Source organism: Phalacrocorax carbo, chromosome 8 (genome assembly GCF_963921805.1).
Source record: "Phalacrocorax carbo chromosome 8, bPhaCar2.1, whole genome shotgun sequence".
Lineage (NCBI taxonomy): Eukaryota > Metazoa > Chordata > Aves > Suliformes > Phalacrocoracidae > Phalacrocorax > Phalacrocorax carbo.
Window position 1 is genome coordinate 45,188,032 of NC_087520.1, and position 282,581 is coordinate 45,470,612.

Here is a 282,581-nt window from a genome sequence, read left to right on the forward strand (position 1 = left end):
GAGATAAAAATAGTCTGTGCAAGGGAGAAGGGTGGCTGTTGAGCTGGGCAGCGTGACTGCCCTGGGGAGCGCAAGGGCAGAAAGGGAGCCATGCGAGTGGGACGCGGTACGACCCTGTCACACGACCAGCGAGTCTCGCTGCCGTTAAATGTTAGGAAGGATGCAGAGAGAGATTCCGACGGCTGTTTCCTGGGCTGAGAGATGAGAGAGTGACATGCTTTGGTTAAAATACTTTCCCGTATGAAATATGCACGAGCAAAAGGTTTTGCTCTTTTTTCTGTCACAAGATGCAAGACCAGGTGACAGGGCTGGGACCCCTGAACGTCACCGCTCTCCCCTTGGTTCCAGAAGGGAACCTCCTGACTAGAAAACTCTGTTTTCTGAAAAGCTCGGGTGCTTCTGCACCTTTCTAAGATAGACATCGCTCCAACCAGATGTGCCAGCCGCTTTGGCAGACCCCATCGGCCAGTCCAGGTTTTAGGTTTTTGAGCAACTTCACTTATTGCTGCTCCAGGATCAGAAAGGAGTCCCTGGAGTCCTCTCCCAAGGGGACAAAAAGCAAGCTCTCTCCCAGAGACGCCTGGACAAAGCCGTCCAGGGACCACCTGCCTTCCCCAAGCCAGGCTTCACTCAGGAAAAGTGGCAGAGTCATTGCTCACCAGGTCCACCTCCTCAGCCCTGTCCTTGCCCCTCCAGGGCTGCTGTCACCTCCTCCTCGTGCCCACCAGCATCTCCCCAGTGAAGGTGCCATCCCTTCAGATCTCCCGGGAGGGCTGCTCCGTTGATCGCGTCCCACCCTGTTAGATGGAACCAGGTTAGACAAGACCGATGAGGTTTCTGCGGTTCCCGGGACGGTTTGGACAGCAGCGACTGAAGGCGTTGTGGCGCGGTCACGCTGACAGATGTCAGAGGGCGGTAATCGCCAGGGCAGAGCCGCCAGGCAGCTGAGAAGGTGCTAATCGCCCTCGGCACTGCTGGAGCCAGGAGAGGGCATGTGACAGGTGCCGCAGCCTTGGCATCTCAGTCAAGGCTTCCTTCCCACACCGTTTCACGGCCTGCCAGGGCCAGTTACGTGTTAACAGCACCCAGCATTGGGAAAGTGTGATTTCCAGAGTAAATACAGAAATACAAACCATTGTTTAACTCTCTGAACCTTCTACAATGAGTGAGAAGGAAGCAGGGATTATGGAAGCAGGCAGTGGACCTGGAATGCAAGCGGCCTCGCTGTCCAGTTTCACCGAACCCTTGCCCCGTGCCACCATCAATTTTTTCAGGAAAAGGTTTGGTGTTTTGCATGCCAAAAGAAACACTGGGCAGGAAGGCACAAATTACAGTCTTGTTTGTGCTCTTTAGTCTTAACTAGTTGATTTATGGATTTTGATGAAGTGATTACAGATGAAAGAAAACATTCCAGCAAACAAGACCTGCACGTTGCTGTGGTCTCGTGTCTGTCCTTCTGTATGAGTTATGGTGGAAAACAAAACAGGAAAACGACTGGGGTCACCTGGTCACCTCACACGCTTTTCTCTCCTCTGTCACAGAGCTCCGCTGCATGCGTAGTGCGGCACCCAGCAGAAGGCAGTGGCGCCTGCCCTAGAGGGCTTGCTCTCTAGACAGACACCGGCAGGTTTCTGACTTCTGTTTGGGCTTAGTAACGGTTAGGGAGAGCAGCGGTTGAAATCTGTGGATGAATAAATAAATACGGAACTCATTTGTTACCACGCTCACTGTTGGTGTGGCCAGTGCACCTAGGAGGCCCTGTCACGGAGCACGACACCACTGCGCTACACGCAAGTGCAAAACAGACACTGCGCCAAGTAGTTGTAGAAGGGCAGTGGACAGCTACAGAAAAACAGGCAGCCACTAAACAGTTGTCACCGTGGAAAAGGGAAAAGTTGAGGAGGAGATCTGCAAAATATATGGAGAAACCTCCAAGACTGAGAGCTACAGAGAAGAAAGCACAAAGGCACTTAGTTAAAAATGCATCAAGTAGGTTATAGAACCCATTTGAGGCAAAAGTAAGAACTTCACCTTGAAATTGAGACAGGCAGGGAAGGATCTGGAAAAAGAGATGCCGTTTTTGATGCACCTAAGGGGTGTGGCCAGCAGAAATGTGCCAAGAGATGGGTAGCCTCATCAAAGCGAGAGGGTAGAGCGACCTGTACGGCAGCTCTGTGTGAAACGAATCAGGCCGGCAGAAGGATGTTGTGGCAATGGGGGTGCAAGGTGATGAAATCCCGTGTTAGTTTACAGCATGTAGCCTGGCTGGGGGGAGCTTCCCTCTTAGCACCGTTACACAGCAAGGGAACAGCAAGCTCGTATGTTACATCAGTGCAAGGAGCTAGAAATGCCTCCACGTCAGAGAGGAGACACGAGTTACATGCAGGAGCAGGGAAACGTCCCCAGTGACTGGAAAAAGATACACAGAAAGGGTCAAAAGAAGAAGCAGCAGCTCGATATTTAAGCTATGTTGAGTCTGAGCTATTGATCAGGTAACTGTGAAGAAGTTTGAGAACAACAGGGAGAGACTTTAACAATGTACAAATATCTGCTTAAGTAAATGAAGGGACTTGCCACCAGGGAGGAGGTACCTGAACCTGCATTTACAGATGAAGTATCCTTATTGCTGTGAAACGGCTGGAGAGGGAGCTCTGAGGTCAGCGCCCTCCAGCCTGTAACAAAGCTGGAGAGGAAAAAGCGGCCGAGGATTTCAAGAACAGTGTGACTTTGGCAGCTGCTCTGCACAGCCCAAGCACGTACAGACAGTGCTGGTCCTGACCCTTGGCTTGGAAGAAGTCGTTGCAGACTTCATTGGGCGACAGTGGGGAGTGAGTGTATATTTAAAGAAGGACTTCAAGTGTGCATGCACTGCCTTAGTAAAAAGGAAAAAAAGCTAGCATAAGTGAAAACACCAAGAGACAGAGGAATATTCTACCTTTATGGCTGTCTCAGTAAATGTCATAAAGTAACACAGAGTTTAATTCAGAAGGTGGCCAGACAAAAGCCTACAATTCACCAGAGCAATATAGCAAAGGCAGCGTGTGCAACCATGTGCTGCACTGCCTACCCGGCTTTCGGAGGAGCAGAAACCCATTAGCTGTGCCAGCAAAGTACGAGTACGGATTCTGATGGAAGACCACAAGCTCACTGGGAAGCACAAGGCAGTAAATGCGCTTATGAAGATAAACCCTCTTTGCTACAGCTCTGAGAACCAAGCCTTGTAAGGTACCAGGGAGCAACAGCCTGCACGAGGAAAAGCCACCACCTCACCAGGTACCGAAGGAGGCGGAATGCTCAGTGATGCTCAGCTGTTGCCGTGGTGTGTCCAGATTATGGCTTACTTCCTAAGACAGAGAACACACTGACAGCAGGAAGATAATTTGAATCCTACACAAGTCAGACTGATCTGACTCCAATGCCTTCTCTCCCCACACTTTATTCATGACCTGGTGGAGTGGGTTTATTTCCTTACCACTTCTTTGGTTGCACCTCATTCCCCATTTCCTTGTATAAAACCAGGTAGAGCAAGGCCAGCGTATGAAGAACAGCTGCCGTGCAGGTCTCATCCCAGAATTTCAGCCATTTGCAAAGGCTGACAATACAACAGTAACTGGATTAGAGACTACGGTTGGCAGGCAGAGTCCTGAGTGGTTCGAAACCGGAGCAATTTCTTTCTCTCCAGTTACAGAAGAAACCCTTCTTTCTTACCAGAGAGTGACCTAGAAAATTTGTTTGACATGCAACCAGGGATCTTCAGGGAGCTAACCTGTCCTGTACTGAAGTGGACGTGGACAGATGGCCGGTTAGTTCCCATAACATCTTTGAGCTGATCAATCTCCCAGACTGTACCGTTCCCACAGAGATCCCAGCTCTGCGGCAAGCCAGGTGCGGGCACCTACTTCACTCGAGCTCCTTTCAAAATCCCAACTGAAGCAAACAGCACAGATGTTAACCTGCTCAAATTCTCTTTGCATATGCCTTTAATCTTTAGCCTGTGTTGGTAATAGTATTAGCACTTCTTACAACATAGGGCATTTCTGCCACCTCAGCAGTTACATTAAAACAAACAGCCCCCCATCCAGAGTTCTACCTGCACTGCAAGCATAAGAAATTCCACAGCCATGGCTGTGAGTTCATGAATGAAAACCATCAGGTTTACAAAGTTACTCAGGTTCCTGAGCTTCTCTCTGCCCCTAAACCTGTTCCCCGTGGCTGGCAGGGAAGAGGGAACTTACCAAATGGCTCATGTCAGACCTGCAGAGGAACACTTTCCTTTAGAAACTGATACAAATGCACAACTCTGAGGACATTAGAGCACTGGCTCAGTTTAAAGATCTGTGAGATGGCCATTATTTTATATACAGGAAGAAAGAGTCAAAAGGAGCAGTAAAAAAAGCTGTTCCAGCGGTCACTGGAATGGAAGGCCTACCAGAGGAGCGCTGCAGCTCGGCCAAGGGACCCTGACAGACGATCCTCACCAGCAGATCCTGTAGGTTTTCCTGATAAGACAGCCGCTGCTGTGGCTCCCTGTGCCCGCACCCACTGTGATGGCTGGCACCGCACATTCGGCAGCGCTGCACCGTCCTTCCAGCTGTGTTTGCTACGGGAACAGCCCCGAGGCGGCCTGTCATGGGCAGCGATGGCCCCTGACCCACAGGTGCTTCCCGGGTGATCCCGGTTTCCGCAGAATTATTTCCCTTCACCCACCGGACGGGTCGGGTCGGGTCGGGGCGCCGAGGGGAGCCGGGGGGAGCCGGAACCAGGGCCGCGCCGCCTGAGGCGAGGCCCGGCGAGGCCCAGCGCTTTCCCGCCCTATCGCTCTGCCCGCTCCCTATTGGCCCACGCCCGGCGCCGCTCCCTCCCATTGGTTGCAGCACGGCGTCAGCAGTCGCCCCACCGCCGGGCCCGCTCGCTCCTCATTGGCTGACGGACTCGGCAGGGCTCCACCGCGCGCCGTTAAGCTATAGAGAGCGGGCAGGGGCGTCCGCCATCGCTACGGCGGCTGCCGCGGGCCAAGCCTGTCGTTCGCGAAGCTGCCGGCCTGCCAGTATGGAGCCCGGGGAGCGCACGGAGGCCGGGGGCTGCGCGGCGGCGGAGGCTGGGCCCTTCTTCACGCTGGAGGAGGTGGGGAAGCGGAACTCCAGCCGCGAGGCCTGGCTGGTTATCCACGGGCGCGTTTACGATGTCACCCGCTTCCTGGAGGAGGTGAGGCCGGGCGGGGCGGGGTCCCGGCCCGTCCCCTCAGGGGCGGCGGGGGAAGGAGAGGGGTTGGGGGGAGGCTGAGGGGAGTGAGAAGGGCCTGGGAGGGCCTGGGCGTGCTGAGGGAGCGTGGAGGGGGCCGGGGGGGGCTGAGGGGAGTGTGGAGGGGGGCGAGGGAGGGCTCGGGGGGGGCTGAGGGGAGTGTGGAGGGGCCTGGGGGCCGAGGGAGGGTCTGGGAGTGCTGAGGGGGACTGGGTGGGCTGAGGGGGAGGGGGAGGGAGCGCTGAGGGGAGTGGGGAAGGGTACGGGGGATGCTATGGGGAACAGGGACGGTCTGGGGATTGTGAGGGGAGCGGGGGGGCTGAGGGGGTGATGGAAAGGGGCTGAGGGGATCGGGGGGGGTACTCGGGCTGCTGAGGGTAGCAGGGAGGGGTACTGGGTGTGGGGGGTTGTGAGGCAGGGGTGCCGTGGGGGGGCAGGGGTCCAGGGGTAGGGGTGGGGCTGCAAGGGAAATGGGGGGTGAGTAGGTCCCGGGGGGGCGCTGCCGTGTCCCTGGGGCAACTCTCTAGCCCCAGGCTGCGGGGCCTCAGTGGCCCAGCACTGCCCAAAAGAGGGGTCTGCAAGCCCCAAGGAGGGTCCCCAGGAGACCCGATGGTCTGTTGGCTGCCTGTGCAGCTTAATATGCTCATGACAGCTCTTGTGCCTGCTCGGAGATGCCTGCTCGGAATGGGAGAGTGGCGGTGGGTCGCCTTGGCAAAGGCTGGCTGAGCGCAGGGGTTGTGCTTCTACTCATTTGAGTCAAATTCTCTTTTCTCAGGAGATGTTCAGGCATGCTTTATGCGGGAGGTGCAGCTCTCCTTAAGCCACATTGCTTTGTTTCTGGTCTTCTAGGGTAAACCACGTTGGCTAGGTCAGTCATTCAAATTTGACATTTCCAGGAACACCCCAGAACTTAAAGGAGAAAGTAATGGTGGTTCAGTAGGTGAGCGCTGGCTGCGCTACTACCTTCCCAGAGGTGACCGTGCACAGTGATTTGGAAGCGATGCAGTCTCTGCTGTGTAATCTCCAATTCTCTTTCATGTTGGGGCAAAAATTGCTTCTAGACTCGATGCTTTTGGCTCCTGTTTTTGAGAAGGTTGAGAGTGGCATCGTTAATGTTTGGAGCTGAAAATAGAGTGGGAAGAAATGGTCACAAAATTTCAAAGGGCTTTTATCCCAGCTTAAAATAACCCCAAACCCTTTGTAGCATCTGCAGGGTAATGTACGAAAGTTAGGCTGAATCAGCTCTAAAAGAAGAGCACTTCACTGAAAATGCACATGTTGCTGCTTGCTGGTTTTGCTTGTCTAAATTAAACCCTGATTTTCCTCCAGGCGTATGTGATTAAAGCATGTCTGCTATGTAGTCATAACCTATAATGACAAGGTTACCTTAGTGAGGTGTAGAGGCTTATCAGATAGGAGGAGAGAGCGATTACTGGAAGTAGTAGCTTTCTGTGTAGCTTTTGGTATTTGTTTATAAAGTTGGACACAATCAGGTTGTTTTTTTTTTTTAATTGGATCCAGTGGCATAATGCTTCATTCAGAGTCTTGTTCTTTGAGTCTTCCCCCCCTAATGCTTAAGAGAGCCTCTAAGGTACTTCCGTGAACAAATTAGGGAGCATCTTTTACTACAGTAGCTTGAGCTGACCTTTGCTGTAGCCAGTTCTGTGCTGTTCATACCTTTCATAGTGGAAAATCTTGCTTTCACAGGACCATAAGTGGATCCTGGCTGCTTGCCCCTTGGCTCACCAGTGTCCACTGTTGGTACTCCAGCGCTGTTTGCAGGTGCCTCTGTGTCAGGTGCAGGATCTGAAGAGCAGCCTGCTGAGCAGCTGCTGGTCTTGAGTCTCTGATATGTGAGGGAGACTCTAGGCACCCAGGGTGCTGGTGTACATGGGACAGTGGGATGGCACCTGGTGGAAGCGTGGCAGTTTGGTGCTGCAGAGCAGCAGTGGCGTGAGGAACTGTCAGCTGATGCTCTGCTGCCTGTCTTATAGGAGAGCCTGCAGGTCTGGCAGAGGTGAGGGACCAGTTGCACGTTTAGTTGCGTACATCTACAACAGGATGCAGGCTGTTCCGTATAAAGCTTATCGTTGGGGTGGGAAGGAGAGGACAATTGTGTTGGGTGTGACTCTAACTCAGGAAGCTGCTCAATGGTGGAGATACGAGCAGAGTTAAGGTACTCAGGTTCCTATTCCAGGGTCAGCTCAGAAGACCAGGAGTTTTCCAGCTGGTACGTGAGGACTTTTTGAGCAGCTGACTGCCTCCTTCAACACACACACCCCCTCCAGTGTTTGGGTTCCCCGGCACTAGGCCAAAGCTGTCATCTGGCATCTGTCAAATTCCTGGGAGAGTGCACTGGAGTACAAAGCTGTGGGCCCAGCTATTGCTGCTGAGCAAATGAAACAGGCAGGGTGGCGGGTGTATTTTGAAGATCATTTGTTACTCCACTAGTGTCTGAAATCTTTCATGTTTGCCTGTATCCAAAATTCTAGGAAAAGAACCAGGGGACATCAAAGAGGCTGGCTGGAACCAGGTGCAAAACAAACACATGGTATTTCTTCACGTAACAGAGAGCAGAGCAGTGGAACTCCTTTCCAAAGTTTGTTATGGATGCAAGAGGGTTAAGTAGATTCAGGGGAGGACAGGGCAAAAACGTGGAAGAGCAGTTCACTGCTGGTTTCTAAATAGCAAAATGCTGTGGGTTTAGGAAAAGCCAAAACCAGCCAGAGGTTGGGACAGTACTTGCAGAAAGTACGTGCCTGGTCTTACGCTTGCCTCTGTGTTCTGGTTATGGTTGCTGCTTATCACTTTTCAGACTTAGGAGATAGAAAAATGTTTTGAAGATATTTACCCTGGTGTGAATGATGCCGTGTTTCAGAGCACGGCACTGCGTGGTGGTCACAGTCTTTACCTCAGCATGCTCTGTGTAAGATAGCATCTGGGATGTGCTCCCTGGGACATCCTTGGTATTATAAATGATCCCAGAAAAACACTTCACTCCCCTCGCAGCAAGCCAGGTTTAGCAGTGCCCTGACTGTTACCTTGAGATGATGTTTCATGTTGCCCTTTCCAAGCCCGTTATCCAATTTGTGTTCTTCTGACATGAAAAAGATCTACTTGGACTAGGGAAAGGAAGAAGAATAAGGCTACTGTTCTACCTCTGCCAGCGTGGCTGACACAAGACTCTGCTATGTACACCCCTCACAGACATAGTGAAACTTGTAAACATAGATCAAGGCCTAATTTATTGGCACAAATACACTTTATATCTGTTACCACACTGTAATCAGTGGAGTGGCAGGAGAACAATGTGTAGCTGACCAGAACCAGGAGTGTTTTTCTTGTTTAAAAGTTACAGTTGTTTGATATACTGTTCTGCTTTAGAGCTCAGAGTTGCCATAACTGCAGCTCTTGGGGTTTCACTGGGTAATATTTCCCTTTGGTCCTGGGTAGTCACTGAAGCAGTGTTGAACTGTTGCCTTTTCTAGCCTTTGGTCACAGATTATTTGAACAGGATTGCTGAATTCCACTGGAGCGTTACCTCGGGTGATTGTGTAATCTCAAAGAAGCCTCACTGCTAAAAGATTGTCGCGTTCTGCCTCATGATTCCTGCAAGCTAGGTACAGCAGGTCAGACATTAGCTAGCCAACTCAAAATCCATACTTTGTTTGAAGAGTAAAATAGTTTAAACTTCCAATTCACTTTGTTATCTACTGCCTAAGAGGAGCAACAATTAAGATGTTGATCACATGGCAAAATCTACTGAATTATAAGAACGTGAGCAAAATGCAGGAGATGTGTAAAGACAGCAACTGAAATTTCGTAGGTGCTTCTGAGTGACTGCAATCTCTTGTGCTTCAGAAAGCCTGTGAGTGCCTGAAAAGAAGCTTGATTATTTGAAATCTGAGGTAGCCTTATGGTAACAGCATAATTTTCTCCCAAATCTAAGTAACTGGACCACCAGAAAACACATTATTCCTCCTGGTTGCAGTAGTCTAGAAAAGCAAGTGTAGATTATGTCTAGAGCAAAAAGGGCTGGCTGCTCGGGTAGGTGTGACCGATGAGTGAGGAAGCGGAGGAAGGCAGGTGTACCTCCCAGCAAGGCTTTCTGAGGTCTGGCTCTGCTCACACTTAGGCCCTCACCTCACTGGTGTTAAAATCTGTGGCTTTTAACTTGTGCGCAATCTGTAACAGACTTACTTTCACAAGCATCCTTATGATAGAGGGACACGTTTTATCTCAATTTTTACAGGCAACTGGAAGAGTTTGGAGACATGTGTTTCTTCAGTATACCCATGTCTGTTATCTGAGTCCACAGCAGCCACCACAGCTTTGTCTCTTGGCGTGCACTGCTGCTCCTGATACCCGTGATAAGTGTGACTAGAAATCTATTTGAACCGGTTTCCAAGTGGAATGAACCTGGGTTGTGACAACTCTAACCCAAATTGGTCAGTTGGTTTCAAGTATAATGTTCCTCAAACTGCGTTTCAAAAGAAGGCAATGTTCTACTGACAGCTTCCCTTCAAAGTTATATGGTTCTAACAGAAGTTATGCTCTTCCCAGGCAAGCGTAGAGCTAAGGTTAGGGTCTGTGCTCTGAAGAGCTGTAGTTAAGAGCATCATCACTGAGATGAAAGTAAAGAGGAGGGAAGTATCAGATGGTTGCTTACACCAATAAGGCAGCAAGTTTTTTAGCTTCTTACCTCCTTACTGCAGGAGCCGTAAGAAACCAGTATTGAATACCCTTCTTTGTCTTTCTGCATTTAATTCCTGCGCAGTCCGGTCTATCTGAAACCAGAACCCTGTGAGGGAGAAGGAGGAATGTCAGAGATCTGGTTTTGCTCATGCTGACTTCCTCCAGCTTTGCCTGACATGTTTTCAGGAAAACCTGTTCCGTGTCTTAAAACAAGCTTTGAAGGACGTGTGGTTGACGAACACCATTTGCCCAGGTGGCTGCTCGTCCTTGTGTTCCGGCTTGTATGGTACTGGCACATTACCATTGCACAGCAATGCTCTCCCCTTTCCTGGCTTATTTCTCTAATACCGGGGGCTAGGAATGAAAGCTTTTGCATCCCTCCTCAACCTGATGATCTTGTGTCTTACCTGATCCAGCAATCTAATTAGTCATAGAGCTTAGTGTTGCTTCTGAGCTCATGTGTAGTTTACAGAGGGTCTGTGAGGGTAGATGTAGACAGACAGGCACTTAGGGCTTGTGGAAAGGCGACTCTAGGCTCTTGCTTTCTGCAGCGAGTTTCTGCGTTGTGCTCTCAGATGCCTTTGCCCCTGTGGTTCTGACTCGCTGCTGCTTTTTGCTCGCTCCATATCTCATCTAAAGGCTATGCAGATAGAGCGTCTTCTGAGGTCTCATGAATAAATACAGCCTTGCTGGCTGAGCACAGAGGATGGACTATATGAGCTGCTAATTAGGGAGTGAGTCATTGTCGTGGTTTAGCCCCAGTCAGCAACCAAGCACCACACAGCCGCTCACTCACTCCCCCCTGGTGGGACAGGGGAGAGAATTGGAAGAGTGAAAGTGAGGCAGCTCATGGTTTGAGATAAAGACAGTTTAATAGGTAAAGCAAAACAAGGAATATATTCACCACTTCCCACGGGCAGGCAGGTGCTCAGCCATCTCCAGGAAAGCAGGGCTCCATTACGCGTAACGGTTACTTGGGAAGACAAACGCCATCACTCCCAGTGTCCCCCCTTCCTTCTTCCCCAGCTTTATATCCTGAGCATGACGTCATATGGTATGGAATGTCCCGTGGGTCAGTTGGGGTCAGCTGTCCCGGCTGTGTCCCCTCCCAGCTCCTTGTGCACCCGGCAGAGCACGGGGAGCTGAGGGAGTCCTTGACCAGTGTAAGCGCTGCTTAGCAACAACTAAAACATCTCCACATTATCACTGCTGTTTCCAGCAAAAATCCAAAACACAGCCCCATACTGGCTACTACGAAGAAATTTAACTCTATCCCAGCAGAAACCAGGACAGACATCAAGGGCGTGCTTTCCTTCCTCGCCACCTTGGAGCATCAGTGACATTTAAAGTCAGCCTGGAGTGAATCTGGGGTTGTAAACTCCCTGCTTCTGCTGTCCTTCTCTGGACCCAGTTTGGAATTTGGAGAGCTTGTTTCAAAGATCACATTGAAATGACGCTTTTGAGAGCACCTGCTGTAGGTGTGAGTATTGCAGAGCATGAGGAAGTCTTGCGTTTCCTGCCCTGCTAAATCTGACCGGCGAGAGCAGGCTGGCCTCCCTTCTGCCCCGCCTGGGCCAGGCGCTCTGGAGGTGCCTCATACTGCTGATGGCTGGTGTGGTTTCACTTCCAAATGATAGGGTTCTCCCTGTAAAACTGTTTTCTCTCTTCAGTGGCGTCAGTCGTATCCTTCCAGAACTGGTGCTTCAAGACTATTAACATTGCTGTTGACGTGTACTTTATTTACTGTGTGTGCTGAAGGCTCCAGTGACAAAGAAGTTTGAGTTCTATCACTGTTGTTGAGGAAGCCTTCTGAGGACTGGCACTTGGGCCCACCTCTCTTGTTCTTGTTTGCTTTTGTCTGTTTCTTTTCAGAAACAGACATTTTCAGCCATCATTTCCTCTGGAAGTACTTTTTTTTTTCCAGTTTGCAACACTTTCAGTTTTCATATTTTCCTGCAGGAGCTGTAGCTTTGAGAAGTTTTGTAGCAGGGTAAATGACTTCCTGTATAAATAGTCTGGTTTCACGTTTGCTTGGGTATGACAAGGTAGGAATTGTCTGGCTGCAGTTGTGGCTGTCTAGACAAGGGAGTCCTTTCAGAAATACGATATGCCAAAATGTTGTGGCATTTTTTCTTTTGGCTTGGTGATTACAGTGAAGGGAAGATGTGTATGAATAAATAATTCTTTTTATTTGTGGATTCAGCAAGTGCATAGAGAGGCTTCAGACCCAAAGATGTTAAGAGGATTATACTTCAGCATTCTTCTTGTCTCTTATGTATTTAAAGAGTGGATGCCACTGAGAGCCAATATCCACTGCCCATTCCCTGTTAGTGTAGGTTTTTGTCTGCCCTTTTAGGGTGGATGATTAGGAAAGCAAGGTTGTCTTCTTAAAATTCAGTTCTGATATTTTTCCATCTGAAATGAGATTCCTGGTGACACATCCTTAAGGAGCTCTTCTAGGAGGCTGAAAGTAAATGGCCAGCTTTTCTTCCCCTAACTTCTGTGGATCTCTGCAAGCATGTTTATAAAATAGCTGAAAATTGGACAGTTGTTCTGGGCAACGTGCATATACAATACACAGCATCCTGCAACTGCAGCCAAGTCCCAGAGTGAGATCTAAGGGGCGCAGAAGTGATCTAAGGCTGGTCTTGCTGCAGCCTGCATTCCCGTTAGCTCGCTTGCGTGAACAGAGACATGCATCCAACTCTGTAGGGAGCTCATTCACAGCTACCCCAGCAGATAATTGCTTCCTTTTTTGTAGGGTGGGTTTTCTGCTAGGATAGTCCCTGATGTGACTCCCTGTGAGATCAAGTGAGCACAAGGGTTAGCGTGGGAGAAATGGCAGCAAGACCCATAGCTAAGCACGGAGGGGATGAGCAGAGAGGAGCCTCACTTGGTTTTACAGCTAAGGCAATCTGGTAACTGACTGCCAACCAAACTGTGTCCTAGGACTGCAGACTTTGCCTTCATGGCTGCTGAGAAAGCTCCATGTTGATTTGGTTACATACCTGGACAATCAAGGGATTTATTCAGAATAAAGAGCTCCGATATGAGGATTGCAGAATTGGGCACAGCAACTCACCGGAGTAAACAACCAAACTGTTTTTGTGTCCATACTGAGTATGTTTGGTATAAGGTGTGAGCGCCAAGTGGGACTATTTAGACTTTTGGCAGCAAAAAAACCAGAGAAGCTGAAGGAAGAGGGGCCATGACAACTGTTCTGTGTCTGTGGGAAGGAAAAGGATATTACAGAGAAAAACAGGTGTGTTAGTCCTGTCATCTGAAATTCAGCCTAACATCTCTAGTTCCAGGCTTTGTAGCTGTTAGAGGCATTTCAGGCAGCAGCGAACAAGTCTCATCTTCTCAAGTAGTGCATTTAGCGCTTGTTGCCTGATGCTCTAGAAAACTGGGTTAGTCCCTGTGGGTGCGCTCAGAAGCCTGACCGCTTTATTGGTTTCACTGGATTAGCTGATAGTTTAAACTGAACTATTTGTTCACACTCACACTGTAAAGAGATTGTACTTTGCTGGCTTTGTGGTTAGTGCTTTCCATTGCTGGTCTGTGCCTGCAATTATGGTATTGACAGTGCTGGAGAAGAGCCCAACCCACCAAGGAAAACAGAATTGCACCAGGGTTTTTTGTCAGTGCATCTGACAGCTGTCCATGACCGTCTGCCACCGGCAGAAATGCCAGTGTCGTTGTGGAGCGTCCTATGGATTCGGTACTTTTGTTGTAACTTCTGACTTTCTGGAATCAGTATGTGATGTCAAACTATAATTTTTCATGATGCCTTCTTTTTTACTGCTCCCCTGGTTGTCGAGTGGTTGTACGCTGAATCAGGTTCAGTATTGTTGGGGCTACACTAGAGTTGTAGCTGCTTATGCCACTAGCAAACATGATGCATTTCTCCTCTGTTTTCTCCATTCCTCATTGCACAGTTATGTGCGGAGGGAGGCTGTCAGCCCAATGCTATTATTTTTTTTGTAGTATCTGAAGAAGTAGAATACCCTTGGCTCCACTGGTGCCTGTTAAGTGTCTTGTGCTTCACTAGCAGTTGAGTTTCCTCAGGAAAGTTCTTGAGAAAATCATGCAGGAGAGGCTCCTCTGCAAGCAAGGGAGCCTGATGCAGTGAAGCCCATGAAAAGCTACCAGGGGATATACTTTCTTTTGTGTTATTTTCTTGCCCAAATCCATTACAGAATCACAGGAGGGATAGCTTGGCTGTGGGGGACAAAGCTGTGCTTCCCTGTTATGTTGGGGATTTGCCCCTTTGGAAGGGTTTTTATTATGCAAGGTGTTCTCCAGGCTGTGCAGCACACATTGTTCTGTGTGAATTCCTGAAGGAGAGCTGGACAGTTGAGCCTTTGGAAGGTTTTACTGATGATGTTGGTTTGAGGCATCTGTGATGAATTGAAGAGGTTGGGAGGAAAGCTGCTGACCCTCTGGGTGCCTTTTTTGCCTCTAGCCCTTTGCTCACGTGAAGTCTTCCCTTCCAGCACCCGGGTGGAGAAGAGGTTTTGCTTGAACAAGCTGGTAGAGATGCCACAGAGAGCTTTGAAGACGTCGGGCATTCCACAGATGCCAGGGAAATGCTCAAGGAGTACTACATAGGCGAGATCCACCCGGTAAGGACCAGCTGGCCTCTTTCAAACACAGGATGGGACTGTGTAAAAGTGTGACGTTCCTTTGTGTAACCCACTGAACACGTACACCGAGATGTGTCTTGTGAACAAGTAGTTAAGGGTTTTAGGCAGTCTCTGTGTTGTCCAGGACTTCTGTTGAGGAAAGAGGATCTCTGCTGAGGAAACAAAACTAGATTAGACTTCTCTTTCCACCATTCAGAACAGATTTCTCGCTACAGTTAAATCAGTGGCACTTAAGGAGGGAACCAATTGGATTAGCTTCTTTAACTGGGGTGCTAAAACTTCCCCTTGCCTTGTAAGTTAGAGCGCAGGAGGGTGAGAGATCATGGGGCATGGCACAAACACCCGCTTCCTGCCTGCTACAGAGACGGTGCCTTTGGGTGTTGAAGGAACAACTCCTTTGAAAACTAAGTCCAGGCCATTACCCCGATGATAAGAACAGTACAGAACAATTCCCTCATAAAGTCTGCAGGGTTCTTTTGAAATCACTGCTTATCTTTTTTTCTTCTTCTTTTTCCCCCCTTGACAGCATGATCGTAAAAATGAAGGTTCTAAGGTAAGCTGTTAGTGTTTTACTTCTCCATTTTAATTTAAGGCTGTGGAAACAATATTTTGTGTACAAAATTACCAAAGTAGTTGTCACATGGTTTGTTTTTTTTGGGGCCCGCCCCCCCCCCCTTTTTTTTTCACTGTGGAGCTTTTGGCTTTATATTTACACAAACTACAGTAATGAATAAATCTTCCAAGCAAATTGCATCTTTGTTTTTGTTCTGAAGCTCAGCAGTCAGCTCAGTGTGAAATTGGAAGTGGTTTTTTGTGCCTTCTCTCCCCTGACATCAGCAATGTTATTTCCACACCTTGAGCCACAGGCCCTTTTTTGCATTACTCGCTATGTCCTGACCACCGGACTGTTAGTGTTGTTCCATTCAAGCCAGGAGACAGGCACAGCCACTGTGGGGTTGGCTGTGAAACAAGAATTCTCTGTTAACTGCCCTAGTAATCATTGGTGTTGCTTAAAACTCAGGTACTCCTGGATTAGAACAGGGCGCAGTGTTGCAAAAATGCCTTTGGAATGGATGGGGAGAGGGAAATGGTAATAAATAGAATCCCATCTGAGAGGTAAACATGCCTTGCAGCTGGCTGCTCTTCTCGCCTGGCGTGAAGGCTTGGGCCAGGCGCAGCTCTGCCTTCAACAACGCTTTCATTAGATGCTGTTCAAAGCAGGGCCACTTGCAGAGTGGCAGGAATCAAGGAGGAAACTGTCAACAGAGAGAGCGGCGACGAAGCCTTGGGAGTGTTTGCTCTAGTCAGCCGTAGAAAGAACAACTCAGGCTGGGTAAAGCCTGCGCTTAGTTATAACATGGGACTGCATGATTATGCATATATTCACCTTAAAATTTATTGTTTGGCTCAACTCTGTTTCATAAACAGGATTCACATGCCTCAAGTGTGCATGGAAATATATAGTAATATTTTTTCAAATATTTTTTTTTCTTCTGAGGAGAAATTCCAGTGAGTTCTGTACACCTAAAGTCTCTCCCGTGTATGACATCTGTTTTAAAAGCAGGCCCAAGTATAATGTGAAAATAGCAGCGAGAGGTAGAAGTCAGCAATGTAAAAATAAGTAGGGGGGGACCACGAAAGGAAAAAAAACCCCAATCATACATATGTACTTCTGCGAGGCAGCTCAGAGGTTGCTCCCTGAAGGCAAGTGTCAACGTTTAGCATCCACTGAACGTGTTATGGCAGAAAAGCAAGCACTAAGGCTCTCAAGAAACAGATAATTCGGTTTAGGATGGGCAGGAGAGGTGACTTCTGGCTGGTAGGTATTGCTGAAACTGGAGAGCAGCAACAGCCATCGAGGAAGAGGCTGTAGAGCTGATGGAAGCCTAAATAAGAATTTTGGCTGACTGGAAAAAGTATTTAAATGCTTGGAGTTTTATGAAAGGAGAAGTATAAAAGTTTGGAAACAGGTTGCAGGCAAGGGAAGAGTTGAAGAGACCGTTGTGGTGGTTCGCCTCGGTGGTCAGGCGGCAAGACAGCTGCGGGGCCGTGGGCAGGGGTTCGGAGGGGGGGTCGTAGCGAAAGAGCCAGCCGTATCGGAGTGCCAGTTATCGTCCGCAGCGTATGAGACGGACGGACTGGTTTGTGAGGTAATGAGCAAGACCTTTCTGAGAGGGGGGTGCGAGTTCCAGTGTGGAGCTGAGGACTGGGTGGGAGGGATTACGCTGATGGAAAGAATGTGGAGGTGAGGACGAGGGCAAACATCCCCAGAAACATCCGCACTTGTGATAGAGGGTGTTCGGGAGGGGAGGGTTATTTTCCCTCTGTACTTGTAATTGCATGTTCAGTCTTGTACTCTTATTAGCACACGTTTAATGTTTCTTTTTTTCCCTGCTAACTTGTCTTTTCCTCCTTCAGGATCCAAGTATGACATCCTCAGGCCAAGCAAGGTATAGTATCCTCTTAAAATAAGAGCAAGAAATTGAGGGGTTAGGACTCTCTGTAGAGATGCATATTAACTCTAATGGGCAGGAAGAAACCCCTGGAAGGACAGTGCAGTAACATCCCCAACAAGCAGGCAGTCCAAAATGAGCTGCCAGACGGCCGCGCACCGAGTTAGTGGCCGGGGTGTGCGCCTCCCTCGCTGGATGTGGAGACGCAGCCGGCGGTGCGGCGTCCCCTGCTCCGCGCCGGGCGGAACAGGCGTCCTGCAGCCTGAATTCTCTGGCCCGCTGTGCCCGTTACGCAGCTACGGCCGCAGTCCCTTCGCACTGCGGTGGCTATGTGGGTGGTCGCTGCAGGCCACGGGGTGATGCAACACAGTGATGTGCGGTTTTTTTTATTTTGGAGGATCTTTACCATGACCAGCCCTGTTTAAGTTGAAAATCCAGGCGTGCGTCCAGCCAGAACAGGGCCCTAGTTTTTTGTGGCTGATGCAGAACATTTTTGCTAAGGAGGCTGCTGAAGGTGAGCCTGTGGCCTCTGGTTTATGAGAGAGGAAGATTTATTGTGGGATAGCTGTAGCAATTTCCATCCCTGAGTGAACTCAGCTGTTTGTATAGCACAAATTACAGCCTGACTTATTTAAGGAAAAAAAAAAAACACCTAACCAACACAACAACAAAGAAACCCAAATTAGTTTCTGTATGTGCCAGGCTGGAAACTTCAGCAATTCAGCTGCTATTTTATAAGCCACCAAGCCGCGCTTGCAGGCGTCGGGGCCTCTCGCAGGGGCTGGGCAGAGCACTGAGCCCGGGGGCTGCCGGAGCTGCCCAGCCCTGCGAGCCAAGGCCTGCGTGGCTGGTCTGGGAGCTGACGGGAGGCAGGTCCCGAGGGTTCCCCAGATGAAAACGGACATGTAATTAGTGATGAGCACCTTGAACAAATTTTTAACTTGATACTTTCTTCTGGTGTATGTTGTGTGTGTTTTGTTTTTTGTTTTTTTTTTTCTCCCCACAGTTTCTGGTCAACATGGCTAATCCCCATCTTCGGAGCACTGGTCATAGGTTTAATGTATCGCTATTACATGTTGGATGGGAGAACCTCTTGAACTGACCTTGCTGGGACCTCAGAAAGCCTGAAGGAGAGGGCGTGAGAGAGCGCATGCATGCAACACGTGGAGTTCTGCTTCCCTTAACTTCTTCCGCCTTGCTTTTAGCTTTGAGTCTGTCAAGTGATGTTGACCTCCATGGGACCAAGCTAATACCGAACTGTCTATCCTGCCTCTGGGACCCACGGACCTGTCGTACTTTCCTCTTGCGGTGGCAGGGCAAGTGCAGCTTCCCGGTATTCTCTTAGGTTTGTGCGTGGTCTCCCTCGTGTGCGCGCCGTGCGCTCGCTCTCTCGCTCTCTCTTGCTCTCTGAAGTAAAACCACAGACAACCTTTTTTTCTTTCAATGCCTTTTCGTTAAGCCAGACAACGTGAAACAGCTGCTAGTGAGCCTGTGGGTTTGCCTCAGTCCTTTACATAGCGCTGTCAGAAATCAACTGCAAGTTGTCTACAGTCCTCTCCAGAAAAGATGTCCGGAGATACGGTTCCGCAGTAACTTTCCCAGTGCATGCAGGCAACACTAATTGGAGCAGCCAGAAATTGTTAGCTTTGCTACCTCTTTCTGTACGTGTCTGTTTTTAACGGTTAAACAAATATAAGTATTTTAAAAGCAGTTCTGTTAATTTTGTAATATTTGTACTTGTCCCTTTAAAATGTATATTCTGTGAAACGATTTATACCGTGAATCCTGGTTTGTCTGGGTTCTTTCGTGCTGCGGGCGGCAATGCCTGAAACGGGAACTGACATGTGGCTTCTCAAAACGCAGATTTTTCTTTCTCCCTGAGGCCTTGATCCGACACGCGTATTGGAAACAAACTCATCCTCCTTTACTGTGAATGTGCACCAGATGGGGGGGAAACCCAGTAAATCCAGTCTCTTCTCCCTCAATGAAAAGGGAAAAGGGATCCACTTGGGCTTTGTGCATAATGCTGGTTTTGTCGTGGAACACGAGAGGATATTTCTCTCTTGTTTTTGTGTAGTCGGCCTCCACCAGTGCAGAGACAATTTAAGGTACGCCTCATGCACCGAGGCGTGAATCTTTCCAGCTCTTCCAGCACGTTGCTCTGCGGCTTTGGGATCTGCTAAATAAAGGGAATGGGTGTGCTGGTGTCCGACATCCTCCAGCGGTGCTGTACAACGCTGCCCTGACACTGGTTCCTAGCTCAAATGTTAGAGCAAAGCTGATCATCTCTGTGAATTGCAGCAGAAAGGGAAGCGATATGCTGGGGTCCCGCTTGTGAAAACCTCCTGTAGGTCGGCATTTATCTCTTTTCAAAGAACCCGTTATGTTCCCCAGGAGGTCGTGTGGAAGAAATTCTTGGATGTAGAGTTACGCTCTACCTTTTAAAAACAAAGGCCAAGGAACTGCATAGTCCTGGGGAAGGGCGAGCAGTGCTGGGGCTGCGTTGCTCCCTCCGCTCCCCTCGCGGGCTGAAGCGGCTCTTGGATGTCCTAGTGCAAGCTACGTTTTGTCCCTCCTTCTGCCCTGGCTGCTTTGCTGGTCTAGTTCCTGTTTATCCTGTCCTCACAGGAGTCCAGCAGCAGAGTATAAATCTGAGCCGAGGAAAATCCAGTGGGAAGGACCTGGGAAATTCTGTTTAGCTACACCCTAAAGGATAAAGGTGACAGGCCACAGAGTCATGCACTGACATAGGCCTTAAAGTCAGCAACGGGTCATTCAATGTAAGTTTACGGAAAACAGACCGTATCGGTCCAATGTGGTATTTTTGTATTCCAGATGAGTTGAAAATGCACTGATGCGCTGCTTGGCTTCTGCAGGGCATTTGAGTTGGTACGGCAAGGTCTAGTGCCTGATTTAACAAAGCCGATACAAAAATCCACGAGGGCAAATTGAAAACTGAAAGATTTGAGGTTAACAATGGAAGGGCAATAGCCGGTCGGAGAACGTGCTTCAAACCCACCCCAAAGTCAATCCATCCTTGTTTAAGGCTTGGCAGCGACCTGGAGGGAGGAGACGTGCCCCGAAGCAGCGAGCTCGGTGACGGCCGCCTCGCGCGGAGGGTGGGCCGCTGGTAAGGTGGGCGCAAGGCTCTGCACGGGAGAAGGGACGGGCCGGAGCGCTGGAGGCCGGGCGGCGGCATCGCACCTGGGAAGCGCCGCAATGCGGCGCCGCGGGGGGAAGGTCCGGCGCGTTCCTCTCGGCGTTAGTGGGAAGGCTCGGCTGCCTTTGGTGCTGGCGCTCCGGTGGATGAACGCTGTGCCTATGCCTTTGGCTTTTATAAAGCCAGAGAAATGCCATGTAAATGATTAAAAGCTTTAAAAACACTTATGCTGAGAGACGAGCCCAATCTAGCTTATCCAAGGGAAGGTTACAAAATTGTATCAGGGACGTGCTTGCATGTGGAATAAAAACTTTATCAAAGGGCTTTTTGATCTCGAGGGCAGCCTAAAAAAGGCCGCTAATCAACACTAGAGCAGCTCAAACCAGAATGAGGTACTTTTTCCCCATTTATCACAAAGTCGTTAACCAGGAAAACAGTTCAGTGAGGTTTAGAGTGGATTCTCTATCGACAGAACGTTTTAAAGCTGGGAGGCACGTGCTGGCCAAAGCACCGTCTTGCTGAGTCGGGTTAGCCCGGGGAAGTGCGGGGCCCGCTACAGAAGTCACCCGGTTTGATTCCCGGAGCCTCAGGTTAGCCCGAGGAACGGGGCTGGGGGCGGCGCCCAGTGCGATGGCGGGAGCACGTCCGTGTTCTCCACAGGCGTGGCTTTTACCTGGATTTTGGCATATGGCAGTTTCTTTTACATACGGTTTTCCTGGCGCTCTCTGTCTGCAGTTGCCTTTCGGAAGCCCTGGATACCTTTTTGCCATCAGATCTTGTCCTCTCGCTATTTACCGTTGGGAAAACTGCCCGTTAATTCCCATTTGTTACGGAGCCTTTCTGATGTTGCTGCTCTTTCCTTTTAACTGCCTGGGGGAGACCTTCAGTCTTGTGCCAGGGCTTCCGAGAGCTGTTCAGAGCCTTGTCCGAGGCTGTGTGGAAACCCAAGCAGGCTCTGCCAAACAGCTGCCCCTTTTCTGCACACGTGCCAGCCCCCTCAACGATCGAGGTGCTCGAGATGCATTTACAGAAGCCACATCGAAGTCTTTGCCCTCTCCGTTACTTACAAGCCTAGGACAGCGTCTGCCAGTCTGCCCAGCACAGGTATCAGTTTTACTGGTCTGTCGTCCTGCAGATCCTTCCCAGAGCTCTGCCGACCGGAGCTGGGGCTGGTCTGAAGGACGACACGGATGCGGCGGGCCCAGGCTGGCGTGAGCCTGGTGTCCTCCCGGCGCTGAGCTCCCCTGCCCGCGGCTTCCTCCGGCGAGGCGGTGGGGGCCAGCCCACCTCTTCTCATTCCTTTTGTCTTTTCTTCTTCTGGCTCGCTGAATGATGGGTCCCACAGGTGTGAGACTGCTCAGTCAACAAAGGAGGCATTAACCAGGCTTGTTTGCCTGTTTCATTTGAGGATTAAATAAAGACAATTCCAAACCTTTGTCCTTATGCTGAACTTCTCGCACAGCAAATGTTTGCTGCCAGGTCCAGGTGCTGTCTCGGCTTTCACCCTTCGAGAAAGCTCTCTTGGTGAAATCAGAGCTGGGTGTGTGTGCTTTGCTTCCTTCAGGTGCTTTGGAAGAGGAGTTGAGTGAAGAACTGTAAACACAAGCATGGAGGCAGCTTCGACAGTTAATGCAACCCTATTTTAGCTGCCTCGGGAGCGCCGACGGGACTGCGCTGGTCTCTTCTGCCTCTCCACGAACCCGAATTCCCTGACAAAGCAGAATGTAACTTAATTGGGTTGATGGTTTGTGGAGGATGGGTAGGAGGTCTGAGCGTGTTCCTGGTTTTGCTGGAATGAGCTGATAAAGGGGAGGAATCGCGAGGGAAGGAGACGCGGAGCTCTCTGCGCCACCGAGGTCGGACCTGGGAGCCTTGGCCACTGCTGCGGGGGGGACGCGGGCTGGGGGTGGTTGGGCAGTGCTCTGCTCTGGGGCAGGAGTACCCATGGAACGCTGTTTCTTGTACCCAGAGACCGTCTGCCCGGCGGGACATGCTGGGTTGTGTATTTTCTGTGTTCAATAAAGGTGTACAGCAAGCAAGCGCACCGTTCTGTCTTACAACTGGAGCAAAATGTTTAGTTAATCTGTCCCTGTGTGAAGGCGCTGCTCGACTGCCAGCCTGGGTGGCCGCCTGTCCCGTGCGGCTTGAATAGCCAGCATCTGCTATATTTTACAACCCCGACAAGCTCCTGTCACCTGTACTTGAGGCACAGGGTCTCTACTGCACCTCAGTGGGAATTACAGTCAGACAAGAGGATTTGGGGTGGGAGGAGTAGTCGGCAGCCGCTTGCTGGTTCCCAGAACAATCCTCCCCCTCTGCCAACGTCTAGGGGGGAAAAATGGGTATTAAAGAGTGCTGCGTTGGTGTAAGGTGACTGAAGCAGTAGCTTGAGTTCTTGAAAACACTGATGTGTAGAGGTAGTGCAGTTGGAGCGGGAAAATGTTGGTTGTGGCAACTGTTTTGCTTAAAGCTGATTAGTAGTTAAAGCTAAGGTGAACTATGGCAGACGCAGGATTTGCCTTCCTGTCAGTAGAGGAAAAAAAATCTAGATGGCATCAGTTAAAGCTGAGCCTGTGCCAAAGACGATCTGCAGAGCCTTGTAACCAAGCAGTACAATTGCCCTTGCAACATGTCGGGAAAGCAGCGGGCTGGGGATAGGCGCTGCGCGAGCAATGCAACTCACTTTTTGGGGGTGGATGGGGTTTTCTACAGAATTCAGCCCGTAGTGATCTAAATGTGGATCGTTACTAAGTTTGCGGGTATTAAGCGTTATGCAATCCTTCTCCTCTGTTCTTCAATTGCTTAACTGTAATGAAGATCTCTGCGACCGGCTGATGTATTTACATTGCCAGGTGCTGTCTTGCTTTTCCAGTTTTGGGAACGTCTGCTCTCGCTTCAGCAGCTGCTGATTCTGTACAATCTTTCACACTGTAATTATAATGGGATTTTTAATAATCGCAGCAGGGGAGCTGTGAGGGGTCCCTACGTAATCCTGATACACTCGTCACCTCTTAGGAAGTGCGATGAGGCAGCAAAGAAGGTATGGAAGCAAGTTTTGTCAGATAAGGAGCCGTAAAGTGTGTGACAGCAATGCTGTCTCTTGCCTTCCGCGTGAGCGTTGGCAGCAGAGCATCGCCTTGTGCCGGCAGAAGCTCAGCTACAGCAGCGCAGGGGAGCACAGGCTCCTCACTGCACGAAGAGCGTGTGGGAGGGTTGTGTTCAATGGAAAGATGAAATGGAGACCACGAAATACATCTCTCATTTTACACGTATACTTACAAAAGCACAGTCTCGCTCTTCCAAGCATCGAGGAGAATTGGCAGGGCATCCAAGACAGAGATAATAAAAAATTAGGGGAGTCCAAATGCTCCGGCACCTCTCGCTAGTCCCACGTCTCAGCCTTGGCTGTGTGTGCAGTGGTACACTGCCCTTTGCTGGTGCAGGGAACGCTGAGATAGTTCGGGGAGAGGAAGAGAAGTCACCCAGCGCCTGTGTCAGAGAAGGAGGTGACACAATGATCGGCACGTTGGTCTGTCTGTACTGTCCCGTCTTGACTTCATCCTAATGAAGCTAGCTATTGCTTACATTCTAATCTCTCCCAATTGGTAAATCTCCAACGACTATTGTTTTCCCCTCCAAAGACTATTTTTACATTAAAGAGTATTTTTTAATACTTCCTTGAAAGAATCACCAGCTGGAGAAGGAAGTGCTTTAAAACACCCCAAACACCACGTTTGGTCCATCTCTGTCCTCCCAACCCGGTCCCCAGCAGCCGCTGCAGCACCGGGCGCCTGGGCCAGAGCCACCGCTGCCATCACACCGTGCCGTCTTCACGTGCCATTCACCCATATCTCCTCATACTCATGGGCAGCATCTTATTTCCTTTCTCTATTGATTTGAAACATGCTTAGCATAAACAGCATCCTGTGCTGGTTTCCAAGCTGTACCCAGAGCTCCAGAGAGGAAACCAGTCTGCAGGTGCTGGCTTTGTTTCCAGCCGAAACAGGGCATTGGGAATGGGAGAAAGAGGAGAGAAAACACAAGTGCGGTTCGTGTTCTTGGAGGGGGAACCACCGTTGCATGAAACGCTGCCCAAAACACTGCTCCTTTTCCAGGAACATTTCACGCTGGCTGCAGGGAGATGGGCGCTTGGGAATGCGCGCAGCCCTCCCGCGGGCGGACCTGCTGAGCCGAGGTACTCCCGGTAAAGCAGTTTGGGAAACATGCCCAACTCGGGAGCGTGCCTGCCGGGATGCACCACCCCGCACAGCATCACCGGCCGAGCGCTGCTGCTGCGGAGGCGAAACAGCTCTGGGTGCAGAAGACATTGGCATGGGGAGGAGGCTCCTGCTCTCCGTGCCTCCGGATGGGTCCTGGCCGCTGGCTCCGCAGCACCTGCGCGGCTTCTTATGGGAACAGGACTGTTATCTCGGGGCCAAATTCCCCACGTGGGTGCAGCAGCGCAGGAGCCGCCGGGATGTGCCCCGGCCGGGATCCGCAGCGCCCGGGCTGACGTCCAGGTTTGCGGGGATGCTCAGACACTGCAGAGCCCGCAAGACCCGAGGAAAGCCCCGCAGTTTCTGATGGTTCCCCCCGCGCCAGGGAGGCCACGGCAAGGGCTGAAACGGGGCCGCTGCCTCTGGAGAAGGAGAACCTGCAGCCCCTGTCCCCGGGAAGGACGGTGCTGTCGCTCACCTTTGAGCACAGCCAGCCTCTGTACCCGGCCCCGCTTGCCCAGGAGAGGCAGGATTTCAGCGCTGCCGCTTTCGCGGTGCTGCTGGGCTCTTCTGCAGCCACTGGCTGGTGGCACGAAGGTTTTCTTGGCAGTGGTACCGTTCTGTGGGGAGTTAATTTTTAGTGAGGACAACAGACAGAAGGGCCAAAATGTTTAACTTGGACAAGCTGTGCCGAGGAGCCGTCAATCCGGTTCGTGCAGCCGAGCACAACAGAAATCTCCCGCATCTTCCGTGGGGGCTGCGACCCAGCGGGGTCACAGACACCCCCGGGGTTCACAGAGGAGGGTGGTGGCAAGGACCCGCCGCTTTGTCAGGGGACAAGCCGGGGGTCTCCAAAACCCCAGAGAAATGTCTCTGCGTGACGTGCTCCAGACGAACCGCAGCGCGGGCAGGCGAGGACCCGGCTGCCTTGGCTCCCCGCGGCAGGACCGGGCGGCGCGGGGGGAACCGGGGTGCTCCTTCCAGAGCGCCGAAAAGGTTCTTGGAGCGACACCACGGTCCTCCTTGTCCCAGAGCACAACTGCCTTAACTGCAAGCAGGACCCACCCATCTGCCGTCGTTTCAGGCGGTAAGTCACTCGCTAACCTCTGCGTCCCTGCCAGCGCAGCCTGGGGAAGCCGAATGTCAGCGCGTGACGCTGCAGTAAGTGGAAAATCGTTAGAAACTTATGTTGGGATGGTGTTAATTAGTAAATTGGTGGCTAGAAGTCAGGCATGCTTGTCCCAGCTCTGTTCCTTCCATAACGAGCTCTGTGTACTTACAGCTGGAGGATGGGGAGCCCGAATAACCCGGGCGATGTTTCTGTGCTGCTCTGTTACAGGTGATAGCACTATGCAAACTGAGAGCTTATCCCTTACAGCCTGCAGGAGAGGAGGAGTTAGAAACAAATCTTTTTGGTAAACATCATAAGCCCCTCAGAAATTGGGAAATGTCCTTAATGGAGTCAATTATTAAAGCTTTCAACTGAAACAAAATAAACTTGTTTTTACTGCACCAACTCAAATCGCTCTTGCCTCCACAGCACCCGGCAACAAGTGCTGCCTGTTACAGACAGAGGACGTATCCTGCTGATATTTAGACAAAGCAACACTTTTGTTTGGTTAATTAAGATGACCTGAAGCATTGTGCTAAGGTTTTCAAAAGGCACGGCAAATCTGTGCCGTCCGGTGCTTCGCAGGCCCCGTCCGTCCCGCCGCCCCGGGGCTCGCTGCGCTCCCGGTGCGGGAGCTCAGAGCCCGGCGGCCGGTGCCAGGCCTGGCCCAGGTCTGTGCCCGAGCTCTGCCTTCCCTGACTGCAGAGGGGCGGCGGCGGGGCGTGGGAGCGCAGAGCTGCAGGAGGCCTTTCAGTTCGCTAGGGTCAATCCTCCTTTTACAAATAAGCCATCGTTAACTCCGGTTCGCTGTGCCGTGCTCCCACCAGACAGGGTCCCGCCATCTGTCCTAGGATGATCAGAAACTCCCCCAATCCCCAGCCCCAGTGTTCCAGGGACCAGGTCGTACGTACAGGTCTTGTGTTGCTGTCGTCCTTTCATTCATACCCATTCTCTTCCTCCCAGGCGTTCATGGAGAGTAACCTCAGCATTCACTGTGCTAAATTACAGAAAAAAAGAGTATTTTTCCTCCCTTATGAACGAGGCTATGATCTCCCTTCCAGGCAGCTGCTCTAGCTGGAATTAATCCATAACCACACATAAAGTGTCCCAGAGGAAGGTTTCCTGGAGCCTTAGACCCTGAAATACCTAATTCTCCATCGGCGTGGGAATCACATTGCCCGCCACATTCCACCCAAGCTTCATGACAAAATCCCCGCACCGACAGCTAACGCCACCTCGTGAGTGCCAGTTGTGTTCTGTCCTTCGCTGTTTCCAACTAATAGGGCAATAATTTGTCATAGAAAATCTCAGTTTTTAAGCTTGTGACCTTCTGCTGTGGAGTTGCACATCACCCCCAATGCACCGCTCTTTGGGATCGTACCGCTGCCCGGGGGTGCCGTTCGATCCCGTCCCGCACAGGCAACATTTTGTGTTGCTGTTCATTAGCACCCGCCTGCCTTTTGTGTTATCCTCTTCTACCGTGCTGTGCTTTAGGAGAGTGTTATTCCTTATTCTGCACGGCGCGGGACGTGAACCTACTGACGGCAGCCTCTGAAAAATCCTTGCTGAAATATTTAATGAAACACGAGGAAAAAGCCCAAGATAATGACTGTTCTTCTACTGGTAGAAGCACCCCTTATGTGGTGTTAGGCCAGCCTAAATAGAAAATAGTTACATTTTTAAAAAGGAGAAAAAATATTGACTTATGCTATGGAAATTGACACAGATCTTTCCTAGAATTAAATATAAACACAAAAGGGTAAACACTGCAGCTTTAAAAATAGCTTCTAATAGCATCAATGACACAGCTGCCTCAGTACTCCTACAACTTGAATAGCAGGTTTTGCCTAACGATCTCAGTACTTATGGGAGTTATGGGACGGGGAAGATAAGGGACAGAGAGCTGTAGGGAGCAAACTCCCGCCCTGGGACACGCTCAGACAGCAGCGAAGCCCGAGCGGAGCCCGGGTCGGACGCTTGCCCTGCCGCCAATGGGCCACGGAAGCCTAGGTGCCTCCTGAGGCAACCAGCTCGTGTTTACACATCACGGCTGCTGCTCTCGGAGGCAAGGATGGGGGTGCTGCTCCGGCTTTATTCCTGGGATTGAGCGGGAAGAACCATTTCTTTTACGGGTTTTAAGTGGCCCCTCGCTTTTCTCCTTTTAAAACCCTTATGAACCAGCCAAATATTCAGGAAACCAGCGGATCACACACACCAGCTCCCAGTCCTTAAAATCAAACCTTGCCCAGCCGTCAGCCACGCAGCCTGGGGTCCGCCGTCCTGTCCCCGGCTCCCGCGTGGGGGTGCGGAGCTGCTGCTGTCTCGTGCCAGCAGTAGCGCCGGGCGGCAATCCCGAGGGCTCCCAGCCGCCCCGTGCCTCCATCACGAGGATGAAGTTACCGCCAGTGTCACACGCTCGGTGTTGTCTCTTCTCCAGGGACACCGCTAACAGAAACTACTATAAAACAAGTTTCCTGCCAACCTCAGCAGCTCTAATGAGTCAGGAAGCAGTAAGCTGGGAATAGGGGAACTGTTGACAGAGCCTAATTATTTTCTGACAGTCTTTCTAGCACAGTTAGAAAATAAAACACCTACATAGGCTTCAAAATTGCAAATGGGGTTAGCAATATTACGCATGCACCTGCTAATTTATCCCCATGATCCTGGTTTAGGCTCCTTCCCCCTCACACCTGCTGGTATCCAACTGCTTATGCAGGGAGAAGAACTTCATTATAAATAAGAAAAAACACCTTAATTACACAGAAGACATAACTTCTAATGAGAAGTCTCCTGTTTCAGTGCCTGACAGGTAATTGTTTAGGATTTTTGTGTATTTTAGTTACATTTATTCCATATATTATCATCGCAAAATCAAGGCACGTGCAGAACGCGTTGCCGCATTACACAGACGTGCGAGCGAGAACCGACTCCTGGAGGAGCCGCCTCGGCCGCGTCCCCGGCCACGCGATGCTGCTCCTCAGTTCATTCGGATCCCTGACCGGAGCTGGACGAGGTTCCCCCTCCGCCTGGCGAGCAGCAGCCGCCAGCTCACGCTCCAGGAAAAACACGTGAAAAAGAGCAGACGCGGACGGAGATCCCGCCCCGGGAGCGTGTCCCAGGCCTTGGGGATCGGCAGTTCCCCGACCCAGGACTCCAAAGGCAGAATCCCAAGCGGAGCCCATCTCCTAAATCTCTGCTGCGGTGACTGGAACCCCCCCGACAGCCACGAGGCGCCCCAGCTGCGGTCCCTCCTGCTCCCAAAAGGGACACAGATTTCCTTTACTGTGTTATTTCAACTTTTGCTGTTTGTGTCACTTCCACAGTTCGGATCCTGCTCACTGTTTCCACCACAGGCACCGGTTGGAGTTTGCCCTTCCAGGACATTAAGGGGTTTGCCCATCATCCAAACTGACATTTGAAAATGACCTGCAGAGCTCGTATGAAGAATTCCCCAGCCAATCTACCTAGGCTGGCATTGAAACTGGATGTTTATCCAAAACGAAAGGCACGAAATGTTCAAAAATCATAAAAGTAAGGAAAAATGCACACCGAGCTCAGCGGTCATTCACCCACAACCTCCTTTAGCATATAAGCTTCTCCAGCTTCCAGTTTCATTTGTGATCAAGACCTGGAGCCCAGCACCAACCCTGGGGCCAGAGGACTCAGTCCCAGGCTGGCTTTTGGGCTGTGCCAGACGCCGGCTGATCTTCAGAGCAGCGGGTATGAATCCCTCCTGCACTGTCCCCTAATTCTCCTGGGCAGGGAGCACAAGCTGGGTTTCATTTGCTGTCCAACAGCACAGCAACACAGCGTGATGCCAAGTGTGTGGCCTGGGGCTGCTGAGAACACCCAGGAGAAAGGTTTGATCAAACATTGTAGTTGCTTTTGTGGCTTAAACCTCACCCAGATCTTGGGCAAGTCAGGGGAGGTCGGAGGCTGAGGGCCCGGCTGAGATTCATTGGTAAATGTAAACCTCTCTCTGGCCTTGCTTCATCAGGTTCGTCCTGTTCATGTGAAATTTTTCTCTGTCTTGGGAAGCGGTAGCAGCTTTCCTTTCCCTGGGTGATACGTCACCAGCAACTGTTTGGTGCTGGTCTTCTCCAGACAGCCTCAAGAATTCCCCGGCAATTCAGTGAAGAGGCATGGCCACCAGAAGTGAAAACATAAGTTTAAAAAGTCCTTTAAGTAAGCTCTCCCCACGGCTATCCGCCAGCAATCTGAGACACGGCATGATTAATGTGCTGCTTCATGGCATCCCCTGGCCAGCGCCATCAGTCGGACACGTGCAACGGCCCGAACACCCTCCCATCCTCTGGCCTGTGAAGTCTTTTCGCGCATCCACCTGCACCTCTTCTTTTTGCTTCACTGCTCCTTTTGACATACCTTGTAACGCAAGCTGGATTTCAAAACTAAGACAAGGAGGTACAGTCCCACCTTCCCTGGCAGCGCCTCTGCTGCGTGCTCCACATGGCTTTTCACATGCTAGGGTCCGCAGAAGGAGTTTACGGCTCCAACTGGACTCCAGTAAACTCTGTACTTGTGTTGTTGACCTGTCTCGGTGCGGTTACTTCCCCGAGTCCCACTGCTCCACGCTGCGCCCGGGCCTAATCGTATTCAGTCATTAAAAAGGCTAACTGTGCGGGACTGCCCTCTCCTCCCAAAGAGCAGATTATCTATCCTTTCTTCAAATTTGGCCTTTGCTCATCGCTCCCACCTCTCTGACGATAGCGCACGGCTCTCGGAGCGCCCCAGAGCCTGTCTCCGAGCATGTCATCCCCTGCCTCCCTCCCTCCCATCTGTTATCATGAACTTGCTTTAGAAGTTAACTCCAGGCTGGGTAAGCCATAGGTGGGGACTGAACAGCTGTGCTGTTACTGCCTCGCTCCACAGAGGATCGGGATTCCTTTTTTCTCCACCTTTACCCTCATTCTGTGTTGTCATCGGTGCTCTACCAGCTCTGCCCTTCCTGGGACTCTGCAAGACTCTTCACAGCCAAAAGCCCTCCCTAAGCCAACTGGCTTCGGACACGGCTGTATGGGACTGCGAGCTCTCGTGGGGAACGGCTGCAAGAGGCGGTCGTGGCTTGCTGTTTGCTCTTGTGACTATAGCCGATTCCAGAGACATTTGCCCCAGTTCTGGGTGTGAAGCCAGCCCTGGGGACACAGCGTCATTTGAGAGCTCTGCCTGCCAGTGGCATTCCCACCGCTCCGTGTCCTGCCTGGGCACACCTGCCTCAGGATGCCCAGGGTAACGCCTCGGTGGCTGCAGGACCACTGGGCAGCAGAAGGTGGCATGAACACAGCTTGCCTCGGTCGGGCAGAGGCACTTAGCTTGGGTCTTGGCCACAGGGAGAATGTTCTTGTGCCACCTGCATCTGTATTCACAACTAAAAGAGCCGTCGGCCGCGGGGTGACCCGTCCCTGCTGCGGCGTGACTCCTTCACAGTCACGTAGCCGCTGCTGCTGTGCTGATAATGTCTGGGATTTCGGCGCTGTTGGGTCTTGCTGGCCAGTGATGAACTCCTTTGGCTGCCAGAAGCAGTGGAGCTACCTGCTCCATCCCCGATTGCTCCGTCTCTCATCACTCCCCTTTCAGGAGTAAGATCTGTTTATCTTCCCTGCCAAAGACCATCTGTTAGTAGCACCTTCTCAGAAAGCCTTTGTTTCCCTCGTTACTTAGACAGGAGGTGATTTTAGCAGAGTCTTACATTTTTTTTCCCTGGACGCTTCCCAAATGGCTTGATTTTGTAGTGCCAGTGTAGGAGTAGCTCCCTCTCTTCTCAGGGGAAAGGTGTTCCTCCCTCGCTGGGCAGGGCAGGGCAACTCTCCCTGGCACAGATGAATTCACCTTCCCTCCCAGGGCTGCCAGGTACGCGATTGCCGAAGGGGGGATCTGGCCCTTCAGCTCTTCTGGATATGACAGCCTCACAGCTCTTTTGTCCCCTCTAAACTTCCCATCATAAAAATAATTGCCAGTTGTTGAGTAAATTTATCAGCTAATCCTTTTAATTCCACGGCCATATAATCTGAGCTTGCCGCGGCACTGTGCTGCGTATATTCAGCTCTCCTGTTTTCTCCTGCATGCTCTGACAGCTATACAAGGCCCTTGTGCAGTTCAGCTAAATAATACCTTTAGACTCATGCTTTGAAATTCATTCTTTCTTGAATTTATAGCTTATTTCAATCCCTTAACATTGCTATGGTTGGCAAATTGCTTCGCTGATTTTTGTATTGGGTAATGTAACAGTTCAGGTGGGCTGCGGTCCTGCAGTCACGCTGAGCTGAGCTGAGCTGAGCTGAGCTGAGCTGTGTGCGGGCTGCCCTGAGCAAGCCTCACCTCTCCACTGCATAACCTGCTCTGTGCTGGCACTAGTGCTGAGCAGGACCAAGTCCAGCCAGGAAACTGATGCCATTGCAAAATAACCTGACAAAAAAGAAGTATTACCTTCAGGCAGACTGTTACCCCCACTCACCACGGGACTGAAGGAGCTCTAGTGCCGGGCATGGGGAGGGGGTGAACTACGTGGTTTAGGGAACAACTACCTCTTTCTACGGCAGCTGCCGGTAACATCGAGTTACAGCGACGGTCTCCCAGGCACTGCTGCAGCGATGCGGTGACGCAGCTGTGGCTGTCACAGGGCTGCCTCTGCCCCACGGCCAGCCTCTACGCCTGCTGCATCTGCTTTGGCGTCCACCTGGACGTTTGCTGAGGGGCTTCCTTGCATGCACTTGGAAAACCAGTGGAGCCGGCGCAAATGCCACGAGGACGTGGCCAGGGCAGGGCAGGGCGCCGGGGTCTGGCAGAAGCACTTTGTGCTGCAGCAGCCGGTGGTGGGAGCAGCAGCCCTCCTCCCTTACGGCTGTAGTCACCATGAAATCGGCTCAGCTGCAGCACCTGGCACGGTGAACTCGGTCAGCGCTGGTCTGTGGCTCATGAGAGGTGGTGGTCATACAGCTGTTCAGCTGCCAGGAGCTAAATTTGTCAGGTCACACACAGAGATGTGCTGGAAAACACACCAAAGGGCCTTGCAGCACAGCCTCCACCTCTGCGACACGAACCGTGCCTCCTTGCCACGGGAGGATACCCAGGGACAGCGACCGGGGTTTCAGTATTAACTTTAATTGGTCAGATGAAGAAAAGCGCAAGATTCAGCACAGGAGGGACAGAGTGACGACTTCAAACCGTGCAGGAAAGGAGTGCTGGTGTCTCCTAGCAGAGCTCATTCACACGCTGCTGTTTCAACAGGCAGCGGTGATCCTTGCAGCTCTGCTGCCTGCAGTTCGCAGCTATTTCCTATTCCCTGCGCATGGGAACGAGCCGATGTCTTTCCAGGACAACAAACAAGTGGCAACAACTGGTAGCAGTTAAATGCAGTGGGTGAGTGCCCTGGGTGATGCACAAAGCTTACTGCGCCTGTGATCTTCCATTAAGGACCCGCAAAGGACCCCCAACTTACCCACATGAACCATCCCTCCCCTTCCCACCCTGGCTTCCCACCACCACCGGTCGGGAGCTGCGCTTGTTCTCAGGGTGTCAGCCGCTTTCAGAGGGTACCCGTACCATCTCTTCACCCCTGTGAACAGCTCAAATGACATACAGCTCCCCAGCAGCTAGCAGACCATGCAAGTGTCCATGAAATGCCTTCAGCTGTAATTCCAGGTCTGCTTCCCTTCGCTTCCCATTGCTCCGTTAACACAAGGATTTCTTTTGCTCGGGTAACATTTGCAGAAATCAGCTCTCCGAAGGACTGCTATCTGGCTGCTCCTCCGCTCCTTTCAGTGAGGGATATTTTTGCCAAAGTCAGCCATGCAGAACTCAGCAGTGGGACTCTGCCCTCTGGAAGCTGGTAACCCCTCCTGGCCCTTGCCTACCTTAAGAAACAGCCAAGCAGGCAGCCGGATTGCCACAAGGAAATGCTACCTGCCAGCTGAATGATAGAGCAGTGATTACTGCAAAACCCTCTGGAAGATTTTTAACTCAGGAGGACCCTCGTGCCTGGCTTGAAGCAAATGAGCAACATCCTCACATGATGCCGCCTGCCCGCTCCACTTGGCACAGGAGCTGCCAGAGCAGAGGAAAAAGCCTGCGCAAGCTCCGGGCACAGGCAGCGGAGAAACTCGCTTGGCACTTCTGAAAGGCAGAGGCGCAGCTCTGCTGGCAGCCGCAAGCAGCCGGGGACGTGTCCAGGAGGCATCGACAGCCTATTCTGAGCAAAACGCATCAGTGCCGCTCTTGTTTCACATGGCAGCACGCAAGTGGCCAGAACTGTTCCCAGGGATGATTGTACTTACTGTGAAGGAGGGAAAACCACCTTGCTTTATCTGTGGTTCAGCCTCAGAAACGCTCTGTGCAGAGGCATGGTAAAAAAAAAACACATTTAATAACAATTGTGTTGGTGAACACTGCTAAGCACCCTGAAACAGCACCAGAATTACCGTGTGCTGTAACGAGCACTCCCCAGGGAACGGGACGGCCGTGTCCAGGCTGTATCCGCCCAGGGAAGGGTCCTGCGGACCTCCGCGCTCGAGGGAGGCACACACACCGTGGGGAGGGGCTGGTCACCAGGCAGGACCCCGGTGTGATGGTCTCCACACGGCAGGATGTGCTGCCCCGCTCCCCAGGGCGCAGGCCAGCTGCCTTAGCAGGCAACAAGGCAACTCCTTAAGGAAGAGGTGGAGAGCCTTGCTGGGCAAATGCTCACACACCCAGGCACGAGTCGGTGCAAAACTGGAACGGGTGAGTACGCGAGAGGGGCACGAATGGCAGATAGGGTAGGGTAGACAGTGACAGAAAAGTATGTTAGAGTCTAGACACAAATGAGCCCTTGGACAGTGCTGAAATCTGTCGACGTACTCCACAGCTCGAGCACCGTGCCCTCTTGAAACGCCACGAATGACGCTGAAGCCAGGCAGAGGAGAGGAAAAGCCAGCACAGCTCCGGGGGATTAAAGCAGCACGTCTGGGATGAAAGAGATACCCAACTTCAAATAAAACCAAACGCGAACCGCGTGGTTGCCATCATTCTTCCACGGGGCTGTGAACCGGGACGCCGTGTGCGTGCCACGCCACACCGACTCCGCAGGCGCCGTCTCGGCGCCCTGCTTGTGGGGGCAACATGGTGGAACAAAACCCGGCGCTTGAAGCACCGAAGCAGCAGCGCTGCAAACATGAGAGTGTGCTCGGACGTCTGGTGAGGACGCCAGGCAGGAGGCTGCCCCACAGTGACCGACCGACCAGCGGGCAGCCGGCGGTGGGGCGTCCTCAAGGCATCTCCAGAAACCCTCCCGAGCACCGCTGTCCCACCTGGCAGGGTATGGCCAGTGTCTGCAAGATGCTGAGTGTTTTTGGAGAGCAATTTTGCCAGGATCTGAGAGCGGACTGACACAGGAGCCAGCTGCAGGAGGGACGGGAGCCAACCTTTTGGCGACCCAGTCCCCGTGGTGAAATCGGACCCTCTGCCGAGCCGGAGGTATGCGCCAGCTGTTCACAGCTCCTTCCTCCTCCATTTTTCACAGCTTAAGCATTTGCCTGGCACCTCCGTTCACTCGCACAGAAATCCCTCTCGCCTTCTGATCCCTTCCCTATTTCCAAAGCAGATTTTTATTATGTTGGAAAAGTTATTTTAAATCTGTGTGGGTGACCTTCCCTTATCTCCTCCCCCTTCTTAGCGAGGGAAAGGGGCCCCAAACCCCCTCTCCTCCTCAACTTTTGAGAACTACTTTCTCCAGATCACTGAGACCCGGGGTACTGGAGCAATCACCAGCTGGGCAATCATGAGCTGTATGAAGTTTAACAAGGGCAAGTGCCCGGTTTTGCCCCTGGGGTGTGGCAGCCCTGGCTGCACAGGCAGCCTGGGGAATGAGAGGCTGGGGAGCAGCTCTGCAGAGGGACCTGGGGGCTCTGGCCGACAGCAAGGTGAACACGAGCCACCAGTGTGCCCTGGCAGCCCCGAGGGCCAGCCGTGCCCTGGGGGGCACCGAGCCCCGCATCGCAGCCAGGCGAGGGGGGGATTGTCCCGCTCTGCCCCGCGCTGGGGCGGCCTCACCCCGAGCGCTGTGGGCAGTGTTGGGTGCCGCAGGACATTGAGGGTATAAAGGTACCGGAGAGTGTCCAGAGGAGGGCTGCGGGGTTGGGGAAGGGTTTAGAGGGGAAACCGTACGAGGAGCGGCTGGAGTCCCTGGGGTTGTTCAGCTGGAGCAGAGGAGGCCGAGGGCAGCCTCATGGCGCTCTGCAGCCCCCTCCCGAGGGCAGGAGGAGGGGCAGGGCTGGTCTCTGCTCTCTGGTGCCCAACGCCAGGACCCAAGGGAACGGCAGGGAGATGTGCCAGGGGAGGGTGAGGCTGGGCATTAGGGGAAGGTCCTTCCCCCAGAGGGTGGTGGAGCCCTGGCACAGGCTCCCCAGGGAGGCATCACGGCACCAGCCTGGCGATGTTCCAGAAGCACTTGGACAAGGCCCTCAGAGACACGGTGTGAATTTGGGGTGTCCTGTGCAGGGACAGGAGCTGGGCTCGATGGTCCTTGTGGGTCCCTCCCAGCTCAGGGCATTCTACGGTTGTGCCTGTTTTCACAGAGCACACGCCGCCTTTGTCTCTCCCCACGCAAACGGCCCGGTGACGCCCTCCCCACATTCCCGTCCTGCTCGCTCAGAACCCCCCCAACTCTTTATGTGGGCCGATGGGAACCGGGCTTTGGCCGCACCGCCGGCCCCCTGCGCCCCGCGGCCGAATGGCCCCGAGGGGCCGCAGCCGCCCCACCCGCCGCTCGCCCCCCATCTCATCCACCACCGGGCGGGAGGCAGCGCCCTCCCGGGGGGGGCACCACCGCATCCCGCCCGGGCTCCGGGGAGGGAGGGCGGCTCCCTTCCGCTAGCAGCCGCCGGCCGGGCTCCCGAGGCCGCCCCCCGCCCGCGGCCCCCCAAGAGGGGCCGAAGTTCCAACCCCCCCGCCCCGTTCTAGACGGTTCCGCGCCCCCCGCCACCGCGGCGGCTCTTCCGCCCGACGGCCCCCCACCCTCCGCTCCCGCCCCGCCCCGCCCCGCCCCACCCCTCCCTGTCTCGCATGCGCAGTACGGCTGCGGCGGCGGCGGCCGGGGGAGGGCGGCCGCGGGCCGCGCTGCGCATGCGTTCCAGGTCCGGCCGATAGGCTGTTCCACCGCCGCGGCTCCCCGCCCGCCGTAGCGCATGCGCGGGCTGGCGGCGCCGGGGTTCCTTGTCTGCGCCCCCCGCCCCGCTGCTCGCGCAGGCGCAGAGCAGTACCGGAGGGGGCGGTCGGGCGCGTTCTGTTGGCAGCAGCCGGTTCCTGTCAGCGGCGGGTGGCGGTGGCGCCCGGTCCCGACGGCGAGCGAAGCCCCCAGCCTGGCCCAACCCGGTCCCGTTGGCGGCCCCGACGTGCGGAGCGCCGCGCTCTCGCCTGCCGGTGTCTCCCCTCCGCACCCCGGGGCGGCGGAGGCAGCAGCGCTCCCCTCCCGGCCCGCCCCCCCCCCCTCCTCCCGCCGCCCCCCTCGCCCCTGCCGGGCCGCGGAGCTGCGATGCCCTCGGACTTCATCTCTCTGCTCAGCGCTGACCTCGACCTCGAGTCCCCCAAGTCCCTCTACTCCAAGGGTGAGTGTGGCACCGGGCCGGGGAGGCGGGGCCGCAGGGGGGGGGTGCCGTGCCCGCCCCGTTAACCGCCGCTAACGGCCGGGCCCGCGCGCCGGCCCCCCCCCCCCCCCCTTCCTTCTCCTCCTCCTACTCCCGGGGCCGGCAGGGAGCCTCGTCCGCCCCAGGGCCCCCCCCCCGCCCTGCCGCCGTCGGGATGCTCGCCCCGCCGCGAGGGGCCCCGCCGGGGCCGAGCCCGGCTCCCCCGGCCGCATTCCTGGCCCGGCCGCAGCCGCCTCAAGAATGTGTCCCGACAGGTTCCTGCGCCCGGGGCCCGGCGGCGGCCCCCGCGGGAGCCCTCCTCCCCTCCCCCGCCCGCCCCGGTGCCGAGGACGCGGCCCCCCTCGCCGCCCCGCTGACCTCGCCGTTCGGGGATGCCGGCCCAGCCCCGCCGGAGCCCGGGTCGGGCGCCTCGGCCGGGAGCCGGAGGGCGAAGTAACGGGGTGGGGGGGGCATGGGCAGCTCGGGGTTCCCCGAGAGCTGCTCGCCGAGTTTCTCGGAGGAGGGTCGTGGTGGAACAGGCGGCCTCGGCGGCGAGGCGGACACTTCGATTCGGGTTAGAAAGGGGCAAAGAGCCCGGGAAGCGGAGAGCTGGGGGTACTGGGGGGTTCAGACCATCCCCCGGCTGCGGGGGCCGGCGGGACCCCGGGGAAAAGGGGGTTGCCGAGGGGAGGCGGCCTGTTTTCCAGACCCGCCAGCTCCGCTTTGGGAAGCGCGGGGATGCGTGCCTTAGCGCAGACCGAGCTCCCGCACCGCTCTTAACTCGCCTGCTCGTATTTAAAGGACCTGCAAGTCGCTGCTCGCAGTCTGTGGCACACACCTGCGTGTTACAGCGGAGGGGGAGCAGTTCTGGGGGTGTATGACAAAAGAAACGGAAAGTCTTTTATTACCCTGAAGTGAAGGTTGCTCATCGGAGGTTAACGTTGTTACGGGGAAGATTAAACTCCTTTAGAATTTTTGCAACTGGTTGTAATGCGCTCGTTAACTCCCAGTTGCGTGTCCTTAGTGCCGAAGCTAAAAGGAATAAAAAGGCTTTAATGAGTCAAAGCACTTCTTTAAAGCTCTTGGGCTGCCCTAAGTCATTGTCTCATTGCTTAGAGATCTTAAAGTTATCACTAGCGTATGATAGTTTGTAAATTGTTTTAAAGAGAGGGGTTTAAGGCTCTCCTGTTCTCCAACAGGTAGGTGTTCCAGTTGGGTTCAGTCCTAGCGAGGGCAGCAGAAGGGGAAGAGTATTTTGAAACAAGGCAGTCGTGATCAAAAAATACAGGTGATAAAAACCCCATCAAAATTGTCATTTGTTGAACTGGAAATTGGAAAAGCATGCACCGGTAAAGTATTTGTAATATGTTTAAAATGAAAAGGTTCCACGTAAGTTGTGAGATGGCTCCAAGGACCCGTGCTTTGTTAAGCAGAACTTGTGAATTCATCAGTCTTACTGTGAATGCTCAAAATTTATGTTTAGTGGAATGGCTGAGTGTCTGTTTCAAGTGGGAAACGGACCTCAAACTGATGGATCAAGCGTGTATTTGTTCCGCTGGTGGCATTGCTGTGGGCTCAGAGCTAGAAGAGGTCTGGAGGAGGGCCTTTGATGCTTAGCAGTGGCCGTAATGAGCTTCTTGACCCAAACAAAATGGCATGTGATAGAGGCCCATAACGCAGTGAATGGTTACAAAGAGGGTAAAGCAAGGCTCGCTTTTTGTATTTTGTCATAATAAAAGATTAAGGGGATGTTCAGCTGAAGTGCAATTTAATTTGAACTAAAACTTAGAACAAATGAATTTACTTATACAGAATGAATAATTCAGTGATCCTCTTTGCTGTGAGGTGTGTTGGTATGAGTTTTAGCTGGATTCAGGAAAAGGTAACGTGGTTATCTGATTAATCCGAACACACTTCAGTGCGCCTTTTTTTTTTTCCTAGATAGACACGGATAAACTTATCCTGTGGACAAATGCTCTGGATCAGAGTATGAATACAACTGATGAGATAAAGGGAAAGGTCTGAACACAGTGAGAAAGCCACAAGTATGCATTTGTGATGAGGGTGTGTTAGGAGCGCGTAGTTTCTCATAACTGCTCTCCTTTTAGAAATACAGCTACCCCGCAGTGTGGAATCCAGCACGCCGGTTGAATCGGGGCCAGTAACTTTTCCTCTGAATTGCATTCCCGGCTGCGTGTCGGGATGGTTGTGGTTTAGTGATACCTGCCTTGTGAGTTTGTCGGTGGGGATCACCGTGGTGTTTTGGAAACACGGGGCTTACGAAAGTGAGAGAAGCTGTAAGGCTGGGGTGGTCTTGGGAGTAACTGAGGTTTTCTAATGTGCATACTTTAGTTTACTGAAATTAAAGTGGAAGAGTTGTAGTGTACTGATTAAAACGTACGTGCCTGCTCTTAAAAGTGAAGTTATATTTGAAAGCCCAGTGAATCAAGATGTAGCTTGTGCTAGTGCAATTTTTTTATGGTGTAGTGTGTCCCATTCTCTGGACAGACCAACTTACGTCATCCCTCTGTCCCTGTGCTATGCGTTAAAGTTTTGACTTGCATGGCCATTTCTCTTAAGATTTTTGTTCTCATAGTCCTTTAAAAATGTTAAGCAAAACTTGTAAAAACACAGACCTAAGGTGAAATGGCAATACAAAGGGAGAGTCATTCATTTAAAATGAGATCTGATAATTCGTTATTTCTTTTCATTTATGCGTAGCTTGGGAAAGAGAATATTTTTCTTTGGGTATCTAAATACTTTACCTTCTAGTTTTTCCTCTTGTAGGTGTTGTTTCATGAGCAGCTCCAGCCAGTATGAATTCCCACTCACTGAGTTAATGCAGTCTTGTCCCCTCTTTGCCTTGCTGCTCGGCTCATGCCAGCACCTACGTGGCCATGCAGTGAACTGGACTGGGGAACTGATTGTGTTAAAACTAACCCAGCTTTTCCCTTATTCCTTCTCACCCTGCCCCCCGCCAAGACCAAAATGAAAAGGGGAAGAGAAATGTTGATTTTTAACTAGGTGAGTGTCCTGGTTGTGTTTGCTGTGGGTCTTTGTGAATGGCTTGTGCTGACTCAAGGAAAGACATGTGAAAACTAGCAGTGGGGAAGGGTGGGACTATTTATTTCAGCAGCAATGCCAGCTTATATTGGCTTAAAATGATAGTGGATCTGTAGTTAAGTTGCAGGCCTCTGGAATATGGCTGGTTATAGCTGTTAAAAATAAAAGAAATGCGAATTGTTGATTCCGAGGCCTGTTACTGAAGCTCATCTCCACAGCTCCTGAGGAACTGACTTGTGCTAAGGACTAAAACCCATCTTTTTATGTTTAATCAATGTTAAAAAAGGTATATGCTTTGTAACCGTTGCAGAAGGACGCTATCTCCTAATGCAGAGGTAATAGAGGTACACAAAAACGTACCCATTTTTGAATGCTGAAAATGCGTAGAATGTAATATGTTTAATTCCCATCTTTACATAACATACTGTCCTTTTTGAAATAAAACAACCCAAATGTGCATACAAATTAGTCATGTAGTAGAAAAATCACTGGAGCATAAAACCTAAAACCTTGAGGCTAGCTGTTCTGTGGCTGAATATCATATTCAGTGTTCAGATATGGCAAAGTTAGCTCTTTGTTGCAGACAGGCAGAGGTGAAAAACCGTGATTAAAGCAGTTCATCAAATGTCAGGTACTAAATCTGACCCGATGAGATGTGTAATTTAGGTAATACATTCATTTTGAACAATTACTAAGTAATGTGCATGTACTAATAAAGTTGCATTTTTGCACTGCACAGAGTACAGTCAGACCTTCGTATTCATATCCCCCCCTCCCGATTGCCTTCCACAGCTGAGCCACTGTAAAACTGAGACTTTTGGGAACTTGGAAGCAAAAAGAAAAATGTTCATAGTCTCCTACATAGCTCTTTTGCCCTAAAAATGTCATATAGTCAAAACTCAGTTTTTCTCTGTGCTTAAATTTTAAATGATGGTAATCGGCTTGTGTTCACTGAGAACTGTTGATACAACACATGGTTTTTTGTGATACTGGTTTTTTTTTCCTACCAGAACTTTTTTCTTTCCATGATCCAAGGGATAACTCTAATAGGACAGTGACTGAGTTATCAAAGAGGGATGGAACAGATCATTATAAAAATAGTAAGAGCCTGCTTCCAGTTTTGAACCTCAGAACTAGTCCTAGCAGTTTTTAAGAACAGAAATAATCTTTAGCTCCTTTTTATAATGATACTTAGCCCCTTTCTGTAGCTCACAGAAGGTGCTGTGCTGGGCGTTATGTCGGGGACGGACTGCGTACATCCGCCTGTTGCAGCTGTTCCAGCTGCCCTCGGGACATTCTGACTTAAGTCAACTGAAATGGGTTGTACTAAGGATCCTTAAACTCTGCGTCAGGCCTTGTAAATGTCCATTTTTACTTTGGATCTTACTAGCTTATTGGCTTTAAAAACAGAACTATGGAATACTTTACTGCAAGATGATTATGTGTGGTGCTGGGGGCGGAGGGAGGATCTTGAATTCACAACTTTTCACACTGTGATTTGAATATTCCAGTGAAGGTGCTGTTTAAACAGACCCTTTTCCCCGCCGTCTGTTCTCACCCATGTACTGTTCTCTGAATTGAGCCAGCACAATTGGTTTTTGTGGCTGCAAGATGAATGGGATTAGGAAACCAATCTAGAATGCGTGTATTGTACTTTTGATAGGATTTTCTAACGTCGTTCGGCTCCTCTGTCTGGTTTACTGTGCAGCTGCATGAGTAGTGGCGTCAGGGCAAGAAAGGGGGTATCGTGGGCTGGGATTGAATGGTGGAGGAGGTAGCAATGAGGTAGAACTGCTAAACTGGCTTTGCCACAGGAAAGAAATGCTCCTCACCTTGTGCCTTCTGTTGCACTTGCCATACCTGTGCCCTTGTGCCGAGACCAGGAAAGCCAGGCTTTCCGCCTGGGCTGCCTTCATGGGGATCGGCGAGGGAATCCATTTCTGGAGCTTGGGAAGGGGGGCAGGACGCTGCTGCGCCTCTCCTGCTGCAGGTGTGGGTGGAAGAGTGTGAGACCCTGCTCCTGCCTGAGGTTCTCCGCTGCTTGCCTGTTTGAATCTGGGTGGAAACGTGTGGTGTGGATGAAGGAGCAGGGGAAATAAAGAGGAATTAAGCTTTTTCTTTAGTTCTAAGACTAGTTGGGTTTTTTTCATTGTTGATTTTGCTCGTTTTGGATACTTTCATAGAACTACATAAAGTTGTAGGTGTGTTTTTCCTATCGGAGAATCTCCATACGTTGCCCAGTCCTCTTGGCCTGTTTAAAGTTAGAGATTCAGAGAAACCCTAATTGGAGAGAATATATTTCAGTCCCATGGAAGGATTTGAATATTGCAGTGAGGAGCTTGAATTTGACTGACTTAGTGAGTTCTCGGCATGAGCGCGGCAAGTGCCCCAACGATCCTTTTCACACGGAAATGGGCTCTGGTGCTTGTCAGCCAGGGCTGCTCTCGGAGGAGGGCCGCTGGTGAAGCCTGCGGGCTGTGAGCGTGTGCTTCCCGGTGATCAGACGTGTTGGGTTCAGACTTCTTCCCCTCGCAAAGTCAAATGGGTACACTTTATTATGTTGTCTTTTAATCCAGCAGTGTTGGGGAGTTCTCAGGGACCCAGAGGTTGGGGAACTGTCTTAAGTTATCGTGTGAATATTTCTGAATGCTGATATGCTTTAGAGGAAGACACTTTTTCCCAATACTTTCTTTCTTCACACCTGAGTCTGTCTGGCTCATCACATTCTTCTTTGATGTGAGGTTATGCCATTCAGTGTTCCTTATATTTTTTTTCTTCTGGAAAGTTCCTTGTGCAGTGTTGACACTTGCTATAGTAGAGATCTGAGAATTTTTAGGGGTAGGAAAATATTGGGAGTCAAGAGTACTTGGGCTTCAATTAGTTCAGGACCTGCATGTTTGAAATCCATTATAGCACCTCATAAGGCAGATCCATAGGATAATGCTGTTTAGTATAGTCAAGAAGTAAATTTTTTATCATCTGTTTCCCAGATTGTAGGCTAAGATTTTTAAATTTTTATGAAGCATCTTATCTTTATTCCAACAGTGTAGTCACCTTTTGTTGGGGTCTGTTGACTAAAGATGGTTGTCAGGCAGAGCCTTGATCTGATTTTTGTACCGGTATGCAAATTGCCTGGTTTCATGTGGAAATGTACTTCTTTTGAGTTGGGGAAAATGAAAGAGAAGCAACGCTTTTATTTGTGCAAAAAGGTGTGGCCTGAACTCCTTTTGAAGCTCAGATATGCTGGTAAGCCCTAGCAGAAATTGATGAGTGGCCAAAGTGCAGGTGAAGTAAGGTATGTGGTCATGTCAGTACTGTTTATCGCCACTGGTATCTTCTCTGTGTTTATGTAAAGAGTAAACTGATGAGGCTGAATATTCAGACAAGTTTTGGCTTTCTCATCAGCAAGTGCAGCAATTATTTTTGGAACTGACTGAAACAAACTCTCAGATCTAACTTGGAACTGTGTTGTAGTAGGGGTTCTAATGGGCACATAGAAAAATCTTAAATAACTCCTGTTTCCAAAGCATGCAGCGTTTTAGCAGCGTTTGAAATGTAAATACTCAACATCAGTTAGGTCGTGCTATTAACTCATGTAGTTCTGGGTGATCTGTAGGGTGAATGTCACTGCACCAGACTAAGAGGAATGTTTTTGCTATTTGCATAAATACGTTGTGAAGAATCGTTTCCAATTCCCCTTGATTTCTTGTCCCTCCAGCAGTTGGAAAGGTTTTACTCTTGCTTTGTAAATAATTGTATTTTGGGTCACCTTACAGAGTTTATAAAACGAACGCAATATGCCAAAGTAATGCAATGTTTTGATACTAAAAGCAGATTTGAGCTGGGGTGAAGTTCAGGCTGTTTGGCAAACAAAAGGAAGATGGATAGCAGTTCCTACTAATGCCCAGACAAGATGAAGCATATAGGAAAGAGATTTAAAGACAGTAATAAAAGGCTTTCAAGTGTTGGAGTTCCACTCCCGTTCAGAAAAGCTGCTGTTACAAGCCAGTTTCAGTCTCTCATTGTTTAGAGGCCTGATGGGTTTTTTTTTTTGTTTGTTTTGGTACGGATTCACTCAGCAGGAGAATCTGTAAGTTTTGATAGTAGCGCTGCAGAGTGATTGGGAAATAATAAGCTGCAGAGTTCAGTAGCTTCTATTAACTCTGACAGTTTCTGTTTTCTCGTGCGTAGGGGAACGTGACCTACTAATACGACTATCAACTGACAGTGGTCGTGCAAGTGGCTTTGTGAAGTGGGGCAGGAAGATGCGAGGTGTAAGTGACAGTCTGCCTCCGTTAAAATTACATTCCACTTCCCTCAGTGCCTGTCCCCAGAGAGCGTTTGGTGGCAGCGGTGGCTCCTTCTGCGCTGCAGGCCGTAGCACAAGTCGTGCCAAGCAGCCCCGCATGTCTATAACACGTTTGAGTAACACCAGTCCCGCTAACAACGCGCGTTTCACAACTCGGGTGCATCTGCCTTTGTGGTGAGGTTCCTTTGCAGGTATGCGAGTGTGTGCTTAACTCTTTGGGGTATAACAGGAGTATCTGGAATCTTATTCACTTCTTTTTTGACTCTCAGTAAGTTTTTGGATTCAGCAAGAAATTCCACAGTCTAATCGTCTATTTCATGAAGAAATCTTTCTTGTCTTCTACTGCAAGCTTGCTTTCTCTTCAGTTTAATATTAGTAACGAGGACGTCTCCTGGTTTAAAATATTTGAGTATGTTTTTGTTTCTTGGCGGGGGAGAAAAAAGTGGCCTAGCTTGGAATATGGATTCCTATTAAAGCACATTTACAGAGGAACTTATTGTTCCTAATAGTCTTGGCTATATCTCGTAAGTAAATGCTACAGACACCAGGAATCTGAGTTAGGTTAAACTTCTGAAAACAATTGTTTGTCCCCATTGTGCAGGGGGTGGGAGAGGAGCCGGGTGAGTACTTCTGGAGGCAGTGCCAGCTTTCAGTCACCCAGTCGGTGAGGTTGGCTGGGTCCTCTTGAGATCATCTGAACCAAACTCCCTGCTCAAGCTGTGGCAGCTGGAGCCGTCTGCCTGGGACTGTGTCCAGTTGGGTTTTGACAGGCTTTGTGGATGGACACTCCACAACCTTTCTGGCAAACCTGTGCCAGTCTTTGGCTGCCCTCGTGGCAAAGATAATGAAGATGGAATTTAATGTGTTTTAATTGGTGCCAATTCCTCTAGTCCTGTCAGTAGGCACTGCTGAGAAGAGCCTTTCATTCCCTCCCATCTGGTATTTCTAAACGTGGATAAGATCCCTGTGAGCCTTCTCATCTCCAGGCTGAACAGTCCCAGCTCGCTCAGCCTCTCCTTGTGTGAAAGATGTTCCAGGCCCTTCATCTTCGTAGCCCTAAATGCATGTCACTGAGTTCTGAACAGCTCTTACTTTTGTTGGGACGTTTGAGTTCCCACATCAGAAATTCTCATGTCTAGTGTTACATTGCAGTCATTTTCTTGCTGGGGCACTAAGTCGGGTTTTTCCTTTTGAATATAGCTGTTAATTTTCCTGAAATGTGCAGTGAGATTTTTGTATCCTGTTATCAGTTTTGCTGAAGGATATCTACCAGGTTCAGAACCTATTGGGAGATATGACTGCCACATTGCTCCCTTAAGAAACGCTTACGAATAGCGTGTTCCTTTGAAATTGGGCATTTGTAATTTCTTTTGCCCATTTCTGGGCATTGCTGGAGCTTTGTGCTCTGGGCACACTCAGCTCGTTCAGCAGTTTTAAACTCTTCTCTGCATTTGTTACTGAAAGAGAAAGAACTTCCATCATCTCTTGTCTGTAAGTGTATTTGTGTGAGTGTGATCAGTGCCTGCACTTAGCCTGTGTGCAGATTTCATTTGGGAATAAATCTTACTTTGTTTTTCTTTTAGGGCATCTCAGTTCTCGACAGGGCGGGCCATCTGCCTCGGCTTGAAACTTGAACCGCACCTGGAATGGAGTTGCTCTTTAATCAGATAGGGAAATAATTTGGTTTCTTATTTTGTGGCCTGAAAGGATTCAGTTTAAGCTTCAGTAATTCAGTTATTTGCTGCCACTTAAGGAAAAAAGGTGCTTTTGGAGGTGTGGTAGCAAGGAAGGGATTATATTGTTTAGAGTAAATTTAAGTGCTCCTTGCCATTCAGGTATTTCAATACATTAATACAATAGCAAAAGAATTCATTTAGGAAGATTACTACCTTTCTGTACCTCAGCCAAGGAATCTAAAGGCTTTATTTTAACTGAATTCAGCATTTAGACACAGAGGGAAAGACAGCTGAAATACTCTGGGTGTTTGAAACACTTTATTTAGTGGGATACTAGTTACCCATTGAAGAGACTTGGAGTACAAGTTTTTTTTTTTCCCCTCCCTTAGAAGTCCAGTATGGAAAGACAATTTAATTGCGCTGAGGAGTTATTTAAGTGTAATAGCATATGACTTCTGAGAAGCTGGTCATAGCAGACGGTAACAGCTCAGCCGCTGGGCAGTGGGGTGGGATAGTCTTTGACAAGGTATGTTGGAATCCCCAAAAGCTTTTGACAGGTATGTGGTATCTGTCCAGATATGATCTTTATCTGCACGCTTGCCAATTATCCCCATGAACTCTAACCCTCAGTGGACTCATGTCCCATTATATTGGCTTTCCTTGAATCTATGTCAAGCTTTAACATATACAGGGTGTTGCACAGTTTAACTGTAGATGCAAAAGTGAAGATTTGAATGAAGGGGAGAGGAGTAGGAAAGTATGAAATAGGCTGTGTGTGTTTGTTATTTTCTGACTTCAGAGACACCCAATGCAATGACCAGGCAGCAAAATAAAATAAAAGACAGATTTTTTTCTTTTCTTTTTTACTGTATAGCATTTAGTTGTGGAAGCAACTGGCAGTTGTTTTGGGTGGTAAAAGGATAAATGGTTCAAGAAGCTGTTAGATTTGTAGAGGATATATCTATTTAGGCAAGCCCATAAACTAGGGAGTTAGTCTGTAGCTGATTGTCAGAATTTGGAAGGTGTTAGAATAGAAACACTCTTCTAAACTTACTGGTTCTTGTAAACCTTTCCCTATAGTTTGCTGCTATCAAAGAAGAGATGCAGGCTACTCAATATTTAGTTTGATTGGTTATGACCATCCTTAAGTTTTACATAATGTGGCAGTTCCAGAGCAGTTACACCACTGATTCTTTCATTGCTGCTCTCCCTCTGATTCCGTTGGGGTTTAGCTCTGTACTACAGAAAGGAATCTTTGATCCATGTTTTGCTGTTAAGTGGTTGGCTTAGGTCTCTGCTTGTCTCCCGAGAGTCATGTGTGAACATATCTGGAGAAGAGCTTGCTTAATAGTTTCAAAACCTGTTTTTACAAACAACTTGCATCTTTATTTCCTTGAGGAATTCCTTCCAGATGGCGTGTTTATCACACAGGTTTGCCTGTGGTTAAGTCTGCACCTCACTGGTAGCATCTGTCTTTATCTGCAGTCTAAGGGAGGCTTGGTGTGTGTGGATCAGCAGCACTGCTTGGTAGGAGAACAAAGGGCTTGTGGATGTCAAGCCTGAGCTGGAACCCGTAGCACCTTGCACTTGATGAGAGCTTCCTTTGAACAAGTGCTGTCCATAACACATGCTTCTGCTGTATTGTTCAGGCTCACTAAAAAGGATTTTATTTATAACCTTCTTTTTCCCTTTCCTCTTGTTTCCAGTTTCCAGCACGAGCGTGGTCAGAGTAGCTGCTGTTAGTGCTAAACGTGACAGAAAGCTGAGCGGGCAGTCTGGGGCGCCTGAGGTGCCTTGTTGACCGTATGAAATGTGTGTGAAGCATTCAGGCTGCCTCATTACTTTCCGTGTTTTTTAAAACTGATGCAGTTTTACCTCCTAACCTGGGATCTTGCAATACCAGAGAGAGAAGCTGGTGAGATGCAACAGTCTGGGGCTCTGCTGCTTTCACACCACACGTCTTTCACGTACCTGATCAGTTTATTAGTTGTTACATGTTACAGATGTCAGACTTGCAGCAGAGCTTTCTTTGAACTGTGCCAAGGAGTATTGTTTGTTAAAGATTACTTCATGTTTGTTTTTTAAAAACTATGTTTATCATCAAACATAGTACTTGAATTACAACAAGAAACCAAAATGATGGTAGGAAGCATAAATATTTTTCAGTTTGGGGCATGACAGAAGGAAATGGCTTTTAATGTCAGCATCTTACTAAAATGAGTAATGGGAGGGAGGTGCGAAGATGATTTGTGGGCTCAAGGTGCTAGACATCATGCTAGGAGTTACTAGGACACGTCAAGTCTCCTGAACATAGCTTCTACAGCCAGGTTTATAATAAAATACTGTGTCTGAGAGATGGCTGCAATGTATTGCAAGTCTGTCTGAATACCTGTATGCTTTATTCTTCAAGGTCAAATATTGTGGTATAGCCTCCAAAGAAGAAAGTGCATATATTTTTTCATTGTTGGTGTGGGCATTTCTTGTTCTACAGCAAATGTAAGAGATGGCAAAATTAACCGCGTTGGAAAAAAGTTGTGGAAACCTGAAAAGGCTGAGAAACATTGTTCTGAGACAATAGTAAACGGAGGGTCAGGTGGACTTCTGTGTGTCTCTGAATTTGGATGGTGCACTGCACCTACAGAACAAGCATAACTGGCTGGAGCACCTGATTACCTCTGTGATTCTGGTGAGCTTTGATTTTGAAACAATAGCAATGTTTTAAAGCGGTTGATAAATAACTACCCTTAATATTCTTTGGTCGTATTGTATTTGGGTTTCTTTGAGCATTTGAGAAATGAAGTCTTTGTAGTGACAGAATGTGACAATGTGTAGAAAACCAGCTATCCTCAATGTTTGGTTTTGTATAAAATGACAAATAAAGGCCATATAACAGTGTTATAAGGCAAAATCAGGTTGTTTGAATTCCTTAACTGAATTTTCATACCTATCATAGTTGTATTCTTTCGAAACATAAACTTAGCTCAGTTTCCCCATGCTGAAAGATTAAAACATGGCAACATTGGATTTATTTGTGTTTTAATTTTTAAGGTATTGTGAATGGATTTTGGTTAAATTTCTCCCGTTTTGGGTTGTTGGAGAGAAGTGTGCATCTTTAACTACTAAAACCTTTCAAACACATTGCTGAAGGGTTTAACTGTTTAGCGGCACCCTGTTACGTTCCTGTACGTGCAGCTCTGTCAGTCCTTAGTTGCTCTGCCTTGTCCCCTGTGGTTTTTTAGTCCTGTCTTTTGAGTTCTTGGGTTTTTGTCTGGAGTTTACGACTGAGTAGGCTAGACTTTTCAGTAAGTCATTAAAGGTCTGTTTCTTGAAGTGACGATTACTAAATAATGTTGTTCTCTCTTTCTGAGATGTGTAAAATTGGATGCAAACAAGACACAGGATTTATACTGTCTGTCTACATTTATAAAAGTACTCTTTGAGCTGTGAATGGGGATGACTGAAACACAGCCAGGAAAGCTTTATTTGATATTTGGATGAGTGCCATAAATAGAATTCAGCTAACACATGCCTTTGTCAGTTGTTGAAATTCAACTTTAAAAGGATTAATTTCTCAACCCTACCCTGCTGTGCAGAATCCTGAATATTGAGATTAACAGCTTTTCTGAAGGTTAGTGGAATAATGAAGTAACTGGTTTTTGTTCAGTTACGAACTGCTTGCAGAATTGCCTTTTTAATACTAGCGTCTTTGGTACTGATACTCATGCCTTAAAAATGCAAGAAACAACTTCTAGTTTTCATTTTTATTTTCAAGTACAAGAAATAATATTACAGTTGTGATAAAATGTTAATTACTTTGGATAATAATATATTACTGATCATCTTTCTTTAAAATAGAAGTGGCTGTCTTTCAGCAAACTCTTCTCCCTTCTACACTAACATACTGTAATGTGCGTTTCAGCGTTGGAATAGCAGCGTTTGCAGGCAAGATTTGGATTTTGTGGTGTCTGGTGCTACCTTATCAACACAGTGCTCCAGTTTTCTGCTCATTCTTTGGAGCGGAGCTGCACTGACATAAACTTTTTAATCATGTTTTCTAGTCCAGGCAGAACCCTGGCATCTGCCTTCCCCTGTGTGCTCCCAAATGATGTTGATTTAGGGTTTACTTCTTTTGTCTGAAGCCAGAGGGAACTGGAAGGAAGATTTTCTGTTTGGCTGTGTAAAACATCCTTGTATACACTGCAGTTTCTTTGAAAACCTGCCACTGTTGCTGTAGCAGCAGTATAGTTCTGCCAGTATTGACAATAACAGGAGCACTGGCGGGAAGACTTGCTTCCAGTCTTTTACTGCTTTACCATCTACAGATGCTCTGAATATAGCATGGCAGATGAAGAGAGTGGGAATAGTGCTCTGTAATTTGTTTCCACTGCCCCCTCTTTAGAGGTGCTACGTCTCTTTAGACACCGGGACAATGTCAGGAAGCATACCAAGTGTCTTGCTGACGTACCTTCATTTGAGAGCTGTGTGAAAAATACTAGTCCAGATAGCGGTGGGGAACTTACTCAGAATATGCTAATGTGTACAGGAAGAGAAGGAAATAGTCTTTATATGTTTTAGGTTACACTGTCAGTTTGAACAAAGTCCTGTGTTTGGTCACGTTATTCTTAGACGTACTCGAAGATGTGAAATAGAAGCTTTGTGTTAGTAAGTGTTACCTAGTGGATTGAGCACTGGACTGCAGCCTGGGTAAGAGAAACTTGGTGGTATCCTGCTGCTGGCTGGGGAGCCTTGTATTACCTTCTTAGAGTCATAGAATCATGAAGGTTGGAAAAGACACCTAGGATCATCAGGTCCCACTGTCAACCCAACACTACCATGTATCCTAAACCATGCCCTCAAGTGCCATGTCTACAGGTCTTTTTTTCTTCCCGCAACTTGGTTTCTGCAGCTGCAAACCCAGGAGTTAACAGACTGACAACTTTATAAAATGTTTAAGGAGTCTGCATCAAGACTATTAAGTTTTGTATGGTGTTCTTTTGCTCAGCTTCACTAAGTATAGGCTTTTTCTTGCTTGTTGGCTTTTGCCGTGCAGTTGTGCAACATGGATCTTTCATTCTTTGCGCGGTTGCTGCATTTTATCTACTCTTATGTATGCTCAGGCAGGGTCTTCTCTTCTTGCTTGTTTGAAAGTTAAACCTGTCTTCAGGGCTGTTTGCCTCATTTTAACTACTGCTGAGCAAGCCTGTGTTAATTCTACTGCAGTTGCAAAGATGTTAGGAAATACAGAAACGTTACAGACTGCTCCGGTATCATAAATCCTCTTTGACAGGTACAGAACAAAAGCTGATTCACTCTGTCTATTCTTTCCTTCTTCCAAATCGTTTTTGTAACTTTACCGTACAAAGTGTGCTCTACCTTAAGCAGAGGTGCCGTTGCCTGCAGTTGTGGGTGATTCTCACTTCTGCGAGTGAGAGTTTGGATCTCCTGTGGAGTACTCAGGAAAGCCGATCAACCAACCAACCAAAAAAGAAAGGAAAAATAAACCCAACCCCAACAACAACAAAACCACCACACTGGAATAGAAAGTAACTTCAGTGGTCACAGTCGTCTGGCCTGTGCCTGTCTCAGTCTGTTTCTGGTCTGTTTTAATGCGCTAGGCTGTCTTTCATTTGCAGAAAGGTATAGGTGTGTATTCTCAATGCAGCTGTAGTAATGTTTCATCTTCCTGACTCGGTGACACAAAAGGAGTAGACTGTCTGTATTTTCACTGCAGAATCTACTCAAGTGGGTCCTCATGTTTCTTCTCCCAGTTCAGCCTAGATGCAGCGAGAGCAGCCACTGCGCTGTGTAACGTGGGGTTTCTGTCTTGGTTCTTAATGCCTCTTATACTTGAGGGTGGCCTAAGGTTTCTGAAGCAGATTCTCTGTTCTCAGTGCTGTAAGAACCAAACTTATCCTGTAAATTCTTTTCCTGGGAACTGCAGGAGAACCTGTTTGTCTTTGGTAGATGTATGGAGGGAGCTGTGGGGAGGGCTCAGAACTGGAGGGCTCCTGGGCTGGCCCATACAGGTTCTTCCTGACAGGCAGAATATTTGCTTCAAAGTATTCCCACACCCAAGCTTTTTATATACAGAAAAGTCCCATGACAGTAACATTTTGCAACAAAGCAAAGCTTTGATTAGGTGTTGAATATTTAGAGCTGGTGCAACACTCCCCCTGGTCACCTGCTCACCATTCTTTTAAAAACTCTTAGTGAATTAAGCTATTGTGGTGGAATTGGTGTTGTATGATCAACTCGGCCACTAAACTATATTATTTATCGTAGGCTTCTAGTCCATAGATTGTTCATCCTGGACTTCTGAGCAGAACAGAATTTCAAGTTAAATGGACAAGCCATGAGGTCTTCCGGCAGATTCAGAGGCCTAAATTTTTCAGGTGTAGAATACATTTTGGTTTTAGCATCTCTTACCCTCAAAGATTTTTGAAAGATACTCAGTTGCATACATAGTTTTATTAAAATGCAGCTACCTTTGGAGCGAAGAGTGACAGTCAGGCCCATAGCTGACACTTGGAACCTTGATAATACAGGCTTAGCCCAAAACTGAGCCATAATGTGAACTGGTTAGTGTCACAGACTCTTTATATGTGTGCATATGGGGACTCTGAACCTGAATTTGTATGCTTAGCTGGGGACGTGGTGGAATATGGACACCATTAATTTTTTCCTTTATAGCATTTTTTAAATTTGCTGATCATGGGTGCTCCACTTTACTTTTCTCACCTACCTCCTGTGTAACAGAGGCTACTTGCAGGTTCGTGCATTTCTAATTGTTTTTTAATCTTAGTTCTATATAAACAACTCTCTTTGCCTATTTGCTTGCTTGGTTTTTTTGGTGTGTTTTTTTCTTTTAATCAGCTTAGAGTACATCATTAGAAAAGATTTCTGCTTGGATGCTGCCAGCTGATTAGACAAAACCTTGGTGTACTCTTCTAATCTCTGGTGTGACTGTCATGTGCTGCAGCAAGGAAATGGCTTTGGAAGAAGCAGCCAAATCTGTACGGGTATTAAAACATGTTGAGGAGACTAGTATCAGTGGGGATCAAATGGGCAGCCATTCAGTGCAGGGAGCTTATTAAAAGGCAAGGATTAACTTTGCTGTTCTTCATGAGGTCATAGAAGTGGTAAGGGATTTCCAGGATGTACCCACCCTTGAAGGCAAAAAATACCGGCTGCAAGTGGAAAATACCCTATCTCTGCCTCTGCTGCAAACAGTTTGGCTGGTTCTCATCATCACCCATTTACTGATGGTGCTCTCCTGCGTGATTGACTTTTGAGCAGGACGGCTGTTGTTACCTTTTAGTCTAGGGATGGGTATAAAGGGATGCAGCTGAAGAAGCCCCCAGCATTGGAGGGGGTGAAGCCCCAGGGGCAGATCACCATGGGGGAGCAGATGGGTGGGCTGGGGGAGAGCCAGGGCTGTATTTCAATGATGTCCTCAAGGCTGGCCTGGGGAACAACCTGGAGAAGTGGCATTGAATTAGGAGCTGGAGCTGCATCCAGCTTAAGTGATGTCTGACATCTTGTTGTTAAGAGGAAAACTGTAGCAAAACCAGGAATTTTCGACAGTGTGATCGAAAATTGATTTAGAGGCTGTTACATGGAGTGGAAGGATGGCTTCAGCTAAAGGCAGAAGCAGTACTGCTTTCCTGGGTTCCTTCTTTGTGCAGTTAACTATTTGCTGTCAAAAATAAACTTGAAATAGTGGGGAAATGTTGGCAGGTTAACTGGTTTTTCTACTGAATTTACATTGAAAAAGCCAAAGCCAAAACAAAACTGAAAAAGGGGGTGATTACATGCCTAGAAAGCAGAAATGGCTATTTTACTGCATATTGCTCTCAACTCTATAGCAGGATTCTGTGGACCTGTAGCAGTCTGGAGTAGATGACCTTTTTAGGAGGTGGTATCAGTTTCCCTCTACGTTAGTTCTGGCCTCGTTTGCTAGTTGGTTGGGGCAGAGTTCTCCATCAAGTTCATAACTCGGCTTCCACGCATGGACATTCTGGGTGGTGTGGCTTTGCTTCTGGTACAGAATAGCCAAGCGGAGGGAAATCACTGGTATTCCGTAACGTTTGAGGCATTTGGTGGTACTGACAAAATGAGGATGTCTGCATTCATCGTGGATGGGCCTGCTGTTGCTTTTAAACATCGGAAACGGGTATTCTCTGTTTTCCATATCTTCTGTGCTCCCAGTGTCACCAGGTGCTGAGTTACAAGAGAAAGCTCTTTGATCAGCCAACCAGAAGGATCTCAACTGATTTTGCTGGTAGGCCAAGAAAGCCTCACAGAAGTTTGAGAGGGACAGACAAGTTCGTTTGTCACACCGTGAACCTGTCCTAGCACAGCACGAGTTAGTGAGGCACTGATCTGCTGGAAACTTCAGTTCTTAATCTGTATAGCTGAAATTCCTATGTAGGTGCAACCAAAAAGTCATTCAAGATTCATTAAATGTGAGTAGCTGCAGAAAAGTCTTGCAAGTGCTGCATGTGACAGAACTCTGGATTCATCTGTATTTGATTAGCTGCATTACAGCTAAACTGGTTATTTACAACTAGTTTCATTAGGTATTTTGGCAAAACTACTTCTCTATCCTCTTCCTGCCTTCCGTCCCCTTGAAGTGACAGCATTTATCTCCATTTCAGTGTTAAACTTGTGTTAACAGGAGACCTTTTACTTGAAAGTGGCTTCTGTTCTGACCATAGGAGGTTATCAGAAATTCTGAAATAAGAATTCTCCTCTCTTGTTCCGAGGCAGAGAACTCGCTATGGTGAGAATACGTACGCTTTGGAGAAAGCAGGGCTGGTTTTGGGCCATGTCCAAAGTTGCAGTGACGTCTCTCCGAATCTTAGTTGTCTTAGCACTCCCAAACAGGAAGCAGTTGTGTTGTGCTCCCTTTGCTTCCATGAGTTTAACTGCTACGTTCCTAAGAATAAAGTCTAAATAGAATCGGTTTCCTAGTTGTAAGGAGGAACCTGATGTTGCTGGTCACAAGGCATGGGGTGTTTCTGGAAGGTCCTTTGATATTGTGATGATGAGAGTGGTTTAGATGTTTTAGTGGTTTTTGGTGGTGGTGCTGGGGGAAGGCTAGAGTGCTTGGGTTTTGCTGTAAGCCCAGATGCCTCTGACTTAGCCTGGTTAGTCTGAGTGTGGAAACCTAAAAACAATCCTACAAAGGGGGCAGCTGTGTGTGCGCACTAAGGTGAAGCGAGAGAAATGGGAGGAGAAGGAACATTTACAAATTCCAGTTTGCCATTGTGAACCTCCAGCCTCTCGCACTTCCACTGCAACATCATCAGATCAGCTTCACCCACCGTTTCCTACCCGCTGGGTTACTTGGCCTAAGTCTCTCCTAGACCTCTCCTCTTGCCCTCAGAGACTGAGCTGCTGCCACCAGCTGCTGTGACTGGTCCCGATACACATTGGCCCAAGGATATATTTTTGTGCAGGCTGATCGTAATGCACCCAGCCATTTCACAGATAGCTTTTGTTCCATTCTTTTAAGTTAAAATGAACTGGTTTCCATTGCGTGTGGCAGTTTATAGTAGGTGAGCATCTCATCTAGCAGTGTTGTATATCCTTTTGTGTATCTTCAGGATTTGCTGTGGCGCTTGCGGTTCTTTGGGAAAAGTGCCGGTGAACACCTTTCACCTGAGACTGGATGCTGGCTCGGTTCCTGCTGGTGGCCGAGTGTCCTGGAATGCCTGTTGTTTGGCTCGGGTGTGCTGTTCTTGATGTGCAGCAATAACTAGCAAGTCTGATAAATATTAATGAAAAATAATATGCTCAATTCTGAATGTTTTGTGCAGTTTGAAGGACTAACAAAATTTTGTCCTCTCCAGATACAAAGTTCTGTGGTGTTGGATATTGACCTGATGTTTGGTGCTGACCTGGCCAGGAAAGCCATGTGAAATAGAACTTTCTGAACTGTCAGTATAACTGGCAGGAAGATCAAAGTTACAAGCAGCTGATCTCGGATGAGAGATTACTGGGGTAGGATAATCGGATAAAGGGCAGTTGAAGAAATTTGACACTTAAAATACTTTTTTGTAAATCTGCCTGTCCCATGTGTCCTTGATTTGAGTAGTAGAATTTGTGGGGCCTGGGTTCCTCTGGTTAGCCTAGTTGAGGTATTTTGAGGGAAGAGAAGAGATTCAGAAGTTTATTTCAAATACAGTGTCTAAAAACCAGTTACATGAATGTAGGTTTGTATGTGGAAATGAGCGTGTGACTCTTGGCTGATGGTTAGTGTTTTGTTACTTTGTGTGTTGATCTTGTTTATATTTCGTAATAGCAGTATTCCTGAAATGCGTGCTTCTCTCTCTCTCTCTGGAGATCAACTAATATATTGGTCAAGGGGATTTGAAATCAGCAGTAAGTTATAAGACACTTTGTGCTGTCAGCTGGCTGAAACTTGACTTGTTGATCCAACACAGTGGCTGCTGAAAACAGGAATTCTGTCTACATATTTTTTCTTGCTAATTAGGTAGAAATAGGTAACGGTGCTGCATTTTTATTTTTGCCTTCAGATGTAATACTGCATTTACATATCAGCCTTTTGTTTTCTGTGGGTGCTTTCCACATGAATAAATGTAAAATTATAGCAGAAAATCTCATGTACTCAGTGTCTGTGTGCGTGCACACGCAGGTAAACATGGTGATGGAGGTGAGTTGATCGATAGGGGAGGGAGCTCTAGGTATTTACATATGATATCATGTGTGGATGGAAATTATATCCTCTGGGGAGGGATTAGTTTCCTCACAATAACTCTAGTCTTTCTGGAATTTGACAGGTTTTGCTTTAATGCTATTTATAGTGCAGCATGTGTAAACATCGGCCCCTGTTTAGGTGAAAACACAAAGTTTCATTTGAAGTCTGATTTGCGAAGAGCAGGTTTGCAGCCAGCTTTCTTAAAGGTACCCAAACAATTTCAGACGCCTCAGAGAAGCGTGGAAATGATCGCTCCTGGGAATCCAGTTCACTAAAGATGTGAGTTGGCCTGTGGAGCTACACCTGTTCTGAAGAAAAGCCAGGAGGGTGTTTTTTTTAAAAAGTTTGGATTGCACCTTAAACTTCTGCCATGTCTTAATCCTGTGGTTTTGATCTCTCTTCCTCCTCTTGTGTTCTCCCTCACTCCTGTTCCCTTACGCAGTAATTCTCACCCTGCTGGGAGTGGAGGGGAGGCGTGGGGAGCCGTGAGGGCAGAGGGGAAGGTGGGTCTGGAGGAGCTGGAGAGGCATTGGTGGTGGCCAGGGCTCTGCTATGTGCTTTGACCCTTTGGGGCTCTTCTCCTCTTTGTCCACAGCCGTGTTCTCTGGGCTGCACCTTGCAGTGACTTCCGTAGAGCAGTGTTCCCTCCTAAGAGCTTGCTCTGTCCTCTCATATTTGCAGCTGTCAAGGCTAGTGCCAGCAGCTTTTTCCCAGCTTAGGGCTCCGTCTTCAGTTTTAGGTGTGGTATCCAAGTGTATCAGGTTGAAAACTGGGTGTTGTGTTTTTAGACCATGTTTCAAGTAGCTTGGTCTTTTATCAATGAAGCATGAAATTAAAGGTTTGCTCTTAATGGTCTTGTGATCTTTGGGAATGTGCTTCAATTCTAATGTTATCTTTTCCTTCCCTCCATCTCTATCATATTGGTAGAATTATTGACAAAGATGGTAATTGGGCTGGTTGTGGATTACTGCTAAAATTGTGTTCTCTGAGAAAAATTATGCTGTGGGAGTTTTGGATGCGAGGATCCCTTTAAAGCAGCGAACTTGACAGAACCTTCATCACTTTTGAGAGTTAAAAATAAATTTTTAAAACAAAACATACAAACAAAAAAAAACCAACCCCAACAACCAGCCCAAAGAGAAGAGCTCACTCTTACCCGATAACTTACGTTTTGGAAATGAGGCTTTGTCATCAATATCAAATATCTTATGAGTCGTGACAGAATTATGATGATGAGCGATGCTCTCCTGAAAGAGGGTTTCTTGACAGACAACAGAAAGGAATGAAAATGTATGTGTATATATATGCAACATATACATAAACCTTTCTCAACTTATGTGTGCGCGCACACGCTGTGTTACTATCCCTCATTTTGGGGCCTGCCACTAAACATTTTGCATAACAGAAATACTTGGAGAGTTGCTTGCAATGTCTTAGGTGTAAAAGAATATTGGGCGTAAGCAGAGCTGCCTGTCGAGTGACTGCAGCAGCTCTGAACGTTGCTGCTCCTCCTGCAGCGGCAGCAGCCTTTCCATGCCCCGGCACGGTGAAGTTGTGCGAGCTTCTTGGGTGGCTCAGGAGAGAGGATTTGTTGCAGAGTGCACTTCGAACTAAGGCCGCTTTTTTGTCAACAAAGCTTTCCCCGTATGGGCACGGTTTTCCATACGAGAGGTTGTGACAGATGCCTTGAGTGGTAATTACAGTGCAGCAGCTGCTTTAGTGCCAAACATCTGCCTATGGCTGTTTTTTGGCAGAAGTGAGCTTGGATTTTACTCACCTCCTGTAGGTGGTGGTAGTAGTAGTACCAGTGCCAGCCAGAGTGAAGGCCAGTGCTTGCTTACAAGGGATTGCTGTCCGGAGCTCCTGGACAAACTGCTGGCTGCAGGGGCAAGAATACTTACAGGCCCAGGGATGTCAAGTAGGGAACTACCCTCTCACGGCATAGCTGTATTTTTCTTTGGCTGGTATTTGTGCTTTTCATTGTTGGGGTAAAATCTGAACCTTTCATTCTTCAGTCTCTTGAATTGAGATGCTCATCTTGAAGAAAACTTGTAGTTCAGCAGAAAATAGACCCACAGACATCTGGTGGTTTCCAAACGCCACGTCTTATTTGGAGAATTTTTTGACGTATTGATAGCTGTGCCAGCGGCCAAGCTTATAGGAGCCATTCAATGTGGGGAAAAAAGTAAACGTTTTCTCTGAAAACTGCTTGAGATTTTGTGGTTCACAGAGGCTTTCTCAGAATGCAGCGTGACAAATAACAAATGTCTACAAAATATGCAGCTCTGGCTGTGTTCCTGTGCTTGTGGAGCATGAGGTGGCTCCGGAGCGTGAGTTAGACTGGCTTGTTTGTAGAAAGGTTCAAACACACGTGTTTCTTTCATATAACTTCCCTGGGCTTTGTACGTGAGGACTGACTTCACACCTTGAAGGAAAGAGGAGAACTGAGCCTGAAAATCCCCAATACCAGTCAGCGTAAGTACGTTAATAGGGCTCTGGCTCTAATGCTTCCGGGTACTAAAGCAGACTTGAGTTGACAATGACACCTGGTGATCAGCGGCATTGTCCTTACAGTGCCAGTGCAGAAACTGCCTGACAGTGACTATCTGAAGAAGCAGCCGGGCTTCTTGGCTTCCCAGTTCTAGATTTTACCCTGTCCTCCCAGTTAAAGCTGTGAATACAACTGCAGAGAGTCTTAAATAATGTAAGGTTGAATGTGCTCCTTTTGGCAAGCCAGATAATGCACAACCTCTCCACTCTTCTTCAGTGGACAGTCCAGCCAGAACCTGACTGGTAGATTTTTTTTAATTTTTTTTTCTACCTAAGGCAGAGTAGGTCACAGGTGATCTTCTAGAGCTGTGGTTGTCCCTACTGTTGTAAGGGCGAGTGCCCGTAGCATCTCTTTCCTATGAATTTAGCACTTTTGGTTCATTGGCAGAAGTATATTTGATACCATACAAAAAAATTTTTACTTCCTTCACCTTCCTCAGACATTCTTGTTCAAATATCAGTATAACTTCTTTTTGATTGTTTAGTCAATGGATTTTTTTCCCCTTGTAATTTCTGCACTCCCCATCACACAATAGAACTGTGCCTTGGTAGCCCCCTTTTTCCCCCCTCATTGGCACAGCAGTCATAAGGAGATAGTCTTTGGCTAGTGACAGTTTTAAATGCAATTTAGTTTGGGTTTGAATTTTTGAATTGGATTCAAGTAGGAACAGAAGTCCCTTCCCTTTGCCTTTCATACCTTTTAAGATCTTCAGTAAGCACAAGCAAATATTCCACACACCCCCAAACTGTTCCAAAGAATAAAACTATGAATTCATGGTTAGTTAACCTGAACTTTCTCAAAATATTTGACTCGTACATTGTCTCACCATTACAGGTAGCTCTTACAGAAAACCTCAGCAGAGATTTCTGCTCGGGATTTGGATTGCAACCTCTGGTTGCCAGTGTTTTGGTTATCTGTTTAAATAAAGAAAGTCCTGTTCTGTTTCTTTGTCACATTAATGAAAAGTTATTTCTCTGAAAAGTGTCTGTAACTAAAAAAAAAGAAGGTAAATAAGTAAAAAACCAAATCTTCCAGCAGATGGGAGGCAGTTTGGCGGGCTGCAGAGCGAACTCCAGTTATACCTCGCCGCCAGTTCGCAGCCGTTGCTGGTAGTTGCTTGTGATGTTGTGCACAGCAGACAAGTAGGATCCTGGAAAGAGCATTAAAGTTTTCTTGGGCTCTTTTAGTGCCATTTTGTGGTGGGAGTATTTTCACTCTTACCCAGTGTGGTAACTGTGCTGATTTGTGGCATAACCAGCATTTGGGATGTGTTACATTTACAGTATATGTTACTGGGAGTGTATATACCTGTGCGTTTTGTCTTGAGTATGCTTCGTTTATTACAGGGCCTAACTGTGGATAGAGCTTTTCAGGTATCAGCTCTGTTTTCAGTTAAATTATTTTTACAGAAGAAATGCTGCACAAGGATATTTTATTTTAGAATCAGTTGAGTCTAACTGATGCTTCATAGGGTAGAAAACTTAAAAAATGCACGTTGAGTTTTCCGTCTCTCTCAGGCACGTAAATAATACATAAAAAGGAATTTGAAGTTTTGCGGTGTAGAGTTGTTGATTCAGTTTACAGCTGTTCATCTAGGTTATTTATATCTCCAAATGGGGTGTTGGAAATGGTGCATCTTCGGTGTATCCCCTGGGAGAGGTGCGTTTACAGCTGCGTGCTCGTGCCTGAGAGGTGTTTGTGTTGCTGAGTTATTCTGAGAGAATTTCTTCGTCGCTGGGTGCAGCGAGAGCTCTGGCTTATTGAACTCTGAAGGAGCATCTGACTGTAGGCAGTGCCTTGCTATGAACCATCAGCAAGCATGGAGGAGCAGGCTGAACCTGACGCTGTTGACTTCACTTCTTGCGTATTGGCTGCCGAGGCTCTGTCGGGTGAGCTGTGCCGTGGCCATAGCTGCTTCGCAACAGGGAAGTCGCAAAAAAAAAAAATCTCTTAGAGGTTGCACAGACCTGCCACAGGTATCAGAGAGCTTTCTGTGTAAAATGTAATTGGCACCAGCTGTTTTGTTAGTGGAGACTGCTTCTGTGGAGCATCTGCATGAGTTTACAGAAGAGTTTGAGGCAAAAAAAAAGTTGCAGATAAATGGAAGGGACTCTTGTGTAATAATAACTGACACTTTTGGGAAGACTTTATAGGATATTCCATGGATGGTTGTACTAAATTAGTCTCTTTTTCTTTGGAAGTCAGTTGCACAGTTTGGATTCTGAGAACAGGTTTGTCTTTGATTCTCACGTGATTTGTTGTACGTGCCGTCAGCCCCCTCATTCTAAACGAGTACAGTTTCCGTGCAAGGTGATGAATTATTTCTTTGTTTGAACAAATTTGTGTCCTTTTTGTTTCAGTCTTCAGAATGTGTATCTTAGTGGTTTTGTGGTTTGTTTGTTTTCTGAAATAACTTTAGTCCGTGATGTTAAGATCTCCAAGGGCTTAATGAAACTCTTTCAAAAGGCACTGAAATGGTTGGATTACAGTTCGTATCTTTTAGGCAAAACCATTTTTTCTTTTCTCTTACAGAACACGACTAAATTTTTGATTAAATCCTTTTTGTCTTCCCTCTGTTCAACAGAATCTGTCTATGACCTTCTCCCAAAGGAGCTGCAGTTACCACCTTCCAGAGAAACTTCTGTAGCATCCATGAGCCAAACAAGCGGTGGCGAGGCAGGTTCGCCGCCTCCAGCTGTAGTAGCTGCTGGTAAGCATTCTCATTTATTCAGTTGCTTTGTTAAGGTTTGTGACGTTCTGGCCAACATGAACAGTGCTGGCAAAGTTTTGATTGCAAAAAGAGCTTGTGGAGAAGTAACAAGAGTTCATTCTAGGAGAATTTAGGCAGTATAAATTAAACTAAACTGGGTGATCTAAATTGCCAGGTATTCTGTGCTAATGGTTGCTCTATTTCATACATATATCTTCATCAGAAATAAGTTACCTGTTTTGCTGTTCTGTTATCATGCAGCGCAGGCCTGTTAACTCCTAGAATGCACTCTGCCTTCAGAGGTAATAACCAATTTGGAACAAAGGCATGATGCTGACCGACTGTAAAACAGTGAATTCTAGCTAGAGTAGAAGAATGGAATAGGAGATGACGTTTTGGGCCATGAAGCTTTTACCAAACTGTAAGGACAAAGAAAGGTTGTGTTTTCCTTTAAGAGGCCTGAGAAAGCTTAGTATTTAAACTCCATTCACACATAGCTCTCTATTGTAATGTTTTACAAAATTCTCAGCTATATGAGAATATAATATATGTCAGGATGGCACTTTAATAAACTGATAAGTTTAAATTAGTTATCTTTCTAATTGACAGCATTTAAAAAAATGAGGCATGACCTTTTTATCTTCATCTTTATCTTACTCCCAGTCACATTTTAGACTTTAGTCTAAAGACTCTGTCTTTGACCTTCATTAAACGTAAAAAAGTGAGGATTTAAGGGCAAAGTTCTGCTTGGTGAGGTTGGCCTTAGTGCTGGTTTGCATCTAGAATTCTTGTCAGTAACTTGTATTTACTAGTAAACATCTATGCAATGAGGAAAAAGGGAGAATGATCATGCTCATGATTGATGCATCTTTCTTCATTGGATATGGGTTTTTTTTGCATAATTTGATCCCATATTTCTTACAAGGTCATGTTCTGCTTTCCTAATTGGCCTTAAATTGTTGCTTCAGAAAAATGTATATATTTAAGGTGAGGATCAGATAGCTGCATTATTCTTTTTTTCTCTCTGAACTCATATGCATTAAATGTTTGTGTGAGAATGTTTCCCAGATTTGCATGGTACAGGAATCCTGATCAGCAAGTGGGGTGACTGTAGACTTGTTAGAGAAACTTTACAGCACTGCTCACCATTCATGTTTTGCCAGACCTCTTCTGAGAACCTGTGGATTTAACTGTGCACAGAGGAAGTTCAGTCATTGAAAGAATTTGTTTTTATTTATTATATTGAGAGGATTTGATATTTTATATCACTTATTCAAAAAATTTGGGCATGTATTTCTAAAATCAAGGTACTTAATCATTGGTTTGGTTCAAAGATGTAGCAGCAACCAAGCCCTGCAGAAACATGTATCTTAAAAACAAGCCAACAAAAAAAAAAATCCCACAAACCCTGTTACACTCTAAATCCACAGACAGACATGAACTGCTAATTAATTCTGTATCTAACAGAAAAAGACTTAAAAACTTGAATGGAACTAAATGTCTGTTACCTCCAGGTATTTAGTGTCTGCTAACAGCCAGCCCAGTTGCTTTCAAAAAAACTAAGAGTGTGTTAGCTGTGTTTGGGTTAAACTGCAGCACAACTTTCTTGAATGAAAAACTTCAAAAAACAGCACTGAGATTTTTTTGTTAACCCTGAAAGGAGACTTGCTTGTCCAGTTAAGAACACAGTGTCAGAGAGCATAGTTTCACAAAGCCATTAACCTGATACTGCTGTGAAAGAGCAGCTTTTTGTGTGTGCGCTGCAGAGTGCGTTACATCAGGGACCTGCTCCAGGTGAGGGTTGTCCCAGATGGGTTCACTGCGGGCCTGCACGAATGTTTTTGGTGGTGCAAGGAAAGGAGTAGTACGGGGAGGAAGGAGCTGTCAGAAAAGGTGGGGCTAGCTTCTCAGTGGCTGTCAGCTTGTGCTGGTTTAAACTGTTTACTGGACTGTGGCTTTGGAGAGCTTCCATCAGTCTTGTGACGAGACAGTTAAGTTTCTGGGTGCCATTAAAATCGGGATCAGACGATTTAAGCACAGGCAACTACAGTTCTCCAGGTTGTTAAAAATTTCCTTCAAAAAACCGAACCAACCAAAAAAACCCAAACAGAGCAAAGACTAGCTCTGTTTTCATTGCTTGTGTCACTTTCCACTACAGGGAGGGCAAGAACAATTGAATCTTGGTCTTTATAAACATATAATTGTGATGACCAGGATAATTCAGCTGAGTGCTGTGTACACACATAAGGAGAGAGGAGTCCCAGCCCAAACCAATGTCTGTAGCTGGTCCTGTTGGAGAGGTGAGGGTGCCCAGCTCTATAGGTGTTGGGGAAGGCTCAGCCACAGCGTTTTGGCCAGTGAATATCATCAGATAGTTTTAGTGTAACATGTTAGTGTTTTTTTGTTTTGTTTTGTTTTTCCTCCTGTCCTCCACCACATCCTTGAAAGAAAATACATGCATCTTAGATAAAAGTTTACCTGCAGAACAGGTCCGTAGGCTGTATTCCAAAACCATAGAGACAGAGCAGCAAGCTGAAAAGAACCGTGCCTGCTTCTCCCTCTGGTGTTGGGAGATAATATATGTATAAATAAAATAATATATAAGATATATTATACCCCAAGGGTGACAGATGGTTGGGTATTTCTTGTAGGCCTGAGACCAGACATTTTTCTCTTTAAAGCTGGGACAAACTGCTAGGAACAGAGGAAGGAACATCAATGCCCACAACAGTTGTAGGTGGGAATACAAGGCGAGGTGAATTTACTCTTTGCAGTGGATCTCAGTGGACTGTATTACAGTCCCCCTCCCACAAAGTCCTGCTGTGTAGCGGCTGATTAGGATTCCTCCTCTAAGCCATCTTGAACTTGGCACTTCTGAACTGGTGCTGGTACCCGCAGCACGCAGCTACAGTGGAGCAGGAATGTTCTCCCGTGTTCTCAGCTGACTTCCAGAATCCCAGGAGCGCTTTCGCTTTTCACTGAGGTTAGCTGTGTGCTGCTTCTGCACCCAAATCTCTCCACTTTCTCAAGAGCAGAGGACACAAGTGTTTTGGCTGCGTTCTTGCTATAGCTGTACCGTGTTTCTAGATGAAAGGGTGTATCGCATTTTACTATTTTCTTTACTAGTTTTAGGATCGCTACAGTGTCTTTGACGAGTTGCTGCCACATTTTTACGCCCTGTCACCCTGCCTCTTGTAGTAATGAGAAGTCTGGCTGGGCTGGGCTCTGATTTCTTAACACCAAAATATGAGGAAAATCAGCCTGGGCTTTGTGCATGTCTACATGCTTATATAGGAAAATATAAATATGTATTTCTACTTTTATATTTTAAAAGACCATGATTGACTATTCATTTACATATATCAAGTCCTTAATAGCCAGCTGGAGGCACATTTTTCGAGGAGCTGACACTGCACAGACGGTAGGGTGAGGAGGAAAATAACTTTGGCAACCTAGTGTTCCTCTGCCTGAAATCTTTCCCTTGATTTGTGTAAGTCTGTCTCTCTCTCTCTTACTTCCCCCCCCCCCCCCCCGTATTTTTGTCTGCTCTTGCTCTAAAACTTCACTTTTTTGGGAAATGATAGTTCAGTCTCCATAGCATCATAGGTAATCTTTTCGTCTTGTTTTTAAAAGGAAGGGCTAATTTGAAATGCTGCTAGCACACTGTAGAAGTCGGGTGCAGATACGGTGACTCTCGATAATGAGAGGATTACGTCACAGGAATGATCCGAAGTGATGAGAGCTTTTTACTACTCCTGCAATAATGAACACAGTTTGTTTCCTGCTTCCCAAAACAGAGTAAGGTAGTGTCTGGCTGAAACTCAGTTTACTTGAGGCTTTTCTGTCAGTTGCTTTGCTGCAGGGTTCTGTTCGATATAAATCCCATTATAGGTGGGAAATACATATGGCTGCAGTTAACTTCTCTGGTTTTTTTGGAGGAGCAGGATGGGCTGTTTTTAGCAGCGATGACCTTGCAGGGGCAGACTTCTAGTTCTTCCATTTGGAAATTTGTTTTGTGATCTACAGAACAGTTTTAAGAGTATTAAAATGGAATGTTGCTGATTGGATTTTCATTAATTTGTTAATAAATGTGTATCTCATTCATTAATCCAGATAAGAGGTATTACCCACTCTCTGACTATCAAACAGGCAAGTATAATTTAATAGAACTCTAGGGTGTTGAGCTGTGATGTTCACAACCTAAGCTGCTGTCTCAAGCTTCTAATTCTGTTACTCTTTGGGAAGGTGGAAGGGAGGAAAAGGATCTGGTTTTGCCGCTAGAAACTGTTCTCTGTTTGAATTACAAGTGTCTTTGTTCAGGGGACAGGAAAAGGAGGATTTTGCCTGGTGCGGTACCATAAACACATTAAATATGAATCATCTTCTAGACTCTTGAAATGCATGCGGGTGTCATGCTGAGAAACGTCATTGTGAGCTCTGCCTGGAGACTTCTTGTATGAAATAAATGTGCCTGAAGCTTTAATAATGCCTTCTACACAATATTTTTGAGCTCCAATTGCAAGGAGGAGTGCTTGATTCTCTTCAGTTGGTTCTTAAAGCTTGAACAATTTTTTTGATATTAAGACACATTGAACAAGTCCTTCAAATGCTCAAAATTCACACTGCTAATTTAAGTCCTTTCTCAAAAATGTCTTACTAGTTGGTAGGTCAACACCTTATTCTTGTCTTTTGGAGACAATTCAGGAGTCATTTTGACCATGTACTTTAAACAAATGATAAAAATGCAACACTTATCTCCAGTAACAGAAATGCCCAAACCTTCTGAACCATGAAGGAAACTGTTACAGACACTTGCTTCTCTGCTTGTTGTCTGTTTGTTCTTTCTGTAGCAGATCTTGGCATGAACTTCTTCAGCTTCTTGATGATTTCTTAAGCTGCTCTCCATTCTTCCGCAGAGGCCAATATGTATCTTTCCATATTTTTTTGTATAGCTCCCCAGGACAGTATTTCCTGCATTGTTTCCATTCGGAGAGTTTCCATTTCTTATCTCAAATAGAATTTTTCACAGAAAGCGTGGTGTTCTTCCTGTAACAAAAGGGGAACAGATTTTATGCCACTGAAATGCATTTACTGATGTCTTTTTACATTCTTCATACTTGGGTACAATTAATCTGTGATGTATTGAATTCTTCTGGCTCCCAAACATCTGTGATTGTATCCTGGGAAAATATTTGGTAAACGATGAAGCTTTCCCTTTTTGTGGTCATGTCAATTTTTATGCTGCTTTTTAATTAAAAGGACAAACTACTCGTCCCAAACAGGCATAATTGGCTTTTTTGATCAGAGTTGTTATTGAAATGCTTGCCATAAGCATTTTTGGTCATTTTAATTATGAAAATAAGGCTTTGTTTCCTAATTGCTACCGCATAGAAATGGATAAAAATACTTGCATCATCAGTGGGGTGGAGGCCAGGTGCTAAGGGTATGGGTCATGTTTCCCACTGCCAAGGTAAGGCTTTTTCATCATTCTCAAGCTAAAGATTCTAATGAAGCTTTAAAATGGAGATGTGGGGTTTTTCTGGTGTTTTTTGAGTAGCTAGAGTCAGGCTTCTTAATTTTTTATTTTTAATGAAAATATTTTGTCAATTTATCACCCTTCCTGGTGTCTATTAGTCAGTTTTTCCTGTTGATACAGAAATAATTACCAGAGATTTCAAAGAGGCTATCAGGGCTGCTACTAATTCTGTTATCCTGGGCTTATAATTACATGTTGTAAACAAATTATCAGAAAAAAGATTATTCTTTGTAGTTGGTCTCCAATGCCTGTAAAAACTTTCATTTCTTTGTAGCCTTTTCCCTTCCTCTTCCCACCGCCCTCCCAGTTGGAAATGCCTTCCTGTAATTTCCTAGGAGGATGTCTTCCAGGGATTTCTGTATGCTTGCTTCAGTCATGTATCAAATACATCTTCCTTACAGAATTAATTTAAACCAGATCCTAATGCTCTTTAAAAACGCATCTTCCCAGTGCTGTACAGCGCCCTGGCCGCTCCGGCTTGTTAGCTGTAACACATGTGAACAATTTAAGTACTACTCCTGGCCATAGCATGTGCCCAAAAGAGCTGTGGTGGAGCTCATTGCATTGGTCTGGGAGAGGCTGGGCTGGGATTAGGTACGGCTTTGGGGTGGCAGAGAGGTTCCTTCATCGTTCTGAACGGCCTGCTGGGGAATGCAAAAGAAGTTTTCTCTTACTGCTTCCATTTTATGGCAATTTCTAAGACGACGTCTTCTCTGCAAATTCAGTTAAAACATTGGAGTTGTATGGGTTTATATGTGCGTTGAGTACATACCCGTTCCGTGCTTCCTTACAACTATCTATAAAGGGTTATATTGATGCACTCTAGTTATTGTCGTCTTTTTTTAAATTTAGTTTATTTTCAGTCTTCCTGAATCTCATGTAGTCAGTAAACCCAATTTTCCAGAACTGCTCAATCAAACACAAGCTGTTTTATCATTCTGAGAGGTTTTTTATGGCAAATTCTTGCATTAAGTGGCTCCTATTCTTACATAAAAACCGCCTCAGAATTACTTTGTGGCAAGAGAATCCTCTGTTCCTTAATGAATAGCAAAAAACCAAGCCTGTGAAGGGCAGAAAGAGAACGATCTGGTACTATTATTTGGGCATCTCCTTGCAGTAGCAGCATCGAAGACTTCTTGAAGGACAAGAGAAGTTCTTAATTTCTTAGGTAAAAACCAACCACGTGTCTAAAGAACAAAAGAGTCTGTTTCTTAAATGGAAGAGTTCTTTGTCAGGTCCATCAATCCTGACGTCTTCGTGCAGTCACTCTTTTAGGGGAGGGAGCTGAGGAGGTGACAGGTAGAGCTTGAAGAGAGCAGCTGAGGGTCCCAGAGTTCTGACTTGCCTGGGTGCAGCCGGTTGTTGCTCCGAGTGGGGAAGGATCTAAGATACATGGAATTGGTCTGTGTGAGCCACTAACAACAGTTCTTAGATACCTAAACTTGAGTGTTAATTTAATAATGGATGTCATTTATAACAAAACCAGATTGATTTGATGTATTTACCCAAAGTATAATGCACTGCTTGGGTCAGCATGTGAATGTAAGGGGAATTTACACTGTTGGGCTTAATGTAAATTAAATTAACCTACCTATCTTGAATCTGAGTGTTTTTAATAACTGGTGAATTGGATTGCTTTATTATATTTGCTGGGATGCTAGTTTTTTTCTCTATTAATACACTTAACTTGCATTCTAGCTTCGCCATTCAGAGACAGGCATCGAGTGGTGGGTTGTGTGACAGTGTCTGTCAATAGTGAAGACAAATAGTGCCAGAGACACTTAACCCATCCAATCTCACCCAGGGTATAGGTCGGTCTTGTTTTCAGACTTCTTCATAAGTCTCTTTTCTTTCTTTCTTTTTTGTTTGTTTTATTTCTAAATAGTGGATTGATACTGATTTGAAACTAAACTTTTTGGAAAAGTTTTTGACATTACATCAGTAATACAAGAAGAAGAAAAGTAGAAACCCAAGTTTGGCATGTGAGGTGTTGAAAGCAGGTTTGCAGCCACTTTGTAAGTTCTAGTTTTTACCTTTAAAACCTTTGGCAACACAAGGGTTGATGGTGGAAATTTTGCACGTAGTATCCTTCTTGTTTTGTTCTGAAATTGTTCTTTTGTGTCCAGTGATTCCAATAAACCAATCAACATAAAAAAGTCTTACCAAGAACATGACATGTTAGATAAATTCAGAAATTTAATAAACGGGTACGCTTCGTATATTAAGCTTATTCACCACCTAAACCTCACCCTGTGTGGTGAGTTTTCACTTTTGACACTTAATTGTTTTCTGAACACAGCGTAGGGGATCCCCTGGGATACAGGCTAGGTTCTGAGGAAAAGGCGAGTTCATGAATGGCTTTTTCCTAGTCCTGGCTGTTCATGCACAGGTGGCTGAAAAACTTGTAAACCCCAAAATATCTCCGCTTTATTTGCGTTCGCAATCTTAAGCTTTCCAGCCTGGGAAAAGACTTGCTTTGCACTGCAGCTGCAATAAAAAAAAAAAAAAGCCATCAGGACGCTATTTGTTTCTTGTCGAGAACTTGGTAATCCTTGTTGTATTTAAGGATCTCTTTGGAAAGAATGAACAAGGATTTCAGGACTGGCTCCACGTAAGTGTTATCTAAAGACAAGGCTCCCTCAATGACAAGTAGTGATTCCCCCCCCCCCCTTCTCCTGCTGTTCAGACCTTTTTTTGGAGGCTGAATGCCTTGTTTGACTTCACAAGATAATAGGATATAGAAATATGTCATTGCCTTAGTTGCTGACTCAGGAGGTAATACATTTGCTTTGTACAATGCTTTATGTTTTGAAAAGAAAGACTGCACTGATTTGCTCGTGGGGCTGTTCTTTGCTCTGTGCTCCCTTAGTCTCTGATAGTGTACTAGCCTGTGATTTTTAGCAGCACGCATTTGTGCCCTGTGCGTGTTGTGCCCCCTCTTCCACTGCCTGCTTTTTGGCTGTTTCTCAGAAAGACCCTGAATTATTCAGTCTCTTGGTTGTGAATGTAATTCTGTTCATGGCCTGAAAGTGAGGTAAATGTCTGGGAGCGGTAGCCACCTTTTTAGATATTCTGGGATGCAAATGCACAAATGACTGGTATCGTGAACAACTGGAATTTGTTTGAAATTTACCCTTCCTAGGGGCAGTGCAGAGTGGTTGCTTGGCTTGATTTGCATTCTGAACTCCAGCACTAGCCCCTTAGAAAATAACCAAGAACTAACAAACTATCTTCAATTTACACATTACAGAATTGCTTGTTATTGATGTGTAAATTACGATGTCCAAAACAGAACCAGGGCTTCCTTAGGCAGAGCTGTTTGATATTGTTCTGCCTCTCTTAGAGGAAAAAAAGCTGTAGGACAGGCAACAAATTCTGAATTACTTATTTCTACTACCTTACATGTTACAGTGATGGCAATGAATAGATTCAGGAGGCTTAGTTTCAACAGTGATCAAAGTTGCTCTAATGTGGAAGTAGTTTTCTTTTCTCTCTTTTTCTTTATTAAGAAAAAGGAAAAAAAACACCTTGTGATGCTGGTGCATGTTTCATTTCTAATACTGTGGCAGCATACTTGCCATAACATGCACTTGGCTTCTACCCAGTGTTGTTGCTCTGAAAGCAATTTTTATTTTGAGGCTTTGTTAAAATATATTCAGTTTTATACTTCAAAATGTACATAGTCATTTAAACTATGTATTTGTCATTGCAAGCACTGTTAAATGAAAAAGCCACTTGTAACAATTCCCATTAACATGTGTCTAAAGAAAATAAACTCAAATAAAAGAAAGGCTTAAACTGGGAAAGGCCTGTGTGTGTTCCCACTCCTAACCTGGCAGACGGGGGACCAGGCACAGCCCTCACGCGGAGCGTCCGCTGGGTGCAGTTGGGTTGTGACCTGCAGGTTGGGGAAGACTTTGTTCCTCAAAACCAGGATGCGCAAAATGCTCCCACCTTTTAAAGCCATGCCGGTCAGGTTTGAATTACCGAAAACTTTAGAGTAAATGTGTTTTGGTTGGTTCCTGCTCCCCACCTGCAAATGCAGCATATTCAACCAAGAGATCTCCTTTAGGTATCAATACACATGTGTTGTCACTGACTTTAGAATAAATTGATACAACAAAGTGGGAGCCATGTAAAACATGTAGTGGTTTATTCATTATAACTTTGTGAATTCATATTTGGTTGATCCCATTTATTTATTTATTCAAAGGGAGATGAATTGGCCAATGGCCTGCAGACTCTGTGAGAAAAGAAATTTTACTACGTTTCTTAGTATTTCCATAACTTAAAATGTTACTAAAGGAATTACACACATTTAAAATCTATCTTGGGGGATAAATTAGTATTTGATTGTTCTCATAGAGCCAGCTTATTTCATTGGCTGTAATATTCATCATACTGAAATATCTTTTATTATTATAGTAGAGAAGACACTGGCCTGTACATGCCTTAAAACACTTGCATGTTTATGGGGGGTAATGGCATTCATTTCAGAACAGAGGAGGCTAAAGAAAGAGGGTTTCTTGCCATTGCCATTTAGCGTGATATTGTTTTGATGATCTAATATTATTGTCCCACTGGGGTGTGTCTGATAAATGGCAGAGAGTATAACCAGTTTATAAGGGACAGTATTTCTTTCCTTTGTAAGCATATAAAGGAAAACCATATACACACGTTCATACACATACATGCTTTTTGACTTCTAAGAAGGAAAAAACACGGAGGAGACGTTGTTTTGGATAGCAATAATGATAGCAGCTTCAATACTGCAAAATGCTGCACCCTCAAATAATGATAGCATTACCAGCTCTTTTAGCTTTGTACTGAAAAGTATTTTTAGTGATGTATTTATTTTTTTTCCCCCAGGAAAGTGAGGGAAAAGCACGGTTGTTGCCTTTCTGGACAGGGTATGCCTTGAACCGTTTTGATATGCAGGGGGTGGTCACTCTTTGGCAGACCTGTGTATGGATTGTCACTTCAAGTTTTTCTCACAGGTCTTTTAAAAGACCTTCCTAAAACATTCCCAGTGTCTGCTGCAAAAAGATAAATCTTTGTTATTAACCTGTTGGAGGGAAAGTCTTCCAGTTCTAGAGCCCTGCTACCTGGTTCAATGTACAGCATTATTTATTTGTCAAAGTCTCTGTCATGGCCAGGCAAACACGAGGCGTGCGCACGTTGTGTTGTAGTGTCCGTGATACTCGGCTTCATCTGTTAAAAGGAGGATGGATTTTAAATGGGGGAAGTATTGCTGTTCAGCAGCCCAGTTCTGCAGCGTTACCGCTGTGGGCTCCATGTATTCCGTTTGCAAACACTTGCATGCAGCATACTTTTTTCCTGTCTGAGTGTATAAACGATGAATGGAAACTAATTTATTTTAACAAAACAAAGTAAACATCCTAAATAGCAATGATCTTTCTCAACTCAAAGTGGCTGCAAATCAGCTCCTAAATATTGTCACTGAAATTGATATCTAGATTTAATAGTTCTTGCCAATCCTATAAATGTTTTTGAAAAAAGCATTGCATTAATGCATGATATAGAAAGGATAAATTTGCCTTTAAATTGGAATGCAGTTCAAAGTGACTGAATTCTCCAATTTCAGCCACTGTATTTGCCAAAGAACAAACTGGAAAATGGAACTGGTATCATTCATCGACTCTTGGTTCACTGGGAGGTTCGGAGAAGGGACTTCCCGTGAAGATAAAAGCAGAAGAGTTTATTGATAAACTGTAATGACAACTAAATTTTACAAAATAAAGTAGCGTAGGTTTACTTTTAAATTCATTTAGCACAGAAAAGCTGTAAGAAACAATAACAGTTTAATAATTCTGTGTCGTCAGTCATTGATACCACCTGGTAAGCACAAGTAGGCTGATTTTCAGGGAGGTTTGCCACGTTTTGCTGTTAGTTAAATACATGTATATCATGGCTGAACATACTTTATTCTGTTACTTTTAAATAGCTTAAACTGGGTAGAATAGTTCAACTATCTCTAAACCTTGTAGCCTTGAGAGATTACTATAATCTAGATTTTAAACAAAATCGCCAATGACAAAAAGGAAGATGTCGTGTTCCCCTGCATAGGTGTTACCTCTGTGACACCAGTAACTGGCTGAACAAATGTACTGTATAATTATGTATATATATTCTATGTACAATTTGTTTCTAAAATTAGATTATTTCTGCGGTTCTGGTTTAGTGTGTAAGGTGTGGTCAGCAGTGCAGAAATACAGAAAATAGCATCTCCCTCCCTAGGAAGTTTAAATCTGAATATAAAATCCCGTAAGTTATTCCTCACTGAGCTACAGCTGATTTAAATAAATAAATACCTACGTTTGTCTGCACTGTGTCCTCTCAAACGTTTTGGCCTACGTTTTCAGCTGACTTGTCCCTTACAAGTCTTCAGTGGAAATGATTATGATGTTCTCCAGAAGTCTTCAGGGCTTTTTTTTTTTTTAATCATTTAGCTGTCCTTTCATGTTTCTAAAACGGATTGATCTGCGTGACCTCTGGAGAAGTCACAATCACATTGTTTAAAAAATCCCACTTAATGTGCATTTCTCAGAGGTCTGTCCCAAACTGCCTCCGTACACCTGAGGGACTCGGCTAATAAAGTCTGAGAACTATCAGTCTTGGTGACTGAAAGAGTCAAACTGCAGAAATCTTATGTCGTCTTGTGTCAGTATATCACCAATACAGATATTTCACCCCTGTTTTGACCGTTCAAAATAAACAGCTATGTCATAGTGACTGATACCAGTTCCATTTTGCCTACCAACTCAGTTGATTTTATATTTTATTTCTCATTTATGATGGAATAATCAGCAGCTCTTTCTCATTTATTTTCTCATATTTTTATTCCAGGATTTGCCTCTGAAGCAGGGAGTGTCTGCATTAAAAATGACCTGTAGTTCTCTGCTTCATAGGTTAGAAACTTATTTTAATATTTTGTGGCTAAGCACAGTCCCGTCTTCTTCAAAAATAAAAAATTCCAACGATAAATGGTTTAATTGGCATTGAATGTGGATTATAAGCATTTTGCATTGGGGCTTCTATTATTTTAGATGAAATGGCTTCTACACAAATAACAAGTCCAGCTGAGGCAATGAAAGCTCTGTTTACTTGCAGCCATTTTCATGAATTAACTTTAAGTTTTAAAAAAGTTGATTACAGTGGATCATACTAAGTCTTATTTGGACATTTCCAAAGTACTATACTGGCTAGGCTGTATTGCTTCAAGCATTTACATTCTAAAACTTACCAAATTCCAAATATTTGTTGGGGGAAAGAAATCGGTTCATAAATCGCTTTATTTCAATGGGACTGCTATAGCCAGCACACGCCGAACCATGTATCTTGTATTTACTTCTGAATTATACACCGCAGATGCTTCTTCAGCTCCTTCCTCTTCCTCCATGGGCGGTGCTTGCAGCTCCTTTACCACCTCTTCCAGTCCTACCATTTACTCTACCTCAGTCACCGACAGCAAGGCTATGCAAGTGGAGAGCTGCTCCTCAGCCGTGGGGGTAAGTACCAGAGGGGTAAGTGAAAAGCAGTTAACCAGTAACACAGCCCAGCAGCAGCAGTCAACGCCGAAGAGACACACAGTCCTGTACATCTCGCCACCACCTGAGGACTTGCTGGACAACAGTCGGATGTCCTGCCAGGATGAGGGGTGTGGATTGGAGTCAGAACAGAGCTGCAGTATGTGGATGGAGGATTCACCCTCCAACTTCAGTAACATGAGTACCAGTTCCTACAATGATAACACTGAGGTGCCACGTAAATCACGCAAACGAAATCCAAAGCAGAGGCCAGGGATCAAACGTCGAGATTGTGAAGAGTCCAACATGGATATATTTGATGCCGACAGTGCCAAAGCGCCTCACTATGTCCTTTCTCAGCTCAGCACGGACAGCAAAGGCAACTCAAAAGCAGGAAATGGGTTGGTATCTGCTTTTTTTTTTTTTAAAAAAAGTTCTATCGCCATATGTAAAACCAAACTAATAAAACTTCCCCCACCCCCATCAAGTGTTCTACTCAGGTTCTCACATAAATCCCTTCCCTCCTCTGCTGTTCCCTTTTGCGTCCTAGGCCATAAGTCCTCGTTAGACTTACTAATGTTTATTTAGAAGATAAAGCTGAGCTTCCCTGCAACAATTGGACGCAGCACTGATGAGCTCATCTGTATTCTCCTTTAAGTGAAACTGCTAAAAGATTGCACAATTCCAGTTATACAGTGGCAATGAAAATGTTACTGTATTTACAAGGAAAGGCAGAAGTGGACTGGACGCACCCTAAATCTTAATGGTTTTTTGCAGGCTTTTATGTGAGGATTTCAGTCCGTGCACTTTACCTGCTTCTGTTTGTCTCTTTCTCTATTTATCAGATAGAGAGAGTGATGGGAGTAGAAGTGAAGGCCTTGCTAAGATCTCTCATTTAATTTAACACATCCTTTACTTTTTTTATAAAAATGTTAAGATGATATGGTGACCAAAATTTTGTTTTTTCTTGTGAATTCACTGCTGTATTTGATTTTTTCAGAAATAAACCTCTAATCCTGTTTCTCTCTGTGCTTCTGGGTTGTGTGCATGCGTGTGTCTGTACGTGGGCACGCCTGGGTGGTGGTCTCTCATCTCTCCCACTTCACACTGTTCACTAAATGCATTTCAGTAGTTGCGTAAAGAGGAAAAAGTCCATCAGTTTACAATACTGTGTTGATACCTTTTCTTTTTAAATTTAATTTTCTTTTACTTCTTAACTTGTGGCTTCTTTAGTACTTCTAAGGTGGATGGTCAAGTGGATAGATTTGGCTTTTTTATTTTGAGTGGGTTTTTGGGGGTGGGGTGTGTATTTTCATTTCTGTTTTTACTTTTCTGTATGTGCTCGCAGTACGTTCTAATGTTCATCACAGTAACGGTGAATATTAAAATACGACTGATGAGAAAGATTATGAACTTGTCGTATTCCAAAGGGAAAGAGCCTGGAGTCTGTATTCCCAGGGTCAGTGCAGTTCCATACTTAAAATTTCACTGTGAGAAAGTGATTCTGAGAAACTCTCCAGAGTGTGCTGCCTCGTACCGCGCCGGGAAGAGCCGGCTGGTTGGTACCAGGAGCGCCGGCTCCTGCCTCCTCGGACCTGTGGGTCTTCTGGCCTCCCCTTACCACAACTGCGCTAAGGTTGACTGCAGTTCCCCGGCATCTCTCGTTTTCACCAGCAGAAATTGATAATAAAGTAAACCATTAGTACATGGTAGACCAGAAGAAGCAAATTGGCATATGTAAAGCAGCTGCTTGGAACTAGGAACCTGCCCCCACCGAGTGCAAAGGAGGTCAGGCTCTCCCTTACAAAGGGAAGAAACTTTATCGAAAGGCACGATCTGTGTGGCTGTAAATGTGATCTCTGGACAGAAAGGGGAGATTTAGTAAACTCTGGAACGATATGTATGCTCTTGATCTAAAACATCACAACACTCTATCGTTGCCTAAAACATCGGGGGCTCACCAGTGAACATTCATCCGTACTGTCAGCAATGCTCTGGACCCAGGGGCAGATAAGCATAATTTTCTTCCTAATGTGTCATATACAGGCTAGATCCAACTGCAGCAAAGCTCTTGCGTAACAGAATTGGCCTTTTAAATAAAGGCTCAGGGATAAGAAATGGCCACAATATTAGAAAACTTAATTTTGCAGTTGGAGCGTGGAGATTTAGCATTCCAAATCTAGGTCACAGTAGTGACTCTTTTTTAACTGTCCAGCCTGATGGAGTTCAGCCAGGGGAGTTCATTTACTTTTGGCTTTAGGAAAAGAGCAAGGAAAGCGCCCTTGCTAATGTGTGAAGTGGAAATAGCGTCTGCCTCAAAAGAGACTTCTGGTCAGTTGTCCTTAAAAGCTAGGAAGAAAAAGAATATATTCCCGGGGAAACTGTTGGAATTTGTGAAAGCCTTTTTGAAGCGGATGAATTGATGGTGATGTGGGGCAACGTCTCCCATCTCCAACATGCTTGGTCCCACTTTTGCTTTCAGGTCTTCACTGGGAGCAGCCCTGGTGCCAGTGCAGGACCGGGCAAACCTGAACTAATGAAATCTCTTTTAATAGAATCATGGGGTTTGCTGCTTACGTTGCGTGTTTTAGAAAGGAAGTGCTAGCTTTGAGGAGTCGTTGTCTGGTAACAATTAAGCTAATAAATAAACGTGCGTGTATGAAATATTTTACTATTTGTATGTGCATGGATATTAGTATTATAAATAAACTAAGTTAAAAGGATCTGTAAATGATATATCCTTGTAATTTTTAGAAGGAAGACCACTGAGGAGTTCTGGTGAAGGCTTTATGATTGCTTTCAGTGATTACTTTAGGTTTGTTGAGGGAAAAATTTCAAACTAATTGTTAGGCAGCATCTGTTTGCATAAATATGACAATGTATAAAATATTAGTATGTTGGCAATTAAGGTAACTTGGGTTTTAAGAGTAACATAATGTCAGGAAGAGATAGAGTTGTGTTGGAGGGGCCAAAGTGTTAACGTTGCACAGCTAAAACTTTGCATTTTGAGTGTTAAAAGTTAATTTCATTTTAATGGCTGCCTCTGTGACACTTCCCTTCAAAATTCAACATCATCTCAGTCTCCTGTTATTAATTTTGGGGGCTGGAAAGCATGACCAGGCCAGACTGTGTAATCCATGGATGTCTTTACGTGGAGCGTTGGCCCGTGACGTTACAGAGCCCAGCCTGCCGAGCGGAGGTGCGGAAAGCAGGCGCCCCAGGCACAGCCTTCTGAGTTGCGCGGTGGTGGTCGCAGTAGCTGAGGATGCTCGGCGTTCCTGCCCGCCTTCCCTGTGGGAAGCTACGAGTTTGTAGCTCTGCTCGAAAATTCTGAGTAAAAGAGAAGGCTTTCATTGAAAGTCCCTTGGAGTAATGTCCAGGCAGGAAGAACAGAAAAGTGATTATCTAACACGCTTGAATTTGGCTAGGGGTTTTGCTTAACTTGTGCAGAAGCGAAGAGCATAGTGGTGTGAATTACAGTCTTAATTCATCGCAGGTTTTCTATATGCTACATTGAAGAAGAGTTTGGTCCCTTTTATTTCCCTAAAAGGTGTGGTTTTACGTAGCGTTTTTGGTTTTTTAAACAGCCTGTTTGACTAGGCTGTGGCAGAGTACTCGGGACTCCTTGGCAGAGGAGTGGTACTCTCGCAGTCTTCTGCACCCTCTGGATCCCTCCCCCCGCTGTCACCGGGTTCAAGACGAGCGTGCAGGGCAGCCAGGGCTGCTCGGGGATGTGCACGGGCGCCCGGGGGCTCGCTGGGCAGTGCCGCGGTGAAGCAGGTGGGCACAAACGGAAAAACATGAATGAAATTAATACGAAGCACAGACCTAACAGCTCAGCGGTGTCCATTTTAACCCCGTGTTCTGTACGTTAAAAGGTTTTGGAAGGTTTAGTAGAAATAAGAGCGTGACAAGTAGGACTTTCAGGGGTGTGAGATGTGGAATTGGGGCAAAGTGCCCGACCTCCCCTGGTGCGGGAGAAGGCCCTTCCGCAGGGAAGGCGCTGGGCAGGGGCTGGGGAGCAGCCTGGAAGCGTTTGCGTGCTGGGTGGCCTCGCGCTGTTCATTGCACGGTAGGAGTTCTAGCAAAGGCGCTGCTGATACGTTTGTTAGTATAAATCATCTGGTAATTGGGAAGAGAGCACTGTGGGTTGCCCCAGCCTTCAGGTCGGTGAAAAACTCATGTCGTGGCAAAGCTTGCAGTGAAGTATTTTTGAGGAGAAAGTGTTTTTTTCATCCGTCTCCCTGAGAAAAAATCCAGGATAAATGACTTCCATATGTTGCATATTGGAACAGGATTTGTTTTTTAGGCAATTGACGTCTGTTATTTTAAACTGCTTTCTTTAGAGTCATTAGCTGTTAGAAACTACTTTTCGGTAATAAAAAAGAATATTACGTTCTGCATGACCTCACTGAGCCCTTTTCCTCCCTGTGCCATTTGCTGTGGCACATTTACATTCGCTAGGGTTAAATGGGTTTGTTAGATGTCAGTGCAGGATCGTTCTACAAACCTGCTCTGTATGAGATCGAGTTATTTTCCATTGTGCTTTAAAGCGAACACAAAATTGATCACGTGATATTATACTTTGGAGGGCTTCTTCATTCAGGTTTTAATTATGGAACTGAACACAAGATAAGTACATGTTAAGGTACGCACCTGGAAAGAAACAGTCTTTTTGCATATGCTGCAGATTTAAAATTGGTGCAATTATGTCAAGAGTTTTTTACGATAACTAATTTGGTTGTGACATAAATCTATCAATCTGTTTTGACAGAAATTAATGTTTGAGTTTGCATGGATATGCAAGTTCAGGTGGAGACAGGCATGAGGCTGTTTTCCTATTTAAAGAAGTACCATTCAACCTTAAATCCATTCAGTGTGTGTGTGTACATATGTATATTTGTTACAGAAGCGAAACAGCTTAATCAGATACTATCAGGCTGTATCATATACTATGAAAAAGCAGGTTATGAGCCTTCCTGTCTTTGTTAACATAGTTTAATGCTAATTGCTTTTCCCTTCCTTTATGTTCACTCTCTCAAAAGCGGTTCCTATTTGCACTGGATGGAAGAGGCAGGGAAGCACCGTTCCTCTTCATCCTGCAGGTTTCCTTCTCTGTCAGAAAGAGAATTCCAAAGTTTGCTCTCAACTATAATTCCTCTATCCGTTAATACGCTCTTTTATCTTTTTAGCTTTTCTGTGATTTAGTTTATTTTTGTTGGGGAGCTGCTTATAACATCTTTTTATGGTCTGCTTTGACTTCCCAGAGCATCAGAGAACCAGAAGGGAGCTGGAGGGAAGAAGACCCCAATGTTGTGTGGTCAGTATCCGACCAAGAGTGAGGGGAAGGAGCTGAAGATAGTGGTACAGCCGGAAACCCAGCACAGGGCTCGCTATCTGACTGAAGGCAGCCGAGGCTCAGTGAAAGACCGGACGCAACAAGGTTTTCCAACTGTAAAGGTAGGCTGTTTAGTGTTAGGTGATACGGGGACTCCTTTCCAAGGGATCCTTCAGTTCAGATAGGCCTAGAATCTCTATTTCTAGAGGGAAGGGGGCAGACTTTGCATTCCCTTTGCTGTAGAGACTGTACTTTATCTCTTCTTGCAGGTAACAAGAAGTTTATTTATATCACAAAATTACAGGAGGAAGGAAGCTTTATGTCAAGGCAATGATACGTAATGTGGTGCGTGTCCTGATAGACTACAGTTATACAAACTGTGTAAATAGACACTTGAAGTATACAAAACTAGGACAGTGAAATGCTGTAACTGTTTGCTGATGACAGTGGGTCATCATTATGCCTTATGGGTAAGGACATAAAACTAGGTTTCATTAAAAAAAAAAAAATCAAAAGTCGTCAGTTTTCTTTAATAAGAAGTATCTGAATCCACATATCCAGTGTCTGTCTTCTAAGTAGAGTCATAAAGATCTAACTGAGGCGTACTTTATGGGTCGTACTGCTCAGTATGGTTAGCAGTAGTGAAGTACATGTGGGTTAGTGGAACTGGAGAATGAGGGGGAAGAAAAAAGGAAGCAGTTGTATGCACACTTCACAAGTGCAGCCTGTTTCCTGTATAGACTCTGATGCCTTAAAGTTTAGGTGTTGATGGCACTTGCTCTGAGGCAGGGATGAGTGGCACTCAGGTCTGAATGGTGCCCTCGGCCCTTCTGATCAAGGGGAAAGATCTGGACAGAGCTGATGCAGTCAGAGATCCAGGCCTGGCTGCAGAGCTGGTTTCTCCAGCAAGCATTTAGCGTCTTTGTTCATCTTGCTTTATTTGGAGGGGGGAAAAGGATGACTGATGTAATTCACCCTACTCAAAGAGTGGAAAAATTGTTGATCCGGGCTTGCCAGTCTAGTGAGGAGGGCTTTGCTGTAAGCTCGTCAGAGGATGGGGACCAAAGCCCAGAAGAGAAGGAGGAGCTACAAATGGAGGAGAAACATGAGGAGGAGGGCTACAAAGAGGTCTTTCACATTCCTGCTCAAAAGGGAGAAGATTCAGAGGCTGTTCTCCAGTGACTGCATACTGATACGTGGAGTGTGAATTTGCAGGGCTTGTTTCTTCCCTTGTGCAGTCTCAGGGCTGTGACTTGACTGGGATCACAGAGATGGGGCGTAGCGGATGTGGCTGGAATGCAGTTGTGGATATGCAGCAGCTATTCAGAGAGAAGAGAGGACATCATGTATCGTAAGAAGCTCCCTGACTGTGCAGACCTCTGGCATGAAATTGGAGACTGGCCTGTTGAGATCAGAGGAGGAAGATCAGGGATGACATTCTGGTATCTGTTACAGACTGCCCGACTGAGAAGATAATAATAGATGATGCTTTCTGTAGGTAACCAAGAGTAGCCTCCTGCTCACAAATGTCTCTCATTGTGAAAGGTTTCGGCCATCTGTCTGTCTGAAAGGATGGCTACATAGCCTGCTGGAAGCAACGTAAGAACTTTAGAACTGTGCTTGTGAAGGTCTCCTATATGCCAATGATAGGATTACCTGCAGTAATGCTGTACTTGACTTACACAGAGACAAACAGAAGAACTGGTGTCAGGTACCATCACAAAAGTTGCAGCAACCACGGTATGAATGTGAGAGTGGACACCAAACTGAAAACAGCCCAGCATTGCACTCAGTGGAACTAAAGCAAATGGCATCCTGGTTATACTGGGAGGAGTGTGGGCAGCAGGTCGAGCAAGGAGACAACTATATTTGTTATCGTACAAATAAGAAAGATAAAAGACATTTTCTCTCATGCTTTTTCCTAGTTCTGTCCCTTTGAGAAAGCAGCAAAGCTGTTCTGAATCCAAACTCCTTTACCAGGCTCACAAAGAAATGTTTGTTTATGATACAGCCCTTAAAATTTGTGCTGACTCCCTGGTGACAGAGTATAGACATATACTTATTTTTAAAGTCCTGTTCAACAGTGTTAGAAACATCTCCAACACTTTACTCAGTCCTCCTGAGTAATGTAGAAATCCAGTAGGGTTTCATAAGAAAAGAATCCATTCATATAGTCCTGTTGCTATGGTGATTTAGTGCTCATTTATGTGAATTTTCTTAATGGGCCTTTGTTCATCTGAATTTCCTTCTAGTTCCTTTCCTAGTTACCCTTTAACACCCATCAGTGAAAATTCTGTTTGGAAGAAGCTTGTGTTACTGAATTCCTGGAAGCTCAAGCTTGCTTTACCAGTAAGCAAACTAGTTCGTACTTTGCATATAAAAGTCTGCCAGGGTTGGACAGACAAAATGAGTCAGTGGATCTTCAGGAAATCTGTGCTAGTGGGGAAAAAAAATGTAAAGGACAAGAGGGCTTTTTGCTTTGTTTGTTTTTTTTTGGGGGGTGTCTTAAAGATGAGGAAGAATAATGTAAAAGTGTTTCAAGTTCAGTAGAGATCTGGTGCTTGCTCTTCTCTGGCAGCACCTGTGACGGGCAGCCATTCAGATGCATCACTCTTAAGCAGACTGAGGAGGAGAAGCAGGTTCTGTGGCCCTTTAAAGAAAACCATATTACTTGATGACTTAGAACTAGAGAGCCTACAATCAATATGCAATGCTAAAATTTTATGAACAAACCTTAGTCAAGTGACTTGTCTGGCAAAGGAAAGATAACCCTGAACGCAAAGTGTCCGCAGAGGTATTCCAGCCATCAGTAGCGGATTTGCATGTTTTCTTGCTAACAGGATGGCAAAGCTGGAGCAGTTACCATCCAGATGATGGGAGGTGCTCTTGCACACCTTTCATACCGCCTTCTAACAAGAACGCCGGGGAAGGAAAGCAGCTGTGGTGATGCTGCTTCCAGCCAAGGAGATATTGGTGGCGTGATGCAAAGACGTCATTCATCCTTCCACGTAAAAGAGATTCAACAGTAGAATATCAGAGTAGCCTTTACTCCCTGCTTCCTTTTGACCACTTGGTGAAATTAACTTCTCTCGTCAGCTGTCTTCGTGATCTCTTATTTAGTCGTGATCTCTTATTTAGTCGTGATCTCTTATTTAGTCGTGATCTCTTATTTAGTCGTGATCTCTTATTTAGTCGTGATCTCTTATTTAGTCGTGATCTCTTATTTAGTCGTGATCTCTTGGCTGTGACTATACCTGTTAGCCTGTGCTTCCTATGTGGGAGCCTGTGCCAGGCCACCTCCAGAAGTCCTTTGGCTTTGCCCATCCGTAACAGTCGGGACCCCGCTCCCTGCTGTAAGCTCATTGCTCCTTTTGGGCATGAGGAGCATGCTGTGACTCTGTCGGTATTTGCTGATTATTTCTTTTCTTTTTTCAAGCTTGCTAAGAACTGCAGCACTGAATTTTCGAAGTGTGTCAGGGAGTAATCCCCTAAGAGATCCTCTGGAGGATTCTGCTCTCATTTGCATCTCCTTAGTAATAAAGATCAAACTTCTTTCTGCAAGTATTGACTGGGCTTCCAGGCCTAGGACGAAACATAACATTGTCACCCAGAAATCCTCTAGTAACAAGCCTGGCTTAATGAAAACATTAAAAATACTTGATTTATATCCACCTAGAATGCTGGGGCAAAGAATTTCCATCTCTGACCTGGGACTTTGGCAGTGATCTAGTGTCTCTCTTTACTTGGAGTATTTTTCTTCTATTACCTAAGAATAAGGGTGGTCACTTCATAATACAACATCCAGGTTTACTTCAAGACTTCTTTCACTTCTCCGTCAGAGTATTTTTAGTATGCAGCACCACAGTGGGTTTCCACTAATAAAAAAAGCGTTCAAAGACACAAACCCTCCCTTTGCTTCCCACCTCATCCTGTTCCCACTCGTGAGGTGGTTTTGCAAGCATTAGACAACTTTAGTCTGGTTTCACAAAGATTGCAAGGCGTGGCTGGCGTGAAGATGGGATCCTGGGAGCGCAGCGTGCGCATTGATAGGCATGCACGTACTGGCCAGCAAATGCGCACCAACTTTGGAACCAGCCACAGCAAATGTCCTCTTTCTCAGCTGACTGGTGGATGCAGATGCTGGTGGGGAAAGAGGCTCCTGGGAACAGATAGGGAAATAGCCAGGGTTGGGATGAGAGTAAGGGGTCATAAGAGACCTGAAAGTTGGGATAGTTCTGTGTGAAGATAGATAGGATTGTAGCTGGTTTAAAAATATTAATTTTAAAAATTCATTTCACTTGTTTATTAAATAACTTGGCTTTTCATGGAAGAACAAATGACAAAAGCATTTTGTTTATAAACTAGATGAAAAAATTTTGTTCCTTCTTCCCTTGGAATTGTTTCCAGCAACACTGGGAGCAGAATAACTTCAAATTCAGCTGCATAAAATGTTTCCTGTTTTAATTAAGAGCCGTTGCTGGCCAATTGAAATATCTGTGTCACCATGTTTCAGCTGGAAGGTCACAACGAGCCAGTGGTGCTGCAGGTATTTGTGGGTAACGACTCCGGTCGAGTGAAGCCGCATGGGTTCTACCAGGCCTGCAGAGTTACTGGGAGAAACACTACTCCCTGTAAAGAAGTGGATATAGAGGGGACGACTGTTATTGAGGTCGGACTGGAGCCGAGCAACAACATGACACTTGCGTGAGTAGCGTGCGTTTTAAAAAATATTTTCATTTATTAGGTTTTTTTTTCTTTTCAGAAACTGATTTTCCCGTTTCGATTGGATGGGTTAGTAATTAAGTCTGGAACATCTTGGCATGCTCCAGGCACTTAGTGAAGTTACATGTGTGAGAAAACACTTTTAAATCGCATTCTTGGTTTGCATTTATTATATTTAATGCTTAATCTGGTCTTTCCTAAAACTTTATCAATTAACTTTGTTACAGTATTTTCATGTTCTGTTTGAACAATAGTGTGCATGTTCAAGCATTATGTGAACTGGTCACTGGTTCTGCTGGTCGTCTGGTCTTAACGAGGCCAGAATTGCCAGTCAGAAGAGGGGAGGAGAATAGTGGCACCTTCGGATCCCTCTGGGCACAAAGGCTGGGAGTGGTGGCTAGTGAGGCTAAACTGGCTTTCCTCCTCTCTTGCTTCGCTTGTTCCATTTCTGTCATTTTCACCCGATAGTCCTTTGCCACGGACGCCTCCCGCTTTGCTCTCTGGACCGAGCTCGTCTGGCCCAGTGGAGGCGATGTTTCGGATGCCGTTCGCAGATGCGTGTCGGCAGTGCATGGCCGCTGCTGAGAAGGGATGCGCTCTGTCTGGTGGCAGGAGTTGACTGCAGTAGGTTTTTTGAGCAAGTGGCCTCATCTGCCTGTGTGGTTTGGATCTCCCAGGAAACTTTAGATATAAGCGATTCCCTAATAAGCTTTTCACCTGTGTATAAAGGGAGTGATCTTCTTCCAAAGTATTCTTCTCAGTACAATGTCTTTTAATGGGTATGCGGTTGAAAGCTGCCGCTCTTTACTTAGAAGCTCATCTTGTTTCAAGAGGAGAAACGTTTCTTCAATTTACAGTGTCCACTTCTTAAGCAGAATAATACAGTTTGGTAATAGACTGAATCAATTTGATTTTTAAAAAAATATAATGTATATTCCCATAATAATTTTGGAAGCTGCCTCTTGGAGAGTAATTTTATAATTGACCTTGAGTGTTAATGTAAAACCATAGAAGTATAGAGATACTAGAAAGATGAATTTGGAATTATCTAGGAAGAAAAGCTTTGCCCAGGCTGTTTTCTCAAAAGCTATCTTGATGTCCAAAAAGAAACCTTCCTGGTAGTTCAGTGATGCTGTACCACTTCTCTGTTACGGTAATGCCAGTGGCACCTTCTGAATCGCGCTCTGCCCTCCTCTCGGCTCCCTGGCTGTTGCTCGTTGGCCCTGATGCAGCACAAAAATCTGTTCTACTCAAATTAGATATCAGATGGTCCCTGTACTAAGATCCTGGTAAACTTACAGTATTCTTCTTAATGCGTGAGGCTGTGTTTGGGTTTTTGTTTGTTTGTTTGGGGTTTTTTCTTTATATTTTTTGCTTGAAATAATTTTGCATCTAGCATGTCTTTCTGGAAGTTAGCGCTGCATCACTCTCTCACCCTGGCCCTGTGTACATTTCCCGTAGGACCACAGTTATGGTATGACGTATCTATCACTTCCAAGTTCCTCTGGGCATAAAAAATAATGACTACAGTAAGTTTTCTTCTACTACTGCTTTAAGTGAACGCAGCATATTTTGTAGCAGTAATCGTACAAACCCAGATCTAGCCCCAGGGGTGGAAGAATGAAGATCTGTGATTACAAATCGAATGCTTACCAGAATTACTTTGATACATTGCGTTTTCTGTTTTATTCATACAACTTCCATATTCCTTCCTCCGTGGTTCATCATCTAAATTATGTAGGCATGCATTGAAAGCTGGGCTTTATAATGAGAAAGGTCATATAGAGATTTCATGTAAATAAATAAAAAATCTAATAATATTTCAGTAACTACTTCAAGAGTTTCAACTTTGACTTGTGTAACTAGTCGCAAGATTATTAAAGGTGCTGAACTTCTTAAACCCTATTAAATTCTCAACTGTTTTGTGTTGTTAGGGTTGATTGCGTGGGAATACTGAAGCTGAGAAATGCTGATGTTGAAGCTAGGATAGGGATTGCTGGTTCCAAGAAAAAAAGCACACGCGCTAGGCTGGTATTTCGTGTTAACATCAATCGCAAGGATGGCTCAACTTTGACTCTTCAGACACCTTCTTCCCCAATTTTGTGCAGTAAGTATCAAAATAAAATGTCGGTTTAGAAGGCTCTGGATTTTAGTGGGATTGCCATAAAATGCTTGAGGGGGGAATCCCAATGTGATTGTTTCAGAATTGCCATGGCTCAGACCACCTGGATTAATTTTTACTTGGTGTGGGGTGTTAGTTAAATGACTGGCCAATATTTATAAGTAGTTATAACTTTCAATAAATGAATTTTTGCCCTTTAAAAGGTCAGAATTTTTGTCATGGTTGCTTTGAACTTACTGTATGACTTTATACAGGTTTAGTCTTTTCTGTATTGACACATTCATCTGTCTGCTTTCAGTGATAGAAAGGAATTCTAGTAAGTTAGTCAGCATGGCTCTGTACAGTTGTGGGAGTTCGCTGGGCCAGAGGCTGAATCTGTGCTGGTTCAGTGCAAGAATGGAACTTCCTATAGCTATTCATTAAAGTGCTCTGCTTAGCACTGAGCGCAGATGGCTGCACCGACCTGTCAGGGTGTACTGAACAAGAGGGAAAATGAGATCAGAGGAGGCTGCAGTACATTGGGGGCTGCCGGCGCGTAGGCAGTCTGCAGTGACTTCCAGTTACAGGGAACGCTGCTCATCTGCCAAAGAGAAGAGATGGGGAAATGTGTTTAATACAGCTGTTGATTATTGATACTTCTTGATGAACAAGCTGATAGGAAAGCTTTTTCCTCCATGCGTGGAACAGAGTGCGGTTACGCAAGCTCCTGAGTGCTTGTGCTGTGCTCTCTGTTGTATAAAAAGAAGTTATTGTTTTTGTTTTTTCTTTTTTCTAAACACTGTCAGTACCCATTGTGTCAGGGCTCCTATTCAACTGGTCAGAAACTGCAGCTTTGTTGCCAGTGAAAGAACAGATTGGAAGAGGAGATAATTAGAAACATGTGAGCTTCCACACCAGATACCACCATGCGATTCCGATGCTGCAGGCAACAGGCGATTTGGCAGCTGTGCCATGTCGCCGGCCTCTCCGTCCAGTGTTCTGCTCTCACTGAGAATCCCTGTGCAAGACTTAGGGAGAGCAGGAACGCTGTGGAAACGCTGAAAAGGCTGATAACCAAAGACGTGTTGCCGCTGATGCAGGGGAGGACTCTCCTCTCTTCAGCCATGTTCTGTGTTTTAGGCAATAGCTTGATGTTTGGGGTGCTCTTCCAGAAAGGTCAGCTTGAGGCGTTCCCACCTCTCTTTTTTCTTCCTCCTGCTGCTTTTTGGTAAATCTTTCTTTTTACGGTGTTTTTTAAACTGGTGGAGGGCTCAGATTCATGTATTTATGTTGTTGGAAAATACGTAAGTGCATTTGCTAGAAAAATGGTTGTCTCCAGCTCCGTTCCAGTCAGTATTGCATTGCAGTATCTGATAGTCATTTTTAAGAAACAACCATTTTCTAGAACATCTCCAAAAGCTATTTCTGTATATTCTTTGTATTGTTAACTTACTGGCAAAAGATAAAATTATTTAAATCATAGCCGAAACGGGAATGGAAATAATCTGGTGTTTTCTTAAACACGTAACGATCCAAAACTTGCTATTGTAGGTGGAAGCTGAGAATCTGAGATGCTTTAAAATAGGCTGTTTAGCTAAAAAAGTGGTATTTGATGCACCTCCTGCTTAGCTTGTTGGTTAGGCTGTTCCAGGATTGGTCTGTGAGGATTCCTTGTAGTCTTCATTCTGTTTGCTGAATGCATCCTTTTATACCCATAACATTAGTAGCTATGTTTTGAGATATGGGCAGTGAGTAAAAAGCAGAATATATGAGAATGATGACATGCTAAGGGACATTAGAAGGAAAGAAGGAAATAAATTATCCTTCCATAAATAAAGTTCCAAAGCATACACAGTAAGGAGTAAATTGGTTTAGTCTTTAGCAAGCTGGGTTTTGGTCAGTTGATAAGAAAATCTTCCTAACTGTGGAAGTAGCTAAGAGCTTGCCCAGGAGATCCATAGCATCCCCATTGCTGGAGGTCTAAACCAAAGAAATGAAATTTTCTGGTTAGACTTGTGTCTCTGAGGAATGATGTGGGTAAAACTGATCATGGTGTTAAGGTTGAGTGGGGAATTCTTGAGGCTCTTTCCGGGTTTGCTTTCCAGGATTCTGTGCTGGTGCTGCCTGAACTCACTCCAAAGTTATGGTGACTTGCAGCAGACCGTAGCCACCCAAATAGAGCTAGTACACGTACGCTGGCTGATCGCTATGGCATACAGTTTTGTTGTTAATGTACCATCTCATAATAAGGGTTACATTTTCACTCATCAGAGCCTGTTTGTGTTGTGTCTTATGACTTATATTGCTGTTAAAGTGGCAATAATATTCCTGAAAGCATAGGGAAGACATTAAGTAGATGCAGGCCCTTTATTTAAGGTCTATGTTTTAAATAGGCTTTGTTAACTTGTTAGCAAACCTAAATCCAGTTACTCTTCTCAGAAGTTCATGTGCCTTGAGCATATTTAGTAGTTGCGTAACGGTTGCCTAGGAACCCACTGCAACAGTTGTAGAAAAATCCTTTCTGAAAGGTCATTAAATAATTTGGAGTGTTACAGTATGTATGTTCTTCTGTGTGGTAAACCCAGAGAATACTGTTATTAAACAGCAAAAGTGGGCCAGGTAAGTGCAAAGCACAAGTACAGGCTTATGCCACCAGGATTTTATGGTGAGCAGAAAAGGTGGTTGAGAAACCTTTATTACAGACTGGAGTTATTTTATAACATATTAAATGTCACAAAGTTAAAAATACATTATTTTAAAATGTATGTCTGTATTTAAATCATCCTTGGTGCTCGTTTTCATTTAACACACGTGGTCTTATTTGATTTATACTTTAAGAAGCATAGAAATAGTTTGCAGCAAAGACAATCGCAATAAGTGTTACATAAATCATCTGAATCGCTGGCTGAGGGGCAGAGGTTTCCAGGGACGCGCGTCTGTAAGCCGCGTGCTCTTTGCTAGTTTGTAGGCTATAAATTGCTATAATCCCCAACTACAGAGATGCGACTCTTGCAAGGATTTGTATTAGCTGAAGTGTACAGGTCTAGAAAGTCATAGAATCACAGAATGGTTTGGGGTGGAAGGGACCTTAAAGGTCATGGGTGGGGTGCCATGGGTGGGGGCACCTTCCACTAGACCAGGTTGCTCAAAGCTCTGGGTTAGTTCTTGCACCAGCCAGAAAGCTACGTATGTAAAAACAATCTGTAACAAAACAACCACCAGGTAATATGAGAATTACTACGTCTTCCCTTCTGCCTAGGAGAGCAAAATAAGCTTCATAAAACATATTTTTATGAGCTTAAGGATAAGACGGAAGGTGTGCTTCAGCTCTGTCTAAGGGCCGATGCATTTGTTTATCACTCGCTATGCCAGGAAACCAAGTTTTCTTCTCTCCTGAATGCTGCTTGAGCATTAGGTCAAAGACTGAAAGTTCTGTTTTGAAGATGTAATAAATGCAGGAGAAAAGGGAAAAGCTTATTAGTGGATCATTTAGGTTAAGAGTGACTTTTTTAATAAGGTCATTACATTTAGTGAGGAAGTAATAGAGACACATCTTCTGAAAAGTTTTGTCACGAATGATATAATGAAGGAGGAAGCTCAGGAATTTTGTTTTTCCCTTTGTAATCCCGTAAGTAAAATGTTTTTGTTTTGGGTATTGGTATGTTCTTGCTTTCAAACTATGTGTGTTTTCAATTGCAGCTCAACCAGCAGGAGTTCCTGAGATCCTAAAGAAAAGTCTGCACAGTTGTTCAGTGAAGGGTGAAGAGGAAGTTTTTCTGATCGGCAAGAACTTTCTAAAGGGAACAAAAGTGATTTTCCAAGAGAACGTTTCTGGTTAGTGTGAAAGCAGTAATGGCTTGGGGTGCTGAAGAGAGCATGTGTGGGTTTGCGTTGGTTGATGAAGTTTAGTTGTGGAGAGCAAACCAAGAAGCAGAATCAAAGGCACTAAAGTAAATTGCTTTGTATGGATGTGCAATAAATTATGCTTTTTAACTTTCATTTAGATGAGAATTCTTGGAAGGCAGAAGCTGAAATAGACATGGAATTATTTCATCAGGTACTTCTGTAATATTTTTTTTTAAAAAAACAACTCTGACTCTGTTTCCAAAGAAAAATTGAATAAGCCTTTCTCTCTTCCTATGTATATATAGAAATAATATTCCTTTTCTTCAAAGAAATAATGAGTCTGGTAGAATATCATTGGTTTGGGTTTACACAAGTGTAATTTTCAATTTCTAATTGAGAACTCAGATACCACAGTAGGAGTGTGGTATATGGACTTGGTGAGTTAAGTCTTGGCCCTCACACACAACATAATTAAAAGGCCTGATAAGAGTTTTTGCAGTAGCTTTCGGAAGGACACATTAGATTACTACCGAGTGGAAATAGTGTGTGTACACTGTAGTCTTTATACCTGACTGAATTTCAGTTCCACTTCAGAATGTTTTGCAAAATATTTGTTGACTCCTCTTGACACAATTAAGTGTCTTTATGGACTGTTGGACAGAAATTTGAGAAATTTAGATGTAAATGTTGTCTGATGAATGTCACCTTGCTCCCACGGAAGGCAGTATTCCATCATGCACTGGTAGAAATGATGTCTCACTTCTAGTGGGATGGCTAGTTGGGGAGCAGACAGCCGACAGACAGATCACTCGTCGCTGTTACTGTCGATGAATGATTGCACGCCTCTCTTTGGTGGCTGCTCAGCGTTAAATCCGCTTAAGTGTAACATGAAGCTGCATCCTCCATCTGTTCACACTGGATACAAAGGCCTGATTCAGCAGAAGAGCGGAGTGTCCGAGTCCAGCAGAACTTGATGGCAAACTGACTGCGGTTCAGCAAGGCATGTTAGGCAGAAGCTTATGTTTAAAGGCTGGACTTCATTTGTCTTTCCTTTCTTCCCCTTCTACTTAAGCTGTAAGTTGCCAGTGAGCATCATATAGGCAGACTATTCAAATCTCTCTTCTAGCACAAGTTAGTTACTGAAAGTGTAACACGATCACGTTTCCCCCAGCGTCTTCGCTTTTTATGGTGTTTTATCAGTCTGCTTCTTTGTTTTGATGGATGTAAATACAATTAAGGTAAAGAGTAGTGAAGTAAGGTTTCTAATCTGTTTTTTTTCAAATTTATTTTTGCAATGCAGAATCACCTTATTGTGAAGGTGCCGCCATATCATGACCAGCAAATAACCTCCGCTGTTTCTGTGGGAATATATGTGGTGACCAATGCTGGAAGATCACACGATGTGCAACCATTTACGTACACTCCAGATACATGTATGTATAATAGAAATCTGGGGGAAGGAATGGACAGTTTTACCTGCTAAGCATCTCATTGCTGCTTTCATAGTATTTTGTGCGTGCAACAGAAATGTTAAGTAATGTGGATTTTTCAAACTCCTGGCGAGGTTACAACTGTTAAATAACAATATCTAAAGGCCTGGCTTGCCGCACTTATGTGGCAGGCAGCTCAGATTTCAGCTGCACGGAGACAGCTGTTCTTATAAAGTAGCATCCATTTCCAGTATAAGGTTCAAAATGAACCTGAGCAGGGGAAAAAAGTAGACATACCACATACAGTGCACCCAATACAGCCGAGAAATAGGACCAAGCTTTATCCTAAGGAATGTTGAAGTTTGACTGTCTCATGCATTTTTATCTGTATTACAATACACAGTGCAGTTGTTAACTGGCTCTTTCACTTTTGGAAGTGAAAACGATGTTTTGCACACCGTGATCATTGGTGCATTCACACCACAAACAGCGTTTATGTACAGCTCGGAATGTTGCTCTGGGTTTCAAAGAACCTTAATTTCCTTAAGGTATAAGTAACTGTTTTGGTTTGCTTTGGGCTTTTTTGCTTGTTTGTTTTAACATAAGGAAGTTTTCAATGGGTTTTGTCTCAACAGCTGGTACTCTGAATGTTAATGTGAAAAAGGAAATCTCCAGCCCAGCTCAGCATTGTTCCTTTGAAGAGGCTATAAAAGGTACTAAATTGATTCTTACCACTATTGTTAATAATTTAACTATAAATTCCCACCCAAATTGGAGGAATGAATCGGATGTCCTGTGAAGTTAAGTCTGTGCTTATAAAAATCTGGCCATGTTCTTACAGTGGGGTAATTCTCATTCTGAATATTTTACTTTATAGCTGTGTTCCTTTAAGTATAATCTAACATGAGCTAGTATAGAACAAAAACGTTGCCCAGAAAAACCCCCTCGTGCCTCAGGCCATGCAGTCTAATCTTCATTTCATATGCTTGAAAGGGAAGAAGAAGAAGAATGAACCCTAAGATGGCAGTTAATAAAAAGGATTTAGAAACTGCCTAGTGTTAATTTAAGCAAAAATACACATCAAGGTTGTGGTGGGGGCAGAACCGAGTACTAGAAAACACGAACAGGCTAAGCTGGTATTTTTCAGAATCTGTCCAGGGGCTTTGTACGACTGCTTTTGGTGGGTCTAGTTTGGAATGCTGATTCTGGCAATTTCAACATACTCCCTTTGGCGAGGCTTTGTTCCCTGACCGTTCTGTCCGTGCAAAGTTTGTCGTTTTGTTCTAAGGGAGCGAGTTCTGGGTTTGCCTATTTTTTTTTTTTTAAGTGTGAAGTTAATTGATCCTTCTGATATTGAAATAAAGTAGAGGAAGGAAATGTTTCGTAGTTGATAAAACTCTGGTAGTTCACAAAGGTTAATGGAAATTTCCATAGCCTGCTCTGGTGAAAGCAGGTTGAAAGGTAAGCAAATTAACAATGTGATCACAAGTTTGATAGGAATCCACGGCTTCGGGTGAAAATCACGAAGCTCATGTTTGAAGTTAATAGCTTGGTCTTGGCAGGGGATGTATTTACAAGTTGACTTTACAACTTGTTAGGGAGGGTAATACAAGATATGATGAGTTTAAACCTGCAGAGAATATTTGGAGGAGAAATATGCAGAAATATTTAGGGCAATGAAACAAGCTGATAAAAGGACTGGTAAGACTTCTAGTAGCAAGATTAAAAAGATGAGGAAAATAATTACTGAATTATCAGGGTAAGCCTGACATCCATCTAATTTGGAAAGGAGGCTTAACCAAGGGAAGATACCGACTGCTTCAGGAGAACATCTGCTGTTCATAAGAACGCAGTGTGCGATTTCTGTGGCTTCAAGTCCTCCACTTAATTTACACAGTAAATCTTAATTTACTTTCTTGTGTGGGCTTTCTGTGAGCTGGCTCTTTTTTGAGGGTTCATTCCTGTACCTACTCTACTCTAGGTTGATCATGAACCAGAGGTCAGACAATTTTGTCTGCTGTATGCACTTTGCCTCTGCATGTGTCCCAGCCTGCCCCTCCTCACTGTTCTGAAATGGCAAATACCAGGTGGGGATCCAGTGGGATGCTACTTCCTTCTGGTTTCCTTTCAGTGGGAGCAAAATCCCAGCAGTCATAATTCCTTAAGTGGCATCATTTCCAGCAGCTCTGGCCAAACAGAATGAACTGTTGCTGCCAGGGACATGTACAGCTGTGTGTTGAGCTACAGGGCCTTTCTCTTCCAACCCCAGGTGGTCTGAAGCTTTGTCTCAGGTATCTCTGAATATTCCTTAAAATAATTTCTATTACAACATCTGCATTTGTGTACAACCAACCAACCAAAAAACCGACCAAAAGACCTATAACGTGGCTTCCCAAAACCATTATGGATTCATAGCTCGAACATTTTAGGAGTCTGCAGATGTGACAGACTTCAACGACAAGTTACGTTTCAAGACAACAAATTTATAATCCTAGGCTGTTCTGTAAAACTCGAGGAAGGTGGGGGCATGTGGACAGCCATGTAGTTCGTTCAGGTCTTTGCCTTCTAACACTGACGTCGTGCTGGAGCATTGTTTTTAAGTGGCTAATGATGGTTTCAGTTTCCAGCCTTGGGAGGAAAGGGAGAGAGGGTGGGTATGCCTCTAAGATGGTAAATATTCAGAAGTTCTAAACTAGGCATAGTACAAAACCATAATAAAAGACCAAAACCAACAGTGTTTCTTTGCTTTTGAAACTTGTTTATTAATCTCACTTTTTAAATTCTTCCAACACAATATGTCATTATGAACGAACATACCATTGCTGGAATCTAATCTATATACCATTGGGATTTTTAAAATTACTTACATAATTTTTTTATTGTTTCTGATGAACACAACATGATTAAGCACATAGAAGATAAAAGCTTATAAATTGTGACTACGGTATAGGAAAATACTGACCGCTGTCTTTAAATACGCTGTGTGACTAGCTGCCCTGGAGTAGACGTAGCTTAGAATAGTCTCACTCAAATTGTGTTCCCTGCCAGCAGCGCAGCCCGACGCGTCGGGTCATGGCGCTTGTGGTTCTGGGGCCCGCCGCCCCAAACCTGTGAGTTAGCAGAAAGAGGGAAAGAGTTCACTCGGCTGTCGCTAGATTGGCAACTGTTGCCGTACTGATGGCTGAGGATTTATTGCTGAAGACAGAAAATAACGTTTCAGGAGAGGGTCTTTGGTTTTATGTAGAATAAACACATAAGGACAGCAGAAATTTTACTGCCATGTTCTTGTAAGATGTAAATTTGTTTAGAGCATAGGGATCTGTTGCTTTATGTTGATCCAAAAAAAAAAAAGAAAAGGCACAGCAAAGGCAAAATAACAACTTGCTCTTGCTACAGAACTGGCACATGCAGATTTATGAAGTTTTTGCTTGACTAATCCTTTAACAGAATAAAACTACAGCCTGAATGCTTTGAGCACTCTCTTCACATGGTTATCTGGAAACAGACATTTTTTCGAAATGAAATAGGGAAGTTGTACAGTTCAAGTGCAGTAAAGTTTAAAATCTGATCATTTCTGGAAAGGTGTCGTAAGCTTTTATGTTTGTAGTTTAAGCAGTTGGTGGATGGTTGTCCTGGTCTAGAAAGATACAAAATGGACAGAAAACAAAACTATGGCGTTGCTGTTAGTCTTAATAACCTGTGAAGGTTTCAGGTTTTCTAGGATTATTTGACGTATTCAAATGTTAGCAATGACCTCTCTGCTTATTAGCTTCTTGTGTGAGGAGGAGAGCTCTTATGATAGGGCTGAAAAGTGAAATGGGAAGCAGGCCCCTGCTAGAAACCCACCCTTTGCATGCTGGATGTTAACGTCCCATTGTCCTTGTTTTATTTTTATTTGTGGCTGCAGCAGTGAAGGCTACTGGGTGTAACCTGGAGAAGGTAAACATGCTTCCTAGTGCCTTGATAACTCCACTCATACCAAGCAGTATGATTAAGAAGGAAGATGTGGCTCCAATGGAAGTAAGTGCAGAAAAAAGATCTCCCCCGGTCTTCAAGGTAAGTTTGATTGAGATCTGAAGGCAGTGGCTTTAATAGTCTTAGTTACATCTACCCATCAGCCCATGTTCTAATAGCGGGGAAAACGTCGTGTCCGATATCGGTCTGGGCAAAACATACGATCACAGAGCGTGATTAAAATGATAGATGATTTCCCGCCTTCAAACAGATCGATCGGTTAGTGATACTATGAAGAATTTTTTTTGTCCGGTGACAAAGAACTAGTAAATTACTGTAAGAATATTATTTTAATTGCTTCCTAGCATTGCTTTAATTGAATTGTACCTTGACTCTTTCCTTGAGGTAGCATTTCCACTGCTAGTCGTTCGCTTACTTGTTAGGTTACATATGGAGAGATGCGTAGCCATCAAATCTCCCATCTGATCTTTCCTGAACATAGTGGATTGGTAAAAATTTTATAAGCATAACCTGAATAAGTTTACGAGTTGCTTAATATATTGCAATTTTCAGGCTTCAAATGTGGTTGGACCAACTCAACAAACATTGGAAAACAGTATGTCTGGCATATCAACTTCTGCTTCCCATCTACCTTCTGAAAATGAAAACCAGCAACAAATACAGCCGAAGGTGTATAATCCAGAGACACTAACTACTATCCAAACGCAGGACATTTCCCAGCCTGGTAGCTTTTCAGCAGTCTCTGCTCCGGCTCAGCTGCAGAACAGTGATGCATTATTGCAGCAAGCTGCACAGTTCCAAACAAGAGATTCCCAAACCAGGGAAGTCTTGCAATCAGATGGCACGGTAGTCACTTTGTCACAGTTAACTGATGCATCACAACAGCAACAGTCTACGCTTTCAGAACCCGCACAGGCATTGCAGCAACAGATTTCATCAAGTATTTTCTCGTCAGCCAGCGGCGTGAGTCAGTTACAGAACACTATACAGCAACTGCAAGCTGGAAATTTTCCAACTAACACTGCCACTGGCAGCAATAGAAATGTTGACTTGGTGCAACAGGTATTGGAAGCTCAACAGCAGTTATCTTCTGTTTTATTTTCTGGTTCAGACAGCAGTGAGGATGTTCAAGATCAGCTAAACGCAGATATCTTTCAGCAAGTTAGCCAGATACAAAATAGCGTCAATTCTGGGATATTTTCCTCATCAGACACAGCTGTCCATTCCAGACCAGAGAACCTTTTGCCCGGTCGAGCTGAAAACGTTCACTCGCAGCCTGAAAATGCGTTGTCCAATCAACAACAACAGCAGCAGCAGCAGCAGCAGGCGATGGAGACTTCTGCAGCAATGGTGATAGGAATCCAGCAAAACATTTGCCAAGCTGCAACGCAGATGCAGTCTGATTTGTTCTCTTCAACAACTTCAGGGAACGGCGCCCTCCAACAGTCACCTGTTTACCAGCAGGCTTCTCACATAATGAGTGGGTTGTCAACAAGCGAAGACATGCAAATGCAGTGTGAATTATTCTCTTCATCTCCTGGCGTTTCTGGAAGTGAAACTACTCCTATTGCTCAGCAGCAGGTCTCCAACAACGGACCTACTATGTTTCCGGCATCAAATTCTGCAGATGGAGAAGAAGCTTCAGGTCAGAGTAAACAGATGCAAAGTACTGTATTTCAGACAATGGTTCAAATGCAGCACAGTGGAGAAGGTCAATCTCAAGTTAATCTCTTTTCATCTACCAAAACCATGATGACTGTTCAGGCAAGTGGAACTCAACAACAAGGAGGTGGTCTGTTCCAGCAGGGTGGAGAAATCATGTCTATTCAGTCGGGAAGCTTTATGCAGCAGTCTCCACATTCACAAGCTCAGCTTTTTCACTCTCAGAATCCTATTGGTGATGCTCAAAATATATCACAGGAAGCACAAGGCTCTATTTTTCACAGTCCAAATTCCATTGTCCACAACCAGACCAGTACTAATTCCTCAGACCAACTGCAGCCTCCAATGTTCCACTCGCAGAACGCCATGGGGGTATTACAGAGCTCTTCAGTTCCTCAAGACCAGCAGTCTGCCAACATGTTCCTTTCCCAGAGTTCAATGAGCAACGCTGCAACTCAGGAAGAACAGATGTCATTCTTTACAAGCCCAAATTCCATTTCTCCTCTGCAGACAGCAACAAACACTGAACAGCAGACTTCTTTCCAGCAGCAGACACAGATATCTCATATCCAGAGTTCTATGCTTCCCCAAGAACAGCCCCAGACTCAGCCTGCTCAGCAAGGTTTGTTTCAGTCTCAAGTGTCATTAGGCTCCATCCAGTCCAGCTCAATTCCCCAGAACCAACAAGGAGCTATCTTCCAGCCTCAGCATTCGATAGTTGCTATTCAGAGTAGCCCTCCATCTCAAGAGCAGCAGCAGCAGCAACAGCAGAACATGATGTTCAGTAATCAAAACGCAATGAGTACAATTGCCTCTCAAAAGCAGAACATGATTTTCAATCCAAATCAAAACCCAGTTACCAATCAGGAGCAGCAAGGCCAGTCCATTTTTCATCCACAGACTAACATGGCGCCGATGAACCAGGAGCAGCAGCCCATGCAATTCCAGAGTCAGACTACAGTGTCTTCTCTTCAGAATCCTGGATCCAACCAGGCTGAAGCACAGCAGCCAGCCATCTTCCATAACTCGCCCCAGATTCAGCTGGTCCAAGGCTCACCGAGTTCTCAAGAGCAACAAGTCACCCTCTTCATCTCTTCAGCTTCCATGTCTGCCTTGCAGAACAGCATGAGCCAGCAAGAGCTGCAGCAGTCTCCCATGTACTCTTCTCAAAACAGCATGGCAGGAATGCAAGGAACTGCTTCTCCTCCGCAGCAACAAGCTGCTTTATTTCACAACACAGCAGGAGGTGCTATCAACCAGCTGCAGAGTTCTCCTGCTTCGTCTCAGCAAACATCGGGAATATTCCTCTTTGGCATTCAAAACAGTAAGTGGTGTAGGTGCCTGATTTTGAGTTTACAGTTTAGAAGAGCTACTGATTGGAGCCCACAAGACAATGATTATTCAATTCTAACATATCTCCTTAGCAAAAAAAGAAAGAAAATCCGGAAACAAGTAATGGAGCACTACGATTGAGAATATACGGACTCATCATGTTGCTCTGAATGCACAGTTACGTTGCTGATTTTGCATGAGAACTCTTAGCTTAAAGACCTGTTGGTCATCTTAGGATTAATGTGACAAAACAATCTTAAAATTGTCTGTATATTTATTTATGTAGAAATATGATATATAACATTATCAATACATATAAAAATAATAGATAAAATACATGTACACACATTTTAAAAAAAACAAACCCAAACCTACCCCCTCTTTAAGACAGCTCCACTAATCTTGCTCATGCTGCATTTGATCTCCACAGTTGATGCAGTGGCTTTCTCCACACGCTGTTGAAAGGAAGGATTTTCTTTTTTTTCCCCCCCAAGCTGTGTAGCCCAGGGAAGCGTCTATGGAAGTGTATTTGAAACTCCTTTAACTTCCTAAGCTGGCACTTTTCCGTATCTCATCTCTGAATCTAGCCTCCATGACAAGTTCTTCGGGACACAGATCCCTTAACCTGTCTGTACAGGGCTGTACGTACCTGTGCAGCTCCAGAGGCAGCAGATGCAGATGGTGATTATAGCAAAGATCCAGGCAGAAAGCCATAGCTGCGTACTTGGTCTGTGGGTATACCTGCACGTGGGCTCTGCTGTCGTTGACAGTCAGGCCAAGCCTTTCCCTGACGCTGAAGATAAAGCTCGAAATGGTAGGAGGTGTGACACCGTTTGCAGATTTACAGGAGCAGTTAGTGGATACCTTGGCTGACCTGAAAGACACGTCTGTAATTAATGAAGACAAAGGATTGGCATACCCAATGCTTAATGCCATGCATTTTGTTTTTCTTCTAGCTAAGTATTGCCCTGTCTTTGGGGTGTTAGTAGTGTTTGGTCGTAATACAGAGTCCCCATATATTCAATGTGTGCACCTTGAACTCGTGCTTATACCCTGAGGGAGTGGTGAGCAAAGGCTGTCGCAAAGGCGCGCGTGACTTTCTACACGGTTTATTGTCAGTATGGATATATGTAAAGAAGTTAGCTAATTCACTGCATGTATTAACCTGATTTAAATGGTCCTTTGTTCTTCACTTACTGCTTAACAGACTGTGGGCAGCTGCTAACTTCTGGACCAGCTACGTTGCCGGATGAGTTGATGGCTATAAGTCAGCCAGGTCAGCCGCAGAGCGAGGGACAAGCAGCAGTGCCAGCGCTGCTCTCCCAGCAGATATCCGAGACTTCTCCACTACCCTCAGCTATGGCAACCAATCAGAATATTGAGAAAATAGATGATCTGCTTGTGTCATTGCAAAACCAAGGGAACAATATGGCTGGCTCGTTTTAATTAGTCAAGTAAGTCATGTGTTTGTGTTTCTGGGTTCTTTCCTGCCACGCATTCTTCTGTTCAGGAAGTCTTCACTTCGGAGTGTATCACCGTGGTCTGAGAGACAGCTAAAATACCAGTACTGCTGAATTAAGAATGTGATACCGGTGGCTAGAATGAAGAGTTATTAAAAACAGTCAGAGGTCAGAATTTGTATGAAACAGTTGGTTGAGACTCGGCCTTGCCATTCAGTTGCTGTAGTTTTGTCATCTGCCGTTACGGTCTAGTACTTCATTAGGAGGGGGAGTAGACCACTGACAGCTTGGCAGATAAAAGCGTTCTGCAAGATGACTATAGGTAAAGACTTAAGGCTTATCAAGTAAATAACACCTCAAGTCTGTACTATTCTGAAGTTGCCCCCTGGGTTACAATAACGTAATGTGACTAGAATATGGCAGCCCTTGAGAGTGTGCCACATGCTGAGCCTTTGTTAAAAGGGAGCTGTCACAATCGGCTGTTACTAGGAAACATTCTGCTCCTAGAGGGGTGCCTTTTTCAGAGAGGTGAACGAGGATTTGACTACAAATGAGTACCAAGAACCAGGAGGGCTCTGGAATCTAGTATTGCCCACAGTGTGTAACTTGGCTCTAGTTAACTCTGCCGTCCTAAATCCCCCATAACCTTCCCTTAAGTGATACACTTCATTTTCTAACCTAAACTGTTTTGTATATGAAGTTATGAACTTTAAAAAAAAAAAAAAGAGTGAAAGGAGAGTAATCCTGCTCTACGGAAGAGTGCTGCATTCTGATACTCGCTCGTACCTTCGTGTCTGCTTGTGAAGGACACTTCCAGGGTGGAGGAACTACACAGAAGTAAGAGGATGACTTTTGTTAGTTCTGCCTAACTTTTTTGCTTCCTTGTTTTTTTCCTGCAGAAATTCTGTGAAGAAAAAAGTGATTTCCCAGATCCTCTCAGACCTTCCGACTCTGGATTAGGTGGTGTGGAACTGATTGCTTCTGTCAAAAAGCGGCCCTCTTCTCTACAGAGCACACACGTGGCCAATTGCAGCGTCTAGCACCTGAGGCTATGACCATAGTATTTGGGATCTGTAGTGCCAATAATGCTGAAAAGCTATGCTTTGTTTTACTAGGGCACGGGAGAGTACTGGTACTAGACTCCTAAACCTCATTAACAGTGGGGGTGCTCTTTCAATTTAAAGCATATCTGGTCAGGTATTATTGTCGTTAGAAGGTAATACGTGATACCACGTTTACTTTTTTCCTCCTCTTCCTTCTTCACATCCCCTCTTTCGACTAGCAAAGCTTGTGAAGCAGAAACATCGAATGCCTGTGACACGAGCCATGACTCAAAGCTGTCAGTAAGTGAAGGGATCGCGTGTTTTACAGTTGAGTGGGAGAGCTAATCCTGCGATTTGTTAATTGCAGTAGCTGGCAGTGAGGAAATACCATTGATAGCTGTAATAAACAAGGAGGGAATTGCTTGCTACTGTAGATAGCCAAAGGTGGGTGCTTTCCATCTGAGAATGTGATTAATGGTTTTCCATGTCTCTTACATGTAACTGTACGTAGAGCAAGGGTTTGGTGGCTCTAACAAAATGAAGACATGAAGGGAGCTTTCAATTAAGTTCTGCTCTTAAAATCTTATCCTCTTAAAATACCTTCAGCTTGAAAGGAACATTCTGCCTGGCTGAGGAAAGAACTCCTCGTTTCCCACTCTGATTGTATGGGTTAGAACCCGGTAAAGCTGTGCTATCCAGCCTCAAACCAGCCTTCTCCCTTTTGTTCTTGTGATTTTCCTTCTCTCCCCCTCAGTTTCATATTGTGTTTTTAAAAAAGACATAAAAGTGCTACTGGCTTTAAAGATCAGAAGCAGCTTTTAGAAATCCATGGCATTAAATCGCTTAGTCAGGTGTATCTTTGACAAATAATCAAGGATTAAGGAAAGAGGAGGCAGTTTCTCCACCACCTTCTCAATGCAGGAATCCCCCTTAACCAGTCATTTTCCAGCTGTTAGTGATGTAAATCCTCAGCTTGACTTAACTCCCAAGTATGGGACAAATCATGTCATTTTTAAGCATTCTTGAAAATTTCACTTCATCCTGAGCTGTTGCATCTTTGTGGCATATTGAGCTCATTGAAGTTTTGAAGTGATTTTTTTTTAAATACCAACAGTCCCCAAGCCTTGTTTCTAGATTGTCATGTCTCCATTTAAAAAAAAAAAAAAAATAAAAAAATTGACTGATGTTACAGAATGTAAAAACAACCCACTCCAGACCATGCAGTTGTATTGTGAGGCATGTGAATTTTTTGGGTGCTCCAACTATCTGGACAGTTTTGTGATATCTCACTACAGCCTCATTCAGATACTTGTTTCTTCTCCTCCTGCACGTAGGAAGCTGTTGCCGCAGTTAGAGCCGAACAGCTGTCATGTATGGCTATTATGCCTTGGTAGAGTGTAGTTGGTATCACGTCATTTTTCATTTTTGTTATTTTAAATAACAAAGAATAGTCTGTAAATGGTTTTTAAGTTTCTCTAGTCTGTTTACTGTGTGTTTTCCCCTTAACTCGTGTGCTTAGTTGAGCCGTGTAGAGTTTTTGTTTGTTGTTTTAATGGTTTTTCCTGTTTGTCAAGTCTGTCATAACGTTCACTTTCTCTTTCTGTCTCTCTCTTTCTCTCTCTCATTGAGAGGCATTGAATTACGTTTTCAGTAGTAAGGCTTCTTGCCGATATGAAGGGAACTTTTCAGAAAGAGACCTGCTCTGGGTCATTTAATTTTGAATACAGTTTTCAATCGTTCAAGTTTTGGATGGTTTATATCTAATGTGTGTTTCATTTTTTTGGAAAGCTATATTTTGTATTTAGGAAATGGTATACTATTTTGCTATTTGTACTGAGTGAGTACATTGGCATAAATATAAAAATTTATATATATACATATATATATAATATTCTTTTTGCCACACATTTTTGTGGTAAATTTGTGAGTTTGTCTGATGTTCTACCACAACGTGGCGTCTGATAACAGTGGGGTGGGGTGGGGTTTGTTATGTCTTTATTGAGTATTTAAGTACTTTTTGCAACATAAATAACTTGTTCATCTCTCGCCATTCCATCAGGCAATTTATTGTTCCAGCTGGCTATGAGGAGCTTCACTGTGTGTTTTGATGTGTCTGTCACTCAGCAATACGATCTAGTCAGGAAACCCGTAGGCATTTAGGCGTATATAAACCAATGGGGTTTCATTCAGAATGAGCCATTCAGCTTCTATCCACTATCATTGTCTATTTAATATTTTATTATTAGCGCCTCTGTGTTTTAACTCTTAATTTATAATTATGCGAAAACGTTTAAAAATTTAATCATGGTAAAAGAGAATTCCCTGCTTCATAATGTCCAGAGCTGCTTTATAACCCTGAACCATACCTTTTCTTTCTGTGATCCCTCCCCCCCCTCCCAGGACAAATTATTAACAAAATCCTGTTATGGTTCATGACATGAAAACAGCAATCTTGCAGCATTGACTAAATGCGGCATGAGGCTTTGTAGAAGACTGAGAATTATGGACTGAAACAACTTCCAGGTGGCCGTGGAAGTTGGTAGCCAGTTATTCGGAAACGAACTGGTGGCTTTTGCAGGATCGCAGTCCCAGGACAAGCTGTCGGGTGTCACGTGGGGCCTTCATACACAGAAGTGATAGGAATGATAAATTCACCTGTGTGCTGCTTCGGTCTGTTCCCTTGTTCCGAAGGGGTGTGTCCGTACGCTGGTCAGTGCCGAGTCACCAGGGACCAATTCTCCGTTTAACAAGACGGGTGTCCAAAAGAGAACTTCATACCAAGACTGCTACAGCTCCAGGGGAAGGGTATGTTTGAATTGTGTGCGTGTTTTAGGTCGCTTATGAAGAGAAGAGGAAAAAAAAAAGTAAAAATAATAATTTAAAAATAAAAAAGGGCTGTGCTATCACATTTTCACTTCTGGATAACACCTCTTCTTGTGTTAAATTTATCCTGTTCATTTTAGGTCAATGTTTAAATGTACAACACTGAACATGTGATTTGGTTACAAAAAGTATTTGTCTTATGAATGAAGAGATTGCTCAGCGGTTGATTAGTGCTGGAGCTGCTGCTTGCACACAGCTGTTACAGGGGATAAAGAGAGGTTTGATAAGCCCGTGAAGAGCTTAAAGACAGGCGGCAGGATTTCATGGCAGAAAGGCCCAAGACCAGCGTGAGCCGCATCTGTATTTTATCAGAGTCCTGAACATTTACTTTTGTGATTTAAGCAGTTGATATTGATAATTGGAGCTTACTCTGCCTTGTTTTTTAATCCCCGTGTTGACTCCTCCGCATGCTCACGCGGGCCGGCCTGTTAGCAGTGGGCTGACGGAGCGCCGGCCTGCGGAGGTGAGGGGAGGTGGCGGTATCGGGTCTGGTCCAGTTTGGTTAAGGAAGTTAGAAGATACTGAGACATTAGTCTCTATTAATTTAAAGTTCCTGACCTTATTATAAAGGGAAAGTTACTATCGTATCCACAAAGCAGCAATTAAATACAGAAGATACTACTAGGTGAAAGATGAAAAACTGCAGAGCTGCATCGCTGGGGTGGGTTTTCTGTATCTTGTTTTTTCTGCTGCTTGAGCTCGCTCTTAAGAGAATCGTTAAATCCGATCCTCCGTATTAAATGTGGGCCGCGCTCTCCTGTACGTGCCCCTGCAGCACCCATGGCCCGCTCTCTGCGCGGCGTCCGTGGCTCGTGGTGCTTTACGGAACGGCGATTTCTCGGCACAGCTTAAAATCTAGGGAGACGTACCTGCTGCCCACCAGTCGCGACCTCGGCATACCTTCTCTTGTCCGCTTATACGCGCTCTCTGTGTGTATATACGTATTAAAAAAAATCATATGAATAACACAATGCACAGTATTAGCTAAACATCTCCTCTGGTAGGAAGTTAATGGTGCTTTGTGCTTAATTAGCAAGTCCACGTTTTGTTATTAATTGCCTCTTCGCTGTCTGATCTTTCAGCAGTTATTCAAGCCAAATGCTTTGCTATTATTTTCATGTCAAAATACTTCAAGAAATAATTTCAGCCTTGCTGTTTTAAAGGGGATGTTTAATCACCAACCGTTTTATTATAATTACTTTTAATTACCGACGGGGTGGTTACTTCCTATTTAGTTTTAAGGCAGAATAAAGCATGAACAGTTAAGCGTTTGTTACTTTTGGCAGGTTTTTTTACTGGAAATACCGAGTCTGGCAGCTTTATCAGTGGACATTCCCCTAATTTAGATAAGTCGAACTTTTTTTTTTTAAAAGCTTTTGTTGTGATTTTGATTTAGGATATAGTTTCTAAAAAGAAAACTTGTCTGAATAGCTTTTGTACTCTCTTATTATCTTTCCAGAGTCCTCAGAACACCAAACGAGCTAAGCTTGCATTTGTCTTAAGACATAGTTTAAATCACTACTTGAGTAGCAGGAAAGGCGACTTATTAAAAAGCAAAATCAAAACAGTTGTTACTGGACTGAAAAAGCTACACGTAGTTTCCCCGAGAGTGTGTGTGTGTGTGTGTGCAGGTGTGCACGCTCGTCAAGAGTTAGAATTTCCAGGTTTGGAATCTCACGCCTCCGTGGCGAGCCGTCGCGTTCCCGTTGCGGGGTACTTACAGGAGAGGGAGTACGAGGGATTGGTGGGTATTCATCTGAGTGACAGAGCAGGCACAAGGAGGATGAATTGCTTTGCATGCTCCGAGCTACGAGTGGTAGGTGGAGGGTGAGAAGGAGGAAAATACTCATCACTGGTGGCTTCTCATTAGTGTAAAGTGTATTTTCAAGGACTAGGTGGTGCTTGTGTTCCCGCGGGCCTGGTGGCAGCTCTGTCATTTTAGACACTAAAAGGAAGCTGGTAATGAGTTGCTTTGTTTGTCTGTTCAGGGTTTTTGTCTTAATTTGGAGTAGTCTTTTGGGATGGGATGTGAGCACTTCCAGTTGATTCAGACCAATCATGCCAGGTCACGACAGCAGTCACCCGAGCCTGCAAACAGGCGCCCGTCTGTGCCACCGCGGGCTGAGAACCGCGCGCCGAGGATCTCTGTTGGAAGTCTGATAAACGTTACTTAGGTAGGAGGGAAAAATGCAGGAGCAGGCCAACTCCTGTAAAAGTGTACTCGTGAAATTCTGTGGCTGCGTGTGGGGCTCTGAGGGGTGACACAGGAGAGGCTTTTCCTGTCTTACGATCTGTATAGGTATGTAAATATGCAATGCCTGTATATTCTAGGGTTATATATCTGTATATAGAGGAATCATATCTATTATATATATAAATAGCTAGTAGACACATGCATATAATACTGTTATATTTACATTTTTATAAACATGAAATAATATTACTTTTCCTTAGTATGAGGTTATTTACCAAGGTTTTTGTAGTAACTCATTAACAGTTGTATGAACACCTTTCAGTACTGTACACGTGGCGCTGCTGGTAATGTTGCTCCAGAATCTCGCTCTGCTTGTGAACGTCGCTAATATCCACGGATTTAAAACAGCTCTATGCTTTTTTTTAATATTTTTATATCTTTTTATTAATAATTGCAGACGTGGCGTTAGCAAAACGGTAGAACTGACAGCCTTGGCTGGGAGCCTGCCCGCAGGGCGGGCTCAGGAAGCGCCGCGGCGGCACAGGCTTTCCGCACCGGCGTGCTCCCCGCCACCTGTCCTCAGGCGGCTCCCGACCTCGGGGCCTTTTCCGCGCTCGGTCTCCCAGCAGCTCGTGCCGGTAGGGAATAGCGGTGGTCGTGGCGCTCGGGAGGAGTGGGCTGACAGCAGCAGCGCTCTCCCAGCGGGGGTTAGCTGTGCTTGCAGAGCAAGGGACCCGGCTGCTGCTCAGCTGGGTCGGTTTGGATTGGGAAGGTGACGCTCGATCTGTCGTTCCTCTTGTCTCCGGTCTGACAAAGGCAGGCACCTTTTTTTTTTTACTGGCTTTGTACTGCAACAGTCACCATCTAGAAAACTCTCTCCTTGAACGCTGGTGAAAGCTCTCCTTGGTTTCTAGCCGTGAGGAACCCTGCTCCAACTTGCCCTGATTTCTTACAGATTGTGTGAGAAATTAAACTCAAAGAAATCCAGATCGTAAAATAAGTAGCATGTGTTTTGTCCGCCACGAGTCTTCACGCCAAATCAGGTGTGTCCCACTGCAGCGCGGCCTTAGGTTGGTTGATAGACATCGTTGTCCTGGTACAGGCTTTACCAAAGCACCTCTGCCAAAGGACACGTCCTTACGTCTCCCCTTTGAGCCATCGGCTCGCAGGTCTGATCTCCGCTGCCTCCAGAGACGGAGAGCTTCTATAATTTTTGCTGTTACAGTTCATGAAATTCCCTCATAACACTGAAGTGTACTGGGACAGGGGTGAGGAATCGGAGGATTTCCCTGCTCGCTGTGGGACGCTGACGCTTGCAAGTGTTTGGCTCGGACTCAAAACCCCGACGCCCAGCAGCAGCCCACTGGGAAGCATTGCAGTTATGTGCACGGGCTCCAGGATTCAGATTAGCGAAGGGTGCTGCATTCAGATCACCTAAATGGTCCTTTTAGGCCCTCTGTGAGTCGGGGAAGGTCCTTGTGCGGGTGGGTCCCCACGCAGGCGCGCGGCTGTCCCGGAGGTCGGGATGAGGGAAGATCCCTCTTGAAAGGAGAGAGCGCGGCACCTCTGGGTGTTGCAGAACTGGGAGCGTGTTCCACTGCCCCGCTTAGTCGGCCACAGTATTCCTGAAGTTGTTTTTTTTTATTCTGGACACTATTTGAAATGAGGCAATTTTGAACTATTTAGATTTAAGCTCATTATTAACGAGTAAGCTCCAAAACCCTTCAGAGCAGAGCTTTCTACCTCTGTTACGAGCTGCATCTTTGAGTGTTTGACTCGCCTTTCTGCCATGTGTTCCTGGAGCGCACTGATCGACTGCTGAGCTGCCTCTTCCACTGTCCTGCAATGTGAAAGTAGCACCAGATATTCCTCTGTGCATTTCTGTGTATATGGCTTTCGTAGTTGGGGTTTTCAAAGCACTGATACCCGGTGTTTTCAGTTTGTTCTGAGGGGATATTTCATTTGCATCTATGTTTTTAGCTATCCTGTGATAACTTGTTGAATATTAAAAAATAAAAATATTTTGCTTCTATTGGGACATTTGTATACTCGCAACTATATTTCTGTAAACAGCTGCAGTCAAGAATAAAACAATGAAAGTTTTCATTTTGCAGTGTAAAGTCTTGTTGTGGTTTTTTCAAAGGCATTTTCTCTCTCCTGGGAGAATGTGTCCGTTCTTCAGGACGGAATAAACCCGCCTGGGAACCATATGGCGCCGGGGTCAGGAAATACCGGCAAGGCAGGAGCCCGCGATGATTTGTGCCTGCGCTGCATCTGCTGGAGTTGTTGCATAAAAGGCACCGTGTCGTGTGTGCGCTTTTAAAGAAAAAATACTGCAGTGTTTCTTTCTGATTTTATGGTGGTTAAGTCCAGAGTAACCATCTCTACTACCAGTTTTACTACCCAACCCCCAGCCTGCAAACTACAGAGCGCTCAAAGTGTTGTCATAGTCTGCCTAAAGCAGGGCTCTGCCTCTGGGGGCGGGGGATGTAGAGGGCTCCCCCGGGACGGCCTGGGGGCTATTCTGCCTGAGGGAGGCGATGGCACCAGGCCCAAGCAGAGCTGACTGTAATTAACTGCCTGCCCAGAAGAATTAGCACAGGCCCACTTTATCTGCATCGTTGCTGTATTTGTGCTAAAACTGATCTGGGGGTGGCTGAGGCTCAGGAGCCTGTTCCTGCTGAGCTCCTCCAGGGCCGTCGCCTCCGGCAGGGCCATGGCGCCAGCTGCCGGGATCAGTAAGCTTGTAATCTTGAAAAATTGCACTGGGGGCAAGAAGAAACACTGTCCTCACCCCGAGAGCTGGGCCGAGGGCTTTACTGTGAAAGGGTTAAGCAGGTTAATCCCAAAAGGCTTTCCCTGGTGCTGCCCCAGCGTCAGATGTGGCCATGCTGCAGGGGGGCAAATGCAACCCCCGGCTGCTGGCTTTTGCCGGTCCCGAGCTGCCAGCCCTGCTGCAGGCACTAATTATCGGGCTCCCTCATTAGTGCCACGGTGGGGCCATAGGGCAAAACACCCTGAGAAACCCTCCTCTTCTTCTCGAGGCTCAGAGGAAGGCACGAGCCTGCCACAAGCAGCTGCAGAGACAAGACTGAGCCACGGCACAGTGGGTTTTGGGTTTATTAGCAACACGGCCGCTTCCTGCAGGGTCCTGGGTGGGGGCTGAGCAGGGAAGCCATGACCTCGCCCAGCTCCGCCTGGTTCGGGCAGGCCAGCCCAGGTCAGAGCCGCCCCAAACCCGATGAACACGCATGGCTGCTCTTCAGGCACCAGAGAAGCGTGGCAGGAAGGGCCGGGCCCCTGCCTTCGAAGAGTGCAGGGAGAGGCCTCGCCCTCCCGGAGCCATCAGGCAGCAACATGCAAGGCGCAGGGGGCTGGTCCTTCCCTCGCGGCACCGGCTGCAGGGGGCCCAGTCCCACCCTTCACCTCCTCTTCACGAACTTCTTTGTCACGGCGTTGGGGTTCAGGCGCCTCCTGCCAGCACCCAGGGCCGCGTCCCGGATTTGCAGGTTGGCCGCACGGCTGTAGATGTCATTTTCCGCAAAGGGCGAGACCCCGGTGATGTAGTCGGGATCGAAGACGTTAGTCTTCTGCCTGGCCTTGCGGGACAGCCGCTGCTGCGGGAAGGGCTGGTCTTCCACGAGGTGAGGGTTGTTCGCGTGCTTCCCTCCTTTGGGGGCTGGCAGCGGGTACTGCCAAGAGAAAAGCAGTCGTTAAACTTGCCTCAGGGGCAGCTCTTGCTCAAAGGGACGTGAAGGTGACTGCAGGCCTCCAGAGGAGAGCTGAGCAAATGAAGCCTGAAAGCCCCAAGGTCAAGTGAAACATCTGAAGGATGATCGCAGCTTTGTTTTGGGTCCCAAAGCACTGGTTCCCTCCAGCCCACCAGCTGCAAGCCCAGCCCTCATCCCAGCAGCAGCGGCCCAGCACGTCACATACAGCTACTCACCCTGAGCCCTCGGGGGTTCAGCACCTTGGGGTTGCGGGAGAAATGCATGTGGAGGCTCCCGTCATCGCTGACGCTCACCGCGACCTTCTTCAGGGTCTTGTTACCACAGTGGGGACAGAAAACCTTGGTCATGTCCGAAGTGGTCCTGCAAGACAGGTACAGAGGGGGTTTACTGCTCCCTGGGCTGCAGAAGACAGGCTTAGCCAAGGAGCAAGATCATCCACCCAGCCCCAGCAGGCACCGCGTGCCCGTGCCAAGGGCAGCGCCGCCCTGCGCACGCACACACTCACTTGAAGCAGCCGTGGCAGCGGAGGATGTAGCTCCTGGCCTGGCGGATCAGCATGCCGTTCACCGCCAGCACGTGCAACCCCATCTGCAGCAGCACGTTCTGCAACGAGGAGGGAGAAACCGCGACACCGTGAGCTTTAACCGGGGTTTGCCAGCCCAGGCAGCGAAAGGCTGACAGAAGTGATGCCAGCGGGCTTCGCGGAGACCTCTGCGATGGAGAGAACTGGCTACTTTTAAGATAAAAGGAGCTGTCACAAAGCTGTTCTCTGGGGGACTCGGCAACGGGCTCCTCTGTCTCGGTGTGCTGGTTTAACCAGCCCGGAGGTTTGAGTAATTTGAGAACCTGCCCTCGGCCCGCCCCACCAGCCCCCCGCACTCCTGTGCGGGGCAGCAGCCAGCACCCACCTGCATGGCAAAGTCAGTGGTGACACAGCCGACCTGGACGCCGTCGGGAGCGGCATCACAGTGCCCTGTGTCCTGCTGGACCTGCTTGAGGTTGCTGGGTGTTATCCAACCCTCGTCATCACTCTCCTCCTCGTCCTCCTCTTCCTCAGCACTGGCCCCATCCTCAGAGCTCTGGTGCTCCTCGGTGGCCTCTGGGTTAACGGGGACGGCCTGAGCTTTCTGGGGTGGAGAGGAGAGTCAGCTCTGGCACGTGTCACGCTCCTGGTCGGAAAGCGGGGCAGCAGGACAGCGAGGAGGGGCGGCCCTGGGTCTCACCAGCAGCTCCTGCAGCTCCTCCTCGATGCTGGGCAGGGGCGCCCGCCAGTAGAGGAAGGAGCTGAACTCGTCGCTCTCAGATGGGACCGCGCTCCTCTCGGGGCTGGGCTGGTGCTGGCCTTTCCCTGGGCGCTTGTGCTGTGGGGGGATACGGGACTGGGGGTCCCTCGCCTGCGGCTGCCCGGGGGGGGCTGCGCCCCCGTCCCCAGCGCCTCACCTCGGGGCACCGCACCCCCATCCCTTACCTTGGCGGGCAGATGGAAGCCGGCGAGGTGCAGGGGGGCCTCGGGGTGCCGCGGGGTGGAGCTGAGCCGCACCTGGGGAGGCAGGTCGGGGGGTCGGCGGGGCGCCCCGGGGACGCGGCCCCATCCCGGGGGCGGGCCCTACCTTGTCCTGGGGCTCCCAGCGGAGGCAACCGAGGCCGTCGGTCTCGGCCTGCAGCTGGCAGGTGAGGGCGAGCACCTGCAGGTCGGCGGCCGAGAGGCTGGGGTAGTCGCCGGTCTTCTTGGAGAAGTCGGTCACTGCGGGGCGGGGAGGGAAGGGGCCGTCGGGCCGGGCCGGAGCTCCCCGGGGCTCCGGGAGCGCGCAGGGCGCCGGGGCGGGCCGCAGGGCGCCGGTACTCACCGAGGCGCAGGAGGTCGGGCCGCGGGCGGCGGAGGCGCAGCTCGCAGGGCAGCGCGGCCAGGCGGCGCCGCGTCGGCCTGTCGCGGATCTCGGCCAGCACCTCGGGCACGGTGTACAGGTTCTGCGCGATGTCCTGCGGGGCGGCGGCGCCGTCAGACCGGACCGCACCCTCTCCCTCTCCCCCCTCCCGGTCCCCGCTCCCGGTACCTGCAGCGGGGCGGCGCTGAGGAAGGCGCCGGTGTCGGCCACGACGTGCGCCACGCGCGCCATGCCCGCCCGCCCCATGGCCCTCGCCGCCACCCGTACGCGCCGCGCTGCCCGCCGGGAAATGTAGTCCGCGCGGGGCGAGCCGGGAACGGCGGCGCGACGGCTTCCGGGCGGCGCGGTCAGGTGACGGGCCGGTGTCACATGACGGTGGGTGCTGGAGCCGGAAGCGGGAGCGGAGCGGTCGCCGGTAACTCGGGTGGCGGGACGGGACGGGAGGGGAGGACACGGAGGAGGCCGGTATCCCCCGGCCCACCCCGCCCGGTCTTACAGCCGCTCCCGTCTGGCGGGCAGGGCCTGGCGGGGCGCCGGGAGCTGCTCGGCCGCGGGCTCTACCCGCCCCAGGGCGGCACCGGAGGCCGCTCCCGCGGCGGCGGGGCCCGTGGGGAGGGTTGTCCCGGTCGCCGCCTGCCCTCCGCGGTGCCCGGGGGCGGCGGGCGCGGCCCGCGGAGCCTGGCGGCGGTGGGGTCGTTCTGCCCCGCCTCGCCCCCCCACTCCCCGGCGGCCGGCCCGGTGCTGTGCGGGGCGAACCGGCTCCAGCCGCCGGGCAGAACCCGGCCCGGCGCCGGCGGGGGGGGGGTGTCCGGCTCCCGGGAAGGCTGTCCCGGCCCTGCCGCCGCCCTGCGGCCTCGCCGGTGAGCCGTGCGGTAGCGGGACGGCGGCGGGGCTGCCCCAGGAGGCGAGGCCGGGCCGTCGGCGGCGGGAGCCCCGGGGGAGGCCTCGGCTTTGGGAGGAGAGACCGCCCCAGGCCTGCGTCGGGACGAGCCGGCTCGGCCGGGGGTTTAAGCAGTAAACGGAGCGTGCGGGAGTGGGAAGAGGCCGGCCGGAGAGGAAGGCTGCGCTGGGGAACGGCGCTGAACGCGGGGTCTGAGGGCCGGGAGGCGTTTGATGTGGCCAGGGGAATCGGAGCAAGCGACAGCGAAATCCTGTAGAATTAGGAAGAGAGAAAGTGGGGAAAAGAGTCAAGATTTAAAAGGGAGAAAAGGATAAACACAGCCCAAATGCGAAGGGTCTCTGCTGTCATCTTACACAGGAGGGTGCAGTGAGGAAACTGCCAGCTGGTCTGGCCTGGGGTCCCCCTCTGCAGTGGGGCGCTCGGGCGAGTCTGTGTGCGCCGGGCAGGCACATCACGGCGGCTCCGGTCTGCGCCCCAGCACTGGGGTACAGCGGGAACAGGGGAGCGGCGAGGGGACGTGTGTGCGGAGCGAGGGCTGGGAAGTGGAAATCCCTCTGTGGTAGGTAATGCTTGGCGATTAACAAACCTCAGATAGCTTTTTCTGGCAGAGCTGGCAGAGGGAGGCAGGGCTGGTGAGGCTGGCATTGCCACGGGGGGTGGCTGGAGAGGAGCAAAAGCAGCTCCCGTGACTCCCTGACTGTGAGGGAGGACTGGGGATCCAGAGTCCCCGCTGCAGGGGAGTGAGCCTTCCGCCCACGACAGTGACGTTGAGGCATAGGTCGCTGATGTTGGTGTAAGAGGCCCTGAAGGACAGGCTGGCTGGTCGCTCTGGCCCAGGGGCTGGTCACGGGCGGGCGCAGGAGGTGCTGCTTGGGAGGCGCACGTGCGCCTGGCTCTCTCTGTGGGCCTGCTTAATGGTGCTAATGAAATAAGTGGTGATGCGGAGCCGTAGAGTCATAACAAACACGAAGATGAACAATATCCTAAGGGAAGGCTGGTGTGATCTGTAGACCAGAATAATTGGAGTAGGAGTAACTCTTAATAGCAAGTGCAGTTAGTCTTGTGAAAGACTTCCCTCCATAAGTCAGCTGTCCCCGACTCATGACTGGGAGGGCAGACAGGCACGTGTTAGCGAGCCTCCAGCCGCTGTCTGATAGAGCCAAGACAGCAGCAAGTCTGGTATCAAACAAGGTTTTCCAGGGAGAGGTGGGGATTGTACAAGGCACTGGCCAGGTCTCGGCTGAGCCCAGGGTCCCAGGAGGGTTTGCTGTGCTGGGGGGGAGATTGCACAGAGCTGGCACGGAGAACGGAGTGGAGAGCGGAGACCCTGGTTCATGAGAGGGGATTTAAAATGGAACCTGGCTTTGAGCTGGAGCTTGGTGAGGTCTAATGAGGGTGTGGGGAGAGGGCAGGAAAGAGAGGGAGAGACTCCTGCACGAGAGGGGAGGTGACAGAGGCTGGAGCTGCTGGAGATGCTGTTTTTCCCTTTCCATGTTTTCCTCATCAGGGGAGGGAGAGGCTGACAGGCACTCTGGTCCAGGGCTGAGAAGGGGGCTGCTCTTGGCTTTGGTGGCTTGGGAGCGGGATCAGGTTTGACTCTGAGCCCTTGCTGCTGCCCTGGGAGACAAGCTTGAGGCTCCTCTTTCCTCCTGCCTGAGGGTGGGCAGCAAATGGCTCCATCTGCCCCGCTGTGTCTGCAGCTTGCACAGGCAGGGGCCCTCTGGTCTTTGACCTTGACACCCACTGCAGGCACCCACATTTGTCGCATCCTCTCCAGCTCCTCCGCCTCAGACGTGCGGAAGGGAGGACTGCTCCCCGCAGGCTCAGGAGGACGGTGTGAGTCGATAGCTGACTCTCTTGTCCCAGACTGAGCACCTCGTGCTTCTGCGTGATACGTGACCTCATCCTTCTACGTCGTGGTCAGTCGTTTTGGCAGAGGCGCCCAGCCACGTGTGCTGCCAGCGCCCCTGGGTGTTACAGCTTGCATCCTTCCTTGCCTGCTCCCTGTCCCCAGTGGGTGACTCCAGGGGAAAGCTGCAGCAGAAGGGGCAGGGGGAAGCGCTGTGCCTGCGGTGACAGTGACGTGGCGCCGGAGAGCAAGGAAGTGGTGAGCGCTTTGGGAAATGGAGGTCTGGGCTTGTAGCCTGCTCTGCAGTGTGATCCTTCTCTGTGTTCAGAGCAGCTGTGGTCCCTGACCCCTCCACAGTGTGTTAGAGTAGATGGGAGTTATTTTTCTGCGGAATTTCGCTGCCAGGGAGAGACCCTTGAGGGATGTGGCTGCTTCCCCATACTGTTACCAGAGCTGCTGTTCTGCCGGTGTCACCGCCTCGTCCTTTCTGAGGGATCCCTTGCGCGGTGGCCGTGCAGGCTGCTCAGCAGCACAGCAGGGCATGAGACAGCGTGTCTGCTGAAGGCTTTGGAGCCTGCTCTGTCCTTGTGCTGGCTGTGATCAGCAGCGACCTTTGCATCAGGGTGGGGTGCAGCTGCCCAAATGGGGTGTCCAGAGGGCTGAGCGCTGCCCAGCTTGGCTCGGACCTCTTCAGGACATGGTGGCACCATTGAAAGGGAGTTTCTCTTCCTAGGGCGCAGCGTTGCCGTGCCTGTGGTGCAGGGCTGGTTTATCAGGAGTGAGGGGGAACCTGTGTGTACCAGGCACGTGCCTGTCCGTTGCCAAGTGTCTCTGCTATGGGGGGTCACCTGCAGTAATGGCCGGGCTGCGCTCGGGCCCAGAGGGGCTGACCTGGGACCCCAGTGCATCCCCAGCTTCCTCTGCACGCTGGGTGCGGTGCTGAGGTGTCTCCTCTCTCTCTGCTTCCAGCCAGGGGTAATGCCATGGCCGCTGCGAGCTCCAGCAGGGCTAGGGCTGGGCCGCCCTGCGAGAAGTCCCAGCTCTCTGTGAAAGGTGGGTCCCGCTGCCTTGCCAGAGGTGGGGCTGGGAGTCCCACAGCGGGGAATGTGGATTTCGGGTGCGTGCTCTGCCTGCACCGTGGCCTGGGAGACCCTCTGGGGAGGAGCAGGGGCTGGGGAAGGCTAGCAGTGCCCTGTGTGCCTGGGAAGCAGAGCTGCCGTTGGCTGGGCTCTGCCACCTCCTGTCCCCGGCTGCAGTCGGGACGTGGCTCCGTGGCCCTGCCGGGGCTGCGTTGGTGCTCCCGTGGCCGCGAGATGGCTCCCGACGCCTGGAGCTGCGTCCCCCGGAGCTGTGTCCCCGGCTCTGCCCCTGCCAGGGCACCGAGCCTCGCCTGGTGGGTGCCTCTACCCAGCAGCTCTAGCAGAGCCCCCTTGCCCACAAGCCCTGGGGTGTCTGTGGGGACTGTGACACTTCTGCAGCCTTCAGGTGTGGGGTCAAGGCGTGGGTGAAGCTGGGGACAGGCAGTGACCAGGGGCTGGTGACGGGAGCACCTGGGTATGGCATTGCTGCCGTCAGGAGAATTGCTTCTTGCTCCCCCTCTCCCAAAAGCAGTTTGACTCTGTGGTGAGTCGTGGCACCCCGTGCTGGCAGGGATGGGGCCTGTGTGTGTGGGGCAGGGGACAGGGTCTCCCCTGCAGCTGCCTCACCCTCTGCCTCTCCCCCCTGCCCAGTCGTGTCCATGAAGCCCAAGGTGCACAGCCGCCCATCACGGATGAACTGCTACGTGGAGGTGGCGGGTGACGGGCTGCCCAGCGAGACCAAGAAGACGGGGAAGCAGAATGGGAGCTTTGAGCTGCTGTGGAACGAGATTCTCATCCTGTAAGTCTCCACGACACTGGTGTGGGGTTGGACCCGTGTTCCCCGGTGTACCCCACTGTGCCATCGCCTGGGGCCACTCAGACATCAGAGATATTTCCCCCCACACCAGATGAGGACACTGCCAGGGACAGCCAGGCTGGGAGGGTGGTGGGAAGGGGGGTTTCCCATTGCCCCATGGCTTTGCCCACCTCCCTCTGCTCCCTGGCACTGCCCGCTCCCACGCCTGGAGCAAGGGCAAGGCCATGGTGATGACCCCCTTCTCTGGTCTCTGCAGGAATGTCACAGCTCAGAGCCACTTGGACCTGAAGGTTTGGAGCTGCCATACCCTGAGGAACGAGCTGCTGGGCACCGCCTCCGTCAGCCTCGGCAACCTGCTGAAGAGTGGTGGGAAACGTACGTACAAGCTGGACCCCGCCGGGGTCCCTCGGCCTCCGCCCGGGCTGGGGGCCCCCGCGCTCTGCAGGGTCCTGCCACCCCGCCTGCCCCGTAGGTGCGCAGTGGGGAGGAGAGGCAGTGGCTGCAGCGGCTGCCGTGCAGTCCCCTACCCCGGGAGGGAACAAGGAGCCATTGTGCGCCCTGGGCTGCCTGTCAGGGCCGGGGGGCTGGGGTGTGACGGAAGCCATACCTCCGTTAGCCCGGCTGCCGCAGCCTGCATGGAAACACAAACCCCTCAGCTATTTGCTGCCATTTGTGGTCGCCAGAGTGTGGCTCGTGACAGCAGCTACCGCATAAAGGCGGCCATTCAGGGCTTGGGCCGCACAAGCGCCTGTGCGGGGCTGGAAAAGGCTCGCTCTGTCTTTTCCAAGCAAAGCTCTGCCGCTTAGGAGAGACAGACCTGTTATTGAGTGGGGAGAGGGGCCTCCCGTGCCCCGGGGGGATACAGGGCTGGTTCAGACTCTCCCCTGTGCCAGGGGCTGGGGTGAGCTGCTTCCCCTGGCACTGCCAGCTGCAGGCTACGAAACCGCGACAGTGTCCCCGCTGCGCTCCCTGCGGCGGGCAGGCTGCCGTGCCCCGGCGTGGCACCTCGTCGTGCTGGGGCAGCGAGGGCCATGCAGGGAGCTCTGCTGCTGCCGCCGTCATCTCGCAAAGCCTGTGAGGACCTGAACGTCTGCCCCGGGGGTAGCTCCAGGCCTGGGTTGCCTGTTGCTTGGGCTGTTGCTGTCAGGCAGCCTGCAGTGGGGGTCTCTGCCCCAGAGCAGCCTCCTCTGCAGCTTTTTCTTCCCGAGCCGTGTGAGTACCCTGCCGTGCCGGGCTCCTGGAGCTGCTGTTGCTCCCGCCCTACCTGCCTGCTCCTCTGCAGGGGCACAATCGGCTCTTTCATTAGCAGGCGTCCCAGGGGGCTGTGTGGAAAATGAATGGAAAAGGCAACTGGCTGTTCTAGCTTGTCCGTTAACATCCACCAGAAAAAACGTGTCAGATTTTTCCTTGACACCGTGGGCCAGGAGGGAGGACTCTTAAAGCTGCAGAGCCTGCTCTGCCCTGCCGGGAAGGTGCTGCTGGGGGCTGGGGGCGGCCGGCACTGCCTGGTCGAGCAATGTGCTCTCATCTGCCTGTCTTGCCTAGCCTGGCATCTGCTCCATCCTCTTCTCTGCAGACTTGCTGCCTGGCCATTGGGCTTTGCTGGAGCCCTGAATGAGCCACGGACTGCTGCTGGTCCTCCAGAGGTCCCCTGGGAGCCTGCGTCCCTGGGCGCCTGGGAGACCCCTTCCTCAAGGAGGGTCCTCGCCTGCCGAGAGGAGGGGAGCTCATTCTCTCTTCCTGCCAGCCTGGGCAAGGGGCCAGGTCACGCAAGGGCACGCAGAGGCCATTTGGGATTTCAAGCCATCCTGAGTCAGAGAAGTAATGACCTAATGCAGCCCACGACCCTCTGCCTGGGGAAGGCACCGAAACACGTGTGTCCTCTGCCACTGGTGGGTGCCTGGCGATCCTCTCCCCATCCCGGGAAGCACTCAGCAGGAGTGTGCCTTCCCCAAGGGCTGCTCCCGCTAGGCAGCAGGCCCACTTTCTAGCTGAGCTGGGTTTGTCATGGTTTTGGTGAGGTTTTTTGTAAGTTACTGATACGTGAGCGTAGCGGCGGCCTTTGGTTTATGTTCCTGTAGTTGTTCTACTTGGTGTGGCAGAATTGTCCTGGTTGCTCTGCTTTTGGGCAGGGGATGCGTTCTTGCTGCCGGTGACGTCCGTGGCAGTGCGTGCTGGGCTCCTGCCTGCCGGGAAGACACTGGAGCTCCCCCAGTTCTTTGTCGGCCCTCCTGCCAAGCATGCCTTGCTTCAGGTGGAAGAGTCTCGGCTCTGAGGCCTGGAGCCTGGAAAAAGAGCTCAGTGACGAGCCCGGTGAGGCCTGGGCTCCCGGGAAGATGGGGAGAGTCTGCTGGAGCTAACAGCCTGAGCTGTCGGACAGGAACTCCTGCTCCGGGCGGGTCCAGCCTTGCTTTTGGGCTCGCTGCACTTCCCACCGCCTTGGCAGGCGCCTCCGGGGCCTCTCCTCTGGCAGGCAGCACCCTCCCGCTTTCTTTCGGAGGGGATTGGCCAGGGAGACGAGAGGTGGGTAAGAATGGGCTCAATCACAGAAAATGTGCTGAAGCGTTCCACGGAGCTGCTCCCAGGGCTCCCGTAAAACAGCTGATTTGCAATGGCACAGCCCCCTGCCCTGGCCCCCGAGCCGCTGCCTGCCGCAGAGGCACCTCTTTGTTCCCAGGCTCCGGGAGCTCCTCGCCCACTCCTCCCCTGAGGCCTGAGGAACGTCCCCCATCGGCCCCGTGCCACGGTCTGCCACTGGAAGCTGATACTGGGCTTTGCTGGTTTTTGCTGGTCGCCCTGCGTGCCGAGCGATGGATGTCTGTGCAGGCGCCGGAGTGAGCCAGGCTGCAGCTTGCAAATGAAAGCGCTCGCTTTTATTACTTGCTGCTCGGGTTGCAAGTTACATCAACAGGCTCCTGTTTCTTGAGTGGCACCACATGCCAGGGCTTTACAGATCCTTTACAGGCAAAGCCTTTTCTTTCCCTGCTGCTTCACCCCAGGCAGAGCTGCTGGAGCTGTGGCCTCGCGGGACCCTCCAGGAAGCGGGCAGCAAAGCCCCAAACCTCAGGGAAGCTGCAGCTTCCCCCAACCCGCCTCGTTGTGGATGTGCTGTCAAAGGAGCTCTGTTGCATGGCCAGCAGCAAAGGCTTTTAGCGGGGAGTCGTGAAGGGGAATGTGCAGACGGGCTGAGGTGACGTTTCAGTGAGCTGGCTCTCCAGCAGCTGGGCAACAGCCCTGTAAAACTGGTTGTCCAAGCCAGTAAGTCACAGCAGGGGTCAGACTGTGCCTACCTTGCGTCACCTTTTGGGTGTCACGTCCTGCAGAGCTGATGGGACTGTGACCACTGGCACTGTCCCCATGCCCTGGCATCCTCTAGGCTCTCTCTGGATGGGAGGCTGCTCTCTGTGCCCAAGCCAGCGAGTAGGCAGGGTCTGCTGGCTCTGGTCCTGCCATGCCCTGGCAGGTCTATTTTGCAGACAGTCAGCTGCCCCCGGTCAGAGATAGTGGGCTCTTTGACTCCCCCTCTCTTGCCTTCCCTCCCAGGGCTGTGATGGTTCAGAGGAAAGAAGCAGAAGTCTGAGGTCCTCCTGGTTATACCTGGCAGATAGATGGAGTGGGACACACGGTTGTCTCTAAGCTGCGGTGGCTGAGACTGAGTCAGCAGCAGGGGCAAAGCTTCCCACTGCCTGGGGAGACTTTTACTTTTTACCCAGGACAGTGAAAATTAATTCCTTCCCCTAAACTCTGGGTTCCTCCTTGGTTTAGGGATGGCTGAGGAAGGTCTAACTTTCCCCTGCTTCTTCCCGGAGGGACTGTAGCCACAGCACGGAGTCATTCCTTTGGCTGCAGGTATGCGCCAAAGTTAAGCTAGTCTTAACTTGCCAAGCACCAGGGAGGTGGGTGCTGCCTGCCTGACAGCCTGAGCTCTGGGGTAGCTCAGGGGCCCCAAGACCCGGGGGAAGCTGGCACGGCTCAGTGTTCCCACTGGGGCTGAGAGTGGCCCCACTGATGTTGTTCTCTGCCCTGCTTTTTCTGTCTAGTGCCGGGGTGCTTTCAGGGCAGGGTTCTGGCTCCGGGATTTGATTCTTCTGCGGACCGATGGGGAGCAAGGAGGTTGCTGGCTGGAGCGTGTCGTTTTCAGGGTAGCCCAGAGGATCAGCTTATCTTCTCTTCGCAGAAGTGGCAGTCCTGGCTGCTCTGTGGGGGGCTGCTCTCATGGGGCGATGGTGGATACGGCTTTGATCACGTGGAGCTGTTTGAGTGGAAACTGGCCTGTGCATCCAGTGGAACTGTGCAAAGAGGGTTTGGGGAGCTGAGAGGGTGGGAAGCACCATCTGGCTGGCTGTCTGGAAATCTTCCTGGCGGCGTGTGCAAAGACAGACCCACGCAACCCAGGGAAGAGGCAGAGGGGCTGCCCCCTCCTGCGCAGCAGCTCTCTGGTGCTTGTGCCCACGGGCGTTGGATGCATGTGGTTCCTGGAGGTCCCGGACGGCACGGGCTCAGCCTCGGGCCGTTATCGCGCTGGCTGCTACCAGCATTGCTTCGTGGAACCGTAAATCCGCTTAATGGGCTGGGTGGGAATTCCAGCTCACCTCTGCTAAATGGGAGCTCTGATGCTGCGTGCGGGGCACTGGAAGTAGCTGAACTGAGACCTTATTCAGGACCAAATCACCCCCCGACCCCCTCCCAAAATAATAATAATCCCTCTGACATTCTGGCTGCTGGCGGGACACAGGCAGCCTTTGTGCTCAGCCATTCAGGGGACCCTCTGTTGGTGCAACAGCAATGTCCCTTTGTGCGTCCCGCATGCTGGACTGGGACAGTGAATGGAAGGTTCTGCTAGTGTTTATTTTCTTTAAAAAAGCTGAAGGGGGTGGAGAGGGGGAGAAGGAAGCCGGCTGGGAGGTTCATGTTCATATCCTCCACTTGGAGACACCTTGTCTTTGCTCCTGCGCTGCCGCCCCCTCGGCTGGGCGCCTGCACAATGAGGGCTTGTGCAGCTCCGGCGGGGAGAGCAGCGCGCTCGGCTGCCGGGTGCTCGCAGAGGGGGATGGAGGGGACCCCCGGAGCATGCGGGCACGACTTCCGCACGGCTCGGAGAAAATGCAGATTCCTATGGTTTGCAGCAGCCGGGCAGAAACAGGGTCTGGATTTGTTCTGGTTTTTGGCCGCGCTCAGTAGCATCTCCTGTCTCAGGCTCTTAAAACGGTCTGTGAGATCTGTTCCCCTTGGAAGTGAACTGAGAGCAACTTCTTTAGGCAGATGGGTAAGACCAGCCTTAGCAGAATCCCTTGTCTGGTGATGGGGAGGTAACGAGCGACAGGGCTGGGCTCCAACCTCAGTGCTGTCCCCCCGTGCACGTGTGCTCCCGCTACGCCCAGACCCGGGGCACTGAGGGGACACCTGCCTCCTTGGCACTGAAATCCCGAGATGCTTTCTTGAGGTCCACGAGTGCAGCCTGTCCCGCCGACCCCATGGTGCTGGGCTTTGGGTGCCTGTCGAGTGCCCTGCAGGGCAGAGACCGCTCGGAGGAGCGGGTGGTGAATGCCGGCGCGGGGCTGCCTGCCCTGCAGCTGCGCTCCTCCTCGCAGCGCTGGTCGGCTCGGAGGAAGGATGGCTACCAGCCGCGGGCTGGCACACGTCGGGTGAGTGCTTGGCCAGCCTTGGGCCGGGCCCCTTCTCCATGTCCCTTTTCCGTTGTGTGAGGCCGGCAGGTGCCCTGCGGTGAGGAGCAGCTCCGGACAGGGAAGGAGGGCAGGAGCCACTCTCCAGGCCGGCACAAGAGGTTCGTGGCTGCTTCAGGCTGGTGCGCAGCGGCACCTTCACCCCTGGTGCTGTGCAAGCACTGGGCTGGCAGTCAGGAGCCGTAGGTGCTGTTTGGGTGGCAGTGGCACACCCTGGGACCCTGTTGGTGTGTCTCACCCCAGAGCCAGAGGTGGAAGCAGGGGTCCATGGGGAGCATGTTCCCATCCTCCTCCTGCTCCTGCTGGCAGGTACCACACCCCATCCCCACAGTGGACCAGGACAAAGCAGGTTGCTAAAAAATGGTGCCGTTGTGTCATAAGCAATCTGTGTATAATAAAAATATTATTTGAGCAAATGAGTCAGGAAGTGTCTGGGCTGGTGTCCCAGGCTGGTGCAGCCAAATTTTTCTGGCCTTCTGTGGCGGAGCAGGGTGTTTCAGTCCTGCTGGCTCCGGCAGGCATTGCCGCGACGGTGCGAGAGCCCTGCCTGCCCGCGGGCACTGAGGGTCCTGGTGTTCTCTCGTCGCCTGTGGGGACGTGGCTCTGCAGTAGGTGGCTTTGCGTGCACGGCTGGAGGAGGCTGTGGGAGGCGTGCAGGCAGCCCCTTCGCACTGTGCCTTGCTTCAGCCGTGCTGGGTGCTGGTGGCTTCCAGGGACACCTCTTGCTGCTGCCGGGAGGCCGAGGAGGAGTTGGAAGGGCGGGGGGTGCCTTGTCCTAGAGTGCGGGGAGGCAGAGAGTCGTGGCTGCCAACGTGTGTCAGTGAAACCGGGCAGGCACCGGTTCTTGAAGCAGCCGCTGGATGCCCTGGTGCGTGGCACCATGCGGCTCACCGGCTCCCCTTCCCCACCGCTGCGGCCCCTCGCTGCGTGCCCGAGGGGAGAATGGTGAGCGGTGTTCCTGGGGCCGTTACCCCTGAGCGAAGCGACAGTGTCTAGCCGTGCATGGAGCTGTGACTGGCAAAGTCTCTTTAAGCTGCTGGAGCCAAACTGGCTCACGAGGGAGGGGAGTGGAGCTGGCAGCTGTCTCCAGGAGCCTCCCAGCCCATGCCACCCGCTCCAGAAGCTTCTGCGAGCGCGGTCTGATGCCACAGCAGAGTGTTTCCGTGTGTTTGGGGGCAGCCCTTTGTGCCCATTGCGTTCAGTGGAACTGATACACGGCGGTGAAGGTGGAGGCATGTGACTGGCGTTTTCCTTTGCTGGTCTTACCTGGGTTTTCTAGGTGGCATGAGGATACCCCCAATTCTGAAAGATGCTGCTTTCTCCTCTGCAGCAGGCCAGGGCTTCAGGCACTGTTGGGCATTAGCCATCAGACTGCTTCGTGCCCCAGGCAGCTGTTGGTGCTCACCTTCATGCAAGACCCTTCTTGCCCCATGTGTCACGTCAAACCGGCCGAACCCCTTGGCTTTCCTGCCGCGATCTCCCCTATAGCCCCAGCTTCTGGACCTGTGAGCGATGGTGGTCTCATCTGTGTTGCAGCCAGGGGCCCTGGGGCTGCTCCACCCCCGTGGAGGGACCCGGCTTTGTGAGCAATGGCTGGTGAAGGAAGGTCTTCCTTGGGAGCTGGTGGTGGGGCTGGCTGGGTGTCCTCTGGTGATGCTACTAGGTATGTGTAGGCGTTGGGCCGATGCTGGTGGTGCTCGCTGGGACAACTGGCCCTGAGGGAGCAGGCACATTGTCCTTTGGAGGCGTGGGGAGGCCCGGAGGGGATCAGGAGGCTGATGTCCTGTCCTGTGGGGGAGCTGGGCTGGTGGAGCCATCCTCCATCATGGCTGGCATCCTGAGTGGTGACTGCTTGGTCTCTTTCTCCATGTCCCCTCGTATCCCACAGTAGAGAACAGGCAGCTGACCCTGGACCTGCAGACGGAGAACAAAGGCAGCGTTGTCTCCGGTGGAGAGCTGACGATTTTCCTGGACGGGCCTGCTGTTGATCTGGGAAGCCTGCCTAATGGCAGTGCCGTGACAGAGGGTGAGTGCCGCCTGGCTCCGCATGCACGCGGCGGCTCTGAGCACGAGGCGGTGAACAGCGGCAGGGAGAGGAGGGGGCTGAGAGCACGGCCCCCGGGACCTCTGAGCAAACGTCCGAGTGCCAGCAGCCGCCTCCTCTCCCAGCTAAGGCTCCGGCCCCTGCCCGCCCCAACCCCGGGCTTGCGCGCGGGCTCCTGCGGGAGCACGTGCGTGGTGGGACAGGAGCGGGAGCGTCGGCAGGCTCACGCCCTGCCTCTCCGCCGGCGTGAGGGAAACAGTCCTTCTCTGGGCCCTCCACCGGGCACCCGTGCGGCTCGGCCCCTTCCTTCTCTGTCCCCTGTGGGCTGGGGAAATGGCTGCTGTATTTAATGAACCACTCGGAAAAGGGCTACCCATGTCAGAGGGCACAGAGACACAGACTGATGTCTGGGGCTGTCTGGGGAGCGAGCAGAGTTTGTGCTGGGCAGGGACTGGTGCATTCTTTTCCCTCTGCTCCTTCCCTTCCTTGCTGGGAGAGGAAGCCTGTGAAATCTGGGAGTCTTAAATGCAGCTGCCCTCCTGGTGCTGCCAGTTCTGCAAAATCCAGCATTTCCCTTCCCTGGGGCTGCGCTCAGAGCCACGGGGTGCTGCGGGGAGGGGCTCCGCCGTTGCACAGCGGTGGGAGCGGAGAGCACCCAAGTGTACGGGCAGGGGGTCCTTGTGTGCTGGTGGGTCTGTCCTGTAATGTGTGGAGCTGTCGTGCTTTTGGGTCTCCTTTCTGGAAGGAGGGAGGGCAGAACTAGTGGGTGCCTCAGTAGTTTTCTTCACCCGCTTTTTCTTCACCCGTTCAGGGTCCCAGGTGCCTGGACGGGACCCCAGCAGCATGGCTGCAGCCACAGAGGGCAGACACCAGCCTCCCAGCACAAACTGCTTTGGAAGCAGACCAAGGTAAGGGTCCTGTGGTGGCAGCACCTGCCAGTCCGTTACTGGGTGGTTGCTGCGGCCGTGAGGCAGCTGAGATGTGTCTGGATCATCCTTGTGCCACGGACCCCTCTCCAGATCCCCCAGTGAGCCCCCAGCAAAGCAGCCCACAGGAGGTGTGGAGCAGGGGTGGGCTGGCTGACCTGGAGGACAGCAGAGCTGGGAGGTGCTGAGGGGTGCCCACACAGCCGGGTGCGGCTGACCTGAGCCTCTCTTAAAGTATTTGTTTCTCAAGGAATATCGGGTCTGTGATGGGCCAGACAGTTTCCCGCCGTTGTTCTGCTGGCAGCTGAGGGTATGGTCTACCAGGGACAGGCTGTGACCAGGCAAACCAGCAAAGGGCTGGCCTGCAGGGGTCCCTTCAAATGGGGATTACTGGGACCCCAGCTCTTGCCTCTAGCACAGCCCTGGCCGGGCACTGGGCCAAGCTGGGAAGCACAGTGCCCCTCCGGGCAGTGGTCACAGGGGGACGCTTCTGAAGGTCCAGGGAGAGCAGGAGGAGCAGAGCAAGCGGAGCTGCAGGGAAATAACAGCTGCTTCCAAAGGAAATGAGATGCTTGGGCACCAGGCCATCCTGTGCCTGGCACTGTGCCCTTCCTTGCCTTCTCGCTGGGCTGGAGTGGCTCGGCGCCACTCCTTTTGGAGCTGTGGTTATTGAGAGACGTGTCACACTGTCAACATGGACTTGAATTTAACACCTATTTATATTTCCAGAGCATGGCAGTGGCCCAGCAGCCTATACAGATGTTCTGGTTAGAAGTGTGCCTGTAGAGAGGGCGCCTGCAGCCTGCCCGATAAGAGGTTCTGTGTGCCCCCAGGCTTAGGAGCGCTCGTGGCAACAAGCCCCACACCTCGAGCTCTTCTGCTCCTTCTTCATCTGCCAGGCACATACAAGAGATGAGCAAAGGGCAGAAACAGTTTTGGGTCTAAAAAGTGACCCTGGCCCTCCATATCGCATGTTTGTCTCCCACCCGAGGAGGGAGTGGGATGGGAAATCAGGAGCAGGTTGCTGACCACAGTTTGTGCCCTTTTGTTGTGGCTGCTTCTCTTGATTCCTGCTGTCCAGGTGTTAAAGCCTTCTCATGGGCGAGAGAGTGCTCAGCGTCCCGACGGGAGCTGGACTTTGCAGCCACTTCACAGCTATCAGGAAGCGCTAGAAAGCCTGCAAAGGAAGCTCTGCTTTGGGAGGCTCAGCTTGGCCACTAGGAGTGACCGCTTGCTTCTGATGGCCGACTGCTTTCCGACTGCCTATAAGCAGTTTCTGCTTTCGGTGTCGTTTCGACCTGGGAGTGTGCAAGATAAGTGTAGTGAGGTCTGGCCGCTACTTCTGCAGGGGAACTTCAGAGACCTTCCAGGTGTGCTTGCAATCATTAAAATCCCACGGCTGCCCTGGTACAGGGAACTTCCTAGCTAGTTTTCACCTGAATTTAGGGTGGTTCTGGACATAACTCCACAGTTTGATGTAGTACTGCTACATGGGGCAGAGCACTGCTGTATGTACCCACCATGGAGGCAGCTACCTTCTCGGAGTGGAGTACGGGTCCTTTGCACATGGGAATGCTGTTTGATGTTTGCTGTGTTTATACGCGGAGCCGTGTTTATTTTCATGGGCTTGGTGATGGATGCTGGCAAAGTCGCTCACAGGCAGGATGGAAAGAAAAGGGTCATTCTTTGCTCCTCAGCTATTTCTACACTGTCCCCTCAAGGAAAACTGCTTGGTCAGGGCTTCTCTTTCTTCTCTTGAACAAATGTCATCTTGGGATTTGCTGCTAATCTTGGTGACGGGGTGTGAAATTCCACAGCCCTCTGTGCAGAGAGAAAACAGAGCCCAGAGGTCCCTGGCTGAGATCTGGTGCCGTGGGTGCCGAGAGAGTTGCCACAATCCCCGTTTGTCTTGTGGTGGCCAAAGAGGCCTCTTCTGACAGCAGGGGATAAAGTAGCCTGGTTTGCTGCTCGCCCCACGAGGAGGCTCTGGTTCGGGAGCCACGTCAGGTACCGCGATCTAGGCACGGCCGTGAGAAACTGCTGTCACCTGTCACGAGCTCGTGCAAGCTCAAGTGATTTCAGTGCAGCATACTTTGCTTTCTCTGCTTGTGTGATGTCTAAAAATCACCACTCAGCTATCGACAGGCATGAGCATCCCTGAGGGCAGGCGGGAGACACCTCTGGGCCACTCAGATAAAGTATTTCCCTTCCTGAGACCCGCCGCTCTGCAAAGCCCCACATGTGGCTGCGGGATGTCTGCAGGCATGTGGCTTTTGGTGTGACACAGCAGCAGCCAAAGGGTGGGTGGGTGACAGGAATAAACTGGGTTCTGGGTTTTGGAGCCAGACGCCAGAGCCAGGTTTGGAGTTTTGGAGCCAGGTGCCTCTTTGGCTGCACATCCCACTGCTGTGGGGCAAGGGGGTGTTTCTCCTGCCCCAGCTCCAGGGTGCTGGTACACGGGTGCCATCCCTGCTCCTGGCACTGCGGGCGTGAGGGCTGGGTGCTGCGGGATGTGGCTTCCTACTCCCTGCTTTACCAGGGCAGGGGGAATTTCTCAGCTCCGTGTTTCGGGAGCTGAGCCCCCACTGCCCACACGGTGCCGGGGCTATCCTGGTTGTGTTTCTCGGTGGTCATGCCCTGACCCCCCGCAGCCGGTGCTGGCTCCTGGCTGCGTGCTCTGCCCTCCCTCCTCTTCGGCCGCAGCTTGTGATCTGGTGTGCCGAGTGAGACCAAGACTGGTGCTGCCGCCTCTGCTGGCATCTCATGCCAGGACCTTCTGGCCACCACAGAGGGAGGAGGCGTCCGTTCCTGGGTTTCGTGCCAGGGGCCCATGTCAGCCTCTGCAGCGCGGGGGCTCTGCCTTGGCAGAGGCAGGGAGCTGAAAGGTTGATGTCACCCTGGCTGACGCCACTTTCCTCTTTGGCATCATCCGTTCCCTCTGGCCCAGGAGGGGCGATGGGGCACAGCACTCGATGGGGCAGCCGCCCGAGGCCCACGATGGATGGGGGACAGCAGGGGGTCTTGCCAGCCGCCTGAGAGGTGGGTTGCCCTCTGCACACCCCGCTCTGTCCCACTGGCGTGGCTGTGAGAGGCTGTTCCCATCCATGCTGTGACTTGTTTTCTCCCCGCTCCTATTTTAAGAGCGTGTTCCCAGCCCCGCCGCTCTCACGTGGTCTCGCTGGGTTTGTTTCCATGCGTCTATTAAAAGACAATGCCCAGATGGGAGCACTCGTAGGAGGGCTGGGCTGGGCGGCGAGCCGGCTAATTCAGGCCTGGTAACCCTGTGTGGCCGGCTGGCAGCCTGGAAACATCCTGTTTTGGTTTCTAAAAACTCTCCAGGCAGCGCTTAGCTCATCTGTGCTGAGAAGGGCAGGGACCAGGTCCGTCCCGTGCCTTGAGGGCCTCTCCCGGCAGCACCGGCTCCTGCCAGCGGTGCCACCTGCCCACTCCCCTCTGGCTCCAGGGGCTGTGCCACCTCCCGGCCTCACCACGGGGTGAATGTGGGAAGGTGGGTCTTGGCCAACTTTTAGGAGGCACGTGGTGCCGGTGTGCCTCGCTGAGCCCCATGGATGGGCAGCGAGGGGCAACCTTCACCTCCCGACTCGGGGAAGAGGAGCCCGTTCTGTGCCTGCAGCTGCTCCGAGGCCCCAGGTGCTGGTGGCCAAAGCAAAACCCAGCACGCAGTGGTGTCCTGGGGGTAGCCAGGGTTTCTGGGGTGAGGTCTCTGAGCAGTGCCTCGAGGAGCCCCTGTGTGGGGCTCCCCTCCTGGGAAGGTCCATGGCTGGTCAAAGAGGCCTCAACAGCTCCTGCTCACAGGCTGCTCTGCATGTTGCTCTTATCTGATCTATTTTCAACAACCATCTCCTGTTTTCCCATGTCTCCTCCTCCCGATCCCAGCCCCTTCCTCTGCCCTCTGTCATGAGCCGCTCCCCAAGGAGAGCAGCTTCGGAGCGAGTGGGAGGAACGGAGGGCTTGCTGGAGCTGGTGAGGGTGGCATGACTGATGCTGTGCCCTGTCGCTGCCAAGCTGCTGTTCCCTCCCAGCTCCAGTCCTGAGATGTGGGGACAGTTTGCAGGTTTTGCCCTTTTAAGGTGAGAACTTGGCTGGGGCAAACAGACTTCCTAATCCCTGCGGTCCTCGCCCTCTGTGGTCGCTGCCCAGGGCTGGGATCCTGGGCGGAGGTGGCTGGGCTCTGCCTCCTCTCCCCTGGCCCCCGGATGCGGGAAGGCAGCATCCCCCGCCTCCCACCCTGCCCCGTCCCCCTCCCTGCTTGCGGTAACAACTAGGCTTCTTAATCAGCCAGAAACCCCTGAATTCTTGAATGCCTTTGAGCTGCCTCAGGGGATCAGGATGGCCGGGGGGCAGAGCTTGCTGAAGGGGGTGCAGTGGGAAGGGAGCTCCAGCGTGGCACAAAAGGAAGACACCCCCACCCCCCCCAAGAGATGGAGCAGCCATGTCTGAGCTGGTTGCAACCTGTGCCGTGATTTAAGGTCCCATCTTTCCTGGCTGCTTGTTCCCTCCTTAGCCAGAGGCCGTGGCTGTCCCGGCAGCAGCAAACCCTTGTGCCTTCCTCACCAGCTTTTGTGCAAAGCTCGTAGCTGGGTGGGAGGGTTCCCTCCGGTGCCTGCTGTGGCTCTGCAGCGCAGGAGCTGGCGTTGGTGCGGGATCGCTCCTGGGAGCCTTATTGCAGGGGTGGAAGGAGCAAACTGCTGGGGGCTGTGACGGCTTGGTGCTGCAAGCAGGTGTCTGGCCGTGAGCGCCCGGGGCCATTCCTCAGCACGTGGGGCAGCGGGGGTGAGCACCCGCAAACTAAAGCAAGGTCTTTGGCACCTGGGTTAGTCCTCCATGGGACTCCTCAGCTGGCAGGTGGGTGCCAGGGCCTGTGGGTAGGCTGGCAGGTCGGAGCAAGCAGCATGATGTTCAGGGCTCTGCCGGAGGAGCACAGGCACGTGGCTGCATCCTGCCTGTTCTTTGGGGAGACCGATGGCTCTGCTGGGGGAGAGCACAAGATGGAGGCAAAAAGGCAGGAGCAGGGTTTTATTTGTGAGGCCAGTGGTGTGTCTCACTTCCCGTGTTCCTTTCCCTTGCAGGACGCACCGACATGCGGCTGGAGCGGCCAGGCAAAACACGGGGAGCGGAGAGCAAAGTCCCAGTGCCAGGAGCCGGCACCGGCAGCAGGGCAAGAGCACGCAGCACACCAGCATGGCCAACGGCACAGGTGAACCGGTGCTCGTGGGAGGTGCAGGGGGCAGAGCTCAGGGCTGCATTCTGCACGAGAAAATTCTGCTAAGTTAACAGATCTTGTAGCGCCTGGGAATTTCTTCCCTGTGAATCGATTGATTTTTATTGATTTTACTTTTGATAAGATGGGCAGCTCCGCAGAGTGCACTGGTAGGATCTATTCTGCCTGTCGTGAATAATTTCTGTGGCTCCTCTCTGGAGTATCCCTGACAAAAAATACTGCATCCAGCTCCAGGTTTTTACAAGGATCCTGGGACAGCAGCGTCACTGATGCCACAGCAAGGAGGGCAGTTATCACAGCCGAGTGGAGTTTTTTCAGGGTTGGGAGTGTTCAGCTGAATTTGCCCATTGGTCTTCAAAAATGTTGTGAGCTCTTTGCCCACCGAAGTGGGGAGGAGCAGCTGTCTTGTCGAGGACCAGAGAAGGCACAAACCCACCTCTCAAAAGGGGGCCGATTCTTACATCAGAGGGTATTTCTGGAAGGGTTTCTCTTGTCTTCTCCTGGGTTTGTCCACCAAGCCATAAATACCTTGTAGAACGGGGACTGGGAGTGCCTGAGTGCCTGACTACGAAGCTGCAAGCGGTTTATCTGTTTTCCTTCTCTGGCTCCATGGAGCTGGCCGAGCAGCGTGGGACCTCCTGCTCCCCTGCACTGCTTTTGCAGCCAGTGCTGTCCTTTCTTTTGATTTTATTGGAGACCTGGAAGGAGAAGCAGAGTGCTTTGTTTCGGGTAGAAGGAAATGTTTTGTTCAACCCAAAAGGAAGACTTTTTTTCCTTTTTCCGTTTCATTGGAAAAACCTGGAGCAATGCAATTTCAATTTTGCCAAAACCTGTTTTGGGAGGGAGATGGGGGAGCGGAAGGCTGATGTGAAATGCTGCCTTTCAGCTGTCACTCCTGCTCTGTGCTCCTCTCCGTGGGGCTGCGGCTCGTCTCTGCCCCGTTCGGGGCAGCGCTGTACTGGGAGCGAGTGCTGTGCCGTGTCCCCTGTGCCCACCCAGCCCCTCCCAGTGTCCTCGCTGTGCAGGGGACACTCCCTCGGGCTGTGGACAGAGTTTTTGTTCTTGCAAGTACAACTTGACTCCTTGGCTTTGGTTTCTTTAAAACTGGTTTTATTGGCCCGGCCCCAGCATCCCCAGTGGCTCATGACTGTGCCGTCCTCATCGCTGTTTACTGCTCACCAGCCTCCACGTCTCCCGCCAGTTGTGTTGGTGATGATTTTACACTTCAGGACAGGGAGATGAGTGTTGCGGATGGCTGGGATTAGGGCTGGATACCCTGCCTTGCGCTCTGTGGAATGCCTCTAGAAACCATCCCCTTCCTCCTCAGTTTAGTACATTTTGGTGACATCGTGTTTTTTGAGCAGACTGTTGCAAGAACGTCCCCATTGCATTTGTCACTCACAGCTGTAATTTCATCCGACAGTAAAAGGAGATCATTTCATGGCATGTTTTCTCCTCGGCCATGTTGCTTAGCCCTAGCTTAGTTCCCCCTGGAGCCCTTCCTCATCAGGTGAACTTTGGACCAGCTTTTTCCCTCTCTTGTCCAGGACTGAGATCAAACCGATCACAGCGTAGTTACCTGGGTCATTCTGCAGGTTCCCTTTGAAGATTGGCACAACGTGTTTGAAGCTTCTAAAACGGCCCTTTCCAAGCCTTGCTTAGAAATGGGTAGCAGTCAGAGACCCCTCACCCGAGTCTTGCAGGGCTCTGGTGGAAGTCACCAGGAGCCTGCTGACCTGGAAATCCTCACCGCCCATAGGTGCTGCCTGAGGGCTCCTTTAATTGCTGATGCCGTGTACCTAGATTCCTCCGGTGCTGGAGGGTGCTGTCCTGCTTCCCTCCAGCCGCAGAGCAAAAGTGTCCCGAGCAGCCTGCCTCTGCCTCTGCACTGCAGTCTCCCGTCTGTGGGGGTTTATACAGTTGTGAGGGTTTTTTTCCCCATAATACTTGGGCTTGTAGACACAGAAACTGCCCTTACAGTGTTCTGTGTTTCTTAACTCTAACTGTGGAGCTCTGTGTGCATCCCTTACTTCTTTTTACTTGTTGCTGATTTGTTTTTAATGCTTTTGCTGTGCCACTGAAGCCAGCATGTCTTGTAGCGAACGTTATCCTCTGCTGGGCTGCCAAGTCTTAGGGTTTTTGGCCATCTAATAAATATTCGTCAAAAAAATTCCCTTTTTTTTTTTTTTTTGGTCTGCATTTTCCTCTTCATCAATTTTCTTTGTAATTTTCCTTTGCTCTGTCTCTTCCCCTTCCCTTTTCCAAAAGTTCAGCGGAATCCAGCAACATTTAGCTGTTACCAGTGCAGCAGCTGCCTTGCTGAGCCTGGGCGGGCTGCTGCGCCAGCCGTTTCTGAGCTCCTGCTCATCACCTGAGCTCCCACCAGGCACGCAGCCTGTTTGCGAGTGTCAGAAGAGATACTGAGCACAAATGCAAAGTGCCCTCTGCTTTTGTCTTGGGACAAAAGGCAGTGGCGGCGGTTGGTAGAGGGATCTGACTGCTGGGTGCAGGAGGGGCTGCCTCTGCTGCAGGCTGGGAGCACCGTGAGTCCCGTGCTTGGGTGGTAGCGGCTGCCACCCACCACATGCCCTGCTTCCAGGGCTGTGTGCGTGTGGTAGATCAGCCGGGCCCCCCACTGCCCTTTCTGGGTGCTAACGCCTGTGCCTTCTGCCTTTCCAGTGAATGGAGATGCAGCGGGTGCTGTGGACATCGAAGAGGAAAGGCCAGCAGCGGGAGCGACCGTACCGAGCGTGGCTGACAGCTCCGTCGCTCCTGCTCTGCCCAGCTCTGGAGAGGCAGAGGAGGCAGCCTCCGGCTCCAGCGCCCCACCGGCCCGGGCAGCGGTGCCAGCCCTGGATGCTCTGCCCCCCGGGTAAGCTCTGCCTTCTGTCTGACGCTTTGCTTCCCCTGACAGGGCCAGCACGACAGTGTGCCTGTGGCCCTTGGAGAGGGAGGCACAGCCCTGGAAAGGATGGCTGGGGGAACACGAGCAAACTGGGACACTGCTGTGCGCTGGAAGAGGAGGATGTTTGAGGGAGGGGGCTGTGCTGCACCAGGAGTCGGTGGAAATGGGGCTCAGGAGAGCAGAGGGGTCTGGGAGCTCTGTGTCCCAGCTGTGTCCCCGCTCCCCTGGTGCAGCCTGTCCTCCCTGGTCTGAGCCATCTGGTCTATGAGTGCAGTGGGCTTCTCTCTCCTCCACTGGGCCAGGGTCTGATCTGTGTCTCTCTGGGGTAATAAACAGCGAGTGACATCTCTGCAGCAAGCAGCCTCCCGGTGTCCGTGCCCAGGGGAGCCACAGAATCCCCTGCTCTCCTGGGGCCGCTGAAGGGATCAGCCAGAGGAAGATGCATGAGAGAGTGAGCGTGGATTTCCAGGGAGCTCCCTCTGAGCAGGAGGGCACAAACATGCACTGCAGACATGCTGTGGAGGCATTGGCCACTGCTAGGGGGAGGTGGGCAGGACCCTCACATAGCTGTGCCCCTTTGTCTCGCTGGCTGCAGATGCTCCACATCCTCCCCTGTGGGATGTGGGGAGGGGGCTGGGAGGAGCGCTGGGGCCAGCTGAGCCCTGGGCTCGCTGGCTCTTGGTGGGGGCGGCGGGCGGGCTCTGGGCTCAGCCCCCTTTCATTTCGTGCTGCAGCTGGGTCGTTCTCCCCTTGTGTTTCAGACACCTTTAGTTCTGGACTGAAAACGCAAAGCAGCGAGAGGGGGGGATTGAAAATGGCTTGTGTTTCGTATGAAGGGAGCTGTTTATTTTCCTTTGGCTGAGGCGATGCCTGGAAGGTCAGGGCCTCGCTCGTGTGTCAGTCACAGGTAATTAGGGTTAACGGCTCAGTGTGCCTTTATGTGGGGTGTGTGAGGGTTTCTGTTCTCTGGCCTGGGCGCTTCCTGTTTCCAGGCAGCTGGAAAAGTCCAGTGCTCTGAAAAAGGTCTTTATTCCAGCCAGAGCTTATGCCCCTTTCTGCTCCTACCAGGTAGACTGAAGGTCTCCTTTTCCCCACCTCTGCACAGCCCCAGGGGGAAACACACTGTTTCTTTCCCGTGGCGGAGAGGAGCCTGCGGGTATCTCACGATCAGGGTTTCCGGAGGCTCGGGAGGTTGCGAGCCCTGCTCTATAAGATGCGCCAGCCTTGCATTTACGTGGTCCAGCCGGGTGGAAGGGCGGCCTGTGTCCTCCCGGCGCCTGTCTCCCTGCGGTGCTCACACACCAGAAAATCACGCGTGTCAGAGCAGGGAGGAGGGTAAAACTGTTGCGCTTTGGGAGACGGCTGGAGAAGAGCAGCGGAGGTGTAGCAAGGTGTCCTCTGCGCTGAGCTTGCGGAATTTGGGTCTCTGGAGGCACCTTTGATTAGGACCTTTTGTATCTCTCCCTCCCTGTCCTGACCGTAGGATCTGTACTGGGGGAAGAGGGCAGCAACCCTCCCGCGTGTGCTGGCCGAGTTACAGGCTCGTGCTGGGCGGGCTTGGGTAGCAGTTGACCTGCTTGGTCAGGTGGAGACCAAGTATGAAGGTCTTCCCAGGTGAAGGAGAGCGCAGAACTGAGTTGGTTGAGGTCTCCATGGTGTGAGCCCAGCCCTGAGAGCGGCAAGACCAGGTTCTGGGCTAACAGGGACTTGCACAAACAGGAATTTGCTAAACAGGGATTGCACAAAACACTGCGGCCCTGGGGTGGTACCAATGGGCTTCTGGGGATCTCTTGAGACCTGATCTAGGGCAGCTGATTTTTGGCTGGCTCACCACACCACGGTATTGCTTTAGCTAGTGGTTTGGGGCCCATCTTGGGAGATGGGGATGTGGCTGGCTGGGCTGGTGGAGGCAGCGATGTCTCAGGCAGAAGGGATGCAGACAAAACCAGGCCGCTTCAGCTCTGGCAGCAGCGTGCTCCGCAGAAAGCGGTGCAGGATAGCCCCTGGCTGGCCTGGCTCCTGCAGGGATGGCCGTGCAGAGTGCTGCAGAGCTCCTGAGTGATCGTTTTTGCTTTGACATCCCCTGCAGAGCTGCTGGTCACTCTGGCACTGAAGAGCTGGAAGGCATCTTGTTCCTCTTGCTTTCTGCAGGAGCCCTGCCTCATTCTCCCAGAGTCTCCTTTCATCCGTGGGAGCACGGAGAGCGCTCTCATTCGGCTTCCCTTCAGCCTCTGGAGGGGTGGCAGCTTTTCCTAGCGGTGTGCTGGTGGGTGTGCTGAGCCCCGGCCTCCTTGCTCGTGCCAGGCTGAGTGCAGATGGAGTCAAGAGCGGCTGGGTTCATGTGGGGATTCAGAGCTATTTATTCTGCTCAGATAGCAGTCTCTGAACATCTGCACCAGATGTGGCGGGCACAAAGGCATCTCTCGTATAACTGGGAGTCTGTTCTAGGGGCTGGAGGGTGCTGGAAGGTGTTCTGAATAATTCCAGCCCCGGCAGTGCCTACAACCTCCTTCACGTCCTCCTGGCTTGGGCAGAGCATGTTCCTTTGCGAAGCCGGGGAGCGTGTGTGGCACAGGAGCAGCCGGTCACAGCTCTTGAGGCCTTTGGCGCAGGGTCCCGGTTCTCATGTAGGGGTTTCCGAGTGGCCTGATAGCAAAAGGGGGAGGGCTCAAGAGCTGCTGGCTCCTGCATCTGGTTCCTATCAGTGATGATCCTGCGCGGGGGACAGACGGTCGTTAGCGCGGTGTGTGTACACAGCGCTGTCTCGCCCGTACAAAGAGGTACATTATGCTGCCTGGCAGAAGGCACGGGGCTGTGGTTTCTTACATAAGGAGGGCGTTTTGTTTGGACTGCAGGGTTGCCTCAGCGCTGCCACTTCACACCATCCGTGGCTCCCTGTATCCGCTGCCGTCGCAAGCCTTGCGGGCAGTCGGAGGGGAGCTAGCAGGGGCCGACGCGTCGCGCCCGCAGCAGCGGTGCACGTGGGTGCCTTCTCCCACCACCTAGCGCGTGCTACACCGCTGGTCTTCCTTCCAGGTGGCCATGTGGGCGCGGGCACGGGGGAGGAATGCCAGCGGGAGGTAGGCTCCCCAGAGGCAGAGCCGCCCCTTGGGATGGCAGGCGGGATGCAGGGGAGCTGGAGAAGGCTGAAGCTTGTGAAGAGCTGGGCAAGGTGGTCTGAGCATGGAAGGGGTTGCCCCCAGTGCCCCTGTTTCTGAGGCCATTGCTGTGTGTCAGCAATAACAGCTCGTCACAGCTTGCTCTTTAACAGCGGTGATTCGCTGTTCGCAGGGCGAGGCGGCCCTCAGCAGACTTACATTTCAGATCACAGTGGAGCTGCTGACCTGAGGAGCACGTGCACTTGTCACCTGCTTGTACAGGGGCATAAATCAGATGCCACCAGCAGCTCTCCCGAGTCCTCTGTGGTTTTTTTGCAATCATCAGGGCACCCAGAGGAGTATCTGAGGGATCCAGAAACCCCCTGCCCTCGAGGAGTCCTCGTCGTGGGATTTCTGGTCTCTGCAGGCACAGAAATGGTACCTGGCAGCTTGGGAGCCTCTTGCGTAAAGGACTTCCAGGTCCTCAGAGCAATATTGATCAGAGAACCTGTTGTTAATGAGTCTGGAGGACCTGTTTCCTCCAGTAATGACTGCCGGCACCACTGGTTGTGTGTGCACTAGGCTATGGTCCCGTTCACCTCTGAAGTACCACATGTCAGCGTGGACAGAACGGGTGGGGTATCTGGCTGGGGTTGCTCTCGCGGTAAGCGTGCGGTGCTGCGGTCTCTAGATCCGCCCGAAGGAGGCTGTTATGTACAGCTGACCTCAGAAAGATGATGCTTAAAGGGTTTTCGCAGGATGCCGACGCCTGCCAAGTCTCATGAGTGGAATTGCACCTTGGAGTTTTGTTTGCAAATAGTGTTCCTCCACCTGAGCCTCGTGCCGGATCCGTATCTGGTTGCTGGTGGGGATCTGAAGTGCCTGCAGCGGGCAGCTCTCCAGCCAGCGGCACTTCACAGCCCTGCCTTCTCCCTGGAGATGGTCAGGGATGTTCTGCTGCCCATCTCATGGGGTGGACATGCTTGTGTCTTTAAGAAATTCCAGCTGTGCTGATTTTTCTCTTTAGAGATTTCAACCTTTTAGCTGCCCTGGTGCTTTTATGCCTGTGAAGCACTGAGTTCATCACTAGTGAACTGGAAACTCCAGGCATTTCCCCTCCGACAATGCCCACCGCTGCCCAGGGGTAACCCAGGAAAAGGGCTGACCGCTGGGTGCAGAAACAAAGACTTCTTGACCCTAGAACGGCACCGGGCAGTGCTGGCTCTGCTCTCACGTGGTCACTGGTTTGGGTGGTGGTATGCTTGGCAGCCCCTCGCTGGCGAAGGTGTTACAGGCGCAGTAGGTCCTGCCTTGGACTCTTTCGATCAGAGACAACCACTGGTGTCCCTACATCTGTTCTAGGGATGAGAAAGATCCAGTTCTAACTGGTAGCTTTTACCTGCAGATGCTGCCTGCTCTCTGCATGTGCATAAAGCTGGCAGTGCTTTTGAGAAGCCCACAGGAGCGAAGCCAACAGCTCTGATATAGGTTAGACAATCTCTGTGCTAAATCCTGAGCCTGGCATTCACGTTCCTCTCCTGCTTTTGGGGAACTGACTCTTATCTCAGAGTGCAACGTTGCCTTCCGTGCAGGGCAGGGTCTTTTCAGGCTGCCGCGTGGCTGCCGGACCGCTGGGGTCCCCAGCTGACGGCACGCTGCCAGGGCTTGGCAACGTGGCTGAAGCTCTCCCCGTTTCTGCCTTCCCACCTCGTTCAAGAGCGGGCTCGAGGCTGCCATGCACGCAACCTGTGGTTGCAGCAGATCTGTGGTTGCGGCCGAGGTCACCGTTTGGTCGTTTCGTTGTCCCCTGGGGAGGTCTGAGGATGAGCAGGAGCGGTGTAAGCCCAGGCGATGGGGCGTTGGCACTCGGTGTGTCTCCTCCTTAAGTGCTTCTTGCTTTCTGCAAGCCCAGATTTCTTCCCTTGCTGTCACAACAGAAGCTGGTATATTAATTTCCTAGGGCTTTTTGTGATTAATTAAGACTGAAGACTGAATTGGGAGGGAGACCTGTGGGAGCAGAAGTGTAGCAGGAGAACACTTTATCTGTCAGCAGCTGCTGGCTCGCCTCTCTCTGATGCAGAATAAAAGCTGACAGGAAAGCACGGTGCTCCTCGGGGCTTTTACCTCTGCCAGGGCATAAACTTAAATGAATGAATGAAGGCAAAGAGTGGTTTTCAGTGTAGCTGTGTAAAGCCAGGCCTCCCTATCGCACCGACTCGCCTTAGGGACCACCTCTGAACCGAGTGCCTCGTGGCCATGCGATGTTTTTAAGCAGTATCTGTCAGCAGTGAGCAGGAGGGCCGCCAAGGAGAAAGTTCAGCCCCAGCCCAAACTCAAAGGCTTCCCTTTAAAGACTTATTAAGAGAAACCAAACAAAAACTACATCAAAAACTCACGGGACATGAAACTGACCCTGTGTGAAATCTTACGCTGACCCTCCTACTTTCTGGAGGAAATTAGGAAGTAATGCTCGAAATCATGCCTGTTCTCAGAAAGCAGAGTGCTGCAGCACATCTCTGGTCGTCCTGATCTAGCAAGGCAAGCAGTTGCCATGTAGACCTGCTGTCATTCTTTACTTTAAATAAAGGTTAGCACGCTGTAGCTAAGCAATGCGAGGAGGTAGGCTTGCTAATCCACCAGATGCAGCGCTCTGGATGTTGTTGGTAATAAGGTGATTATTAATTATTCACAGCTCTCTGATGCGTGGGGGAGGCTTGGCTGCACAGCCACAGTCCAAGTCCATGGGCACACATGCAAACACTTTTCCCAGGGAGGCTGTTCAGGCATGATTTAAAGTAGACGAAGGTGCCTGCGAAGTGTCTTGGTCCTGCGTGTAGCAAGGCTCCAGCTCTCGCTGCCCGCCGGGTGCAGAGGCTGAGGCTGCCGGGTCCATGTTGCTTGTTCCAGCTGAACCCCTTCGCCTCACCTCTGTGTGTGAGGAGAGGACAGGCGCTGTCTTGTCTGCCTCGGGGCTCCTCCACGTCCTCTCCTGAGGGCTGCCGCTCTCCCCAGCTGGCCCTGGAGCGGTGTGTGGTGCGGCAGGCGCCCGGGGAGCCCTGCAGCGGGAGGCACGCCGCTCGGGCTGGCATCGCAGAGGGCAGTTTGCTTTGGTACCTCCACTGCAGCCAGGGTTCAGTCTCTGCTAGCAAGGATCAGCTATCCCATGATTGTTTTTTTTTTTCTTGCAGGTGGGAACAGCGAGAGCTGCCTAATGGTAGAGTCTACTATGTAGACCATAACAACAAGACCACCACGTGGGAGAGACCTCTTCCACCAGGGTAAGGGGCTCTGGGGGCAGCTGGCACCTCACATACTGAACTAACTTGTATCAGATGCACAGGAACCTGCACAAAAGGGGAGAAGTGAATTGGTAGCAGGAAGGTCTTTTCATTCATAAAAAGAAATGGGATGAGATGACCAAGCGCTCAGCGGCCTGAAAGCACACCCTGTATCCTCAGAAAGGTCTTTTCAGCATGTGTAAAAAGGAACAAGCTTTCCAATCTGTTGTGTTTTGACCTCTGTTAGAGGGGGTTTTTTTTCTTTAAACAGTCCATGGAAATCACTGAACACTTGAGAAGCAGCACAACTGCCTGTGGGCAGAGCAGATGGGGGGGTTTTGGGCCAGGGTGCTGGCAAAGTACCCCCAGGGACCAGGAGAAGGGAGGGGGGGTGGGCCTCGTCACCTGGAAAAACAGATGCTCCTAGGTGAGGACTGAGCTCCTGGTGAACAGAAACAGGCACGCTCAGCGTGCCCCAAACCTGGAGCTGGACCCTGGACTCTCTCAGAGGAGCCTCTTATGTTCTCAGCCGTGTTGGGGTCTGCTTGTGCTTGAGAAGATGCTGCTTGGCTCCGTGAGACCTGCAGGAAGCACTCTGCAAAACCCATGTCCCGGAGGGCCAGGTTTTCATTTGCAGGAGAAAACAGTCCTCAGGTCATAAAGGCTGTACACAGCCCTGGGGCCACGTGCCTTCCAGAAGCTTGTTGAATTCTCACCTCTTTGTGCTCCTAAAGGCAGAGAAGGCTGTATAGCCAAACTGTTGTTCTCTAGACTGAGTTTGTTCAAGGCTGGAATGACTAACGAGTGCTTTAACCGCCAGTGTAATGTGTGAAAGTGAAATACAAACCCATCCTGTTTTCCTCCACGGGAGCCTCCAGGCTCCTGTGGGCACACGCTACCTTCAGTTAAGCTGTGATCTCTGTGGCTGCTTTCTGATCCTACAACAGTGTAAAATCTGTCTGGTGTTAAAAGAGGGGGGCTATTACCTGGACAGGTAGGTTTGGAGTACCCCAGCTGTGCTCCTTCCCTCCTGCGCAGGTCTCCAGCCCGGTGCCTTGCCTCTGTCGGAGGTCAGCTCTCTTGGAGGAAAGCTTATGGCATCCTGGTGTGAACTCTGCTAGCGCCCGGGCGTCCCGTCTAGGCTTCGTGTGCCCTGGCAGGGAGGCGCTTCAAGTCTTCTGTATTTCCTTCTGGTGGATCTATGTCCAAAAGAGCCCCTTCGGCTGTGAAACTGGTGGTTATGCTGGAGCTGGGAGCGGAGCCCTTATGTTAAAGGGTACCTTAGTCTTGTGAGAGGGGCCAGGGAGCAAGTGCCTGAAGTCAGCCTGTAGTGTCAGAGTGAAATGAAAAATCATGGGCTTCACAGTAGGACCCTTGGGCCCTGGTAGCTCTCGGCTACTTCTCACTTCTAGGAGCTGCTTTTCTCACCTGCATTTCTGAGAGGCAGAACTCAGCCACAAACCCTTTCCTGAGCTTTTGCAGGGGGAGTGTGGCAGCTGGGGAAGTGGCTCATAACCCAGTGCTCCTCTCGGTCACCCTTTCAACATGTTCTGGAGCAGCAGCTGGATATTCTGAAGCTGCTGCTGCACATCCAGACTGGAGGCAGCCCTCGGGCGAGGGCAATGGGAGGTTCCTCGGTGTAGGACCGTGGTGTGTGCCTTCTGCTGTGCCTCCCAACCTCTCTGGGGTTTCCTTCTGCTGCCTTCACACCAGCATTAGTACCGAGTTGCTGCATGGCAGCTGCCAGCAGGACCCGGTGAGCTGTCTGAGGACAGACAGTGACATCTTCCTCTGCTGTTTCCAGGTGGGAGAAGCGTGTGGATCCTCGAGGCAGGTATTACTACGTGGACCACAACACCCGGACCACCACGTGGCAGCGCCCCACAGCCGAGTATGTCAGGAACTATGAGCAGTGGCAGTCCCAGCGAAACCAGCTCCAAGGAGCCATGCAGCAGTTCAGCCAAAGATTCCTGTACCAGGTGAGAGCCAGGGGCTGCGGTGCTGGAGATCTCACCCAGCTCTCCCACTGGTCTCACCTGGGCTGGCCTGGGAGACTCTGAGCATGGAGAGGTGCTCACTGGGCTGTGTGGGGTCTGTCGGCTCGGCGAGCTCAGCAGAGCGGTGCTCAGACAGGAGAACCCACAAGCTCCTCTGCTGCCTGCAGAGAACCCTGTGGGAGTAACTTTCTTTTTATAAAACAACCCGCATGGCTCTGAGGGTGGTGGGAGGTGTCCTCAGCAGCCTGTCCCCTGTGTCCCTCCAGTGTCAGTGTGGCTGGGCACATGCTTTCTCCATGGTTCCTGTCAGCCAAGCCTTGCTGTGTCCTGTCGGAGCTGGGGCTATGCTGAGGAAGCTGTGGGATCCTGGTCTGTAGCAGGAGGGGAGGCTCTTGGGGCTGAGCTCGTCCCTCCCCAAGTCTCTGTTGGACTGAGGATAGCGAGCTGGGTCCTGGGTGGCAGCAGGAGTCAGCAGCAGTAGCTGCAGGCCCAGGGTACAAGTGCTGGCATGGTGAGGGATGCAAGAGCCGGGGGACCAGAGAGCACACGGAACAAGCACTTCTGGGCTCGGCGAGTTTCCTCCTGCTTTCTCTGCTTCTTCCCCTCGTTCCTGGTTTGGGCTGAGCAGCTGCATTTCCTTGCTCAGGGAATGATCTCTCTACAGCCCCGCAGAACAATAGCTCCTGGGCAGAGACCTCTCATGTCCTGGTCTTGCCTTTTCTGCTGGAGCTGGGACCCGGCTTCCAGCGGTGGCAAGCACCCTCTGATAACCAGCACCATGCTGGCAGCTGTCATGCTGCAGGGTGAGCAGGGCTTGGGAGAGAGCCAGGCTGGAGTGTGTCCACCTCCCGGAGCAGCGATATCCCAGTGCTCTCCGCTGTCAGCCGGCCACGTGCCTCGCAGAGGCTGTGCCACCGTGTAAAACACGGCTCTTGCCAGAAGGCGGGGAGGTCTGGTGGGGCAGGTGTGGAGTGAAGGTGGGCAGAGCAGGGTGACCAACCTCCCATTGACGTTTAGCTCCTCTCAGAGAAAGCCAGGAGGCTGACGTGTCCCAGCAGTGCTGCTAGCGCTGGTGAAAGCTCTGTGCTCCACCAAGGAGCTCGGATGCTCTCTGGGAGGGGATGGAGAGTCCACCCTCTGGTGCTGCTCTGCATGAGACACAACCAGGACTGCTCCCCGGGGGTGCAGGAAGCTGCTCTGCCCCTTTCCTCCCCCTGCCCGTCTCTCCCTGGACAGCTCGCCAGCCCTTCCAAGCCTCGCGGCAGGAGCTGGAACATCATGGCTCTGCAGCCCTCCGCCCGCCCGTGCTCCTCGGCACGCTGCTCGCAGGACTGCTGCAGAGGGGTGCGCGGGAGGGGGCTTCCACTGGAGGCCGAACGGGGCTCCTGGCCTGTCGCTCGCTCGCGTCTCCGCCAGCGCCAGCCTTGGAGCTGCTCCAGCGCTGCGCGACTCACCCTGGCCAGGCTCCGCGGAGTGCAGAGGGAGGGACTCGTGCTCCAAATTTAGCCTGATGAAGCGATTGTACTTTCTTGTTTCAAGCGCTCTGCTGCCAGCGGTGATGGCTCCTGCTCTGCGTCCTTCCCCGCAGGGGATTTCTGCTTTGCCTTGCCCTCCCGACTCCAGCACCCACCTGCCCTCCTTGCTGGGAGAGGAAGGTGGGGAGGTGATGAGCGGCGCTGCAGCCCTGGGCGATGCAGAGCCCTCTGCGCGCAGCCCCTGGGGGAAGCCGCAGCTCGGGGGGCTGGGGTGCAGCCAGGGACCGCTCTGCCAGCAGGCACCTCAGGGCTCCCCGAGCTGTGCCCGCGCGCAGCACCCCTTGCACTGAAGGGTCTTGCCGGCACCAGGGGCCGGGTTGTTCCCAGGGTCTGTGGAGAGCTGGAGGAGGGCTGGCTCCCCGGAGCTCTGCCCCAGGCTCTGCGGCTCTGTCCTGTTAGATTTAATGAGTTATTTTTAGGTCACAGTGAGGTGATAGCTCTGGATGTGACTCGGCTGCATCTCTGGCCAGCCTGTCTGGGTGGGGAGGGAGCAGGGAGTGCCCCAAGTCCAGGGATGCCATGCTGGGCTGGCCGCTGCCGGGGCAATGCCTCCTGCGCCCAGCCCTGGCACATGGGGTCGGGTACAAGAGACGAAGCTCAGAGAGGCACAGACTGTGCCAGCCCTGTCCCTGCCGTGCCCCAGGACATCCCTGGGGGTGCTGGGCTGCCATGGGGTGCCCCGAGCGCTGGAGCCTGTCTCGGAGTGGGGGGCCCTGGCACCCCGACCAGCAGCCGTGCCTGGGCCTGGGGCTGCCTCCTGTTCCCGGGCGGGAGGGACGCGCCTGGCTGCGGGTGGCATTTCCTGAGCCGAGGCTGACTGCGATCCCCGGCCCAGCGTGGAGGGCTGGGACGCCGGCCTCTCTCCAGCAGCTGGGTTTCAGGAGGTGCAATGAAAATGCCTTTTTGGTAACAATGCGTTTCTTATTTAACCATTAAAAGCACTCGCAGGCCTCCTTCTCCCCCAAACCCCCGACTGTCGGGGCTGCGCCTCCATCCCTAGGGACCTCCGGTGGAGCTGGAGACGGGGGGCTCAGGCGCGCCGGGGCAGCACGCCAGCCTGCTCCCCCCCGTCCCGGGGCATCCCCCAGTTCAGGCTGGGTGACGGCCCGCCGGCTCTGCCCGCCCTGGGGAAGAAGAAAGGTGCTTTGTGCGGTGGCCCCCAACCTGCTGGGGGGGTGTCGGGGCGCGGAGCCGCCCGTCTGCGTGGGATGAATGCGGCCTCAGTGCGAGCGCATCCCGCACCCCGCACCCTGCCCGGGGAGGAGGGGGCCGCCGGCCCGCCAGGAAGCGCTGGGCGTGGACAGGGCTTGTGGGAATGATTTCATTGGAAAGGCCTGCGATATTTTTTCCCCTCTTGTGTGTGGTTCTTGGAGGAGGCTGGAGGTGTATCTGGTGGGGACAGCCGGCGGGAGCCGAGCAGCCGTGCACATCTGGATCCCGCCGTGCCGTCCCGCTCCCCTCCGTGCGGCACGGCCCCTGCCCCGCCGCCCCCTTGGCTGCCCTAGCCTCTGTTTAGTTTGTGCTTTTTTTTTTATTATTTTTTTTTTTAACCCCCCCTTGAGTCTGCAAGTTTGTTTTCTTTTTTTAGAGTTCTCAGGGAGCCGCGGGCCAAGGGGAGGCGAGTGGGAGCCGGGGCTGCACGGCTCACCTCTACATTCTGCTCTTCCCAGGCATCCCTGCCCTGGTTTTTATTTTGTGTTTTTGCCCTCTCTGTTGTCTCTAGTCGTCCGGCGCCCCGTCCGACAATGATCCTCTTGGTCCCCTTCCTCCCGGCTGGGGTAAGTACTGAGCCGCCTCACTTACCTGCCGCTGCGCTCGCCGGGCAGCCCGCCGGGGACACTCCTCCGTCACCCGGAGCGGGACCCTGCCTGCCCCGTGGGGAGGACGGTGCTGTCAGCAGCTCCTTTGCTCCCGTCCCTGGCGATAACGGGAGCGGTGGCTGGGGAGCCAGCGTTCCCAGTGCTCTGCTGTGTGTGGGGCTGAGTCTGCCTGTGATTAGCACGATCTCTCATTTGAAATCCAGCTTTTTTTTTTCCTTTTTTTTTTCTCTCTTTTCCTGGAGGAGTTCCCAGTCTTTCTCAGCTACTGAATGCAGAAGTGCTTGTGGTTGTTCTTTTGGATGGGGGGAGAGGTTGGGGATCCAACTCCTCACTTGTCCCCAGACCCCTCTGCTGAGCAGGGATCCGTCCTGCTGCCACGCGTGCCTCCTGGGATGCTCTGCCCTGCTCCGCAGCGAGGCTGGGAGCTGGCAGGAGCGGGGCTGGCTGTCCTGTCCCTATGGCCAAAGCATCATGTGCCAGGATGTTTTGAAAAGTCCCTGTGCCATCTCCAGGGCAGAGAGAACCCCCCCTCCACGGCAAGAGCATCCCTGGAGAGGGCAGGCTGGGCTGCCCGTGGGTGCAGACAGGCAGCAGACAGCTGTGCTGTACCAGGCAGGCAGGGAGGGCAGGAGAGGGCTTAAAACTGCAGGGAGCTTGGAGCAGGACAGAGGGGGCCCAGGCTGCTAAGGGGTTTCCAAGGGCAGGGTCTTGATGGGGTTGGTGCTGGAGCCCTTGCGGCTGCGCTCGGTGGCCCACCTCCTGCATCAGCGGGGTGAGACGGGGTGGGGAGAGGCACGGCTCTGCGTGGGGCTGAGCACCCTGGGGTGGGACGGGAGTCCCTGCCATGGATGGGGTCCCTGGGATGGATGCAGTCCTGGTCGTCGTACACGGGGGCTGCTGGAGCCACAGCCTGGGGGCTGCTTCCTGCAGTGAGACGCAGCGAGGGGGGCTGCGGTGGCCGGGAGGTGACAGGGGAGCGTGCGTGCGGGGCGTCCCTGCCGGCATGGAGCAGGGCCGTGCGTGCGGGGAGTGACGCAGGCACGTGGAGGGAGGAGGCGTGTTGCGTGTGGGGCACACGCGTTGGTGGGGAGGCAGCGAGCGCGCGTGGGCGTGCACGGGGGGTGGGGGAGGCTGGCGAGAGGCAGAGCGGCGTTGCAGGTGGGACAAGAGGGGGTGCATGGGGTGGGTGCAGGCGCCCGGGGGCTGGCACGGTGGGGGAGTGGGTGCAGGATCACCACCAGGCCGGGGCACGTGGTGCCCAGCCACGGCTGGGAGGCACTTGCTGTTCCGAGTGTGCAAATAGTGTCGGGAAGGGGGTGCCTGGGGAAGCGCGTGGCGCACACGGGGTGTTGGGCCGGCGGGGAGCACGTGCAGGAAGGGTCCTGCGCAACAATATGTGAGGCTGCGGGCAGAGCGGGGTTGAGCTGTGGTGCTGGTGTGAGTGGCGTGCCTGTTTTACGCCTGTGTGCAACAGATAGAGGCGTGGGTGTACATGCGTGTGCAGCACATGCCGGGAACGTGAGCTGCGCAGGGAGTTTGGACGTGTTTGAGAAGGCACGCACAGGTCTGCCTGGAGGGATGCTGCGCTTGCGGAGCGCTGCGTGTCCGAGGAGGGTGCGTGTGCTGCCGGCCCAGCAAGGTGCATGGCCGAGCACGGCTCTTGTGCCAGCCCCGCAGCGCATTAGCAGGGCCAAACTTGGCCGTGGCACCTCCCCGCATGCTGGCCTTGGGGGCACTGGAGAAAACCAGCCTGTGTACGTAGAAGAAACGTAGGGGTTTTTTATCCTACCTTTTCCAAAGGTGGGTCATGGGTAGCCGGCAAACTTCTCATGAGCTGGGAAGGGGAGGGCTCTGTGCGGGACTGCGGGTCAGCGCTGGCCAGGGCGCTCCTGCTAATGCTTCCTTTCTCTTTTCTCTTAGAGAAGAGACAGGACAATGGGCGAGTGTATTACGTGAACCACAACACACGGACCACCCAGTGGGAAGACCCTCGCACGCAGGGGTAGGCAGCCTGCGGGGAGAGCAGGGAGGGTGCGTGCGGTTTCGGAAGGTCCACGCAATGGGCTGCCAAGAGCTGGCCGTGCCGGGGACCGAGCGGGCTGCAGCACTGGGGAGCTAAAAGTGCTCAGAGCTGCAGGCAGTGCTGGAGCCCAGGAGGGTTGGACACTGCAACCTGTGGTGTCCTGAGGCAGCTCTCTGGCGTGCAGGAGCTGAGGGTAGAGATGAGAAGTGATGGGGAAGGCTGCAGGGCTTTCTGGGCAGAAAGAGGTGCTTGTAGCCCTGTTACCTTCCCGCAGGGCTCTGCTGGGGCTCCTGGGAGCTCTGGGTTGTGGTTCTCCAGAGACCTGTCCTGGCTGGGGACCTGGCCCAGGTCTCCACTGAGGCCATCTCTCCCTCAGAGAGAGAGAAGCTGTAGCTGTGGCCAGTCCTGGCCATGGCCAAGAGGGCAGCCCAGGCAGGGCTCCTGTCTCGGGGTGCAGACAGGCGCTCGCTAATCCCATACCACAAATCCTTCCTTTTGCCTGGGTCAGCTGTAAATTCAGGGTGGTCCCCAAGGGCAGCAGTTTGGAGGGCCGCAGTTCAGGGTGAGAGATGCCTGAGGTGCCTGCCTGGTGACCCGTTCCTTGTCGGCAGGATGATCCAGGAGCCGCCGCTGCCGCCCGGCTGGGAGATGAAGTACACGAACGAGGGCGTGCGCTACTTCGTGGACCACAACACTCGGACCACCACCTTCAAGGACCCGCGCCCCGGATTCGAGTCTGGGTAAGCGCTTTTGGGCTGGCCCCCTCGCTCTGCAGCCGGGCTGCACGCTGGGAGCTGGGCCTGGAGCTGCCTGTCCGCAGCTCCTGCCTTCCTGCGGTCGTGACACGGAGCGGGAGAAGTGGGTCAGCTTTGTTGCAAAGACACTGATTAGTGGGTTTAGGGTGTCACATTTGGCTCTGATGGGGGTGAGCTGCGCCCCAGAGATCTTCCTCCCGCCTGGGAGGTGATGAGGCTGCTGGGTGTGGGCACCTTGCGTCGGGGCAGGCGGGGATGCTGAACACGGGCTGGTGCTGCTTTTGCAGGAGCAAGCAGGGCGGCTCGCCGGGGGCATACGACCGGAGCTTTCGCTGGAAGTACCACCAGTTCCGCTTCCTCTGCCACGTGAGTATCGCGGCTGGAGGGCTCCAGCAGCTCGGGGCCGCTGAGCCGCAGGGCTGGATGGGTGCGTGGGCAGCCTGACCCCATGGGCAGGCACGGGCGAGGAGAGCCTCCGGGCCAGCCTGCACAAAGCTTTGTGTCTCTGCCTTGCTCATAGTCGAACGCGTTGCCCAGCCACGTGAAGATCAGTGTTTCTCGACAGACGCTCTTTGAGGACTCCTTCCAGCAGGTGAGGAGGTGCCGGGGCTACAGAGCCCAGGGAGGTGTGGAGCTGGCCCTCGCACCGGCCCACGGTGACGCTTCCCCTTGCTTCTCCCCAGATCATGAACATGAAGCCGTACGACCTGCGGCGCCGCCTGTACATCATCATGCGAGGAGAGGAGGGCCTGGACTATGGCGGCATCGCTAGGTGAGCGCTGGTGTGCCGGACCACGCGCCGGCTGCTGGACGGGGCTGTGCCCTGCCTGCGGCGTGAACCCCTAAAGGGCGGTGCAGGCGTGGGAGGCTGCCCGGCACCTGCACTCGGGGTCCCCAGCCTTTCTGCGGCGCCTGCTTGGCCAGAGGAGCCACGGGGTGTTCAAATGGGAAACAGCGTTAGTTTTAGGAATGGTAGAACACCCTGAAAGCATCACACCAGCCTGTCCCTGGCACATCGAGGGCTGGAGGGGGGACCCAGCTGGGGCTCCCCTGCCACCCCTGGGGCCTGGGGATGATGGGTCGAACGGCCTCTTGTCCCCACAGCCAACAGGCCCTGCTGCTTCCTGGGACAGTCGGTGTGTGCCAGGGCAGACGTGGTGTGATGCAGTTGCTGCAGCCTCCACTGCCTCCACGAGGATGGTGTTACTGCAGAGCACGGGCTGCGTCTCGGCTGGCGGGGGGTCCTGTGTCCCCATGAGACCCCTCCGGCTCGCTCGGGGTGTCTGCCTTGGTGCTGGGCTAACACTTTCCCCTGCCTGTTGCCACCCCGGCATTGGTGCTGCCGTGCTCTTGCCCGCTCCTCCTTTGTGGTGCCGCTGCCCCCAGCTCTGGTGCAGGGGCTCCTGCTCTCCGCCTCTCTCTGTGTCCTGCCAGTGGTTTTACCCTATGGTAGGTTACGTCATGCTGTTCTACCACAGGGTAGAACCACGGACGGGATGCCGGGGCTGCCTCTGCGTCCAAGGACTCCCGTCTCCCTGCACGGCGCGGGGAGCAAAGCCAGGACAGTGCCCGTCCCGTGCTGCTTTGAGCTCAGGATGGGGCTCCCGGGGGAGCCTGTGCGGGGAGGCTCAGGGCGTGTGTGCACGACAGTGTGTGCCTGTGTGTGTGTACGTGTGCGATAGCCTGGGTGGGACTGAGCCACGTGGTGCCTGCTGGGATCCCTGGTGCTCCCAGCGTGGCCTCCGGCAAACTGGGGTGTTTCTTGCTGGTGTCTCCAGAAGCCCTTTGCAAACCAGGCACAGCACCCCTGTGGCGGAGGACACCCTCGCCAAGTCACACCAGGGCCCAGTGCTTGCACCGGCACCCCGAGGAGATGGGCACCTGGTTTGTGCGGGGTGTGCTGTGGAGGCACGGGGCCGTCTCGCCCGCTGGGGCGCAGCCTCCCCGCGCAGCCCCTGGGCACCCCGGCTCCTCGAGCCGCTCGTCACCGTGCTCCCCTTTCTTCTCGCCCCAGGGAGTGGTTCTTCCTCCTGTCCCACGAGGTGCTCAACCCCATGTACTGCCTCTTCGAGTACGCTGGCAAGAACAACTACTGCCTGCAGATCAACGCTGCCTCCTCCATCAACCCTGACCACCTCACCTACTTCCGCTTCATCGGCCGCTTCATCGCCATGGTGAGAGCCCGGAGTGACACGGTGTCGGGGAGGTGACGGGAGACAAGACTCCTTGTTCGTGTCCCCTCATGCGGATCAGGGTCTTGTAGGGGACCGGGGTGGGCAGCGGGGCGAGGGGCAGCTCTGCATGCCGTGCCTGTGCTCGGCTCGGCACTGTCGCCCTCCTTAAGCCCCGTCTCGCTCAGATGTGGGTCCGTGGGAGATGGGCCATCAAGGGGGTGCTGCGGGGTGATGCATTTTAAATCCGGGGAATGGCTCTGGGGCCGGAGGGGACCTGGTTTCCCAGGGACTGTGTAGCAGGGATGGCTCTAGGTCTTTGGCTGCCACCCCAGGTACTGTCGGGTCTGCAGCTCTGGGAACTATTTTTAGCCACAGCAGTGTGAGATTTTCCAGCTGCCCAAGCCCCAGAGCGGCTCCTCCCGTTCGTCTCGCATTCCCCAAGTCCAATGTGCCGCAGGTTGCCCGGCCCTGGGATGCTAGGGGGGCTGCCAGGGGCCCCCCGAGCTTGGGGAAGGGTCCCTGGCCCGCAGCCCTGCGAGGTGTGTGCGGGAGGTGGCTGTGTACTGCTCAGGTCCCCGCTCTGTCCTGCCCTGCCCTGCCCTGAGCATTGCAGGATACCAATAAAACCCCAGACTATTACTCACCGCTGGGCCGTTCTAGACAAGCGTCTGCATTATTTTTGGCTGCCTTTGCCTTGGGGCTCCTGGAAGCCAGGGATTCAGGGAAGCCACAGCACAGCTCTGTTTAAACAAGTGCTCTTAATAGAGCTGTGAGGGGAGAAGGAGACGGGGTGGAATTTGCGGCGGGGAGGGGAGAGGGGCTGCGAGCACACCCCACACCCGGCAAGCCGCCCCTGCGCAGTGCTCTTGGGGGGACCCCGCTCCTCCCTGCCACGTTTGCCAGCCGGGAGTGAGCGCCGCAGCTCCGGGACCCTGGGGGCGACTCCCTTCCACCCCGCGGCTGCCCCAGTGGTGGAGCACCATCTCGCCCCGCGGATCTGTCCTGGGGTCCCCCGTGACCCAGCGTCACCTCCCCGCTGCAGGCTCTGTATCATGGGAAGTTCATCGATACCGGCTTCACGCTGCCCTTCTACAAGCGCATGCTGAACAAGCGGCCCACGCTGAAGGACCTGGAATCCATCGACCCCGAGTTTTACAACTCCATCGTCTGGACCAAGTGAGTGCCCTGTGCTCCCTCCCGGCCCGGGGTCCGTCCTGCTGCGGGGGAGGCAGCGTTCCTCCCCACGGCCCCTCGCTGCTGCTGGGTGCCTCTGTCAGAAACTGCATCCCAGTGTCCTCCCGCAGGGAGAACAGCCTGGAGGAGTGTGGCCTGGAGCTGTACTTCATCCAGGACATGGAGATCCTGGGCAAGGTGACCACCCATGAGCTGAAGGAGGGCGGCGAGAGCATCCGGGTGACAGAGGAGAACAAGGAGGAGTACATCATGTGAGTGGCCATCCTGCGGCCCCCACTGGGCGCCTGCCTCTGCCAGCTGCAGGGCAGTGCTGGGGTGGGAACATGGGGCTTGGGACGTGGCCGCTTCCCGGGGCTACGTGGCCTGTGACAAGTATGGGCTGGCGCAGTCGGCCGAGCTCCGCTGCGGTCTGGCTTGCTGCTGGCTGGGCAGTTGCCAGTACTTTCAGGAAAGAGGAGAGGGGAGTGAGGGTGAGACTTCTCTCCTTGTCCTGTGGCTGCTCACCCTGCCTGTCCGCTGCTGGCCTGGCTGGGGGCTGCCAGGGCTGTCTCCTCCTGCTGACAGGAGGCTCTGGCCAGGGGACACGGTTTGCACCCCTCGACCTCCCGAAGGCTGCTGGTCTCAGGGCTGTCCGCTGCTCACGGGTTCAGAGGCAAAGGGAGAAACCCACTAGTGGGAATTGATGGGAGCCCTGGTGATTTCCAGCAGCCCCTCTCCCCTTCCCCACACACCACTGTGGCTCCCAGGGCCCTCCCCACCGGCGGGAGGGATGGTGGGGGTTCCCTGTGCCGGGCTGGTGGCTCTGGCTGCCCGCCGACCACCGCCTGCCTTCCCAGGCTGCTGACGGACTGGAGGTTCACGCGGGGCGTGGAGGAGCAGACCAAGGCTTTCCTGGATGGCTTCAATGAGGTGGTGCCGCTGGAGTGGCTGCGGTACTTCGATGAGAAGGAGCTGGAGGTGAGCTGGCACCTGTGCTGGGACGGGCACACAGAGGTACCGGTGCTTCCCACCCCGCTGCCCCGGGAATGGCACATGGTGACGGCAGAGTGCACAGGCTCTGCTTGCACCCTCTGCCCCTTGGCTCTGCTGACGGGGTACCGCCGCCCCAGGTGGTTGGGTCTCTGGGGTGGCTTGTTGGGTCCATTAGCAAGAAAACGTCTAGTTGGAGGCGAGGAATTCCTCCCAGGCACCTCTGTTGCCCAGCGCTGGAGCCTGTGCCTTGTGAAGCCGGCACTGGAAGGGTCAGTGCTCTGAAGCCTGGATGCAGGGCCGTTTCTATCCCCCTGCTGACTGTTCCCTGTCCCCAGCTGATGCTGTGCGGCATGCAGGAGATCGACATGAACGACTGGCAGAAGAACACCATCTACCGGCACTACAACAAGAACAGCAAGCAGATCCAGTGGTTCTGGCAGGTCAGTCCCAGCACCGGCAGCGCCTCCGACCCACTCCACAGCCCTGGGATCATCCCCTGCCTCAGGCCTGGGGCTGGCAGGGCTGGCCTGGGGCCGGCAGCCTCGCAGGCTGTCAGGAAGAACCAAATAGAACCGCGAGCACGTGTTCAGCAAGAAGCATTTGGCTGTGGCTGGCAGAGGCCCCGGCGGCGCCGCCGCCGAGGACAGCAGGCAGCACTTAGTGGTCAGCGTGCTTCTAGCAATAGCTGCTGCTCTTGGGCAGGATGACAGAAGGGGGTGACATGTAATAGAGCTGTGACAGTTCAGGCTGTGCTGCTCTGTGCTGGCTGGGAGAGAAGGGGGTCAGAAATGGCTCTGAAGGAGGCCAAGGCAGGGCAGAGCTGTTCCCCGCAGACCCCTCGGATGTGCTGGTTCCCGAGGATGCGGGACTGGAGGCGAGGGCAGGCCCGCATCCCCAGCGTGCTGCGGTGCCGGGGGCTGTGCGTGAGCCCGGCCGGCCGCAGGGCCTGGGGTGTTTGTGGCAGGAGCTGTGCTGCAGGACGGCGCCCCAGGCTGGCGGGCTGTGGGCTTGGGGTGGCGGGGATCCCACTCCCCCGCCGTGCTCTTGCCGTAGGTGGTGAAAGAGATGGACAATGAGAAGAGGATCCGGCTGCTGCAGTTCGTGACGGGGACCTGCCGCCTGCCCGTCGGGGGGTTCGCGGAGCTCATCGGTGCGTGTCCCCGGGTGCTCGGCTTGGGCGAGGGGTCCCGGGGAGGTGAGCGGGGGCAGCAGCCGTGTGTGGAGGCCGGAGGGTGGGACCTGGCTGTCCATGTCTCCATCACAGGTTTCAGGACAGCCCACAGCACATGAGCAGCGAAGCAGCTGCAACGTCTGAGCACAGCAATTTAACCCTGTGGCGTGCTGTACCCAGATAAATTCCTTAGCCATGAACTGTGCTGCCACAGTTAACTTTGTCAGTCCAGCTTGTAATCTCATTTTGAATGAGATTTGATTTTTTTTAAATTTAATTTTGATTTTTGTGCAACGAAGCCCCTTTTCCAGAAAACCAGTGTGGTGCTATTCTGCTCTCATCCTTTAATTTGCTACTTTTGGGGGCTGGTACCAGCCTTTCCCTTACATTCCTGGAATCAATGTCAAGCTAACCAGCTAACTTAGCCCACTTGTTTGTTCTTGCTGGCATTTTAGCTTTTTTTCCAGTCCCCTGGAACCTCTCCCGCATTCACAATCTGTTAAAAAGTGACCTCAGTGACTCAGATTTCCTGAGCCAGGTCCTTTAAAGCTCTCAGATGGACCTGCTCAGTCCTGTGGGTTTATGGATAAAGGTGTTTTAGCACTTGCTATTTAACCATCCTGCTTAGAAGCCACGCTGTTACCCCTCTGTGCTGTGAATATGCTTTACAGCTTTCTCCTTTCCTGATTTTTTGTACATGCTCTCTGCAAAGGGGTCAGAACAGGCAGCGAGTGCTGCTGTGGATTTATGCCCCGATGTGTCCCTAGAACCATAACGGTGTGTGACGGTGTGATCTGCTGGCTAACGGCATGTCAGAGGGTTTTCTTTTTCAGCTCCTGGTCCTATAATGAGATTTGCTGTGCTCATAATTAACAGGCAGCAACGGGCCCCAGAAATTCTGCATCGATAAAGTTGGCAAAGAGACGTGGCTGCCTCGGAGCCATACATGGTAAGTCGTTTCTCCTCGGCCCCGTTAGGAGCACGCGGGGACAGCCGCTGGCCGTCTCTGCGGGGCTGCCTGGGGCGCCGGGCGCCGTCCGTCCCCTCCGCCCGTGTTCCCACGGGATGTAGCTGCCGTTCCTGGCTGTGCATCTTACCCTGGCTGCTGTGTGCGGCCGAGGCCGGAGGGGACCCTGCAGCAGGGAGGAGAGTTGGGATTGCAGCGCTACTCACAGCCTCTGCTGATTCCCCAGCTTTAACCGTCTGGATCTCCCTCCCTACAAGAGCTACGAACAGCTGAAGGAGAAGCTGCTTTATGCGATTGAGGAGACAGAAGGATTTGGACAGGAGTGACAGAGCTTTGGTGCTTTCCCCGGGCAGGAAGGGCCCTGGAGCGCTGCCGGCCGCGAGGTGCTGCCTGCCGGCGCCGCGGAGCCCAGGGCCGAGCGCTGCGCGCAGGATGGCGCGCAGGCAGCTGCAGACACTGTTGCTCTTGTTCCTGTGCAAGATCTGCTCTAACGCAGCCCGGGGGGAATTGGGTCCACGTTTCCCTCCCCGAGCAAATCCTAGGTGTGACGGGGAGGTGGACGCAAAAGCCTGGCTCTGCTCAGCTCGTGAGGGGCGTGGGCTGGTGCAGCGGGGACGGGGCGAAGCGCTGGGCCTTGGCAGGCGGCGCCTGGTGCACTGAGGCTCCCCGCTCCCCCCTCGCCGGCACAGTTAAGAGACCTGTTTTCGGCACAGGCTGTTTTTCCCCCTACTGTTTTCTGCCTTCTCATGGCATTTTAATACATGCAGGTGAGGAGGGGAAATGGCTCTCGACCCAACTCTCGGGTCACTTTTGGGCCCTATCCTGCACCCAGCAAAGGTAACGGGGAGCCCCCAGCCGATGCTGTGGGGGCTGATGTGCCACACAAGGGCTGGGACGGCCCCTTCCCGTGCCAGAGCTGCAGCTGCCTGGCCCCAGGGCCTGGCCAACCATGTCCCGTTGCGCATTGAGTCGCAAGCGTGCAGCCCCTGTGCTGTTGTATTTAACAGGTAGGTGGTGTGTTGCTTGGCGTTGGTGCTCTGCAGCGGCCTCGGGGCCCTTGGTCACGCTCGGGGCACATCTGGCCTTTGCTTGGTTCGTGGGTTCGGCCCAAACTCCCTGTGTTTCCTCTGTCGCTGGCCGGGGGCCCCCGCAGCTGAGGGTAAGGGCAGGATCGGGCTTCTGCCCCTCGCCTGCGTGCCACCTCTGCTGCTGCCCCCCCGCGCGCACCGGGGCCAGGGACCCGTGCCAGCGTTGGTGTACATAGCTGTACATAAGGGAATTGTGTGGGTACAAGACACTGCAATAGCTTTCGACTGGTAACTGGATAGTTTTGTACTGCACCATCCTGCCTCAGCGACGCCAACTTCTTGTGCAATAAACAATAAGCAGCTGCCGAGGTGCGTGTCCCTGGTTGGTGTGTCACACGGGGGACAGCCCCGTGCAGCCTCGGGGAGGGCTGGGCTGGGCACCCCGAGCTTGTCACCGGCGTCATAAATAATATGTATTTTTTTCCATGCACGCGCTGCGCGGGAGGGTGAGGCTGGGCGCAGCGCTCCTGCCTGCCGTCGCCCAACCTATAATCACACTCGGCTATAAATGTCACCAGGGTGCTTTGCCAGAGCTGGAGGTGCCTCCCTGTGCCACCGTGTGGAACCCAGAGCGGCATTGGTGGAACAAAATCAGGTGAATGAGGCCAACAGCCATAGGCTGGCGGTGCGTAGCAGAGAACCCAACACACGCAGAACTGAACAAACCCACTATTCATGCCGCCAGCGCCCTGCCTGCAGCCCCTAATTTTGCCATGACTTTGCTTTTCAGCAGCTGCCTTGGCTGCTGGGTTCTTTGTGTGGGTTTGGGGTGGTTCGTTCTTTTTTCCCCTAAGTCTGTACCTGTGCCAGCCCCGTCCCAGAAGAGACGCTTCAGTTGCTGTGGGGAGGCTGCCGGCGCTTTGCAGCCTCCTGGCCCCGGCGTGCTGACGCGGCGGTTGCGTCCACCTGGAGCACCGGCACGGCTCACGCCCCGGCCCGGGAGGTGGCAGGGGACTTGGCTTGTGCCCCACCTTCTCCGAGCTGCTTTTTGACCAGAGCCACGCTGCAGCACCCGTCCACCCTGCCCCTTTGGCGCAGGAGGGCAGGGCTGTGACCAGCGCTCCCTGTCCCGTCCTGGTGTGGGACGGGGCTGGGGTGGGAGGGGCAGGTTATAGGTGCAGCTGCCGCAAAGGCGCTGCGCAAGGGAGGCTCCCGGTGCTGCTCTGCCGAGAGGCCAGCCTGTTTCCGTGCCACCACCACCATTTGAACCACAACAACGCTCGCGTAGCGAGTCGAGGCAGGCAGGCAGGGCGCTGGGCGCAGAGCCGACAGCCCAGGCCCCTCCGCGGGCAGGCAGCGAAGCTGGGGCTGTCACTGGCACGGAGCTGCGGAAACCGTAAGAGCAGCGATGGGCCACGTGCACTGCGCTGCCAGGCGATGAGGTGCCTAGGGACTGTGCAGCTAGGAGCCAGGTTAAGTGTACGATGTCTGTGTTACGGGAAATGGGCTGATTGTAATGAATTAGTCCTGAAAAATGCAAATGCACATGCACACCACAAGCCTGTTAGGGCAAGACCCTGATGTCTTACAGAAAATGATTTTTTCACCGTGGGCCCACCACGCAGCCTTCCCTCCTCACCAGAGCTGGATCCCACCTTCTCACCACTCTGCATTTCTAGCCCTGCAGAGCAGCACACAGGCCAGGAGTATAGGTTTTTATCTATGTTTGTACAGTGTCAGGTAACAAAACAGCCAACCCTGATCTTGTCACTGGCCAGCTAGAAAAAACAGCAAAAAGAGAAAACAACAAAAAATTAGCCCAGCACAAAGTACAGCTGGAAGAAAGCGGCTGGGGGTAGCAACATCCTCCTTCCGATTCACTCCATGGTGCTTCCAGACCGCAGCACCTTCTCCTCAGCTCAGAATTGAATTGATGCCTACAAAACAGGTCTCATGCAGTGGAAAGCCAGTGTCGGCACGGCAAATAACTAGAATGAAGGCTAATGCGGCATGTGGTAGAAACTCTCAGCTGTTGAGCTAAAAGTCCCTGAAGGAAGAGTCCTGCACTAAAAAACCAATAAAAATTATAAAATCATCCCTGGCTTTTGCCCCTTCCCTGCCCAGAGCTGCGGCCCGAAGCGCCAGGCCTGCCCTCCCGGAGCTGTCGGCTTCCTGCGGCAGCTGCCAGTGCGAAAGGTTCTGTCCAGCCACCTGACAAGAAGGACAAAAAGCAGATCCCAAAGTAGCGAAAAGCAGAGCACCGACCAGTTCGGCAAGGGAAAAGAACCCAGCAGCAAAGTGGTTTAGTTTACAAGATTTTTAATTTACAAATAAAAAAACCTACACATTTTACTTTTTCTCCTTTTTCTCCTCTTTCTTGACATCACTCTTCTCCTTGTCTTTCTCCTTCTCATCTTTTCTCTCCTTTTTACTTTCTTCTTTTTCCTGTCCTTCTTTCTTCTCTGCATCCCTGTTGGCAATCTTGTTGTTAATGAGGTTGTGCAGGGCAACCACGGAACGGATGAGAGAAGCCAGATAAACTACCACCATCTGGTCGTTGGTCTTCAGATAAAAGGCCTTGACAAACTCTTGCAGGTTGACATCCGGCAGCAGGTTGAAGACGTCCTGGAGGTGGTAGATGATCTGGTGATTGATGGGGAGTTTGCCCATGGCTACTTTCTCTAGGTAGCTCCTGATGTCCAGAAGCTTGGAGTTCAGTCCCTTCAAGCCATGGACCTGATTTGTGATCCGCTGGGACAGAGTGCCCACCGTGGTATCCTTGATATCTCTGAAACGCCCATAACAGGAAGAATCAGCATTAGAACGTTACAGCTAAGAGGTGGGCACAGTCACTTAAGAGACCTTTCCAGCTCAAGAAGAAAAGCAGTGTGAGGCGCAGCTCAAGTACAACGGAAATGAACACTTCAAGACAAAAGAATGGGAACAACCTGATGTATGGTACAGAGTATTTCTGAAGTAGGCCGTCGTTGTACCCTGTGCTGCACGTACGTTCTCTTTGGAACAATATTTGTAACCCCGCTTAGAGGGACAGAGAGAAATAAACAGGATTTCTGACTGGTGCAAAGGCGCCATGGTTTGTGTAGGGTGACTGCTCTCTTCTTGCCTGGAGAGCTACGGAGCCATCAGCAACGCTCCCAGTCAGTCCTGCGCCGTGAGGTACGCAGCGGCGGGAGACAGCGCCAAGCGCCGCAATATTCCGCAGCTTTGATAGACCAAATATGTAGTTTCATCATCTCGTCAGTGGGCAGACACTTCCCACTAGCGAGTGGATACGCCTCACAAGACTGCTAAATGAATACGCTCTTAGAATTTAAGCAGTGCGTTTAACAAGATCCGCACTTCCCCAGGAAGCTGGCGCAGGGAGATGCCAGATGGGTCGCGTTCACGGCTACGCAAGTCTTGTAAGAGCGCTTTCATTTTAAAGACACTTACCGTAGCAAGTGTTCGACACCAACTTCCTCGGCCTCCTCTGCTCCGATCTCGCTAGTCACATGCTCGAACGTCTTGGAGGTCGGGGTGCCGTCCTTCGAGGGGCAAGGATACAGGAGATGGTCAGACCGAGCAGAGCGCAGACTGCGGGGTCAGAGGCGCGCGCAAACTAGCTGGTACGGGGCGGCGCGCGCCAGCAGCGGGGCCGGGGCAACTCGCACAACGTCACAGCCTGCGTGCGTGACGGGATCAGGAGGAGGCCACGGGGCAAATGATGGCAAAACAGAGTATCAGGGGACTGAAGTACACAGCTAAGGGGAGAGGTCTGTAAGCGAATCACAATGCCTTTTAAAAACATGGAATTTTGCATGGAGTATGAGAAACTGTATTAGTGAAACCAGCAAAGTAGTTATACCCAGTCCACAGGAAGGCAGAGAGGGAAGACTAATTGGATGTTTCTTGATTTAATGAGCGTTACCAACAGTCACAAGCCCAGAGTTACTAGCAATTTCTTTTTTCTTGTGCTCTCTGTGTAATTTTCAATCAATGTGTTTTGCTGGTCTATGTACTGGTGGGTAGAATGGAAAGTCTCACTAAATATCACAGTTCTTTCTTTCTTTCCTGATATAACCTAATTATATTTTGGGATACCTTCTGCCACCCTCATATTTGCTCTCAGCCAGTTAGAAGCACATACGCAGTTCCACAGAACAAACCCAAACTAACACAGAGCTATCTCATTAAAATTATAATTTATGCACTGGATATTAAGGAGGATGTTTAAAAGATTCACCGGCTGAATTTCTGAGAATGAGTTTTACCCATGTGCTTTCAAAACCATTACCTGGACCAATATACAGCTGTAAACAGAAAGCGCCGCCGGGAGTACTGAGAATTCACAAAACTAAGAACAAATCCCGCAGACAGAGATCTACAATACTGGGAGCAGCTTTTCCTCCACAGTGAGGGTCTCAGAAAGGCAAAAGGATCAGACTATTTAAAATATATCCAGAATGTAATTTGAATCAAACAACTGCCAATTAAAAGCTAAAGCTGACTTGCTACTGTATGTTGTTTGTCTGCACAGTGCTGCACGCGATTAGTAAGTGTTGCTCATGCCTGACCTACCCACTCAGCACTGGCAGGTGCACAAATGAATAAGCACGCAATTACTCAGAACACCCCTGCAAACAGGCCGGCATGTAAAAGTGACGTCTTAAAAGCCCTCCAATCTGTGCCTTTGTTCATGGCCACAGACACGACAGAAGCAGGTAAGAAGCACCTAAATCATACGGACGGCTGGAGCTGTGGAATTCCTTAGGTCAAACAGTAACGCACAGTTTTTCCTCCAAGAGCATTGGTGGATGAAAGCTTTAGTTACAAACACTTACGACTGGGATTTAACCTCTGGTTTCAGCAGATTTTGGCTGCAAGTCACAGGCCCTCACTGGTGAGTGCAACATCCCTGTATAAGGGGCAACTGTGTGCCACGGGATGCGCACCCTTCAGAAAACAAGGCAACCCTAACAGCCATCTTTTAATGGAAACCCTTCTCCTAGGGAAAGGCAGAGACATGTTAAACACTCACGTCGTGAACTTCTTCAACTGAAATATAAGCTTCTGTGGGCAGCCCCAGGTCCTTTGGCTTCACATCAATAATCACCAACACCTTACGGAAAAAGCAAACGTTTCAGAAAACCAGGTTTCCTTCAAGGTCTAGAAAAAAATACCTAAGTCAGCTCTTGACTCCACAGCAACGGTACGCTGGCTGCTCAGAGGTGTTCGCTTCAGGCATTGAGAATCTGATCTGAGCTCCTCAATCATTTTACAGCTACCAGGTCTTTACCATGCTGTATCACCGGGAACGAAGGTGGGGGCCAAGGGTGCCTGGGTCACCCGTTTAGGAAGAGAGAGGGAAAGGAAAAAAAGAAAAAAGCACCACACTTACGGAGTTAGGACAGTATCTCTTCATCAGTTCATTGATGGCAATGTCATTCTTGTGCAGTTTAGGGCCTGTGTGGTACCAACCAACTATTCTTTCTCTAGCTGAGCAAAACCAGAGAGGATTCTAAGTCAGAATCGCGCAGTAAGGCAACGGCAGAAAGATTTAGGTAGAGACTGAATTAACAAATCAAGGGTGAGAATCTGATGCCTGTAGAAGACGAGTGTAAAGTAGAGGGAAATGAATCACAGTAGGCAAGACAGGCTAGTGACAGACAGCTTACTAATCATACCTACTTATTGTAGCTTACCAATCACGTATATAACTTCACTCCTAGGTCCTTAACTAAGTCGGACTGTTTCGTATTATTTATTAATTTTGCAGATACCAGGATGTGACAGCTTGAAACTCTGACATCCAAGAATGCAAAAATTCTAGAAACGCAAACAGTACCATGAGAATGACAATTGTTCCCAGCGCTAAGAAAATCCACGGGAATTTAAGTTATGAATGAACATTCAGCTCTAAAGTCTCGAGCTGAGCAGGGAAGACACTTGTTAAAACAGCAGCGAAGAGCAATTAAAATCATTACTTAAATGTTTGTAATGTTCACATTCATAAAAAACTAATTTCAGGGCACACCTGTATAAAACAGGTTAGAGAGGGGAAAGCTTTGAAATTCTTCAGAAATAATGGCATTTTTGAAATCTGAATTATTCTGAAGACACAAAGCTGTCAGGAGAGGGGAAAAATAGCAAGGTATAAATTAACGTGTTAAGAACACAAACTACTTGAACAAATTAACCCACGGAAGCCATCAGCAAAAGTGAAGCCACACAAGGGATTAACATGGAGTGGCTTCTGAAGCGAGCAATTTATTTTCTATCTTACTATGAATTCAGTTTCCCATACCCAGAGTTGTGAAAGATTCTAGGAGAGTAACCCTGGCTGCAAGAAGACCTCTGCTTACCGTTGACCTTCTTAAACATTCCATACATGTTCTCCAGGTAGTCATGGTCTAGAAACCACACAGTATCATCCTTGTCATCCTCATCAAAAGGTACTGGGAACAAAAAGAACCCCCAATATTTAAGAATCCAACTTCCAGACTGAAAACGTTTATAGAAACACCGGGTTTTACGATATCTTTGGCTGCTAAAGGAGAGTTTAATCAGTTTCAACTGTTCTGCAACACTGTGCTGCAGAAGCTATCCTGCAGTGCTGGTCAGTTCTCCCAGAATTTCTAGCAGTTTAGAACCGAGGAGTGAAACGCAAAGCATTCTGAGGGTTATCCTCAGTGGACAACACCAAGCATCACAGCGAAATCCTCTCACACACAAATGTCACTCAGTCGTGTGCGCTGACATTTGAGAAACTGAGCATCCCCACAGACTTTATAGCTTGTTCATCAACAGCAGCCTACTTAGAGAAATATTAGTTTTCAGTGTAGAATGCATGTCATCAGCACTTTTATAGACCACTAGTAGAAAATGAGGCACTTTAAGTAAGGACTCTTTACCCTCGAGTAAACTACTAGTCATTTTATCAGTCAGCACGTATACAGAGACACAGGCTCAGTCCTGAGAACAAGGACTGGTCTCATTCTTTTCATTTATAGGTATAGTAAAGGCTTCAGAGTTGAAAGGCTATCAAAATGACAAAACCCCCTCTTTTTAACTCAAATGGAAAAAATTCCTCCAAAAATTGGACAAAAAATACTCTACACTTGGGAGAAGAACTCCATATAAACCGTCAAACTCCATAAATAAACTGAGATAATTTTGCTTTGTCACAGAGTAGTCCCACTGGGAAGGAAATGATCTAACTAACTCAAATGGGTCAGCAAAAGCCATGCGTTCAACGAGAGCTTTTACTATAACATATTTAAGAGGAAACTATTTCAACACTACTAACAAGATCCTTAAGGAAAGAACTAGTATTTTATTGGACAAAATCTGAGGGAAAGAAGTTAAATATACGTTAAAACTTTACCCAAGTAGGTAACAGCTACATCGGCACGAGCGCTGTGATTTCCGTATGACGTGCTGAGACACTGATCACTCAGCAGAGGTCAGCAAGCCCACTGCAGCAAAATATCCACCAGCATTTTAAGAGAGGCTTACATCCGCTCCCAAAACATTTCACATTGCACTGTATTACAGGGAAGACGCAGCACAAGACTGGCTGTATGTTTGGCAGCAGTTAGCACTTTTTGTTTGATAGAGGCTGACTGGTACATGGCGAGTAGAATCTGTGGTCAGGCGGGGTGGCTTAAAAAAAAAACCCAAATGCATTTCATCTATTAAATAATTCAGTAGGTTTCAACAAGGGCAGGACACCCAAACTCACCTGCAAAACTGTTGGACACATCTAGTATTTTCTTCTGCCACGAGCCCAGCAGCACACCAACGACTCGTTTCTGATTTCCAACTTTTCCTATTCTAAATGGAAAAGACTGTCAGTTCCGATGACAAAAAGCCTGATTCAGGAAAGACGGTAACAGCGGACAAGTTGTTACATCTCATTTCTGCAAGTTATACAGTACATGCGTTGGAACGGCAGGAAAAGCGTTACGGTTGTTTTATTACCGATTGTTAATTCACACCTAGGAAAAGGGTTTCGGTGCCCTCCGAACCAAACCTTGTAACCCAGCGTGGTCTGATGCAGCTAACGAGGGGGAACGTGACCCAAACTAAGCACCGCTGCAGCCTCTCCGCAGGACAATGGGCTACAAAAAAGTGAGTAAGCTCTTAAACTGCTCGGTGCCATCCACAATTCGCTTTCACAATCGCAGGCTACTTTACCTTGCGACATTTTTTTTCTTTTTAAACACCAAAACTGCTTGTCAGTTGGCGCAATTAGGTTAAATGAGGCACAAATTCGGCTAGGTGTTTAGAGAGGTACGACTTCTCCCCCGCTCAGCCGGCTGCAGGAGCACACCCCACTTCTCCCCCACCCGTGTCTGAACGAGCAGGACGCTGTTTCCGAGCCCTGGGCGGGCCCGAGGAAGGGCGCTGACGGCCCCTCACGGCACCCGGCGCTCCCCGCCCTCCGGCTCCTCTCCCGGAGAGGAAAACAACGGCGGTGGCGGGGCGGGGGTCTCCGGCGGCTCCCGCAGGCCGCGCTCCCACCGCCACCCGCCGACCGCGGCCCCCGGCACCGAGCGACCGGCCCGGCCCCGGCGCGCCGCTCCCCGCGGGGTCCCTCCCGCCCCGATCCCCGGCCGGGGCCGGCGCCCCGGCTGCCCTCACGGCCCCGCGTCCCCTCACGGCCCCGCGTCCCCTCACGGCCCCGGCCCGTGACCGTGACTCAGCGCCGCGGCGCCGCGCCCGCCCGGCCGGCCGGCCCCACCTGTTGAAGTGATCGACGACGCTGAGCAGCACCAGCGGGTGCACCACCACCCGGTCCACCGCTAGCTCCGGCATGGCGCCCGCCCGGCCCCGCTGCTCCACCGCCAGCCCGGCCCGACCGCCCGCACCAGGCCCGCTCCCCGCCGCGCGGCCCCGCTCCCAGCCTGCCCCGCTTCGGGGCGGGGCCGCCGCCGCCATCTTTAAGAGGTCGGCGGTAGCGGGACACCATCTTGGAGAGGTCGCGGGAGACGGACGTGCTGCCGCCATCTTGGGAAGGTGCATCTCCGCTGTCGGCGGCGCGGCACCATCTTGGGGAAGTCGGGTCGCTCCGCCCGGAGGTGAGGGGCGGGCCGGGCCGGGCCGGTGGCCCTCGCTCGGGGGGTTCCCGGGGGTGCTGGTCTCCCTTCCCCGCAGCTGCCCCTCGGCGCGCCCCACCTGAGGGGGGGCGGCTGCGGGGCTGGTTCCGCTCAGCGGGGCTCTGAGGAGGCAGGGCGGAGGGCGGCGGCAACAGCCCCGCCGAGCCGCGCCCGGCCCCGGCCAGCGGGTCCCTCGGCCACCTGCTGACTAAATGGCCTACAAGAGCATTTTCCCCGTATTCCTTCCAGGGGCAGTGGTTTCAGGGGGCTGGTCAGCCTACCCCGGCTCCCTCTGCTGCTCTTGTGGGAGATGAATGTGGCGTTTGCCTTTTTCCAGTTGTCAGGAACGTCTCCTAATCACCATGACCTTTCAAAAAATGAGAGAGTGCCCTCAGAACGATGTCGTAATCTTACCATTACCGCTAGACTGCAGGTTAAAAACGCAGGGGTGCTGTCTTCTCGTGTTGATAGACGGTGAAAGCGTTAATAGGACGTACAGGGCGGTATCCTGATCGCCTTAGCTGTGTGCTCTGCCTTAACTTCTGGGTCTGTCCCTGCAACTCCGGCGGTTGTTGCAGCTTCGGCTGGAAAAACTCCATCGCCCTGCCTCTGGTTCCAGAGCTTCGGGTAACTTCAGTTACAGCAATGTTCAGTGCGGGTTCCCAGTACTGCAGTGATAAAAGCCTGTGTGAATAAGCAGAAATCTTTATTACCACTGGTGCTTGCTTTTTTCTGAATGGGATTATGTTTGGCTACCTTGTTTTGTTTTGTAGGCAAACCCAACAGACGTCAGTCTCTCTTTTTGTAAATATTTATCCTCTCTGAAGTACAGCTTTCCTCCAGGTAAAGGAGAAACTGACAGTGACCTTAGATGAGTGCTTAGGCTAGTCTTTGTAGGAGGGTTTTTGCACCCCACGAGTAGGAACTGGTAGACACAGAGCTTGTCTTTTGTACTTCTAGCAACAAAATAAGAGCCTGAGGCTGTTACTTTTGAATCTCCTATGGAGGAATCATTAACATGAAAAGTATTTGCAAAATTCTTGAGGATAGTCTCACTGATCTTAAAGCATTATGATATCCCTTATTTTCTATACTTATCCCACGATATGTGTTGGTTTTTTGCATATTTCTGGTTGAAAGCTGTAAAGTTTTGTGTTGCTGTTTTGAATCTTTTAACACTTTAGCAGATTTCAGCAAATCAGCGTCATTTACAAACTCTGTGAGACTTAGAGACCTCTTGTGGAGTTTTCTAGATGTTACATCCTTTAGTGTTGCTGCCTTTAAAAAGAATTCTGGTCGAGTTTTTAGAGGCTTTTTTCCAGCAGAGGGAGACATCTGACCGTGAAATTAAAATACAACCGGTGTTCTTGTAGCTTGTTTTATCAATATACATATAAAACTCAATGTTCAAATTAACTAGTTCAATAAGTAATTTAGCTCATTGATTTTTGGGCATATCCTAAGTGCCATTACAAGCTACGGATATTTTAAATGCCATTACCTAATAGAAGGAATGTTTTAAGCACCTTTTATTGATTTTATTACTGCTTTATTTTGCTGTCTTGGTTTAAAATCATTTTAACCACTCTGTAATCAAGAAGAAATATATCGTTGGTGAAATACAGTCAATTTCCTAAAAACCTTTGACATCGTTAAATAAGGAATTACAGTTGTTAAATCATGTCAGGCAATAACCGAGGGACAGAAAAGATATAAAATTTGGAGCAGTGGGCCAGCATACCAGTAAGCTGTTTTGACCTTTGGCATTCAGACTCCGTGTGTGACAATCACACTTCAATTCTCTTCTTGGTTCTTACATCGGTCAGAAGAGATTTAAAATCTCAGCATGCCAGGAAGGTTGTTGAAGGATAACAGAGTATGATCCAGAGACAATTAAGGGGCATTTTAATGACCTGCTGTGACTTTTTGTTGAAATTACTCTCTAACTTAACACATTTGAAATTTCATTTGCTGGATTGTATTGCTAGTACTTTAGCATATCGATGTTATACACAAAAGGAGTAAATTGAGTCTGCTCATAGGGATTTCAGTTACTTCCCTTCCCAGCTCTTTTAACTTGAGAAGATTATCAGTATTATTGAGCTAATCAGCTGGTAGATGCAGACTGGGAATACAGGCAATATGTTGCTTAATCAAAGAATTGAAAAGTAAGTAATGAATGTTGGTGCTCAATAAAAAACAGCTAATGAGTTGATTGCATTGATGCTTGATGTAATTTAAACTGTAGAGTGGCAAACATCAATACTTGTATATGATTTGGCTTGTGATTGCTGAGCTGAAACTTGAAGTTCGGAGAGGTTCTGCAGTATGTGAGCACCTGGCAACTGACCTGAAGTGGGGAGGGCAGGAGCTGCATTTTGTTCTTTAAACGGAACAAGTGATTCCATCATTAATTGTTGGGCCCCACAAAACCCAAAACTTAGATGTAACTGTTTTCAGAGGTTTAAGAATAATTTCTGGATTGAAAAATGAGAATAAATAATCATAAAGTAGCTTAAAATCAAATTAATTATAAATGTTAAACCAACCTCTAGTCTTCCTTTAATGCTCACCTTGATAACCTCAAGGGGGAAGTCAGCAGCAAAGGAACATCACGCCGTCTGTGGAGATGGACGGCTGCTATGTCTGAGCTGGCTGTCCTGCTCCCTCAGTGACAGTTACAACTGCAGTTCGTTTGCAGGAAGTGAACACCGTCTTGAATGGTGCCACCTGTAACTTAATTCTGAATGCACTTTTTCCCATTATTCTCTTGCTTTTGATTTGTTAGGTGTTACAAACTCAAGTGCAAGGTTACGCTTACTGGTGGCACAGAAGGCAGCTCTGTAGGCTTTTCTAAACCAAGATCCGCCACTGTCAGCTGCTGCGAAGCAGCAGGAAGAAAACTGTTGGTACCCAGATTCTGTGTAGTTTCTACATCTTTTGCCATGTTCTGACCTCTTTTCCAGCCCTGGGGATCACACTTCTACTTTAGGAATGTTGGACCTTCCACCAGGAATTAGTATTTATCTGTAAACTGTGATGTAATTAGATGTTTCAGAAACTCGGTTTTTATTTCTGTGAAACTCCCCGTCTTGTGTTTGGGCCTAGATCCTTATTAGATTGGTGACATGTTCTCTGGGCAGCCATCAAGCATGGCTTTATGGAGTCTCTGCTTGCCAGCTGTTTTCTAATTTAACTAATGCTGCCCTACAAAACCACAATATCGCAGCTGAGGGACACTTTTAGTGGCCTTATCTCTTGCCTTCTTTTAATCTGTCAGTGTTGGGGGGGACAGTGATGGAAATTTGTAATAGGGGAAAAATAAATGGAGGCAATTCTTTTGGCAGAATCACAGAAGAGTCTGATCATCTACCGACCAGGGAAGGCATACATTTACTGAATGCATTCAGTTTGTATTTCTAGGTGCTCTTTCCAGTGATGAGAGTTAGAAACAACAGTGCTTTAAATGAAAATGCCAGCATGCCACAGTAACAGCCTCAGGTCATCGAGGCTGTGAACTGAGCCTTGCATGGCTGTGCGGTAGGCTACACCCTCCAGACTTGCAGCCTGCTTTGTATATAGCACTTGATGTGTATTTTTCCACCTTGTTGGAGAAGGAGCTGCTGTTTGGTAATCAGTAGCCTCTCCTTGGGAAGAAAGGTTTGATTATCCATGTCACTGAGTCTCTCCCAGATGAAGAGGGCTCTCTACCCACCTAAAGGGCAGAGTGCACGAAGGAAGATTGCATAAGCAAGCAGATGGTGGGCTGTGGGCAGGGCAGGCTTGGCGTGTAGGGAGGAGGGTAAATCATGCAGAAGGCAGTAACACTTCCGTCTGATTTGCTTTTTCTCTGTAGCTTTCCAGTGTCTGCTAGTGATAAGTTACATCCTTGGGACTTTGGCTACAAAAGATCCATGCTGCGGGAAATATTGATGCCTGATACTTTGGACACTAATCCTAAATGATGCTTACTAATGTTCTGCTCTAATACTGGTTGTTTTTTTTTTTTTAAAAGAAAAATCCTACTTTATTTTTCCTAGACTGGGGTGGGGGGAACTGAAGAGTTAGAGACAATGTCTGCTAACATGTATTTTCGTTGAGATGCCTTCAAAAATCTGTTTAAAAATCCAGCCAAGAGAAGCTAGGTTTTCTTTAGACCTGTTGATAGTTTGTCACATAATACCTTTGTGCTAACAGTTTGAACAGGAAATGTATTTATTTCCCTATAAATATGTTTAGCTTTGTCCAAATAACTGTAGTTTCCTGTTAAGATTTCCTCGGCCACGGTGTGCCATAAACTGTTTTAGAAGGAATGATGCTGCCTGGAATCGAACAAGGATAATGCAAGCTGTGGAAGCAAACCAGAAAGCCACCACAACATTAACTCTAATTTGTTTTGGTTAAACTGTAATTCAGTGAAATGCTGATGCTGTATACTCAATGCATGATGCCGTAAAGAGTGTCCTTATCCAAACTGCAGTTTGCTTCTGAAGGCCTCCAAATAACCAGCTTTTCCAAGTGTCTGTTCTAGAATGTAATCTCTAAAGCAAACTTATAAATCTGTAATTATAAATTGATCTGTTCACTTTATGATATGATCTTTAAATATTTGTGTTGTAGTAATTTATTTCTTTGTTTCCCTTTAGTGTACTGTTGCTTGATGAAAAGGTACATGCATAAGTAGAACTCATGCTACTTACCATAATTTGGCCGTCTGTGAATATTGCTATAGTTTTTGCCAATGGATTTAAGCACTTTTGTCCATACCTGTGGGTGACTCAAATAATCCTATTCTCCCTACAACAGTATCGCAGTGGAGTTTCGACTGATAATTTTTGGATGTAGAATTGTCGCTTTTGTTAGTTAAAAATAGTTTGTAGAAGTGGTGTCAACACCTCGTGTAAAATTGTGGAAAAATCTTTCATGTTTTGTATGGTGCACTTCTGATTTTGTTGCCCTGCCCAGACATCACGGGGTGTAGAAATACCAGAAAAAAATTAATTTTTTTAATAATTGAGTGACTGACTCTAATTCTTACGTTTCAGTGCGGAGTCATTTGCTTATTTTGTTCTGGTACTCTTGCTACAAAATTATTTTTTGAAAATAGTGGAAACAAACAGTTAAAAAAAGAAAGCACAACAGGTTCTAGTCATACTCATTTTTCCACACCTTGAGGACTAGCAAATTCCTTAATATGAGATTTTATTTGTACAAAGCAAAACTTCAAAACCACTCAAAAGCTTTCTTATTAACTGCTGTCAGTCCTTTGATTTACAAGGGCAATAAAGATCTAGAGGGGGCACATTTATCATGGAGTTCAGCACACCAGGAGCCATTTTCTCAAGCGGTAAAGCCAAGTGATAAAATGAGTTCTTTTGTTCTATAACCAAGACACATTCCCTATTTTTAAAAATGTGTGTGTTGGACCTCTTGGCTTGTAGTTTGGCTGTGTTCCTGTAATACATTTATAAATAATGAAAAATTGCTAACATGCAGATGCTGATGATGCATCTGGAAAAACAGACTGAAAGAAACTTAACTTACTTTCAACTTTGGTTTATTTGTTAACTTCTCCAGTGCTGATTCTTGTATGATTTTTATTTTTTTAAATAGTACTTTTAAAACTGGAGTGTTTGGGTGTTTGGTTTTTTTGGTGGTAGATGTGGTGTAGTGTCTGTCCCTGTCGTGTCCCCCCCCCCGTCCCCCCGTGATCATATACCTCTGCAAAGCTGAAAGAATTCTGGTTAGGAAGCAATATAAAAACTCTATTTAAAATAAAGAGGCAAGTTACTAGGGTATAGTGCTATTTTGCAAGCTTCAGTTGCTTAATCTGTTTCTTAAGTTGTATTTGAGTGACTTTTTGAATTTAGCTTCTTGTCTAGACAAAACTATTGATGGCCTGTATGGGCATGTCATTAACAGACATAGCTGTGTGGGAGGAACTAATTGCAGGAGTAAACATCCTTGCATGTGAGCTGGGGGCTCAGAATCTGACTCTAAACTGAATATTAAAAAAAGTGAATTCTAGTTTTTTCCATATAAAAATGCTGCCACCTACAGCCTCTCCCTGGGAAAGAGATGCATTGCTGCTTTTACCAGTCAGATGCTGAAAACTGTGTGAAGTCTGATTATGCTCAGCTGTCCAGTGTTGTTGCACCGGCACCTTTGCAATAAAATTAGGAGAACAGACTTGCAAAAAGTACTTTCCAATATAATTGTATTTAATTGTTAACCCAAAACTTTTTGTGAAGTTGCTCTTGATGTTTTGGCTTCAGTTGGGTTGCTGCCATAACATATGGAAGAGTGAGTCTGGAAAAGGTCAGAGGCATTAAACCTTGTTCATATTTAAATCAGCGCCACGCCACAGTGCGCGTATAACAGCAGTGCTGCGGCAGTACCCGTTTGTCCCCAAGTTATGCAAGCTGTGATGGATGGGCTTGGAAGGCGTTTTGGACAATAGCTGTTTCTTTGGTTTTATTCTTCATTTCTTTTGTAGACAGACCTTTAAGAAAAGCCATGCTGTAAGCAGATTGCACTCGTAGCAAAGTTATCACGTAGCTCTTGAGTGTGGTGTCTTATGAACAAAAACACTAAACAAAAGGACCAAAGGTGTATCTGGTCTGCCATGATTTCTTTGGCCGTGGTCAGCAGCAGGTTTGTGATGAGTGTTAGAACAGGGCAAATGTACAGTGGCATTGTCAGAATAAGAAATGTGGAACAACACAGGTCTTTCCAAGCCTATTTATCGATCGGAAGTAAACACTCTTTGACTGTACAAGGTGTGTGTGGGACAAACACTTTTTCATTCACAGTTTTCTACATTAACTAGTTTGGAAGTAGGACCCGTACTGTCATCACCTAGTTCGTATGCCCTGAAATCATACTGCTGAGAAATTAAAGATGTTTCTTTGTGGCTGACTTGCGGTAGTTACTTATCCAGAAGGAAGCAGCTATTACAACAGCCAAAAGACCCTACCATAACTGCTGCACTAGCTTATGGAAAACTAAAGCTTCAGGTGACCTATCGTGGCAGTCATCTGTCGCACAGGGATTTTGCAGATCTCTGCTGTAATTTTATGTTGGCACTTGAAATTTAGCAAGGTGATGTAGTCTAGGAGGCCCGCCTTTTTGTATAGCTGGGTGTGTTACGACTGATACTTATATTGCAAAACCTGTAGTCCTTGATATTTAAGGTCAGAAATTATAAGGTGTTTTTTCCTTTATTTTTTTTAACCCTGGGGCCTCTTACACTATAGTGTCTTGAAAGATCCTGAAGCTTTGAGGGGGAAAAAAAAATCATAATACTTTATTTTATGAAGCAGTTTTGGGGTCAGTTTTTCTAAAATGAATGCTTTTATGTTGGATAGTTTAAAGACCATCTGTTAACTGAAACCAACCGTAAGTGAAGTTGCAGTTATGTTTCCTATTAGTCTTGTATCTTTCCTATTAGTCATGTATGAAAGAATACAGAGACATCCAACAGAACTCCAAACAAAAATGAAAAAAGCAGATGTTGAAACTGTTGGTTTGTTGCTTTTCTTTTACAGGAGCAAGTAATTATTAATGGATCACAAAAATACTGTAAGACTAGTTTGGTAAACTGTTGCCTAGAATCACAGCTAAGATGTATTTCTGATTATTGTATATTGCAGTTGAAAATTGGAGTATTTTACTTGGAGACACTGAAGAGGGCTTTAAAAATAGATCATGAATGTTATGTCTGGAAGCATACAATGAAAGATAAAATACAAAATTTTAAATAGTTATGCATTTCTCTGCATATACTCTCTCTGCATATAGTCTCTCAGGGCTCATTTATTATGTTGTCATGGTGAGCAAGGAATAAAAAAAATAAAATAAAAATGCTGTTCCTTGGATAGTTGTGACTTATTGGTAGTTATCTTTTACAAGAGTTCCATGCTGACTTAAGTAAAGATCTCAGAGAAAAAAAACAAACTTTATTTTTCAAATAAATTCAGCTAAGAGCTCACAGCCTTCCATGACACCACACTGAATTATTATTAGTGTACACTGCTGTGAGAATAACACTCACTGCTGTTTAACAACAATGTCTTTCCATGGAATTTCTGAAAGTCAGTAAGAAAATGAAAGGCAGAATTGAGTGTTGAAGCAGAATTAAACCAGTCCATCCTGAAGTCGGGATACTTTTGCCATTACTTCTGAAAGGGAGAAGAAGAATTAACATGTACTGTATATGCAGGTCTATTTGGTTGAAAAAAATTCTTAATGGCTTGTATGTTAAGCAGGAGCTCCTCTCTTGCCTGAATAAAATCTCCTTAAGTATATATCTTTCAGACTCTCTCTTTTCCATTCTTCACCTGTAGTCAAATATCAGGAATGTATGCAATTTTGTCTATGTAAAGCTTCGTTTGTCATGGAGAGGTTAATTGTTTTGTGTCCTTTATCATGATGGAAGATAACGTGTTGCACTTGGTAGATGATGGGATTAAAATAGCTGGGGATTAACAGCTGTGTCTAGGCTGTTCTGCAAGGTTATCCAAAAAGACTGTCCCTGCAACGTTCCCTGGCTGTGAAATGCCACTGAGCAGGCTCTTGGATGCTTCTGCGTTCCTTTGTGTTCAGGTTCTGCAGGGCATCTGAACTCATGGATACTAAGCAGGTACCACGTGAGTCATCCTACTGCTGGAGGAAGCTTGTGCGATTGGCCTGTAGTCAGGTCACCAGAATGGTACAGGCTATCCAGGATCTACAAGGAGATGCCTCCGAGGTTTGTATGTACGGTTTGGGAGCCAAGGTGTTTCCTTGGAATACTGAATTCAGGAGACAGGACAAAGGTCTGTCAAATGTCACAGTAATCACTGCAAGGGCACAGAGTTACTGTTGTGAAGAGTAACACGCGTCGTTGCCCTCATGGGCACAGCTATGGAGAAAACCCCAAGTGCTTACTACCCATTCCTGGAGAAAAAATTTCAGAAAATCCAGTTCTGAGAAACGTCAATCTCTAGTCCTGTGGAGGTTACACAAGCCATATGGCAGAATTGGTGTTAGAGGGCACTACGCTTAGGCTCCTAGAGCAGTGAAACAGCACTTGATAGAAAATGGGTACTGATGGGAAGACTTTCTGGTCTGGATGCCCAAAGAGTTACCCCAATTTAGTATGGTTCTGTCAACAGCTTTTTGCCCTAAATGTGATACATAATCCCACCAAAGACATCCCTCCTATTCTATCTTGGGGTACCCCTCAAACCCCGTTTAAGGCCTGTCTGCCAAGGCGCTTGGGCGACTGATCTCAGTGGAAGACTCTCCTACAAGGAAAATCTTATGGAAGCGCCATGATAGCCAAACCATCCCTATGGCTCCATCGGCCTCTATGGTCCAGCTGATGTGGTTGTCTCCAAGCACCTTGTCTGTCATAAGACCAGACTTGTGGAGAAGTTGAAGACCCATCCTAGCTCAACAGCAGAAGTCTTCTCTCTGACAGTGATCTGTGGCTGTAGGGAACAACCCGGGTCCCTTGTCCCCCAGGCCCTTGAATGCAAGGGTTTAAAGGTGAAAGGAATGTAAACCACCTGGATTCCTCTGAGTTCTTGTGACACCAGGGCCAAGATGGCAGGAATGATGCAGTAAATTAGCCTTGAAGGGGCTTTAACATGGTAAGGTTGATGTAGCTCATGTTTCTGTCTTGTTCTGCTACTGCTTCGTTGTATGGTTTATACCAAATTGCTTTTTCATCCTTTTTCATTTCTGTTACAGCAGTCTTACTTAGAAGATGGGAAATTAGTTATGTGGGTGTTAGGTTTTGGAATTCTTGTAGTGGGCATGTTTTAGAAATGTTGGTGGTAGTGCTGTAGTTCATTCTTGTTTAAAGAGTGTTGAAATTATGTCACTGGACTGAGGAAGCAGAAACTTGCTTTAAATGGCTTCCTTCTGTGGGAGCAGCGGGCGCTGTGAAAGACGCTGGCACCAGCAGAGATGGAAAAATACTGATTCATACTTGGCCGTGGACACGGTTGCTCCCTCTTTTACACACACCCCAGTGTTTTTAATAGGCTATTTTACCACCTCACTGGTCCCAATACCTGGTTTATCACAACTTGAGGATAATGCAAAACCACACCTTTTCTCAGCAGACAAAAATGGTTTTACACCACTTCTCTGTAAGCCTGACGTGGAACAATATGGAAAAAAATAAACCTCCTATGGCAACTATCTTCTTTCAGAGAAACACGGATTTTAGGATAGCACTTATGAAGACTTTATTGGTACTGTATTTCAATCTTTCAAAACTGTTTTGACAACTAACAGGAACTTAAAATGTATTTACTTTGTGTCAAGGCTTTAATATTATGCAATTACAAATCCAGTGTAGTCTAGGTCTGCATTTTATAGACCCGATTTACTGTTGTTCTCAATGCTGTGCTGTGTTAATTATGTTGTAATGAAACATCCATAACAGAGATGCCACGTTCTTTTTCCATACCTTCTCTAGAAAGATGAATTTCTCCTGTAGGTACAACTGACCCCGTGGATCCAGGCTTGTGTTCAAGCGCTGCTGGGTGTTGCAGAGGGGCATTGTAACCGCAGCAGGTACATGCCTGGCATCTCTCCCTGACTCCCTGGTCAGCCCAGTGTCTGCTGCTGGCTTCTCCCCTTGGATACCCCTCTCAGATATTCCCTCATCTGCGTGCCTTCTTCCCCTTAGCCCAAATTGGACTGTGTATGCCCAGCTTGACTGGTGGGGAGACCAACCTAATCCAGGTTTCGGGATAGAGCGCCTTCTCCCTTTCACTTGCTCATCCCTTTCTTTTCCAGAAAATACAATGACATGGAAAGCTTGCCTCTGGGTAGAGATCGCCCACTGACTGAGTCAGTGGTGTTGAAGGAGTGATTGAAATGCACGCGTGGTGTTGAAAATACACTGCTATCCCTTCTACATGTCTCAGATACTCTGGTTTGCTGCTAACAGCAGCAGTGCATGTTGGACACAGTGAATACTGTCTTCAGATACTTAAGACCTTCTGTGCCATCTTATCTGTGTCAGGCTGTGGACAATTGTGTGGTTTGGTATCCCTTGCCATGTTTCTCATGTGTAGGTTGAACACCAATACGCATATAGAGATATATTAGTTAGTAAGCCAGCAGGTTAAGGTAAATAAAAATCGGCTTTTTCACTTGAGTCTGGCCAAATACTGCTTGAAACTGTTACCATATAAGCATGAAGAGAAGGTGGTTGGTTATCATATCTTGATTTTTTTTTTTTAAAAAAACAACCCTAATTATCATTATAACATCTTTTAAAAGTGTATCTTGTTTGTATAGATATAAAAGAAAATTCAAAGCACGTGGCATCTGAAGAACTTTATGCTTAATGGTTTTGGTATTACCCTGCTGCTGTTCATAGTGGTCCTGCCTCCTGGGTGTTGGGAGCCATTAGGTGGGGGGGACCTCTGCTTTCTGAAGGTGTCAGCCTGTGCAGGGTTTTAACAGGTGATAATATTTAAATAGGACAGACTTAGATAGTACTTTTAGGACAGGTGGATGTTTTAATCTCAAGAAATCCCACATCTCGTTGTAATCGAAATAGAATAGACAATACAAACTACACTTTTGTTTGGTCCTGCTTTGAAAATCTATTGTTACTTGTTTGTTTCCTTGTTTTTATAAAAGCCTATTGAGGTAAGAGGTGTGTACCTATGTATGTGTATAAATATTAGAGAATGGAAGGCTGGAGAGTTCTGCAGAGGGGGCTCTGGAATCAAAGCACCAGAGTAATTTAAATTTAGTGAGGGAAAGCATTGTACAAGGTGAGATATAATCATTGAATGGTGAACTTTAAATTACTTTTGTAACTGATAAGCTGATTGGTTTTTGGGTGGGTTTTGGTTTTTTTAATGGAAAGCATTCTTTACTGGTATTGCATCGTGAAGACAATTATCCAAATGGTGTTTTCATATTAAGGTGTTACATGCTATGTTTGTTGATGTAAAAATGCATAAGGCTTTACTAAAGATTATTTTCTCAGCTTATGGAAAAATGTCGTTCTAGCTCATCCATTCTCAGATTCTGGTGATAGTCCTTTTAATTTCCCTTTGCTCATATTGGATTCTAGAAAAGGTTAATTAGTTATCCACTGAGCTTGATAGAGAAGATTTTTTTTTTTTAGAATATAATATTAAGAAATGTTCTATTGGGGTATGAAGGTAACACCACAAGGGGGTACTATAATTTTATCAAATTTGCCTTGGTAAGTTGTTTTATTAAGGTAAAGTGATTACAGCCTGCAGAGTTAATTTTAATATGCTAATACACCACAGCAAATGGGGAACTTAAATAAAATGATACAATTAATTGAAATTTATAGAAGGTAGAGAAGCTTAGTAAGGTCATCTGTATGTTATATTAAGACTGCGTATAGGCTTACCGGATTTAAGTCAGTTTTCTTAGCAGCAAGCTTTAGAAGATTGCTGTGTGTACTTTATTGACCTTTGCATGAGGAAGTCAGCAGAGTTCTGTGAAAACTATGTTCTATTAAAAGTTCGTTTTCATGTGAGAAAAATAACCCTTTACTCTGTGAGTAGAGAAAGCAAATGTTAGAGCTGTATGTGTTTTAATGGTTTTAACACCTGTGTGAAGATGGAAATTTATTAGGACTTGAAGATTTTGTTTTTATTTGCAGTGGAAAAATGCATCCTTTGGTATTCTTTTAGTGAAGTAATTACTCTTGATTAAACTTTTTGATAAAATACATTAATGTGACTTGCTGTCGGGCACGTGGGTGTTGGAATTGTGTTGCTCAGTTATGGGAAGGAATGGATGTTGTTCTTGCTTTGTTTTTGAAGTGAAGAATGTCAACACTGTAAAATATCTGGGCTTTTGAACTTTTATGTTGCTGCTGTGTTCAGATAATGCCTTCCTGGGCTCTACAAGAATAGGGCAGAAACGAATTTACTAGAAACAGGCTTTTTGAAAACCTTGCCGTTATATTTGGCTAGGGAAACCAGAAGTATAGAAACTAAAATGAAATGAAGAATGAGGGAACTAAAGAAGAGTACAGCGAAGCAGGAGTTGGGGAGGCTAGTTCTGACTGTTTATTTGTATGCAGCCTATTGCTGTCGGGCTCTCTTACCTATCTAGAGCAGAATTTATCTGAGCAGCGTTAGCGGCTCCTGGTGCAGAGAAGCCGTGATGTCGGGCTAGAGTCTCGGGATGCATCGTGCGGATGTGAAGCACCACCACCACTGGTAATATGGAATCATTAGTGGAGGGTAGATGGGTGTTAAACCTCAAGGGCTGCTGTGGGGGATATGAGAGGGAGGGTGTAGAACTGTTTAACAGTGGTCCTTGTTGTCTTTGGAGATTTTGCTGAGGTCCACAGAGAGCCAAGTTAGAAAACAGGAAGGAAATAATGTGCCAGTAGAACCCATGAGAAAAATATTTTCTCATAATTTCTACAGAAGATAACTAATTTGTCATTCCTGTGATCGTGTCAAGTGAGTTTTGCTTTCGTTAGGAGGTTCCCGAGATCATCTTTTTTCCCCAGGATATAGAAAACCAGCTTGTACATCAACAAACCAGTTTGCCAGAGACAATAATTGGCAATGATGTAATGAAATGGGATTTCCCAAATGCTTGTAAAGGTGTTTTCAGTGGCCATTTGCAGTCTGTTATTAAAATCTGCATATACCATCTGTGTATATTGAAGGGTACACTGAGCTGACAAGGTCAGTGTTGCAAACCTGCTATTGTCCCAAGGAGGTGGATGTATGAAACCCCCAGTCACACAAGGATTGAGCCAGGTTTAGTTAAACCTGCCGGATTGCTTTTTTTCTGAAATCCATGTATTGCACAAGCCTTGGAGAAATGAGGATTATGGTGACAGTGTTCTTACCAGTGGGACTCTCTCCTTTATCTAGTCTATAAACAGGAATGGGAGGCTGGATTTAAGGACACTTGAGTAACAATAAAAGGATATGATTTCACTGGGTATGAGTTTTGTCCCATTTAGGAGGACTGCAGGCAAAATATGTCAAAATTGGGAGTTCTAATAGTAAGAAAGTTTATTCACAGAAACCTCAAATATAATTTTTTCCAAGAAAAAAAGAATGCATTCTAGATTTGTATAACAAATTATTGGTATTAAATTATCAAATTATATGCACAATTAAATTTTTATTAAATAAGAAATAATGCATGCAATATTATGATAATCTTCTAAAGTATAACAAGTTTTTAACTTTAACGGCACCATGCACTGTGCCTCTGCTTCTCAGGGGACTAATTTTAAAAGTAAGGCATTCAGCAATTGAAAAGAAAATTATAAAATTAGTCACTTGAGTAATTTAAACATGCAAATAAGTATTCCAACTGTGTTGATACCAGATTTAGCTGAATTTACTAGGGCTGCTTAGACTTTATCATCCTAATTATTCCAGCTTTGTGTCAGACTTAAGAAAGCAGAAATACAGAATTATCTATCACAGAAGTTTCTTGTGGTACTGTATTACTGTACTGTGTGTTCACTAATGCACTCACTGCTAAAACTTGTTCCCAGATTTTTTTTTCCTCCTAATTAGCAGAACAAAGACAATCAGGACTGCTCTGTCATTGCTTCTCATAAGAAAACCAGAGATTTGAAAACACTCTGATTTTTACTTGCTGAGCTGAGTGAAGTATGATGCATGTACGTTCTGATAGAAAATGATACAGGGTAACTTATTGAATTCCATGTGTTGGAGCCTCATGAATTCAGGAAAAATTCCCTGTGAGAATGATATGCCAGGTTGGGCCTTTGGTGTGTTGTAGGTTGCATGTAACCTCCATATGAGGTGTTTCCTGGAAGCTCAAAGTACAGTTGGTGGTTCGTAATTGTTACTCTTTGCTGTCTGCACCATGTCAGGATGCACACACCCTAGGGAGGGATCCAGATCCTGCTGCTGTTGGGGTATAAGCCAAAGTCATTCCCCTGAACAGCTTATCTGCCATGATGGACAGAGAGAATGAGCAGGAAGGAGGTGGTGCTGACAGGGCTGTGAGCAACGGCTGCGCACGCCTCGCCGTCCTCTGAGGGTTTATTACAAAGCGGTATGCCAGAGGAGGGTTCGTCTGAAGAGGCATGATGAGGTACCCCGATATTTGTGATGCTTCTGTGCCACAACTGTATTATAGGAGAAGGTGAAAATATCTGACTTCACAATGAATTGACAAACATTATGATGGAGTGAAGATAGGTTTCAACAGTGAACAAAAAGTAAAGGCAAGGCCCTTTATAAACTTGTAACTCTGTAAGTGATGGTGATTAAGTACCTTAAAAATAAACATGCGTAGTTCTGTGTTTTGTATAGTAAAGAGGGTAAGGACAGGCAGAACTGCAAAGATGGATTTGTCATATTAAAAAAAAAGTCAAGAAAATTATTCTTAAGGCAACTTTTAAAATGGGTAGAATTTGAGCAAGATCGCATTTATCAAGGCTGTAGAGAAGAAGCTTGTAGGGGTTATGATATGTGACAAAGGCTTGACCAAGACATTTAGTTGGATGGAAAGGAAGAGTCACCTCCTGATAATGTCAGGCAGGAAGAGAGTGAAGTTAGATTTGACGGAAGAAATAGAAAGAAGAGACTTGGGTAATGGCCAAGTCATAAATCTAAACATGGTGATCACTGTTTGTGAAGGTGAGTCAGGAGAAACAATGCCTGAAGGCAAAAATTGAAAGGTATGCTTTGGTAACACTGCCTGTATTTAGTCGTGCGGCTGGATGTACACATCAAAGAAAGGGACCATGATTTTAGTTTGGACTGGGGTGACCAAGCAGGAGGAAAGAGATAGAAGAGAGGTGTTGGTCTGAACACAACAGTTAAGCAAATTCACTCTCAAGCATGATTTTAAGGAGAAGGTATGCAGCTGAACCATTACAGCTTTCTTGAACGTCGGCAGGTCCTCAGCTGTGCCCAGGACCCACACTCCCAGCGCAGTGCAAATGCATTGGTGTGTGCAAAGGCATGAGCACTAGGGTCACTGGCGCAGCTGCAGCTCTCCTGTTCTCTGCGTAGGACCATCCCAGTGCAGGGTGCAGCTGGCTGAGCTCTGGCTTCCCATTGCCATCTGGGGACAGGCAACGGGCCTCTCCCAAGGGGAACTTCATGGTGGAGCAAACAGAACGGGGTTTGCCTCCTCTCTGTCGCCTGAGTGGTGTCAATTAAGCGGAGCAGGGCAATGAATTATCCTTGTAGGCTCATCTGTTGTTCGATCGCCTGTTCTAGGTTTGCTGTGATAATCATGAGTTTGGCAATGCTCTTTCACTGTTATCCGTTGATGATGATTTGTTTTTTTTTCTCGAACTGTCTCCTTTTGTGGTGTTTGCTTTGACATTAAAACATTGCTGGCTACCATGAAAATATAAATATGTATTTTAGAAACCTTATCTACAAGAGACTAGTTAAACCTTGTGAGAGGAATGATAATGAAAATAAACCCAACTGCACATGCAGGACTGTTTTCAGGCTAGTATTAATCTTAAAAGAATGTTAATACAAAACATTAAGACAAGAAATCAGAGGCCCGTCTCCACCTACGTAAAGTCCAGGAGCTCCCTGCTGAGCTCCTGCTCGACCAGCAGGTGTAGAAGTTATGTTATTAAATTGATTTAGTCCTTGTTATTGGCATTTGGACGAGCATTCAGAGGATGTAAGATTGGGGTTTTTTTTAAAGGTATTTTAGTGATAAAAGGCTGAGAGTCAAACACATTTCTTCTTATTTTTTTGGCATAACTTTTTAAATATTTCCCTCAGGAACTGTACATAACAACCACATTTTCCACATGTGGGTAGAAATGGAAATAATCTTTGCAGCTATGGATGCTTCTTAATATTAGTTGAAAGTAAAGATGCACATAGGGCTTCTGCTCTATAAAGAAGGTGAGAAAACAAATAAGAACAAGTGTTAATTCATGTACACAGAATTTGCGTCTGCACAGCAGGTGAAAATGCTACATTAATGCTAGAAATATCTGTCCTGCTGTGTAGTTTTCCTTCCTTTTTATTACTTCAGTGTTTGGTCTCGTATGAATGCACCATACTTATTTGCATGTTATCACGATGGATTCCTCTCTGCTTCTAGTTATCCATATAAAGAGGTAGATGCTCCACATGACCTTAATAAAGTATTAAAATGGAATACTATATTAAAAATATCTTGGTTTTCATAGTGCAGTGTACATATAAATATTCTTTTTAGTCTAGATCATTAATTGCAGAAAAAAATGCTAAATAAGAATGTTGTCAAAATGTAATGTCAAACACTTCTAATTATGGAGATGTCAGAAGCAGAGTTCAGTCAGAATCTCCACGAGATTAAATTAAAAATTATCTAGACTGTGTGACTCAAAGCATCTAGCGCTGTTGAGCACTCTATGTGTAAAAACAAATCCCATTAACTTAGTATCTGAAAATACACAGCATGTTGCGAGCGACACCCCCTGTTAGCAGGCTGGAGGTCAGTATCTGTGGAACATACAATTAGCGACCAACTCTGGCAAGTCTGATTTAACAGAGTGCCTTAAATTCGTAGAAGTCGTCTCTCCAGGGGCAGGATGAAATTTGGTTCTCCAGGGAAGCACTTAGTTGTTCGTAACCATTAGAATTTTCTTCCTCTTACTGTCCCCAGAAACCATTAGCTGTGGCCGTGGTACCACCGCGGAGCTCGATAATTTGTCTTTGATCAGTGCCTGTTTTCAGAAAGGGACTCAAATCTCTATCTGCAAATGTACAGGGATGGAGAGTCCGGTTTTTTTGGGGGTAACTTCTCAGCAACGAGTACTGTCGTGGCCGACAGCCTGAGCTGAATGTCCAATTTGAATTAGCCTGTTTTCAGTAAAAGGAGTGTCTTGCCTCAGTGTCACGGGAGTGCAACGGCTGTGTTGCAACTGGGGAAGGACAAGAGGAGCGTGTGCATCAGTGCAGGGTGCTCTGCACCACGCAAGGTCGCGCCGCCGTCAGGCGTTTCAGGTGTACGATGCTGCATGCTTTACGTGCCTTCCCACTAGTTTTCAGCTGGGTTATTTTATTTTATTTTCCAAAGGAGGGAGACCAGTCTTGTGGAGGTCCTGAGGCTGGTGGCAGGCTTGCCGCATGCCTCTCCTGGTGCCTTGGGTGGTGCTCTCTGTCCCTCTGGCGTGGCGTTGGTCTGCGCTGACATCGCAGGCGTCAAGGGCAGGGTCTCACGCTGGGTTTCCACAGGACCTAACAAACAGAGCTGATTGTAAATCCGCCATTTGTTATAAAATACACATAATACTATATTATTTTATATGCTAAGTTTATTTAAGGATTGGATACAAAAATCTGTGGACAATGATTAATTTTGTTTGTGTCCAAATTACTAGCTATTTTAAGTCTTTGTGTATGAATAATAGCGAAATCTTGGAAATGCGTGTTCCAGGATTTACTCCGTTCTGGTGCTCTGTTGGATCCACAGTCAGCTTGTCTTAAGATACATGCTGTGGAAATAATTCCTCTTTTTTTTTCTATGAGAATAAAAAGGAAAAGAAAGTACAAAATTCTAATTAATGTAAGAATTCGATCTTTCCATCCACACAAATACCTAGTCAAAACTTGTCCTTCAGGAGGAACTGGATAGGAGTGATATATGCCATGCTCTGTTTTGGTCTGTATATTTGTTTACCTATTTTATTAATGCTATGCTATCCTCTGAAAGGGTCGAACAAAGGCAGTGTACAAAAGGGGATATATTTTTTTTTTAAAACGGAAATGAATGCAGTAGGTGGAAGAAGGGTGAAAGCACATAAAAAAAAGACAAGCATCACATCAGTCATTTTAAGTTACTCTTCTAGACTGCTTTATGTGGCACTCACATTTTTCCACTGTGCTTTTCTGATAATGCTTTATGTATTTACTTGACACAGCAGGTACTTGGGATTTGTACTTTCGTATACGTGAATCACAAAATGGGCTTTTTATTTAAAATTGGTGTTTTTACACTGTTTTATGCAGTAAAGTGGTGAATTGGTGTACTAGTACTTAAAACTGGCAGGTCAGTAAAGTGCGGTTGTAGTCAGAACAGAGACTGTAGAAGTGACATCATGGAATCAGAAATTTGTGTCAGCACTGGTGAGGCCCCACCTCGAATGCTGGGCTCAGGTTTGGGCCCCTCGGGACAAGAAGGGCCTTGAGGGGCTGGAGCGTGTCCAGAGAAGGGCAGCGGGGCTGGGGCAGGGTCTGGAGCACAGGTGTGCTGGGGGGGGGCTGAGGGGGCTGGGGGGGTTTAGCCTGGAGAAGGGGAGGCTGAGGGGAGCCCTTCTCGCTCTCTGCAGCCGCCTGAGAGGGGCTGGAGTGAGGGGTGGGTTGGTCTCATCTCCCAAGTCACTAGAATCATAGAATCGTTAAGGTTGGAAAAGACCCTTAAGATTGAGTCCAACCGCTAACCCATCACTGCCAAGCCCACCACTAAACCATATCCTCAAGCACCACATCTACCCTTCTTTTAAATACCTCCAGGGATGGAGACGCCACCACCTCCCTGGGCAGCCTGTGCCAATGTTTGACAACCCTTTAGGTGAAGGAGTTTTTTCTAATGTCCAACCTCAGCTTCCCCGGTGCAGCTTGAGGCCATTTCCTCTTGTCCTATCGCTTCTTACTAGGGAGAAGAGTACAACCCCCACCTCACTACAACCTCATTTCAGGTAGCTGTAGAGAGCAATAAGGTCTCCCCTCAGCCTCCTGGTGTACCACTGTACCACTAGTGACAGGATGAGAGGAAATGGCCTCAAGCTGCATCAGGGGAGGTTTAGATTGGATATTAGGGAAAATTTCTTCATGGAAAGGGCTGTCAAGCAGTGGTGGAGTCACCATCCGTGGGGGTATTTAAAAGATGTGTAGATGTGGTGCTTGGGGACATGGTTTAGTGGTGGGCTTGGCAGGGCTGGGTTAATGGTTGGAGTTGATGATCTTAAATGTCTCTTCCAGCCTAAATGATTCTATGAATCCTTGTTCTTTTTCAATGATTCCAGCCAAACTGCAGTTTACAAGCTAAAATCTGGTCTGTCCCCCCCCTTCCTCCTTCCCTTAACTGCAGGCTCTGGCCTCTGAAAACCCATCTGTTTTCTTTCCGTCTCATATATTATCATCAGTAATAAGGGCTCTGCAGTTGGAGCTTAGTGTATGCTGCTGTTTATGGTGTGTGAGACAGGGCAGGCTTGACTTCGTACTTTTCTATATGTGTTGCTACTGCAGAGATAAAAAGAACAGAAACTTCTTTTAATTACTGTAAGCAAAAATGATGTGCAGAGAAGCAAGGGCTGTTTTCATATTGGTACTTCCCTGTTCATAATGGGAATTTAAACAAATATGGTAGGGCCATGTTTATAAGCAGGCAGCATGACAAACATGCCCCAAGGGAAAAAGATCACATACTCAAGTTGTATCGTGAAGAACAGGGGCAGGGTGGTTGGAAGTCCTCTGAAGGGCTGTCTGAGACCTTGGCTGCTGGTTGGGATCCTTTTCCTGTATTTCCTGATGCAAAGTGCTCAGTGTGATCTGCTGCTGGAGAATTTCCTCAGCTGTGTACAACTTCCCCTGTGCCTTAGGTGTCGGTAAGTTAAAATAGTGCTGGACTGCTCTGAGATATATTTGAGACTAAGCTTGCGGTCCTATTCCAAGATACTGGATCCACAGACGCTCCTCATATCTAGGCCTTACTGAGCCAAGCTGAAAATGTGTGCTGGTAATTTAAAGTACTTGAAGTGCTTTACAGAGTAATTAGCTTAATGAGAAGAGTGGAGATAAATGAAGCAGCATGTGTGTGCTCGGTTATAGCTCGAACATAAAGAAAAATCACACACTGAAGGATGGGGACACAGGTACACCTTCTGTAAGAAGCCTGCTGTATGTTTATCTTGACAATAGGGGGATGTTATAAACTAAGGGAAATTAATCTTACGAGCAGAAAAAAGCAACTTGTGCACATTCAAGCTCGTCTTTCATTTTGCCATGCATTGTGAGGTTAGTCACGAACCTGGAAATATGTGACTTTTCTATGCTTTTTTCCAGAGAGGGCTTTGGGGAGCAGTGCACGGGTGTAACTCTTTACAGTGAAGTGAAACTAAAGAATTTCAGTCTCCAAGTCTTCTGCCCCATGCACAGGTACCCATTACTTGTACAACTTTTGTCTTATCCTGATGGTCTTTGGGAATTTGTTATAACTGCTCAGAAGAACAAAGCAGTTTGAGTGCGTACCAGTGGCTTTGTGGTGTTCCCCTATAAATATTTACATTGAAATATTCATCTGAAGAATGTGAGATAGCAATACCTTATGTGAGGTTTGCATCTTCTTTCTTCCCTTCCCTGGGAAACAGGAAATTTCCTCACTGCAAGGAAAAATGGAAAGCTGTCTCCCATCAGGTGTGGGATTTTGGGCTGGTGTGGTCGATGCTGGCATAATCTTCAGTGCTCTCCCCATGTCACATGGCCAAAATCACTGGAGCTACTGCACTCCATGGGCTACAGGTTCCTGCTGGAGTGGTCAGCGTGAGCGTGATCTAATGGTGACTGTACCTCGCCAGTTCTGAAGAGCAAGTAGTTTGCATGATGTCATTAAAAGGAACTTTTTTTTAATGAATCAAGTGGTCAGAGAAATCTCTTGCATGAGTCAGCCCATGATACACTGGTTCGGTGAAATGTCTTGAGTGGCTTTGTACACCCAGGACGTGGCGAGTGCTGCACTGGTACTGGCTGGGGGACCCTGCAAACGCTGGGCTGCATCTCACGGCTTAGCTTTGTTTGTGGGTACTGGCCTGTCAGAGGAAGGACTGTGCCTAAATAACACTGAAATGAGCCGACGGGCATTGCGGGGAGGTGATCACAGTCTTCAGGTCTACGTTATCTTCATTTTGCTTATTGTGTTTTCAGCATTTTAGAAAAGTTCATCTTTCAGGTCTCCAGTACACAATAAGATATTTAATAATTTAACCAGAAGTTCAAATGAGGTCTAGAAATGAAAGTAGTCTGGATTCTAAGGGGAAAACTCGGTGTCTCCAGACAATATCAATATCAGCTCTTTAAAGCCGAGCTGGCTCTTGGCTGCACAGGTGACCTTGGGGCATCCCTGCAGCTCTGAGTCAGCGGGGAGGCTTTGGATTCCTCTTTGGGTTGCTTCTGGAGCTTTCGCTGGGCAGCAAAAATGCCAAAACCTTGTAGTTTAATGAAGTTGTTGTTCTGCAAAGAATGAGTTAGATGAGTTAGCTTTCAAAATATGTGCTTGTTCCTCTTCTGACCTAAAATGTCTATTTTTTGTTCCCTGATGTCACGGGGCCAAACTTTCTCTCTTCATTGACTTTAGAAAAAAGGCTGTGGTTATGATACTGTGTTGGCTGCATTGAGGATTGTATAATTAGCATCTGAAAGCATTGCTTAATAGCTTGTCGTCATAAATTTATTTTCCCTTCTTCTGGAAAAAAGTGTCGATATATTTTAAGCATTTAACTGTTCCTGCTGATTTTTTTGCTTCCTTTTATGACATAAAAATTCAGTTTGCTGGTTCATTTTGAGCCTGACTGGAAGGGTAAGTCTGTTTATTTTGGCAGCTTAGTTGTAGATCGGCCAAGAGGAAAATGAAAAACTGTAGCCTGTAGGCATTCTGTGTGTGCTTATCTAAGTACTGCTGCAGCAGGGATAACCATCTGTCTCATAGTGGAGATCCACTCTGTGCAGGAAAAAAGATTGGGGAGAAGCCTCACTTGTTTATATTTTCTTTTTGTTTGTTTTTTACTGTCTCAATTATGCACGGCATCTCGAATGTGACAGGTCTGTTGCCAGTATTGGCAGTGGCATAGACACACCTACAAACCGTAAGCTGAGGGTATGGTCTGAAGTACTTGTGTGACAGAAGTTTAAATCAGCATATTCTTCTCCTGATGTTTTGAAGATAACTTGAGACTGTATATCTTCTGTCTGAGTATTAATCTAGCAGTGAATCAGAAAACAGTAATTTATGTAGGTTCCTTTTTTGGTGTTATAATTCAAAAAAGGGCATGCATTCCAACAGATGGGGCACCGCGGGCTGGTACCCTCAAGGCTCTGCTCTCCGGTCGCAGTTAAGGACGGCCGGTGGCGGGTGCATTGCTGTGGTCCCAAACATCTCGCTAATTTTATCAGTCCTGTCGATACCCGGACGGGCCATGTGAAGGATGCGGGGGGAGCCCTGCTGCCACCACTGCCTCTGTAAAACACCTCAGCTGGAGCGTCCTCTGCACCCTGCTTTTCTGTGGGTGACGCACGTGCCATCAGTGGTCACCAAGGTGTAGAGCTTTGCACTGGGGAGCTGGCAGGTAAGTTAGGGACGGCTGATTCCTGCCTGAATAGGATTTGTAACGCCTGGACCGTGCAGTACGCTACCATACTGATGTGAGATACTGAACAGCTTTATTTTACAAACCCTGTGGTGCTCACTCTTAATTTGCTTTTACGAAGTGCAGGGAAATAGAGCATTGTAATCTGTTTCACATTAAAACATTTTTAAGATCTGTATTTATGAACTTTCCAACAAGTTTTATCACTTTGTGTTCTGCTTCATGCTGTTTATTCCCAGAGAATGTAGGATTTTTTTTTTAACAAGGGATGATAAACATGCAAAATCCTGATTTGTTAGGAGTCAGTAACAGTTCAAATAGTATTGCTCTTCTGCTTAAAAAATAGATGATACTAGTGAGGTAGGGAGAAGAAACTAGATTGAAAAAGTGAAGGACCTATCTGGTTTGGTTTGTGGGATTTTTGTGTGTATTTTTTTTAATCCTCCTTGCTAAAAAGCATCTATCCTATAGTCTGAGGCCTTGGGTATTGTTTTATTTGTGAAAGAACTGACATAAAATTATTCTTTCGGTTCTTCTAATCATACAAGTACACTAAAGCTTAATAAAATTCTTCCTTGTGTATCTGAGAGAAAAAAAAAGTATTCTTTTATAGGAAGGCTGGTGGCTGCAGCTCTGGTGGATTAGCAGATGAGAAGCTTATTCCAGAGAAACATCTCTTTCAGGAAAATTACTTTGACAGAAAACTCTAATTCATGTGACCAGAATTCACATGCTTTAAAAGTAATTAGGGTGACTGGCTTCAGTTAAAAATAAATACATAAACCAAATCCAACAGTAGATTTGGCTTTTGCTCGGCAGCCTTTCCCCTGACCATGGGTTCTTCCTGCTGCTGGGGGGGAGTGGGGTAAACGTGGGGGAGAAGGAGTTGCTGGTGGGGGGTGAGAAGCCTTCATTGCTGGGAAAACCAAAGCATCCCTCTCCTTTTAGCTAGAGCTCTTCCAGGAGCCGGAGCCGTGAGCAGCGGGCAGCCTCACTCGGAGGTGCCGTGCCTCGTGGCCGTGCTGCGGGGAGGCTGCGGGTTGGTAGGCATCAGCCTGGAGCTGCATGGTTTAACACATCGGCTCGTAAGGAACAGTGCAAGAGGGCGTTAAGGTATCGAATGCCGCTGGCAGCAGGTGGCTGCGTGCCAGATCCGCCGCTGCTGGCATCACCTGCAGGACATGCCTGCAGCTGGAACCCGGTGGTCCCCACCATGGGGCGGAGGAGGCTGAACTGGCAGTGCAATTCCCCAGTTCCCGTACTGGAAGAAAGCCTCAGTATTTTCTTGATGTGTCTTTAAATTGTTAAAAAGTCTTTGAGGGGGAGATGGATAAAAGCCTCTCGGAGAAGTGATGCTTTTGATGGTCTTTTCTTTGTGGCCAATACGCAGCACTGAGCATCATTTTCCCTCCCTTCTTTTTGTCCTAATAACAAATTCAAATTGTGGTTTTAATGCCGTTCGCTACCATAAGTCGTGTGCCTGAGGCAGCACCTTTCCACTGACTCATGTTTTTCTGCTCTTAATGTTTTTGCGGGGGGAGCGAAGGAGGCTTTTGTGCCAGCCTGGGTGGACCTGACTGAAGGAAAAACAGTTTTGCTATATCTTATTTGGGACTAACCCTAATTGTATTTCCTTACGCTGCAGAAGAGCATTTCTCTCTCTCCTGCCTCTGATCCTATTGCAATAGAAACCCCAGGTTGTGATTAAATAAAAGCAAAATCTGTCTGTGGTGTTTGATCCATGTGTGCCGTGGCGACAGCTGGATGGGGTGGGAGCTTCCATGTGTGTGCTTTCTTATAAAAGTTCAGAAGAAATCAATTTGCAGAATCAGGATGACTCCCAGTGCAGAATTCACGTGTAAACCAGGCCTGCTGCCGTGGTTAATTAGCGCGGGGCAGGAGGGAGGCGAGGTGGCGCGGGCACCTCGAGCAGCTGTGCTCCTGGAGCATCATCATCATCCTGCCCTGTCCACGCCTGGGGCATCCTGGTGCTGGAGCCCTCTGGGCACCCAGGCCGGTGGTGAGGGGTGTCCCCAGGGCTCCCTATGGGCAGGTTTGCTCTGCAGGTGGTGCAGGCGCACAGTGGGTGCTCCCCCCGGCTGAGCCTGGCTGGCGATGCCCGAGCCTTGCCTGGGGAGGAATGCGTCCAGCAGATTTCCCCCAAAGGAAACATGAGGAAAACATCTTGTTTTAAGAGAGATATTTAATATGTTTTTCATATTTGGAAAGCAGTTAATGTCTGGGAATGTCCTTTTGCTCCCTGGCCAGCACGATTAATACTACTTTTGATCTTTCTTTAAAAAAAATTTAGATTAAAAGTGATTTATCTGCAACAAAAGCAACAGCAATTACTTACTCTGTATTAATGTTTAAAGTTGCTTTCTTTTAAACATTATTTTTGGGAGGGTAAAAGTTCTTAAAAATAAACATGGTTCAAATTATTTTTAGATTAAAATACTTTATGGAAGGAGAGCTGAATTTTAGCGTTTGAGCAGTAAATGGGGAAGTCAAGACTTCAGGGAAAACCCAGATGTAGAAAGGCTGAGCAAAAATGAGCTTTCAGCTGACCCAAGCTAATTGCACAGGGTGCCTAATGAGGACGCTTCCCTTGTTGTGCCCAGGCGGGTTTGCTTGCTGCCTTGCTGTGCTGCCAGCCCTGTGCTGGGGCCCGGCGGGCCGTGGGCCGTGCCGCGGGGCGATGTGCTGGCAGAGGTTAGGCACAGGGCTTCACCAAAGCGGGTGGGATGCACCTGGCCATCGCACGTGGGGAAGCCTTGCCTGTTCAGCTGGTTTTGTAAAGTGTCGATAAAAGCGTTCCTCAGCAGTGCGTCATCAATATATTACAATAAATCCATGCTCAAATAATTCGATGTCCTTGAAAGTGCATCAGAATTATTTTTGTAGTTTTCTTGCCTGTGAAGCTGAAAGCGTAGCCTGCCTGGTCCTCAATGCCGCAGTCTGGCTGGGAGCTACGCGCCCGCTAAACACAGCTCAAGGTCGTGGGGTGGGGATTGTGGCATTCTGAACCGTATTGACTGTACCATGGTCCCTTCCAGATCCACCAGCAGGCACAGTGTCCTGAGGCCGCGAATGGCCACTCGCTGCCCCGGGGAGCGGCGGGCTGCAAACCACTCCTGCACCGAAAGCGGGTGGTGGCTGGGGCTGAGTGTCACTCACTCCGTGCGTCCGGTGGGACGGTGCTCATGCCCAGCTGCACTGGAAGGGGGAGAGAAAAGCCTGCTTTGGTTCTTTATTTTTCTCAATGTAAGTGTTTAGAGGTTAGCTCAGCTCTGCCTTTGGGAGATGTGGTAACTGGCGATCCAGCTGTCACCTGTGCAGGGGGCTTTGGATGTGTAGGTGAAAGCTGTGGCTGTGGAAGGATGGAGGCAGCAGCCGCTGTCGCTGGTCCCTTATGGGTACAGAGATTGCACCGGCTTTACAGCCAGCGAGGTTCTGGCCCAAGTTTTTCAGTTTTTGTACTAATTTTATACTTCTTTTCTGCATTTCATTTTTCATAAGTTTTTTTAGATAACAGATGATTTTTTTTGTTTGGTGGTGTTACAGTTTTATCTTTTATTTTAAGGCTAAAATGTAGCTTACAGTAATGCTGAAGAGCAGTTTTATATGGTGAATCCTGGTAGACAAGACTCTCTTTTTTTACCCAGGAGTAAGTTTTCTACACATGCATTTCCAGTATGCATTGAGGTACTTATTCAGATTGCTGTTTTTCATAATGACACAATTAAATGCCAATAGACATTTCCAGCAGCGAACAGGGACGTTTTACTGTACTGTTGGTGATACCAGGATAGGCTCAGCTCATGTGCTGAGTCACCCTGCTGCCGAGGGCTTGCAGGTGCTGGTGATGCAGACACCTTCATTAGGCACCTGAGTTACACAGGATGGGTCTGCCTTCAGACAGTGACCTTTATGAATGCTTCTGGATAATTATAAACTGAAGCATTTTATGTAAACAGGCCTCACTTAATGCAAATTGCATTTAATTTAAAACTGCAATCACATGTGAATTTGACTGCAGGAGAAAATGTGATTTTTAGGGAAATAAAACTTAATTACATTGAAGTAATATTTCAACCTCTTTCACATCAAGCTCTGATCAGTAAATGCTTGATCTTTGGAAAATCTTAACAAAACTATCTTGTGATCTGTATGTCCCACCAATGAGGCAAAACGCAGTGCCAAAATTTTCTGTTATTACTATGTGACATCTTCAGATTTAGTTAAAAACCAGATACATTCCACAGATGTGATGCGTAGGAAAGTGGGTATAAACTGCCCAGGGTTGCACGTTACGGCCAGCCCAGTGCAGGCAGCCAGCAGGAGCTCTGGCTGGGGCGCTCGGGGGCTGCGTGGCCGGTTGGGTACAAACCCATCCCCAGCTGCAGTGCAAAGGGTGGTCAGCAGTTCAGGTGGGGAAATCTGCCACTGCTCTCCCCGTTCTCGTGCCCATACCGTTGGCATGAGCGTGTTTTTCTTGTACCACCTGCACGGGAGTCCAGAGACCAGGAGTGTCTCCCAGGCAGGCAAAGGCAGCGAAGGTCCAGCTGGGCAGTGAGCAGAGCCCTGCGGACTGGGGTGCATTGAGTTTGGATCTTTGCTTTTTCTTCTAATGGCTTTCTGCCTCTGGCCATGCCATATCTAATTAATAATAACATATTAAAAAACAGGACTAACGTATTGAGTCCATAATGCATGAATAAGCTAAAAGGATAACCCCAAGTTACTTCTTCCTTATGTATGAAAACAGAACTGAGTTTTTCATTTTGTATTAAGACCTTTCTGGTATGATAGCGCGTTCTGTCCCACATACATGATTTTCAAAGGAAACATGGTTTATCCTTCTCATTTGATTAAAAGTCTGGGATGAGTAACAGAGAATTCCTTTTACTGATGCCTTCCATTATGGTCCTACAGAAGCCATTTAGGTGGAATTATTGCAATGGTCTGATTGTCGCGCAAAATCGTCCATGTTGTTCTCAGCCTTAAAAGCCTGAAGGGATGTGTGTCCACCCCAGCTGGGACAGAGACACCTGAAAGTGGTTCTGCAGGACTCGTGTGTGTGAAATCCTGCAAAGCAAAGTGTTCCTGCTGGCATTCTCCTGGGCATCGGCTCTTCCCCAGGGTTTGCTGGGGGATGGCGAGGTGACCATGGCTGCAGGGGGGAAGTGGGGCCAGGGCTGACCCACCTTTCCCTCCTTGGTCCTCAGGTTTGGTTCAGACTGAAGAATACAAATCGTTCAGATGTGGCTGTGCTGAAAGCTCAGTGCAGCACAAGCAGAATAAAGATTTAAACTTGAAACTGAGCTTTAGTTAATCCCTTCTACAAAAACACGCCTAAGGAGATCTTTTACATTTCTGAAGCCTGTGTGTGTTAAAGTAATGTGACTTTCCAAGAAAAGTCCATTATTTCTTGTTTTAATATATGAATGATCTTTCAGGGGTTGATACAAAACCATTATTGGTTTAATGTCTTTCAGTGTGTCAGTAACTGATATCTTGCTTTAGTTCTTTAAAGCTGAAATTTTTCTTGCCTGGTATCTGTTCAAATATTTCTTTAAATAATTCAGAGTCTGTTGGATTTCTGGATCTTAGTGTGAAAATAACATCCCTTTTAAATGCCTCCTTTGCAAACAGCCAAAAAACCCAAGACTGTTGAAGCTGGAATTTCAAATTCAGTAGATGATGTGATCATTGTTGAAGGAAGGAAGCAGAAGGCACTTTTGTGGAAAACAGGTCCAGTAGTTTTGAATATACAGATATTTCAAGCTGGAGTACTTGTGGATGAGTACTGGCATTTCAGCTTTAAAGAACTAAAACAAGCACAGGAGATCCAAGTGGAGAGAGCAAACTGGCTGCCCCTGGTTTCTTGTTCTTGGCATTAGATAGGACCCTTGTCACAGTGCTGTTGACAGCCTTGGCTGGCTGATGTGCCATTGCTAGGCTTGGGATGGACTCGCTCCCAGTTGGGGCTCTCGGGGCTTCTTCACCTCCTTAGTTATTTTGTAATACAGAAAGTGTTTTGTGCTTCATATTCCTGTTGACAACTTCACAAAAACTGGCTGCAAAATCACTCAGGGTGGTTTTGTTCTGGTTGCGTGAGCTCAGCCATGACTGAAAAAGCTTCTCGTTTCCTCTGTCATGACTGATGCAGTTCGGGTTTTTTGGTCCTATTAGCACTATAAGATGAAGGGATGTGGCCAGGCCAAGCCTATGTCATGACTCATTTCTGGGTATTGAATAGTCCATGACTCGCTTGTGCATCACTCTCTGATACCATCCTTTACCTGCAAGGCTGCTCTGTACCTCTGCTGATGCTGGTTTATTTGTCTCCTTGAAACTGCCTTGGCACAAGGTTATCCAGGATGAGCATATCGATCAGCTGCTCATTTGGATACAGGATAGGTTTTCTTGTTGTGGGTGATGTTGCATGGTGCTCTCCAAACTCGACCTCTAGGCTATGGCAGAGACATCTCCTGGTTGAATCATCTTTACTTTGTGCTATCCCCATCACATATGTGATCTCCCTGTGTGGTTAGCCCTTGTTATCAATGTGGGATTAACTAGCAGAGTGTTGTGATTAATGCGAGCGACTCCTGCAGGGTAACATTTTCTGTTTCAGGATGCTGAGAGGCTAAACCTTCATGCTCGCCCACTTTGATACAGTTGTTTGTTCTTTTCATTTTTAGTCTATAAAACATAACTCCACTCATAATGAGTTTATGCAGCTAAAACTACCCTATTCCTAAGGGGGAAGATCCTGTACCTGTCTTTGTTGCATCTGAACTTAGAGCATTATAACCAATGTCATAACCAGCACTTCAAAAATCCTTGGCGTTTAGGAACTCTTGTGCTATTTCAGAAGAAATGTTCTGCCTCCCATGCTGCTCACCCACCTGGGCTTGTTTCCGTTAGGCTAGGGGTTTCTCTCTTGTCATGTCTTTACTGCTTTGCACTCTTAATGCAAATAGGCTCAACATTTTTTGTAATCAGAAGTGCTAAGACTTTTTTTTAATTGAACCTGTACAAATATCTCCAGTACTTTACCCACATTCCAGTTTTCTGTTGAAGTCCATATCGTCATATCTGGAGTGTGAATATGATTAGGTATCAGGACAGTTCTCTGAAGAATAGTCTTTAAATTTCTGTCCTTCCTGAAGCGTCTCAAGGTTTGGCGACTCATTCCTCTGAATTTTTTTTTAAACATGTCCCCACTTTTTGGGGGCAGGGAGCCCACTCGTTCCTCCCTAGGTGCTTCGGCACCACAGATGTGACACTTGTTCTTCAAATCCATGGGGAGCTAAAAAATACATCCTCGAGAGTTCTAAGAGTTGTGAACACTGTAAATATGAGCAGCAATAGCAGAGATATAGGAAACAGATGTTGTGGCTTCTGGTTTTAAATTCAGCGACTGTTCTGCTAAAATACCTTAGACTTATTAGATACAAAAAGAGGCTACAAACCCACACAGATCTGTTGGACTTGAATGCTGCTGCCTCAGATGGTGGTGGTTACCATGCTGGCTCAAGAGCTGAAGAAACTTGAAACAGGTTGTGAAGACCCCGTTGTCTTGAATTTGGTAAAAACGTGCTATTTGTGAGTGGCAAAACGACCCAAAGGAAATGTCAATGAAATCTGCTCATCTTCCTAATTGGAATATGCTCCATTTCCAGAAAAAGGAAATGAGATCTTTTTTGGAAAGTTTGGAAACAGCTTGTTCTTAGTGGTCCATGTACAAATCCAGACCACCTGCATCTGTGTGTGCATCTCTACAGGTTCCTCTCCCAATGTGCAGGGAAGCACGAGTGCTGCAAAGAGCAAGAAGCACCTCATGGGTGGTAGGACGTGTGTGTGGTCCGTGTTGATGCCTGGGGCCGTGCTGGAATATCCATCTTGCACAACTCCTGCTTTTATTCCACCAAGGTCATTACTTTACACCCCTTAAAGCAGCCACAAGTATGTGTCCTCTGTCGTTAAGGCCAGGCTAATGTGATGTTGGAAGAACTTTTACTGTGAGGGTAGAAGGAGAAGAAAACTTTTCTTACCAGGTAATATAATTGTACAGCACCTAGGTTTGATAAGTTACAGATAGCTTTTGGGATGCTGAGTTGTGGTCCGTGCTTCGGTGATTATACGTTATGTGGCTCATCAGTGACTTTAAGAATGGTTATTGCCACTATGCTTGGGTGTGAAAATATAGCTTCTGTTGCTCACACTACCTTTCTGAAGTATCTAAACAGGTTTTTTTTCATCTGCTTTCCATTTACTGTTACATTTTGTTGTCTTTGCCATGGGCATTTAAAACTGAGATGTTCTAAAGAGCCCTGCATGAAATTTTAAAGAGACTGGACCTTTCATCTGGGCAACAGCAGGACACCAGATAGATGAACAAGAAAGAAAGAGAAATTGTTTTTGAAGCAATAGCAAAAAAAATAACAGTAGAAGCAATTATTTTATCAAAGGTTTATTTTCTTTCTTGCTTTTTAAAGACCTTTCCTCAGTTGAAGTTGGCTACCTTCTTATGTATGTTTGATTTGTAGTTTTCACAAGGTCCAAATGAAAAATGTCAGCTGGAAGATGTGTATTGTTAATGAGCAATCACAATGGCACCAGTGATTTCAGTGAATTTTGGTGCTCAGAGAATTGCAAAACTCTAGTCTTCTATCCTCAAAACAGGCACACGCTTCTCTTTCATATCTCAGTCTGTCCCTTGACTATGGACAGACCTTTTCAAAGAGTAAGGATGGATTTAGTCTTTGTTTGTCATGTTCTTGCTTGTAGTGAAATAAATTGCGTTCCTTATGATAAGGAGCTAGATTATGATCCATCAATCCCCTCTTTCAGGCCGTTAAGCAGTAATCTCCACTTACGTTGCTTTGGCTTGTGCTGGTGACCTGACTGTGAGAAGTTCAATATTGTATTGCTGGTTCCAGGTCCTTTCAACTTGCTGCCGTTTTTGATTAGTTTTCCTTCTTACTGAGTTATCTCCTGCCTGTTGCTGCTCGCCCTGCTGGGAGATGTTCCTCCTGAGGTGATGGAAGCTCCAGCTAGACCCTGCTGGTCAGCTCGGGTGGTGCTGACTTGCTCCAGACACGCAGGTGGAATAGCTTCAGCTTTAATTTTGATGGTGTTTTGGTGGGAAGGAAAATAAAATTCCTCTCTGGGTATGTTTATTGTATGAAAAGCTGGGAACAGACTGCAAATGTTGCTGGGTTCTCCTAGAAATGATTTGGAGCAGAAGGAGAACTTAAGGAGAGGGCAAAGCCACCAGCTGTGACAGCACAGAGTCGAAGGGAGGAAAGTAATATGCAGGGCTGGGACCAACAGCTTGGCTGTTCTTTACTCGGATGCTAATAAAAACACTATTCTGGAGGAGCTCTGTTGTCCAGAACATGCAGGACTTCAGGTACCGTGTTGGATGGCTTATTTAAGGATGAGGAAAACTTGGAGAAATCTAAAATACAAATAAATATATCTCATATTCCTCAATTTCAAATATATATACCTTGTATTAATTAAATAGGGCAAATGGGCAGAGGGGTTTTTGTACTGTCAGTAAATATCGAAGCTGGGATCTTGTTTGAATTAAGATGATGTCTGCTGGGTGAAAGAGATCTACAGAGATATATATGGCCAAAGCTTCCAGCAGTCCATACTGTCTTTACTGAAAAGCATATTTATATCTTCCAGACTAGTAATTAATCACTCGGTAGGATTTTTTGGGACGTGCATTCACAGAAGATCTTTTTGTACTGCCAGGAACCACAAAGCATGGGCACAATTAAAACACTGATTTAATTTATTACGTAGAGGCATGGAATGGGAATGTTTTAAGCGATGTTGACAGGCCAGGATTTCAGAACCACCTATTTTTTTTGAAATAGAAAACAAATGCTGCTCCTTACAAAAATTAAATTACATTAATAGCAGCTTTCTAATACACTACTGAGAAAGAAAATAAAGTTTTGGCATTAATTAAGATGTGAAGAAATGGTATAATTTTTAAAGAGAATACATTTCAAAGTTGTCTATTTATAAAAATAAAAGATACTGCATTTTGTTGAAATGCATTTTAAAAGCGCACAGCTCTTTTGAAAAATTAAAAATAATAGCTGAAAAATTCTTGTATTCTGATACTTTCCTCTTTAGTTAATCTTGGGAGCCTCTGCAGCCTTCACATGCTATCGATACCACTGGCGGGGACTTGCAGAAACACTTTGACCATGATCAGTCCATGGGCAGCTGGGGTTATGGGACGCTGCCTGCAGCCTCAGGTGCTGTGCAGGTACGTGCACACGGGCTGCCCTTTGGGGCAAAAAAGTAGCTGTTTGGCAATCATACATTCGTAAGACGTCATCCGTGTGTATGTCTACAGCTGCCCACTTTCATGGGGTCCCCGTGCTGTTTTACTGCGTGTGTGTTTGAAGGAGAGGGTCCTCAGCATTGGAGGACTTGGAAGGAGTGGAGCAGTCGCTTCTTTCTGTTCGGTGCAAGGAAGCGCCTGTGTGGGTTTGCAGTGTGCTGCCGCACACCGACAGCGCGCGAGGACTCCTCGCAGCTTCGGAAGCAACTCCTGATCCCAGCTAAGAGAAACATCCAAGAGGCTGGGGGGCTGATCTTGTCACCCTGGCCTGTCCTGTGCAAATGCAGAAGAGCATACAACATCCAAAGTGAAACTCGTGTCTTGCTTCTGTTGTTTGTATGTTATTTAAAGGAAGCCATTTTTCTTTATTAAAAAAAAAAAAAATCAGTAAAGCCTGATGCAGCAAAACACGTACATCCCAGCAGCAGACAAAGGCTGCTTTTTCTGCAGTAGAAGTTCCTGAGATGTTCACCAATCTCCTTCTCATGGTTATGACTTTTATTTTTGTTTCTTCCTCTGCTTCAAATATGAAACATAAAGGTCTCATCAAAGCCTAGGGTCATCAGGGAGATAAATTAATTACGGCTTTAGTGTGCTTGGATCCAAGTGGAGCGACTCAAATATTTTAAATGTAGAATGTAACTTGTGATGTTTTTGTGGTCTTGATGGTTTCAATGTTTTGGAAAATCATGTTGTACTGAAACAGCAAATGGGTTGAGGTCACAGCTCAGGGCAGGGCTGCACAGTGAGTGGTCACCAGCTTTCTGTCACTGCCATCTGTCATAAAAACCTTATTTGCTATCTGGCCTTTGGTAAACTGCGATAGTATAATCTGACTGCCATTTATCAAGAAGGTGGACAGCCCTGGATAAGAATAAATTTTTTTTTTCAAGAGTTCTTGATTGTATTTCCCCTTATTCATGGATACCTTCGCATGACGTCAGCAGTAGATGTTATCTCACACTTTTTCTGCATCTGGGGTCCATCATGCATCGTCATGCCCCACGGTCATGGAGGGGTGGCCTCGTTCGCTGCACACCGCAGGGGGCAGCCGCCACCAACACTCGGTGCATGGCCGTCTCCAGGATGGTGGCGTGGCATGGCAGTGCTGAGAAATGCCATGCTTGTCTGCTGGGGATACCTGTAGACATATGATGAGCTGTAAGGCCAGGCCTGCCTGTCTGCTCTCCATGAAGTGCCTCTCAGGGCAAGGCAGGAGTTGGATCAATGCTGTGAATTCACGGTATTTCCGTGTTGTGCATGGAATAGCAGCACTTGAATGCCTAAAGGATGCCTAGCGTTCCCGGCCTGCAGTGTTTTTTCTTTTTCTAAGAGATATTGCTCTTCCGCCTGCATATGCAAGAGAGGAGGAGACAAATTCTAGATAAGCTATTATTCAACTTTTCATTTGACATTGTGCAAGTATCCTTGTATCCAGTTTGAGAAATGCCACTCGTTTTGAAAGCTATTATCATGTGTCATCTTAGTGATCTGTGAATTAATAGAAATGCGCTTCCGTTTAAGGTCATTTGTATGACCTTAAATAAAGTCTAAAATAATTGTGTGATTGTTGCTTCGAGACATTATGATGTGCGTGTGTGTCGTGGACTGTTTCCTCTGAATTATTTGTCACTTTTAGCGTGACTACAGAGGAAATGGCTGGTGCAGTCCTTTTGCGTAGGACCTGGAGGATGCTGTGTAGGATTAGGGATGTATGATCTCTCTTTGCCACTGCAAGTGCCTCTGGAATATTGTCCATTTCTTGCACTGACACTTGGAGAAGGGTGCTGAAATGGATGCAGTGGAAATCCACAAAGGTGATTAAATAAGTGGAAAATTTATCTTATGGTGACAGATAAAAAAAAATAAAATCAAGTCTCTTATGTTATCAAAAAGGCACTTAAGAGGTGACTTGAACATGGTCAATAAGTGCCTACACAAGCAAAAGATATTTGAGAATAGAGAGCTCTTCAAAGTAGCAGAAAAAAAGCATAATGAGATTTAGTGAATTGAATTAAAGGTAGACAAAAATTTGACTAGAAATAACGTACGTGTTAATCAGGCAAGGTGATTAATCACTGGAACAGCTTAATGGCCATTATGGTGGATATTTTAAAATTGAGATTGGATGATTTTCCAAAAGCTGCAGTTCAAGTGCGACTATTGAGCTTTAAACTGGAAGTATAACAGAAAATTCCAGTGGCCTATATTATGCAAAGTGTCAGATCAAATCATCACACTACCTAGAGTCCTATAAATTAACGAGGCACTTTTGTTTCTGAATAAACACAACCTCTAATAATTTCCTGTTTCTTGAATAATTCAGCAGTCCTACCATTGAGTGGTTTTGATATGACGTTTTATTCCATCACCGTGAGTTTCTTCAGTAATGATCCAAAGTATAGAAAATAAATTATAATGTAAGGAGCTGTCAGAAAAATGTATTAAAAAAATCCTTGCTGTTTCTGCCTTTTTGTGTATCCCTATCCGTTCTTCTCTTAAATCTCCCGTGCTTTACACGACTGTGGCGCCCCGTGTCAAACATGGTGTTATGCAAGGCTGGAGTGACAATTCCAGCTTTAATTTTGTTGCCTTTTGTGAATGTCACAACATTAACGTTGTCTGTTTTATTATTTGGTATTTACCGTGTCTATGTATGTATGTCATATTAGTTTAATGATAGAGAGCAATGATGGGATAAACTGCAAGGAACTGAGCGAAGTGACAAAGGAGATAAAGGGTTTTCATTTTAATAAACTGCATGCTAACACGTACTGTTAAAAAAAATACTCCTCTCGCTGAAATATGATGCAATACAGAGTGAATACAATGAAATATGGTCACAAAGATATAACACCAAAGAGTGGCTGGACTGTCATCCTCAATCAGAGGCATACCTTTTGGAAATGACTTTGAAGGTTATCTTGGAATAGCTTTCCAAATTGACTTTACATTTCAAGTGCAGAGGAATTGATGGATGGATAGAGAGGTAGTCAAGGAAATTAAATGTGGGTGACCATCTGCATGAGCAGAGATTTTTATACAGGCTAACACCTGACCTATTTATTTTTATCATAAAGTGATTACATATTGTGCCCAGAGTTCTGTAACGATGATAAACACCGCAAAGCTTTGTCTCTTCCAAACAAGATCTCCATCAGTCTGGTCCTATAAACAAGATTCACCTGCTGAGAAATTACTCCATTAGAAGATACGTTTTCAAAGATGCTCAGAAAGCAGGATGCCAATCTCCATCGGGGCGGTGGTGCTAGTCAGCCTAACTCCTGTTATTCATGAGGGGAAATGAGTCACGTTATTTGATCTCCAGCATACTTGTTTTCCTCAAGTAGGTCTTGCCAAAATGCCTTTGCTTTAGGACACGCTTCCATTTGGGATCCACATGGCACTAACCATCTTGGCCAACACACTGGTGGTACAGTTCATTTTGGGTGAAATGGGAGGTCTTTGTTTCCACAGATGACTGGTGAGAATGGGATCAGCAAAGGGGTTGCTGTTGCGTCCCTCCTTGTGGTTCTCAGGGTTGCCAGACATGCAGAACTCGAGTTATCCTGTCTGTGTTGCTGGATGTAATCCAGCTGTGCAAATCCCGAGCTCAGGGGAGAAACGATGGGGTCTGGTAGGGGACCCTGCAGCGGCAGGGCTTTGTGCATGGCTGCAGTGGTGGGGCAGTCCTCAATGCCCGTCTGTGGACTTGCTATGGCACGCTCTCGCCCGCACACCACGCTGCCCTCTCCCCACACAAAGTGTCGCGATATGTTTCTCCATTAAATTTGAAAAATAACAGACTCCTAATTCTCTTTAATACCTACAGAAAATGTCAGTAGTGTTTGTCTAGGTTGGTGCTTTCTCTTATTTGAGATTACTATGTATACGTATGAGACAATTTATTCAGATACTCTTTGCTTTGCTTGCTTGTATTTTTTTCCTCTCCCCTTTCTTATATTTATTTCTTCTCCTCTTTCTCAGATTTTCCTGTTTACTTTCTGGTTCCTTTACTTTTGTACATGATTATATTTTAAGCACGCACAAACCCATGTAACCAAGCCTATGTCTTTTGTGACAGAAGATCTAACTGTATTTTGTTCAGATATTTTTCTTTTCATAGTCTGTTTATTTTCTGCCCAAACAATGACCCGCGTAGATGAGAACCCCACTTCCGCTCATTTGCAGCCTGCTGACGTGCCTCCCATGTTTAACCTGCTCGGGTCCTCCTACATGAACACATTTATTGAAATAGTTGAATTAAAGCCTAATGCGGAGTGTGTGTTCGTGTATGTTAAATGCAATATTACCACCACCTCGCTAGTGCTGTGCTGAATGCGTCTTTTTCTCCCTGTCCCTTTGTCTCCCCCTTCCCAGCCAATCTCCAGCATTGCTGTTCAGCTCCCCGTTTCAGCCCCAGCCTGGTCCTCCCCGGCGCTGAGGTGAGACCAGGCTTGTTGAAGTAAGCGGGGGAGGCTCGTGGTGATCTTGGCTGCCCAGAGATTTCACACGGGAAATGCTGGAGTTCATCAAGAAGAAAATAACCAAAGGCCGCGATAGCACTGCCTTTGCAGTGACAGCATAGCCCGATCTGATAGGAAGGAATGAATGGGCGAAGTAATGACACTTTAATTTCCAGATCTTTTGAATGTGTTAGAAATAATAAAGAGGAAAATTTTTTTAAACTATAAAAATAATTGAGTTTTCAGAGCAAATTTGTCTGCAATTTAAGGCTATTTAAAGTAACATGTACAGAGATCTTTTCACTGGACTTTTTCATTTAGGAACTGACCAGATATGTTTTAAAAAAATGTACTAGAAACCACAAACAGATTTTCAAACCTGTTCTAGGACAAGTAAAATTTCGTTGTGATTTACAGGATTCCTAGGGGGAATACTTCACAGCGCAAGTCTCTGTTTCTTGTGGGACTTAGAGAGGCATTTGTTATATGTGTGTCCGTATTTTAAGAAGCAGGTATTATTCCATGTACCGGTACCAAATAGTTTTGTCCCAAAATGGGAAGAGTTTTATTGCGCTGCTGATGTCAGGGTCAGGAGGCCAGGGGACACCTGTTTGTTTGGCTCTCGGTAAGAACTCCATCCGTTGACATCTTTCTAGATTTATTCACACACTGGAAATTGCAGATGACAGTTTCTCTGACTTTCTTTTGAGATTCATGTTTGCAAAGTTTTTTTTCTTAATGAGCTGTTAATTCATAACAGTATTCACTAGCGATATAAAATAGAAGTCTGCTGCTTTCCAAGCTGGTTTGCATTGTGCTGTAGTTTGCCATTTTTAAAAGAAAAGGATTTATTTCTTCCTGAGGTTTCTTTCTTAGATCTCAGAATTTCCTAAGAAGAATTTTTTAAAACTTGTTTGTGGTTAATATTTGCACAAATGTGTGCAACATCTGACTGTAAGTAATTGCGTGTGCATCGTTGCATTTTTGCAAGTGTATTATCTTAAATATAAAACCCCACATCCGCATCCTTTCAGCGCCTACAACGGTGTTCACCGTATTGGTCCAGGTACAGCACAGCTTCCTTCTGCTCCTATCTTGACTCGCTCTAAAAACTCCTGGATGCTCTGATGCATAAACTCACCAATGCAGAAAGCTTGCATCTGAACCATCTGTTGGTGTGAAATGGTGCAACTAGCTAAATTTATAACATCATCTTGTCAATATTGTTATGCACTTGCATTCTTATGTGCATGTGATTTCAAACAGAGGGGGGTGATGGTGGGAGCACACACCGTTTCATTTCACTGTAGGCACTCTTGCAAGCTTTCTGGTGCACGTGCAGGCTCGAGGCAGCATGAGGGTGATTACAATGACTTTTAATTCCTTGGCAAGTTGAGAGGCTGCACAAAAAGCAAGGCTTTCCCTCCTTGGTGGATTTAATGGAAGTTTTGGGTACGATATGATGGGCTTTGGAAGACTATAGGAACCAAAAGAAGTACAGTGGAATATTGATAGCTTCTCAACACGAGAGGTGCACGACAGAGTTAAAGCTGGCAGTGTGTTATCCAGAGTGCTGAGGGTAAATCCGAGTGCTGGCCCTTTCATGTTGATTTGTCTGAGTTTTAGAGATTTAAGTGATTTTACACAAAAATTACATGTGACTTTAAAGCAAGCTCAAAGGTTTGCTTTTGCACTGCTGGTAATTCAACATCTTCAGCTTGCGCACAAGCAGGATTAAGCACAGAGTGAACAGACTGTATGAGAGCTGAAGTGCACGAGTACCTGCAGCTGCGTTCGGTTCTGGGTACGGGTTCTGGGTCTGGCAGACACCTGTGTTGCTCTTGCAGCCAGTGTTAATTGTAAAATCTCAGCTTTGAAAAGTGGGATGGGAGAAAGCAGGAACGGGTTTGGAAAGCTGGCGGGCAGGGAGAAGCAGCGGGCAGCCCGAGCCGGCCGGAGGTGGGAGGCAGCCCCGTTACGCTGCGCAGATGATGTTCAGTAAAACGGGGAGAGGTTGTGAAGAGCCATGAAAGCGAAGAGAAGGAGCTTGTGTCTGAGGAGGGGAGAAGAGGTGGCTAATGGAGGGATGTGGAGATGTGTGATACGCTCCAGGTGATGGATGGGGAAATTATCTTTGCAGTAACACTCCAGACAGGCTGCGAACAGAGCAAGAGTGCATTTGTCAAGGACAGAGAAGAGGATGCTGCGGTAATTGAGAAATGTCTCTCTTCTTAAGACTAGGAATCTAAGGCAGTACTCCCCTTGAAATTCACTCTGGCTGTGTGGGATGCCCCTTCCTTCCAAAGTACTCAGGTTTTGTCCCATAAAAATATACAAGGTTTAATTATAAATGGCAGTATATGTCCCTTACCTTTTGTTTGCTTTGAAGACATGCTGTATCCAGACTGGGATGTTGTGGTCCTCTGGAGACTCACATGGTGATTTTTGGTTTTGTGTATTTTGTTACTGTAGGAGTAAAGTGGACTATTATTATTTGCCGCTGCAAATATTCAAACATTCGACACCTGGCAAAGTCTGGCAAAATACACGAGGAGAATGAGCGCTGCCAGTCGCTCTCTGTAGTCAGGTACAGCGAAGAGCCATCGTGCCTAATCTTTCAGTTTTTCTGCTCAAACATTTTAATTCATTTTGCTTCTGAGCAATACTAAGCATATAAATAATTTCACAAAGTAGGTTCTTCAGCAGCGTAGAAATAAAATTGAAATGAAAAATTATCACTCAAAGAAAGCACTGATTCGGTAACTGTATGCAGGGCCAAGCTGTAGCTGATAGGAGAGTGTGTGGGATGAATGCTTGGTGATGGAGGCTTGGAGATCACATTCTTATTGCTCACACCAGTGCCTAAAAAAGAAGCAGCTGATCACATCAGTAGGGAACGCCAGGATGCCGCAATCAGCGCACGTGCAGCAGGTGCCCGAGCCAGCCTCTGTCACCAGCTCCGTTTTTGTAGCAGCTGGAAAATGAGTAACAGCGAAGCTGCGGCTGTGCCTTCAGGGCACCGCTGCCGTCGCCGCTGGGAGGGTACCCGCGTCCCCTGGGTACACAAAAACGGGGAGGGGGGGAGCGTGTGTTCAGACATCAAAGATGAATATAAATAGGAAAGAAGCCAGAGATAAAAAAGACCATAAGGCTGAAACAGTCCACAGAGATATTACATGTTTATAGCAGGGTCTGTGGGAATAATGGGTGTTTATAAATGAGTTCAAGGGGATAATGTGTATTGAAATATGAGTCCGGAGGGAGAGTACGTATTCAAAAACTATCTACTGTATATAGCATAATAATCCCAGTATTTCATAAACTCGTAGGAAAGTATTAAATAAAAATAAATTACAAATGTCTGTGGCTTGATTGCAAATCATTTCAGAGAAAAGGGGAAAAAAAAAAACCCCTTTGCAAAATGTGGAAACCATCTTGTGTTAAACAGCACCAGAAAAAAAAAAATTATAATTGTAAAAAGTAAATGTCAGTTATAGTTATTACAGTGGCCATGTTGTTTCCAATAACAATTTGGCATTTTATTTAGTCTGTAACAATCTACAATTTAAATTTAAAATAAAGATTTTTCTTTTATTTCCCTCTGAAGTTGTGTGCCAAGCACAGCAGAGCAGAATGTAACATCTGTTGATGATTAAAACAAGCTTTCCTATGGGCCCTGAATACAAAGTAAACATGGATTTTATCCATAGTCAACAGCATTTACAAATGTAAAGGGAGGAAGCTACTGAGTTTTTGAAGAATGAGCTGCGAGAGAGGAAATATAAGTATGGGGACGGCAGATGGCGATAATTAGTTCCATATCGTGAAAGGCTTCTATTAAAAAATAAAGAAGACAGAGTCCTGTATTATGCTGCTGTTTTATTAAAGCGCCCTTTATTTGCCATTACTCCCCCCTTGGTTGAGCAGTACCTTTACTTGCTGGCCCGGTCTGAAATGGGTGAGTGCAGCTGGTGCCCGGGGATGCTGGCGGCTGGCAGTCAGCACGGCCGCTCCACACAGATATTTTCCTAGCTTTCCCCCACATAGTGCTATAAATGCTTTGCTGGCAGTAGGCAAAATTTGGGAGGAATTTATTACGTGGACCTATAGGCTAGTAATCTTGCATTTTATTCTGTTTTAATTTAGATTTAGGGCCTAGTGTATCAAAGGGTAAAGGCTACTGTACCTCGGTGGTGCCCCTTGTCTCCAACTTTTGCCCTGTCTAATCATGCGTCGCGTGATTCCCACCTCCGTGTTCAGCTGTCGTCACTAAAGAGCTACTGCGTTTTATCTCTTACCAAGACAAAATGCTTTTTTGTGCTTCTAGTCTGTATGTTGCTTGTATGGGCTATCTGCGTTCGTAACGTTACTCAGTTGCACCGTATTAAAGAACTAATTATTACTGCAGGAACAGTTTCGTTTCTCAGGGCTTCACTCAGCCTGTTTGCCTCATTTTGTCTTGCTTTGATTCCCCCCCCCCCCCCCCCCCCCCCCCCAGTTATACTTAATGTAGAGTACATTAAGTGAATCATCAAGATGAAATTCCGATTTGCTGAGATTTACCTGCTTGCCAGAGAGAGGACAAACCTCCAGCTCCTAGGGCCTGGGCCAGCCCCAAGCTTGCACAAGTTTGACTCTTTTCTCAAATCTGGGCTGTTTTCAGTTTGCAACAAAAGCCATTTTTTTTCTTTTTTTTTTTTTTTCTTTCCCCCTGAAACTATTTTGTAGCGTTCCGGTTCATATGTTATTTTGGAATTCATTTCAGTTTTTAATTGCAATTTCTTCTTTCCTCACTTCCGTCCTCCTTCAATTTTCTTTCCAACTGGAAGCTGTTATAACTGAGCTCTCAGCGCAGGCACCCGTGGAAGCGCCTTTGTAGCCCTACACAAACACACCAAGTGTTAATCTGGCGCTCGCTCTTTTTTTTCCCTCTTTTTTTCTCCTTCCGTCATTTTATAATTATCCAAGGTGGTAACAGCTCTTAAGAGCCTCGTCTGTCACCCTGGAACCAAATGCTTTTCATTGAAAATTAAGGAGAGGCTTCAAAAGTTTAAGTTCTTTCAGCAGTGAAACATAACAGTCCTCCAGTAGAAAGAGTATTTTGATGATGGATCCCATTACACTGAGTAATGTAGGATGTAAGTATGCTTTTGTGGTTAGGAGGAAACATAAAGACTGGAGGCTTGTGCTTGCTTTCACAGACGTGCGAGGCTGGCTGGGAGCGCTGCCTCGCCTGGAGAAGGCACCGTGCGAATTGCAGGGGCTTTGTCGAGGTGTGCAGAGCCCACGCGCACCCCACACGAATCCCACCCGGCAGCAAAGGCGTTGTGTGAGCAGGGCTGCTGGCCCCGCCGTTCTCCCAGGTGTTAATGAAACCGTCTCCTTAAGTGCTGTATCTGGACCGCTGTTAACTATTGCAGGAACAGCAAGAGGGTGCTGAGCAAGGAGGTGGTTATTACTGGATTGAAAAGGAGGCAATTTGTCGTGATGATATAAAAAACATGCATTAAATTTAAAATGCAAAAAGAAAAACTGCATGGAATTCAAAATGACTTTTAAATTGCTGAAAGAATGTACGGGAAGAGTTTCAGGCAAAATAAAACTAGATCAAACCAAAATAAGCATCCAGATCTGCTGAGACATATGTTTTCTGCAGAGTTCCCTAAACTCATAGCTTTAGCTAAGTCTTCAGGTAACAGATATTATACTTAAATGTCCAACTTCAAAGAGAAACGACTGCAGAAGCAGCCTTGCTTTTATTTTTAATTAAAAATTTGAAAGCATTACCTGAGTGGACCCCAAAAAGTTAAAAAGCAAAAGGCAAATAAAATGTTATGTCTTTCAACTTCAAAGACATTAAATCTTAAAATTGCTGGATCCCGTTATCTTGGGGTTTTTGTACATGTTTGTGGGTGGGTGTCCTGCATCAGGCTGGTGCTGACAGGGATGGGTGAAGTGGTGGAGACTGCAGAGGTGTCCATGGCGGAGGGGACTTGTCGGGGACGTGCTGGGGGTGGCGGAGGTTCCTGCCTCATCTGTAGGGCTCATACCAGCTCCTTCGGGAGCCGGATCCCAGCCCTTCCCCTTTAGGACCCATGTAAGAGGAGCGCCCAGTGCCCTCTTGCACTTCGGCAATTAGTCATTAATCGTGCTCCGTGACTGTGTGTGTGGTACCACCATAGCTGTAGCTGGCCAGTTTGCAGCAGTATGGTAGTTAATTTCACAGAAGACCCAGCCCGCCCTGCTTCCTACATCACGCTGTGTAGCATTTCCCTAAAGCAGTTTGTATATGACACTTAAATAATTTACAAATAGACAACTGATGTTTGAGCAGATGCCACGGAAGTGCAGCGGTTTGAATGACTTTATGACCTTGCTGCATCAGAAAACGCTCTGCCTCTTAAAAGAAAAAACACCCCAAACCCACCCAAAACCCAACCTTTGTTGTCTCTTCTCTCCCCTCCTGGAAGGGCAAGGTGAGCGGTGGTACCCAGCACTTGGTGTTTGCAGGGACCTTGGCCTCATCCCAACTTTCACTGTTTTCCAGGCAATAATGGCTTTGGAGGCCCAGAGGAGTATTGGAGCCCTTCCAGCAGATGATTATACTTCATCTGCTGGCCCCATAAGTGAGGCTGCTGGAGAGCTGAGTGCCAGCCCAGACCTCTCCATCATGTTATGGAGTGCTACCAGAAGGCCACCAGACTAGCTCTGTCTTTCCTTTTAAATAAGCAGCTTAATCATTCTCTGCTTGTAATTAAAATTTTGAGTTGGTCACATGTGTTGTAAATCTGCGCATGGAGAACCTATTTAGCTAATAAAAATTAGCCTGAAGTTGTGTTTACCTGAGCAACTGGAAACTAAACTCTCTGGATCTATCAGCTCCGCTCTCCTATGAGCCCCTGTTCCTCAGGAAGCTCATGCAGAAGCTAGCCAAGGGCCAGCCTCAATCTCCTTTAATAAAAGCCATTATTTCAGCTTCTGCGCAATTTGGAGTCCAGCCATAACGTAGGATGGGAACACCTTGTAACACTTACAGATGATCTCCTGCTTTCAGTGGACCGAGGCCAAACTTCCATTTAGCTTTCTTATTTTCTCCACAGAATTGGACATGGTGGCTTGTGAAGCATTTCTGGTCGGAGGGGTAGCAGATGCGATAGCGCTGGCTGTAAGGACTGCCTCCACCAGCACATGCTTACTTTGTGGGGGTGGTTTTCTTACTGCCCTTAGCCATCTTGCCTGGGCTGCAAGAACTGATAAGATAACATGGACCTATGTGCCAACACTGTAATAATACTCAGGTTTGCCTACATTTTGTCATGCGTTTCTGTTGGTGGTGTGACCCAGTACTCCAAGGTCTACTTGAGAAGATCAACTCAAGTGAAGGTGGGGCTTGTTGCCCTCAGACCAACAGGAAGTAGCGTGTTGTGGCAGTGAGGGTCTAGGCGGGACTTGTGCCCTCCTTATAGATGGGCATCTTATTACTTTCTGCTGAGGATTGACGTCAGGTTAAGTAACCTATAGTCGCAAGTCTTGCTTGCTCTGTGTGAGTGTGGATATAATCTTCACACTCTTCCAGTGTTCTGCAATTTCCCCAGTATGTTAACTTTTTTCAGTTCATATTGATAGATTGGTGATCTCTCCTGGCAACTCTTTTACCACTTAGTGGCACAAGGCATCCAGAGGCCATCAAATTTTATATTGTTTAATACTCCCCGTGGATAGAAATAGACTCAGACTAGTTTGTTGTTTTCATCTGATTTGAGTATGCTGTCTCTGTCTTTCCTAACAAAATGTTTATCGATCAGTTCTGCCCTGTCTGTATCCTTATTAATAATATAATAATCTCAACTGAATGATAAACCAGTTCAGTTCTTGGAATTTCTTTTGGTCCTGATATGCCTAACATGCTCCTCCTCACTGTCTTTAGTCTGGCCAGCCCAGACTTTGACATCTGCTGCCTTCTCTGAGTGATCTACAGCTCAAAAGATCTAAAACTGTAGCGATTCCTGCTTCTTTTCCTTCCCTGTAAGATAGATAAAGTTGGTCCGGAGCTCTCATTGGAAAAGGCAGTTTGGAGGTGCTGACAGTCCGTGGCGTCAAGTAGATGGGGAGGCTTGCCCTTGCCCATCTGCAGGGTCTGCTCACAGGACTCTCCAGTCCAAGAGCCCCATCCTCTCCTCAAGGAGTTCAGTAGCCTGGGAAGGGGCATCTCTGAAGGTCTTATGAAAAGGGTAGTAGTCAACAGTTTTTCCCTTTAACCACCTGTTGTAAGACTAAAGTTTATTTCTGAAAAATAGAGATTTCTTGTGGTTGAGCCCAAGTGGTACGTCCGACTGCTAGGAAACAGACCATTCGCTTTCTTCTGCTCTATGTTCAGGCAAAACCTCTGCAGTCTTGTGTTCACTACTTCTGCAGTCGATGCAGAGTCTCCAGAACAAATAATTGCATGACTGCTTGCCAAAATGTTGCCTTACAGCAACTTTAAAATACTCAGATGTCGACAGCTTTTGAGGTTTTGTTGTTTATGTAACTCAGATGGTCTGCATGGTACATTAAAACAGGTATGCAGGCAAGATTTCCCCCTTGCTTGTTTTGGTTTGATTTTTTTAACAGATTGTCAAGATGGCAATCTCCTTTTGGATTTTTTTTTCTTTTACTACAATAAAATGCCCACGTTTGGCTTGCTCTGAAGTTTCCTCTTTGAATGTTTAAAAGAGAAGTGCTTAGAAGATTTATGGATAAGACAATAAAGAGCTATCACAGTCTGATATTGGAGGGTTAAATGTGTTGGCGTCCTTCTGATGCGGACAAAACCCACAGGCACGGCTCAGATGAGGGTGTGCGTACCTCCTGAAAAGTGGCTATCATTTTGAGAAGATTGTTAAGCTTAGCCGCAAATAGAGGACTGTTACATGATCAGATTTCCACCAGCATCTCAAAGTTTCTTGAGTGCTCTTTAGTGGGAAAAAGATGCTGGCATGATAAAACTGAGAGGCTGGTTCAAAGTAGTCCCATAGACGTGGGGTTTGTAGGAAAGGGCTTTGACCTAATCCGAGTCCAACCCCAGTATTTTTGATGGGACTGATACAGAAATCATTAAGTGATTGCAATAGATTTGGCAGGAAGGGAAAAGTAATGTTTCCTGCATGTGTCTTCATAGCATTCAACCAATTCCCAACAGCAACCACGGCAAAAGTGCCAACTCGGTCCTCAGAAGGTGGCCCAGGAGCTGATGATTGTAACTGTGCTTGAGACTGAAAACTGCAGACTCATTAGCAATACAGGTAACAGGATTCTCCAAAGGTTGCTCCCAGCTTTTTACTCATGAAAGGCAGTGGGTGTGAGGGAGGCAGTAGATTCCCTCTGGCAGGTTTGAGTAAAACAGACCTCGTCTTCTCACAGACTTGTGTTTGAAAAGTTAATTCTGGTGGTGCAGGTGGAAGCTCTGCCGACCGAATGGAAAACTCAACAAAAGGCTGAAGACAAGAACAGCAGTAAAGGCAAGATGTTTAATGTTGTGGTGGTGGGTTATTTACAGCCACGTGGCTGGTCCTGAATTAATTCTATGAGTTTCCTGTAGTAACTTCTAATAACTTGAGAGATGAAGTAAACATCATCAGACTAACTTTGGAGAATGATGAGTGGTGAGGGGTTTTACACGGGTATAATACCAGCTTATTTAAGTAGTTAGAAGCAGGAAGGGGAAACCCAAAATTCAGCCTTGAAAAAATACAGATGATAGAGCTGCCTGTGTATGAAAGTTCTAACCCGTCCCAGGTATATTCAACAGGGGAGAACCTGAGTGGTAATGATGCGAAGAGGCATTTCAGGGTAACGACGGACAGAGAGTTAGACACAAGTTTGCAGTGTCATATAGGAAAAATGACTGGTAGAGTTTTGGACTGCCTGCAGTAAACCATCAAGGTAAAGAGCAGGAAAAAAGCAGTGACCCCCCTACTTGACCCATGGCCGCAGCTGGGAAATCGTGTTCCGTCCTGGCACCACGTCAGTGGATTTCTGTTAACAAATTGGAACATGTTCACAGAAAAGCAACAAAGAGAACTGGGGACCTGGAAGAACTGACTTATGAAAAGAGATTAAGAGAGGTAAATTTTTGCAGCTTGGCTAAGCAGTGACTAAGCAGCCACATTGGCAAACAAAGTGCCCACGGCTGCGAGCAATGATGGAAAGATCTGTTATGCAGCGGGATGCCCATCTCACAAACCAAAGGTGAGGGGCTGAATTTAACAAAATACATTTTTAGGCAATAGTAGGGAAAAAAAGCAACAAATAATGAACTCTCTAAGGCTAAGCAAAAGTCTCTCAAAAATGGGAGAAAACTCAGTTACTAGGGAGTTCTAGAGCCGGGTTAGGTGACGGCAGAGTATGTAGTACAGTGAAATGCTCTACGTTGCTGAGATGCCCACAACTGTTTGATGTTCTCACCGTTCCAAATGGCAAATATGCAGAGATTCCTGAGGGCACCTGATGGCACATATATTCTTTGGCACTATATAGATGCAAGCTTAACATTTTCATAATGGGAAATCTGTATGTGGGTATGAATGAAAACTACTTTTGCAGCTCTTGGGACCCTCACATACCTGGTTCAAGCCTTGAATCTCTACTTTAAGATGTTTAGACCATAATTTTGCATCGCAGGCCCAGATGCTGGGTGGCACCACCAACTCGCCTCCAAAATAACTTCCAGAAGTGACACAAATGTGATCGACCTGTTTGGAGAGCGGTGCCCAGGGGAGCGATGCAGGGCAGCTGGGAGAGTGGTCCTGGCTCCCAGGAGGTTTCTGTTTGACTTGACCCGTCACAAGCGATAAGGCTGCAGAAGTAAATACTGCACATCTGGCAGACCGTTCTGGGGCGGCGTTGAGTTGTCTGGTGTAAAATAAAGCCAAATGCTCATAAACTTGCAAGACTGCATTGATAAAACACTAAGATATCGGAATGTATTAACGTGGATTTTGTTCAGCCCTGACCTTGATGCTCGTGGCAGGTAAGTCGCTTTTGGGCATCAGCGCAGCGGGGACGGGGATGCTCGAAGGCACCGCTGCAGCAGCTCACAGGTGACGATAACGTTCATGGTGCAGATCCTGGCGTGGGTCCATGGGGGAACAACTGATCTTTTGCACTGCACTTGGTTAGTCACCCTCCCGTTCACTGTTTTAGGATGGCTGTAAGATAAACAGGCAGGAAAACATCTTCACTGAGTGCCAGCAAACTCCGAACCGATGAGGCGGAGATGATGGTAAAAGTAGTTCCTGCACGTGCGTCATTCCAGGCTGTTAATTAAACATGATATTGCGATATGTAATGAAAGAGTTTCCTTTTTTCCGTAATGGAGAAGCTAGAGGCACGTCAGGACAAGAAACTAACAGCAAGTCTGGCTTAAAAGAGACATTGTATTAGCGCATGGAGTATCAGTGGGGTATGGAGGCTCTAAGCTGCCTTGCTCTTCAGCATCAGGCACTACAGGAGTGGTTTTTATGTTCCTAGCCTTGTTTTGGTGTGTGCAGTGCGGCAAAACCACTTGGTCAGAGTTTAGCTTGTGAAGGGGAGAGAAAAGGGTTATTTGAAATGGAGGTTAAAGCATAGGACTTTTCCACAGTGTGGGCCCTTTACCCATGCCTCGGGGGTGGGTTTCATAAATTACCCAGCAAATCCTAAAGCAGGTGACGGGGGCCACTGGTCACTTAGACAGCAAAAGGAGTTGTTCTGCCAAGTGTCTCTCTAGCCAGTAGCAGCTGAACTGGCTGGCAGCAAACCCAGCCAGGGTTTGCGAGGCTTTCCTGGGCACGTGCTGGTGAGAGGGTCCGTGCCTGGCGCTCGGCACTTCTTGGCTTCGTGGTGGTTTTCCCGTGCCACGCTCGGGTGGCGGCAGGTCTTGCCCGCGGCACTGGACGTGTGTGTCCAGGTGATGCTCAGGGATGGCTCTCATCCCTGTGCCCCAGGCAGGTAAACTGGCCTTGCTTTTGTAAAGTGTGCTTTGTCGGTCGGTGCTCTTATCTATTCCAGTACAGCCTGACATTCCCTCGTGCACAGACGCTGCTTTGTTCAAGTATTCATCCTTTTCCTGAATTATTTATTCATTTGGGTTTTTTCCCCTTAATTTTTCCTTCTGTCTTTCCCCTGCTGGTGTCAGATGAATTCCTGTTTTTCCAGCAGCTCAGCGGGGCAGGGATTAATGCGGCTGGAGTGCGATTGCAGCCGTGTCGGGGAGCTGGAGTGACTTCCTCCAGGAAAAAAAAAAAAAAAAAGAAAAAGTATTCAGCAGTTAGAAATAGTGGGGGAAAAACTCCGGGTACCTCTTGTTCATTTTCACAGCGGACAGGTTCCCAGCACCTCTGTTCCCCTGGGAGATGAAATATAGTGCAAATCTTTAATAGAAGGTAAAATTGAAAGTGCAAATATTAAGTATGAGTTGTATTGAAAGAAATTAGAAATTGCAAGCTATGAACCCAAAATGCATGCAAACTTCAAGCACTTGGCTAAGGTTAACGATGATGAGCTCTGTTCTCACAGTTCTTACTGTTTCAAGTAGCGTGATGTGGGAGAAAGCGTTTCCTTTCCTGTTGTCCTCTGCTAATGGCATGATGAATTCTGATTACATGCTATTGCATCCCTGCAATGTGGAAGGCTGTGGTAACTATTTGGGACATCAGTTTTCCTTCTGCCAACTTTCAGGAGCATTTTATAGGATTAATATTCAATAAAAACCCCTTAACATTAAAAAAATGCTTAGTCCCACAATTGTTATTAAATTCTTTTCCTGTGCCATAATGCGGATGCTTTGATCTAAAGTCCTGCAGTTTCTGGAAGGAGCTTGCGTGATTACGATAATGTGCAGTGCTCTTTCTGCTATTCCTATAGGGAAAATAAACCCCACATTAGTTCCATATTAGTACCTGACTTGGAGAAGTTAAAAAGTGCCAGAAAAAGGTTAACCAGAGTCAAGTACACATGAGAGAGCTGTGATTATTAGTGTTAAGGGAGCCATTTGAAAAAAACATTTCTGCTTTTACAGAAGAATTTATTGGTGTCTTTGCTTCTGGCTGCTTTATGCATTTTAATAAAGCAGTAGCAGCAATAACAGGGTGTGGGAGTTGGTTACGCCTGTGTCGAAAGAAAGAGTTCATCTGTGCAACGTTGCTCGTCCCTGCCCTTAGCCTTCCCCAGCCCAGGGCTGCCCTCCGCTCAGCCTGGCCTACTGATTTGCACCGGAGCTGGGACTGGGAGTTCAGGTAAGAGCCTGTGATCCAGCACTGTCCAGAAGTTGACATTCCTCAGTGCAGACTCAGTTCAGGCTCTCCGACTTGCCAGCACAAGAACGGGATCCATTTGGAGAGCCATTTAAGTGAAGGCAGTAATTGCTTTTGTGTGTTAAAAGTTGCATACAGCCTACAAGCAGCTTTTGCAATTTCCCTGCCAAATGTCTGGGATTATTTTGAAAACGTACTCTATTGAAAACAGTCCCAGCCCGAGATATACCCGCACAATTAGGATAGAACTTGGGTGTCTGCTGAACACAACTGGCCCCAGAGAAACAACTTTGGGTAGAGTAGATGCTAAACACTTATTGTGCGTGGGGAAGGGTGTGTGCTTGCCTGAGGCACCCGCTACTGGTCCCCGCCAGAAATGGATACTGGGACAGATGAACCCAGGGTTTAACCGCATACGGCTGTTCTTACGTGCATTACCTCGATACAAATTTTCATCGCAAAACTCAGTGTTTTTAAAAGACAGATGGAAATGATGCTTCGCTCTGGTTGGCTGTTGGTGGGCAGCTAACATGCACAGACTGTCCACTGGTGATTATCCCTCCTACAGGCGGGTCAGTGATTTCAGTCCTTACGAGACCGCCTGCCACAGGTGACACAGGGAAATTGTGTTTAGTTTGTATGATGGCTTGCTTAAAAGACATATATGAAATGCCGGCAGCCAGAGCAAATATAAATAGCCTGTGGCTTGCACACCATGTATCTGGAGAAGCCTGGACACGTTCGGTACATGTGGAGGCCACATGAACATGCAGGTTTTTTGTATTTACAATGTTAGCTATATTGGTCTGCTCTTACTGCCTTGCGATTGGTTTGAGTTTCCTTTAAGAAGGCGTCTCTCTTGCTAGAGGTTTGCAGCCGTGGATGTCCTGATCTCTAGCTGGCCTTTTTGTGAATTTATAGTTGCCTGCTCTGTGTGGGATGTTTTTCCTCTACCCAGCCCCTTCTTTCTCTCCCTTTTCTTTCCCCCTGCCTGTATCGTTTGCAGGACATCTCAAAGCGTATCTGTGGAAATCATCATTTTTTCACGATGTTTCTGTTTAATAGCAGCTGAGCTCGAGTGGCCTCTGGTAATGATTCTTTGATATTATTTAGCTGGAAAAGTTTTACAATTTTTTAATTTCACCACAAAGACCTGTCATTTATTCATGAAAACCCCTGACATTGGTCATCCTTCACAACTACAAGTTATTACGATTGGGGGGTGCATCCTGAGGGTCAGATGTTGCTCCATGATTTATATTCTCTCTCTTCAAGTGTTTACCTTTCTAGAACTTTTTTTGTGAGTTTTCACGCACTGGTTCCGATCCCAGGATCCTGTTGTCTGTTGCCTGTAACGATGCTTTCTTGGTAGTGGTAATTTTTCACATGTTGTGTGAAGGTCCCGTTCATCATTTTGGGGAGAGTTGGGAAGTATTTTCCTTCACAGGTCCGTAAGCCCATCCACACTCCCACATCTGGAAAGGCTCACGCCGTCTGTCGTGTTAGTGTGCTGGGACAAGACTTCTGATGGAAACGCTTAATTCTCAAAGCGGTGCTGGATAACGATAAATCCTTTGTGAAATGTGGATTTGCATTTAAGATTCTTTCCTGCTCCCATTGTCTGCGGGATGTTTTACTCTGCTTCATTTCCACTGTCCCGAGTCTAAACTCCTAATCCCCTCTTGTGATGCTTCAGCTTGAGCTGATACTCCTTCGTTGCTCCTTCATTTCTGTGTTTTTCAGAGCCCAGTCTCCATCTCAGCCCTCTTCCCTTCCCCTGGCATCCTCGCCAGTTTTCTCATATTCTCCACTACTTCTTTACTTCAGGGCTATCCTGTCTTGTGGTCCCCGATACCCCTCCTCTCGACCCGTCCCTGCTCAGCACCAGGCCAGCTGCCATTGCAGACCCAGTGCCGGAGGGGCTCTCAGCCCCTCCTGACAGAACTGTCATTGGAGCTGAACAGCCATGGGACAAATGCGAAAGGGCACTAGGGGTTTGGTAACTGGGGATTGCATCTGGTCAACCCAATTCCCAGGAGCAACCACGCCACTGACCCGCAGGAGGCAGGAGCTGCGATGCATTTCAAGTTCAGTGATGCTCTGCCACAGTCCCACACTGCCTTGCTTAGCGTTGTCTGCACTGATGCCCTCTAAGATGGGCACACGTTTGCTGGGAGAATGAAATTTTCCAAAAGCGTAGTTATCAATAGTTTGTTCTTAAACAGAGAAGGTAAATCAAGCGGAGGGTTTGCCTTGGGCAGGAGCTGTTCAGTTGTTTCAGGTCTGTGAATGGTGAAGTAGTGAACCCTGAGGCCGGCAGAGGAAAGGAAGAGTGGCTGCTATCCCTCCGGAGGACGAGAGCAATTCAAGACAATTTTGGAAAGTTTGAAAAATGGTCAGAAATTACGGAGTTGAAACTCAGTTGAGACACCTAAACCTCCATACTTATTTGTTTTCCTTTCCTAAATACAAACTGGAGAGAAACCAGCTGGGTAGCGGAACTGCAAACAATTTACAGAGGGAACCACAAATAGATGGTGACTTGACAGTGGGACGGTGTATATATCAGTGTCTCGGTGGTACGGCCTTCTGGGATGTGTTACCTTACAGATGAAGGTATAGTTATTACCTTGCACTGGTCAGGACTTGCAAAGCCTCGCTTACATTTCAGTATCTGGTTGAAGCATCACACTTTGAAAAAAAGATATTGAGTAGTTGGAGGAAAAGCAGAGGGGAGCAGGGAAAACGACAGCCCAGTTCGTCTGGGGGGGTGGCGGAGCCTGGTGAGGTCTCAGCCGGTGCAGAGCTGGAGGGCTTGCGGGGTGGTGTGTGGGCTCTGAACCGGGCGGGGGGGCCCAGGGAAGGGGCTGGGAGAGAGCGAAGCGGTTTGGCCTATCACGGGGCAGGCGCAGGACATTCAGTGTATGAAGGGGATAGGATACACAAAACCTCCTTCTTTCACACCCATTTTGACGGCAGTGCATCATCAGCCTACTGCAGTTTATACCCTTCAGCCAGTCTTTTGTTACTCTCGTTTTCTGACCGTTGCTCCTGCGTATCGACATCTCTGAGGCACCTTTGTGCCGCGGTGCTTGCTGACTCGGGCATTACAAGGCATTCCTTCAAACCTCTGCCTGCCACGTGAACAAACCGACCCCTATTCACAGAAAAGCAGTCCTCAAATCAAAGTGGGAAATAAAATGCAGGGTACTTAATGATGGGCCAGAGGCAGAACTTTTATTTCATGCTTTGTCCCTGCAATTTCCCCCTTTGTTTTACAGGGTATGACTTTACTGAAAGTAGTCAAAGAGAGAAAATAAAGTTTGAAACTTCTGGGAACAAGCCAAGTTTTCCATGCTGAAAATCAATTATTGCCTAATATTTTGAAGCCAAGATCACCGCGCTCTGGCAACAGGCCAGTTCACCCGTGTTCACCTGCTTTGTACTTTATTCACAAGAGTCAAAGATCTCGCAAATAAAACTTTTATTTCTAGAGGAGTTTTGAGTTTCAGGGGAGTGCTGATTCTTATGGCCAGTACCACCGGCAGAGGAAGGTGACTTCTTACCACAGCCTGTATGTTTTTCAGGGTTACTGACAACAAGTAAAATTATTACATGAAATAAAATGATCGCTTTTGGAAAGAAATGCAAGGTAGCATAATTACAGAGTGGGCATTTTTAAGGTTACTTTAGTACGCTGGAGCCGCAAAAGATGGAAGTAATTTATTTCCTCTCAGTAACGCTCCTTTCTGGTCTAGCAATTTATCAGAAATGATAATCCAACAAGCAGTAAGTGTGTATATGCTGGGAGGAGGTAAGGGGAATGGAGGAAGGAGAGAGAGAAGGCATTTAAAATTAGCTTCGAAATATTGTACATCTCATTAAAAATGTAATCATGCATAAAATGAGATCAATGAAAATTTATCTAAAAGTGCAAGGAAAAGGCGTTGTCTGGTGTGATACTGGGTATAATAGTCTGGATTTTAATTTAGTCAGTTTGCAACAAAAAATCCCTCCAGGCTAAATAAAACAGTTTCCCTCCCAGTTATTGTATGGACAGCTAATTTTCTGCACCTTTCCTTCTAATATTCAACCTTATCTCTTGCTGGATAGAGGCTTCAATATACTGCAGAGTTTGTTTTCTTTACATTTTCTAATACTGCAATTTAATTTGCATGATAAATGATGAGAGGTAGAAAGATGATAAAAAGCAGAACATTTCTTTATTAATTTTGTTTAAATTAGTGTAACTTTTCACTGACTGTGCTTTTTACACAGACAGCCTGTGTAGAAATTATTTTAAGACTCCGTTTTGCAGTTAGAAAAAAATGTAATAGTTGACAATAAGCTCCCTGCCTCACGTGCCATTATGCAGGTCCTTATTTTCACACATTTTCTTCCTACCTCACCCTGTGTCTAATGATACTTTTGGACCAGTTTGGTGAAATCGCCATCAACTTCATTCCAGAATCTGTGCTATAGGAATCATTTTAGATGTATTTGAAATATGCGTTGCATAATGCTGAATTTGTTTTCGGCTCTTCAAACCCTGCATAACGTTAGTCTCGCAGCCTTGGACAGAGCACCAGGAAAAAGCCCCCGTAGGGATTTATTGTAAGTGTTCCTGGTTTCTCGCATGGGAATCTGAAAGCATTTGACAGAGCTGGCGGTGGCGTTTCCTGCGCTGCCCTCCCGGCTCCTCCACCGGGCACCAGAGCGGGATGCTGGGCGAGGGCATGCGGCTGGACCCAGCGCTGCCCGGCTCAGCCTTGGCTCCCGGCTGGTGACGGCTCCCAGCTTCTGGGGCATCGCTTCCCAGCACTGGGCGAGAGGCTGGGCTTAGTTGTAGGAATGGCGATGAAGTGCTCAAAGGCATTTAGGTCAAGCTGCTGCATGTTCCTGGAGTTCAGTCCTCCTGAGCTAGGTTTGAGACTCGGCAGTTAGTCGTCCGTGATGAGCTGTGGATGCGGGTATTGCTTCAGTGTTTATCTGTCTGCAAGCAAACTCATTATAGTATCTTAAAACGGTGAATCGCGCATCCTTGACCTCCTTACCTGCACCCTGCTCACAGCTGGGGTTTGTTTCAACAGCACAGAGATTAGATCAACTTTATTCATGGCTGTTAGTTCAAAATACCTGCTTATCACCACGTTTCCTTTTCTTCCTGCTTTCACCCCACAAGTGGGGCGTTTGGGGCACCATAGCCTGCCCCACTGACCCGATAAGAAGATGCCCCTTGTGTTTCAGTAGGCTCAGCCCTTTCCTCTTGCTCAGGGAGGCTCGCAGGAATTGGCTTTAAAGTTATGAGTTTTAGGAGAAGAAATTTATTTGAATTCATGCTAGTAATTGGTTTTATGCTGGTTAATGTTACCAAAGCTAAAGGAAATCTCGGCTGAGTCCCTGCAACTGAGGAGAAACTGGGAGCCTTTGTTTTCATATTTTTTTCCTTTCCTTCAGAGGTTTATGCTAATTAAACACAAAGCAGTTGAAATTTTACAGGTGGAAGAATGTAGTAAGTCTCTGTAAATAGATGTATACGTGCTTGCTAGAATACTTCCAAAGTAAAAATTACGACAAAGGCGTGCTGTGGTGTGCGGCCATACTGATACGGTCCCGAGCGGGGAACGCCTGCCTCCCCCTCGGTTCTACCGGCCACAAACCCACCGCAGCGCCCCGTCCTGCCCTCAGAGAACGTACATTTACATGGTCACAGGTATTGCTATATCAACACTTAAAAGAGAGTTATATATAATATTGGGACTGCTTAACATATTCCACCCTAGCATCTTCGTGATTTTTTTTTCCTGTAAGCCTTAATTCTGTTGGTGTTTTCTGCAGGCATTTGTAAAGAGACAAGAAAAAGCACTGGCAATGGAGATTTGCTATAAATGTCCTTCTTTCCCCACTTTTCTGTCTCCCAAATGACATTTCATTGTGGTAGCGTTGAGTTACAAACTTTTGAAAATTGCCTTTTTCCTTCTGTGCTATAAGAAAAATATAGGGAGCACAACAAAATAATAAATAAAAATTGTAATTCAAGACCGTGCTGCTGCCTCAGCAGCTTGCTGCACTGCAGGCTGTGTTTGAAAACAATCCTCCGTGCGTTTCTTTTTTTAAAGAAAAGGTGAAAAGGAGATTATTTCAGTTTCAGATTCCACAAGTTGGAAAATGCTGAACTAAGTTTTCCTTGAAAACGTATTCTCACCTCCCGGGGCGCCTGCGGTGCGCTGCAGGCTCTCGCTGCGGCGCGGTGAGCTGGGTGGGTCGTGCCCACGTACATCCCCCGCACCGTGCGTCCCGTAGCTGGTGGCCTCGTCGCTTACGCAGAGCGGCGGCACTGACTGCAGCCCCTGACCACACGTGATCTCTAAGTGCTGTGCATCTTTTCTTCTGCATTTCACCCTGCCCACTGCACGCTGGTCCCTCTGCCCCATGCCCTGCCAGACCCTCCCGACCTGGGCGGCTGCATCTCGTGCTGCTTGGAAGCTTCAGTTTTATGAGAAGCTTCTTAGCAAATTCCCTGGCAGCGTCTTCTCAGGTGGCGCTCGGCACAGGCGTCCTGGGCAGGGCCAGAAACCCCGCACAAGCTGCCAGCTGCCTTTTATGTCGCTGACCCACCTCTTCTGGCGCTGCCCTTTTCCCCCCCCTCTGGGTTATCCTTATTCCTCTCTAGTTCCCTGGAAGTCTGACTCCACTAAGATCAATGCTATTAATGGATATATTAAACTGGCGTAATGTGGTAAATTGGGGCTTAATTTCATGTATGTTCTTTATCTCCAGAGATGGCCAAATGCTTTGCAAAAATAATGTATTGATCTACATGTATAATATAACTGTATATATGTTCGGACATCTCCATTAAATAATTTATTTTTATATATGAGGAACTTGCAGTCTTCCATGTTTCATCCCAAAGAGTAATCAGATCAATATATTTCAGGTGAGAAGCAGAAAATGTGATCAAGTTGTATGTATTATGTCAGAGAATGAATTCTGCATTAGTTTTTACTTGTTGCTGCCTGCCAGAGGGGAAGAATTGGCCAGTGGTGTTTGAACTGAAATGAGACAACTGTGTTTGTGCAAAGGAACAGTAAACACGCGAGGGAAGGGCTGCTGGGGCTCCCTGCGAGTCCACTTCCACAGCATATGAGAATTGTGCCGCAGACAGGAAACTGGGGAGGCAATACAACTGAACAAATCACCTCAGTCGTTAGTGGCTTTTCAAGAAAAAAGTGAGGGCCACCAAAGAAGAGCAGAAAGCACCGATGTGCGTTTTCCTTTGCGTAGGTGCTCCATGTGCACCTTCACTCTGAGTGTTCGTACTGTCACATAACCTCAAGCCAGAGATGCAACAGCATCCCCTTGGGACCAGACTTTTCCTTTTTTAAATTTTCTGTTTTTAATTTCTATTACTATATTTCCTTTGCTGCCTTCACCTTTGCTATAAACAGCCAGAGGAGCTCTGGAGCGGTTACTGCGCTTTCCAGGTTTTCAGTCTAGTGATAAATCCAAATCTTTGGAGCCCTCATAGTCTGCGATCCCTCTAACATGGGACTATTTGCGCTATTTCAAGGGAGAGAAACTTCCTGTCAGTTTTCCCAGGACAAATGTGGGGCCTGTTGCTGAAGAGGACATCTGCTCGCTGCTGGCTGGTCATTGCTTAGCTCACTGTTGACTTGCACCTTCTGGAGAGTGTGAGATCTCCCTTCTGCCAGGGATGTATTTCAGAAGGACCTAACTTTGAACTATTTCTTGGGTCAGCCCTTGGATGCTTGTCTATCTGCGTACGGAGTTTCCAGGCAGGAGGGGTGGCTCTTCTCTTTGCCAGGCACTAGGAGGGATCAGAGCCTCAAGGATGCTCCCACTGTGTGGTCTTTTTCCCTGGAAGGAAAAAGCCTACAACTTTGGCCCACCCAAAATTGCCACCCACAACAGTGTCAGAACCCAATTTTAGGCAGATTGTTATCTCTCTTTATTCTGAGAGATATAACCATGTAGATTTTAAAGGATTGGGGGAAAAGAAATAATAGTAAAACTTTGGTCTGCTAAAATATGAAGAGCGAGCCCTTTGTATTTGCTTTCTGTGCGAGTTAACCATCAACCTTTTATCACTTTGTCCTTAAGACAAAAGGCTTAAGGCATGCTGCTTCCATTTTAGAGCAATTCAAGCATGGTCTCCCGAACTGGCCAGTGCACAGTTCATGTAGGAACTTGCTGCCCCGCAGCACCCCCAGGGCCTCTCAGCAGAGCCGCTCTCCAGCAGGGCCCCCCCAGCCTGTGCTGGTGCGGGGGGCTGTTCCTCCCCAGGGGCAGGGCCTGGCACTGGCTCTTGCTGAATTCCCTGAGGTTCCCCTGGTCCCAGCTCTCCAGCCTGGCCAGGGCTCGCTGGGTGCCAGCACGGCCTCTGGTGCATCAGCCGCCCCTCCCAGCTTGGGATCATCAGCAAACTTGCTGAGGGGACGCTCTGTCCCATCGTCCAGGTCACCGATGAACATGTTGAACAGGACTGGCCCCAGCCCAGACCCCTGGGGAACAGCGCTAGGTACAGGCCTCCAGCCAGACTCTGCCCCGTTGGTCACAACCCTCTGAGCTCTGTTGCTGAGCCAGTTCTCCATCCACCTCACTGTCCTCTCATGTAACCCACACTTCCTAAGCTTGTCCGTGAGGACTTATGGGAGACAGTGTCAAAAGCCTTGCTGAAGTCGAGGTAAACAACATCCACTGCTCTCCCTTCATCTACCCAGCCAGTCACACCATCATAAGCGGCTATCAGCTTGGTCAAGCATGGTGAATCCATGTTGAGTACTTCTGATAACCTTCTTGTCCTCTACATGCCAGGAGATGACCTCCAGGATGAACTGCTCCATCTTCTTTCAGGGGATGGAGGTGAGGCTGACTGGCCTGTAGTTCCCCGGGTCCTCCTTCTTGCCCTTTTTGAAGACTGGAGTGACACTGGCTACCCTCCAGTCCTTGGGCACCTCTCCTGTGCTCCATGACCTTTCAAAGGTGATGGATGGTGGCTTGGCAACAGCGTCTGCCAGCTCCCTCAGCACTCATGGGTGCATCCCGTCGGGGATGTCTTCTTCATCTTATGTGCACAGAAGAAAACATGCTTCACTTTGGTCCTTCTGTTTTTCACTAATAACATTACCAGGCTGTTAACTTCCTTAATTTTATTTGTCCATTCAAAGTTGGTGCATTTTTTGACTTGCTGTACTTAAATACGCCAGCCTGTGGGCTGTGATGTGTCAAATAACCTTTTAAAATCCAAACAGATTATGCCCCATGTTTTCTTCCTGTCTGGAGTCTGTGTTACCTCTTTAAAAAATTCCAGCAGATTTGTCAAACAAGATTTACCCTTTATAAGACTCTGCTGGCTACTTTTTATATCAGCTCACGTTTCTCCAGATGTTTTGTGATCTCATCACTTATTAATGTCTCCATGATTCTGTCTTCTGCTGAAGTTACACAGTTATTACTGGTTAATGTGGTTATGAATGCGTGTTGTCTTTCCTCCTTATTAGACTGCATCTGATGACAAGAATCTGCTTAGGATGGGTTTGAAGCTTAATGGAAAGAATCTTTTTTTGGTCTCAAATCTGAGGGATTTAGCAAAACCTCAATTTTCTTAATCTATTACTTCATTACTGTTATTTAATAATATTGTCCAAAAGGAGTTGGGGTATATCTATTAACTCACGAGTGGAAAGCCCTGCCGTGATGATCCCCCACCTTTCCTCTCTGTCCTTGTGTAATAATCTGGCGTGCAAACATCACTTCAGCCCGTGTAGTTACAGACATATTGAATTGGTTTCCTCTTCTAGGCTGACTTGCCTTTTACTCCTACCTTCTGACTCATAAAGCCACTGCCACAGGACTGTGGCTGGCTTGGTGTTTCTTGCAAGGCAGATGAGAAATAAACCTCTCTAGATCACCAAAAGTAAAGAAGCTGCCTTAAAAAAACGCCAGGCGTTGGCTGCCAGCAGTCGATGCTAACTAGGGCACTGACTTGTCTTAGCTCTTTCACGGAGCCATTGGAAATGACAGTGATGTCATTTCGCTTTCCTTCTCCTAAAAAATGTTTAATTTCACTTAATTTCCAGAATACTGTTTAAGAGCATGAACACCGTTTGTGCCCTCCGTGAGCACAGTCAGGAGACTGCATGGTAAACAAATACAGCCAACCGGTTCTCACCCATGAGAAGGTGGCATAATACATCTACTTGATTTCCACCCTTCAAAAGAAATAAAACTTTATGGGGGAGCATGAGAACTTGTTCCAAAGTTGTCCCTGCTTCGGGACTGTTGCAGTGGCTGAGAATGGCGCTGTGACCATGCTGCAAAAATTTATGGGAAAGTCGTAAGCTCCATGAAGCGCATGGAATTTGGATCGGATACAAGTCAGCCTCTCCATTACATGTCTACGGCTCTCTGCATATTTGTGATTATCCTTATGAATAATGTAAGGTACTGCTTTCAGATGGGAGAGACTTCGAGAAGGAGTTAGGGAACATGACTGAGTGCTGATAATGAAATCGGAATAAGAAAAGATAAAGCATTTTGTTGATGGATGGAGAAGTGCAGTCTTGTGTAGAGCCAAACAAATTTCTGAGTAAAGGAGCAAAAAGGTTTTTTTTTTCTTGTGGTCACCGCTTATAGAACAATCTTTTTTTTTTTAATGCAAGTTGCATGGTTGGTGTGGAAGAAGTCAGATTAATGTCATTATGTGGCTTAAAAACAGTAGCTCTTATTTTGAAACACTCATGTCTATGAAAGTGGATTTTTGTCATGGCAGTGGCTCTTGAATCACATGGAGACTGCTGCTGGACTTTGTTCTTTTGAAGTATTTTGTAAAAATTTAACATTTTGATTCCCGGAACAAGAAGAATCCTTCATCCTCCTTTCCAGGGAAATAAATTCTTTCCATATACTCCTCAAATTTCTCCAGCTGGGAAATCCAGCAGGAGGTAAAGATGCTGGAAGCCATTTAAATGCTTCTAATGGGTAAGATGTTTACATTTCATGAGCCTGGATCAGAATGGTCTGTTGTATGGAGGCATTTTGATAAGCTCATCTAGGTCACCTGAGAAAATTGTGCTTAAAATGAATCCATCAGCTTGTTTTCTCTGGGTGGGGCATTGCAGTAGCTGGATGTGGGGCGTTCATCAGGGACGTAATGCATGTCTTCAGAGCAGTTGCTCCTGCATCCTGAGATAAAAAGAATTCTTCAAACAATTAGTATAAAAGGAGAGCACAGTGGGAGGTTTTAATCTTTTCTTTGCCCTATCGGAATATTTTTAAAGGACCTCTGTAAAGAATTGCAGCTAGTATTATATTGCAGTGATGTATGGGATATACAGCTGTAGTCGGTCCTCCTAGTGCTACACAGCTGCTGTATAGCTGTTTGGGCAGAACATAACTGCAGAAGCTCAGGAAACCACCTCAGCAGCCTGGTGAAGCATTTCCATTGATTTTGCTCCTGCGTGTGGTAGGTGCTGGTGATGCTTGGGCACCGGTTACATTTAGCAGTCTCACTCTCCCGTGGTTGGGCAGACTGCCAATCTAATGGCTGAGCTTCTGCTAGAATTTTAATTTGGTGGATACCGAAAATAATTTGGTTCAGGTTAGACTGTGAGATGCCACGCTTTGTCCATGGAGAGCGCCCCTGCTTCTCTGAAGGAAGATAAGGTGTTGCGTAGAATGTTTCTTCATCACCAACCTTCTCTCCTCACTGATGCTGAGAAGGACTTGGCATTTGATTCAAGAACTCCATACCGGCGGTCCAGGCCCTGGGTTGTCTCTCCAGGAGGGCGCGTCAGTGCGGGACAAGACCATTTTGTGCCTCTAGGCTACCGAATCAGCCTGCTTCTCCTGCTGTAGCAATCATGTGGCAAGGGAAGGGGAGGGAGGGGGAAGGTTAACTTCTGGTTCTGATTCATCACTTTTATTGAACTTAAATTCTTTTGTTTTAATGCACACTTGATTGAGCCAGCATTTATTGGTTTGTAGGAAAAAGAGACAGTTGAAGAAAGAACAAATGAATCTAATGTAAATCAAATACTTAACGCTTTTATAGAAACTACAAAGCCTTAAATGTGTATTCTTAATGGTAATTTTACAAAACTCCACTAGGCATCTTCAAATGGAGGTGTGACAGTGATTGTTTCAGTCTGGAGATGGCTTTCCTTTCACATGCTAATCATCTGCTCATGGTGATATTTCTCAGCGTAGTTGCAGTCAGCGAATTGAATAATTTATGGAATGAATTTTGCTGTAAATTTATTGTGTCACAAGCAGGTTGTAATTTCACTAACAGTACACTTAAGTTATTAAGTAAAAAAAAAATAATGTGTTTGATAGGATCGTGCATTTGGAGGTTCTCTTGCTCCCTCCCCAACTAGTTCTCATCTTATATATTTTCAAACAGAGTATTTACCTAATTTTTATTCAGAATCTGATCTGAGAAAGAGAGAGAGAGGACATTAACATAAATGGGTTTGCATTTGCACACTCTTGTTGAATCTGGTAGTCGTAAACAAATTACAGAAGATTTTATATAGACAGAAATAGCATTAAAATGGCAGAGCTCCATTGCAGAGCTGCCTTCGTTCCCTATTTGTTTCTGAGTAATTGTCCTCAGCTTACAAGTGATGAAGTGTTGAAGTTACAGGCAAATCTGCAGAGAGGAGCAGAGCCTCTTGCTTCTTCCCCAGCTTTGGCGTTAAGATAATAGGGAGTCATTGATAGAAAGTTGTTTCTGGCTTGAGAAGAATGGGCAGCGCGGGAAGGAAGAGACACGCGTCCCCTGCGCCCGCCGGCGAGGGCTTGGACCAGCAGCGCTCGGGGGGATGCTTGGCCAAGCATGTATCGTAAAGGGAAGGGCTTGGCTGCCCTCATTTTAGTCTTTCTATACTTCCTTATACCAGAAATGCCCGTATTTCCCATGGGCTGTGCTGGTATTTTCTGTCTTTGCTGACAGCATCTGCACACTTCTCGTGGTGGTGTTTGTTTGGAGGCAAGTTAAACAAGCATGTGGTCTTACATGTCACAGTGCCCTCAGAGTTAAAGCAGAATATAAGGAAATAACACTATATCTAGGATTTTATGTTGGGAATGGGAAGCATTCATCAAAGTCTCTTTTTGTTCCTGCATGCTAGTCATTCCCAGAGACTTTCGTTGTCTTTTTGGTTTTCAGCTTTCCTCCGCGAGCTCTCCTCGGTGTTTTGCCAGAACAGCGAGGAGCTCGAGGCCCTGTGTTTGCACAGTGGTTGCATAGTTTGTTTTACAGCTTCTCAGGTGAAGTCTTGGGCGGTGTTTGCAGGAATAATGTGATTTTTGCTCTTGCGTGGTACTTCTGAGCCTCCGTGGGAGGCCTGGAGACGTTTATTGATGCAACTTCTGGAGAGTTTTTCTACAACCTCAAAATGGCTCTTTTACAATTTTAAAACAGGTGTTGAAACGGTATCTAGTTGCTAGTTGTTAGTCTTAGGACATGGGCATTTTGGGCAAACCCCTGCTTTTATGTTGTTTTGTATGTGCTTATACATGCAGTTTTTTGCAGCACTGTAGCCATTTTAAAAGCCTGGCGGTCCTCTTCAGGTATGTTATTTTGTCCAGCCTCCTCTCTCTTTTCTGCCATCCCTTGGAGATACTGAAATAACTGTGCCATTGCATTGTTCACATCTGGTTTCACATGCAGCGATGGGAGGTGACAACCCAAGTTGGTGGTTACTGAAGGGCCAGGGAGCCCTTGTGCATCCCCACGTTCCCAGCAGGACTTTGCCAGCTGGAAGGTTCATGGAGCTGGCGCTTGTTGTGATACGTAAATATCGTGAAAGGCAGGAGCATTGTGATTGTTTATTTATTTGCTTAAATATGCCAATGTTAATACATATAATTACACAGTATAAACACATTTAATTACTTAAATGAGCTAAATATTTTTGCATCTTTGTCTCAAATTGCAATCAAAAGTTCTCAGTGGGTGGCAGATTTAGAAAATATTTTTTTCCTCTGGTGGATGCCTCTAAACATTTACTCTTTTCTCTCAGGAGTAGAGGTGACATAGGGCACAAAATCCAGAGGACCACAGCTGCACAGTTGAAATAGTATGCAAAAAATACGTTTCCCTGGTGCTCTCAGGTTTTAATGATGATCCTAAACTAGCTGTAGAGCAGGTGAAATGAATGAGCACACTACTCTCCCCAGGGAAGGTGTAGATACCGATAGCGTGCGATGAGCGGGTGCGATATTTTATTTGCACTGGGTAGTGGGCATACTAACACGGAGGAGCAGTGAACTGGTGCTGCCAGCGCCAGGCTGGGGAGCGGGACTCGGCGGCTGTGCTGGGAATGCCGCACGGCCTCTCGTCTTCAGCTTTGACCACGCTTGCGCTGGACTTCGGCTACAAGTAACACAAATAAATCTATCTTAAAGCACTCCTCACAGTGTTAAATACTGGGCCGGTCGATTAAATGACAATGGATGTGTCACAAAAGCGTTTCAGGACTAGGAGTAAAGACTTCATTGAAATCTCCTGTACGGACCTCCGTTTCACTAGGTTGCCTATCTCCGGTTACTTTTTCCTGCTACTGTAAATTGCAGTTAAAATTGAGAAAGCATTTCTACATTTCATTCCTCAGATGAAATTCCTTTTAGAAGCACTGTATTGTAATTATGGTTGTGCGTGTTAAATTTTTAATTTGATTTTCATTTGTCTATTCAATTGATATAATTGATGTGCATCCTTTCTCCCTCAGGATACAGGTTAATAACCTACTAACCTTGGAATGAAGGAATGATAAAAGGATACCACACTAGGGTTTAAGGGACCGTTTATAATATATGTTTTTTAGTGTAGCCTTATTTTTTGTCCTTTGTAGCCTACGGCATTTTGTACTTCCAAAGCCTTGACAGGCATTAAAAACATTAATTATTTTAACTTTAATGAAAAGAACTATTCATACTGGACCTACAAGGAGGCTAATTATATTACCATTTGTGAGTATCTTACAAAACAAAAGAGAAAAATAAGTTTTATAAATAGAATCGATTTCTGTTCATCGTCTGAACAGGTACTTCTTGGTTGCTTTTGGTTTGCACTTGTTCAACCTGCAGAGGGGACTTGCCAAATGAGTAATGCTTAAAATCTACAGAAGCTGATGAAAGTGGGTAAAAGAAATATTTAGATCATGTCAAGGCATTTGCTAATTGTGGAGGATCATGAGATAAAGCTGGAGCAGGATAAAGTGCAAAGGTATCTGGGTTAGGGTAAAGCACTTGCAGATTTATTCTCAATGCCTGTTTTTCTTAAGGGAAAAGGGCCCTTTCGTGAGGTAGTGCATTAAGGATAATCACCCCTACAGATCACAGTCCAAAGTCAAATTTCCTACTTCACCTGGAGCTGGAAGGTCAAGCTGTTTTGCCAACTCCAGACCCAAAGAGACTCAGAGATGTATTAGTATTGGGGTGATGAAAACGCTAGGAAAAGCCCTCCTTTGCTGTGCGTCAGCTTCGGGGCATTCACTGCCATGACCAGCCTCTCCCGGCCCCTGCTCTTTGCCGAAAACCTGCCACTTTGGGACCTCGCGGCTGCCCCTTGTACCCTGGCAGGACACCTCACCTTCCAGATTCCCTTTAGGCCCCTGCTCGCTTGGTGGGGCTTTGGTGGTTAGCTGGGGTGCAGCACTTTATAAAGAGGCGTTTCTTCTGGGACGCCAGCGTGCAAATCTCGCCGGGGTTCACGCTGAACCCTGGCCGGGCCTGAAGTTTATTCTAGCGGAGAGAAACGCTTTCTTCTAGGTTATGAAGCTGGAAATGGAGTGGTTAAATGAGCCAGCAGTAAGTGCAGAATTAGCACATGGCTGAGTCCACTCTCTTCTAGATGATGCTGGAGGTCTCAGAGGAACGGCAGGGCTGGGAGGACCAGGGGAAGAGTACCAGCCCCGGCTGTTTTCTCACCTTCCCTTTTTGCTGAGGGAGTGAGTGCCCTAAAGTGCTTTGTAGTCAAATGTTTCAGCAAAACAAGAAAGCCTAGGTGTTAAGAGGAATATCTGAAACGCTCCCAAAACATTAAATAAACATCCCAAGACATACAAATCTCATGCTTCAGAAAGCAACCAAGCTACCAAATGCTTGGGATGGGATGGAAGATTTGCCTTGGTAAGTTATCCTGTGCTGGTGGGCTCTCCTGAGCCCACCTGGTGGGCTTTCTCTGGAGGACCTGATGCTGAAGGCACGAGGGTGCTGCACAGAGGCTTGCTCCTGTCCTCTGCGGGAACCCCAGGGTCGGCAATTGAGCTCAGCATCCTGCAGCCAAATGGAAACTTTCCGTGGTATTGTGCCTGTTTAATCAACTGGTAGTATCGGATAAACTGCTCCCAAGTCAAATATTAAATGGGCCGGCTTGTCCTGCGTTTTATCACGGTGCACAGTACCTTCCATGTGCAGATGAGGGTTAAAGAGGGTCTGCAAGGAGCAGACATCTGTGTCCGTTGTGCAGTGAAGGGTAGTGAGCACCGGGGACTTTTTCTAAAATGCTTCAGCTGGATATGGAAATGAAAACTATTAAACTAGTAACCCATGACTTTTCAGGGGGCTGATTGGTAACAAATGACAAAATTTTCTGTATCTGGTAGGAAAGTTAGAGGATGGCAGCTTCATATGTTTTGTTGGCCGATTCAGTGGAGAGCTGCTTAAGACCTGAAAATGAGGATTTAGTTGATTAGGTATAACCTTCACGTTTATTAAACTACTCCCAACAACTGAAAAGTGGACCTTGCCTTTGCATGTTGGAAATAGTGAAAACTATTGATGAGAAGCTTGTGCAAGCTTCTTGGAATGCTCCCCTTCCCTGGTCACACTCTGGCCATATCAACAAAGGCCGAATAGCTTTCATTTAGAATTGTTATACTAAAGAGGTATATGTACGATCTTTACAGAAGCTAGCATAACCGGCTCTAATGCCTTTATAAACATGTTCAGTGGTCATGGCATGGTCTTGCGGGGAGAAAATTGAGTTTGCTATGGGAATGTCAACTCTGAATTTCTTGATGTGGGTATGAAGTCTCATTTTTAAGGACAGATGACTAGAAGGACGTAGCTTCCTTAAAAATGAACCTAATGTGTAGTGCAATCTTGGACAGTCTGCATAACGATATGAAAACTGCAGAGCGGGAGCTGGATGGTTCATAAGCCATGAAGAGCTTCAGCAGCATAAACAGTATAAGATGAATGAGCCGCATAGCTGGGGACGCCACTCCAGCACCCAAATTGAATCAGAGACTCTGGGATTTAAAAATAATGTGGCTTTCTGCTGAGGTAAAGCAGACTCTGTTTTGTTCTGCCAGGGCTAGTCTTGGTTGCAGTTTTCCAGCAAAGATTTCAGACAAAAACAACAAATACATAAATCATCGGGAGCATCCATCCTTGCCACAAGGAAGGGACAGATTCATCATCCGTGGGTGGTCTTGTGCGCAAATGCTCGTTAGGCTTCTACCTGCTCGACACGTGCAACGAGAGGACGTGACTTCCTGGGGAGCAGGATGGGAACTGGGTTTGTTCATTTGCTGTTAAACTGCATGTGCGCTGGCTTTTAGATCAGGCTTTTCTCATTCTTTACTGCAAGTTGTACCCAACAGTCAGCAATATCATTGTTTGTCTTTATTATGCTGTTAACTATAGACATGTATGAATCTGCGTGGGCAGAAGCGAACGGTTGGAGGGCTGATGCTGCAGAAAACAAGTGCTGTGCCGAGACTGTTGGGAGTTTTCTTGCTGGTTCATGCTCATCCCTGTCTGTAATGGTTCTTGCATCTTCTAGGGGGAAACCCAAGCACCTCAGAGGACACCGGTGCTGCGTAATCTCTCCCCAAAATGTATATCTTATTTTGCTCTCTGGTAGTTCAAGACTGACATAAACCCTAGGGTACAAAGTTTAATACCCTTTCTAAACTTATTATGATTAATTAGGAAATCTTGCTGGTTTTAATCTCGTTGTGTTTGTGCCTGCAGTGACTTCCTTTGGGACAGTCCAACAGCATGCTTTATGAAAACATGCTTTGTTCTGACCCTCTTCATCTAGAATATCATCAAGTCTAAAAGTACATTATTTTTTGTCTCTACCGTACATCTCCTTCTACTTATTAACATTGATTTTCATTTTCAGTCATGTTGCTGATTCCCCTGCTTTCCTCACTGTCGTCTCCTGTGTTAATTACCCTCAAGCTTTTAACTTTTCTACCAAACATATTAAAGAGCATAAACTTACCTTGTGACAAGGATGACCTGGCCAGGGTGTAATGCAAAACTTTCTAACTATTGGAGTGCTAAAAGATGGGCACAGATTTAGGGATGCTGTGAAATTCCCTGTTTAAAGGTTTTATACAGCAGGTTGTACTCGTTCCTGCTTTAATACAGGGTTTTTTTCCACAGCAAGCTCCCAGAGCCCTTTTAATTTTTGTAATTTCCCTCACAGTGGCTCAAAAGCAGGTGGGATGGTACAAGAGAGGCTCCGTCCCGCCTGGTCTCCCCAGCATAGTGGTGATGAGGTGGGAAGCACTGGGAGGCAGCAGCGACAGGCAGGCTGTGGAAACAAGGATGAGCCGCACATGTCTGACATGACGGAGAAGAGGGAGCACTTGACCTGTTTGAAGCCCCATTGCTTTGCAAACTCACGCTTAATCTGCTTCTTGCTTTAATGCCAACCTTCCTCTGGCCTTTGCTGCTTTGCTCTCTGTCTCGCCCAGCATTCGCACGGTCTGGGCTGGCTTCTGTGTTTTGGATGGCTTTCTAAGGGACATTCCTTGACTAAGTAAAAGTTCTCACTAGCATTAGAGTTTTCTAATGTGATATTCTTAGATCTGCCTTTGGCTTGCTGGCGCCTTTTGTGTGTGCGTGTGTGTACAGTGTGTGTGTGTACAACACACTGCTGAGTTTTGTGCTGGACACGCAGTATATAACCTGTTATACATCAGATGCCTTGTATGTAGGTTTTTGCTTGCTTAGCCTTTTAAAAATCTTTTAGAATAATAAACTATATATTAAAGACCTCATTATACTGTGAAATTAAATTACTACCAAGCAAAACCCCTAAACATCTCCAAGATAATTTCTATATTACTCTTATTTTTGCCTTATGGCAGTCTATTATGATTATTGCTATTTATTGCTACTGGAGATGAGGCAGGAGGTGAGCCCGCTCACAGCCTGGGAGATGGTTCAGATGCTGACCATGTACCATCTGAACGGTTGATGGGCCGTAGGGGGAAGGCAGGGTTGTCTTCAGGTCGCTCCCTTGGGAGGCTCAGGGGCTACGTTTAGCAGTGATGAAGTTTTAAACCAGCAGTTAAATCACAGACTTCTCAAATTTTCAGTCTTGTATCTTCACATTTCTCTTCAAAGATGTTTAACTTATACTGCGTGCCGACATTTGAATTAAGAGGTAAGCCGGCGCTGTATGTATGGCTTATTGCTGTTGGTTGGATTCAACACCATTATTTTAGTTTTCATCCTCTGATTTGGTGTTTATCCCCTGGTCATTTTATTTTTTGCTAATTATGACCTGTGGATTTCAGGCTGGGTACCTTGACATTACTGGATTACTAACCCAACCGCTTGCTTTTTGTGTGCTTGCTGACTGACCCCATAGAGCCTGATTAAAATGCGCCGTTACTGATGCCTGATGCTGTCACCCGCATCCCTCCGGAGGTGACTGGGGTTTACCCAGCTGGCTGATGCAGACAAGCAAAATGTACTGACCAACGGTTTGTGTTGGGGGAAAAGGAAACATCATTTCGCAGCAGTGGCAATCCAGCTGGGAGCTGGGGAAGGAGGGGAGGAGCGCGGCACCACCGGCGGCAGTGGGCGTTTGGGGGGGGGTCCCTCAACACGCTGCTCACCGGAGAGGGACAGAGGCTTCTTGAACAAGCTTCCCATCTTCTTGATGAGTTGCCAACGTTAAGAAATGTATCGCTGGGCCTGTTAATAGAAAATCATTGCATGCAACAGGGGATTTCCCTGGTGGGCTGCAGCAAAGGTTATGGGCACTGGCCCTTCGAGACGCTGGCGGGCTGTATTGGCAAAGCAGAGGATGACCAAACCACACACCTTTTCAATGGATTCAGGACAATTTTGCAGTGTTAGGCAGTTGCACTTTGCCGCCTTCACTTGAAAAAATCTCCCCACGTTGTCAAAGATTAGGCTTTTTTTGTGTGAACATGTGGCTCCAGGGTTGGTGGTTATTCTCAAACTGTCAATAACAACTTCATGTTTTCTTGAGTTAATCTGATTTATTAGTTGGTTGTCGTTGATGACTGACCCCTAAAACCAAGAACCAAGAGGGGCAGCAGCCGGCATGGGGCAGCGCCAGCCCCCCAGCGCCCACCCGCACCCCCGCGCATGGCTTTCCCTCTGTGGTGTGCGTCGTGTCAGTATAACTGGTGCAAAATGGGTACTTCTGACCGTAATGTTCTGAGCAACTTCAGGCTTTATAGATTAAATCTCACATCTTGAAGTGCACCCAAAAGCTGACAGCCAATGCAGCGGAGAAAGCAATAGGAGTTAATAATACATCTGAGTCTCCTGCCACGTCCTGCGGCTTTTTTCTTCAATATTATTCAAAATTTAGGCACCTTTCATATTAATTAAATGGTAACTTTCTGTATCCCACGATCAAACTATCCAATAACGCTTGCTCAGAGCAATCAGAAATGACAAAAATAAAGTACTAATATGATTTTATTATGAATGATTTGATCCCTGGGGTTTCTATCATATTAAACAAAGAAACAAATTAACCAGTGACTGAATTAAGTGGAGGAACTTGCATCATGGAGAAGCAATAGATTTTTTCATAGTTAAGCTGCCAGCTACTTTCATGCTTCAAGTCTAGTTTCCAAGTTTCCCCACGAATTTCCTAGAAATAATCCTGCTGCCATGTATCGATGCACATGTCAACATGTAGCTATCTTTTTTGTCATAGGAAATGTAGTAAAGAAGATCAGAAGAGGAATTTTGAATGCATTAATCTGCATTTCCAAATCTGCTCCTCAGGACAGTACTGGTGGCTTGGGCGGGCTGGTGAGATTCTGTCCTATGGCAGGACTTTGTGGATGGCTCTGGGCAGCACCTCCCAAACCTGGCGTCGCCCGCTTGTGCTTGATGGGGCGCTCTCTTGTCTGTTTACTCTCTTGCTCCCCAGCTTTAAAAATAATTGTCATCTTCTCTATTTCAGCTGTTAATTTTCTGTAGGAGGCCATTGCACAGATAGACTGTCAGACAGAAGAGGTTCAAAACATTTCTCGTATTTAGAAAAGTATTTATTGCAGCAAAGAGAGATACCTGAGAGGTGGAAGCTCTCTGGCACAGCCTTCCTCTGGTGAATGCACGCTGCGGCGCGGGGTGCAGCAGGAGTGACTCTGCTGGAGCTGCTCTGACCGCGAGCCGTCCCCGCACGCTCTGCTCCGATTCCTCCTGGGACAGCTCTGGTCCATCACAGGGACCCCTCTGTGCTACTGCACGCTGTGAAAGAAGTTTGCCGGGATGTGGTCAGTGGCATTTAAAAGCCCCTGTGCCTCTGTAAGTGCTACTGCATAGTATGCTATGTTAAATTGTATATTATAACCGTATATAGGTATATAATATACGTGGCATTAAACTTTGCCCATTAGGGAACAGTCAGGTACAGAATGGGACCTAAATGCTGGGGTAGCAAGGCACTTTTAATTACCATTAAGGAGGCGAGATCATGTGGATTTCTCTCCGAGATGCACTTGTCCTTGCCAGGGTTGAGGTTTAAAGGAGGCCCACATTCTTTACTCTCAGTGCCTATTTTTTTCCTTCCAGTTCATAATTAAGTTTGTCAGGTGGTTCCAGGCTGGGACCATACCAGTGGGCTTTGGAAATGAGGAGGAGTTCAGGTATTTTCCCCCACAAGACTCCGTGTATCCAGTGCACAACTGATCCCGTTTCGGCTCTTCCCCCTATTATTGTGAGCGCAGAAAGTTTCCCCTTCTGGGCGAGCCAGCGCAGCTCTGAAATTGGGACTGAGCAGGAGCATCTCTGAGCACAGCGATGAATTTCCCTGGCTAGGACAAAACCATGTTTTCTGTATCATTTGTCTTAAGGCTTTGTGGTAATCATGTGCTGTTGAGCTTTTGAAACGTACACCTTCCTTAAAACGCTGGCGCGTGACCCCGGGCAGGGCAGAGGCATGCTGTGAGTCCTGCCGGGCTCCCGCGCAGAGCAGGAGCAACCCAGAGCACGCCCGCCTCTGGTGTCGTGAATGTAGATTATTTACTGACAAAATGCCAAGCGTGGGATAAGCGCTTTCCTGGCTGAGACAATATTGATAAAGAATCCAGGAATCTGCAGTGGAACTGGGGCTTTAATTGCATTCCTCCCCCCAAAAGCTTGATTTCACGGTAAGATCAATAATATGTTAAAAACTGAGTACAGTAAAATAAGTGTATAATGTAGTTAAAACCTGTACGCAGCGCGTTGCCGCTTCATTATTTACTTTGTTCTGTCTCATTGGGAGCCGGTGCCGCAGGCCCCCCGGCAGCAGGCTCTCAGCAGTCCTGGCTTGGTAACGGGGACGTGGCAGCCGTGACGCCCTGTGTCCTCACGAGATGCAGCCCAAGTCCTGTTTGTAATTGCCGGTTATTAATTAATGTCTCAGGTTTGGGGCCATAATGGGCAGGTTTGGCACAGGCACAAGCATGGGAAACTCTCGGGTCGGCCGTTTACTCAACCGCTGTGGTTCGTCTGCGTTCAGGATCGGGGCATGGCGTAGGAGCCAAAGCCTTCCCGCTCCGCGTGGAGCTTCCCTCCATCTCGTACCTGCCCGGCCAGAGCGCTGCGGGTCTTCAGTCCTCTTGGCAGCGATGCTCCACATCTGCTGCACCCAAGGGGCGAACGACAGGGAACGTTATGAAGTCCCTCAGCTTTTAATACTGCATCTCATCCTTATATGCCATATCAGATGACTTTGGTCACATATCTCTCCTTCTCAAAAAGATATAACAGGGGGATTAATCAAAACTGGAGGAAGCTAAAGCACGCCCGTTCTGGCCAGCCTCTGGTTTCAGCAGTTTTTAAATAATGGCCAGCCTCATGATCCTCGCTATAAACATCTGGATGAGGATGCTGAAAGAATTAAATTTTGTGCCTGAAAAACGACATATTGAGTAGGAGCTCTGCTTTCATCTCTGTGATCATGTTTTTAGGAGAATACGCGCAGAGTCTCAGTGTTAACATTCTTTAACTGCTCCTCAAATTACTAATGCTTCACGTTGCTTTAATCCATTCTGCTGTAATAGCTTTATTAGATTAAACTCCCTGCTGAGCAAGTGAGGAACAGTGGGATTATCACACTTCCCTTTGAACAGCCAGTAAAGACAAAATAAATGGTTAACAAAATAGAACAAATTCAGTTTGCGGGTGATCTGCAGTTCTCAGCCTCACGGACTGCAGATAGGCTCCGAGCCTCCCTATTATTCCTTGCTTGAAAAATGCCTTTTTAGCAGCCTGAAGAAATTCCTGAGGTAAAAAGGAAGACCTAATGGAATAAAAGTTCCTCTTTCCCCTTTAGATGTGTTGCTAATTGCATCGTGCCGACTGCAGGGACAGTGTGAGGAAAAACGGAAACTTTATTTAAAAAAAAATATTTTTTTAGCCTCACTTCTGATGAAGCCGTAGGTGCTCCGGTAACAGCCGTTACCCAGTGTCTCTGGAGTGGCAACTCCTAATGACTGATTTTTTTTTTTTTTTTTTAGCAAATCTAATTAACTATTTGAAGTATTTCGTCAAGAGGCTCATGGTTACTATACACAAGCAGTGGGTGGCTCTTCTAGCGTCTCTTAAAAACTCAGTTTCTTCTCAGCATTCTTAAAATCCTCGTCTGTTGGAGCAATTTGAATTTTGTTATTAGTGACTGCTGGAAATCATAATTCAATAAAGACTAACTCATTTAAAAATGCTTCATGCTGAGCGTGCATTAGGTAACTTGGGAAACTTAGGAGACACAGAAAAACATATACTAATATTCAGGTCTACACAGGAAATTGGTATGGCACTGAGCAGTTTGAAGGAGGCTTTTTGTATTTTTTTAAGAAGCTGCAGAAAGGTTGGAAGGAATGCAGGTTTTTTCTAGTAAATGTATTCCTTCCCTCTCCCCAGCATTTTTTTCCTAACGCGCTGGCGTCCATCCAAAGGAGTTAAAGCCCCCCAACATACTAGGGTATAGTGAAAATATACATGATAAACATTTCTGTAATAATTTCATAGATAAGTAAGAAATCCGTCATGTTTCTTTTCCGAAACTCCTTGAATGTCCCTTATTACTTGTCTCGAATGAGTTTGAAAGTTTTAAGTACCTCTCCTGCCCCATCTCTCCTATTCCCTTTATGGCAATAATATTACGGTCATGGAATATATGGTCTTGCCATGGGGGAATGGGCCTCCTGCTCAGGTTTTTAAGCCACATCTGCAGCTGCAGCTGGAGCAGGCTTTGAAAAATATCGGTATTATGAAAGGATGTCATTTCTAACAATGAATTCTCCTTCAGAGGACGCCGCGCCATTTCATTCCTGCCCAGTGCTGTCCGGCAGCTGTCTCCTCTGCAGTTCATTTGCTGCTCGAGTTCACCCTAGGAAATACACAGGGGTATTTTTTCCCAATTTCTTTCCCCACAAGTTGTTTCATCTTTAGAATCACAACATTTCCTGCCAACATCAGAGGTTTCCATTCTTGTCTCCTCTCTCCCTTGTTCTTTCTAGCCATTTTCAGACTTATATAGCCCTTCTGTTTCTTACCATCTCTCCCTTTCATCCCCTGGTCCTCTCGCGGTGCCTCCCTCGTTTCAATTCTCCACTTAGCTGGAGTTCAGAAAACAATTGCCGTCTTCCACCTGTTTTTCCTCCTTTGTTGCTCTGTGGTTTGATTTAGCCTCTCTTTGTCTGCTTTCCCCTTCTTGGGTTTGGTTTTTTTTTTTTCCTTTTTTTCCCCTCACCCTCTTTTTAAAATGGGAGAAAATGATCAATATTATTCCCCCCCACCCCTGATAAGATAATGCTGGACTAATGTGGTGGAGATGGTTTTGTTGTCGCTGCAGAGAGGGAGGAGAAGGGGTAAAGGTGCTCTGGGCACGGCAAAGGGCTGCGTGCTGGCAGCCCCCTCCCCGGTCAATAGCTCCGAGTCAGGACGAGCCTCAAGAAATATATGTAATTCGGTGGATGAAAAACTGGGACAAAGGCCTGGGTTCTTTGCCCAGGCAAAACGCCCGTGGAAACAAGTCAGTGTACGTCAGAGCGGAGAGGCCGGTTTTCGGTTGTTTACCTAGGAGATAATTTAGGAAAGCCTGACGCGCAGGAATGCACTTCTGCTCAGCTTTACGCCACGGCTTGGTGGCGTTTTCTAGACTTTCTGCTTTATCCTTGTGATCCGTGGCTTCGTTCGCTTTGCAGCAGAACAGCGTCTCCCCCTCGATTTAAGATCGTTAGCTGTAGAGAATTAGCGGTGCTCCGCTGTAGCTACCCTACTTTGAAACTCGCCCCTAATGGAGCGCTCGGGGGGAACCCCAGCCTGCGTTCCGATTCGGGTGGGTGCTGCATCCACACGGAAAACCATTCCAGGGGAAGTCGGGCTTTTAAAAAAATTCTTTTTTCTTTCTTCCTAATATTGATGATGTGGGAGAAGTAGGTAAAATTTATTGGGGAGAGAGTCAAAACTTCCCCCCATTCTGCCCACCTGTTCGGTGTTTCTGCTGCCTTTCATTTTCTGAAGTGTTACATATGGATTACATATGTCTTTCTGCTGCAGCTCTGCGGCTGAAAAAACCCCAACCACAAGGAAATCAATAAACACCTGTTATTCCCAGATCCGCCGTTACTTGGGCTCAAAAGTGCCTGCAGGCAAAGTTAAAATAAAACCCCCAGTAAGTCTATCTGCCTTCACAGCCTCCTCCTTGCCGGCACGAGGGGGGTTGTTTTATTTTTTATTTATTTCATTTTGTTTCATCTCGGTTTATCCTGGAGCGGACCCTCCACTGCCGCTGTGACCTGGCAGCCCCGGGTTGAAGCTCCCCGCAGACCCCAGCCCCCGCAGCCCCGACCTGCAGCTCTGGCCCCACAGTCCCCGCAGCCCCCGCAGCGCCCGCAGCCCCGTCCCGCAGCCCCCGGCCCCCGCAGCCCGTCCCGCAGCGCTCCCGGGGCGAGGTTGCCCCCCGCCGCTCTCCCGCCACCAGACAGCAAGCGGGGCGCGGCGCGCTGCGGGCACCCGGCGGGCCGAGGGCGGCTCGGGGCGCGGCGCGGCCGCCGGGGTCTGTAAAAACGCGCGAAGGAGCGAGGGGCGCGCCAGGCGTGGCTCCCTTTCTCCAGGAAGGAGCATCCGTGTTGGAAAACTACGTACCAGAAGCGTTTGCTGTTTTCTGTCGGTATTGGCTAAGGCTTAATTGAAGGCCTGAAGTTTTGGGCCTTCAGTGCAAGTATCTTGCTCTTATGTGCGGGTTTGAGACCGGTTTACCTTTGCTAACGCGGAGTTTACACTTAGTGAATGCCTTGGGGCACTTAGGACGCCGCTGTATTTCTTCAGCCCTACAGCAGAGGTTCGGCCAAGGGATGCCCAAAGAGCGTCCGGTTCCTTAATCTCTTACTCTCTATTGACAGAAAAGAGGGGCAAAGGCAAGGCTGGACCTGCAAAGCTCTGCAGGAGCCTGGCTGGTTTTAGCCCAGAAGGAACCAGGCCCATGCAAATTACTTGGCAATTTAATCCTGATGCGTTAGAATAAGCACGGGCCGGGGTGAGGATGCATAATAGTGCTCTGTTGGAGGTGGGTGCTTTGTTCGGCTCTTTAAAAGCCACCATTCTCGCTGAGGAGAGGGGCGCATCCTATCACAATTAAAAAGTGTGGCAAATACTCCTTGGCATGCCAGCAGCTAGGGCCTTTTTGTAGTCCTGGGTATCATCACAGACCTGGAAATAATGGCTGAAGCCAGCGCTATGAAATATAATTTCTTTAAATGTAAGAAAAAAGAAAAACTCAGAAACTTGTTATGGCATTTTAACTAACTTCAAGTGTGCTGGCTGGCTCAGTCGCCCCTTTGATGTTGCAGCCGGGTGACCTGGCCTCCCCCGCCATTCATCACCGACTGGAAATCAAACTCTTCGCTTCTCCGGCTTTACAGTCCTTCCTCTGTTCTGCTAATAAACACAATGTTATTTAAAATAACCATTCAGGAGGCGTTCAAAGGGGATATCCATATATGAATTTTAGTGAGAGTGCAGTTTCTCGCTGCCAAGTCCTAACCTTCAAAATGCAACACAGAAAAAGATAGCATTAATCTAAATACGTGGCACTGGATTCGTGAAGCGAGAGGCTCACAAATCCCTTCTCGCTCGTGGCGAGTCTGCGATCAGAACCTCGCGGGTGCCGTTAATTATTTCATTTCACCTTCATTTTCACAGTGTCAGCCTATGGTGATGGTAACAGCTACATAACCAGCAAGAATCGTGTTTGCTAAAGGAGTAAGATCTGAAAGTGAAGTAGGTGATTCCCTCCCGACGGGCCCTGGATGCTGCTCAGCCAGCGGCTGCGGTGGCAGGCGCTGTTGGAGAGCTGTCCTGGAAGGGAGCGAGCGGTGGCTGTTGTGGACACGGTGTGTGTGTAACACACCTGGACACGGGGGGTGTGTGTGTAACACACCTGGATATGGTGTGTGTGTAACTCACGTGGACACGGTGTGCGTGTGACATGAGTGTGCACCTTGTCTCCTGGCCTCATTCGAGTTGTGAGCTCAGCAGTGTGCTTTAACTGCTTGATTTCATCCATACCCAAGAAACAGGGCTTCTGAGTAACTCGGCACCTTACCCTGCTCCATTTGCACTGTGCTAACAGCAAAGACGCGGTCGTGGCCGTTCCGAAGCGACGCGATGTTTGCCAGCAGCCCCCGCAGCGAGCTGCCCGAGCACCCCCAGCGGGGAGCGGCTGCCAAACCCACTCCAGGATGTCATGAAGGAGAAGGTCAGGAAGACCAGCAGTGTTGCAATTTTAAACGAAGTAAGAAACAGCGGTAGGTGATTGCATCACGCACGGTTGCCTCCGTTGCTCTCTGGGTAGCGTCACCGCTGCAGCCGTCTGCCGTCATTTCCTTACCCCTGGGTTCTGCGTTGTGCTAGTTGTGATGAAGGGGAGCGCTGGCTGGGCCATGGGAGGAGGGCAGAGCAGAGCTGGAGCACCAACACATAAAGTAGCTGTCCCTTTTCCCCCCCGCTCAGCTCCGTCCCAGCCCTGCGGGTGCCCTCGCTCCCGGCGTGGCTCTGCTTGAGCCCATCTCCCCGGCGCTTGGCGAGTTGCTCTGTGCCTGAGGGGCCCCAACGGCACGGGGGTGCGTCCCCCCAGGGACAGAGGGAGCGCCCAGGTATCAGCTGTGGTGGAGCATGCACCAGCCAAGGGAAACCCCTTCACTGAGGTGGCGCCGAGGCTTGATTAGAAGAAAATTAGTAGAGGATTTTGTGTTGTTTTGGACTCTGGCAGAAGTTTGGTCTGTGTTTTCCTGCAGACCCCCTGTTTAGCACTTGCATTTACAGGATTCTGATGTTGTCTGTATCGTGTAGGAACGAATGAAGTGGGCTAGGAGGGACTCCTGGTTGGGTGAGCACAGCTCTGTGTTGTTTTTTTCATAGGCTGTGTATTTTCTCCCCTTAGATCTGGTTCTTTTCATCCTCGCTGCCTCTTTGCCTTTACCTTTTTAAAATGTCTATTGCTGCAAAACACAGCTGAGGCAGATTGCCAGGTCAGCCTTACGGCCCCGCTGCCTGCCGCAGCCCCCCAAAGCCGGGAGCGGCCAGGGCTCCCAGCCGGCAGCGGAGGAAACTCCTGATCAGGGCTTTCCTTTTAAACCTGCCATTGACTAATGTTTTGAAGACTGGATTGGGGCTTTTTTTTTGTATATTATATACATGGCAAGGAGCAGAAGGATGTTATTGCCTGCCATTTAACGCAAATATGCCTTCTTGGGAGGAGGGAAAGCTGATCCGGTTTGTGTGCGTTTCAGGTTTATGTCAGTACAGACTAGCCCAGCTAACAAGAGTTGTTTTAATCTGACCTGTTTTATCTGTTGTGCGTAGAGTAACAGACGTGTAAGTCTAATACAGTAAATCTCTGTATGCATTATGGCAACACCGTGGAAATATTTCTTACCAGTACCAGGAAAAAACCCATTTAATATTCTGATTTCTTGCTGAATATGGAATGGAAAATATGTTGATTTAACTCTAAAAAAATGCAGGGTCGATTTAAGGGGGAAAAAAAAGTAAGTAAGAAAGAAACCCTTTACCATATCTAATTTCATTAGTAAACTGTAAATGGAAAATGATGAAGAGGTAAGATTTCAAAGGGCTGGTAACCCACACATTTTATGTAGCATTAATCATGTGCTCTTAATTTTTCTGCAGCAGAACTCTGCAGCGCTGCATTCCCGCTCCATGATTCACGGGGCAGTGGGCGAGGGTGGGTGGGTGGCGGAGCCCGGCCAGGGACCCCCCCACGGCAGCTCCCGCCGGCCACGCCGCAGGCGACACGGGGGACGCCGCGCAGCCGGCCCCACCTCATGGGACGAGATTTATGGCCACGTGCCGGAGGGTTCGTGCCTCTGCTCCGGCTGATTTGAAACACCGCTTTTCTGCTGGCGGCTCGTGTTTTCTGCTTTACCCTTTCAGAGGCTCTTTCTCTTCCAGGCTGTAAAGAGGGTTAAGAAAGGAATTGTCTCTATTATGGTAATTAAACTCCCAGGAAACAGCCTCATTAGACTAATAAAGAGTAAATAAAGCAGGCGAGAACACACTTTTCTTTCCAGTAGTGGAGGGCAGCAGTTACCTCCCTTCCCGTCGCCCACCCGCCTGCTCCCTGCTCCTTGGCCCCTGCCCCGAGCTCCTGCCTGGCCCCTGCACCCACCAGGGTTCACCCCCTCGTAACTCCCCCAGCGGTTTTCCTCCTGGGCCAAAGTTTTCCGCGCTCAGTTGCAGCTGGTTTTCTTGCCGGCCTCCCGAGAGCAGCCCCTGGCTTGGCGCAGATGCAGTGAAAGGCTGCGGTGCGTGCTTGCCGAACGCACGTAACAAAATCCAAGCGATGGACGCTGGGTTTTGTTTCTCGCAGAAATGACATTTGCAGCACACTTCTGAGCGATATTTCTTCTCCAGCGGTGACCCCAGCCGAGGCAGGGTGCCACGCTGAAAATGCACACGTAGCTCTCCGGCTTTTTCAGAAAGCAGATTATGGAGGGAGAATGAAATTAGCAGTAAAAGTATTAAAATATTGATAGCAATCATTCCATGTCCTGGCTTTACTAATTAATTATTAATTTTACCTTGAAGGTTAGTGTAAGAGATGGACTTTACTTTATCATGCCTTCGCTTAGCAAGATGTTTGACTATATATTTTTAAACATTATCAGGTCTTTAGCAAATAGCTCTCATTTTTTATGGTTAGCAGTTGGGATTTTCTTTGTGTGGCTTCGTAAGTGGGAGACAAGATTATGTTGTGAAGGCCTTGAGGAACCCATCCCTCTGTCATGCATTAGTAATTCCCACTGATCTTTACTGCTTGCTGTCCTTTGCGTGCAATACTTGTTGCTTTTCCAGATTGAAGGCCCTTTGCAGCACGACAGAGAGTAAAGAAATGTCTCACTGCTGTGAGCTCGGCATTGCAAGATGGTTAAAAAGGAGCTGGTTTCGCCGTAAACCCAGGGATGCCGGCAGCTGGAGGGGTGGTGGGCACGTCCCGGGAGCAGAGCTGCCCTCTCCGCTCCGGCCTCAGCTCCCTAGCTCGGGTTTGCATGGAGCAACCGTGCCACTGGGGCCGCTGCGCTGGGTGCCTGCGGTGCCGGGGGTGTGTGGCTGTGTCCAGCCGCGGCCGACGGCTCCCGCCGCTGCAGGCTCTGAGAGTACCGGCTGCGGGCAGGGAAACCGTGTCTGAGCTTGTCTGAGGACGCGTGAGCCTGGGTGTTTTCCGTAAATAAATGCATAAATAACATAATTCAATAAAAAATGTTAGCTCATACATAATTCATAAACAATTTTTAAACTGGGCAAACTTTTGAATTTACCATGAAGAATGTTTTTTTCTATAACGCAACTTTAGTATTGATATAAGGTTCAAATATGGAAACATTTATGTGTCTGTGGCTTCGCTCGTGAGAAATCGTATTGATTTCAGTGAACTATACACACGAGGAAGATCAGGTCTGCATGTGCAGGGCTGGAGCTTTACTTTTGTAAACTTCCCATTTCCTCTCTTGCATCAGAAAGGTTTAAAAGATCTGTTTTACTGTCTTGAGGGTAAATGCCTTTCATTTCTGAAATGGTAAAACCCGCTTCTCACTTGTTTCTCTTAAAGTGGACCTGGTTTTAAATGCGGACAAATGGAAAAAAGCTTCACCAACCTCCCTGGGGGGAGTGAGGTTGCAAACCTCCAACTTTGGAAACAATGATTTTCGTTTTGTCGGTTTTAAAAGGGAATATCGGAAATGGAAAATTTTGCTGTAGCGTTGTGAAAAACAGAACTTACCCAGTCTGGACCCCTTTAAGATAAAATGAAGGAAATTACAGCTTTCTCCTGCACGCTGCTTTCCACTTTTAGCATCTGCAGTGTGCAGGTCCCAGTGGAGCCGCTGATGTGCGTGCTTACGCGCTTTGCCGGCCTAGGACTGTTCTCCTCCGTGTCTCTGTCGTGCGGAGACGTACACCGGTGCACAGGGATGCCAGCGTTCACTTGAGCAAACTCAGGCGTAGCTTTCGGAGCCTTGCTTGCTCAACGGAGTAATAATGCCCTGTGCTGTTTTTTTAATTTTCCTTGGGTGGGGATTATGTTTGTTCACGGAATAAAATGGCAAATTTTGGCTTACGCAGCCCTGTAAGGTACGAGAAGCCCCTGTGCTAGTTTGCTGCTCATCACTGCGAGTTAGGTATCGATACACATAAAAGCTACAAATACACTTTTTATCCCCAGCACTTTTTAAAGATCTTTTAAAGGTCTTTTCCAGCCACTCTGCCAGTATTTTGTCTTAGCGCAACCCACGCACCAAGTACCAACATTACAAGTCCATCAGGGGCTGTTCAGCATAAAGATGCAGGCGCAGCTTCTGACTGCGGAGGCTGCGGGGCGCATGCTGCCGGGGGCGGGGAGGCTGCGTTGGAGGCCACCCCACGCCATCGTCCTCCTCCCGCTCCCTTCCCGTGAGCGTCCCCTGCGGCCACCGCAAGGCCAAGGTGCAACCATAGAGGAACCTGGCCGTGATGCCAGTTTGGTTGTTTTTCAAGAAAATGCTTCCTCTGCGCAGAGTCAGGTCTGAGTTGTACCGATGCGGATGCACATTGACTCAGGCTGGGGCCAAGGAGTTGGCACTGGTATAACAGAAATGTGATTTTAAGAGACTTGCTCCCACTTACTCCCCTCCTCCCCCTGTCAGGGTATCATTTCCAGTAGAAAGACGCCACGTAGCATCCATCTTTGCCCACACAATTGCGGGGTGTCCGTCACAGCGTGATCATACGTGTGCGTATGACACACAAGCAATCAGTTTACGGTATCCAGAAGAAACAGCTAAAGGGAGATCATCTTGCCATATTTTGTGACTATCTTGTGTCATTTCTGTTGTGTAAATTATGGGAATAAATATGGGATTAAAACAAAATATCAGCCCAAACGTAGTCAGCACCAGTTCTGCAGAGACCGGCTGGAGCAGATGCAACACTGCGTCCCCCCCTTCCTACTTATTAGCCTTATCAAAACGTTTCCCCCCAAATAGTCGTATTTTCAGGATAAATTATAAACTGCGACACTTTATGTCTGTGAAGGAGAGGGAGCTTCCTGAGCTCCTCCCTGCGCTGATCCTCCCTCTGTGCCGTGTCTGGGGGCGACGGCGGTCAGAGGGGGTGAGCCGAGCCCTGCGACCACATCAAACCAGCCGAGCTGCCTGCTTGTGAAGAAATGTTTTTATGCCCATCAGGAGCACACAGGGTGTTAGATCCTGTTGTCCCAGGCCTTGTGCAGGCTCTCCTCTGCTTTAAAGGGCAGACTGTAAGGCACTTTCTTGAAGTTTTATTTTAGTATGCCTTCCATGGTTTCTCCCAGTGGCTCTAAAGTGGAGAGATTAACTTCCAGAGGTCCTAGGGCTGGGAGTAGCCCGCCAAAGCCTTGGGTGAAGCAGGCAAACACTGCCTTCTGCTCAGAGATGACCGGTTTGGGACAGGCAGTTTTCGGGAGTCAATCTCTGTAACCCTGGGGCAGGGCTTCCAGCGAGGGGCTCCTGCAGCCCCTCGCCCAGCGGGAGCTGTATGGCTGCGGGAGGATCGCTTTCCCACTCCCCGCCGTTGCATGTGATTTCTCTGAGCTCAGGGGTTTGATGTCAACCCCCTCATCCCTTTCCCCTGCCATGACACACTGGGATTCCTGAGCCTCTTGTGCCTGGAGCCAGGCAAGAGGTCCACCTGCCCCTCGGCAAGATATGTCTTCCACAAAGGCAACTCGGGTAACACCAGTCGTCTGGGATGACAAACGGAGGCTTTTATCTCTTCCGTTACGGCGTTTGCAATGAAAACATTGTAGGCTGTTTTGCTGTAGGTGGAGCAGCAGCGAGATGCAGAGGCCAGGATGGAAAGCGACACCGTCTGAGCAGCCCCTGCTGTGCTCAGCAGCGTGTTTCCTTCCCTTCCCGCCATCCTCATCCTCACGCCTCCCCAGGCGAGGATTTGCAGCGGCTCCTTCCCCAGGAGGTGGCTGCTCCTCCCAGCTCCCAGACCGGCTCCGCGGCCGCTCGCTCTGGGGCCGTGTCCTTCCTTGAGCCTTTACCAAGAGCCTGCCTTGCAGTTAATGCACAACAGTTCAGGCCAACGAAGGGCTTAGGCTCGAGAGAAGATAAGCTGCTCCTGAGCAGGAAAGAGGACAGCAACATGATACTAATGAGAAACACTTTGGGATGGAGGCAGGGGCGAGCTACGGTCTAGAAACCTGCTTCTTGGCATCTTTATGAAAATATCTGTTAGCAGTCACGCAGGGAGGTCATGGCCATATGGAGAGGAAAAATAAAGTGACTGGTGGGTTTGCCTTGTGCGGCTGATGTGTTAAAGGTGGTATTCTCCTTCATTAACAGCACTTAGCGTTGAAGGACACTATAGGGCACTCAGGACGAGTACAGTATTTTTAACAAGTAATTTAGAGCCTGTCTTCACTGCGTGATTAGCTTGAGGTATAACTTGAGAGCTGCTGGTAACCCGACGCTTGTGCTTGTGCATGTCTTTGGCTGGAGCCAAAGGGTGCTTTTACCGGGGGCTGACCTGGCAGCGCCGGTGGGAGGCTGAGGCTGCTGCTGGTGCTAATCACGCCGTGGGGCTGAGCCGGCTCCTCCAAACACGCCTTGCAGCTCAAGGGCTGTTTTACAGCGCTGACGGCTCTCACTCGGAGCAGGCTAACTTGAGAGGAGTTAATTTAAGTGTAGATAGCTTCAGCTGACAGTTAAGTGAGGACAACCCCATAGAGAGCTGAGAAACTGGATGTAACTTGAAAATACACAGAGAAAGTTGGGAGACGGCACATTTCAGTTCTCAGTTAAATCCTTTTCTTTCTTTTTTTTTTTTTTTTGTTGAAAAAAATTCTTTCCACAGTAGCAGACTTGCAGCTGTTAACTAATCCCATAACAAGTGGCATTTAGCTACACATTTTACACATTTTCCAAATTAAATATGCTTGCATGTTGGACTAGTTTCATACCCTGTAATACAAATACTTTCCCTGCTGGGGGAAAAAAAAAAAAAGGAAAAGAAAAATCGTCTCAGGCGTATGAAGAGTGGAGAAAGGGAAGATGGTGTGTGCGTCTGTGCGCGCCGCGGTGCAGCCTGCGTGTAGCTACTGCTGTCCCTGTCAGAGCAGCCTGTGGAGATTCTGCAAGGAGCACAATATTTGTTGGAAGACCTGATGGGTTATCAAGGACTGCTCATGCTTAAATTATTAGTTAAGGCTGTGACATTAAAGAATTGTTACGTGGTCATGCTCTCATGGCTGTGTTTTGCTAGGAGGTGTTTGAAAATTCTCGTCTGTGCTGTCACGTAATCTGTACTTGCCCTTTAGTTTCTTTTTTTTTTTTTTTCCCCTGGTCATTTGAATAATGTTTTGAGATCCTCGATTTAATCTGGGTTCAGTCTAGCAACATTTGGAAACAAGCAATTAACTACACATTTTGTTAGAACTTATGCTGGATCTTTTCTGAGGGTGTTTGAGAGCACCTACCCTACCCCCCGCCCACCTCCTGCACATTTTTAAGAATCCCATTAAAAATTTTTCAGGATCCCCATACAAGCCAAATGCATTGTTTCCATGGAAACAATTAATGGGGAGAGCAATTTATAAGACTGATGTAAAAAAATGAGCACTTCATCAGCCCCCCTGCTGCTCTGATATACAATCTCAAGGAAAAGTCTGTGGTGAGGTTTGCGTAAGCTGTATTCTCAAAACGGGGGGGGGACACGACAAAAAGGAGCCTGCAAGTCCTGTCTGTGGCACCGTGAGCGATGCCTATTGTGCTGCACAGGCATTATTAGCTCTTGGAAAAGACTAGTAAATTCTCATTTCATGACGTCTTTTGAAATGCTTTCCCTTTAGAGAACGGGTTTTTTCCTAATCCCACCCTCTTCTGCAATACACACGTCTGCGTTTGGGGAAAGGAATCATGGCTTGTGATATACAGGGCAGCTGGGTCCCCGCGCGGAACCGGGCCTTTGATTAAAAGGCATTCAGGATGCCTTATATTGCACCGGCTTTCAAAGGTCTCGCAGGCTCCTGGTTACAGACCTGCCTTAAAAGTGGTCTCTTTGTTTTGTGGGTTTTTTTGTTTTTCTTTTTTTCATATGCCCTTATCGGTTTCTCCTGGCTGATGCTTTGCCATGATTTTACCAATACGTACATACAAGCTAAATCAGAATTTGCTATTTAAAGTGGGGAGTGAGCGGTGCACGCCACGTACAGCGAGTGCCATCATTCCGGACAGGTGTCTGAGCAGGACTTGATCTGGAATTTCCTAAGGAGCTTATTTTTGGGAAAAAACCAATACAAATGCCGTCCCGCGCAGCTCTGCTGCAGGACAGGCAGGAACCCTGCGCGTCTGCGCGCTGAAATACGTGGCAGGGATTTTAGAGCCTGCCATAAAACATTACCTTGCAAATGAAAATTCTTCTTATATCTGCTTCTGCGTTCAATGCGCTGCCCGCGCGGCCGGAACGGGACGGCCGGGGGCGGTGGGGTGGGACGGACACAGCTCGGGACTCTGCGGGAGATTCAGCTCGGGTCCAGCAGCACTCCCTGCATCTATCAGCACTGGTGTCTTGTGTAGTAATTAAATGAGTAAAAAAAAAATAAATATAATAACAGAGGAGTTGATTTGCTTCTGGTTTTTCTTCTGAGGGTGTTTCTCCTGGCTGGGCTGGGGGTACTTTTTCCTGCAGAGGGCACTCGCCATCCACGAACCGCCGCCTGGCAGCGCAGGCTGCCTGCATCCCGAGCAGCATCCCCCCTAACAAAACACGACATGTCTGTATAAAAAAAAAATAATTTAAATTATGAAAGCAAATTATTCCCTTGTAGTGCATGAGGGCAGCTGAAGGAGCAGCTGAGGTTTAAGAAGAAGGGAAAAAAAAAAGAAAACCAAACCCCAAACCAGAAACGCGGGGAGCGAGAGGGCCAGGCTGGGGCGGCTGGGGGACGGAGGGTACCGGGGCGCGGGGGTCCGGCATGCTGCCGTAACAGATGGTAATAATAAAAAAGGGTGAAAAAGGAAAGGCTCCGTGGCTGGTTTAAAATTTAATAGCACTGGGGATGAGAGAGGTAAACGCTTTAATTAAACCACCAGCCAAAAAAGCGAAATGCCTGCAACAGAGTGGGGCAAACAGACCGAATTATTGTTAGTCTGTAGCCACGAAAGTATTAACTATCACAGTATTTGAAACCCAGTATTTATCTCCACTGTATTTCTTTCATGCTTATATATGAGAAAGGAATAGACTTACAAAGAGCTCAGCCCAGAGAAATATTGGGATCTCTCCGTGTGAGGCTCTAAAGTACATGTCTGTGATAAATAAATACTCAGCAGCCAAATGATAAAACAGTTTAGGTATTAAGTATTCTGGAGGTTGTGGGGGAAAAAATCTCATTTTACTAACAAGCTCCCATTGAAAATACATTATAGAAATTGTTCGTGGTTATTTTAAGACAGTGTAGCAAATGGTCACGTACTTTCCTATGCCCGTCACTCATCAAAGGTGGGAAAAGAACTTGCAGATGCGTTTCAGTTTTAATAGGACTTGCATTTTATTATTTGGTTTTATTACACCAAAGGAGCGTGTAAACAAAAATACCCATTGACCGTAAAGTCCGCTCTCAAAAATAGAGGTCTGGCTATTACAGAAATCTGTGATCCAAAGAATTTTTACGTTGCTAATGAGAATTGTGAATTTATTTTTAAAGTTTCTTTTGGCTACCTGTTTTATTCTTTCCTTCCTTTTAAATTTGTTTTCCTCTGCAAATTTTTTTCTACTTTTCTTTTAAAATTTTATCATTTTGAAGTGGAACGGAATTCTTTTATTTTACAAGGTATGATTTTCATTTGCCCTACACCCCTGATTAATGTAAAATTACCGATTTGAAGCAAATTCCCCTACATCAGCATATCCACGCCTCGGCTTTATGATGAGGAGGGATGGTAGAAATATTGTTAATAGCAAATTTTGTTTTGGGACATTCCAATCTATTTTTAAACGTGCGGTTTGGGCTCTCTGGGGCCGAGCCAGGTGAAAAAGAAGCAACAACAAAATGGCAGAACAATTACCTAAAGAGGGGCTCATGGAGGAGGGTTGTCGGATTTCTGTAGGGAACTCGGGCAGACGGTAAACTGATATGATCTCCCCCGCTGGAATGGTCCAGCTTGTTTCACAAATACAAATTATGAACACTTCAAAATCCGTAACACAAATCAGGTTGCAGAACTGCACAGTTTCTTTTGAAGGGGCTTGTCAGTTGAAAAGGCTCTTGTAATTTTGTTTTAGTAGGTTTTAACTCTGGATTTGAGGAGATAAAACAACCTGTTCAGAATTATAATGATGTTATTTGGGCTCCTGCGTTTAAATTAACGCAACTCTTTCAGGTATTAACGTCCTGTTTTCGGGTTTGTAACTCAGCCTTAAAAAATTGGCTCAAGTTAAAAACAGGCACAGAATATTTCAATCCCATTGTAGCTTTTTCTTAACAAATTTAAATTGTTTTAACTCATTTTAAATTTAGTTGCAATTTGACAGTAAAATCAAAGCTTGCAGAATTTATCTAGATTTGTATTTTCTTATTTTGAAATCGTTGTGAATTAAGAGGAGCTCGGCTGGTCGTCGTAATTTCATGTTGTTTCTTCCTTCGGCAGTGCAAAAATAAAGGTGAACGAGAAAGTAAAGCGGACTGTTCCCGAGTATACTAATTATTACGGAGCAATTTTTCTGTGAAAAACATATGAATGTTCATCATTTCTGTGCGGATGTGGGATTTCCTGAACGACAGGACAAATAACATCATGTGTCTTTTTTTTGATAGATCTGCTAGAGAATCTTTTCTTTTATAAATTGATTCCCCATATCCAAAATATGTCCTTATTTTTACGTTTCGCCAAATATATTTGGTTTTAGCTTAATGTGTGTTTTATGCGTTTAGCTGTAGGTAAGTACACGATACAGCTGTAATGATTGACTCCTAAATACACTCACAAAGAAAAATAGATGTTGATTCCAAATGCTGGTTCCTCAGTAACACAGAATAAAACCAGATTTTAATCTCGCAGTCCCTCCTTCCAAAACCGATCACCAAAGGCAGCCCAGCAGCAGGAGCTGGGCTCGAGGAGGCGCGGGGCCCCGGGCAGTGGCGCGGGGCCGCCAGCATCCCCGTCCCAGGGTGGCCAGCGAGGGTGGCCTGCGGTGGCGGCTGTCACTTGCCCGTCCCGGGGACCGCCTCTTGGCTTTGACCCGACCCTTCCTATTATCTCCCTTCCAGTTTACATTCCCTCTTGCTATAGATATTCCCATTCATAAAATCTTTTCCTGCTTGCTTACAGTGTGAAGGCAAGTGCTGGTGTGTATCAGAAATAAATAAGATCACGAGCAGAAGCTATTCGTCAAACCCCTTATTTCCTGGAGTTCCTTCCCTGATCCCTGTCGCATGCGTTGCATTATATTGCAAAATCTCGCTTCCCCCCCCCCCCATACTTTCTTCTGTCATTTATTAAAGATCAGAATATTTTCAGCGTGCTCAAATCCCACGTATTCAGACAATCTTGCCCGGCAGGGCTTCACGCTGCGACAGCTTGCCGTTCTGGGCCGAATCCTGTGTATTGTTTTCTACGATGAAATAAGAAAATCCGACTGTTAAAACTCGGCGTGTCCTTTTCTGTCTCGTATCAAGAGCTACCCTAGCTAGCGGCGCAGCTGCGGGGGACGCGGGAAGCTGCCGGCGGTTGCTGTCAAGCGCCCCGTCCCCTCGGTCGCGGCGGGGATGCCAGCTGGGCACGGCGTGGTGGGAACTGCCGGCAAAGCCGGCGCCGGAAAATGGCTCCTTTGGCACCCGGCTTTGCCAGCACGCTGTCACGCATGCTTCTGGCTGCGCCGTGTCAGGAGCGAGGAGAAAATATTGTGACTAGTTTAAAATGGTGGAATGCAACTAGTAATTCCTTGCCCTTGTTTGCTCCATCCTGTTTCAGCAGGGCTTGCCTAGGTTATTTCTGTGTGTTTGTATGGTTTTTTTTTTTTAATTAAAAAAAAAGCTCTTATGCAGTTAATTTTTTTTTTATTCTTGGTTCACATTTCAAATATTTTTGTATATTATTTGCTGATAGTTTCTTTTTCCCCCTCGCTTTCTCTCTCCTCCTTTAACCGACACTTCCCTTTTACCCTGCTCGCTGGATGGGTTGCCTTTTCTTTCCGAGCTGAAGCCATTGCCTCCCTGTGCATCAGGAGGATAGGATTATATGTACTTCTTTCAGACCTGAGGCATTACTATTTCTTCCCCATACTCAGCATCCAATTGTCTGGATCTATCTGGGTCCTAAATCCATCCTGAATTGGTTTCATAGCTGGCAGATTTGTGTGTTCCGTCTTGTTTTGGGACCCGGCTTTCATCTGAATATCTCAAATAATTTTATATTTTTCCAAGTAGAAGTTTTATTACATGCAGACAATCTGTATATGAGTAGCGAAAATGAGAAGATAAAGGGTTGATTGAAAACATGTCAAATGCTAGTTTTTGCCAGGGTGCAACGAAACTGGGTTTTATTGTGAAGGGAGCAGCGACAAACCCTCTTGTTTTAAATGGATGGTCTCGCGTTGCCCTCTGGTAGAGAAATGGTTAAATTATGCACTCGTTGGAGTATGAAGGCAGTTCTTCTTTGCTGACAGATAGTTTGACCAGTGTCAGGTTATCCCGATGCGTTCAGCATACCTTCATTGCATCATAAATAAAACAGACAAATTACTTTTTTTTTCCTAGGGTGGAATAAGCAGGAGGAAGGGGAGGGATAGGGATCGGGGTAGATGGGGGTTCGGGGGTGTGTGTGAAGAATTAGAAGGAAAAGAAAAAAGAGAGAGATCTTTGCAGACACTCTATGAATCTCTGCTTGGCAGCTGAGAACAATGAGAAAAGCAAGCAATTACCTCGAATCCTTCCCCTTATCCAGACATAGGAAATATATTCCTGCCTGAGCCTTTTTTCTCGTCTCTCCCTCCCTCCCTTGCCCTCCCTCTCTCCCTCTCTCCCCCTCTCCCTCTCTCTTTCCCCCTTGTATATCTAATTTAATTCTTCGAGGAAGGCAAGGCAGATGTAACAAAGAAAGGAGGGTCTGTGTCGACGGGCCACTTCCTACCGCAGGTCGAAGCCTTCCCTCATGGCAAACGTCCTTTTCCATTCTCTGCCCTGGCAGACTTCTGCAACCTCTGCAGCAGCGTCCATGAAAAATGAGCAGAAAGGTATTTTATAGCTCCAACTCTTTTACAAATTCCTCCCAAATAAAGTGGTGCGAATACTAAATCACCCTGTCCGGGCGCAGGAAGCCGGTGTGTTCTTTACCTTCCGAAATCCATCCCAGAGGGGCAAACAGAGCCCTTTCTCCAGATTTCCCCCAACTACTGTATTCAATGGCCTCTTTACTAGCGGCTTCCATATTCTCCTGGAATTCCTATAGGATTTAATTTCTCATTCTTGAATCTTTTTTACCCCCTTTTTTCCAAAGCTGCATTTGCAAATATTTCCTTAGGTTGCCGAGCCCGTAACAGGGATGCCCCTGGGTGGTTCCCCTCTGGCTGCCACTGCCTTGTCCCAGTGACTCACCCACGGGAGAAGGGGCACCGACGCGCCCCGGTACCCCGCACCGGCTCACGTGTACGCCATGGTGATAAACGCGGAGGACCTCTGTCCCCTCGTGGGGCCGTGAGACTTCCAGTTGTGAGAACGATAGCTTGCATATAGATATTTTAGCCTTTTAATTGCTGATAAACCTTTAGCTAGCGGATTTATTCCTATTTCCGAGGGAATAAATAACGCAGGCGTGCTTAGTGCTGATGGGATTGTTGCTCTTCTCGTTCAGCCATGGTACATACCCTGATTGCACAGAGCTACCCTGGCTTCGCAGTGTGCTGGACTTGTTTGAGAACAGTGCCCAGAAGCATCCCTGCTAGCGGGGCTCGGCGTGGTTGGCGGGCTCGGTGCCTGGCATGGCCAGCGCTGCGGCTGTCTCGCTCGTCGGGGTCCCCCCGCGGGACCTGCCCCCATGCGCTGCTCCGTGGGGCCTTTTCGGGTGCCTCAGGTGATGCTGCCACGTGAGGCCCCCAGAGCCGTCGCCAATATTTGAAAACTCAGCCCCATGACAGCGCGTCCCGCACGCAGCCCTCCCTGGCCCGGGGCTGTGGGCGACGTGTCCCCGGTCCTCCTGTCGCTGGCCGGTCGGCAGCACAGCCCCCTCGGGGTTACCAGACAGCAGCTGTACTCCTGACAGCTGAAATATTTGCAAAACCCCGAGTGAGTCGAGCCTGCCGTCTGCGCGGGGCTGTGGGCGCGAGCCCCCTGGTCGCCCGCCTTCCCACCCCGCCGATCGGCATCGGGCTTTCAGGGGGACGTCCATAATTTTGCTTGTCCTGTGCTGTCTTGCACAGACCTTTTCCCCGCACTGTTTGCAGCCACCGTAACACCTGCATATTGTGATTTAAAAGTTGACGAATTGTCTGTTTCCATTGCCTTTGCTTTTAGAAGAAAACTGAAACCACTATTAGACTTTTAATAATTTAAGATAAAAACGCCGTTCCCTAAGAATGTTCTCTGGCTGTATTTTTACAGTCGGGGGATAGAAAGGAACATTACAGGAAATTTAAAGGAGGCGTTTGGTATTAAATCTTCACCTCTTCCAGAAGATAACGCAATTCCGTAAATCTGTGCGAGACCTTTGTTTAACCCACCCCCCCGCTATCGCAGGCGAGGTTTTATAGGCGCCTGTCTCACTGCCGTTCACAGGCTGTGTTTTACATAATACCCTTCAGCATCACTGATATTAACCTTGATGGCATTATTATTGCTATTTACAGTTCATATGCTGGTAATGGTAAACCTGAATGGGATTAATAAAATAAATTAAGTGATAGAAATATTAATGCTATTAACAATCAGTAACAATAGTTGACAGCGTAAGAAAAGGAATAACCTGCCATTAACCAAGCAGGGTAGAGTCTCTCTAGCATATGCATAAAGGTATCTGACACTTCATTTTGATAAACCCAAGATTAATTTTCTTTCAAGCAACAACTTTTGCAGGGCCTTCACGCTTCTCTGTTTCAAAACTGGGCTCTCGGCACATTTCCCATGTCACCCTTCCGGTGACCGAGACCCTGGTCTGCTGCGGGCCGGGCTCCGGGCAGCAGCTCTGCGGCGAGGACAGAACCCCCGGGCTCCATCCGATGCTGCTGAACATCACCTGGGTTTGGTCCCAGAGGGATCCTGGGTTTCATGAAGCTGCTGCAACACGTTCTTTGTGCCCTGAGTTTGCTTTTCCGGCAAAAAAATTACACCCTGCTTCTGGGTGCGAATTTACAGCTAGAGGGCTGGCTAGCGATGCACGGCTGTTTCTTTCTGAATGTGGTATTTACATTTTTCAAAAGCGAGATGCATCCAGCTACAGGGTTAATGGGCCCCGGGGCAGAAGCAGTAGCTGTTGAATGTCACTGCGGGTTGATCTGATGCTGCACGGGTGGGCACCGCCAGGGACCTCTCCCCTCCATCCCTGCCACCACGACCCGGCTTGGGAATGGGAGGAGGTGACTTTATTAGGGACTGCGAGAGAAGTGGTGGCTCCTGGGCTTTTTAGGTGGGGTGGCTGTGATTTCGCCAAAGCCCTTCGGACTAGAAATACCAGCCTGTCTTCCTTTTATTTTCATTCCTCACGGGAAGTGTTTCCTAAGCCAAAGCCCAGGTTTATCAGATGCGACCATGTTTCAGCCCCTTTCTGGACTAACGCACCGAGTGCCCTCGTACATCGCTGCTCACGGGTCAGATGCTGAGGCTGCTACGGCGCTTACTTAAGTACACTGGAAAATTCCCCGCCTAATAAGGTGGGCAAAGGTTGGTAAGAAAAAAGCATTGCTAATTTTTTTCCCCTTACAAATGCGTCTTGCCAATCCTTTACAGCTGGCTAAAAGCTAGGATTTCTCACGCTAAGAAAGAAAGTGAGACCATAAATAAACCGGTGCAGGACACCTGGAAAGCATAAAGTGCCCTTCTCAACCTTGCAGGGGAGGAGGAATCGGTGTCTGCCTGGTTGGTACATGGAGGCAGTGTGGGAAAAGGAGCCGGGGCTCAGGGCTGGACCAGCGAGGCGATGCTCGCAATTGTTTTAGTTCATAACAATTTTTCTGCTGAAACATAGCTTTTTAAAGTTATTTATAATAGTGTTTTGCTGAAGTCCAGAATGAAGAGCGCTTACCACTGCTCCAGTAGGGCTGTCTTTAGTCAGAACAGAGGCCGAAACCTATTTCTCAATATAATCCCAAATTTCAACCCCCTCAACCACTTCAGCAGAAAATGGACCAGCTCCAAGAGCCGCTCGGGGCAGGGATTCCCAGGAACCCTGCAGATAAACCGTGTTGTACGGTGTCATGACAGCCTGGTTAGAGTATAGACTGCTCAACTCTTTTCTGTCACATTTCGGATTGTCTTGTGTCTGAATTTCAAATGTGTGGGATTTTGGCTATGGTGAGGAAAAACCTCTTTTAGTAACTGGCGTTCCCTTTGCTTTGTGGTGGGAAGAAAAAGGCTAAACCACCTGAAATACCCCCCAGACAACTCCCCTCAGTAGAAATTGGCTTCCCCTCGATTCTCAAACGCCTATTTTAGACGTGAATGAAGAGGAATAGTGGACTTTGATCTAGGGACATGAAATATCGCCACAAAAGCCCATTGTTTCACAAACAGACCTTATCTCTGATGCACTACTGCCGCTCTCAGAACCTGACGCTCTTTCCAGAGCACATCACACCTGTCCGATTATTATCTACACAGGGTGCAGACAAACAAGTATACATGCTTTTCCTCAGACTTTGGAAAAACTCCACGGCAAGCCCCGGCCCCTGGAGGGGCCCCGCGCTGGCCGTGCCCTTCGCCACGTGCCGCCGGTTCTTGGCTGCAGCGGGAGGTGATAACAGCCCGCGGGGGCGCGGGTCTCCTTCTGCGTGTTAGGGAGCGAGCCCCCGGCATCTGCTACATTCGGTACCTATTTCTCACCAAGACGCCTTTAATACTTCTGCGCGTTGTCTCCATCTTTGCTGCTCCACTGTTGGCTACCAAGGTGTTTCCTCCGTGCTTCGTTCTCCTTCATCCGTCCGATTCCCTCCCCGATGCCAGAGCCCGGGTTGGGTGTCGGCGCTCGGTGCCCGGGCGGGATGGCAGGCTCTCAGGCACCGGCTTCCAGGGCGGGTGGGAGAGGTTGCTCTTGCTCATCCGAAGTGAAGCCCCTGCGGGCCGGAAAGAAAATTCCGCAAAAATGGAAACAGATAAATGATTGTATTTTGCAAATAATGTGCCTATACGTAGCTGGTGTGTTTTAATACCGATTTAAGACCCAAATGTTAACGTGGTCCCGGAATTACCGAGTAGTCTTGAGATATTAAGCAAATTTAACTCTTTAAATTGATACTGGCCTTAATCATCCATTAGCCATTACTTCGCTCCCGTTAGCCTTTGAGGCAATATTATGGTTTATTTTGAGGAAGAATACTATTTTCTGTTTAGTTTGTTCTTGGTGGACTTAAAATGGCTGCACTGTGCTGTAAGATGGAGCCTCACTTCTGTACAGACAGAAATGGAATTAGAAAACGTAAATTGTATTCAAAACAGCGGTTCCTGTTTTATCTCATTGCGCTTTGCCTTGCTCCCGGTACTCCTTTCCTCAGAAGCTGTCGCAGCCCCTTTCGAGAGCATAGAAAATAGTCGTTACAGTGGAGATTTTTTTATCCACTGGTTTAACTTGCATATTTCTGCTTCTCTTGCAGCGAGGCTGTAAGGCTGCTAGTTAAAGTTACAGCATGCTGTTGGTTTTGCTACACGCGTTTACTTGGAAAGCTTATAAAATTGCCTAGGAGAATTCACGCCAGGGTAAGGCCTGTCATAAGATGTGTGAACTTGGGAATAATTTTTTTTAATGTTACAAAAAAATTTCAAAATACAATTTACTTTACTATTTTTAACTTTACATCATTCTGGCTGTGCACATTTCTAAGCACCTTCAATTCCCATTTATTTTAGTGCTCACCATCTCCTAAGAGCAATTCAACATCTGAAAGGTTCGGATCCGAAAGGGGTTTGTAAGAATAATGCCAGACACGTGGGGGAGGGGGTCAAACGATCAAAGAGAGCGAGTTTAATATCGTTGCCTGAGCCTGGTTCGAGGCTCATGTTTTCTAAGCATGGCTTTTTGGTTTGATTTTTGGTGTTTTTTTTTTTTCCTTTTACACTGACTTGAAGTCAGCCCTTTGGCAAGTCACTTAACCCCTAAATCGGTTTTTCCATCTGAAACCAATAACACTGTGGTGATAAGGATTCTGTAAGTACTAATTATTCTTCTTCTATAATTTCACTCCACGTTGGGCTGGCCCTAGGTGTAATTGTTTTTATTAGAGAATAATACTGGAAACAACCATTTATAAACCTCGGTAGATCTGTAGAAACATTTACTTTCAAAGTTTCATGAAGCTTTTTATGATTTCCGCACATATCGTGGTTAACATTTCTAATTAAGCTATCATACATACTGCATATATTATGTAATTATACTAGACGCAGAAGGAGCGACTTAGAAATTACAAGACAAGGACACATACACAACAAAAACTTAATTAAAAATGTGAAAGCCATAAGAGGCAGAGAGAAAAACAAATTTCAGGAAATTAATAGTCTAGATTAAAAATTATCCAGTACCTTAACTCTAATGGGATACCATTTTAATATTCAGCTTTCCATGTCAATATTGGATGTTTAAATCCTGAAATGTGAATTTCCATGCTTTTGTGACTTTGACTCACAATCTTAACGTCCTTTTAATGTACTTTTTGTTGTGTAAATCTGTGTAAGTACCATCAGTCATCAAACTTGACATCTGACGGCGTGATGTAGACCCAGCCTGCATGTATTAGGGCTTTTTGTGTTTGTGCAGTGGAACCTACTTACACAAATTCCATTGAAGGCATAAACCTGTTAAAGGAATACATTTTCTTTATGCTGAAACAATAGACCTGCATCAAAGGAACATCCAGGGAAAGAATAAGTCATTTCAAAAGATAAATTTCTCTTCTGCAAAAAGGCAAAATGTGCCAGGGGTCCGACCCACCGAAGAAACGAAGCTGGTGACTTCTCAGGGCAGCGTGCAAACCGAATTAGAATATAGATGATCATTTTAAAATTAACAAGAATCCAGCCAACACCTTGTGCTTTTAATGTACTGCTGTGGTTTGAGATGCTTTAAAAAATTTAAGGAAAATGTGAACGGGAACATTCCCGGCATCCTTAATGTGATTCTGTTATTCTCACCCCCTGAACTTCGGCACACGGCTAAACCTTAACTTGCACACGCAATTATAACAAGCAAGCAGCCACAAATGATTTTTTAAAATGCATTCAAACTAAAAAAAATGTATCGCCTGTGCCCCGAAATAAACAGTAATGGGACAAGAATAGAGAAAGGGTTTGAGGCCGGTGGGGCCAGCTGAGCCAGCTGTGGGCAGATGTTTTCACCCAGCCCGGGCTCTGGCTGCCCAGGGACGGGGGTTGCTGAGCGGATGGCACTCTGCCTGTTTTTCTCAGCGAGGACTTAGTGCCAGATGCGGCAGCGGCTGAGGGGCTGCGGATGAGCACCAGGTCGGGAGGTGATCCCGGTGCCACCAGCAGGGTAGAGGCGTCTTCCAGCCGCTAACTGAGGGGATGGGGCTGGAGCCTGTTCCCTAAAACCTCCGTCCCACAGCAGCCACAGGCAGCCTTTCGCTCCTCCCAGCCACGGGGAAAGAGGAGCAAGGGAAAGGGACTCAGGAGCAGGCTTTTTCTTCTGGCATGCCAGGTATCTTTTTCCATTTTTTTGTTATTTTGAAGATGAGAAAGGTGATGTCCACACTGACTGTGGCGAGGTCCAAGGGAAAAGCTTTATAGTTTTTTTCTCTCAGCATGTCCTCCAAAACCTTCTCTCCGAGTGTTTAGACGGGGCAGAGGCGAATGGCACAGCACGCATGGGAAAAGGGAGAGCCAATACACACAACCCGGCAACCCTCCCCAGTCCCGCTGGAGGAAGAGAGGCGTCCCGGTGGGCTGCTGGGTTGCGCTTGCTGGCACGGCGCTTGCAGGCATCGCCCAGCTAACGTCTGTGCAGGGAAGTCCCAGATGAAGGTGGACGTGCCAAGTCCACCGCCGTCAGCACCGGGCAGCACATCCCATCGCTAGGCTTCTCCAGGGCTGGGTGTCTGGGTGTCCAGCAGCCTTGCTGGAGGCACACCAGAAGCCTGGCGTTTCCTTGCACAAGAAAAACCTCTTTAGAAATGGGGGTAGGAGTGCAGCTACGACGGACGGTGCCAAGCACGGGATCTGCCCCAAGAGGCAAAGAGCCTTGTTGGTGCTCTGCACCGATGCGAAAGTGGCTGGCCCACGGCTGCGGCGCACGCCAGGAGCCGCACCGCTGTCCCGCTAGCCAATCCATTACCCACTATGGCACATTAAAGGCATTCATATTCGTGTATGAATTTAAAATATATTATTTACCTACCTGACACACTTGAGCTCTAAGTATACTTTTATGGGTACCTGGTCTGTATTTGGCACTCCTAGCTGGAGTTTTGGCCAAATTCCACCCATAAGTAGATTCATTGCTGTCATTTGGATTTGTAGTGGCAGAATTTGCCCATTATTGTGTTATTTTAATTCCCTCAAGAATCTAATGAAAATTAAGTGAAAAAATAAGGCTTTCTGTATTCTATTTTCAGAATGATGGATTGATAGAAGGACAGGCGACTTATACTTGTAGGCTGAAGATTTTATGCATATATACATAACAGATATGGAGACAGAATTTTTCCCTTATGGCAACGGAATGGTTTTGATAGTCTTCATTAAAATAGATTTGAAAATACCATTTGTTTTATGTTTAAACCTTAAATTAAATTTTTCAATAATAAAGTATGCTTATTATAACCCAATTCTATCAATCACTGAAATGAACAGCACATTGGTGGGTTCAAGCAAGTAAATAAATGTGTTATTTTATTGCATGTCAGGAAGGTTTATTGGGTAGAATTCTTCCCTCTGAACTGGTGGGTTAGAGGTTTAAGCATCATATCAAGGATCTGCACTAATGCAGAGTGCTGGTCCTGCCGCTCAGAGCCTCAGGCAGAGGGTGGCAGTTCAGGCAAGGCGTAAAGCCCGTTGCCCTCTTTCCAAGCTGGGGGTGGTGCTGCCTTGGTCCCTTTGGAAAGGTACTGCTCGGAACCTCAGTTAGGGGTACCTCTTCGTAGGGAGGTATTTCGAGATATATGTGACGCGAGGTATTCCGCAAGGATGTTTTTTCGATTTGTTGCTAAAGATTTTCCAGCTCCTGCATTTGTCTGGGGCCATTGTGATAGTTACGCTGATTATTTTAATAAGTGCTTGGAGAGACCTTGAGTAAGAGAACAGTTTTAGATAAAATTCAAAGAGGCTGCGTTCTCTGCTAGGAATAGGCGTGGGAATGGAGAGCATCTTGCTCCTCAGTCAGTCCAGGGTTTCGCACTGCACAGATCTTGCAAATTTTTTTCCTTTGCGCAGTCAAATAACTGCCTGCAGAAGGTGTGTCACTGCTGTAGGACAGGTACCCTTTGGACTGAGCAGATACGGCTGGGTGAACCTTCAGCGTTCCCGAGGTGCATGTAAAAACTTCTAGACGCGTTTGAGTTGGACTGTAAGCCTCCATGTCCCAGGCGCTGCTCCGTCTCCACTAGGATCAAGCAGCTCTAGGAAGGAGGCGCAGCCACTGTTCCGCTCCCGTCGTTCTGTGGGTGAACATCCGTACCAGGCCCGTGTCTCGTTTTCCTTCGCATCTCGGATGTGTACGGAGCACAGAGATCGCCTGGGGACGGCTGCTGCTGCTGGGTGCAGACTGGGATGGGAAACGTCCCTCGGTTGCGTCCTGCGCTCTGACGCTTGCTCTGGCACGTGGAGTTTTGCAGCCCTTTCCCAGCTCGGACCACGCTGCCCGTCCTGGCGGCGCAGGACAGACGGACCCCCACGTAGAGCGGCTCTGTGCCGTGGCAGGCGTTATGCTGTGCTCGCCAGCTAATGGGCAGATGGTGCAGGTCATGGAGCATAACTCTCATTAACTCGTAGCTGAAAGCCTGTGCTCTTGTATTCTGTAATACCATGGCCTGTGAGTGCTCTGTGAAAGGAGACCCAAATAAATCATGTTACAGTAGCCTGGAGAAGAGGTCACAAATCTTTTTGAAGAAGAAAAGAGCCACTTCTGGCCATCGCTGAAACATGAACTTCCACATGTATCCTGTTATAAAAAATGAATTCCATGTTGGGAAACTTATCGACATGTTTGGGCATAGCTCATAGACAGGGAGAGCTACTAACACTCCAACGACACCTTCCAGATGTTCTCCCCTCAACAATTATCCATCTTCTCCAGGCTGGCTCGCTGCCCCACGGACATCCCTGGGCAGGCGGGACGACAGCTGCCGAAGGCCACTGACAGGTTTGGCAGAGGTGGGAATATTCCGGCAGGTTGAATAAATTCAGAGTATTTTGTGTTATCCATCATTACCGTGGCTGAAATGAAAGAGTAGGGACAGAGTTCAGAGCTCGCCTCTTGTTCAAACACGGAGAGGATGTCGTCCCTCCACCCTCTCCTGGGGAAGCAGAATTTCCTGCCCGGGTTTCTGTTCGTCCAGCCCATGCTGACCGCCATGTGGAGGGTGGACCCACGCGCACATCTGTGCGCCAAGGTACGGACAACTCTTAGAGGTGATGGTGTAGCAGATCGTCAACTACCATGAGTGTCATGGAGAGAAAAACGTCCATGACAGGTTGAAGGCTGTTACCAAATTAATGGAAAGCATGAGAAGGTGAGAGGCGCTCCCCACGAGTTATTTTAGCAATGCAGGTCGGTCCCAATGTGCAGCGGTTAATTTAAAATCCCCGTGGTCTCTCAAGGCTGCGAGGCTCCAGCCCGCAGCTTCCAGCCCCCCGCTCTCATCAACACCCGAGGGACTGTCCCATCCGCCAGCCCACCCGGTCACTGCCGCCTTCAGGTACGGAAAGTTGAATAAATATTTTCGCCGGAAAGACAAAGTAGAAGAAAAACGTGTTTCACCCAATGACAGGTGAATCTCTTTGTGAAGACGTTTTGGAGATGAGATGCGAAAAGCAGGGCTTGCACGGGGCTCTCGTTTTACAGAATTTACAAAAGCACAGTGAGCGGCTACAGCAAAGCCCACAGAAGTGATTATCTGGACTATGTGAGCAGTGCTGAGGAAAAGGGGGTTATCAATTCAAACAAGAAATAAGATAATGTCTGGGCTGGGCTGGCAGTTCCTGGCCCTCTCCGCACTTTTTTTGTCCCTTGGGAAATAAAAGAACTGAGAAGAACAGCACTTAGTTTTTAAGAAAAAAATAAAAAACAAAACCAAAAGAAGACAAAATTTAGACTGACTGGAAACCCTCGGAACACGAGTAAGACCTACAGTGCCCAAACCTGAAATTTTTGGGGTGCAAATGTGACACTCTATGGATTACTGTTAATTGTGTTTTGCTGTTTGTGACTTGAGGCTTATGATGTCATTTCATGTTTATCTGTGAATGAACCTGGGTATAACATAATGTGAACATGACAAAGTGTGATGGAATGCCAAAAGCTAAAGAGAAACATATGACTTCTGGGCTGAATACCTGCTCTACCCTAGTATCTAATAAGAAAAAAGCTGGGATGTGGAAACAGGGTGAATAGTAAGAAGAGAAAAAAAATTGGCACGTCTTTTGTTGAAATTCAATCCTCCCCCCCCTACTATGCCCAGAAACCATCTGCAAACTTTTCAATCATTTTTTTTAGGATACAGTGAATTTTATCATAATTTTGTCAACCAAAACCATATGTGCTTTTCCTATTGACAACATAGAATAACAAAATCATATTTGTTCAGACCACAAGGCAGGTAATAAATAACTGTGGACACACTGCTACAACTTAAGGGTTTTTTTTTTTTAAAAAAAAGTATTGAATATTACCAAAAAATTTAATTTGGGAGGTAAAGTAAACTTCTGAAGAGAAAACCATCTGAGAGAAAGCTTGTGGCTCAATAACTTTCCCCTTCCTGTTAGACCAATTCTAGCTCGGTGTCCTGAGGCCATAATAAAATGAAATCTTCCACCGACCGCCCTCGTCCGTGCGCGGACGTGCACGCAAACTGCGGGGATCGGTGCCGGCATGTGCCTGCTGCGCACAGACTCTCCGGCGTTATTGCACTCGGCCGCCTGAGCTCGTGCTGCCCGTCGCTCTGAGAAGTTTGGATCCCTGAGGTGCAAAGAGTAAATGTGAATTGAAGTAATTTAGGACATGCTTCCTCCTAATGCACCAGCCATGAAATATCTTTCCTTACTGATATTAGACAAGGTAATCTTTCAGGTGTGACCAAATATTACCAGAATCATGCAAAAATCTTCCCTCTGGAGCATCAGAGTAGTCCTGGTCTGGATAGGCTCTGGTGATAAGCAACACTTGCTCATTCTTTGGATCTAAAAGTGCGAATGTTGGGAACACAGGTAGCTGCCTAGAGCACTTCAGAGAAGTCAGCCCTTTTCTTCTGTTAAGCTGACGTTGAAAGCTGATGCAGATGGCAGCGGGCTCAGCTTACAGTCACCAAAATCCAAACGGGGACTATGGCACAGATATGGTAATGAGAGTAGTTAACCACTGGAAGAATTTCCAAAGAAGCTGGTGAACTCTGTCTCAGGCTGTCTATAACTTGGAGAGCAACTTTCCTGTCCAGTGCTTTAACGACCCTTTTTACTTAAAGGATGAAAATTATTATAGTGCGGTTACACTGAAGTTTGGGTCAAGAGATTTTTAAAAAACAAAATCTATGAATCCATGTGTAGACAAACATATGGTTTTAATACGATTATATATATTACATTAATAAACATGCAATTGTCATTGTGTTAGCAGTGATAAACAGCCTTAGTTTTTTATAGTAATGCCTCATTAAGGTTGACTTGGGGACTTGGTTGGATCTCCGCCACTTGACTTTGCACGCTTGCTCTTTAGCTGTGCGTTAAAGTGGATGCAGAAAAGCTTGCGCTCCTCAGCAAAGTGCTCTGAGATCTGACGATGAAAAGCTACAGTTCCCCTATTAGAAATGTTATTGCCTTCCCCTTGCGGTATTCATTTTAGTACAGTATTTCCTCGCTTGTCGTCATTAGCCACAGCGTTGGACCCTGCCATATTGTTTTCATTTTTTTTCTACATAACAATGAGATAAACAGAGAGACATAATCCTCGGTCTGAAGAATTTATTATTAAAACGATGCTTATTTATTATAATAATGCCCCAAGACTTCAGCTGGGATGTGGCCTCGGGGCGTTGTGTGCTACGTGATCAAGCTGGAAGACTGCAAGTTTCCCTCAAAACCTTCCCTGTCTAAACAGTACAAAGGAAAAGGAGGGAAGTCATATAATTTTTCAGCAATGATAATGATAGAATAATTAATAGACTTTGCAGTCTTTAAAGCCTTCCTGGTAAGTTCTTGATGATCTTAACAAATAATCAATTAAAGCCTTCTGAGATTAGTGAGCATTATTATCCCTGTTTTATGGATTAGGCGACTGAGGGACAAAGGGATTAAATTCTCAGCCCTGTACCCTCTGCCGGGTCAGCCCCGCTCCTGCCCCAAACCCTCTTCTACTGGTGCCAGCAGGCAACAAGTCACCAGCCCAGGGTCTGAGGCACATTTTAGCATGACACACGGGCGAGAGTCAGAGGGCAGCCACGACGTCTGGAGTCTGCTCTTTTATCCATCAGTAACACCTTCGCCTGTTTCAACCTGATGTCTCGGGACGAATGCAGCCAATCCCAGCTTTGGAGTAATACTGAAAAAGGATATTGAAAGGACAAAGTGGGAGATTACCTACGGTGCTTGGGAACCTTTGCTGCAGCGAGAGACCCACCTAACAGACAAAAAGCATGTGCTTCTCCGGAAAATACCGGTGTAGCTGAAGACTTGGTTAAGAGTCAATGATAATACCATCGCTTCTCCTTTCCTCAGTCAGCGTGCATGGGGTGGGAGTGCTTCGGGGAAATGGCGCTGTACGCGTGGCTTCTCTAAAGCTCGAGATGTACAACCTCCACAAAAATCTCTCTTCCTCCTAATGAACCCATGCCCAGCTCAGCCCACACGCTGGCTGGAGAGATACGTGCTGCTGTCATGCTTAGACCACAAAACCTACAGCAAGTGGGTGTGAAATGTTCCACCAGGATTAGCAATTGTCTTCACCTTTCTTAATTCCTGTGATGTGGTGCAGCTGTGGCAGGAGATCAGCACTTCACTGGGAGCACCTGGGAGGGCCACTTCACCCAGCAGCAGGTGCCCCCGCTGCCTTTCAGCAGCCACTTCTGGGGCCGGTGCCTGCGAGGGGCGGCTGGGCAGGGCAGAGCTGGGCTTCTCTCCCGTCCTGCCCCGGAGCTGCACCCTCGGGGCAACTGCTGAAAGAGGACTGGCGGCAGCAGGAGCTGCCGGAGCACGTGCCTGGGAGGTGAGGAGCCCCTGGAGCACGCGCCTGGGAGGTGAGGAGCCCCTGGACCACGCGCCTGGGAGGTGAGGAGCCCGAAAGCGGGTGTCCCTCTGGCTGCAGGGTGGGCGAGCTGGCCACGCGTTGGGTGGCGACTGTGTTTTCTGAGGTGGGGTGAGAGACGAGAGCCCTGTGTAGCCTGGGTCTTCTCCTGCGGCCAGTGACAGATGCTGGGCATCTCTGCGTGCCGCGGTAGAGTCTGGGACTCTGCGGCAGCCGCTTGGCGGCTGGAGCCGGGGTGTGCTGCCACCCGGCAGAGGGGGCTCGGCTGTGACCAGAGTGCCCCGCTGGGTCCCTCGCCCCAAAGGAGACCTTCTGGTGGTGATGTGCCTCCCTCTCTAAGCTGTGTGCATCCGATTAGAGACACCTCTCGCCTCCTGAGCTGTGGCAAACTACCTTTGGGTCCAGCATTTAACCTTCTGCACAGCTGCTCCAAGGAAGTGAACTTTCTTGTTGAACTTATTACAGTGCAAAAGGGGTTGTTTGACATATACTTCAGTTAGCAAATCAGCGTTTCCAGGAGATGTAGGGGAAACTGTCTGACTTGTGAAAGATGCGTTGGAAATATCCAAAAGTTTTTGGTGCCAAACGTAGCAGAGATGATGTCTCTCCGCTCCCCCTTCCAATAGATGCTCTATTTTCCACCCCTTTGCCTGTTTTATAAAAGATTTTCTTCTGCCTCTTTCTTTATGTGGAAATGAAAGACAATGTTTGCTCTGTTCCAGAGATGTGGTCCATTTTCCTAGTAATACTAGATGTTCAAGACAAAGCACCTGTGCCCCAGGTTTCCTCTTGGGCGCATTGAAAGGGAGAGCGTACGTTCTGTTTTGCAGTGAAAATTACACGATTTTATTTCTGAAGAGATCTCATTAACACCTAATTTCCAGATAAAGGAGCAACTTGTTTTTCCTTCCTTTTTGAACACTGAATGAGGGGTATTTCATAACCGTTTTCTGTAACGTGCTTGAACCTGCGGGATCCAGACTTCTTTCATAACTCACCTCCACCTATCTCTTTGTCTGTGTTGTAAATTCAAGCAGTTGCTACCAGCCTCCTTTTTCCTCTTCAATATTTTAATATTGCATCTAATATTTAACAAGCATAGAAATGATGAAAATGCTACTGAATATGTGACAGAGGACTGCGAATTGAATTTGGGCTGCTAAGAATCCTTGTTTTTAATAGAGATTGGTGGTGGTTTTGCGTCGTGTTGGCTTGTTTTTAAACAAAACCAGAAACCACTCCAACAGTGCTAAAGGAACTTTAAGAGGCTGTATGCTTTGCAGGGCTAGGTGCTAATAAACACAAGAACCCTTTCTCGGTACACTTTGAAGAAAAACTAGATTAGCTTCTTTCACAGCCACCTCAGTTTGGAGGCCAGAGTTTTTAAAAAGCACCTTCCGCCTTCAGAAACCGGCATGCGATTCCATCAGGGCAGCCCCTCCACGTGAGTGTGGGGCGCAGTGCTAACGGGGTGAGGGCCAGGAAGGGAAGCTTAGCTGAAGAAAGTGCTACTTAAAGTAAATGCTAATGATTTAAAATGTTATTCCTCCTGTGCTTTTAGAGAGAAGTGGGGGTTGGGGGTGTAACAACAAAAAAAGGTAATAAAGGCTCCCAGCCTGTACCTCGTCTCCAGTCACTCCCGTGAAATTCCCAAGAGAGCATCCAGGCTCCCCTCTCCCCCCTTAAACATGGTGGACCTGGAACCACTTACAAGAGAGGCTTAATAAGAGGCAAATGTGTTTTATATTTTGTATCTTGTTAAGTGAAAAAAGATGGATTCTCACAAGTAGTCTCCTGGTGCAGATTTGAGTGGTCTATGCATGCAAATGTTGTGATGCTTCGTCTGCTAGCATCCCGTTCCAGTCCCCCTTGGCCACTTAAAATCCCACCCCCCCCGAGCGAGCACAGATGAAATTGCTTCATTTGTACAATGGATCTGCAGATCTAGGAAACTTGTTTCTATCTGATTTGCTGATAATTTACTCCTCATTTGATTCCCCCCCACCCCCCCAAGAAAACAGTGTCTCAGCTCACATCCCTTCCCTAAGGAGGGAGGAGTTGTTTCACTGGGCTGAGAGTATGATTGAAAGCAAACTGAAAAAATTGAAGACCTATACAAAGATGGCACAATGATTAGAGGGCAAGAAAACCCCTTTGCATCTGAAAACTGATAGCAAAATTTTTAATTTAAGTTCCTGACTGCTGAAAAATGTGACTATTGAAAATATACAGTATGTTGTGCGAAGGTGTGTGTCGAACAGCAAGACGTATTCCCCCTCTGATAATGATTTTTATGACCTTTTGGTGCAAGATAGTGCCATGCTTACTGTCTGCTTTCACTATTCAGTGTTGAGGAAACGCATTATATTTGTCTTTGATCCAGAGATCTGGATTGCTAAAACTGATGGCCACAATTAAAGACAGTCCTGTTGAAAACCTGACCTCTGTCTGCTCTCAACTTCATGTAAACTTTTCAATATGGATGTAATTTAGTATTAAATTACCCGTGCTTTATTGCTTTTTAGCACAGCTCTGTCCTGTTGCCTTTTAAAAATATAAAGAGTAACATAAAAGAAAAATGGCAGTGCATCTGCTTAATTATGTAATTATATACTTGTTTTCCTACATTTAGAACCCTTTTTGGATGCGTTGTCTATAGAAAAGCCATGCTACTTGAGAGGGATTATTTCTCTGGGTTCTCGGAGCACATCCAGAGCAAAACGCGTAACTGCAGTTGAGAGTTGCGTTGCTGCCTTGAAGAGCTTGCGCTGAAGTGTGCTCCTGGTTTTTTGGGCAGCCCAAAAAGCTCATGAGGTTTTTTCCCCCAGACCGTAAACGTGACGTCAGCCTGTGATTTTTCACTCTGTGGTCTTGCAGGCTTTCTGTCTGAATAGGGACTAAACTCCTCAGCTTTAGGAGATCACGGAAATCACAGACAATGCGATTAGAAGGGACTAGGAGGCATCAACTGATCTCTCACCAACTCTAAAAAGGGGGAAGAAAACAACCCCAAAGTGGAATTCAGTGGCCAGGAGTCTACAGGGTCCTGTTATCTTGTGCCAGCTGCTATTGTGTCAGTGCTGGTGTCTCCAACCAGCTCCTCCTTCATCCGGCCGGTGAAGGTCGGGGCATGTCGCAGCCGCCCTCGCCGTCGGTCGGGTGCTTCAACCCTTGGCTGTCCCGTCCACACCTCCTCCACCTGCGCCTCCTTAGCAAAACACCCAGCGCTTGATCTGTTGCGCCGTCCTCCAGACACTCGGGGATCCCACACCTGATCCGGAAACGGTAATTTTCTGGCAACCGTGGCCTTCCTGTGTGGTGTAGCATGTTTATTAGCAGACAAGAAAATTACTGTACATTTAAAAAACAGTGCTAAAATTGCTCCCTTCTGCTCACTGCTCCAGGGCTTCTCCAGCCCTCCTCGTTGTCGCTCGGTGTTTCTGGCCCGCCCTTCTCACTTCGCTTTACAGTTGATTTTGCAGTTTGCTTGGTGTGCCAGTACTAACCTGGTTGGGTCTGTCTTCCCCGGCATGAGGAGAACTCTCTGCACACCAGGTCTGTGGGCAGATGACTGCATTGACTGCTGGTTTTGCACCTCTGTATGTTAAAGGATGGCGGGCTGCCTGCTGGTTAGTGCTGCTCACAGGCAAAGCAGTCTCTTTTATTCTTTAGATATGTGCAACATCATCTTTACAGAGCATTGTTATCTGATATGATAAAATGTGCTTATCTGCATTTAATCAAGAGCTCCACTTTTATCTAGTAGACTCTGCTTGAGGCTGTGTGTCAAATGCACCCAACCTGGCCCAAGAAAAGGCAATGGTGGCATCTTCTGGGATGCTACCCCCAAATAAAGGGGGATGCGCCTTCTTGGGAGACCATCCCTGCGAAGGCACGGAGGAGTGACGCAGGGCTGCTGCGGCACAGCGGCCTTTCTGTGAGCAACACCGGCCTGGCCGAGACATCTGTTTTCCTTCAGCCTGTAACACAAGGAGGAGGTTAAACCGAAGGTGGGGTTTGTGCGGTTTGAGCGTATGTGGGAGATGGCGCTGGTCCAGGCGGCGTGGGGGAAGGAGGAGGCTCCTGCTCGGCTGGGAACCCGTGAGCTTTGGGATCGCCAAGGAGCCGGAGTCTGCTGTCAGGACAGTATCTCTCGGGGCTTTTATTATTTCAGAAGTGTTTGTAAGTCTTTAGTGCCTTTTAAGTATAAAATAACTGCTGAGGAAATGCTGTTGCTCAACTCCTTATATCACTATTACTTTGGCCACCTGGGATATACAAGGTAAGGGATGGTCTAGGCAGGTCCCTTGGGTGGAGGCTGCGAACACCAGCAAAAGCTCACGGGGTGAAGAAGCAGTGTTTTCTGAACTGGCAGCGAGACTGGGTCACGGCAGGTCCCAGCCAGCTTCTCCCAGGCCGCCGTGCCTTGTAGACAAAAAGCTAGAAATTGGGGATGGGTCAAACTGAGCCACCTCCCTCCCGGCAGCGGCTCGTGCTCTCCATGGCCGAAGCACAAAGCACTCCGGTCACCGCGTGAAGTGGCGGAGCCGCTTCCCGGTCATTATGTTGTAGCAGGTGGTTGTCCTTGCTCTTATGGTGTGCCCCGTTGCTGCGTAAATTGTAATTTAGATGTTTTAAATGAGATTACAAGTATGTTTTCATGCATAGTTAACGCAGTCTGCGTATACTGCCCAGGGCTCGCGCACCCGCAGCCCCGGAGTCCGGCGTGGCTGGCTCCGGGACGTCTCCCCTTTGCTTCCCTCCCGGGGGAATGGGGTGTTGGGGTGCCAGCGGGGTAATACCTGCTCACCGGGGTGCGGTGTGGAGTGTGCAGCAGGAGCCAGCCCACCCCAGCTACTGACTGCTTTGAAGGCAAAGAAATGAGGAGATACTTTATTTTCAGAAATACTATAGCTGCAGGTTTCCCTCTAGACTCTGACACGTTAAATATACTCTGGAAAGATTTTTCTACCACAACTGTTCAGGTACTAAAGTGAATAAACAAACAGATATCAAAGCGCATCACCCAAGGGAGGTAAATGTGATTTATTAGATACTTAAAATATAAAATTATAAGGTTAAAAATCATTAAAAATGAATCTAACGGGTGCAGTAATAAAAAGAGTTAAAGGTGTTTGCAGCCTAATCTAGTTGTAGCTGTTGCCTTCCCTCTCACACCGCCTTACTTTGATCCTCTTCTCCTTTAAGAACAAATGCAGCTTTACCCAACTAATAATTTATTTATAACTTTTTTTTTGTAAAAATTGCATCCACTGGAAAAAACCCGCGCACTGCATGGAATTTTATTGACTTCCATGCAAAAACACAACTGCAGACCATCAAGAAACTGATGGGAGCATGTTTTATATCTTATCTACCTTTTCTTACGGATTTATTTTTGCAGAGGTTCATTCTGTGGGTTGAGAGCTCTCACAGCACAAGCGAAACCAAGCAAATCAAAATTTACCTAGAGGTGATCCCCCCCACGCGCCCTCCAAGCTGCTGTTCGCATAAGGGTCCGTCAGTGTTTTGTTTGGCCGTGTCACCCCTCTCCCCGCTGCCGCGTATACTCGCTCGTGGCACCTCACCGGCATGCGGCAGGTATAGAGGAGCGTATAACACACGTGGGCAGGTATCGGGAAGCAAGACGCAAGTGTGACAGCTTGAAAATGCAGTTATCTCCCTTACCGAGACCCAGGCAAGGTATGTATTTCCCAGGAGGGTGAAACTATGAATGACCTCAAATGCAAAGGCGCTTCTAAAACTTCCACCTCGCCATTAATGCGCGTTATTCCTCTTCCCAACGTGCGCGTTGGCGCGCGGTGACCGCGGCAGCGACGCTGGCGTTGCTGTAGGACCACGGCAGAGGCTGGCAGCATCCCGCACTGTGCCGGTAGCGTGGGGAAAGCACATAAAGCTAATTAAAAAAAAAAAAAAGCTTCCTTCACACTTTTTCCCAGCTAAAAATGGTGTTGTGAGGAAATGGAATTTTTCACCTAAATATCTGTCTTGATTGAAAATCTTTGACCTTTAACATGAAAAACAAAACTAATTTTTGAAAGCAGATTTTTTTTTTTGCATTTTTGATTAAAGTGAGCCAAACAATTATTTTTGTAAACGGACTGTTTTCTTTTTTTCCACACAAAAAAGGGAGAAAATGCTTTCTGACAACCTTTAATAAAAAGGCAGTTAAGGGGATGTTTTCTCATGTGGATTCCATTTCCTGGGATGCTGAGCCCAGAAGTGCAGAACCTGTGTTGTCTGCGGGCTTTTCATCTGGAGGGTTTGCATGTGTAGCTCTGTAGTGAAGAGGAAAACACGGGAGCGTTCTGAAGAGTAAAATCAACAAACAGCTTAGTGGTCTGAAGGTAAACTCGGCGCACGTGTGAAACTTAATGGGGAGCTAATGGGGCTTTGGAGAGAAAGGAGCGCATAAATTACACATTTAGCATTTTGGGGTTTTGATGGTGGAAGCGTGGTGCTTTGCTCAGCTGTCACCTGGAGAAAAGGCAAGGCTCTGAAATCGTTTGTACAAGGATGTTGGTGCAAAATAACCCTTCCGTGTCCTCGTTGGCGTTCGGAAGAGTAAATATGCGACAGAGCTGCAAGCCTCAGCCTGGAGGGAGCCAGGCCGGGGGCGAGGCGGCGGCGCAGGGAGCTGGGCATCGGGAGGCACCCTGCTGGTGCACCAGGGCTGCTGGGGCGGCCGGTGAGCCCAGCACTCGGGTTTGTCTGGGGCTCGAGCTGGCAGGGGATGCTGAGCACCAAAGCGAGATGCTGTGATGGGGCCGGGATGGCTCTGCAGCCTCCTCCCGTACCGGCTCAGGATGCACTTGCTCTTGTATAGGATATTGCAGCTGAGATGGGGCTGTGGCCTGGGGCATGTCTCCAGGGGGCAACAGGCACCGCAGGGAGTGACCCTTCCCTTCGCTGACTTGGTGCACTGATGGCATTGCAGAGACGTGGGGGTCGGCAGGATTTGTCCTTTGTCCCAGGCGTTAAGGCTGAGCCGTGGCCTCTGCGTCTTCCGCTCAGAGTTGTATTTACAGAAAAAGGGGGCTGCAGAAGGAGAGCTGTTCTTCTGCTCTCCTATATATTTATATAATCTATTGTAATTATATATTTAATAAATGTAATACACAATTTTTTTTGACGGTCTCACAACTGCCAGCTGGCTGCAAGGGGGCTGGAGAAGGGCACACTGCAGGGATGCTGCTGAGCTGCGTGGGGCTGCCTGGCTTAGGAGGGGGCAGCCAGCAATGTGCCGTGGCTTCGTGGCACAGTGTTGCTGGGTGGGACTGAGGCTCCGCGGTGGGATCTGGAACCTGCAGGCTGCTCTGGGCTCAAGGTGTTTGGGGGCTCGCGGTGCACGTGGGGTGAAAGGCGCTGGAGCAAGTGGTGGGATGCGGGGGGGGCAGCAGTGCTGGTGTGCTCATTGCTCCCCCATGCCCTTGGTTTGGGGAGGTTTGCAAAGCAGCTGCCTGACCAGAGGGAATGGGCAGCGATGGGCAAAGAGGAACCTGCTGGCTCGCTTTGTGGGAAGTGTTAAATCAAACCAGTTTCTGAAGATGGGACACACTGAGCTGTGCTGAAAAACCATTCAGCTGTTCCTCGCTCGGCCAGGCAGGGCGATGCTGTGGCTGGCGGCAGGTTTGCGCCTGCCCCGCTGTACGCCGCGGCGCGGCTGGGTGACGGCAGTGCCGTCCCCGGGGAGCCCACAGCCCTACGGGTGACCCTCCTCCAACAGCCAACCCACCACCTCCCAACAGGGAATGGGCACCACGGCCAGGGTGGGCAAGGCGTTGGCCACCAGCGTAGGCTGTTGTCTCCTTTCTCCAGAATTTGGGTGGGGGAAGAGGCAGGAGTAATGTTAAATCCTTGGAAACCAGGAGCGTGAGGGTGCTGCTGCTCCCGGGTGTTGCTGGCACCCAGGCACCGCGTCCGCAGGGCATCACGCGCTGCCCAGCGCCAGGCCTGAGGTGATGGCTGAATGTCAGCGGCTCTGCACGCATGTTCTTCTTTTTTTTTTCCTTTTTATCTGGTGTGTGTGTGCGCTCTCTGGTAGAGAAAAACCATGACTGGGGAGCTGAGAGCATCCCCCTCTTCTCCCTCTAACGCAGGACACAGCATTGGGGTAACAGACCAAACGCTTCAGAAGAGGCAGCAAGAACTGTTGGGTTAGACACGTGAAACTCTCTGTCCTTGTACTATTTTTCCTCTTGATTCCCTATAATTAGAAAGTGAATTAAACCACAACTCATAGGAGGTAACATTTTGACTTTTTGTTAATTTGTTACCACTAACTAATATAATTCTGGATATTTCTTTATATTAGCATAAATGTCTACTTTTTTTTGCGTCGGTCTGTGTTCCTCTGCTTGGCGTGTTCAGTGTCAGGGAGTTCCCAAGTTTAATTTGCCTTTGTGGAAAGAAATTCCCCTTATTGGTTTCAAATGCATCACCTTTTAATTTCATGGAGGATGCCCAGGTACTCATGTTATGAGATAGCCCAGAAGCAGCTGATCTACCCCCTGTAGGTTATTCATTATCTTATATACTGTTGTTAGGGCTCCTCTTATTTATTGGCTACTTAAGGTTAAAAAAAAAAAAAAAAAAAGTCTTTCTATTTCTGGTCATATGAGAGATTTTCCATATCCCTAATCATTCCTGATGGTTTGCTCTGAATCATCTCTAATCATGCAATATTATTTTTGGATAGGATGGCCACTACTATATGTTACAGCAGAGAATGCTTGATTTACATGCGTTACACATTATTTTCCCATATTATCTAGCATCCTAATGTACTGGCTTTTCTAACCACGGTATTTCAGCCTTACCCATCCCGGCATCCCCCTTTGGTAACTTCCCGCCCAGCAAAGCGCAGCAGTACCGTCCCTGCCTGGCCTGTCGCTCCGTCCTGTCGTTTCTGCCTCTCAAGTCTCTGCGCCAGTTTGCTCTTGCGCTGCCGCCAAGCTCGGCTTTGCTGCTCTGCTCCCGCCACACGGTCCCACCCGCTCCGCCCCGCAGCCGCCGGGTCAGAGCTGCCGTCGTCTCCCGATATCCCTCTGTGCCTCCCAGGTGTTTCCTCCCATCGTGGAGCTTTCTCGCTCAGCTACTTGGGCTGCTTCTCCTTTCTTCATTAAGTCTTTTCTAAAAAAAAAAAAAAGCTAGCTCTTCGGTGGGCCGCGCAGGCTCTGATCTGTGCCACTGAGATACTTTCATCATCCTTCAGTGCTGAAGCAGAACTGAAAAATGATAAACTAAGTGTCTGATCCTGCAAACAGTTACACATGCGAGTCAGTGTGTTGACTTCAAAGGACTGCTCACATGAGTAAAGTCATGTATTAAGATATTTTCAGTAATGAAAATTCCTTAGGTGGTGTTTTTGTTAGAATTTTGTGCCTCAATAAATAACCGCTCATTACAATTCGAAGGGTTACTTAGATGCTTTAAATTTCGAGAGATGCCTACCTGTCTCTCCAAATGCTTCTAAATGCTAAATACTGTCAGTCCTGACGCAAGCAGTGAGAGAGCCCACGTCTGCGGTGGGGAGGGGGCTCTGTCCCGGTTAAACAGCAGGGGAAGGACGTGGCTATGTGACGATGAGCAAGCAGCGCAAGTGTATTGATTGTCACCTGTCTTCATTTAAAGTGAGTCACTGCTGATTTTTGGACATCAAAGAAAATGCAAAGATTCTTTTAGGAAGGAAACTGCTACGTCTGGCCCCGGTCAGTCCCAGCTGTGCCAGGAGGATGTACCAGCCCAATGCGGGACCATCGCTCCCGGCATCAGGCAGGGACCTCCTGGTGCTCAGAGCACCTGCCCCGCGCCCCAGTTTGCCCAGCCCGGGACCACAGCTCCCTTCCTGGCACCGGGGATGGTGCCTTGGTCCCGCCGTTCCCTGCAGACAGGCAGCGCTCGGGCAGCCGCGCCTTCCGTGTGTGCACCAGCAACGCGGCTAGGAAGCTGGAGCCGTCGCTACTCGCCTGCGAGCTGAAGCCGTAAAAGGGGGAGGCTTTACGGTGGTGCTTTCCCCCATCCTGCGCTCGGTTTTAGCTGCCCATGGTGTACGGGGCCATCGGCATCAGCGATGGTGCCGAGGGAAGTCAACTGCGTGCACTGATTTCCCTGGAGACCTGCTGGGAGCCCTGGTTAGGATTGCTCTTCGTTCGCATGACTTTCCGTCTTTTCATTGCAACAGGAGCGTGTGGTGCTCTTTATTTGGCCTTCTGTGGGCAGCTGGAAAGGGAAAGGGGTAGGTTTTAAGGCAATACAGGGGTAGGTTGTAAGGCAATACAGAGATAGGTTGAAATTAGTAAATAGGGTGGGCGTTTGTAGTGGGGAATGAGTACGTACCCAAAGAACCAGACTGTCCCCATCTATACGCAAACTGGTTTTGACAATCTTTATTTTTAAGCTGTGCAATTTCTTACAGTGTAGAAAATGCATTTGAAATGTAGATAGCTTTCTAATTTTGTCTATGCCTATGAGGCTCTCAAAGGTGAGGCGAGGGGATGCAGGCGTAAGTCCTGGCGGTTGCTCTCCGCTTGCTCGGAGGCTCCGAGCCTTATTTGACGCAGTAGAAAGTCCACATGGCATTTTCTGATGTCCCTGTACTGGTTGGTATGGATGTTCTTACTTCTTTGGATGAAACATTTTGAGACCAAACTGGTTACCTACAGAACTGAAGCTGAGGAGTAAAGCTTTTTCTGAGACCCATTAATAACTTCTTTTCGCTTTTTTCCTGGAATTTAAAATATTTTCCATCCAGGATTTGAACACAGGGTTTCAGCTGCCTATTAGCTAGCAAACCCCTTGTCTAGCGCGTTGCTGAGTTGGACCTGTCTCTTCCTTCTTAATACTTTAAATGAATTTCAGGAGTTACAGTTTTTCTGTGGTTGTTTTTTTTCTGTTCTGCCATTCCATATTCAGCTCTCACAGCACAACTGGGTGAAACATCTTTGCTCTTAGTTTGCCCTGGGTCAGAAGTTTCTGCTGGGTTTTAAAACTGACTGAAGCTTCGTTACCTTCTTTGCCCGTATACAGGTTTATTTTATTGCCGATCACACACCAAATCATGTGACACCATCAAAGAACCGTTAATTTCTATTTACGGTTTGGGCCCTTTCATAAAGGGACGCTCCGTGGCAGTGCCTTGTACAGCGGTTCCCGCAGATTCACCCCGCGCCAGGTGGTGAAACCGTCGCCATCAGCCCTGGGGCCGCAACGCCCGCTGTCTTATTCTGCCAAACTCAGCCCTTGGAGGGGAGGTGGGTTTTGCTGGGGGTCTGCAGTGCCCCGG

At 48.2% G+C, this 282,581-nt stretch overlaps 5 protein-coding genes across 14 annotated transcripts; 3 read left to right on the forward strand and 2 right to left on the reverse strand.

The window, feature by feature from the left end:
- The first annotated feature begins 4,932 nt into the window (after window positions 1-4,932).
- Window positions 4,933-18,745, forward strand: LOC104042379 (cytochrome b5). The gene is made up of 5 exons (XM_064459842.1): window positions 4,933-5,205; window positions 14,433-14,561; window positions 15,109-15,135; window positions 17,001-17,032; window positions 18,042-18,745. The coding sequence occupies exons 1-5, from the start codon at window positions 5,050-5,052 to the stop codon at window positions 18,130-18,132; spliced, it is 435 nt and encodes a 144-aa protein (XP_064315912.1). The 5' UTR covers window positions 4,933-5,049; the 3' UTR covers window positions 18,133-18,745.
- Window positions 18,746-36,706: 17,961 nt separating this feature from the next.
- On the forward strand, window positions 36,707-109,352 carry NFAT5 (nuclear factor of activated T cells 5). 7 transcript variants are annotated; one of them, XM_064459852.1, is made up of 15 exons: window positions 62,044-62,170; window positions 69,405-69,517; window positions 74,574-74,635; window positions 75,096-75,654; window positions 80,521-80,713; window positions 85,105-85,295; window positions 87,248-87,420; window positions 91,114-91,248; window positions 91,419-91,471; window positions 92,561-92,693; window positions 93,326-93,403; window positions 96,598-96,746; window positions 97,218-99,651; window positions 100,867-101,113; window positions 102,019-109,352. In XM_064459852.1, the coding sequence occupies exons 4-14, from the start codon at window positions 75,125-75,127 to the stop codon at window positions 101,103-101,105; spliced, it is 4,308 nt and encodes a 1,435-aa protein (XP_064315922.1). In that variant the 5' UTR covers window positions 62,044-62,170; window positions 69,405-69,517; window positions 74,574-74,635; window positions 75,096-75,124; the 3' UTR covers window positions 101,106-101,113; window positions 102,019-109,352. The 7 variants fall into 7 exon arrangements, with proteins under 7 accessions (XP_064315918.1, XP_064315920.1, XP_064315921.1 ...); XM_064459854.1 differs by having other exon boundaries at window positions 75,096-75,235; XM_064459848.1 differs by lacking the exons at window positions 69,405-69,517; window positions 74,574-74,635 and adding an exon at window positions 36,707-37,120 and having other exon boundaries at window positions 62,045-62,170.
- A 993-nt stretch (window positions 109,353-110,345) lies between these two features.
- On the reverse strand, window positions 110,346-113,173 carry NOB1 (NIN1 (RPN12) binding protein 1 homolog). Its single transcript, XM_064459860.1, has 9 exons — window positions 113,025-113,173; window positions 112,818-112,950; window positions 112,581-112,714; window positions 112,439-112,510; window positions 112,194-112,331; window positions 111,879-112,097; window positions 111,476-111,573; window positions 111,186-111,330; window positions 110,346-110,931 (listed from the first exon to the last, which is right to left on the reverse strand). The coding sequence occupies exons 1-9, from the start codon at window positions 113,100-113,102 to the stop codon at window positions 110,662-110,664; spliced, it is 1,287 nt and encodes a 428-aa protein (XP_064315930.1). The 5' UTR covers window positions 113,103-113,173; the 3' UTR covers window positions 110,346-110,661.
- Window positions 113,174-113,180: 7 nt separating this feature from the next.
- WWP2 (WW domain containing E3 ubiquitin protein ligase 2) lies at window positions 113,181-156,683 on the forward strand. 4 transcript variants are annotated; one of them, XM_064459856.1, is made up of 24 exons: window positions 113,181-113,271; window positions 116,576-116,659; window positions 117,337-117,484; window positions 117,759-117,877; window positions 125,075-125,212; window positions 126,042-126,138; window positions 131,247-131,374; window positions 134,078-134,270; window positions 140,590-140,679; window positions 142,484-142,658; window positions 145,935-145,989; window positions 147,952-148,033; window positions 148,666-148,794; window positions 149,097-149,175; window positions 149,330-149,401; window positions 149,493-149,581; window positions 150,824-150,983; window positions 152,026-152,159; window positions 152,288-152,428; window positions 153,014-153,134; window positions 153,485-153,589; window positions 154,203-154,299; window positions 155,197-155,269; window positions 155,514-156,683. In XM_064459856.1, exons 1-24 carry the CDS (start codon window positions 113,226-113,228, stop codon window positions 155,611-155,613), a joined length of 2,655 nt encoding a protein of 884 aa, XP_064315926.1. In that variant the 5' UTR covers window positions 113,181-113,225; the 3' UTR covers window positions 155,614-156,683. The 4 variants fall into 4 exon arrangements, with proteins under 4 accessions (XP_064315926.1, XP_064315928.1, XP_064315927.1 ...); XM_064459857.1 differs by lacking the exon at window positions 113,181-113,271 and adding an exon at window positions 115,199-115,864; XM_064459858.1 differs by lacking the exon at window positions 116,576-116,659 and having other exon boundaries at window positions 113,246-113,271.
- Window positions 156,684-158,617: 1,934 nt separating this feature from the next.
- On the reverse strand, window positions 158,618-165,237 carry PSMD7 (proteasome 26S subunit, non-ATPase 7). The gene is made up of 7 exons (XM_064459861.1): window positions 165,059-165,237; window positions 164,057-164,148; window positions 162,678-162,770; window positions 161,714-161,811; window positions 161,354-161,434; window positions 159,769-159,860; window positions 158,618-159,103 (listed from the first exon to the last, which is right to left on the reverse strand). The coding sequence occupies exons 1-7, from the start codon at window positions 165,130-165,132 to the stop codon at window positions 158,665-158,667; spliced, it is 969 nt and encodes a 322-aa protein (XP_064315931.1). The 5' UTR covers window positions 165,133-165,237; the 3' UTR covers window positions 158,618-158,664.
- Window positions 165,238-282,581: the final 117,344 nt, after the last annotated feature.

What these genes read in the sequence shown, in the direction of transcription:
- LOC104042379 (XM_064459842.1), top strand. Translation starts at nt 5,050, where the DNA reads ATGGAGCCCGGGGAGCGCACGGAGGCCGGGGGCTGCGCGGCGGCGGAG. An exon ending in GTAAAAATGAAGGTTCTAAG is followed by an intron (nt 15,136 to 17,000) that starts GTAAGCTGTTAG and finishes TTCCTCCTTCAG; the next exon opens with GATCCAAGTATGACATCCTC. An exon ending in ACATCCTCAGGCCAAGCAAG is followed by an intron (nt 17,033 to 18,041) that starts GTATAGTATCCT and finishes TTCTCCCCACAG; the next exon opens with TTTCTGGTCAACATGGCTAA.
- NFAT5 (XM_064459848.1), top strand. Translation starts at nt 37,048, where the DNA reads ATGCCCTCGGACTTCATCTCTCTGCTCAGCGCTGACCTCGACCTCGAG. An exon ending in AACTCAAAAGCAGGAAATGG is followed by an intron (nt 75,655 to 80,520) that starts GTTGGTATCTGC and finishes TTGACTTCCCAG; the next exon opens with AGCATCAGAGAACCAGAAGG. An exon ending in AGCAACAACATGACACTTGC is followed by an intron (nt 85,296 to 87,247) that starts GTGAGTAGCGTG and finishes TTGTGTTGTTAG; the next exon opens with GGTTGATTGCGTGGGAATAC.
- NOB1 (XM_064459860.1), bottom strand. Translation starts at nt 113,102, where the DNA reads ATGGGGCGGGCGGGCATGGCGCGCGTGGCGCACGTCGTGGCCGACACC. An exon ending in AGGAGCTGCAGGAGCTGCTG is followed by an intron (nt 112,098 to 112,193) that starts GTGAGACCCAGG and finishes TCTCCACCCCAG; the next exon opens with AAAGCTCAGGCCGTCCCCGT. An exon ending in CCACTGACTTTGCCATGCAG is followed by an intron (nt 111,574 to 111,878) that starts GTGGGTGCTGGC and finishes TCCTCGTTGCAG; the next exon opens with AACGTGCTGCTGCAGATGGG.
- WWP2 (XM_064459856.1), top strand. Translation starts at nt 113,226, where the DNA reads ATGACGGTGGGTGCTGGAGCCGGAAGCGGGAGCGGAGCGGTCGCCG. An exon ending in CGGGAGCGGAGCGGTCGCCG is followed by an intron (nt 113,272 to 116,575) that starts GTAACTCGGGTG and finishes CTCTGCTTCCAG; the next exon opens with CCAGGGGTAATGCCATGGCC. An exon ending in TCGGCCGCTTCATCGCCATG is followed by an intron (nt 150,984 to 152,025) that starts GTGAGAGCCCGG and finishes TCCCCGCTGCAG; the next exon opens with GCTCTGTATCATGGGAAGTT.
- PSMD7 (XM_064459861.1), bottom strand. Translation starts at nt 165,132, where the DNA reads ATGCCGGAGCTAGCGGTGGACCGGGTGGTGGTGCACCCGCTGGTGCTG. An exon ending in TGTGTCCAACAGTTTTGCAG is followed by an intron (nt 162,771 to 164,056) that starts GTGAGTTTGGGT and finishes TTTTGTTCCCAG; the next exon opens with TACCTTTTGATGAGGATGAC. An exon ending in AATGTTTAAGAAGGTCAACG is followed by an intron (nt 161,812 to 162,677) that starts GTAAGCAGAGGT and finishes GGTTTTGCTCAG; the next exon opens with CTAGAGAAAGAATAGTTGGT.